Below are 278,860 nucleotides of genomic sequence, written 5' to 3'. Positions count from 1 at the left end.
CCACACCATTATGGGAGCACCACCATCTTGCACAGCGCCTTGTTGACAACGTGGGTCCATAGATTCGTGGGGTCTGCGCCACACTCATACCCTACCATCAGTTCTTACTGAAATCGCATCTAATTTAACAGGGCTACGGTTTTCCAGTCGTGTAGTGCCATCGATGTGGTCACGAGCCCTGGAGAGGTACTGCAGGCGATGTCGCGCTGTCAGCAAAGGCACTCGCATTGGTCGTGTGCTGCCATAGCCCGTTCACGCCGTGTCCTAACGGATACGTTCTTCGTGCGTTCCACATTGATTTTTGCGGTTATCTCACACAGTATTGCTTGTCTGTTAGCAGTGACAATTCTACTCAAACGCAATTGCTCTTGGTGGTTAAGTGAAGGCCGTCGGCTAGTGAGTTGTCCGTGGTGAGAGGCAATGCCTGAAATTTGGTATCCATGGCACACTCTTAACACTGTCGATCTCGGAATATTGAATTTCCTAACGTTTCCGAAACAGTATGTCTCATGTGTCTAGCTCCAACTATCATACAGCTTTCAAAGAATGTTAATTCCCGTAGTGTGGTAATAATCACATCAGAAACTTTTTCACTTGTAGCACCTGAGTACAAATGACAGCTCCGCCAATGCTCTGCCCTTTTATTCTTTTCGTAGGGATATTACCGCCGTGTGTGTATGTACATATCGTTATCCCATGACTTTTGTCACCTCAGTGTATTCCAGGCTCTGTCTTTCTCAACAGTTCGTACTCTCTGCAGCTCCCTCTGGTACCATGAAGTTTATTCTCTGGTGTCTTAACACATGTCCTATCATCATTTGCCTTTTTCTAGTCAATGTTTTTCATATGTTCCCTTCTTCGCCAATTATGCAGAGAACTTGCTTGTTCCTTACATTATCTGTCCACGTAATTTTCAGCATTCTTTCGTAGCACCACATCTCAAATGGTACAATTCTTTTCTATTCCAGTTTACCCACAGTTCATGATTCACCACCATACAATTCTGTGTTCCAAACGTACATTCCCAGAAATTTCTTCCTCGTATTAAGGCCTACTTCGCGATCACCAATTCTGATGTTAAGCTTCTCGCTATTCTCATTACTGCTACTTCTCATTCCTTTCGTCTTTCTTCTGTGTACACTCATTTCGTATTCTGTACTCATTAGACTGTTCCATTCAGTAGATGCTATAAATCTTCTTGACCTTTATGAGAATAGTAATGTGATCAGAAAATCATATCATTCATATCCTTTCGCGCTGAATTTTTATCTCACTCTTGAATCTTCTGGCGTTGCTTCTTCTATGTATAGATTGAACAGCTGGGTCGAAAGACTGCAACCCTATCTTATACCATTTTTAGTAATAGAGCCTCGTACTTGGTCTTCCAATCTTAATGACATGAACCAGTGGCCTAGGGTTAGCGTATTTGACCAATAATGAAAACATCTTTGGTCAAGGGTTCGAATGCAGTCACCCTATATCTGCCAAAGCTCTTGTCAAAGAGGGTAAAGGAGCAGACTGAGGCTCAGTGGACTCATTTACTCTTGGGGTGAAAAGCTGCCTCTAAAAGCCGAAAGGATCAGCAATGATGAACAGCCTGAGTATGCAGAAGGGGCTCACCCGGTTAGCTGTGCGGTCTAATGCACGGCTTTCCGGATTGGAGTGGAGCACCTGGTTCCCGCACGAACCTGCTTGGCGGACTTGTGTGGAGGTCCGGTGAGCGGGTCGGTCTGTGGTTGGTTTTTAGGCTGTTTTCCATCTGCCTCAGCGAATGCGGGCTGGTTCCCCTTATTCTGCCTCAGCTACACTACGTCGGCAATTGCTGCTCAAACAGGTTTTCCACGTACGCATGCAGCACCAACACTCTACCACGCAAACATAGGGGTTACACTCGCCTGGTGTGAGACATTCCCTTCTCTGGGGGGGGGGGGGGGGGGGGAGCGTTTACTGGGGGCCAAACTGCAAAATAACCCTGGAAGTGTCGTTCGGTGTGGGGCGGCGGGCGGCGGAGGGGTGAAGTGGACTGTGGTAGTCATCGTGGGGTTGTGGACCATTGTGGCTGCAGTGGAGACGGAGCCTCTCCCTCGTTTCTAGGCCCCCAGTTAACATACCGTAAAAAACAATACATGCAGAAGGGAATGGAAACCACTACATTAAAGACACATAATGTGTATCCACAGCACATGTGTTCAGTAATTGAATAACATGGTGCTCTCTCCATTGGCAAAAGATTGCAGATTAGCCCCTCATTCGGATCTCTCGGAGTGGACTTCAACAGGGCGATGACCATCTAAAAAAAAGGTGAAATAGCCAACGAAAGGGGAAGACTGTACCAGAAAGAATGTGGACTGTAAAAAATTTGTACATGGTAGGAAAGCTAGAAAGTTTGAAAACGGAACTCCAACGGCTCAATCTAGCTATAGTGGATGTCAGGAGGGTGAAATGGAAAGAGGGCTGCTATTTCTGGTCAGATGAATAGAGGATATCAGCAACAGCAGAGAATTGTGTAACATGAGTAGGATTCATCATTAATATTAAGGTAAGACAGAGAGTTAATTACCATTAACATTTCAGTGATAGAGTTGCCATCAAATCCGACAGCAAAGCAACGCTGATAATAAAAGTTCAAGCATATATACCGACATCGCGAGCATGAGATAAAGAGATGGAGAAAGTATGTGGGGATACTGAACAGGTAATTCACCAGGAAAAACAGAGATGATAATCTAAAAGTCAGTCGGAAATGGAATGCGGCTGTAGGGAAAGAAGTAAAAGAAAGAGAGACGGTGGAGTAAGGGATTTGTAGCAGGAATGGGAGGGGAGAAATACTAATTGAGTTCTGCAATAAATTTCAGCTAGTAATAGCTGTTCAAGAATCACAAGAAGAGGAGCTATAATAGGAAAAAACATGGAGACACTGGAATATTCCAAATGGATTACATCAGAGACTCGAAAATCAAATAATGGGCTGTAAGGCGTAGGCAGGAGCAGATATAGGGTCGGACCAAAATGATGAAGAGTAAATTGAAGTTTAGGAGAATCGTAAGGAACAGCTACTAGGAAAGGAAATTTGGAAATTTGTGGTAAGTTCCTATGGGACCAAACTGATGAGGTCATCGGTCCCTAGACTTAACACTACCTAATTTAACTTAAACTAACTTACGCTAAGGACAAGACACACACCTAAGCCCGAGGGATAACACGAACCTCCGACGGGGGGAGACACACTAACCAAGGCAAGGCGCCTGAGACCGCACGGCTACAAAGGAAGGAAGTGGGATACCGAAGTAATGAGTAATGACGAAATGCGTTTTGAGTTCGTTAAAGATGTACATACGATTATCAGGATAACCGCAATAGGCAGTTTTGTTGAATAGGTTATACATCGCTAAAAAGGGCAATAACAGATGTTGTCGAGGCAAAAACATACTGAGGGGATAAAAGTCATGCGGTAGTCATTTGCACATCTACAGATGGCGGTAGGATCGTGTACACAAACTATAAAAGGGCAATACATTGGCGGAGATGTCATTTGTACTCAGGTGATTTATGTGAAAAGGTTTCCAACATCATTGTGGCTGCTCGACAGGAGTTAACAGATTTTGAATGCGGAATGGTAGTTCATGCTAGACGGATGGGAAATTCCAGGTCGCAAATCGCAAGGGAATTTAGTATTCCGAGATCCACAGTGTTAAGAGTGTGCCGAGAATACCAAATTTCAAGCATTGCCTCTCGCCACAGGCAACGCACTGGCCGACGACCTTCACTTAACGACCGAGAGCAAGGGCATTTGCGTAGAGCTGTCGGTGCTAACAGACAAGAAAAACAGTGTGAAGTAACCACAGAAATCAATGTGGGACGTACGATGAACGTATATGTTAGGACGATGTAGCGAAATTCAGCGTTAACAGGCTGTGGCAGCAGACGACCTATGCGAGTGCCTTTGACAGCAGCACGACGTCGCCTGCAGCGCCTCTCCTGGGCTGATGATCATATTGGTTGGATCATTGACGACTGGAGAACCGTGGCATGGTCAGATGAGTCCCATTTCAGTTGGCAAGAGCTGATGGTGGGGTTCGAATGTGGCGCAGACCCACGAAGCTTTGGATCCATGTTGTCAACAAAGCACTGTACAAGGTGCTGGTGGTTCCATAGTGGAATGGGCTGTCTTTACATGGAACTGACTGGGACCTCTGGTCCAATTGATTGACTGAAAATGGGTATATTCGGTACTTGGAGACCATTTCAGCCATTCATAGACTTCATTATCCGAAAAAATGACGTCATGTACACACTTGTTTGTGAATAGTTTAAAGAACTTTCTGGACCATTCAAGCAAATGATTTGGTTAGCCAAATCACTCGCCATGAATCCCAGCGAATATTTATGGGACATAATCGAGGAGGGCAACAATTTCGCAGATATGAACGGCTATAGGGGCTGCATGGCTAAATATTGCCATGGGGGGACTTCCAATTTGTAAATGGCTACCAAAATGGCAGATAATATTCCCGATTTTTAAGACACACTCTTGCTCTTGGAATTCGTACATCTGAATCAGAGGATGTTCATGTGGTATCAGCATGATGGATGCACTACACAACGCCTTACGAGTAAGACGATTTCGTGACCGTAAGTACCCTGATAGGTAGATTGGGCGTGGTGGGCCAATTAGTTGGTCTGGTTGGTCTCCGAACCTTACACCACTGTATTCTTTTCTGAGGGGAGCACTCAAGGATGTTGTCTACCAGAATTTTCCAACAACACCAGAGGACATGCAGCAACGCATTATTGATATTTGTACAGCCGTCAGAGAGGAAGCAATAGCACGATGTATGGCGCCTTGCATCAACAGAGTGACCCTTTGTGTAAATGCCGGTGGTCACTATTTTGAGCACGTGATGCAAACGTTTCGTTTTTCATATAGTGGTAGTATCACAAAAGTTTCTACAACGGGCCATGGTATTTCTGCATTGTCATAAATACTGTAATACGGTAGTGTACAATAACAAGATCAGTTTACTATTCAGTACAGTACTGTTGCATTCAATGTTTATAGGTAATTTATAAAATGTTCAAACACCACCTAAAAAGGTTAAATGATGGAGTTAATGAAATACACTGAAACGATATTTAAATTAGACAAGTATTATATTACTTATCAATTTTATAGCTAAAACTTTCGAACATAAAATGGCACAGTGTGATACATTTTTGAATAGTTCTTAGAGAGACTGGGTGTATTCTTGAATAAAATGTACATGGTTCCATTTAAAAACTTAATGTCCACCCCGTAGCTCATACGCCCGTAGGGATACACAAAATGTATACCCTCAACAAGAGCTACCAAATGATGTTGGGTAGCTCTTGAAACTATTTTTCATTTAACTCATCAGAAAATAGTTATTTTGGGTGAGAAAGATAAGTGGGACATCCTGTATAATGATGGAAAAAATCACAAGGCCAAGAAGGAGTCGTGTGATAAACGAAAGTTGGTAGGCGCCTTTCTATATCTAAAACATGATGTCTTTCCAAATTTCGCGCCAGTTGCATAAGACTGGAGCTTGTAGCGAACCTATAAGGATGCAAATCAGGTTTGCTTTAAATATACGCTGAAATGGTCGTGAGCGTTGGTTATCTTTGAGATCTGAGGTGGTGAGTTGCTGTTAGTGAAGAATGCCCTGAACGCGACAAAGACGCCATCTTGCTGAGTTTGAACGAGGCAGTGTAATAAGGCGGTCACAAGAATATACTGTCGCAAGAAGGCAGGTTTCTGTCAGGACACGTGGCATTATCAGGAGGGAAGACCGTCGTGTTTGGCGTATGGCTCTGGCACGTAATACTGCATCTGCAGTAGCAATCTGAGCAGCTGTTGGCACCACAGTGACACAACAAACTGTTACAAAATGGCTCTGAGCACTATGGGACTCAACATCTGAGGTCATAAGTCCCCTAGAACTTAGAACTACTTAAACCTAACGAACCTAAGGACATCACACACATCCATGCCCGACGCAGGATTCGAACCTGCGACCGTAGCGGTCGCGTCGTTCCAGACTGTAGCGCCTAGAACCGCTCGGCCACAAACTGTTACAAATGAGATATTTCAAGAAGAGTTCCGAGCCAGACGCCCTGACATGCATTCCACTGATCCCGAACCAACACCATTTGCGAGTCAATGGTGTCAAGTGAAAGCTCATTGGAGGGTCTCTTGTATTTTCTGCTGAAAGATGGTTCAGCGTTGGTGCCAATAATGGCCGTATGTTAGAAGAAAGCCAATTGAGGACCTCCACCCAACCTGCGTGTGTTCTAGATACATTTTAACGACACCTGGAGGTACAGGCTTGTGTGACAGCAAGAGCACTCTGACTACAAATTTGTAGTCTAGCGGGGGATTCGACTTGTTATGTTGCCATTCCTGAGCAGCATTCGCATACCGCTGTTGTAACCCAACATGTCGATATGTCGCCTTGGTCTGCTCTATCACCAGATTTGTCTCCAGTGAAGCACATATGCCACTTCATCAGGCGGCAACTCCACCGTCATCGACAACCATCATTAACCGACCATGTATTGATCGACCAAGTGGAACACGCATGCAACTATCGCACAAACTGACGTCTGGCACGTGTACAACACAATGCATGCAGGTTTGCATGATTGTATTCAACGTTCTGGCGGATAGACCGGCTATTAATGTAGCAGCAATTCACATTTGCGGTGGTTTATCTTGTGCTTATATTAATCTACTATTTTGCAAAATTAATCGCTTAAATATGTTACCCAGACGAATGTATTCCAGAAATTTCATTACTCTACATTAATTATTTTTTGGTGCTGCGATTTCTTTTTCAATCAGTGGCATAAGGAATTCATTCAAATAAGCGAATACAGCAATTCACAATACACATGATGAATCATATGTTCAATAACGAGATTCGCCCTGAATCAACATTAAAATCACAGACAACTGTTGTAACGAGACTTTAAGCTACATTTATTTTTACACAATCACGTGCACTGCACGTATTGATATTAACCATCTTGCTTTATGAAACAATATTTATCTTAGCATGCTCCACATGTCACACATAATATGTACTTAGCACAGTCCTACATGCAATAGTCACGATAAGCTGTAACTCAAAGCTCACAACTTCTGGATCAAGTGAGCTGATATTGACTTCACGTAATGCACCTTTACATGACTACTTGAGCACAGGAGAAGCAGGATACGAAAATCAGCTCAAAAGCACTCTGTGCTTCTTGCTGTCTACTGAACCCGTTCCTCGCGTTGCTGGAATACAGCGTGTGCGACAGGTGGAAACAGCAGCACCCACTCCAACAAGTGGTCCATGCTGGCGCCTCCCGTGCTAACTGTATCCATTCGCTGTCGCCGACTCGGTGAGGCGTGCATCTGTAACACTTCACTGCACATAAAACTCTTGTTGGAATGCGGCATTTTCTTTTTTTATTGACTTAGCTAAATGAAATCACCTATGCTTACAGGCCAAATTAACACAGTATAGCAATACTTGTGATATAAGTAGGAGTATTTTTATTCATCCATGGATCACTTTTAGGAGGATATTGGACATGCAATAGTATTACAGTTGAAAGACAAAAGACGCCATATGTACAGACATTTACATACTCAGAGGTGAATTTTGATAGGAAATGGGATGTTGGTAACCATACTTACGTTTGTTTGTACTAATTTAGGGAAACCACAGAAAACTTAAATCAACAGGCTGGTTGGTGACTTGAGCCTCCTCAATACAAGGCCGCCAGTTTCAAAGTTTCAGATAGTGCTACTTTATTTGACTCATCAATAGTATGCAATTCTTTTTTTGATAAGAAGGGTAATTCCACCCTTTTCATTTATTCCTCAATATTGATCACTAATCAAATTCCACACACTACTCACATCTTGTGCACTTGCATTTCCATCATTGGATGTATGTCTCTCTCTCTATGTCTAACTCTTTCTTCCCCTCTCTGTTATTAAATTCCTTGCAGTAGGCTGTTACTGTCTGCAGAGGTGCTTGTCATATTTTCAAACTGCTCCACTTTATGACACAACATTGTGCAAGGGGTAAGTAATTAGTAAGATAAAGTCATCACACTTGTACCGACCATCTTGTCTTGATAGGTATCAGTGAGTGTCTCCATTACTTTGTACTCCATACCATCATACAACTACTGATTATAGCAATCTTCTGGACATCTCATGATGTTGCACTAGCACACTATCGGCTCACATCAGAACCATGACAAGGATGTTTGGTGCCCACTTATTGTACCACAACTTCCCATTTGCTTGCCTGAAACACTAATTCAGTATTCCTCCTTAACAAGCGAGATTTGTAGCTCCAAAAGAGGACCAAATGTTATTCACCTAAGAGATTTGGAGTTTTTCAGCAGAGCAAGAAAAAAAACATTAAAATGCGAAAATGTGATGCAAAATCACTCAGATGTTCGGTTATTATATTGTTATTATCATTATTATTGTCCCCTATCTTTTACCAAATCCTTACTATGTGTTTTTAACTGATTCTCCACAACATAAAATATACTGTTTAACAGGTACTGGTACTTCTTTAATTCCTTGTTAAATGAGTTTGTTTTAGTAATCTTTTAATGTTCTTGGGCAGTTTACTGTACAATTTTATTCCTTGATACAAAATGCTGGTTTTAGTTTTATATTTTTTCTTTCTTGGTAAATGTAAGTCCAGTTTATAAATTTGTTCCTTTGTCATGGACAGGGCTGTTCGTTTAGTAATTATTAAGGTTATTTTATGTGTGCATGAGCTAGTGATAAATGTACTCACACTGGGCAATTAAAATCCCTTAGGCTTCGAACATAGTTTTAGAATAATTCATTTGATAGCTACATATTCTTGTGGTCTGTGTTCATTGTTTGGAAGTAACTATGTATTGTAGCTAACAACTGTACTCTGAATAGTGAGTATCTAGAAAACAGGACACTAACAGGATGACATACTGATAACATTTTGTTCAATACCATAGTATCTTCGTGTGGTCACACCACTTAAACTGAAAATCACTACTCATTTCTAGAAATTTTGTCTTTGTTACACTACCTATAGCCATATCACCTACATTTAATTTAATTTTGTCATTTTTTTCTCTTCCGAGTGAGTCTCATGGTATTTGATTTCTATATGTTCAATATGAATGTAGTCATATTAAACGATTGTAAAGTCTCTTGAGGGTGTCTGCAAGTAACCCTCTTGTTTTCTCAGAGACTACAACAAGGCTGACATCAGCAAATAGAATTTATATGCCACAACTAAAACTGTGAAACTTAGTCATGTGTGTCAGTAACGCTACCGGTCCTAAAATGATACTCTGATGCACACCGATTTTAATGCATTTTGGTTCTAATATGTTTCTCATTCAAAGTTCAGGTTTACTGAGGTTTGTGTTATCCTTCCCTTTGTATCCTATCTTCTATGCACGATTATAACAAGTCACAGCTACACGAGTTACGTCTATGGATTCTAGGTCATTTGGTGGAATATTATGGTCAACAGTACCAAAAGCCTTAGTCTGGTCAAAGAATATACTTGTAATGCAGTCATACTTGGCAAGAGTTTCGAGTGCCACTTCTGTGAATTCTGTTGTTGCAGATTTTGTGCTTTTACCACTTTGTAAACCAAACTGTGATATGCTTAGAAGATGGTATTTATTCAGGCAATTCATTAATCCATTTGTCACAATGGATTCTATTATATTTGATAATGATGACAGCAGCGAAATGGACCTATAGTTTTCTATGCCTTATACGTTATCTTTCTATTTTAAATACACTGGAAAGTTCCATGATGTGAATAGCTCACAAATGGTCTTCGTTAATGGAGTTTATATATTCTGTATGCATCATATCAGCACATAGATTGGTGCTTCATCTAAGGCTGGTGACTTTATTTTTTAAGTTTTGTACGGTTTTATTGACTTCATGCTCTGTAGTTGGTAATCGATTTTAGTGCTTGATTATTTACAAGTTTTAGTTTTGTGGTTGGGTATTTTCGATTTAATTTCGCTGCATAATGTGAAAAATGTCCATTGCCCAAACGTTGCTAGCTGTTGTGGACCATTTTTTAATTTAATTCCGTCTACATCCCTACTCCACAAGCCACCTGACGGTGTGTGGCGGAGGATACCCTGAGTACCTCTATCGGTTCTCCCTTATGTTCCAGTCTCCTATTGTTCGTGGAAAGAAGGATTGTCGGTATGCTTCTGTGTGGGCTCTAATCTCTCTGATTTTATCCTCATGGTCTCTTCGCGAGATATACGTAGGAGGGAGCAATATACTGCTTCACTCTTCGGTGAAGGTATGTTCTCGAAACTTTAACAAAAGCCCGTAGCGAGCTACTGAGCGTCTCTCCTGCAGAGTCTTCCACTGGAGTTTATCATCTCCGTAACGCTTTCGCGATTACGAAATGATCCTGTGACGAAGCGCGCTGCTCTCCGTTGGATCTTCTCTATCTCTTCTATCAACCCTATCTGGTACGGATCCAACGCTGTTGAGCAGTATTCAAGCAGTGGGCGAACAAGCGTAGTGTAACTTACTTCCTTTGTTTTCGGATTGAATTTCCTTAGGATTCTTCCAATGAATCTCAGTCTGGCATCTGCTTTACCGACGATCAACTTTATATCATCATTCCATTTTAAATCACTCCTAATGCGTACTCCCAGATAATTTGTGGAATTAACTGCTTTCAGTTGCTGACCTGCTATTTTGTAGCTAAATAAGGGATCTATCTTTCTATGTATTCACAGCACATTACACTTGTCTACATTGAGATTCAATTGCCATTCCCTGTACCATACGTCAATTCGCTGCAGATCCTCGTGCATTTCAGCAGAATTTTTCATTGTTGCAACCTCTCGATACACCACAGCATCATCTGCAAAAAGTCTCAGTGAACTTCCGATGTCATCCACAAGGTCATTTATGTATATTGTGAATAGCAACGGTCCTATGACACTCCCCTGCGGCACACCTGAAATCACTCCTACTTCGGAAGACTTCTCTCCATTGAGAATGACATGCTGCGTTCTGTTATCTAGGAACTCCTCAATCCAATCATACAATTGGTCTGATAGTCCGTATGCTTTTTGTTCTTTAAACGACTGTGGGGAACTGTGTCAATCGCCTTGCGGAAGTCAAGAAACACGGCATCTACCTGTGAACCCGTGTCTATGGCCCTCTGAGTCTCGTGGACGAATAGCGCGAGCTGTGTTTCACACGACCGTCTTTTTCGAAACCCATACTGATTCCTACAGAGTAGATTTCTAGTCTCCAGAAAAGTCATTATACTTGAACATAATACGTGTTCCAAAATTCTACAACTGATCGACGTTAGAGATATAGGTCTATAGTTCTGCACATCTGTTCGACGTCCCTTCTTGAAAACGGGGATGACCTGTGCCCTTTTTCCAATCCTTTGGAGCGCTTCGCTCTTCTAGAGACCTACGGTACACCGCTGCAAGAAGGGGTTGCAAGTTCCTTCGCGTACTCTGTGTAAAATCGAACTGGTATCCCATCAGGTCCAGCGGCCTTTCCTCTTTTGAGCGATTTTAATTGTTTCTCTATCCCTCTGTCGTCTATTTCGATATCTACCATTTTGTCAACTGTGCGACAATCTAGAGAAGGAACTACAGTGCAGTCTTCCTCTGTGAAACAACTTCGGAAAAAGACATTTAGTATTTCGGCCTTTAATCTGTCATCCTCTGTTTCAGTACCATTTTGGTCACAGAGTGTCTGGACATTTTGTTTTGATCCACCTACCGCTTTGACATAAAACCAAAATCTCTTAGGATTTTCTGCCAAGTCAGTACATAGAACTTTACTTTCGAATTCACTGAACGCCTCTCGCATAGGCCTCCTCACACTACATTTCGCTTCGCGTAATTTGTTTGTCTGCAAGGCTTTGGCTTTGTTTATGTTTGCTGTGAAGTTCCCTTTGCTTCCGCAGCAGTTTCCTAACTCGGTTATTGTACCAGGGTGGCTCTTTTTCATCTCTTACGATCTTGCTTGGCACATACTCATCTAACGCATATTGTACGATGGTTTTGAACTTTATCCACTGATCCTCAACACTATCTGTACTTGAGACAAAACTTTTGTGTTGAGCCATCAAGTACTCTGAAATCTGCTTTTTGTCACTTTTGCTAAAGAGAAAAATCTTCCTACCTTTTTCAATATTTCTATTTACGGCTGAAATCATCGATGCAGTAACCGCTTTATGATCTCTGATTCCCTGTTCTGCATTAACTGATTCAAATAGTTCAGGTCTGTTTGTCACCAGAAGGTCTAATACGTTATCGCCACAGGTCGGTTCTCTGTTTAACTGCTCAAGGTAGTTTTCAGATAAAGCATTAAAAAAATTTCACTGGATTGTTTGTCCCTGCCACCCGTTATGAACGTTTGAGTCTCCCAGTCTATATCCGGCAAATTAAAATCTCCACCCAGAACTATAACATGGTGGGGAAATCTACTCGAAATATTTTCCAAATTGTTCTTCAGGTGCTCAGTCACAACAGCTGCTGAGCCCGGGGGCCTATAGAGACATCAAATTACCATGTCTGAGCCTGCTTCAACCGTGACCACCCAAATCATTTCACATTTCGGAACTCCGTGAATTTCCTTCGTTACTAGTGCACTTCTTATCGCTATAAACGCGCCTCCCCCTTCACTGTCCAGCCTGTCTCTGCGGTATACATTACAATCTGAGTTTAGGATTTCATTACTGTTTACATCTGGTTTCAGCCAACTTACTGTCCCTAGTAATATATGGGCGTTGTGACCGTTTATTAATGAGAGCAGTTCAGGGACCTTTCTATAGACGCTCCTGCAGTTTACTATTAGCACATTAATATTGTTGTTCCCTGTTGCATTTTGCCTACTCCTACCTTGCCGCGTCTCAGGAGGCGTTTTATCGGGCATAGGGAGGGAATTCTCTAACCTAAAAAACCCCCATGTGCACTCCACACGTACTCTGCTACCCTTGTAGCCGCTTCCGGAGTGTAGTGCACGCCTGACCTATTCAGGGGGACCCTACATTTCTCCACCCGATAGCGGAGGTCGAGAAATTTGAACCCCAGATCTCCACAGAATCGCCTGATCCTCTGGTTTAAGCCTTCCACTCGGCTCCAAACCAGAGGACCGCGATCGGTTCTGGGAACGATACTACAAATAGTTAGCTCTGATTCCGCCCCGCGAGCGACGCTTCCCACCTTCACCAATTGCGCCATCCGCCTGTGCGAACTGAGGATGACCTCTGAACCCAGATGGCAGGAGTCATTGGTGCCGAAATGAGCAACAATTTGCAGTCGGGTGCACCCAGTGCCTTCTGTCGCCACCGGTATAGCATCCTCCACATCTCGGATGAGACCCTCCGGCAAGCAGACGGAGTGAACACTGGCCTTCTTCTCCGACCTTTCCGATATTTCCCTAAGGGGCTCCATCACCCGCCTAACGTTGGAGCTCCCAATAATTAGTAAACCCCTCCCCCTGTGTGCCTGCTCGGACCTTGCTGAAGGAACAGCCACATATCCACTCACAGGCAGAGCGGGCGATGCCACACGGCCAGCCTCCACATTTACCCTCCGCCTCGTGCGACGCGAATGCCGCTTAACCCGCCTCTCCCCTTGGGGAGAGGGTGGCCCAACCGCGCCTGGTACCCGCGAAGATGTCTCGACAGCAGGGACAGTGGGTGAAGCATGTAACAGCTAAGGTGTACCTTGCGACGCACTAGACTCCCCACTGCCGCTACACTCCGAGGCAGCAGCCTGAAGACGGCTGAACGCGGCCATCAACACGCTCAGCTGTTCGCGAAGTGTGGCCAGCTCCTCCTGCGTCCGTACACAGCAGTCACACATCCTATCCATCCTAAGGAATCAATTTAAAGAAGAGACTTAATCAACTTTTAACTAGAGTGCTAATTCTCTAAAGGCGGCTGATTATTGACTAAACTGTGGTTGCTAACCACTTCTTGTAGAAAACAATGAAAATAGCACTACCTATCTCTGTATTCAAAACAAACACGAAATCTATGGAACACTATTACTAGCACTCGACAATTAAAGCTTCCTAAAACCAAAAACACACAGGGAAGGAGAAGTGACAAGTAAGAAAAATACAGTTAATACTTAAATTAAGGTAGCGCGCTGCACAGCAGACTAAGCAGGCGGTGGTTAGGACGACACTGACACTACTGGAACTATGGCTGACTAAAGGGACTCTCTCTGACTGTATTCGAAACAAACACGAAATCTATGAAACACTATTAATAGCACTCTACAATTAAAGCTTCCTAAAAGCAAAAACACACAGCGAAGAAGAAGTGACAAGTAAGGAAAATACAGTTAATACTTAAATTAAGGTAGCTCGCTGCACAGCAGACGTGAAGCAGACAGCGGTTAGGGCGTCGTTTACCTGTATATTATTACGCCTTTGTTTGTCTAGTGAAATGGGTTATTTTTATGCTGTGCATTGTATATTACACATATCACACAAATTTAAGAACTCTGGCACATTCTGACCTTTTCATGGAACCAAGGTAGCCTACTTCCACTTTTGCGAGGACTTTCTAATACCTGCTGTTATCCATCCGTTTTTGTTAGAAATTACTACTGTTGTGGATACTTTTGGGAGTGTTCTAGAATTTCAGTTAAAACAATGAACGTCAGTGTTCATTAAAATACGTTTCTCTGAAATGAGTTGTATATTATTAATCTTCAGCACCTAAAGGAAGATTTGAATGTGTGTGTGAAATGCTCCATCGTTACTTGCACTCTACGTTTCCCGTGCCGGACAGTGTCAGGCAGCATCCGCAAAGGAGGCATTTTTTTTGTAAAAGCATTTATTATGTGCACAGATATCTTACCCTTCTTCATAATGGCACAAAATGATGTCTATCGATATTGTGGAATACTCTTTCAAGATCAATAAAATCTAAAATAATCTTCCTGTTCAACCGTCTTTCTGTTTACTTCCTTTACCTTAAAAAATGTGTTCATTATTGATCTGCCTTTTCTACTTCCAGTTTGGTATTGAATTAATAAGTTCCCTGATACCATATTCCATTTACTGCACTGCGGTGTTTAGTCTTGTAAATAATGTCCGAATGTTTGAGTAGTGGCCGTTCAGGTATATACTTCTTGTGCAGAAAAAACGCTGCCCATTGAGTTCTGACAGTAAAGGCTCTATGTGGCAGCCATTATGGCCAGTGTTATCAGCATGGGTTCAGCAGCCAGGTCACGGACGACTCAAACGCACAGAACTCAAAGCCGCCTCGGATCAGACTATTGTCAACGGAGGCATGAAACTGACCGGTCCCTCACGTTTTTCTGCGCTTGTTAAACAAAACATGGAAGAGTCACGTCTGAAAGCAGTTTGCTTTCTTTGATAGAACGCAAATGTTCCTAGAAGCTGACAAGGCAGCCTTGTAACTACACAGAGGAAGACAAGAAGCGTTTTACTTCCATTTGAGCTCATAGCATTACCTCTCGGTAAGAGGTTAGAACGGCGTTATATAACGGAAGATCCCACCACAGAAGAGCAGTCAACATCATGAGGGCGTACTTATTTCTTATAACTGGTGAGTTCCAGGGCAGTAAAACTCATTACTCTCTCAGTGTGGAAAATCGTTACAGGAAGACTGTGTGCTAGTGTCCGCATCGACAAACGTAAGGCGCTTGCAGCTCCACTAGGACCTCCATTTCTAATCTGGGTGTAAAATCTAAGTAATATATAAAAGATATAATGAGAGAGCGAATTATTTTCGTTATTGGTATTTTTATTGACAGTAAGTATGTTATAGCACCTTAGTATCTGTACTGGGCAGCGTGTTCTGCGCTTTGCCATCAGACCTTAGTAGAGTGTTACGCAAGAAGCGAATAGATAAATAGGGTTATTTGTTGAACTAGTATGCCATAAACGTTAAAAGTTACAAATTATTCTGTCTTTTCGAAACTGATGAGGTACACTCTGTTGGGCGTTAACGTCTAACGTTTCTATACTGAATAATTCCCCTTTTTAGTAACTACACATTTGCAGATAACAGAGTAGTGTGGAAAGTGATGAACACAATACATCAGTGGAGTAGAACTCGAATTGAAGACAAAATGACGCTCAGTTTCACCATAAGGAAGGTGAACGTAAATACTTTAGAGATAAACCTCGCGAGAGTAGATGTGTGGGATTGTCTTCCTTTGGACGCGGAAGAATTCTGGGAAGGATATTTCCTCTAAAGGAAATCTCATGCAAGACGCTAGTGCGACCAGTTCTAGCAAATTGTTCCAGCGTTTGAAGCCGTATGAAGTAAGCATGACAGCAGGCTCTGAAATAGTTCAGGAACGAGTTGCTGAACTGTAACAGGTCGGTATAACATTTATGAAAGTGTAGCAGATACTCGAAGAACTGAAATGAATCGTTAAAAGAAAGGCGATGTTGTTTGCTTGAAAACATATTGAGTAAATTTATAGGATCGATATTCGAGGAAAACCGTTTGATATTTCTGTTCCCTTCAACTCCGCGAGAAATGCGCGCTTGAACATAAATGCATATTTTTGGCAAACCAGCAGATTGTACTGTTGCAATTGACGACTGTCGCCTATGCAACGTTCTCGGTACGTTGCTGGTATCAGTGGTGGTCAGAAGTGTTGTATAAAGCTTGAGTGTGGTATGTTGGAACTAAGTGAAATTGTCTTTTTGATGTTTCCATATTGTGGTTCATCCGTTGTACTAAAACTTTCTGGACGGTCTGACGAACAAGCAAGATCGAAATTTCTTCTGTCCATTCGGAAATGGCGACGTGAGAATGCTTCAGCTGTCACTGCCGATGAAAATTATTTTCCAATAATAGGTGTACCTTTTGTAGTCAAAGACCAGTTCATTGGTGCTTACAATGAGCACTTGGCTTCGCACCTTACAAATCTCTGAAAGTCTGGAGAATTGTACTGTCTTCTGTGGCTGCACGTCTGGAGGATCTGTGAGCTATGAAGCTCAATGACACTATAAGAAACGTGAACATAGATACTATACAGATAGAGCAAGCGAGAGTAAATGTGTTGGATTGTCTTCCTTTGGACAATGGAAATATATTGAGATCGCTAAGTGCTATTCGTGGTTTAGGTCATTCAATTGTGGACAAAAGCTTTCCAGCAGTTTGAATCACTTTGTTTCCGATGTAAAGCAATCCCTCAAGCGCTCAACTGAGTTGTATTTCTAAGTTCGTAGTTTATAACTTCTCAGATGTAGCATGCAAGTCTGCAACGATTGCAAATAAATGTAAACGTGACAGAGTAGTCCTTATCATCAACAAAAGTTTCGTCTAGCTACAAATAGACGAACAACAACTACTTTCAGAGGTATGTGATATAAGATAATTGGTTGCACAAGAAACACACTCGGAAGCGTTGCAGAAGATGTGCAGTCAGTTAACTGTCAGGCACAAACATTGAATTCTTCCACGGGCTTTCTAAAGCATTTCTGACAAACGTAGATATGATTACATGGTGACCACAGTTGCAAACGTTCTTGGTAGCGAGATCTGCTGTTACGACTTACACTGCACTCCATATGATGACTTAGGATTGTTGGCAGGTAGAGCTCGTTGGTGAAGCAGTGTAACAGCAGATTCTTCCAGCTTCCCAGAGGTATCTGCCATCACATGTTTATACAATTCCATGGTTGAGAGTTGACGTTCAACAACGTCCCAGATGCTCTGTAGCTGTCAGTGCACCTGAAACTATTAGAGTGGTGTTAATAAGCCTTAACATAGGACCTAAAAAATTCGAACGAAAGCAAATGAGACAATACAAAAGACAATACCCACAAATCTACTAGAGGAGTGTAGAGGTAATATAGCTAGAGTTACAAGAGCATACATAGTTCATGGGGAAACTTAATGTGCTGAATATAATACAGGAAGAATAATTAAATTTATTTAAAGAATATTACGATTGGTCTATGCGTTGAAGGTGATCACCAGGCTTAACATACTTCTACAAAACAGTGTCAACGAAAACACTGGGACGGGAACTGCAGAAAGCATACAGCTATGTATGGAGAATTTAGCTAAATTTTTTATTGTAATATGAGTGAATTTGTAACAATTTTGTTGCAATACAACGCAATTTGTTGGAATTTCACTGCATTAAGGGATATTTTTATATAATTTTGCTGTAATGACGTTTTTTTCAATTTTGATGTGACAGGGGCATTTTGTAACAATTTTACTGTAACGTAGGACATTTTATTACAATTTCAGCGGTAACACGAGCGCTCTGTTACAATTTTGCTGTAATGCATGCATTTTGATACAATTCTGCTGTAACTTGGCGTGATTTGTTACAGTTTTGTCGTAACATGGTGATGTATAATGTAATTTGTGAAGTTAAAGATGTCTGGGAATGTGACGAACTTATAGAGCAAACATGTAAATGTAACCTGGTTGGATTGTGGCAGGATCTATTTCTAGAACCCGTTCGGCTCAAATCAGCAGCATGACTCATATATAGTTAGATATGCAACGTTCTGTTAATGTAGATATGTAAGTGTAAACTGGTTGGAAGGCTGTCATACATCTTCATTCCACATTTTGAGTATTCACAGTTACAGCGTACCTGTCGAAACTCACGCTCTGTTTAGAAGCTGAATATCTCTTAGTCACACATGTACGTGTCTGTTCCAACTGTCAGGGACATTACAACATGGAAATGCACTACTTCGGGAATGTGATGGTGTCTCTGTAACTGTTGTGTCTCTGTAACAGCTACTTAACATACCGAAGATAAAGTTAATAACCTTGTATAGAGACAATACAATGTCACTGACTTTGAAGAGCAGTTGAGTGCTGATACTTGAAAGCATGGCAACGATCGTTTCCCAACTATACAAATGTGTACCATTAGTGATCGGTACACTATTTCGTCTAAGTGTTACACAGTGTCCACTGCATGACAGCAAAAGTCAGTCACCGATAATTACTTTTGCAAGTTGCACCACTGGTGGTACCATGTGTGACTTGTAATGTTACAGACCAAATCTTCAAGTATATTGATAACACGTCGTATATTTGTAAACAAGAAATGAAATCCAGAATGAGATTTTCACTCTGCAGCGGAGTGTGCGCAGATGCGAAACTTCCTGGCAGACTAAAACTTTGTGCCCGACCGAGACTCGAACTCGGGACCTTTGCCTTTCGCGGGCAAGTGCTCTACGATTTTTTTTTTTTTTTTTTTGCATTTTGCATTTTGTTCGTTATTGATCGTTGTGTTTGGTCGTTGCGGACGTCGCAAGACATCCTGTTCAAGTTCGATGGTTGATCCTTCCACTCACTTTTTTATTACAGAGGCCAACCGGCTCTCTGACCGGACACGCCGAGCTACCGTGCCAGCTAGACCATCTGAGCTACCGAAGCACGAGTCACGCTCGGTCCTCACAGCTTTACTTCTGCCAGTATCTCATCTCCTATCTTCCAGATTCTCCACAGGAGAGCTTCTGTAAAGTTTGGAAGGTAGGAGACGAGATACTGGTAGAAGAGCTGTGAGGAGTGGGGGTGAGTCGTGCTTCGGTAGCTCAGATGGTAGAGCACTTGCCCGCCAAAGACAGAAGTCCCGAGTTCGAGTCTCGGTCGGGCACACAGTTTTAATTTGCTGGGAAGAAATGAAATGTCTATGAGATAGATTTTTTGTACTACAGGAATGCGATAGGAAGATGTTTGATAACTGTCAACTCTTGGATGAAACTACGGAAAGCTGTACTAGAAAATCTAAGTCTTCGACCCTTTTTTTTTCATGCCAGTACATATTTCAGGACAGTTTTGGGAGTTATTTATCAAGATTCTTAAAGATTTGTCCGGAAACATTAAACACACATGGCGCCATCAATGCTCTAAGTCACAGACTATATTATTCTTAGAATGAGATTTCCACTCTGCAGCGGAGTGTGCGCTGATATGAAACTTCCTGCCAGTTTAAAACTGTGTTCCGCACCGAGACTCAAACTCGGGATCTTTGCCTTTCGCAGGCAAGTGCTCTATCTCTGAGCTACCCAAGCACGAGTCACGCCACATTCTCTCAGCTTTACTTCTGCCAGTTATATTATTCTTGTTGATAACTGATTTTTGTGGTGTCATCTGAAGAGCGTGGTGTCAAGGCGAGGGTGGTACCTCGTGACAAAACCACAAGTAAACATAGTCACTGTCAGATGCAGAGCTGATGTTGACATGTCCAGAAGTGTTTCCATACGCCACCACATCAGCTTGCTTTGTTATGTGTGAGTGCAGTACTGTTTAGCTCAGTCAGCAGCCACTGCCGAAGATGACAGCATCGTCTTTCTACTCAATCAGCAGTGGGACAGTTCTATCAGACAGAACTCTGCATAAAATTTACAGTCAGTTGTACTCTTTGAGAAGAGACTAGGATCTTGTTTGTATCAAATTCTACATTAATGTTCAGTGGCAGTAATAAACATTGAATTCTAACAAAGTTAAGTGTTTTGTCTTGTTATGTTATAATAAAGTGATCTAATATTTTATGTGTTGTACTATCAACTTAGGGGTAAAACTTAAAACCTACCAATGCTCATGTTCCGATGAGTGTTTATTTCATCCATCTCAAGATGTGTCGAAGACTCTCGTCGTTTATATAGACTGTTATCGCCTGATCACGAAGTTGGTGGTGTGTTTACAGTGTATGGATGCATAGACCGTCCTGTTTATTTTGACATTTTCCGTGTCTGATACAAAGTATTTAACCATATCTGAGCCACCAACGGAAATGTCTTTAAATGAAGCTGGTCAGTTTCAGACGCAGCTGACTGTACGGCTGCTGCTCGGTCTCCAGCAGATGAGTCAGGTACTATCGCAGAAAACAACACCGCCCGTTTCTGCACCCGAGTTTCGCTCGTTTAATAGTAACGAAGAGGATCTGGTCAGAACATTGAGCGGAAATGTACGCCCACTTCGCAGCATACAATGTTACAGGTATGCTTTTTTTGCTTCCAACGGTCGGAACCGAAGTGTTCCAATTTCCGTCCAGTAACTGCCATTTATGATTAACTTTGTCTGCTGCTTGATGAACGTTTCGAAACTCAGGTTCACGTTGCTGCAGCAAAGATTTAAATATTTTTAGCTCAGGAACTAGCCTACACAAACCTTAAAACACTGGACTGCCGAACTTAGATTGCTAACAAGACATTGATGATTTATTGTTCTTGTGGACTCCGCTAAAGTAACGTCATGCTACGTAATGTCATTACTCAAAATGTGTCAGTTGCACGCATTCATACCGCTATTCTAAAATTGGCATATAATGATGTGAAAACAGTTCTGTCTATTGTGGAATCTCGAACTACTGTAGACTCAGCTGAAGCAGAATTTGAAGTTCCATGTATTTCTATTGTTAAAAGTGCAGACGACACAGTATAAAGTTCATGCTAATGTTAAAGTGGTTAAAAACATGGCTCAGACGAAAGTTAAATGTACAACTAAAAACTTTCAGTCTCCTGGTTCACAAGGTTTAGGTACTAGAGAACACAGTGAGAAAGTCTTGTTCTCAGTGCTTTTCAGATCACGACAGGAAAGCTTGTCTCTGTCATGATGCAAAATGTGGTAGGCAAGGTCATCTGCAAACAGCGTGTTTACAAGGCAGTAACGGCTTGGACCACAGCCAGCATTGAGAGGGCTCACGGCTTTGGTGAAGCTATCAACAAGTATACGTTGTGTCAGCAATGCTTTTAGAGGCGGCGTAAGTCAAAGCTCACATTTATGTATCTCAGAAATATTCTGCTATAATACACACGTAGCAGAAAAAACATTTTGTCTAATTAAGAGGGCCTCCAAAGAAAAATTTCAGTTCGACACAGGCGTCTCTGTTTCTCTTAACAATAAAGACACATACCAAAGACTAGCCGCAGAGGGCTACTTCCGTTTTGTCTTCTTATAACGGACGGGAAAATCTAATACTTGGCGTGTGAAGTTTCTCTCAAGCTTTTCATGCAATCACAAAATGTGTTTCGTTCCATGTACTCATATTTGGTTTAGATTTGTTTGATTTTTTCAGCTTGTGCATATAAGATAGTCTGTTACAAATCAGTGTCTCAGTGCCTCATATCAATGTTTAGGACTTGTATAATAAGTATAGTGAACTGCTGAAGCATATTTAAGAAGGAATAAAGTTTTGGAAATGCTCGTTACTGTTAAAGAGAATGTGCATCTGCTATTCTATGCAACGCTTGCAATCTATTCACTGTGTGAGCAAGTTGCTCAAGAAGTGCAATAATGGAGAGACAATGGCGCGATACAACCATTTCTGGAAGTCAGTGGATATCACCTTTAGTCATTCTCAAAAACACACTAGAAGATTAATGTCTGTGTGCTGATTTTAAAGCCACAGTAAATCCACAAACTGCTGTGGATTCGTTTCCTCTCCCACGACCAGAGGAATTAATGGAGAGATTGAGAGGGGCTAGTTCTTTTCCAACATCGATTTACATCATGCATACTTACAGTTGTTGCTGGACGGTCAGTACAAGCAATATTTTGTTACCAACACTCACCTGGTCTGATCCCGTTTCAAAGACTGCATTTAGGAAGTGATTCAGCTCCTGCCATTTTTGAACGATTCCTGGAACAATTAAAAGCAAAATTCTTTTCTTTTACAAACTATCTGGATAACATTGCCGACACGGATCGAATGTCTGCTGAACGTTTCGTATATCTGAACTGCTTGTTTCAAGTTCTTTATGTGGCTGTCATAAATTTCCACAAGCGAAAGTGTTGCTTTTTCCATGAAGAATGCACAGGGTACTCATCCTACTAACTTGCATTTGTCTGTGATAAAAGATCTTCCAGCGCACAGTAACATTAAGGAGTAGACATTTCATATTAAACACGTTGCAAATGCTGCAAAAATTGCTGCTCCACTGAAATGGCTTAACCAGAAATGTATTCGCCTTGTGTAGTCCAGGCAAGCATTTCAGCAGTTGAAGGGTGCATTGTTAAGTTATCATTTTTCGAATCGTTTTGATCCAGATAAGCCAGTTGTGTTGGCTGTGGATACATCTTCTTATGGGATTGGAGATGTGCTCTGCCACAGAATTGGTTCTGCTGATAAGCCTGTTGTTTTTGGCATGAAAAGTCTTAACAAATTGAAGTGTACTTCCAGTCAGCTTGAAACAGAAGCGTTCGCCGTTGTCTACGGTATTACCAAGTTCCAGCAATATTCGTATGGTCAGAAGTTCTGTTTAATTACAGATATTGCTACGTTAGGTTCTGACATTGTCTAATTGTCAATACAAATTGTTGTCAGGTCCACTGCCCAACACTCAAATGCTGACTTGTTATCTCAGTTACCGGTCAACACAGCATTTGAGTCACCTGAGGAATTATTTTATCAAATTTGAAAGTGTACATAACTTTTCTCGCAATTTCCAGTGTATTATCGTAGCAATTGACTCTGACCCAGTTATGCAGGTTTTTTGCATTGTGTGGTTTGAAAGAAATTCCCACAAGTTGGCTTGTAGTTATTTTTCGCACCATCACGTGCTATATGCATGGGTTGGTGTTCTGCCGTTGCATACAGAGAAGACGATGTATATCTTATGATTCCTCACACCCTCCACCAGGAAGTTTTGTCCTTGTTGCATCAAAGTCACTGGAGCGTAGTTTGCACAAAGCGTCTCACCCAGTGTCTTTGTACTTGGTGGGGCATCGATCCTCAGATTGAGAAAATGACCTCTCGTGGCCATTTTGTGTGGTACTTCAATCAGCTCTGCTGCAACTTTTTTTTAGTGGCTACATCTGTCTGAGCCATGACAACACATCCATATTGATTTCACAGTTCCATTCTGAAATCTGCGATGGATTTGGCGGTAGATGCATACGGTAAATTTCCTTTTGACGTCCTCAGGACATCCGCCACTATTGCAAGTATTGTGCTGACTTTGTCTTCTATATTTTGTCTCGAAGGTCTTCCTAAGGTCCTAGTCTCAGATGATGAACCGATTTTCACAGATTTTGTACCATCAATGTCATTCATCAGTCACCACATCACCTATTCACGCTCAGTCTAATGGTCACCTTTTCACCCTCCGTCTAATGGTGAAGCTGAACAGTTCATTTAAAAACTCGAAGTCACGTAGAGGAACTCAATTTCTACCACACGTGGAGCAAGCTTTAAGGATTTTTCTTTCATCCTACTTATTCTTGCCACATGAGGGGAAGTTGCTGACAGAATTATTACACGATCATCTCCACCGTACCCTGTTTAATCTTCTGCAGCCACAATGGAATCAATTCCTTCTGACAGGTCAGATAAAGTTTCAGCTTCAGGATGAATCTTTCTTAAACGGTTTTTGGAAGTGACGGCCTTGGGGGCATGGTACCAGAACAAAAGCTAAGAGATGTTCGTCTTAAATTGCACAAGGCTCTGGCATCACAAGAAACAGTTGCATTTCTCTAATGAGTATGTCAGTGATGCTTCTGAAGAATTTTTCCCGCAGGCCCAGCTTGCTGTTGGGGTCCACAACAATGGTCATTTCCGGCTCTCTGCCAGCCATGGCGAGTGTTGTTTCATCTGATGCAACAACTTTTCCTTCATGCAGTAGAAACTACATAACACTTGAATGAAATAGTGTGCTGAACACTAGTAACACACATTTATATAGGAAAGAAATGAGGGTTGCCATGCTTTCAACTATCCTAATTTGAGTACTTTTCAGAGTCACTCAGACCGGCAGTGTCTCCATGCTAGGGTATTAACTTTATCTTGTAGTACGAAATATCTGTCATCTTCTGGAGGTACTTTTAACTTAATTAATAACGCGGTGGCAACTATATGGCAGCTGGCCCCCTACACCACCACGTTACAGCAAAAATAATAACATAGTACCCCACGTCAAAGCGAAATTTTAACCAATTACCTCATTCCAAAAACAAATTTTAGAATATACCAATATGTTGCAGAAAAATTGTAACAAACTGCGCCATACTACAGCAAGATTGTAACAAATTGCCCACCTGTAACAGCAAAATTGTAAAAAAATTGACTGAAATAGAAGGAAAAACCATTAGAATGGGTGACCATCTTGGATTTAAACTTAGTTCAAGTGGCCATCTTGGATTCTAAAATCGACACAAATGATCTAGTTCCACTATGGTGTCAAAGGAAACTTAATAGGAGATGGAAAATCAAATAACCATGCAATGTGCAGCAATCGTGGAATGTTTATGAGCTATCTCCTTCAACCATTAAAGAGAAGTCATCACGGTTCCGAAAGGGTGCATTTCCCTGTTTTTGTGTTCTTGATGATTGAAATACTTGTAATTGGACGTGACAAGGAATTAGTCAACCATCAAACATGGCACCCATTTCCATCGGTTGGCTATGGTTGTGAATACTGAAACTGTATAATAAAGATATATTTTTATGGCGATAAGGAATGGAGTAAGGCTCACAGGGTAATAAATTATAGAAACAAGGAAAAGGGTAGCATGAATTTGGTAATAAAGTTTGGTGAAAAGGGAAATAAATTGGGTAATATATTGCAGCGATAAGGAAAAGTGTAAGACTAATAGGGTTATAAATTGTTACAATAAGGATAATAAATCTGACCCTAAATAAACACTGGATAACAGCTCAAGTGGCCTTGAGGGAAAGAGGGGAGGGGGGTGGGCGATTGGGATGATGTTGAAACTGACAGGTAGGGGAGAGATGCTGTAAATAAAGAGAGGGGAATAGCAGGGGAAGACAACAATGACAAGTCATAGATCACTGGATCACAACTGGACCCCTTTGCTTACATGACACTCTCTTCCCCCTCTTTCATGATAATACAGAACCAGCTGCCCTTTTTTGAACTCTTTCAATTTCCTCTGTTAATCCCCTCCCATAAGATTCCCGTAGCGCACGCCTATATGCCGGAACAGGACGCGCAAGTGTAGTGTAGATAGTTCCTTTGGCAGATTTATTTGCATTTTATTGCATTTCTACCAACAAAAATAGTCTTTGGTGCGTCTTCTTCATAACGTTTTCTATGTGATGTTTTCAGTTTAAGTTTCGTGCGAATGTAATCCCAGATATTTAATTGAATCGACAATCTTTAAATTTATGTGGTGTATCTTCTTAACTGAAATTCAACAGATTCTACATCTACATCTACATCAACATCCATACTCTGCAAGCCACCTGACCGTATGTGGTGGAGAATACCTTGAGTAACTCTATCGGTTCTCCCTTCTATTCCAGTCTCGTATTGTTTGTGGAGAGAAAGATTGTCGATATACCTCTGTGTGGGCTCTAATCTCTCATGGTCTCTTCGCGAGATATACGTAGGAGAGAGCAATATACTGCTGCACTCCTCGGTGAAGGTATGTTCTCGAAACTTCAACAAAAGCCCGTACCGAGCTACTGAGCGTCTCTTCTGCAGTCTTACACTGGAGTTTATCTATAATCTCCGTAACGCTTTCGCGATTACTATAAATGACCCTGTAACGAAGGGCGCTGCTCGCCGTTGGATCATCTCTATCTCTTCTATCCACCCTATCTGGTACGGATCCCACACTGTTGAGCAGTATTCAAGCAGTGGGAGAACAAGTGTACTGTAACTTACTTTCTTTGTTTTCGGATTGAATTTCCTTAGGATTCTTCCAAGGAATCTCAGTCTGGCATCTGCTTTGGCGAAGATCAACTTTATATGATCATTCCATTTTTAATCACTCCTATTGCCTACTCCCAGATAATTTATGGAATTAACTGCTTCCAGTTGCTGACATGCTATATTGTAGCTAAATGATAAACGGTCTTTCTTTGTATGTATTCGCAGCACATTACACTTGTCTACATTGAGATTCAATTGCCATTCCCTGCACCATGTTTCAATTCGTTGCAGATCCTCCTGCATTTCAGTACAATTTTCCATTGTTACAACCTCTCGATATACTACAGCATCATCCGCAAAAAGCGTCAGTGAACTTCCGATGTTATCCACAAGCTCATTTACGTATATTGTGAATAGCAACGGTCCTACGACACTCCCCTGCGGCACACCTGAAATCACTCTTATTTGGGAAGACTTCTCTCCATTGAGAATGAAATACTGCGTTCTGTTATCTAGGAACTCTTCAATCCAATCACACAATTGGTCTGATCCTCCATATGCTCTTAGTTTGTTCATTAAACGACTGTAGGAAACTGTATCGAACGCCTTGCGGAAGTCCAGAAACACGGCATCTACCTGGGAACCCGTGTCTATGGCCCGAGCTGGGTTTCACACGATCGTCTTTTTCGAAACCCATGCTGATTCCTACAGAGTAGATTTCTAGTCTCCAGAAAAATACTAGTGTTTAGGACCTCACACTGTTTATTGTTCTGATCAGCTGCCACTTTTGATACCACGCAGATATCTTGTCCAATTTATTACGGAATATAATTTAAATGATCGCAGACTATGAAATGCAGTACCATTGTAATTAATGGACCGGAATATTGTAACAAAACAGCACACATAGCTATATAAATCCTAAAAAGTTCTTGGTTGGTAAAGATACGTGTTTTTAACAGATTATATGGTGTCTTTCACATGGTATGGTAGCATATACGAAGTGTTCTGCAATCATATGTGAGACTCACTTTGTAGAAATTCGTAGATTGTGGCAGGACCCTCTGGAGAGCATGACCAGGAGCTGTTTTTACGTGCCTTAGCGCAACACGTCCTGAACACCAGAATTAAAATTAGATAATCGGTTGCTAAGTTTTGCATGGAAGACTGCAAGAAAAGGCTACCGTTTGAACATATGGTGTATTACACATGGTGCACACGTTGTGTGCTTCAAAGGACAGTGTAAAAATTTCCTCTTCCCTCGCTGAGACATCGCTAGGGTTTATGGTCAACTGGTGATGAAAGTCTTGTAGGACCATCCAATAATCAGTCATCACTCTAATGCAGTTATGTGGAAGTGCACCTTGTGTGGGAATATTTTGACTAAATGTCACAAATAGTACAGAGGGTGTATGGTTTCTTCAGCCACATACCGTAATTACAAACCTGAAGCCGATGATTATAAGACGTAACTGTCTTCTCCGAGTAAACTGAAATGTCTGTTATCGATCTGTATTGCTGATTTCCAACTTGCATCCCTCATACAATGGGTAAAGCTAGACAACTTGTGCACTGTAAAACTTTTTGTTTCTTGTAGCAGCGACTGCGACGTTGGCGCTGGCAGACAGTGGTGAACATCACAATGCACATCTGGAACATCATCGACACCACCACCACCGCCACCACCACTTACACAGTGATGACACGGTGCCTGTGGACCATAGGCAGCGAGTTGATAAGGTTCCTCGGATCATCCACATAATACCTGCTGAACACTCGTCGTACGAAGACACTTTACCACCTTACCACAAGTCCCCCAGTTATGCCGTTCCAAACGTGAAGGACGAAACACCTTCCGATACATCCAACGACTGTGCTCAAGAGCTCAAGCAACCGTGCCCTGAAGCATGTAGTCTGCTGTTTGAACCAGTGCTCGCTGAGTGCGACGATGGGGAGGAGGTCAAATTCCCCAACTGCTGTGCGCTGCACATGGCAAACTGCAAGAAACACAAAAGTAAGTTGGCCCTATTGCCCATGTTGACTGTTAAGTAATAATAAGCTGCGATCTCAAAGAAATAATATTTCATTTTATATTGCAGATTGCACTTTATCAGACAAAAAAGAAATCCTGCCGGCTCTCAATCAATACTGAGACCAGTCAGTTCAAGACAACGAAACTGAAGAAGCTGCAGCTCAACCACCCAACACACTTCGACAAATGTGTAATATTAGTTTGTTTAGTAATGAGAATGGAAATATAAGGGTATTCGTTCTTTTGACGGGATGTGTATTTCGTACTCGCTATATAACATAATGGAGAGTCAATGACTTTTGCACCTATTGACGACACTATGGAAATTCATGATGTAGGTCGCTTTAATATTTGGTACCACCAAGCAGCAAAAAATGATAGGCCTACAGCCATTGCAGTAACAGCTCTGGTATAGACTGTCGACGCATTTGATCGCTGTCTGTTGGTGGCCGGGTAATGGCATACGAAATCATTCTCAGTTTCACCGCTGGACAAGCAAAACTGACAAGCAGCAGTAACATCCATAATTATTCCATCAGGGCTACAGTATGCAGGGTGTTACAAAAAGGTATGGCTAAACTTTCAGGAAACATTCCTCACACACAAATAAAGAAAAGATGTTATGTGGACATGTGTCCGGAAACGCTTAATTTCGATGTTAGAGCTCATTTTAGTTTCGTCAGTATGTACTGTACTTCCTCGATTCACCGCCAGTTGGTCCAATTGAAGGAAGGTAATGTTGACTTCGGTGCTTGTGTTGACATGCGACTCATTGCTCTACGGTACTAGCATCAAGCACATCAGTACGTAGCATCAACAGGTTAGTGTTCATCACGAACAGATTCTGTGACCGATGGATTGGTAGAGGCGGATCAATTCCATGGCCTCCACGCTCTCCTGACCTCAACCCTCTTGACTTTAATTTATGGGGGTATTTGAAAGCTCTTGTCTACGCAACCCCGGCACCAAATGTAAAGACTCTTCGTGCTCGCATTGTGGACAGCTGTAATACAATACGCCATTCTCCAGGGCTGCATCAGCGCATCAGGGATTCCATGCGACGGAGGGTGGATGCATGTATCCTCGCTAACGGAGGACATTTTGAACATTTCCTGTAACAAAGTGTTTGAAGTCACGCTGGTACGTTCTGTTGCTGTGTGTTTCCATTCCATGATTAATGTGATTTGAAGAGAAGTAATAAAATGAGCTCTAACATGGAAAGTAAGCATTTCCGGACACATGTCCACATAAAATATTTTCTTTCTTTGTGTGTGAGGAATGTTTCCTGAAAGTTTGGCTGTACCGTTTTGTAACATCCTGTGTAGCACCTGATGTAAACTTCTGGCTACGGCACTTTGGACGACACTGAGATAAGCAGAGGTGCACGAACACTGGCTTCTTTTTCTGCTTTTCGTTTTGACCTTCTAAGGTCCACCTGAATTCGGATAAGCTTCTTTTATTCTAGTTTTTATCATTGCCCAATATTATTTCTTTTTCATCTTCCGTCTAGTACCCAGATCCGCGGAAACTGAATGCCCTCCGGAGCCGGCTGCGGTGGTCTCGCGGATCTAGGCGCGCAGTCCGGAACCGCGCTGCTGCTACGGCGGCAGGTTCGAATCCTGACTCGGGCATGGATGTGTGTGATGTCCTTAGGTTAGTTAGGTTTAAGTAGTTCTAAGTGCTAGGGGACTGATGACCACAGCAGTTGAGTCCCATAGTGCTCAGAGCCATTTGAACCATTTTTTTGCCCTCCGGAGGTAATGGACCTAGATGGTCGATAGAGGGCGTGCTCTCGCCACAACACTGCACTCGCAGCGCAGGCGCACCATTCGTCTCACCACGTGAATACACTGGCTCCCAGTGGTTCTTTTCCTTATTGATTTTCAATTCCCACTGAAGGGGGATGGGCTGGTAGCAGCTTAGTACGCTGCTCTACAGCCTACAGACTTTTTTTTAAGAAAAAGGGAAGAAGAAAGAAACAAGAAAAACAGGCTATAAAACGGTGACTTAAAGTGTAAAATGGCGGAAAAATGCGGAAAGTTAAAACAGAAAGCAAAAGGAGTTGATAAAATATTGATAAAATACACAGGAATCAGACAAGTAACATAGTAGACACACAATTAAAAAACATCGCGACAGTCTGGTTTCTGTTCGCAAGAGGTAAAAAATCACACCCAGCGACAGTATGACGACTGTTCGCTACACTTCCCAAAAGACACAACACGGAACACTCATTATAAAAACATTCACTGTAAAACACTGCGCGAAAATGGCGGCACAAATATGACACTCCCGAGCCAAAGGCAGATGGGGTGGGTGCTGGAGGAGGGGGAAAAACAAGGAGGGAGGAGAGGAAAAAACGAAAAGGGGGGGGAACCAAGGAGGGAGAGGACTCATAAAGGGGTGGGGGAGGGACAGGGCAGACGCGAGAGGGAATGAGAAGAAGCAGAGGAGGGAAATGCAAAGGACTCAGGGGAGAGAAGGGGGCAGAGAGAGGGAGGTGGGGAAAAAAGAGAATGGAAGGGGGAAGAGGGAGCCTGAGAAAAGGACAGAGGAAAGGAGGGGGAGTGAGGATCAGAGTTGATAGGAGGGATAAATGGAGGGAGAGAGGGCATCATCTGGGAGGGGGAGTTGATGGAAGCCACCTTGGGAAAGGAGATGTAGGATGTAGAGATGGATGGTAGGGGGGACACAACAGTGAAGACGTGGCAGGGGGTGGGGATAGGAGAGGAGAGGAGGAACCACGGGGTGAGGGGGTTCAAGGCGGCGGGAGGTGTAGAGGATGCGGATATGTTCGAGGAATAGGAGCAGATGAGGGAAAGGGATGAGATCATAGAGGATCTGCGTGGGGGATGGGAGGCGTGCGGAGTGCATGATGCTCAAGGATCTGGAGGGACTTATAGAATTTGGGGGGGGGGGGGCAGATATCCAGGCAGGACTGGCATAACAGAGGATGTCACGGATTAAGGATTTGTAGGTGTGGAGGATGGTAGAGGGGTGCAACCCCCACGTCTGGCCAGAGAGGAGTTTGAGGGGTCGGAGGCGGTTGTGGGCTTTGGATTGGATGTAGCGGAGATGAGATCCAGATAAGGTGACGGTCAATGGTGAGGCCAAGGTAGGCTCATAGTGTTCCTTGTGGCCGGTATAAATAGGCCCGCCAAGCGACCGGTCAGTTAATCACCATCAGTTTCCCGTGTGTGTGCCGTCGTGTTTGTGTTAGTGTTCACCATCACACTACTACGTTCGCCTGTGCCGTCGAATCATCAGTGTTTGTACGCCGTACCAACTTGTTTCAGTGTAATTTTCATCGAGTGTAAACGGCTCCGCGTTTTGTATTTTTGTGTGTCTACTGCTTTTTACCCGTCACTCTGTCTGTTATGTATCCTCTTAATGTTTTTTTCTCATTGGCAACTCGAAGGCTGAATAGCAGCATACGATGCTGCTGCCAGCTTACCTATGTACCTGTATAGGTATGAAAATTGCAATAAAGGAAAAAAAAGACCTGTCAGTCAGTTATATAGCCACCTTTGGTATGTGGGTTACTACCATCGCTTTGATCTCGGCTATTAGATAACAGCCGGTCTTGGCACTTAGTCTTTCACTCTGGCCACGATTCGGATTGTGTCTCTTGGCCTGTTGACATCGTTGTGGTGAAGGTTTCTCATATGCAGTTCGTTGTTTACATCGTTTGCTTTGGTCTTGTCCTTCTTGTCTGTGACCTGTCCGCCATCAGTCAGACGTGTTTAGCTCGGCTACCGCTTGGTGTTATGTTCTCTTCTGCATGTGGACCTTACGGTTTGTGGCGTCATGTGGTTTTCTCCTAGGTTCCGACGCGTGCAATATCTGGCTGCTCGTGAAAGCAACACTGGCGACGAGGAAAAATGAAGTTGTTCATTAGCAGGGACACTACATTGGATTGCCTGCTGGAGCAACAGCAGCAGCTAATACAAGAGCAGCAGCTTCAGATAGGCTTGTTACAAAAGTCGCTTCAGCTTCAGAGGGACAATTTCTGAGTACCCGAGGTCACTTTGCTGCAGGCGTCAGTGCCCCCTATAGTCGACGCTGCGATTCGTTCTCCATTGTTTCCACCTTTCAGTGAGACTATGGAGGACTGGGACGCAAATTTGCATCGACTGAAGCAACATTTTACGACGTTTACAGACATGGATGATTCCTCGTAGCGATCGTTCTTTCTGTTTTGCGCGTCTTCAAAGAAGTTCTTTGTGCGCTGCAAATTGGTGCCTTTGTCTGACCCATTGCACTCACCTTTCGTAGAATGTGCGCTCTATTGACTAATTATTATTCACAGAGATATCACGTGGTTGCCTCCAGGCTCGAGTTTCACCAGTACTATAAAGATCATGAATAATCATACTGCTTCCAGGTCACTGACTTGCAAGGTCTAAGCCACAAATGAGATTTTCTTTGCTCCAGATAAGGCTGCAAGACTTCGTGTGCAGCCTCCTCGATCTATGATGTCGTGGTTCAGCTGACACCTGAACCTGAGGTCCACCCAGCGGCACTGAAACTGGATAACATACTGCTGGAGGACATCCTGCGCATTGCTCACTCGTTTGAGATTGTGCATGTTGCTAATGAACGACATATGGCGAGGCCACAAGTTGCGGCGGTTAAAGCGCCACCATGCATTGCAGCCCTGTGTAGGGCAACCCCCAAGTTGCAGCACCATTATGATTCGTCATTGTCCGACGTTTCTATAGCGCCCAAGCCTCCAGTCGCCCTTTTCGATGGTCACTCACTTCATGCCCGCAGTGTTTTTGTGTTCACGTCTGAGCAGACTGTCCAGATGGGTTAGTGTCCTGCACATGCTGTGTTACAGAGGGTGTAGAAGTCACGCAGTCCACTCCCATCCCACTCCATGAGTGCACCAGGACACCGTACAAGCAGTGCAGCCCATAATTGCCCCGGCTCCTTCACACAGTAATTGTTTCTCAAGCTTCGCATTTCTCATCAGGTCGTCTGATTCCAGGTGGTCACAGGCGCCATCGTTTCTTTGATAAACCAGATAACATACCCACAACTGGGCTCACCCAAGTTGCCCCATCCTTTCCGTGTTTGGTCATTGCGGCCGACAAAAGCGGTAAACGCCTCACCACGATTTGTGGCGGACCATCCATCTGCTACCAACATTTTCGGCCTCGACGCCTGTACATCGTTTGTGTTTTCTATTTCTGATGAAGTCACGGTCGCATCGACTGTAGTTCCTCTTCAGGCACCGGACGATCACTGCGCTGCGTTTGCATCTGTATTTCAGGCATATTTGGGGTATGCCTGAAACTTTCGTGTACTCATCACTCTTCGGCAGGACGCTACGCCTCGTTTTTACCATGCCTGACCTTACAGGCTGGTGTGAAGGCCAAGCTTGATCGTCTCCAGGCTGCTGTTGCTATGGAACTGAAGAAATGTAACACATGGGCCACTCCGCTAGTCATCAGAAAGCCCAACGGTTCTCCCAGATTGTGTGGAGATTGCATGGTTACAGTCAATCACAGGTGGAAACTTATCCTATATCCCACTTGGAAGACTTCCTCACCAAACTTGCTGGAGGAGAATACTACTCTAAGAGAGACCTCAACAGTTCTTAGCTCCAGTTACCCTTAGATGAGGAATCATAGAACATCATTGTCATTTACATGTTTTTCTATTTTTCAAGTACAAGCAGCTCCCATTCGGTATTGCCTCTGCCATAAAAATTTACCAAAGGTTTTTGGAACAGCTGATACAGCATATTCTGGGTTGCATGAACTACTTGGATGATATTGTTACAGAAATCTTCAGCCAGGAGCATTCACAAAATTTCTGTACACTCTTTACAACCCTATGGGATGCTGGCCTATGTTTCCATTTACAGAAGTGCAGATTTTTTCAGCTAGAATTGATGCACTGGCTCACCAAAGAGAGAATCAGGCCAACTGATCAGAACGTCACCATAGACACGTAACCACACTTGAAAAATTTACCTGAATTGCAAGCCAAAATCAACTATTATTCCAAGTTCTTATCCCATGTGGCCCACATTAAGGAATCTCTCAATCAGTTAAATTGAAAGGGTGTGCCTCACAACTGGGCTTTTACCCATCTGAAAAACATGCTGAACCTGCCCATCGCCGCATGACATTTTCTTCTGGTGGCCTGTTGGTTGTGGCAGCTAATGCATCTGCCTATAGCATTGTTGCAGTCTTGGTGCACAGGAATGAGGATAGCTTTGAACGTACTATAGCACATGTAAGAAAGTTATTGAATCCTGCACAGTAAAACTGTTCGCAGATCGAAAAGGAGACGTTGGCCACAGTTTTTGCTGTTAAAAAATTTCATGTCTACCTTTTTATGAATTACAAACCGCCCATTTTTTATTTGAGCTGCACTTCAGCCTTCCAGAATGAACACTCCAATACTTCCAGCACTGGGCCTTGCTCCTGAGTGCGAAGAATTACACCATCCAGTAAAGCCCATGGCACAGCATTCCAGTGCCGATGCACTGTCATATACATCCGCTGGCCCAACCCTGATTTCAGCCAAGCCAACACATCCACATCGATACCGAGCAGCAACATACATTGGATAGTTTCCCAATTATGGCTGCTCTTGTCACTTTTCTCATGCGCTGGGACCCAATTTTGCTACTGGTCGTCTGCTATGTGACCTTTCGCTGGCTAACTCACATCACCTTGCTGGTTGGCGAACGAATTCAACTCCTCAAAAATTTTCTCTCAGGCTCTCAGTTGTCAGTGATGTCATTCGTTTGGACACTGAGATAGACACACATTGATTGGCCGTTAGAGGGCTGGGTTTCGCGGCAGCACTGCAGTCGTAGTACGAAGGTGCCACTCATCTTACCACATGAATATGGCTGCCCATAGCGCTCTTCGCATCCTATATAAGTGTGGACGCCCAGCGAACAGTCAGTCAGTTTTGTACTCGTATCTAATACTGTTGGTTACTATCATTTCTGTACTACAGATTATTGGATAACGATCTCGCTTGGCACCTGGTCTTTCTCGTGATTCAGATTGTGTCTCTTTTCCTTTCAGAGGATACTTTAATCCCTCAGTGATCCATGGTTTTTTATGTGGCTGTTTAATGTCCCTTCTGAGTAGCACATACTGATATGAATTTATCATAGAATAGATTAAGTTTTATATTGGGATTTGGTTCTTTATAAATTTCATCCCTGGTTGTTTCTTGTAAACTACTCTTGAAAACATTTACCCTGTAGTCATTAATGAGTCTGCCTTCCACTGAGGTGTACACACACTGTGAGGCACTATGTCATTTATCCTGACTAACTGAGCATCACGATGAGAGAGAGTATTTCTTACAGGGCAAGCAGTTATTTTCTCGCTTTGTGCCTCATCAAAGAAAACATTATAAATTAGGGACCTACTGTCTTTATCCACCCATGTTGAAAAATGAACTACTGAGAGCAAATTGTGGAATTCAAATAAAGTTTCCAAATCATTTTTCCTATCAGAATCCTTTAAAAATTATACACTGAAGTCATCACAGACTACTATCTGCTTGCTGATGTCTGACAGACTGCACAGTAAGCAATTCAAGTTCCTCGTAAATAATTCAAAATTCCCTGGTGGGGATCTATATACTGTTACAATTAAAAATGAACACTTTTTCAGCATTAATTCACAAGCACACACTTCTATGTGCTGACTGCTACAAAATCTACTTGTGTAAATGGTTTTGAAATTGTGTTCTGTTTTAATATGTGCAACAACTCCCCCTTTTCCCATATTAGTTCTGCATGACTAAGCTGCAAGACTGTAATCTTTTATATGTAAGTTATCTAACTCTGTGGTTACATGGTGCTCAGGCAAGCACATGATGTATTTCTTTTCTGTTAAATTTTGCAAGCAGGCAAGAGGCTCTTCTACCTTATTACTTGGTCCTCTAATATTTTGGTGAAATACTCTAACCATACTTTCCTGTGCATTCTTGTGAGGCTCTTCTGTTACAGTGACCTCTTTCAAATAAGGTTGCCTGAAACTTGATTCTAACCTAAGAAAGGTGCCCCTCTGAAACCAGTTAATGCTTTGAAGTTACAATTCAATAGCCTTACACATGACTAGCAGTCTACCTTTGTTGGATGAAATGACAGTGATGCTGGAGAGAGTGACTGTGATGCGCAGGCCGCGGTGGTCTCGCTGTTGTAGGCACGCAGTCCGGAACCATTCAACTGCTAAGCTTGCAGGTTCGAATCCTGCCTCGGGCATGGATGTGTGTGATGTCCTTAGGTTAGTTAGGTTTAAGTAGTTCTAAGTTCTAGGGGACTAATGAGCACAGTAGTTGAGTCCCATAGTGCTCAGAGGCATTTGAACCATTTTTTGACTGTGACGCCATGGATTGCAGTTTCAGTGCTGCTGTGGTGCATTGTACACAAAAGGATCAAAATTCTGAAAACAAAGCAAAGGAAATTCGAAACATAACTGAAACACATGACCTTGGTAAGGCAAATAATATTCAACTCCCCAATGAAAATAGCTGCAATGTAGATGATGTCATATTCCAGTTAATGGGCATTAAATTCAGTGAAATACGCAGAGAAAAAATGAATGTGAATAGTAGATCCATTAGATTTTCTTGGAAAGACCATGCATACTGCACCAGCAGACATCTGTTTTGCCATCTCAACAGTTACACACTTGACAAAAATCACTTGGTCACTGAGAAACAAATAAGTCTTCCGGCTGTGATGGTATTTCAATGAACATATCAAAATCTTGTGTTACTTTGAGAGCACTTACCTGAAATTACTACATAGTGTACTTCAATGAGTCAGGGTGTAGTTCCTGAATGATTGTAACATGGATCGTGATATGTCATTGTGGATGCACTGTAGGAATAATGCCCATTTATAATTGTGGAGATAAGGAAGTTGTTGTAAACTCATCTCCATACCTCCTGTTTTGTCAAAAAAATTGTGAAAATAGTGGTTCTGTAGCCTGTTATAATTGTTCATTACAGGTTACAGAACCACTATTTTCACAATTACCTTTCAACAAGTGCTAGTTTAGCTTCCATAAGGGATTATCTGCATTGCATGGCACTGAGATACGGACTGTGGCAAAACTGTAACCAAAGATAATCGAAGCATTAGAGGTGTGATGCTACAGAAGAATGTTCAAAATTAGTTGGACTGAAGAGGTAAGGAACGTGGAGGATCTCTACAGAATCAGTGAAGAAAGGAATATATGGAAAACACTGACAAGAAGAAGGGACAGGATAATTGGACATCTGTAAAGACATCAGGGGGTAACTTCCATGGTACTAGAGGGAGTTGTAGAGGGTAAAAAGTGTAGAGGAAAACAGAGATTGCGGTATATCCAACAAATAAGTGACGATGTATACCAAAAGGAAAGTAAATTTTGACGTAAACCCATTCCTGAGCTAGAGTACAAATACAGACACACACACACGTACAGATACAAAAGCATATATGATATACTCAGTTGTGGTGAGGGTTTTGTTGGGTGGGGCAGGTAGAGGGGGAGAGGAACAGGAGGCAGGAAGAGGGGTTTAGGCAGGAAGCTAGCAGCCTGGAGGGAGGCAGCTGGTTTGTTGGCTTCAAATGTAGGAGGTATGAGTGGCAGGTGCATTAGTTAGGCATGTGGGCACATGTGTCAGATCTGGGGAAGCAGCATATGATTGATGTGAAGTGGAGACATGTATTGGAAGGGGGTAATAAGACAAAGGAAGGAGGAACTGTTGGTTGGAGGGTGTGGAGTCAGTGGTTTAGTGGAGAACGAACCCTGAAGGGTTATGGGAGTGAAAGATCTGGTGCAAGGGTAACTCCCATTTGTTTGCTTCAGAAAAACTAGTGGTGGATAGTAGGATTCAGATGGCCTTGTTTGTGAGGCAACCACTGAAGTTGAGGCTGTTGTGCTCAGATGCATGTTGTTCCAACATGTGGTCAACTTTGTTCTTGGCTACAATTTGGTGGTGGCCATTCCTTCTGGTGAACAGTTGGTTGGTAGTCATACCAAAGTAAAAACCAGTTCAGTGATTACAGTAGAGGTGGTTTATGACATGGCAGTTTTAACAGGTGGCCCTCACTTTGATGGGTAGTATGAGCTTTTAACAGGTGGCCCTCACTTTGATGGGTAGTATGAGCCCTGTCACATAAAAAGCCATGGAACACTTACGGGATTAAAGTATCCTGTGAAAGGAAAAGGGAAATGTATCCTTTGGCAAGAACAAGCTGAGACTCTGCTGTAGATGCACACAAAACCTCAACTCAAAATTACTAAGAAATGTTATTAAAAATCAGGAAACATGAACATATTGTCAGAAATGAGGACATCTGACAATAGAGTCAAGGCAATATGAAACGTAGTGAAGCAAGAGACAGGACAACCAACCACAGAAAAGGATGACATTATTTTTGAATTGAATGGAAGGGTTATAAACAACAAGTCACAGATGGCAAATGTATTTAATAATCATTTCTTAAATGTAGTAGAAAGCATACAGACCAGCAGTTCAAGAAAAAGGTCACATCAATATTTTGAACTCTCATAAAATTACTTCATACAAATATACCGCCAACTTCTACTTCTGAAATTAAGAGGGTCATACATTCTCTCAAAAGCTCTTCTGGCTTTGATAGTGTTTCCAATAGAGTACTAAAGATTTGTTCCCATATAGTAATTCCCATATTGTCCAAAATATGTAACGCATCACTGATTCAAGTCATTTTTCCAGAGAGACTAAAACATGCTGTTGTTAAACACCTCTTTAAAAAAGGTGATAAGAGAGATGTCAGTAACTACCAACCTATTTCATTGCTGACATCATTTTCAAAAAAGTTTGAGAATATGATGTTTTCTATAATAGTATCTCACCACAGCAACAATAATATCCTCAGCAAATCACAGATTGGGTTTCAGAAGGGTTGCTCTGCTGAGAATGCCATTTACATCTTTACACACCAGGTATTAGAAGAATTAAATACTGAAACAGCACTGGCAGGTATTTTCTGTGACCTTTCCAAGGCGGTTGATTGTGTGAATCATAGTGCACTCCTTGATAAATTGAAGTTTTATGGGATTGATGGTATAGCCAACAAATGGACCATGTCATATCTAACTAACAGAATGCAGAAAGTTGTACTTAGTAGTAATTCAACCAACAGAATCCAGGGACGTAATTCTGACTGGGGAGAAATCAGATATGGGGTTCTCCAAGGCTCAATCTTAGGTCCACTATTATTTCTCATATCTGTAAATGATCTGCTGTCTGATCTACAACAAGCGGAATTAGTTCTTTTTGCAGATGACACCAGTACCGTAATCACTCCCATTAAACATATAGAAGTGGCAGAAATGGTGAACAAAGTTCTCAATAGTATCATTGACTGGTTTTTCTGCCAATGATCTCACCCTGACTTTCACAAAGACATATCGTATTCAGTTGTGCACCTCTAGGAGTACTGCACCAGCGATAAGCGTAACACATGGTTATGAAATAATACACAGAGTGGAAACTTCAAAATTCTTAGGTGTCCATATTGATGAGAATTTAAACTGTAAAAGAACACATTTTGGGACTCCCAAAATATCTTAGTTCAGCCATGTTTGCACTTAGAATAATAGCAAGTTGGCATATTTTGCTTATTTTCATTCAGTAATGTCATATGGAATAATGTTCTGGTGTAACTCATCTTTAAGAAGGAAGGTCTTCATTGCTCAAAAATGTGCTGTAAGAATAATATGTGGTGCTCACCTGCAATTGTCTTCTAGACATCCTTTTAAAGAGTTAGGCAATCTGTTTGCTGCTTCACAGTATAGTTATTCCCTAGTGAAGTTTGTTGTAAATAATCCACTACAGTTCAAAAGGAACAATGAGGTATGTAACTACAATACTAGAAGAAAAAAATGACATTCATTACTCAACATAAAGGTTGTCTTTACCACAGATGGGGGTGCACAACGCTGTAACAAAAGTTTTTGACCACTTACCAAGTGATATAAAATGTCTAACAGACAGCAAAGTAAAATTTGAAAACAAATTGAAAAATTTTCTCCTTGACAACTGCTTCTAATCTGTAGAAGAATTTCTATGTTTGTAATGTGTCAAAGATGTTGGGTGGGAATTGGTAACTAAATCTCTATATCTTGTTTTTATTTCAGGGAAATAATAATAATAATAATAATATGGTGATGATTAGAGTACAAATAGAAGTACAAATTAATTTCAAATATGAATGTGAAGTGACTTGTTCCACATCATGACAATTTATCATGCAAAATGATCCATGGAACATGAAAGTAACTAACTAGCTTTGAGGTAATAGGCTCTTTGACCATTATGCATTTATTCTCTCAAACTGTGGTTGTCAAGGGCATCAATTGTCTACAAATCTTGTTTCATTGACATATCCTACATCTTTAACTTTTCAACAGGGAATATGATATGTTAGACACCTATAAAAAAGATGGTAGCAATTCTCCTGAAATATCATCAATTCCAAAAGCTGCCACAGCAGCCATATAATGTGTTGATGGCTGATTTTCAATTCCTAAGTTGCAAATGTTGCCTCACATATCAGAAGTGAGACTGGAAATATTGCTGTATTGAGTATCACAGTAGGTAGTTTAGTTTAAGAGGAATGAAAATCCTTAAAGTGGCTAATCACAGAAGTTAGACAGACAAACATTGGTAGAAGGAAGATAACTGTGAGGAAACTTTGGGTCACGGAAAAATACTTTTATTGACTGACAAAATACAAAAATTTTCAGAGAAAGAAAAGAATAGAGCAATATAAATCACTTAGGCATGACATCAAGTGAAACTGAACTGGCTGGATCAAAAATGTGAATAAACTGGAAAAGGAAATGGTCATGAGAATGATACATTCAACATACACAAAGTGAAAATAGCGTTTGAGAAAATTAAAAGCAAGGGTGTCTACACTGAGAGAGGGAAAGAAACACCATTGTTAAATGCAGAGAAGAGAGTAAATATGTCAAACAAATATGCTGAGGGTCCCTATGGAACTGTCCGCTGACACAGTAGAATAACAAATGGATGTCAGTTTGAAAGACATTATGGATTCAGTATTAGAGTCAGAGTTTGAGACAGTTTTGTAAGACGTGTGATCAAACAAGGCAGAAGGGATACCTAAGCATCTTTCATAATTCATAAAATATTCACGGTAGCACTTAGAATCTCTGAGACTGGAGACGTACCATCAAAATTTCGGAAATATCTCACTAGCATAATCTCAAGAGCAGATAAATATGAATCATCATACAACCACCCCAACAGATTATGCTTCCTAGTTCATGACAAGAGTAATATACAGATAAACAGAACAGAAAATTGAGGATCTGTTGAGTGACAATTACTTTGATTTTAGGAAAGGTAAAGACATGAGAATGGTGATTCTGATATTGCACTTGATCATGGAAATGGTACTTAAAGAAAACTAAATACAATGTCATAGGATATGAAAATCAAATAAAGAGTTTTCAACATTGTAAAATTTTGCAAGAAATTTGAAACTCTCGTGACAATACGTATATAAGCTGGGCTGAAACACAAGCACAAAATGCATGAGAACTGTGAGGAAGCAATGAGAATGGAAGGTAAAGACAAACGTTTTCAGATTAAAACAGGTGTAAGGGAGGTACACAGTGTTTCTCCTCTGCTGTATAAACTGAATAGTAAACGTGAAACAAAAGAAAGGCCTAGAAGCCAGATTAGAAATCAGATGAAAGAATATCAACAATACGATTTTTATAGTTAGTGAAAGTAATGCTTATTACAAATGAACAGTCTAATGAGCACAGAACTTGGACTGAGACTAAAGAAAGATGAGGCTAATCAGAAGTAACAGAAATGAGCTCAGTAATAAAATTAACATGAAAATTGAGGACCACGTGGTAGATGAAGTTGAATCAATAATCATACAAGGGCCTCAGCAACAATGATATAAAAATTAGGCAAGCAAAGGCAAAAAGGTCATTCCTTAGTAAAAGAAGACTGCCGGTATTAAATATACTCTTTAATTTGGGGAAGAAATTTCTAAGAAGTGCAGTATTCCAAAAAAATGAATAATGGACTGTTCAAAAAGCAGAAAAGAAAAGGATGGAAACATTTGTGATAAAGTGTTGCAGGAACAAGCTGAAAATTAAGTGAAGTGATAAGGTAAGAAATAAGGAGGTTCTCCACAAAATCAGAAATGAAAAGAATATGTGGAAGACTCTGACTAGAAGAAGGGGTGGGATGATAGGACATATGTTTGTACATTAGGGAATAGCTTCATGATACTAGAGGCAGCCAACGAGGGAAACATTGTAGGAGAAGAGAGATACTGGTGAACCTCCAACTCATAATTGTGAACTTTTCTTATAAGTAATACTATGGGATAAAGAGTAGCATATCAGCATATCGAGAAAAGAACTACACCACCGTAGTTTACTCAAGTGTATGGCAGTAATACCAAACTGACTGTACCACCTTCAATTCTATACTGTGCTCAAATGTCGATCAGTTGGATTTCCTCTTCCAGATATAGTTTTAACTTTCATACATTATATGAACTGTAAGGTTTCCGTCATTCACAGAAAATGGTGAAATATGGCGCGTCTGTTAAGGCAACATCATGGAATAGCACAGGGGTGCAGCACATGATGCTACAGTTGGGAGATGGGTATAAGTTGGTATGGCCTGCGCTTGAATAACTAAGGGAAACATGGATTGGCTGAGTTTCTTGCAGAAAATGTACATGGTGGCCACCATCACACAGAGCAAGATGTGTGTGGTTACTGTTGCCAGAGTGGCACCTTTTCAGTTCTGAATCAGCATTCAGTTACTCTATAGTTAAATAAAAATTCACAGAAAATAAGCTCACCAGTAGCTTATTTCATCAGAATATTAGAGGACTGAGTACTAACGTAGAAAATTTTTGTGTCTCTTTAGAAAATTTAGTGAGTTCTAAAAAGACAGACAACGTGTGTCTGTCTGGGCACTATACAACCACAGGATTACAGAAGTTAAATGTAAAAGATCAGACGCTAAAATATTACTCATGTAGAACTAATATGGGAGAAAGGATGAGTTACTGTATATATTAAGGCAGAATACAAATTAAAAAATAATGACTGATTTAAGGGTTGCTACTTTGGGATGGTAGTTTCACAACTGTATAGTATTGACAAAACTTTAATAAATTTTTGTATTGTCCCTCTCACTTGCATGAATATACAGCTTATTGCTGTATTGCTATTGATTTCAGACTGAATTGTCAATTCTCAAACCAAATATCTTGTTCTTAAACATAACGAACTATACAACATATTGCCAAGACACATGAATAGGTTTGTACAAGGAAGTAAAAAGCAACAAACATTCTCATTGATAAGGCAGCCTATACATCTTCTGTTGTACCTGAATGATACAACCAGAATGTTACCTGACCTGATTTCCCACCAGAATCTGAGGTTGTAGAGATTATTTGAATGTTGAAGGGTATGAGTTGAAAATTTATGCTGTTTCAAGGAAAAATCAAATAAGCAAACCTTCTTCCCAATTGAGGAAATGTTTGAAGGTAAGTGAATAATTATTTTACAGAAAACTTTTATAATGTTTATCAAACCATTTGAGTACGAAAATAATGATCAACATAACCTCTCTTTTCATAACAATAAGATTTGTTAAGAATTACAGACACTGACTAATAAGTGGACATAGATTTAAATCAATGGGGAAACTTGAAAATTTGTGCCAGACTGTGATTCAAACTCAGGTATCCTACTTTCTGAAAGTATTAGTATGGAGTGTAGCCATGTATGGAAGTGAAACATGGACGATAAATGGTTTGGACAGGAAGAGAATAGAACTCTATTCAATACCTCCTCATTAGTTATGTGATTTACCCATCTAATCTTCAGCATTCTTCTGTAGCACCACATTTCGAAAGCTTCTATTCTCTTCTTGTCCAAACTATTTATCGTCCTTGCTTCACTTCCATACATGGCTGCACTCCATACAAATACTTTCAGAAATTACTTCCTGACACTTAAATCTATGCTCGATGTTAACAAATTTCTCTTCTGCAGAAATGCTTTCCTTGCCATTGCCAGTCTACATTTTATATCCTCTCTACGTCGACCATCAACAGTTATTCTGCTCCCCAAATAGCAAAACTCCTTTACTACGTTAACTGTCTCATTTCCTAATCTAATTCCCTCGACATCATTCGACTTAATTCGACTACATTCCTTTATCCTCGTTTTGCTTTTGTTGATGTACATCTTATATCCTCCTTTCAAGATATTGTCCATTCTGTTCAACTGCTCTTCCAATTCCTTTGCTGTCTCTGACAGAATTACAATGTCATCGGCGAACATCAAAGTTATGATTTCTTCTCCATGGATTTTAATACCTACTTGGAATTTTGCTTTTGTTTCCTTTACCGCGTGCTCAGTATACAGATTGAATAACAATGGGGAGAGGCTACAAACCTGTCTCACTCCCTTCCCAACCACTGCTTTCCTTTCATGTTCCTCGACTGTTATAACTGCCATCTGGTTTCCTTATATATTATAAATAGCCTTTCACTCCCTGTATTTTACTCCTGCCACCTTCAGAATTTGAAAGAGAGTATTCCAGTCGACATTGTCAAAAGCTTTAAGTGTACAAATCCTAGAAACGTAGGTTTGGCTTTCCTTAATCTATTTTCTAAGATAAGTCTTAGGGTCAGTATTACCTCACGAGTTCCAAAATTTCTACAGAATCAAATCTGATCTTCTCCGAGGTGGGCTTCTACCAGTTTTTTCCATTCTTCTGCAAAGAATTTTCACATCTGTCAACACCTGCTTTCTTTGGGATTTGGAATTATTATATTCTTCTTGAAATCAGAGGGCATTCAGCCTCCCTCATACATATTGTTCACCAGATGATAGAGTTTTATCAGGAATGACTCTTCCAAGGCTTTCAGTAGTACTAATGGAATGTTGTCTACTCCAGGGGCCTTGTTTCGAATCAGTGCTCTCAAACTCTTTACGTAGTATCATATCTCGTATTTCATCTTCATCTACATTCTCTTCCATTTCTATAATATTGTCCTCAAGACCCGTCGCCCCTGTATGGACCCTTTATATACTCCTTCCATCTTCCTGCTTTCCCTTCTTTGCTTAGAACTGGGTTTCCATCTGAGCTCTTGATATCCATAAAAGTGATTCTCTTTTCTCCAAAGGTCTCTTTAATATTCCTGTAGGCAGTATGTATCTTACCCCTAGTGAGATAAGCATCTACATCCTTACAGTTGTCCTCTAGCCATCCCTGCTTAACCATTTTGCACTTCCTATCGATATCATTTTTGAAACGTTTGTATTCCTTTTTGCCTACGTCATTTACTGCATTTTTATATTTTCTCCTTTCATCAATTGAAGTCAATATTTCTTCTGTTACCCAAGGATTTCTACTAGCCCTCGTCTTTTTACCTACTTGATCCTCTGCTGCCTTCACTACTGCATCACTCAGAGCTACCCATTCTTCTGTACTTCTTTCCCCCATTCCTGTAAATTATTTCCTTATGTTCTCCCTGAAACTCTGTACAACCTCTGGTTTAGTCAGTTTTTTCCAGGTCTCATCACCTTAATTACCTTTTTTTGCAGTTTCTATAGTTTTAATCTACTGTTCATAACCAATAGATTGTGGACAGAGTCCACATCTGCCCCTGGAAATGTCTTACAATTTAAAACCTGGTTCCTAAATCTCTGTCTTACCATTATATAATTATCTGATACCTTCTAGTATCACCAGGCTTCTTTAATGTATACAACCTTCTTTTATGATTTTTGAACCAAGTGTTAGCTGTGATTAAGTTATGCTCTATGTAAAATTCTACCAGGCTGCTTCCTCTTTGATTTCTTACCCCCAATCCATATTCACCTACTATGTTTCCTTCTCTCCCTTTTCCTACAGTCGCATTCCAGTCCCCCATGACTATTAAATTTTCGTCTCCCTTCACTACTTGAATAATTTCTTTTATCTCACCATACATTTCATCAATTTCTTCGTCTTTGCAAAAACAGACATAATGTCTTATGGGGCAACAGCAATCAGTGAATTTTATAATGTTACTTAAAAACCGTCTTGATTGCAAATATTTTTATTCATATGATCGGTTTCGGTTCATTCAGAACCATCTTCAGATCTGATATTTCAGTTACAGGAGTAACCCGTCCAAATCCAGCAGTTTTCACATGCTATGTCACATGTGAAAACTGCTGGATTTGGACGGGTTCCTCCTGTAACAGAAATTTCTTCGTCATCGGCAGAACTTGTTGGCATATAAAATTGTACTACTGTAGTATGCGTTGGCTTCGTGTCTATCTTGGCCTCAATAATGCGTTCACTATGCTGTTTGTAGTAGCTTACCCGCACTTCAATTTTTTTATTCATTATTAAACCTAATCCTACATTATCCCTATTTCATTTTGTATTTATAAACCTGTATTCACCTGACCAAAAGTCCTGTTCCCCCTGCCACCGAACGTCACGAATTCTCACTATATATAACTTAACCTACACATTTCCCTTTTTAAATTTTGTTACCTACCTGCCCGATTAAGGGATCTGACATTCCACGCTCCAATCCGTAGAACGCCAGTGTTCTTTCTCCTGATAACGACGTCCTCTTGAGTAGTCCTCGCCCGGAGATCTGAATGGGGGACGATTTTACCTCCGGAATATTTTACCCAAGAGGACGCCATCATCATTTAACCATACAGTAAAGCTGATGCCCTCGGGAAAAATTACGGCTGTAGTTTCCCCTTGCTTTCAGCCGTTCGGAGTACCACAACAGCAAGGCCGTTTTGGTTAATGTTACAAGGCCACATCAGTCAATTATCCAGACTGTTGTCCCTGCAGCTACTGAAAAGGCTACTGCCCCTCTTCAGGAACCACACATTTGTCTGGCTTCTCAACAGATACCCCTCTGTTGTGGTTGCACCTGCATTATGGCTATCTTTATCGCTGAGGCACGCAAGCCTCCCCACCAATGGCAAGGTCCATGGTTCATGGGGGGAGGGGGTACGTTATATATCAGTGATTAATAAGTCCATTTTTGATACTTAGTGTGTGTTATCTTCAACCCATCATACATGATAACCACAAATGGATCATCAATTTCATCCTCTGAAATTAAGAAAATTATATCTCGCTTAAGAAATACAAGCTAATTTGGATTTGATGGTGTTTCTAACACACTACTAAAGATTTGTTCTCATTAAATAATCCATGGTTTGTCTGAATGTGTAATGCATCGTTATCTAAGGTATCTTTGCAGAGACACCATCATCGACTCATTGCAAGTTATTTTTGTGCTCATTTTCGTCATTTACAAACTTCGTGTGCCAGCCCACATTGTTTCCGCCACAATGGGTCCACCAATGTCTTTTGGTGCAAGTGTAATGGATCACATTAACTATGCTTGCGATCATGAGTGGACATTTGGTTAAAAGTGTGCAATTATTTTCGCTCGGCCATGCCGGCAGCAACCTAACCTTATCAGGCTCAACATGGCCACCACCTAGTGTTGCGGCATAACAGCAGACACAATACGGACAGTGCATGCCGCCTAATGACAATGTCGATGACCTTCCAGTTAAAGACATTGTGGTTCATCCTTTATCTATGTCATTACCTTCAGTATGGTTTGATGTGCCGATGAAGTTCCAGAACTGTGAATCGAACATTTCTGTGCATGGGGTAGCACACTGTAATGTGCGTTGTGTTGCAGCATCCCCCTCTCTCCCCCTCCCTCCGTTCATTCCATCTCGTTAATGCTGGTCGCCTCGACCACACTGGCTTCCATGACCGTTGCACTGTGGTTGCACCATGACTGCCTTCCACTCGGTTTCATAATAGTGCCATCTGTTCCACCCATGCTCGTTAATGGATCGGCCCCCAGTGGCTTCACCACGACAGCCTCCTGCCTGCTGTTGCAATGGCACCAGCTGTTACACCCACTCCGTGTTCTTCATCAGGCTTGCAGATTGGACACACCATGCCAACTTATACGCCTGCTCCCTCCGCACAATGCGCTGCATGCGACCACCGCCCCAAGCACACTTCGAGCGATGGACCATTTACTGCTACTACACTTCCAGTGTCGGTGGCGTCCTGCTCTGCTCACACCAATCTTCATCTGCCTTTCTGCCTCAACGTGTGTTATGTGACATGTTTCCTAAGCTACCTGCTTTGAAAAATGATAACCCAAAGACTTGGTTCGCCTTAGTGGATCATCTACTGGACATACACTACATTTCGGATGACGATGTCCATTTTGTCTTCCTGGTGAGCCACCTCCACGCTCATACAGACATCAGCGACTTGCTTCTTTCACTGCCTGCCTCGCCCATATATTCGATGGTGAAAGCACTGCTTATCAAGAGCCTTTCTTGTCCTCAGGCAGAGGCTATCCATCACATTATTCATGATGAGCACCTAGAGAACCACATCACTTTGCAGCTTTAGTGGTGCCTACATACGTTAATTGATGATCAAGCATTGCCTGACACCGCACTTTGAACATTTTGGATGCTGAAGATGCCTTCGGATCTGCAACATCATCTACTGCCTCATATTGCTGACCAACTAGAGGTTTGTTTAAGCATTGTGGATCAGGCTTATGCTATCATTCATCACTGTCACTACCTGTCACGAATGACATCTCCATTATGCCTGCACCTTCCGTGCCCTGCCGACAGACATTGCACTCACCTCAGCACCTCAGCTGCTAGTCAGGAGCTGCCACCTAGCAGCCTACAGCAGGTACTGCCAGCGGTCTCCTGACAGCCGCCAACCTCGCCCAAGTAGAAACCCAATCGGCTACCGGCAGTCAGCTGCGACCCTCTTCCACACTGCACTGCCACGCCAACCAGCCTACCTGCTGTGCTGGTTCTACGCTACTTATGGGGACGCCGTCCGCAATTGCCATGTGCCTTGCGCCTACCCAAACAATAATGGCAGGCTCGTTTAGGCACCTCATTCCAGCATATTCCTTCACGGCGCCTATCGTCCGACGCTACACCACTCGCATCAGTGCTGCGATGTCTCTATGCCACAGACATGTCCAGAGGCTTCCGCTTTCTTGTCGACACTGGCGCCAACATTGGTGTAATCCCTGCCAAGCACGCTGCTGATGCACTATCACCTTCTACCTAGCCTTGATCGACATCAATCATTCTTCTATTGCGGTCCATGGCTCCATCAAGATGTTGCTTCACCTATCACCAGTTCACCCTACCCTTGAACCTTCCATGTTGCCGATGTGGATGAACCTGTGATCGGGTTTAATCGCTACACCATTACAAACTTTATCAGACCTGCAGGCCGCCACGCTCCACAATGCATCTGGCTCTACTGTTCCGTGATCACACGAGTTCGACATGGCTTTGCTCTCTGCCTCCTCAGCTGTGCTTTCCTCATGTGTGTCCCTCGTCGAGCACATTACTAACTGGCATTCTGACCTGTTGAATGTGTGCACACAAATTGACGATCTCCAGAACACCACCTTATGCACCCACATAACCTGTGCTGAATTATCACATGCATGGCGTACCATACATTGCCTATCTGCAGACCTGCAATGAGGCAGCCCATCACATGCCTCTGTTGCATCTTTTCACCAGTCTGCTCCTGTGTCAAGCATTCCACCACCTGCTGTTGTTTCCTCACCGCCGCTGCCGTATCAACAAGATTCATCTGCATGTTCCACTCCTGCACTGCATCTTCCATTGCCGACTTCAGCGGACACCCCGCCTACATCGCCCCAATTCACCAATGTCAGTGAACAGACTTTACCTGTGGGTAGCTTCGTGACCCCTATTGCCAATCCTCCTCCGCGTGTATGAGCCATCAGTAAAGGCACTTTTCACAGGATTCGCACCACCGATGGCCCACCTGTTCGTTGTAAGACCAGGTGCCTTAACGCTTCCAAACTTCTGCGTGCAAAGGAGATCGTTCAGGATTGTTGGCTTCGGGAATTCTCTGCCCCTCTGATAGCAGCTAGTCTTCACCTGATCACCTTGGTCCTAAAAACGTCGGCGCCTTACACAAGTGTGGGTATTACAGGTCCCTTAATGCTTTCACCATTATTGATAACTACCCCATTCCTCATATTGAGGATTTCACACAATTACTACATGGTTCTAATTGTTTCTCTGTTGTAGATTGTTCCGAAGCATATCATCAGATCCCACTGATCCAACTGATATTTCGAAGATTACCATCATCACACCCTTCGGCCTATTTGAATACTGTTACATGACTTATGGGTCGAAAAAGGCTGCCCAGACATGGCAGTGGTTCATTGATTCCCATTGCCATTTGCTTATACTTACTTAGATGATATGCTGATCTTTTCTTCCTCTGCTGAGGAGCATCACCTTGATGCAGTCGGTATGGCCCTCGCTGCCAATGGCGGGTTGATCAATCATGATATATCTTAACTGTGTTCCACATCAGTTACGTTCCTAGGCCATACTGTCTCGGCCGACGGTCTCTGACCAACGAGTTCTCGTGTCGAAATCATACTTGATCTTCCTCCTGTTGACGATTATGCTCAGCTATTTCGTTTTCTGGGTATGACAAACTTTTACCACCACCATAGTTCTCACACTGCCTCTGTCCAAATGGCCCTCACTGACACTCTCTCCAGCAAAAACATCACTGGAAAACAGAAGTTGGAGTGGACCAAACCAATGCTCTACTCTTCTGGTAATCTTAGAACTGCCCTCACCAAAGCTGTCACACTCTCCCACCCTAACACTAAGGGTCGTGCCTCGATCACAATGGATGCCAGTCCCTCAGCTGTGGGCGCTGTTTTAAAACAGCACACTGCCGACTCCGGCCAACCTCTCGGCTTCTTTTCTAAGAAACTGACTAAGAGCCAGTCCAAGTGGTCCACTTTAGACTGTGGGTTCCTCGATGTGTATGAGGCGATTCATCATTTCCGTAGTGACCTCGAGGGGCGACCTTTCACGATCTATATACACTCCTGGAAATTGAAATAAGAACACCGTGAATTCATTGTCCCAGGAAGGGGAAACTTTATTGACACATTCATGGGGTCAGATACATCACATGATCACACTGACAGAACCACAGGCACATAGACACAGGCAACAGAGCATGCACAATGTCGGCACTAGTACAGTGTATATCCACCTTTCGCAGCAATGCAGGCTGCTATTCTCCCATGGAGACGATCGTAGAGATGCTGGATGTAGTCCTGTGGAACGGCTTGCCATGCCATTTCCACCTGGCTCCTCAGTTGGACCAGCGTTCGTGCTGGACGTGCAGACCGCGTGAGACGACGCTTCATCCAGTCCCAAACATGCTCAATGGGGGACAGATCCGGAGATCTTGCTGGCCAGGGTAGTTGACTTACACCTTCTAGAGCACGTTGGGTGGCACGGGATACATGCGGACATGCATTGTCCTGTTGGAACAGCAAGTTCCCTTGCCGGTCTAGGAATGGTAGAACGATGGGTTCGATGACAGTTTGGATGTACCGTGCACTATTCAGTGTCCCCTCGACGATCACCAGAGGTGTACGACCAGTGTAGGAGATGGCTCCCCACACCATGATGCCGGGTGTTGGCCCTGTGTGCCTCGGTCGTATGCAGTCCTGATTGTGGCGCTCACCTGCACGGCGCCAAACACGCATACGACCATCATTGGCACCAAGGCAGAAGCGACTCTCATCGCTGAAGACGACACGTCTCCATTCGTCCCTCCATTCACGTCTGTCGCGACACCACTGGAGGCGGGCTGCACGATGTTGGGGCGTGAGCGGAAGACGGCCTAACGGTGTGAGGGACCGTAGCCCAGCTTCATGGAGACGGTTGCGAATGGTCCTCGCCGATACCCCAGGAGCAACAGTGTCCCTAATTTGCTGGGAAGTGGCGGTGCGGTCCCCTACGGCACTGCGTAGTATCCTACGGTCTTGGCGTGCATCCGTGCGTCGCTGCGGTCCAGTCCCAGGTCGACGGGCACGTGCACCTTCCGCCGACCACTGGCGACAACATCGATGTACTGTGGAGACCTCACGCCTCACGTGTTGAGCAATTCTGCTGTACGTCCACCCGGCCTCCCGCATGCCCACTATACGCCCTCGCTCAAAGTCCGTCAACTGCGCATACGGTTCACGTCCACGCTGTCGCGGCATGCTACCAGTGTTAAAGACTGCGATGGAGCTCCGTATGCCACGGCAAACTGGCTGACACTGACGGCGGCGGTGCACAAATGCTGCGCAGCTAGCGCCATTCGACGGCCAACACCGCGGTTCCTGGTGTGTCCGCTGTGGCGTGCGTGTGATCATTGCTTGTACAGCCCTCTCGCAGTGTCCGGAGCAAGTATGGTGGGTCTGACACACCGGTGTCAATGTGTTCTTTTTTCCATTTCCAGGAGTGTAGATCACAAGCCACTTGTGCACGCTATTCGTAATCTGGCTAAGGACCTTCCGCCGAAGCGTTTCCGCCATGTGGACTACATCTGTCAACATCTTTCTGATGCACTGCACTGCACTGCTGAATTTGGAGGAGCTCACTCGACTACAAGCCGACGAGGACGATATACAGCAAATAATATCAGACAAGGAATCATCGCTCTCTCTCCAGCCCCATATAGTACATCAGTCGACGATGTCTGTCCTTTGTGGCACCTCTCTGGACGCACTCTACCCCCTGGTCCCTACTCCCCTTCGTCAAAGGGTCTTTACCGCCTTGCACAGCTTAGCCCACATTAGGACGTGAGCCACATTGTGGCTGGTTACGGAGCACTTTGTCTGGCCTGGCATGAAGTATGACCACGCCGTCTGGCATATTCAACCCCCACTGGGCAAGTTTGACATTCCAAAGGGGCGTTTATGGCAAGTCCATATCGATGTCACTGGTCCCCTGCCCCCTTCCAAGGGTTACAGATACATCTTATTGATTATCGACCATGTGACCCGCTGGGTCAAGGTGGTCCCACTTATTGACATCACAGCTGAGACCATCGCCCATTATTTCATCTTGTTGTGGGTTGCTCGCTTCAGCTGTCCCCTGTCTCTCACAACTGACCAGGGATGCTAGTTTGAGCATGCCCTCTTTGCACGACTCTGCGAACTCTGCAGCGTATTCAAATTTCACACCACTGCTTATGCCCCTCAGGTGAATGGACTGGTCGAGTGGTGGCACTGCACACTCAAGACCATGCTAATGTTCCATAGCGGCCTTTGGGTGGAGGTTCTCCCACGGGTCCTGCTGGGTATTCGCTCGGATTATAAAGAAGATTTGAATGCATTGCTCACTGAGATTCCATACGGCAAACCCCTCCTTCTTCCCGCCGAGTTCGTTGAGGATTCACCGTCAGCCACAACCGAGGATTTTCCTACACTGGTCGAGCGGGTTTGTACGCACATCTCACACCTCCGCACCCCCTCCCAAACTTTCTCTGCCCCCACTCCACCCCGTCTGTGTTCATCCACGAAGACCTTGCTTTGTGCGACTTTGTGATAGTGCAGGACGATACTGTGTGAGCAGCCCTGGAATCTCCTTATTCGGGCTTTCATGGTCATGGTACGAACACGTTCGTCATCCACCTTCATGGACAGCCACAGACTGCATCTGTTAATCAACCAGTGCGGTGACTCACCGAGCTCCCTTCAAACGCTGCTGACCTGCCTTTAGCAGATGCGTCTTCCCCTGTGCAGCCATCAGAACCACAGGACTCCTGCACCGCTGACACTGACGCTCCCACTTCCCGCGTCTGCTGCCGCCTACAACTGCCGCGCTGGCGCCAACTTTACGAATTCGTGTAATGAAGCTTCCCTCCGCCGCGCTCCACACTACTGTGGGGGGAGGGTTCTGTGGCATCTCTGGTGCAGAGTGCCCTATATTTGTGACTTTCGCTTCTTTGGACTGTTTTGCTCTATTTCTCACTTTTGGCTCATAATTGTACTGCTATGTCTGTTTATTTATATTAGTGATTAATAAATGCATATTCGATATTTAGTGTGTGTTATCTCCAACCCATCATACATGATAACCACAAATGTATCATCAACTTCATTCACTGAAATTAAGAAAATTATATCTTGCCTAAGAAAGACAAGCTAATTTGGATTTGATGATGTTTCTAACATACTACTAAAAATGCAATAAGCCATATTTTGTGTGAATATGAACTGCATCGTTTATTCAAGGCATATTTGCAGAGAAATTGAAATATCCCACTGTTAATCCTCTCTGTAATAAAGATAGTAGGAGAGATATCAGTAACTATCAATCTGTTTCACTACTGACATGATTAAATAAATTTTTTGAGAATGTGATGCATCCAGAATAGTGTCCCACCTGAGAAACAAAAATACCCACTTCAAACACAATCTGGACTTTGGAACAGTTGTGATACTGAAATGTCATTTACATCTTCACTTACCAAATTTTACAAGCATTAAACAATAAGATAGCACTCACAGATATCTCCTGTGATCTATCTAAGCCATTTGATTCTGTGAACCACAATAAAGAAAATTGTACTTGGTAACTCGAACAATGTCTTCTGGAGATATTATTTGGACTGGGGAGAGATTATGTGTATGGTTCCCCAAGGCTCAGCCTTAGGTCTACTGTTGGTCCTCGTATATGCAAATAATCTTCATCTATTTTGAGTATTAGTTCTTTTTGCAGTTGACACTAGTATTGTAATCAATCCAAGCATACTTACAGCGACAGAAGAAATAGAAAACAATGTTCTTAACAGTATGACTGACTTGTTTTCTGTGAATGGTCCCACTTTCAATTTTAAAAAGACAAGCATATTCAGCCTTGAAGATCTGGAGGTACTACATCAATGATAAGTTTAACACGCACTGAGGATATAAATGGATGGAAACTTCAAAAATTTTAGGTGTCCATATTGATGAGAATTTAAACTGGAAGAAGCTGTTTATGGAACTCCTTGTGGTTCACTTCTCCTGTTGGTAAAGCAAGAACTCTGAAGATGAAATTGTGTACTAACCCTTTATTATGACAGAATACGATTAAGCACATCCACATTACATGGGGTCCTAGACTAAACGCCGGCCGCGGTGGTCTAGTGGTTCTAGGCGCTCAGTCCGGAACCGCGCGACTGCTACGGTCGCAGTTTCGAATCCTGCCTCAGGCATACATCTACATCTACATGACTACTCTGCAATTCACATTTAAGTGCTTGGCAGAGGGTTCATCGAACCACAATCATACTATCTCTCTACTATTCCACTCCCGAACAGCGAGCGGGAAAAACGAACACCTAAACCTTTCTGTTCGAGCTCTGATTTCTCTTATTTTATTTTGATGATCATTCCTACCTATGTAGGTCGGGCTCAACAAAATATTTTCGCATTCGGAAGAGAAAGTTGGTGACTGAAATTTCGTAAGAAGGTCTCGCTGCGACGAAAAACGTCTATGCTGTAATGACTTCCATCCCAACTCGCTTACAATATCTGCCACACTCTCTCCCCATATCTGCCACACTCTCTCCCCTATAACGCGATAATACAAAACGAGCTGCCCTTTTTTGCACCCTTTCGATGTCCTCCGTCAATCCCACCTGGTAAGGATCCCACACCGCGCAGCAATATTCTAACAGAGGACGAACGAGTGTAGTGTAAGCTGTCTCTTTAGTGGACTTGTTGCATCTGCTAAGTGTCCTGCCAATGAAACGCAACCTTTGGCTCGCCTTCCCGACAATATTATCTATGTGGTCCTTCCAACTGATGTGTGTGATGTCCTTAGGTTAGTTAGGTTTCAGTAGTTCTAAGTTCTAGGGGACTGATGACCACAACAGTTGAATCCCATAGTGCTCTGAGCCATTTGAACCATTTGAACCTAGACCAAACTGTCTTTGCCGTGTGGAGACTCTCTGGTCAGCAGTGTTGCTAATGCTGATCTCGCTACAAGCCCATCACTCCTCGCTCATTGTGTGGAGCACTTTGGATAGTGATGGTTGGTAAGTGCCATTGGTGGCAGAGAGCATGCACAGAAGCATTTGGCCCATTTTGTCATCGTCAGCTGCAATGGAGATCATAACTGGACCATTTCTCGAGAGCTGCTGCTAGGTGGCAGTGGTGTAAAGATGATATGGTCCCAGTTGAGCAGGTGTCCGCCGATGGTGGTGGAAGTGTGATATACTGGATGCAGACAGTGACTGTGAGGACACCAGCAGGAGTTTTATCTTGGGCAATGTTGGAGGTAGAGCCAGTGTTGCAGTGTATGGTAACAGCTGGCAATGAGTATGTGCTGGTGTAGTTATGGTGGTCATGCCATCTGCCAACAGATATGACAATAAGGCCAGTAGCCAACATGTGGAAGTAATCAGTAATCAAGGGTGACGAGGCGAGCGACTAGAGCGGTGGTTGTGTCGGGAGTGTTGTGGGAGGTGTCCATTATGAGATTGCTGTCAACTAGTTTGATGCTGATGTCTTCAGGGTTCAGGTCCTGAACGATGAGTACGAGGCATGCCTGCCTGCTGGACTTTCTAGTGGCCAATTTCTTGTCAGTAGTGAAATTATTTTTTTGTTCTACATGTGGGTTGGTTGAAGTTGCAGGACATGTTGTAGTGGGTTCATGGTGGACCCAAGCTGGATTGAATCTGTATAGAGACATCATTGTTGTTTTCTCATTGAGTGAGAGATTGAAGCTATGCAGGCTGTGCTCGGCAACTGAAACAGGCTAGAATATGGTGGCTGTAGAGCTGCCTGGATCCTACTATTACATAACGATGTAGTCACAGTGTGTGGCGTGAGATGTAGGCATTGGTATCTATGAATTAGGAAGTGGTTCATCGCCCATTGCACTAATGCTGGGCTGTCTGTCTGGTCTGGTGTTGATGTTGGTAGGACAAACTCTGTTGGGGGTGTAAGGGCTTCTTCACACAATGCTTCCACCAGGGAAACCTGTAGGGCCCCCTTAAATGCTGTATGAATACTGACCAACATCCATGGAAGGGCTGTATCCACCATCTGCTATGACAGATGAGTGCAGTATTCAGGGTGAGGTGCCAGTGCTCCCTGAGGTTATTATCCTGTGGGTGACACACAGCCATATGATTCTGAGTAATGCCAAAGAAGTGGCAGTGTGTTAGCCAGAGAGGATTGTAATTGTATCCCTTTGTTTGTATCAGTAGTTTCAGGACAGCTAAAACAAGGTAGCCACACATCAATGGAAGCTTGAGCAGTAGATTCCACTGTGATGTCTTTGATTGGCACTGATTTATCCTGTTTGAGACTTGATCAGTTATTGACTATAGATGTTTGTGGTCTTCTGATTATGGGAGAGGATTGACTAGGTCAATGTGGACATGTCGAAATCGAGCATGCTGTGACTGACCTTGGTACATTGGCGCACTAAACAGGCCTGCAACCAGGTGCGGCAATCTTGTTTGACATTCTGCCAAAGGAATCGTTTGGTTTCAAGCCAGGCCATTGCTCAGACACGTGGGTCCGCCAGGTTGCGGGCCTGATAACAGATCTGTTGACGCATTTATCAGGGGATGAGAGGTTGTATCCTCTTCTGTCAACCGTTACACAGGATGTGGGCATTGGTACCAAGAATCATTCATCACTCAATGTGCAAATTAGAGCTGTCCAGAGCGTGGTCTTGTCTGTCCACTAGCTTATAAGTTGATGTGGAGTGAAATAGTATTAATGCACAAGAGACATTCGATGAGTATGTTGTTGGCACCGTATAAGTGACAGACATCTATTGTGTATTGTGTGATTAGGTCAATATAGCGAAAGTGGCAGGAATTCACATCCTTTGACGGATGCCATATTGCATCAGCGTGTTATTTGTGATCTGTATAGATCTCGACGTGTCCGCCATTGATATTCTTCCTGAAACATTGAACTGTTTCGTGCACAACCAGTAGCCTGTGATCAAACACAGATCATTTTGATCGTGAGGAAGTAAGTTTCTTAGAGAAGAAACGGAGTGGCCGTGTTGCGCTTGTGAGAACTAGTTGTAGAATCATTCTTATGGCTGAATTGCTAATGTCCAATGTGACCGTGAGTTGTGCGTCTAGTATGGGGTATACTTGGGCGTCGGCTTTCACGTGGCCAACTTCGGCGCATTCAGAAGCAACGTCCATGGCAGAAGTCCACTTGCGTCCTCTTCCCTTGTGCATTCGACTTGGCGAGGTCGTTGGTGAATAGCTCCTGAATTGCCACTGTATGGAGAAGGCCCCGTAAGTAAGAGTTAAGGATTCCTAGAAAGTGTCATAGGTTGTAATAAGTTTGTGTGGGTGGTAATTATGGATTTAGTTCCATCAGTTTGGACATATATTTGACGCCTTCGGTACTGACGATGTGTCCGAGGAAGGTCACTTAGGTTTTGTAGAACTGCGCTTTCTCTTCGTTAATGACCACCTCCGTGTCATGGAGACCACTGACAACTAGTGAGAGATGTAGTTCATGATTCTGGGGTTTGACAGAAAAGATTAACATATCATTAAGGTACACATACTGACAGCATAATTTGAAGAAAACTCCATTGACAAACCATTGCTATGTTTTTCAATAGAAGAACTTCGAAGAGGCTGAAAGGTATTATGATAGCCATCTTAGCGATATTGCCTAGATCCATTCGTATTTTGAGAATGTCTTTTCTCGGTCAGTAACATTAAAAACAGTTGCAACTGCAAGGATTGAATGTTTGGGATGTAGTAACTGTCATACTGCAGCAATTATGAAGACTTTTTATGTGAGTTTGAAGGTGATCTTATAGTCAGCACATGAGCGATGGAACACCACATTTCCGAGGTGGTGATGAAGTGAGAATTTTCCCGTGCGACCATTTCACGAGTGTACCGAGACTATCACGAGTCAAGTAATACATCAAGTGTCTGACCATTGTGGCTGGAAAAAGATCCTGCAAGAACAGAACCAACGGCGACTGAAGAGAATCGTTCAGTGTGACGGAAATGCAACCCTTCCTCAAACTGCTGCATATTTCAGTGCTGGGCCATCAACAAATGTTAGTGTGCGAACCACTCAACGAAACATTATTGATACGGGCATTTGGAGCCAAAGACCCCCCCCCCCCCCCCCCCCCACGTACCCTTGATGACAGCCCGACACAATGCTTTATGCCTAGCCTAGGACTGTCAATACCGACATTGGACTGTTGATGACTAGAAACATGTTGCCTGGTCGGACGACTCTCGTTTCAAATTGTATGGAGCGGATGGACATGTATGGGTATGGAGACATCCTTGTGAATCCATGGACCCTGCATATCAGCAGGAGACTGTTCAAGCTGGTGGAGGCTCTGTGTTGGTGTGGGGTGTGGGCTGCGGGAGTGATATGGGAGCCCTGATACGTTTAGATCCAGCTCTGAGAGGTGACACGTACATAAGCATCCTGTATGGTCACGTGCATCCATTCATGTCCATTGTGCATGCCGATGGACTTTGGCAATTCCAGCAGAACACATCCAGAATTGCTACAGCGTGGTTCCAGAAAATCTCTTCTGAGTTTAAACACTTGCGCTGGCCTCCGAACTCCCCAGGCATAAACATTATTGTGCATACTGGGATACCTTGCAATGAGCTATCCAGAAGAGATCTCCATTCCCTCGTACGCTTCCGGATTTGAGGACAACCCTACGGCATTCATGGTATCAATTCCTTCCGGTAGTACTTCAAACATTAGTCGAGTCCATGCCACGTTGTGCTGCGGCATTTCTGTGTGCTCGTGGGGGCTCTACACAACATTAGGCAGGCGTACCAGTTTCTTTCTCTTCAGTGTATTTAAAAGAGGAAAACATATTTTCGTAGAAGCCATTCAACCTTGTATCTCTCTATCCAAGGTAAACAAGCATATCTGTAACATACACAACTTCTCTGAAACAACAGTGTAAATGTAACGTGCTATGGAGATTACATACATCGGGCAACAGTATTCAGACTTTTTACAACTTTACCTTCCGTGTAAGTACACTTCACTGTCAGATATTGATGTTTTATAACCTCTAAATTGCCTTTTCAAAATAAAAAAAATGTTATCATTAGCAAAAGATGCAAGATAACTACACTACCCTTGATCTGCGACTGTGAAAAGACGTCTGTACTCTTCACCAACACCAGCCATGAAAATGAACAATTCTCCACCTTAAAATAATGGTGTGAACCATCGAAACGTTTAACAGGTAAAATAATCAACTAACTGTCACAGAACTATTTTATTTGTATCTGCTGCAATATAGATAGAGTATACCGATATTTGTGTATCAGTGCTCATACCTCATAAGTAATGCGACAATGACGATGACAATGAGCAAATGAAACATCACTTTATTTTCAGTATTTATGATTACATTGTTGCGTTTTCCCTGGAGGTATACTCATTGTTCGTTCTTGCCAACATTAAAAGCATGAGCTGTTCTCTCATAAATGAACAATAAACACAAAAATGTATAAAATGAGGTTGAATCTTAAAAATAGTATAATGCTTCAAGATGCACAGTGGTTTGTGCTCCGACATGACCCACGTATTTTTTTCTGGGGGGGGGGGAGGGGTGGTATATGGGTTCAAAGGTTCAGAGCATAATACTGTACTGCACTTAATGTTGGCTTATCGTAGTTCATTTATGATTTTAGGAAGCTCCCTTTCCGAAATGGGTAGACACACATTTACGAGATATACTGGATCTCGGCAGCGATGGCAGAATTATCGTTGTGTACTTAAGAGATTCTATCCCCAAATGTCCCTCAAATTACTGAGAAAGTTAAAGTTCTTGTGTGTTGTATCTCATGCTGGTTGATGCCAAAATGATGGTTCGAGAAACTGTTCATAATTAGTATTTTACCATAACTAGCAGATGTTGATGGTCAAGGCGAAGGTGACTGTGGCAGTGTCAATTTGCAGGTCAAGGACATCATGACGACTACGGTCCAGTCCTGAATGTTGTTTGCACAACACCTTTTCTGGACAATTATAACATTCCTATGTAGAAAAAAACGAAATGTGTGTGTGTGTGTGTGTGTGTGTGTGTGTGTGTCTGACGATTTTGAACATGATAGATACTAACGATATGCATGTGTCAATAATTTTTTTTGTAGTTACGTAAGATTTCATTGGCGTCAGTATCACTCCTTGCAGATTTCATCCCCTTATCAAGAGGCTCTAATATTGAGTGCATCTCGATAAGATCGACTTTTAGTTGGACAATGTCATTTGCTGTGGAGTCAACCCATTCAGACATAATTATATCATTATCCAGCATCCCAGAAACAAAACATTTGAAACACATTGTATTCAAGCATAAATTGTTATATGAAAGGACCTTTGCGAATTATTTCTTATATTCTTCGACAACCAGAGCCTAGCCCTTAGAGATAATGGTAGAAAATGGCATCATAGATTTATTTTCAAGGTCTCATCTGTTTGGTGAGTCATCAGCCTTATCATCGATGACCTGGCTGGCCCTCATAAATATATAGAATTATATACAAATAATACTGTGATCATTTACATGTTTTATAAATTTTTAGTAAAAAACTCAACGCACCATGTACAATAATACATTAGATTGTCAGCATGCACAAGTGCACACAAGCACACAGAAACACTTATATACATATATATGATACTCCCTTATATCGTGTTGGACTTCCTTTTGCCTGGCGTAGTTCCAAATTGGCATAGCATGGTCTCCACAAGTTGTTGGAAGTCCCCTGTTGAAACATTGAGCCATATTGCTTCTATAGCCGTTCATAATTGCGAAAGTGTTGTCAGAGCAGAATTTTGTGTACGAACCGACCTCTCAATTACATCTCACATCAGGCGATCTGTGTGGCCAAATCATTTCCTCGATTTGTCAAGAATGATCTACAAACAAATCGCAAAACGTGTTGTCTGGTGATGTGGCACATCTTCATCCATAAAAATTCTATAGTTGTTTGTGGACATGGAGTTCATGAATGGTTGCAAATGGTCTCTAAGCACCCAAACATAACAATTTTCAGTCCACTGGACCAAAGGACACCGTCGATTCCACATAAACATAGCCTGCAGAATTAAGGAGCCACCAACAGCTTGCTCATTGCCTTGTTGAAAATTTCAATAAATGGCTTCGTGGGCTCTGAGCCATACTCGAATCCTACCATCAGCTCTTACCGACTAAAATCGGAACTTGTATGACCAGGCCATGGTTTCCTAGCGTCTAGTATTCAATACCCGTGGTCTAGGGGTAGCGTCTTTGATTCATAATCAAAACGTCTTCGGTGGCGGGTTCGATCCCCACCACCGACTAAAATTTGATAAATAATCAGCATTGGCGGCAGAAGACTTCCGGCATAAGAAGTCAGCCTCATTCTGCCAACGGCCTTGTCAAAGAGAGCGGAGGAGCGGATAGAGGTTCAGGGCACTCTCTTGTCCTAGGGGTGGGAAATTGCCCCTAAAGGCGGAAGAATCAGCAATGATCAACGACATGAGGATTCAGAAGGCAATGGAAACCACTGCATTAAAGACACGTAACGTGTATCCGCAGGACATGTGGCCTGTAGTTGAAGAAGTGTCATGATGATCTCTCCATTGGCAAAAGATTCCGGAATAGACCCACATTCGGATCTCCGGGAGGGGACTGCCAAGGGGGAGGTCACCATGAGGAAAAGATTGAATAATCAATGAAAGGATAATGTTCTACGAGTCGGGGCGTGGAATGTCAGAAGCTTGAACGTGGTAGGGAAATTAGAAAATCTGAAAAGGAAAATGCAAAGGCTCAATTTAGATATAGTAGGGGTCAGTGAAGTGGAAGGAAGACAAGGATTTCTGGTCAGATGAGTATCGGGTAATATCAACAGCAGCAGAAAATGGTATAACAGGTGTAGGATTCGTTATGAATAGGAAGGTAGGGCAGAGGGTGTGTTACTGTAAACAGTTCAGTGACCGGGTTATTCTAATCAGAATCGACCGCAGACCAACGCCGACAATGATAGTTCAGGTATACATGCCGACGTCGCAAGCTGAGGAGAAAGACTAATTTAGTTCTGTTACAAGTTCCAGCTAGTAATAGCGAATACCCTGTTCAAGAATCACAAGAGGAGGAGGTATACTTGGAAAAGGCCGGGAGATACGGGAAAATTTCAATTAGATTACATCATGGTCAAACAGAGATTCCGAAATCAGATACTGGATTGTAAGGCGTACCCAGGAGCAGATATAGACTCAGATCACAATATAATAGTGATGAAGAGTAGGCTGAAGTTCAAGACATTAGTCAGGAAGAATCAATACGCAAAGAAGTGGAATACGGAAGTTCTAAGGAATGACGAGGTACGTTTGAAGTTCTCTAACGCTGTAGATACAGCAATAAGGAATAGCGCAGTAGGCAACACAGTTGAAGAGGAATGGACGTCTCTAAAAAGGGCCATCACAGAAGTTGGGAAGGAAAACATAGGTACAAAGAAGGTAGCTGCGAAGAAACCATGGGTAACAGAAGAAATACTTCAGTTGATTGATGAAAGGAGGAAGTACAAACATGTTCCGGGAAAATCAAGAATACAGAAATACAAGTCGCTGAGGAATGAAATAAATAGGAAGTGCAGGGAAGCTAAGACGAAATGGCTGCAGGAAAAATGTGAAGACATCGAAAAAGATATGATTGTCGGAAGTACAGACTCAGCATACAGGAAAGTCAAAACAACCTTTGGTGACATTAAAAGCAACGGTGGTAACATTAAGACTGCAACGGGAATTCCACTGTTAAATGCAGAGGAGAGAGCAGATAGGTGGAAAGAATACATTGAAAGCCTCTACGAGGGTGAAGATTTGTATGATGTGATAGAAGAAAAAACAGGAGTCGATTTAGAAGAGATAGGGGATCCAGTATTAGAATCGGAATTTAAAAGAACTTTGGAGGACTTACGGTCAAATAAGGCAGAAGGGACAGATAACATTCCATCAGAATTTCTAAAATCATTAGGGGAAGTGGCAACAAAACGACTTTTCACGTTGGTATGTAGAATATATGAGTCTGGCGATATACCATCTGACTTTCGGAAAAGCATCATCCACGCAATTCCGAAGACGGAAGAGCTGACAAGTGCGAGAACTATCGCACAATCAGCTTAACAGCTCATGCATCGAAGCTGCTTACAAGAATAATATACAGAAGAATGGAAAAGAAAATTGAGAATGCGCTAGGTGACGATCAGTTTGGCTTTAGGAAAAGAAAAGGCACGAGAGAGGCAATTCTGACGTTGCGGCTAATAATGGAAGCAAGACTAAAGAAAAATCAAGACACGTTCATAGGATTTGTCGACCTGGAAAAAGCTTTCGACAATATAAAATGGTGCAAGCTGATCAAGATTCTGAAAAAAGTAGGGGTAACCTATAGGGAGAGACGGGTCATATACAATATGTACAACAACCAAGAGGCCATAATAAGAGTGGACAATCAAGAACGAAGTGCTCGTATTAAGAAGGGCGTAAGACAAGGCTGTAGCCTTTCGCCCCTACTCTTCAATCTGTACATCGAGGAAGCAATGATGGAAATAAAAGGAAGGTTCAGGAGTGGAATTAAAATACAAGGTGAAAGGATATCAATGATACGATTCGCTGATAACATTGCTATCCTGAGTGAAAGTGAAGAAGAATTAAATGATCTGCTGAACGGAATGAACAGTCTAATGAGTACACAGTATGGTTTGAGAGTAAATCGGAGAAAGACGAAGGTAAAGAGAAGTAGTAGAAATGAGAACAGCGAGAAACTTAACATCAGGATTGATGGTCACGAAGTCAATGAAGTTAAGGAATTCTGCTACCTAGGCGAAATAGTGGAAGTCTTTCTACACTCTTAATGTTGACGCCTGTAGTTTTAATTTCATATTTCTAAATTTTGGATTTTTTTGTGCAGAGTCAGTCCTTTCGACGACCATTTTCTTTCCTATTTTTTCTTAATTTTGTTGAAGCTATTTTGCCTTCGTTTCCCTGCAGTTTCTATCAGTACCATTCTTGAGTGACATATTGTGCTGCATACTATTTATTTCGTGAAACTTTTGTATTTCCTTCTTGCATCGACCAAATGAAGCATTCTTATGCTACTCAAGATTACTTCGCATTTACTTTCCTTGTGCCATGCGGCCGTTAGACGTTCAAACACTGTCTCTTCACGATGTCCGTCAATCGACAAACTGTCCCACCAAGACTAATTGGGTCGGTATCACCGTCGCCTCTTCCGAAGAAAACTGAGCGAGGTGGCGCAGTGGCTAGCACGCCGGACTTGCATTCGGGAGGACGATGGTTCAATCTTGTGTCCGGCCATCCTGATTTACGTTTTCCGTGATATCCCTAAATCGTTCCAGGTAAATGCTGGGATGGTTCCTTCGAAAGGGCACGGCCGACTTCCTTCTCCGTCCTTTCCTAATCCGATGAGACCGATGACCTCGCTGTCTGGTCTCCTCCCTCAAAAAGACCCAACTCTTACGAAGAAATACTTTATCCTAGCAGGTTCTTGCTTTATACACAAGCGAGCATTAATTGCTTATCTGTGATTAAAAAATATGCTCATAATCTCATGCAATTACATATTTTTCACACATTAACATATAGCTGTTGTCATCCGTTGCTAAGACAACAGGTGATATTAGCACATGCAACTCATCAGTCACCAGCGCAAGTATTTAACTCATATCACTGAGCTGACGTTAAAAATTATGGCGCTTTCGTTTTTGAAAACTCTAGATCACTTAAACAGCTTGTATCAGCCTATCAAAATTGATTTTAGATGTTAATATTGCCTCCAACACCCGAAGTCACTGCACCGAAATTCATCCATCTCCACTTCCCTCTTTCTCAACCTCTCATTTATCAACACAGCTTCTGTTCAATAACCACAAACACTCTTGCAACAATAACTTCTCAACACAGATTTTAAATTTATATTGATATCATCTGTTCAGTTTTTATTCGTTCTTCATAATGCATTTGTATCGTCAACGTAATAAAAGAAACTTCGGTTGCTCACACCTACGAATGCTTCTTATAGCTGTGGAAACAAGCAGACAATTGGAACATCAATTAAGATCATATAAAGCTTTTATCTTTTTTCTTTCTACAATACAATACACTGAGGTGACAAAAGTCGTAGGACAACTCCTAATATCGTCTCGGACTTCCTTTTGGCCAGCGCTGTGCGGCAATTCCACATGGCATAAACTCAACAATTCGTTGGAAGTCCCCTGCAGACATGTTGAGCCACGTTGCCTTTATAGCCGTTCATAAATGCGGAGGTGTTGTCGGTGCAGGACTCTCTGCACGAACTGGTCTCTCGATTATGTTCTATAAATTGTTCGATAAATTATTCGATGGGATTCATTTCGGACTATTTGTATGGCCAAATCGTTCGCTCGGATTATCCAGAAAGTTCTTCAAACCAATAGCGAACAGTTGTGTCCCAGAGAAATGATGCACTTTCATTCATAAAAACTTCAACGTTGTTTGGGAACTCCATAAATGGCTGCAAATGGTCTCCAAGTAGCATAGCACTTTCCAGTCAAGGATCGGTTCCATTGGACCAAAGGACCCAAACAGTTTCATGTAAACACAACCCACGCCATTATGGATCCACCAACAGATTGCACAGTGTCTTGTTGACAGCTTGGTTGGTTGATTCGGTCGTGGGGATCAAAAAGCTATGTCATCCGTCCTATCGGATTAGGGAAGGATGGGAAAGGAAATCAGCCTTGCCCTTTCAAAGGAATCATCCTGGCATTTGCTTTAATTGACAGCCAGGATCCATGGCTTCGTGGGGTCTGCACCAATCAGCAGCTCTTACCAACTGATATCGGGAGCAGGCCACGGTTTTTCGGTGGTCTAGGGACCAACCAATACGGTCACGAGTACAGGAGAGATGCTGCAAGCGATTTCGCGCTGTTAGTAAAGGCTTTCGCCACAGTAGTCTGCCAGCATAGCCCATTAACGCCAAATTTCGTTACTCTGTCCTAACGAATACGTTAGTCGTATCCCAAATTGATTTCAAGCTGTGCCACTTGTCTTCTAGCATTGATAGCTGTATGCAAAGGGGGGTCAGGGATTTTCACCTGCCTCGAGATGACTGGGTGTTAGTGCTGTCCTCGTCATTTCATCATCATTCATGAAAGTGGCGAGACTGGACTGAGCAAAGGTTGGGAATTTGTACGAGCGCTCATAACCGCGCATTTGAGAGCCCCAGAAACCAAACATCACCATCATCATCGTCATCTATGCAAAAGCCACTCCTTCTGCCGTTAAACCTTTCGTGGGCTCGTTTTCCTGAACTTGTTGCACGTGACAGTTGATGGTTCAATGATTGCTATGAAAAAATGGCTATGAGCACTATGGGACTTAACATCTGAGGTCATCAGTCCCCTAGAACGTAGAATTACTTAAACCTAACTAAACTAAGGACATCACACACATCCATGCCGGAGGCAGGATTCGAACCTGCGACCGTAGCGGTCACGCGGTTCCAGACTGAAGCGCCTAGAACCGCTCGGCCACTCCGGCCGGCGATTGCTATGAAACACATGTGCGATACCAAGAAAAAACAAAACAAAAGTCTCCAATTTTTTGAAAATTTGCGTGGAAAGATGGCCTCCCATGGACCGTGAGATGATACTATGCAATATTATTTTATTATTATTTTTATTATGAAATTTTTTATTATGAAAATGGACACTGCAAAACAAAATAAAGAATAAAAAAAGAAAGATGGATGGATTATCTTTTATTCAGAAAGTATTAATGAAAATTTAATTACTAGATGTTATGGAACAGTCTGACAGATGGATGTAAACAGAAAGTGACTTTGCAATTTGAGCTTATTATACTTGTTCTTTTTTCCTCTTTTCTTGTACTGCACATACCACAACCCGTATACTTAAGTTTTCCTTGGTAGATGATCACCCATATTTGAAAGCCTGAGCCCATCAGCAACACCAGTTCCGTCTGCTTTGTTTTGAATCGAATAGAGGCGGACGCCCACGTCGTTTCCTTGATAACGATCCTGACAGTAATTCCCTTGCTAGTTGTAAACGGAATATTAGTTGCTCTCCTGTCTCTGCTGTGTGCATGGTGAACGCATTCACAATGGCAGCATCAACTAAAAAGTAAATTCCGTGCCACCGGTTTAGAGATCGCCATTAAACGTCATACCGTTGTTCCCGCTGATCAAAGAGATCCACACGGCCCATTACAGTGTTGTACAGACTTCTGGCACTTGGAAAAGCTATGCTACACACGAAGTCATCTTTTCCTTTCCTGGAAACGAATGAAACATCCTTGGGATATCTTGATGTCTTACCACATTATTCCAGCGACTGACCCTTTGATCTGTGCCTTGAACTTGCTTCGTGAAAGTTCATTTTGAGGTAACCTTTTATGTTGATTCTGACAGTTCTCACAGAATATATTTCACTATCGACAAGTGTTTTCACTATGGCCTAGGAAGTTAAATGATCGTAAAATGAAACAATACATTTACTGTTTTTCAAAGGTTTACACAAATAAAATACAACCCGAAACTTCCTGGCAGATTAAAACTTTGTGCCCGACCGAGACTCGAACTCGAGACATTTGCATTTCGCGGGCAAGTGCTCTACCATCTTTTTTTAAATCTCAATTTGTTCGCTTTCTTTCTTTGCTTGTTCGCTTCATCTGCTCGGGGAGGACGTCGTAAAACATCCGTTTAAGTTCGTTATTGATCGATTAACTCAGTTTTTTTTTTATTACAGAGGGCACCTAACCCTCTGACCGAACACGCTGAGCTACCGTGCCGGCTAGCCATCTGAGCTACCGAAGCACGACTCACGCCCGGTACTCACAGCTTTACTTCTGCCAGTATGTCGTCTCCTACCTTCCAAACTTCACAGAAGCTTTCCTGCGAACCTTGCAGAAGCAGGAGAGCTTCTGTAAAGTTTGGAAGGTAGGAGACGAGATACTGGCAGAAGTAAAGCTGTGAGTACCGGACGTGAGTCGTGTTTCGGTGGCTCAGATGGTAGAGCACTTGCCCGCGAAAGTCAAAAGTCCCGAGTTCGAGTATCGGTCGGGCACACAGTTTTAATCTGCCAGGAAGCTTCATAAGAGCGTGCACTCCGCTGCAGAGTGAAAATCTCATTCTGCAAATACAACCCTTTCACCAACAGGAATACTGGCATTATTGTCTTACCCTTTTCCACAACAGATCTGGAGCTTCAGTTAATAACTCGCCTTAGATTCAGCCAGGCACTAGAACTTGTACCCGTTTTTTATATGCTTCATGGGCATATCCCCCCCATGAACCATGGACCTTGCCGTTGGTGGGGAGGCTTGCGTGCCTCAGCGATACAGATGGCCGTACCGTAGGTGCAACCACAACGGAGGGGTATCTGTTGAGAGGCCAGACAAACGTGTGGTTCCTGAAGAGGGGCAGCAGCCTTTTCAGTAGTTGCAGGGGCAACAGTCTGGATGATTGACTGATCTGGCCTTGCAACATTAACCAAAACGGCCTTGCTGTGCTGGTACTGCGAACGGCTGAAAGCAAGGGAAAACTACAGCCGTAATTTTTCCCGAGGACATGCAGCTTTACTGTATGATTAAATGATGATGGAATCCTCTTGGGTAAAATATTCCGGAGGTAAGAAAATAGTCCCCCATTCGGATCTCCGGGCGGGGACTACTCAGGAGGATGTCGTTATCAGGAGAAAGAAAACTGGCGTTCTACGGATCGGAGCGTGGAATGTCAGATCCCTTAATCGGGCAGGTAGGTTAGAAAATTTAAAAAGGGAAATGGATACGTTAAAGTTAGATATAGTGGGAATTAGTGAAGTTCGGTGGCAGGAGGAACAAGACTTCTGGTCAGGTGACTACAGGGTTATAAACACAAAATCAAATAGGGGTAATGCAGGAGTAGCTTTAATAATGAATAGGAAAATAGGAATGCGGGTAAGCTACTACAAACAGCATAGTGAACGCATTATTGTGGCCAAGATAGATACGAAGCCCACACCTACTACAGTAGTACAAGTTTATATGCCAACTAGCTCTCCAGATGATGAAGAAATTGAAGAAAAGTACGATGAAATAAAAGAAATTGTTCAGATAGTGAAGGGAGACGAAAATTTAATAGTAATGGATGACTGGAATTCGAGTGTAGGAAAAGGGAGAGAAGGAAACATAGTAGGTGAATATGGATTGGGGCTAAGAAATGAAAGAGGAAGCCGCCTAGTAGAATTTTGCACGGAGCACAACTTAATCATAGCTAACACTTGGTTTAAGAATCATGAAAGACGGTTGTATACGTGGAAGAACCCTGGAGATACTAAAAGGTATCAAATAGATTATATAATGGTAAGACAGAGATTTAGGAACCAGGTTTTAAGTTGTAAGACATTTCCAGGGGCAGATGTGGACTCGGACCACAATCTATTGGTTATGACCTGTAGATTAAATTTGAAGAAACTGCAAAAAGGTGGGAAATTAAGGAGATGGGACCTGGATAAACTGAAAGAACCAGAGGTTGTACAGAGTTTCAGGGAGAGCATAAGGGGACAATTGACAGGAATGGGGGAAAGAAATACAGTAGAAGAAGAATGGGTAGCTCTGAGGGATGAAGTAGTGAAGGCAGCAGAGGATAAAGTAGGTAAAAAGACGAGGGCTGCTAGAAATCCTTGGGTAACAGAAGAAATATTGAAATTAATTGATGAAAGGAGAAAATATAAAAATGCAGTAAATGAAGCAGGCAAAAAGGAATACAGACGTCTCAAAAATGAGATCGACAGGAAGTGCAAAATGGCTAAACAGGGATGGCTAGAGGACAAATGTAAGGATGTAGAAGCTTATCTCACTAGGGGTAAGATAGATACTGCCTACAGGAATATTAAAGAGACCTTTGGAGATAAGAGAACCACGTGTATGAATATCAAGAGCTCAGATGGCAACCCAGTTCTAAGCAAAGAAGGGAAGGAGTATATAGAAGGTTTATACGAGTTTGACAGAGCACTGAAAGACCTGAGTCGAAACAAGGCCCCCGGAGTATACAACATTCCATTAGAACTACTGACGGCCTTGGGAGAGCCAGTCATGACAAAATTCTACCAGCTGGTGAGCAAGATGTATGAGACAGGCGAGATACCCTCAGACTTCAAGAAGAATATAATAATTCCAATCCCAAAGAAAGCAGGTGCTGACAGATGCGAAAATTTCCGAACTATCAGTTTAATAAGTCACAGCTGCAAAATACTAACGCGAATTCTTTACAGACGAATGGAAAAACTGGTAGATGCGGACCTCGGGGAGGATCAGTTTGGATTCCGTCGAAATGTTGGAACACGTGAGGCAATACTGACCTTACGACTTATCTTAGAAGAAAGATTAAGAAAAGGCAAACCTACGTTTCTAGCATTTGTAGGCTTAGAGAAAGCTTTTGACAATGCTGACTGGAATACTCTTTTTCAAATTCTAAAGGTGGCAGGGGTAAAATACAGGGAGCGAAAGGCTATTTACAATTTGTACAGAAACCAGATGGCAGTCATAAAAGTCGAGGGGCATGAAAGGGAAGCAGTGGTGGGGAAAGGAGTGAGACAGGGTTGTAGCCTCTCCCCGATGTTATTCAATCTGTATATTGAGCAAGCAGTAAAGGAAACAAAAGAAAAATTTGTAGTAGGTAGTAAAATTCATGGAGACGAAGTAAAAACTTTGAGGTTCGCCGATGACATTGTAATTCTGTCAGAGACGGCAAAGGACTTGGAAGAGCAGTTGAACGGAATGGACAGTGTCTTGAAAGGAGGATATAAGATGAACATCAACAAAAGCTAACGAGGATAATGGAATCTAGTCAAATTAAATCGGGTGATGCTGAGGGAATTAGATTAGGAAATGAGACACTTCAAGTAGTAAAGGAGTTTTGCTATTTAGGAAGTAAAATAACTGATGATGGTCGAAGTAGAGAGGATATAAAATGTAGACTGGCAATGGCAAGGAAAGCGTTTCTGAGGAAGAGAAATTTGCTAACATCGAGTATAGATTTAAGTGTCAGGCAGTCATTTCTGAAGGTATTTGTATGGAGTGTAGCCATGTATGGAAGTGAAGCATGGATGATAAGTAGTTTGGACAAGAAGAGAATAGAAGTTTTCGAAATGTGGTGCTACAGAAGAATGCTGAAGATTAGATGGGTAGATCACATAACTAATGAGGAAGTATTGAACAGGATTGAGGAGAAGTTTGTGGCACAACTTGACCAGAAGAAGGGATCGGTTGGTAGGACATGATCTGAGGCATCAAGGGATCACCAGTTTAGTATTGGAGGGCAGCGTGGAGGGTAAAAATCGTAGAGGGAGACCGAGAGATGAGTACACTAAGCAGATTCAAAAGGATGTGGGTTGCAGTAGGTACTGGGAGATGAAGCAGCTTGCACAGGATAGAGTAGCATGGAGAGCTGCATCAAACCAGTCTCATGACTGAAGACAACAACAACAACAACAACATGGGCATATATTTTTTTATGTTTGATATTCCCTTGAAAGGTGTAATAACTTCATCGACAGGTAATCCGCCTGAATGATTAGCCTCTAAGAAATTAGTATTTAAAGCTTCAGGCAGTGGTGTCACTTTATATAATTTATCATATCCAGCAGCACCCATTCCCACTAACTTTGAATTGTCGTTGAGATAAGGGTTTTCTGAAAAGTTTTTGAAACTTTATAAAGTGATCACTTTCGACACTCATTCAACGTTTAACACACTATTTGTACTTCAGTAATTTCATAAATGTTGCAATTTGTAGATTACCACAATGAGGAAAAGCTCAATGAACATCTTTGATTTTAGAGTCTGTCGTATCCATCCAGTTACTTGTTGTTACAGGTGTTTTGGAGCTCAATTGAAAATTTTGTCGCTCTTGGTGTGCATACAAGTTTGTTTGTTCAACAGTATCCCGAATGATACTTTCACTGAAGATAACAAGAAAGTAGGCATGTGGACTGTTCGTGTTGGAGAATACTTTCTTTAACAATGCTAAGCTTACTGTAATGGAATCTATGTCTAAAAAGTAAGGCAGCTTGGGGCACTCATCACTTTCATTTAGAGCTGGAATTTTTGTCGACTCTATGGGAGATCATTCAGAACCGAACACACTACACGGACTGAAACATTGTCTACTAATGACAGCAGTTGTTGAAGAGTAGCAGGAGACTGTGGATGGATGTTCAGTGTATTATTTTTCTCATCTGCTGAAGTATAGTCTGATTCATTGTCAGAAACTGACTCATCCTCAGGAAGTGAGAAGAGATACTCTAGCATGTCTTCCTCCCCGGTAAAGTAATTCTATAATGAGAAGTACCTAAGCCAAGTGAATATGCCTAATAATACCTCAATAAACAGGTATATTGTCTACGCTAAGAGTGTGGAACAGTGCTAGACGTATGGCCAGTTTGGACCTGGCGAGCAAGTATTCACACATGTTTACAACATATTTTTGGTATGTTAGAATGGACTATAAACTTACTTTATTGTATTAGCATCAAGAGAATTGCATAAAATAAGTAATAAGTTCGATGTAGTTACATGGTCGGGGTTGGAAGGTGATTAATTGATCAACTTAATTAATTTGCATATCAATTTGATATCAAAATTGCACTCGTATCTCCTCTCCCTACTACTTATATGTTCACCTACTATGATCATTCTATATAGCTATGTTCATCTTCTTTGTCTAAACCGCCTCCTGTGCTAACGAAGTATCTCCAAGCTCAGTGAACTTCAAACGCAGGTAATCATTTCTGAGTATTTCAGTATTCCATACCTTTACACATTCGTTCTTCCTCTTTATTCAACCTACTTTTCCTGATTACTATATTTTGATATTAATCAGTATGTGCTCCTGCGTATGCCTTGCCATCCAATATATATCTGAATCTCTGCCTCACCATGACTTAATATAGGTGGCATCTTCACTTGTGATTCTTGAACAGTGCATTTTCTATTATTAACTAAAATTGATTGTAGAATTCAAAGATTCTTTAGCTCCTCTGATTCCTGCTACGTACTATTGTCCCTTAATTCTATCTTACGTTCCCAAGGCACCATGATTATCTTTTCAGCTTCATTTACATATCAAGTTACCCTTTCAATTCCTTCGTATACTCTCTCTGTCTCTTCATCTTACTGATTTTGTGTGAGTCTCATGAGAACAATCCTGTAAACTATTCAGGCCTACCTTTCCATTTATAGAGAATCGTTCTCCCGTTATACCGTTTTCTGCTGCTGTTGTAGTTATATCATTTTCTGCCGCTGTTGATATTAACCTACAGAAGTGTGATCAAAAATCTTTAACTTACTTCCATTTAATTTCATTCAATTCTGCTACATCTAAATTGAACCATTATACTTCAATTTTGAGACTCGTAGGATATTACCCTGTAGTTGATTTTTCAGTGTTTTCTAATGGTCGTATGTCCCCTTGATTGTCCCCTCTAGCGCTTGTGAATAGGGTTTGTTGTTGTGGTCTTCAGTCCTGAGACTAGTTTGATGCAACTCTCGATGCTACTCTATCTTGCGCAAGCTTCTTTATCTCCCAGTACCTGCTGCAACCTACATCCTTCTGAATCTGCTTAGTGTAGTCATCTCTTGGTCTCCCTCTACGATTTTTACCCTCCACGCTGCCCTCCAATACTAAACTGGTGATCCCTTGATGCCTCAGATCATGTCCTTGCCATTGCCAGTCTACATTTTATATCCTTTCTACTTCGACCATCATCAGTTATTTTGCTCCCCAAATAGCAAAACTCCTTTACTACTTTAAGTGTCTCATTTCCTAATCTAATTCCCTCAGCATCACCCGACATAATTCGACTGCATTCCATTATCCTCGTTTTGCTTTTGTTGATGTTCATCTTATATCCTCCTTCCAAGACACTATCCATTCCGTTGTGAATAGGGTAATAATCTGGAATCTTATGCCGATAAGGAGATGCCAGTTGCACGGAATCTTGGAATCTGTGTCGTGAGTACTGATTTTGTGTATTTACTATTTACTGTAGTGGTTCCCATTGCCTTCTGCTTCTTCAAGCATTATTGATTATCCCAAAAGCGAGATGCTTGCACTGACCTCTGTGCACCTCTTCCATGTTTTGTACAAAGGTTTTGGTAAAATGAGGGTGATTTTTTATACCACACGTGGCGCAGTGGACGATATGGAACATGAGACGCATAACATTATGGTTAATAATGAAAGACTACCTCTAGATCAAAGGAGAAAAATGAACTTAAAGAAAGATAAATGACCCAATTAAAATACTGAAATTTGTGCTACTTACGTAACATAATTTTTATCAACGACTTTCGTGGTGTGCTGGTGTAACTGTAGGATGTGAAAATCCAGAAATGTTCTTCAATTAGGTATTGTGAGAGAAAAAAATTTCCTGAATTAAAAATAAATGTATTTTTTCTGAAAATAAAGTGAGTGTAACATAAGTCGCTATTATTCAAAGTGGAGCATGTCTGTTTGTGTCACTTGAATAGCTGGCTCGATTAATTGTGTAGTTTATCTATTGTTTAATTATTGCTATATTATATGTGTTTGTGGTAATAAATTTAATTATAGTAATAGGACAAAGACTGTTATCCTTTAAAATCATTAGTACACTAAGTGTAATTTAGTCAACCCAGGTACTCTGTGTTAAGCAGTATTTTGCCGTAGATCAATGTTTTCTACAAGCATTGCATCTCGCTGCTGATAGTAGGTAAACAGTATCGGTTTTATTTATTAGTACTAATGGCGCAAAATGTCCTGTGTTCAATACAGCTGACAAAACACTGTACAAACTGAATTGTGTGTATGAATATTTTCCTTGCAACTTTTTTGTTTCTTGCTGACCTGCTTGGTTTCAATGCAATACCAGAAACAGTTTCTGTAGGTGATATTTAATGTAATACCGTTGTGCCAGATAGGTTAGTGTTCAGTGTTCAGTACCCCATAGTACCACATTAGTTAACTGAAAAGGCGTTATGTTTGTAATGCTCTGTAGACTGAAAGGCTACGTAAGAGAGTTGAAATGTAGAGTTTTCAGCTGTATTCATGTCTTGTCTGCTAACGAAAAGAATCGTCAGCTTCCTTCCCTTTTCTGCAGAGTTCTCATTGCCACTAGACTGGTTCACGACTTCATTGATTTGAGTTTCAGTTTAATGAACACACTTACATAAGGTAAGATGGTCTTTAAAACACTCCTCACACCGAAACACAAACGATGCATATGTGTATAGCGCTTTCCATGAGGTTGCAATCCCTTCAATGCTCCGGGTGACAAAATATACACTGAAAGAGCCAAAGAATTGGCACACCTACCTAATATCATGTAGGGCCCCCGCGAGCACGCCGAAGTGGCGCTTCATAACGTGGAATTGATTCGACTAATGTCTTTAATAGTACTGGAGAATATTGACGCCATGAACCCTGCAGGGGTGTCCATAAATCCGTAAGAGAACGAGGAGATGGAGACCTCTTCTGAGCAGCACGTTGCAAGACATCCCAGATATGCTCAATAATGTTCATGTCTGGGGAGTTTGGTGGCCATCGGAAGAGTTTAAACTGTGAAGAGTGTTCCTGAAGCCATTCTGTAGCAATTGTAGACGTGTGTAATGTCGCACTGTCCTGTTGTATTTGCCCAAGTCCATCGGAATGCACAATGGACTTGAATGGATGCAGGTGATCACACAAGATGTTTATGTATGTGCCACCTGTCAGAGTCATATCTCGACGTATCAGAGGTCCCATATCACTCCAACTACACATGCCCCACACCATTACAGAGCCTGCAACAGCTTGAACAGTCTCTGCTGGCATGCAGGGTCCATGGATTCATGAGGTTGTCTCCATACCCGTATACGTTCAACCGCTCGATACAATTTCAAACGAGACTCGTCTGACTAGGGAACATGTTTCCAGTCATTAACAGTGCAATTTCGTTGTTGACGGATCCAGACGAAGCGTAAAGCTTTGTGTCGTGCAGTCATCAAGAGTACAGGTGTGGGCCTTCGCCTCCGAAAGCCCATATCGATGATGTTTCATTGAATGGTTCGCACGCTGACTCTTGTTGATGTCCCAGCATTTAAATCTGCAGCAATTTGCGGGATAGTTACACTTCTGTCACCTTGAACGATTCTCTTCAGTCGTCGTTGGCACCGTTCTTGCAGGATCTCTTTCCGCCCGCAGCGATGTCGGAGATTTGATGTTTTACCGGATTTCTGATATTTTCAGTAACATCATCGCTAGCTTGGAGAGGCTGTGTCCAATCGATCGTGCGTCGACTATAACACTACGTTCAAACTCACTTAAATCCTGATAGCCTGTCAGTGTAGCTGCAGTTACTGATCTAACAACTGCGTCAGACATGTGTTGTTTTATATAGGTGTTGTCGACCCTTGCGCCGTATTTTGCCTTTCTACATATCTCTGTATGTGTGAATGGAGTAGGGGTTTGAAAAGAAATTAAGATAGTTTTTGTTTCTCAATTTATTGCTCTTAATTTAAAATTAATTTGACCAACGCTCTAGACTTGCTATGTGGGTTCTAGCTGATCCACTGGGCGACCAGCTGCGCTATCCTCTCTCGGGCTGCCGTCAGCTGTGGGATGTCCTGAAGTGACGGGGAGTATAGGTCCGAGCAGTGCGACTCGTCTGTAAACAGGAAACAACACATCAGTTCGAGGACTGTAGTAGTAACACACAACATTTATCATATGTTGTAATTCGCAGTGGAACATTGGACCTCCAAGAGAATCACCAATGCACCTTGTTGTTTGTTACGACTTCTCGTTTTCCCATATCTTGTTCAGAGATGACACTTCCCGGTCTGTAAATCTCCCACATATAACCAAAGATCTGTCCCATTTCTCGTGGGGAGGCCTAATGGAAGGAGGTTCTTTGCTGAGAATACTTCCTCATCTCTGTGAGTGTCGAATGTATTAAATGTTAAACTCGGTTTGTTATCTATGTATCGAGAGCTACATGGTTTTTCAAGCCATATTATACTTGAAACGTTGGTTGTTAACCAGTTGTGAGAAATAAGCTTATCCAAACCTGTTGATATTGTTATTGTTTTCGTTGTGAATGTTGTTTGGCTGCAGCTCAGTCTATCGAGTACAAGTTTCTTCCTTCCTACAAAACTCCTTCAACCTACATCCCTCTGAATCTGTTTATTGTAATCAAGCCTTGGTCTGTCACTGCAATTTTTACTCGTCAGACTTCGCTCCATTGTCCAAATGACTTCCTTGATGACTCAGAGTCTGCCATGTCAGACGGTCTCTTGTTTTAGTCAAGTTGTGCCTCGCGTTCTTTTTCCCCATTCGATACACTACCGCCTCGTTAGTTATTGTATATACCCATTTGATCTTCAGAATTCTTTTGTAGCACTGCATTTCAAAAGCTTCTTCCTTTCTCGTCTGAATTATTTATCGTCCATGTCTCACTCCCGTACGAGGGTACAATCCTAATACTATCAGAAAAGGCTTGTTAACAATCAAATTTGTATTAGATGGTAACAAATTTTCTTTGTCGCCACCGAATTAGCTCATCATCCTTCTTGGTTCTGTAAGGGGTGAAATATAAGCCGCTACCAAGTTAAACGATTAGCTTCATGTGAGGAAAGATTATCTTCATGGCTCGGTCTGTGCCTGAGTAAACTAATTTTGTGCCATCTTAACAGTCTTTCTTTTGGATAAAATTCGTACATAGTTGTTAAATGTCTACGAGCATCACGCACCTTCCTTTTTAAAAGTTGATAAAAAGGTAGAGGAAATCAAACATAGCCAGACCTCTCTTCGAAATTATCCAAGTGAAGTATGCCCCAAAAGCTACAACCCTATATGATACGTAAAGGATGTGCACAGTATGGAATTGCACAATTGGCAGTCAAGGTATATGAAAAGAATTGGCGATACTGTGAGGTTATCTTGTTTTTATTTTCATCCCCCTCGTCGCCGCTTGCTTCCTGTTACTATCCTCCTGTTTCAGTATGGCGGGGTCTCTTGGCCGATGCATCTTATCTGCCTACACCATCAGTTTCGACCAGTCACGCCGTTGCCTTTGTCCTGCCAACATTGAAGTGGACCTTGTTCAGTGGCTCGTTGTAAGCGACCTCCTCTGCAGCGTATTTTTTAACTGGAATTAATTTTAATTGAATTACGAAAAAAGTTAGGTCAAACATGCGTTATTAAAAATATTAAATAACAGGATGAACTTAGCAGGAGAGTCTGAGCTGCCAGATTTGCAGTTCATAACCTGGAGCCTCCCGTCCGTGGCCTATGGTATCAATAAATGTCTTGTTCTCCTCCCAAATACCCAGTTCACGACGTCTGTGTGTAACTACACGATGGGAGCATGCGTCTTTGCTATCTTGGTGGACATCAGAGGAAAGTGCTATTTTTTCGTGGAAATTTAACTCTAGTAAGACTTTGTATAAGATGGACATCGCCTTCGTTGATTACTGACCAAACGCAACTGAGGAAACGAATTGTCTGCAATGCCAGGGATGTATTAAAACGAATCCGACTAACTTCGTATAACGTTTCTATGGAAGAGACTGGAAAAGAAACGTCAATCAAATCAGTGCATCGTAGTCGGTGACCGTGCACGAAAAGAAGGTAAATTAGGCTAGTGCTTTCTCGGATGTAAGAGGGATACGTGTAACTGATTGATGAAGTGTACGACAAGCGCGAATCTCAAAATTCAGAACTGTCTCATCATGATTATACACTGCGAACAAATGTGCTCTAGGAATGAGAAACACAGGTATTTATACCGTCTGACTTTGACGCATTTCCCTTCCCAATCAATCTGAATGTCAAATGAATGGATAATGGAAGCTACAAAAGATTATTTTGCATACCACCCAGGATCAAACCTCAGGGATGGTATGTAGTCACTGTAAAATACGTTGGGCGAGGTGTATTAATGTAACAGGGGAAGCGTAAGAAATCTTTTACTTAAGAACAATGGTTGTTAGTGGCAAACAGAAAACTCCTCTTGTCGTTGTAAGTAAACCACTATGCTCCATAGTAATTGTCACATGTACACGTGCGACAGGGATACACACTTGATATTATTTCAAAGGAATAAAAGAGTCTGTACTCTGGTTTTCTAAAATAAAAATATTTCTTTGACGTTTGGTTCCGCATCCATAATAATTGTTTAGAAAATCACAGTCCGCTTTTGACTGTAAAATTAACATTGCAATGCCCTATAGGTCGGTCAATTTCGATTACCGTGGCATTTTCCAGCGAGCATCTTTTAAAGTGTTAATCTTCTGTTCACTGGCACCTCAGTTATATATAGTCTTGCTTATAATATAAGCAGCATCAATCACCCCTATGCCCGATGTACGGAAACGACGATTTCCGGATGAATCCTGATGCGGAGGAGTAGGTATGAAAGTACAAATACTACACTTATCATCGAACCGTAAGTATATAGTTTGAAGGTGCTATGTCATCAATAACAGTTTACGACTGAACACTACAAGTTGTTTTGTCTTTTCACATTTACGCAAATTGCGTATGCGTGCAGTCAGGAGTGTTTATACATACACGCATCAAAAAAGTTTTGCATCACCTCCGTTCCGAGAGTCCCGGAAACTGCACAGAAAACTGAAATAGAAATCAACAGAAACATCATTTCCGCCTTTCTTATTGCTCACGAAAACCACACATTGCATGTGGTGCATGTTGTGCCACCATACAGCGAGCCCTTCAGAGGTTGTGGTCCAGGTTGCTGTACACACCTGTACCTCTAAAACCCAGTAGCACGTTCTCATGCAATGGTGCATGCCTGTATTCGTCTTGGCACACTATTCACAAGTTCATCAAGGTACTGTTGGTCCAGATTGTCCCACTCCTCAACGGCGATTCGACGTAGAGTAGATCCCTCAGAGTGTTTGGTGGGTCACATCGTCCGTAAACAGCCCTTTTTAGTCTATACCAAGCATGTTCGATAGGGATCATGTCTGGAGAACATGTTGACCACTCTAGTTGAACAATGTCGTTATTCTGAAGGAAGTCTTTCACAAGATGTGCACGGTGGGGGCGCGAATTGTCATCCATGAAGACGAATGCCTCGCCAATATGCTGCCGATATGGTTCACTATCGGGTGGACGATAGCATTCACGTGTCGTACAGCTTTGACGACGCCTTCCATGACCACCAGCGACGTTCATCACTCCCACATACTGCCACCGAAAAACAGCAGGGAACCTCCTCCTTACTGCACTCGCTGGACAGCGTGTCTAAGGCGTTCAGTCCGACCAAGTTGCCTCCTAACACGTCTCCGACGATTGTCTGGTTGAAGGCATATGCGACACTCATCGGTGTAGAGAACGTGACGTCAATCCGGAGCGGTCCATTCGACATGTTGTTGGGCCTATCTATACCGCGCTGTATGGTGTCGTGGCTGCAAAGGTGGACCTCGCCATGGACGTTGGGAGTGAAGTTGCGCATCATGCAGCCTACTGCTCACAGTTTGAGCTGTAACATGATGTCCTGTGGCTGTACGAAAAGCATTAATCAACTTTCTGCAGGCTTTCGTGGCCGTTGTCTCTGAATTTAAAATCTTCCTGGTTATTAGGCCGCGCTATATTTCTACTAAAATAATCGACGTTTCGACCACTCTGCTGGGATCTTCCTCAGGATCTTATAGTGTCCACTACTGCTAGAACACTAGTAGTATGAAGTGGCCTAATAACCCAGAAGATTTTAACTTCATTAATCAACATGGTGGCTTTGCTTTCAGAGTTCCTCCGAGTCATAATCCGAAGGTAGCAGTCATCCAGTGCAGTAGTAAGCCTTGGGCGACCTGAGCGAGGCATGTCATCGACAGTTCCTGTCTCTTTGTATCTCCTCTACGTCCGAACAACATCGTTTTGGTTCACTCCGAGACGCCTGGACACTTCCCTTGTTGAGAGGCCTTCCTGGCTCAACGTAACAATGCGGACGCGATCGACCCCCGGTATTGACCGTCTAGGCATGGCTGAACTACAGACAACACTAGCCGTTACCTCCTTTCTGGAGGAATGACTGGAACTGATCGGCTGTCGGGCCCCCTCCTTCTATTAGGCGCTGTTCTTGTGTGGCTTTTTACATCTTTGGGTGGGTTTAGTGAAATCTATGAACAGTCAAAGGGACTGTGTCTGTGATACAATATCCACAGTCAACATCTATCTTCAGGAGTTCCGAGAACCGGGGTGACGTAAAACATTTTTTTGATGTGCGTATATAGTGTATAAACACTGGACAGGTACAACGTACAGAACAAACTACAGAAAAACTTAGCACCAAAATTACTTAGACGATATGTGATGTTTCAAGCAGTAATTGATACAAGAAACTAATAATCAGGAACGGATTTTTCAGATGTAACCAAAGCTTCAAAGATCAATGTGATATACACACGTGTGTGTAAATTATTTAGTTTCTTGCATCGAATTTCTTACTGTACCACAAAAAACTACTTACTTTCTATTGAAATGTGTCTATGGTTGATTTTTCTTTTATGTAATTTCCTTGAGCCGGCCAGGGTGGCCGAGCGGTTCTAGGAGCTTCAGTCTGGAACCGCGCGACCGCTACGGTCGCACGTTCGAATCCTGCCTCGGGCATGGATGTGTGTGATGTCCTTAGGTTAGTTAGGTTTAAGTAGTTCTAGGGGACTGATGACCTCAGAAGTTAAGTCCCATAGTGCTCAGAGCCAATTGAACCATTTAATTTCCCTGAAATCGTTGGGTTTTTGAAACTAGAGTAGGAAATGGAAAGGGCTGGTAGCTACAATCCAGACTGGTTTGCGCATTGTACAGCGAAAACGCGGAGATGTCGAACAATGATGTAAATATCTACCTACTGTGATTCATTTTTTCTGCGACGTTACATCTAAAATAGTAGGAAGGGTTCTGGGAAGAAGAGGCACGAGGCCTACTTTCTGACCATCTAAGAGGATAGAGGAACTGTGTGCGGTTATGGACAATCTGGCTGTCAGGGTCCTGGATTTTGTAAAATTTCTTCTGTGTGCAGAATCTTTACTGAACGCCACACGCACATAAACTCGAGAACATGAGAAATGATCAGTTGTTGAGCCCAGTCTCACAAATAAACACAGAATAATGTCTGATGGAATTAAAATCCTGTCCCACGCTACTACATACTAGCATTCTGTTGTTACAGAACCACTAGAAGTTAGAAAATGCGAGAACAGTTTCATCTGGAATAGCGGCTGTAATCTTAGTGATGCTTGAAAGCGAGCTGTCTATGCTGAGCAGTAGCAGAGGAGTGCTCTGGTTTGCTTCCTTTCCTGCGAGAGTGGTGGCGTAGCGCGTAAGTACATGGGCAGTATATCGGGTAGCATGACGTAATGATGACGTACGCCGAACGCCCACAATCTATAGGCTATGAATAGTCACCACACCAACAACCACGACAGTCATTTGTTTCTGATGAGGATGACGGAGCATTTCGAATAAAGCTCGAGTTCTGACCTAAATTTGACACTGTATGTAAACTGAGAATGGTTTATGCAAGGATTTTGCCGCGAGAAACTTCAATCACAGACAACAGAGATATTTTAGAGAATTCGATAGGCGTTTTATCTGTGATTTATGAAGTATGCGTTGGGACTGTCGATAAACCTTGATCACAGACAACAGGGACGTAGATGTAGACATTTCAGAGAATTCAGCAAAAGTTTTTCTCTGGCTTGTAAGGTATGCTCTGCGACTGTTGACCTACTTTGAAAAGTTACTATGAGTTTCAACTGTAGAAAAATAAGTACACTCCGAATGTTAGTCCCTTGCTTCAGAGAGCTCAGTTTAGCATTCCGTCCCGTATGCCTAATTTTCATCAAAAAAATCTGAGATACCCGGTACATGTTTTATGGTGAATGTATAACACGATCATACGCGAAGCATTAAAGCCTTAAAAGATCCACACTTGGATGTGGGATATCGGTCGAAATTGCCTAATAGATTATGCAGCCAGAAAAGGATTTCATCTAAACATTCTAATACGCATTCCGAGTACCAATGTAAATTAATCACAGAACTCGGACTAAAGTTAAGCTATAGAAATGTATACAGTTAATTATATGAATACAGTGCTGCTGAGAGATACTAACACTCAATGACGATGGCTGGAGACGACTCGTTGATGTCCTCGAGGACTCCCAGTCTGTGCCACGGGTCGAGGCCGCCGTTGACAAAGGCGACGTTGGTGACGTCGGGGTTGCGACCCCCGTACAGCAAGTTGGCGTTCGTCACGCCTTCCTCCACTCGCTCCGCCGTGTACCTGAAACAGCAACATCATGGAAACGCTGTGACACAGTTACTCCAAGGGTACCTACACTGCACCTATTCCCTATCGAGACATGATAGTTGACTCCAACTTTAGTTTCTAGGCAGAAAGTCTATTGTAATGTTATGGAAAAGGAAAATATTTGCGGCAGCTTGAAAATTGCTTACATAGTGATTAAATATGTGTACAATTTGTTTAAAACCCTATAAAACAGACTTTTGGGAAATCTGAGCACAAATATAAAGTAGAGCTATGAAGTAATACCATAACGGGATTTTCAATATTGGGAAATTATTCGTTTAAAATGGAAAAGTTTGCATTAAGTTCAGTACATGCGTATTTATGAAGTCACTGAAAATACAGAACAAGTAACAAAGTTGAAAAATGAGTGCGTTCGATCAAACAGTCAAAGTAGGGAGCAACAGTTCAATGCTGAATGCACTATGCGAGTTACTGTAGAAGTCACGTAAGAACCCAGCCTTATAAAACATATTACAAAAAAATATGACAAACAGTTTAAGAATAATAATTTTCGATACTTCACGGAACTTCTTCCCGAAGAAAATGGATTAACCCTTTGACATGACTTGCAATTTTGAAGCTATTGAAGCTTACCTGGTAGTGAAATGTAAAAACGTAGACGAATAAAAATCAACTTTGTATCAGTCTTTTGAAAGTAAGACCCACTTTCAGCTATAAAAATGATTAAAAACTACATAAACAAATCTTTGGACAATTTACAACAAGAATATTTTCAAATGAATTGTTTGAATAAAGTAAAACTACTCCGCGGATTAGTTGAAGTTAGATGATATTTACACTTTGATGACACAATTAAGACTTTCACGAGTGGTTGTATTAGTTGCTAACGGGTCTTCTTGGTTGTAAGATTGAAGTCTACTAAACTTGTTGTCTGGTATCGTCCAAAGATTACGTTGCCATACCAAAGTCGGTACCGCACATCGTTACCACAGATGTTAGCGATGTTTCGCTGCAATTCGCAGTGATGAAGGGAGGTACTCCTGAGAACCACGCTTCTCTCAGCACAGTACTGCCCTCCTACAGAGGTCAGTATAGAGCCAAGCATGGAAACACTCTGCCCAATGTGTCACCGCAACTGAAGCAGTCAACATTATCGAATAAGACTACAGCGTCATTGAAGTCTCAGATGGAAACATACTTTCGTAAATGTTGAACATTATACATCAAGAGAACAGTTAGTAATAGCAAATGACAGTTGTAGATTATCAAGCACTTCCGTGGCAAAGGAATGAATCGAGTTAGGTATTTTTTTTATTCATTCATATAGTAAAGCGAACTAGTATTTCATATGTTGTAGTTCCAATGAGCCATCTCTCATAGCAATCAAAGAACCCACAGTTATGGCCAGACGATTTTGGTTTCGTCTGGTCATATCATTTTCATTCCTAGTTCCGTCCAGAGCTGTGTTGGACATCTTCAGATGAACCAGGAACACATCTCAAGATATACAATGCAACTGTGGACGAAATGTTAGAAACAACAAAGTTTCACAGACCATGACTGCACAACATGGAACATTCACAACTTTTACGGGTATATGTGGTCCAGAAGGATTGTACATATTGATATCTTTATGAAAGAGAGGACAAACACATCCAGATGCTTCTGAGAAAACATTTACACAAAATTAGACAGTAGCCACAATTTTTCACTTGCGATGTACTAACCCCGATTCTTAATCATTTCTATACTGATTATACACTGAAGAATGTAACTTATCAAGTAGCTTGTCTCATTTTTAAATACGGTTGACATCACTTTTCCAGAAGACTGTACCATGAATTTCATTTAAAGCTCAGTTGTGGCAGAGTTTTCACCTGCTTTCGCTGATGAACCTTTCGTGAGGATTGAATCTTAGACCAAAGCGAAGGCTTTGCTTGGAGTAGGAGGGACGAGGGAAGCAAGGTTGTAGTTTGTCTCCTCGGCATAGAGGTCCGTAAATTGGGACTATAAACTCGGGTTGGACAAAGATTACCCATAGTTAAATAAATAAATTTTTCCATTATTTGATAATTACCAATGAACGTTAAGCTTCTGTTTCACCATCAAATTTCGGATCATGAACGCGCAGCAGACCCAACATAGCAAAATGGGAATGACAGAATATTCTCAGTCCTTGCAGTATAATAAACCGGTTGATGTGAGGGTGTTCCATATTTTATTTCCTAGTTGGTGTTTTCAACTTACCAGAAAGAAATTCAGACTTGGCAGAAAGAGTCACTGTCCTGGGTATCATGTTTACTTGAGTATTTTCTAATGTCTTCTCTCCGTTTTCTTTATTTCAGTTACCCCCAAATTCTTGAAACAAGCGCTTTATTTCCCCCCTCCCTTCCACCACCACCACCACCCACCACCACCACCACCACCACCACAACCTACTCCCTATACGTACTCTCACGCCCAGACAACACAGTCATAACACTGAACTTCAGCAGCACATGAAAGGCTGTTCGAAGAACATAGAACGACTGCTCAGCAGTGTCTCAGAGTTGCAAGTACGATGTTTCATCTTCCTACTTGCTAGTCATCAGGTGAGCCGGTGAAGACGGACACAAGTTCTGTCTCATTTAGTTCTCATTTCATTGCTCCATCATGAGAGCAGGCTGTCAGTTGCCTGTACCCCTCTACAAGATTTTGAAAATCTTCGGTATTATCTGTAACATTCAAAACCAGGTTAAAATAATAGAGCAATGTTCACAATTTTATTGTCGTGGGAAGCAGATAAATGTGTTGCTAATCTTGGTTTGTGTACGTACGTGGACGAGTTTGGTGGCAAGGGTAACAGATGCCTGGTGTTGATTTAGTAGGAGAGCTGGAAAGGGAGTTATAAGTTAATTTAAATATGGAGAGGGAAACCGGAGAGCAGTTAACAGAGAGGGAGAGAAAACGGAGGACTATTTATTAGCGCAGTGTTCGAGTAAAACCACGGTCACAGCATTAAGGGTCTCCAGTCTACGTAGTGACACGTACGGTGGCGTCTATGGTGAAACTGCAAAACTGAACTCACCGTAGAGTTGCTTGTTCTCATGCCACTCGACATAATCTGTTATTTTTGGGTTGATTGAGTGACGGGTTTTCATTTGTTATCCAACCTGTAGCCGGTATCACGTTTCACAAGATTTTCCACAGTTTGTATTTCCGCGGACTCTTAAATAATGGAGTCTCAAAATCATGAGGCCGTTGAAAAATTGTTTCCGCATATTCCATTAAATGCCCTGTGGAGATACACTTATCGATAACAGCAGATTATGTGGTGTACAAAAGATAGGTCCAACATCGATATACAATGTAACGCTTTTCCACGAGTTTTCTTGGTGTACTATCCTTGGTATCCAAGGACAGGCCCTTGGTTTTAACCTGTCCTTTTAATCTGTCAGCCAATTGATGGACGAGCTCCTAACGCAAATTATCTGAAATTGAAACAGTGTGTGCTCCATGCACACATGTTAGAAGCACACCTGCGTTTTCTGAGGGATGATAATAACTTGAAGGCCGAAAATAAACATCAGTGTCAAGCGAATACCGAAAAGCCAACACTCTTTCATTTGGCCGTAAAATCCAGGGAAAGGAAACAACAACCATGCTCTGTCTCCATGATGATCTGCATATTGTTATAAATTAAGTTCAAATGATGTATTTTATCTTCTGCATAAGACCATTCATTGACTGTATCATAGACATACACTATGTGTTGAAAAGTATCCGGAAACCACCAAAAACATACGTTTTTCATAGTAGGTACATTGTGATGCCAACTACTGTCCGGTACTCCATATCAGCGACCTCAGTAGTCATCACATATCGTGAGAGAGCAGAATGGGGCGCTACTCGGAACTCACGGACTTCGAACGTGGTCAGGAGATTGGGTGTCACTTGTGTCATATGTCTGTACACGAGACTTCTACACTCCTAAACATCCCTAGGTCCACTGTTTTCGATGTGATAGTGAAGTGGAAACGTGAAGGGACACGTATAGCACAAAAGCGTACAGGCCGCCCTTGTCTGTTGACTGACAGAAACCATCGACAGTTGAAGAGGGTCGTAATGTGTAATAGGTAGATATCTATCCAGACCATCATACAAGAATTCCAGACTGCATTAGGAAACCACTGAAAGTACTATGACAGCTAAGCGGGAGGCGAGAAAACTTGGATTTCATGGTCAAGCGGCTGCTCATAAGCCACCCATCACGCCTACAAATGCCAAACGACGCCTCGCTCGGTGTAAGGAACGTAAACATTGGACGATTGAACAGTGAAAAACCGTTTTGAGCAGTAATTAATCACGGTACACAATGTGGCGATCCGATGACAGGGTGTGGGTATGAGGAATGACCGGTGTACGTCCTCTGCTAGCGTGTGTTGTGCCAACAGTAAATTCGGAAGTTGGGGTGTTATGGTGTGGTCGTGTTTCTCATGGAGTGGGATTTCATCCCTTGTTGTTTTGCGTGGCACTATCAAAGAACAGGCCTACATTGATGTCGAAGCTTCACGTTGCTGAGGAGCAATTCGGGGATGGCGATTGTATCTTTAAACACGATCGAGCACCTGTTTGTTGCCGAGCGGTTGTAGGCGCTGTAGTCTGGAACGGCGTGACAGCTACGGTCGCAGTTTCGAACCCTACCTTGTGGATGGATGTGTGTGATGTCCTTAGATTAGTTATGTTTAAGTAGTTATAAGTTCTAGGGGACTGATGACCTCAGATGTTAAGTCCCATAGTGATCAGAGCCATTTCGAGCACCTGTTCATAACGCACGGCCTGTGGCTGAGTGCTTACACGACAATAGCATCATTGTAATGGATTGGCCTGCACAGAGTTCTCACCTGAGTCCTAGAGAACACCTTTTGGATGTTTTGGTACGCCGACTTCGTGACAGGCCTCGCCGATCGCCATCGATACCTGTCCTCAGTGCAGCACTCGGTGAACAATGGGCTGCCATTACCCAAGAAACCTACCAGCACCTGATTGTACGTATGCCTGCGAGAGTGGAAACAGTCATCGAGGCTAAGGGTGGGCCAACACCATATTGAATTTCAGCATTACCGATGGAGGGCGCCACGAACTTGTAAGTCATTTGCAGCCAGGTGTCCAGATACCTTTGATCACATAGTGTACTTAGAAAACGATTGTTTTAAGGGCTACTGATTTCAGACCTTTCTGCTGGAACTCGTCGATCTCACCATTCTGCTCAGAAATATCTTGGTTAAACATGATATGATAGATGGAAGAGTATGCATGAACGAAGTTGTGATCTCTTCCTGGATATCAGAGAGTAAAACACTTTACAGAGATTCTGTAATATCCTACATACGTCAACAACCATGTCTGTCGCTAGAGAAATGTGCTGTCTCAAAAAATCAAAAAAGCCTCGACGTTTGCGTACTGTGATGTTACTGACATACTGTCTGCTGAGAAGAGAAACAAGCATCCTGTAGCTCTGGTGAAACGTACTTACTCTGAGCCGTAAAGTAAGGCACACATGTCAGTGAAGTAAGGCAGCGTCAACCTGTTGCCGAACGGCTGGTTAGCGGAGTCCGTGGTCTGGTAGTAGCCGAACTCTGTGCAGGTCTGCCACAGCCACTGGCGCACTGAAACATGGTGGAAGTCACATTCCCTCTCCTACTAGGCCACTGCAAAAGGTAAACCACCATGCACAAACAAAGAACCAGAGTATAATATTTGGGCGAAACACAGAAAGTAGCGCAGAACATAGGGTGAAGTTTTATTTCACTGAACATAACTAATAGAAAATGAGAGATGGAAAATTACAATCTCATGTGGATAACTCCAGAAGATCCTCAGCAATCATAACAACCACACAGTTTAATCACCTCAATGTGACCACTGCAGCCGGCCGTTGGTGACCGAGCGGATCTAGGTAGTTCAGTCTGGAACCGCGCGACCGGTACGGTCGCAGGTTCGAATGCTGCCTCAGGCATGGATGTGTGTGATGTCCTTAGGTTAGTTAGGTTTAAGTAGTTCCAAGTTCAAGGGGCCTGATGACCTCAGACGTTAAGTCCCATAGTGCTCAGAGCCATTTTTTTGACCACTGCGTACGTTTCACGGCAACGCGCAATAACCACTCACAGACAGAGGTGGCAATAGTATAGTGAGCGTCATTTACAACGGCGGCCGAGTTTAGATTCGTTCTGCGCATTTGACATCACAAAACACAGTCAGCCAATGAACAGAGAACAACGTTGCAGAGCTGGACTGCAGTGCAGAGCATGGACGACTGGCTTCAGTTTTAGAAACGTTCAGTCATAAATAAAGTAATTGAACAAAAGCAATGTCTTGATAGCAGACTTTCTTTTATGGAAAGTTTGGAAAAAACATTGCTTCATATTCTATTAATTAATTAAACCAAACAAGCAATAAGCCTCCTAATTCAGGAAGGGTGTTTGTATAATTCTCACGAACCGCTTTTTCGCAATAAAGAACAGCGGTAATTGTTTATTTCCTGTTGTACTTCGACGACACGTGAGTAATTTATAGTCATACCATCAGTGTTTGTCGGTAACTTGCGTGATAGTTTAGAGTCCTCCATTGATTCTGTTGAATGAGGAGCTGCCTTAGCGTAATGGTTAAAGGAAACAAGGGCAATATGCCTGCGTGCTCGTAGTACGAGGGTCGGTCAAAAAGTAATGCCTCCCATTTTTTTTCTACTTAAAAAAATTAAGTTAAGTGAAAAATTTGAATTTGGCGCCATTCCTCAAACCTTCTTCTGCAATCCACTGCAGTAGTAACTTTCTGTGTCAACAGGTGGCAGCACAGCAGAAGTTTGTAAGATGGCCGACATCGATGTTCGTTTGAGACAGCGTTGTGTGATTGAATTCTTGAATGCAGAAGGTGAAACGCCCATACGCATTCATGAAAGACTGAAGAAGGTGTATGGTGTTGTGACAGTGGATGTCAGCACTGTTAGACGATGGGTTCGTCGTTGTAAGGAAGCTGAAGGGCAAACACCGTTGACTGACGAAAAGCGGAGCGGCAGGCCGGTGAGTGCAGTGACTCCAGACAACATTCAGCAAGTTAATGACATCATTCGTGGTGACCGTCGGGTAACTGCAGATGAAGTGTGTCGCATTATTTCTCTTAGTAAAGGCAGTGTGATCACGATTATTAAACAATTGGGGTACTCAAAAGTTTGTGCACGGTGGGTTCCAAGAATGTTAACCGATCAGAATAAAGAGGCAAGGAAAACAATAGCCTCCCAACACTTGCAGCGCTTCCGTTTGGAGGGAGATGAGTTTCTGAAAAAAATTGTGACCGGGGACGAAACATGGGTGCATTTTTTTGAACCCGAATCAAAGAGGCAGTCAATGGAGTGGCGTCACACAAGCTCGCCGAGGAAGAAAAAATTCAAAACTGTGCGATCGGCAGGGAAAGCTATGGCAACAGTTTTCTGGGATACAGAGGGTGTGATTCTGGTTGATTTTTTGGAGCAGGGATGCACAATAAATTCTGTTCAATACGTCACAACCCTCAAAAAACTTAGAGCACGTCTTCAGCGAGTTCGCCCAACAAAATCAATGGCAGATGTTCTTCTTTTGCATGACAATGCAAGACCACACACCAGTCGTCACACCTCTGACGAGATTGTCAAAATTGGATGGGAAGTTTTGCCTCATCCCCCATACAGCCCTGACCTGGCACCATCAGACCTCCATCTGTTCGGGCCACTAAAAGAAGCTCATCGTGGGATTCATTTTGAAGATGAGGAGGCCGTCAAAACATCCGTGCGTCAATGGCTTAGGAAGCAGAGCTGTGATTTTTACCGTGCTGGGATACATGCCCTTGTTCAAAGATGGACCAAAACTGTAGAGATGGGCGGAGATTACATTGAAAAATGACAAAATGATCCTCAATGTTGTGGTTTTCAACCTATGTAATTGCATTTAAATTTTCTGACAATTAAACGTAGAAAAAAAAATAGGAGGCATTACTTTTTGACTGACCCTCGTAGACATGCCACTGTTATTGACTGGTGGGTTAAAATGGCAAAGCCAAAGTTGAGGAAGGTTCTTATTCAATACAGTGCCCAGAGCGCAAGGGAAATGCACTATAGAGTATTTTTGGACCAAATAGTTTTTGTGAAATCGAATGATAAGTCTGTCAAAGCAGTCGGAACACCATGTGTTAGCACAGGCGAGCAGTGTAGTGATGACAAAATCGCGCACAGCGCGGAATGCGGGGAGCACGTATATGTAGCAGCGAAAGGTTTTATGCGGAAGTGGTGGCTTTACTAATAAACAGCGCGATCCCCCCGAAACATAAGTTTGCGAACTATACTATACTATGGCGCTGCTTCTCTTGACGCGTGCGTCGTTTGCAACTGGCAACGCAGCAATCTCCCGCGTGTGGGCGGGTATGCGCTAGCCGCCAAGATAAAAGAATTGAACTATAGAAATGGACGGCATATAAAGAACGTAGGGGGGACGCGGAAAACAGCACAGTCGTCATCGTAATGTAGAAACGGAGCGGTTTATCTGACGTCAAAACGAACGTGATCATCGGATATCGCGCCAGGAGTGTAATCATTTCCGAAACGCTTGAGTTTGTAAACTGCTCGCGTGCCGCAGCGGTTTATGTATACCGTGCTTGCCAAAATAGCGCGATCCAACATCGGCACCGAAGAAACGGTATTACGCCACTGGCGATAGGGCTGAACGACTTCTGAAGGGGTGTGTACGGGTGAATGGACACGCAACTGTTGACAAACTGACTGGCCTGACGAATCGAGAGGCTATCGACGCTGTCTCGTAGGCACCCGTTCAGTGAACGTTGCTGTTGCGTAAGGGCCTCTGCAGCAGGCGTCTAGTTAAGGCACTGCTGAGGGCTGTTCACAGGCGACGAAGGCTGGAATTTTTACGCCTGTACTGCAACTCGATGTTCAGTGAGTGGTGACAGGTGGTCTTTCCACGTGGGTCACGTTTTTTGCTCCATCGGGTACGTGGTCTTTGGAGTGTACGACGTGAAACGTCTGAAAGTAAACACCCTGCTACCGGGAAGTTGCGTTTATGGTATGCGGGACGTTTACGTTGCATTCCCTGAGTGATCTCGTCATTATGGAAGTCAGAATGGATCAACGTAAGTATCCATCTATCTTTGGGGACCACGCCCACACTTACGTGCAGTTCGGTTTTCCTCGGCACGACGGCATGTATCAGCACTACAATGCAACTTGGAACATGGCTAGCAGTATACGTGCGTGGTTGGAAGAGCACCTGGATGAGTTAACGTACTCCCCGGGTTACCAGACTCACTGGATTTATACCTAGTCGAGATTCTGCGGGGCCGGGCAGTTCTAGGCACTTCAGTCCGGAGCCGCGCTGTTGCTACGGTCGCAGGTTCGAATCCTGCCTCGGGCATGGATGTGTGTGATGACCTTAGGTTATTTAGATTTAAGTAATTCTAAGTCTAGGTAACTGATGACCTCAGATGTTAAGTCCCTTAGTCCTTAGAGCCATTTTTTTTATTTTTTTTTCTGGATCAGTGGGATCACATCGAGTGGGATGTTTGCGCCCTGGATCCTCAGCCGAGAATGTAAGCGGTACTGAAGTCGGCATGGCTCGACATCTTTGTCGGTACGGTTCCTTCGAAAATCTAACTGACTCTCTTCCTGAACGTTTCTCACTGCAAAAGATGGTTATTCGAACTTCTGACTAGCGGTGACATTACTAAAAAAAATGGTTCAAATGGCTCTGAGCACTATGGGACTTAATATTTGTGGTCATCAGTCCCCTAGAACTTAGAACTACTTAAACCTAACTAAGCTAAGGACAACACACAGTCATCACGAGGCAGAGAAAATCCCTGACCCCGCCGGGAATCGAACCCGGTAACTCGAGCGCGGGAAGCGAGAACGCTACCGCACGACCACGAGATGCGGGCGGTCACATTACTGTTAATAGTGTCGAAGGCTAGAGCTGTAGTAATTAATTTTCCTGCTGAGCTACTGAACAATGAAGTAGAACAATTGACTTACCTGAGAGAAGTCTATGAATATTCGAGGTATAAAATTTGAGCATTGTTATCTTTTTCTGAAAAATTCAGTTAAATGTTATAAAGGAAAAAGTAACAATAAAGAGCAGAAAATTTCTTGGAGATCAAAGAAACGCAAAGGAATTAGGAAAGCGATATTGGCACTAAGCACAATTTTAGAAAGAATCAACTCTGACAGAAAAAGTTTCCAACGTCTATTTACTTTAAGAAGGCAAGCGACAAAGAAGACTGAAACGCTCTATCTTGAGAACCGAACAAAACTAGAAAACAGGACCAAATTGAACGAAAAAAAGAACGAGTGTTGAACCCTTGATCAATGGATGGCACTGAAATGCCATTCTACAACGCTGCCCATTCAGTTGCGCTTCCCGGATTAAAAAACTGCATAACTTTAGCAAATACAGTCCCTCGGAAAGGTTCAAAGCTGATTTTTCTTTTTAAAACTTGTGAAGAACATTAACAGCCTGATTCACGTCACTGTTTAACGCTGTGTACGGGGCAGGAACCAGCGTCGGTCATTGTCTCACTAAGTATTAACAGCGGAACAATCAGTGCCCAACAGTATACAGACTGCGACAATACACGATTTTTGAAATAAAATTACATAGGTGAAGCATGATAAAGAAAAAACGTTGATGACTGTTAATACATTAGAATACCTTGAAGTTTCATTTACAGTACCATAGAAATAAGATACCTAATAGGCAAGTAGGACCTACTTCCAGCAGCGCAACCACACCAACGTACGTGTGCTACGACTACTGACCAATCAATGCGTTTACGTTTGTTTACATCAGGTTTTTTCTTATGATAAACAATGTATGGTACAGATGTCTTCACGCTTATTTAAAATTCGTTCACGTTTTGCTAGGGTTTGGTTTCGTAGGAATCTACTCTGCAGCTTTCTGCACTCTCGTAGTCCACTACTGGCCATTAAATTTGCTGCACCATGACGATGACGTGCTACAGACGCGAAATTTGACCGACAGGAAGAAGAGGCTGTGATATGCAAATGATTAGCTTTTCAGAGCATTCACACAAGGTTGGCGCCGGTGGCGACACCTACAACGTGAGGGAAGTTTCCAACCGAATCCTCTTACACAAACAGCAGTTGACCGGCGTTGCCTGGTGAAACATTATTGTGATGCCTCGTGTAAAGAGATGAAATTCGTACCATCACGTTTCCGACTTTGATAAACGTCGGATTGTAGGCTATCGCGATTGCGGTCTATCGTATCGCGACATTAATGCTCTCGTTGGTCGAGATCCAATGACTGTTACAGAATATGGAATCAGTGGGCTCAGGAAGGTAATACGGAACGCCGTGCTGGATCCCAACGGCCACGTATCACTAGCAGTCGAGATGACAGGCCTCTTATCCCCGTGGCTGTAACGGATCGTGCAGATACGTCTCGATCCCTGAGTCAGCAGATGGGGTCGTTTGCAAGACAACAACCATCTGCACGAACAGTTCGACGACGTTTGCAGCAACATGGACTATCAGCTCGGAGACCATGGCTGCGGTTACCCTTGACGCTGCATCACACACAGGAGCGCCTGCGATGGTGTACTCAACGACGAACCTGGGTGCACGAATGGCACAACGTCATTTTTTTCGGATGGATCAAGGTTCTGTTTACAGCATCATGTGTGTTTGGCGACATCGCGGTGAACGCACATTGGAAGCGTGCATTCGTCATGGCCATACTGGCGTATCACCCAGCGTGATGGTATGCGGTGTCATTAGTTACACGTCTCGGTCACATCTTGTTCGCATTGACGGCAGTTTGAACAGTGGACGTTACGTTTCAGATGTGTTACGACCCGTGGCTTTACCCTTCATTCGATCCCTGCGAAACCCTACATTTCAGCAGGATAATGCACGACCGCATGCTGCAGGTCCTGTACGGGCCTTTCTGGATACAGAAAATGTTCGACTGCTACCCTGGCCAGCACATTCTCCAGATCTCTCACCAACTGAAAACGTCTGTTCAATGGTAGCCGAGCAACTGGCTCGTCACGATATGCCAGTCACTACTATTGATGAACTGTGGTATCGTGTTGAAGTTGCATGGGTAGCTGTAACTGTACACGCCAACCGAGCTCTGTTTGACTTATTTCCAGGCGTATCAAGGCCGTTATTACGGTCAGAGGTGGTTGTTCCGGGTACTGATTTCCCAGGATCTATGCACCCAAATTGCGTGAAAATGTAATCACATGTCAGTTCTAGTATAATATATTTGTCAATGAATACCCGTTTATCATCTGCATTTCTCCTTGGTGTATTAATTTTAATGGCCAGTGGTGTACCTTTCGCGTTGGGAACGTCACAAGGTTTATTGGAAAAAAGATTCGTGGAGGACACTACAACTAAACATTCTTTTGAGAGTCTCTGAATACGAGTCGAATACTCACTGCCATCACCACTCCAGTCAGTGTTCTGATAGTTTTGGTAAGAAGCTTCGTAGTCGGGATCGACGCAGGATGTTTCGCCATCGAACCCCAAGTAGTTGGTGAGTCGCTCCAGCGCCGAGTCCCCGCTGGTGCTGCGCAGGGCCTCGCAGTACTGCTGCACCGTGCTCATTCCGGTTCTGTCGACCGCGTTGTACTGCACCAGCCCGGAGAAATTGTTGGCAGCGAAACTGATCAGCCCCGCCACATCGTACTCTTTGGACAAGTCCAGCGGTGAGCAGAGCCTGCGTAGAGTCAGTGGTCGACAGTTAACTCCTCCCTGTTGTACTCGAAACACTTACAGTAAGGCCCTCAATGTAACCAAGCGCTTACGTATAGTAGGCAGAATAACTTCTATATTGAACGTTATGATCCAGGAATAAGTTAAGATATCAATATCCATATATGAAGGTAGTATCTGTTCCCGAAAGAACAGATACTATTGATGACCGTGTAGCTTCTCTAGAATAAAATGATACTTAAATCGACACCCTAGCTCCAAACAGGCGTTGATATACATCAGTGGGTACATGTTGAAAATGTGTGCCCCAACTGGGACTCAAACCCTGGATCTCCTGCTTATATGGAAGACGCTCTATCCGTCTGTATCACCGATGGCACAGAGGATAGTGCGCCTGCAAGGACTTATCCCTTGCACGCTTCTCCTGAGACCCACATTCCCAACATGTGCACACCACTACATTCGTAGTGCACCTGACAGATGTCTGCCCATGTATGTATGTTGTTTGATGTATCTCAGCACCTGTTTGCAGCTAGGGTGCCGATTTAATTATCATTTTATTAATACATAGGTTTGTTTCTACCAGAAAAAGACGACGAAACTGCAGTGAGGGGGCAATATGTGCAGTCTATGACAACCGTGTCATCGCAATACTTGTGCTACGGGTCTTTAAGAGAGTTGTGTCCCTTCAAGATGGGTCCGACAACGATAACGTATGATCAGAGTTTCCGTGTACTCTCTGTAAGGGATGCCGCAGAGAATGTCGCTTTGAGTCAAAGTAATGTCTCCAGAATCTGGAGCAAGTTCTAGCAACAGGGTTAGCTGAGAATCGGCGCGACAGTTACCGAGGAAGAAAAACAACAGGTGCGTATATCTGCATATAACAGCAAGCAGAAGCCATAAATACAATGCAACAAGTCTACGGTGGCAGTTCTAAACATTAAACAGGAGTGCAGGTGTCAACACGAACGATACGAAATAGGCTCCATGAACAGGGATTACGTGTCCGAAAACCTTTGAAAGTTCTTCCTCTAAATCGGTTTCGGAGAGATGTTCGTGTCGCATGGGCACGAAACCACGATTTGTGGATTAGGTAATAGTGGGGCACAACGTCACAGTCTCCACTCTGACAAAATTAATATTCGTATACGGACTCGACGAGGACAACGGTTACACCCTAACTCCCTTATACCACCGCTCTTATCAAGGCTGTTCAGTCATTCAGTCATATTTTAGCGTGGAATCATGTATGGTCGCAGGACACTCCTTGTGCCACATGCGAGGATGACTGAAGTACTGGTACAACATATTTGCAAGGACTGTGGCTAGATTTGGTGAATATATTGGAGCACGAATCACGGTGATGGACGACAATGCACGCCCTCGTCGTCATAATCTTGTGAACGCCTTCCTATTGGAGCATAGAATCTTGCGGATACAACGGCGTCTGTATTCTACAGACCTCACCTGTATCGAGAATGCATGCATCATGGTAAAACGAACGGTTTACAGTCGTCCTGTCCCACCAGAGACCTTACAGGGCCTCAAAGAGACTGCTGTGGAGGAATGGACAATACTCCATAGTGTTATCCCCACAAGGAATATCACTAACTCCAATTACGAGGAGGGCCGACTGGTTCATAAACAATGTCTCATCCAAGAAGACAGTGAGATTAAACTGTAGCATTTGCAGCGTAATCTTCTGTAAGTTTTTTATGTTTCTTGTTGTTGTTGTTGCTGTTGTTGTGGTTCTCAGTCCAAAGACTGCTTTGATCCACATCTCCATGTAACTCTATCCTGTGCAAGCTTCTTCGTCTCCGAATAACTACTGCAAGTTACATTCTTCTAAATGTGCTTAGCGTATTCATCTCTTGGCCTTCCTCTACAATTTTTGACCTCCACGCTTCCCTCCAGTACTAAATTGGTGATCCCTCGATGTCTTAGAAAGTGCCAGACCAACCGATCTCTCCTTCTTGTCAAGTTGTGCCACAAATTCCTCTTCTCCCCAATTCCATTCAGTACCTCCTACTTAGCTAAGTGATCTACCCATATCATCTCGACCATTCTTCTGTAGCACCACATTTCGAAAGCTTCTATTCTCTGCTTGTCTAAACTGTTCATCTTCCATGTTCCACTTCCATACATGGCTACACTCCATACAAATACTTTCAGAAATGACTTCCTGACATTTGAATCTATACTCGATGTTAACAAATTTCTCTTCGTGAGTAACGCTTTTCACCGCGCGAGATTAGACGGCCGGTTTAAGGCGCTGCAGTCATAAACTGTGCGGCTGGTCCTGGCGGAGGTTGGAGTCCTCCCTCGGTCATGGGTGTGTGTGTTTGTCCTTAGGATAATTTAGGTTAAGTAGTGTGTAAGCTTAGGGACTGATGACCTTAGCAGTTAAGTCTCATAAGATTTCACACACATTTTAACATTTTTGAAACGCTTTTCTTGACATAGCCAGTCTACAATTTTTATCCTCTCTGCTCCGATCATCATCAGTTGTTTTGCTCCCCAAATAACAAAACTCATTTACTACATTGAGTGTCTCATTTCGGAATCTATTCTCTCAGCGTTACCTGATTTAATTCGGATACATTCCATTATCCTCGGTTTGCTTTTGTTGATCTTCATCTTATATCCTCCTTTTCAAGACACAGTCCATTCCGTTCAGCTCCTCTCCCAGGTCCTTTGCTGTATCTGACAGAATTACAATGTCGTCGGCAAATCTCAAAGTTTTTATTTCTTCTCCATGGATTTTAAATCCTACTCCAAATTTTTCTTTTGTTTGTACTGCTTGCTCAATATACAGATTGGATAACATCGGGGTAGGCTACAACTCTGTCTCACTCCCTTCTCGACCACTGCTTGCCTCGACTCTTATGATTGCCATCTGGTTTCCATACAAATTGTAACTAACCTTTTGCTTCCTGTATTTTACCCCTGCCAGCTTCAGAATCTGAAAGAGAGTGTTCCAATCAATGTTCTCAAAAGATTTCTCTGAGTCTACAAATTCTAGGAAAGTACGTTTGCCTTTCATTAACCTATCTTCTAATATATGTCGTAGAGTCACCATTGCCTCGCGTGTTCCAACATTTCTACGGAATCCAAACTGATCTTGCCCGAGGTTGGCTTCTACCAGCTTTTCCATTAATCTGTAAATAATTAGATCTGTTATATATCTATATAAATCTGTTAGTATTTTGCAACCGTGACTTATCAAACTGATAGTTCGGTAATTTTCACACCTGTCAACACCTGCTTTCTTTGGGATTGGAATTATTATATTTTTCTATAAGCCTGACTCATACATATTGCTCATCAGGTGGAAGAGTTTTGTTATGACTGGCTCTCCCAAGGCTATCAGTATTCTAATAGACTGTTGTCTACTCCTGGGGCATTTTTTTGACTTATGTCTTTCAGTGCTCTTCGCGCAGTATCATATCTCCCATTTAATTTTCATCTACATCCTCTTCCATTTCATAATATTGCCCTCAAGCACGTCGCCCTTGTCTAGACCCTCTATATACTCCTTCCATCTTCCTGCTTTCCCTCCTTTGCTTCGGACTGGTTTTCCATCGAGATCTTAATATTCATACAGGTGGCTCTCTTTTCTCCAAAGGTGTCTTTAATTTTTTGTCCACTAGCCATCACTGGTTCGCAATTTTGTACTTCCTGTCGGTCTCATTTTTGAGACGTTTTTATTCCTTTTCGCCTGCTTCATTTACTGCATTTTTATACTTTCTCCTTTCATCAATTAAATTCAATATCTCTTCTTTCACCGAACGATTTCTTTTTACCTACTTGATCCTCTGCTGCCTTCACTGTTTCATCAAAACTACCCATTCTTCTTCTGCTGTATTTGTTTCCCCAATATTTGTCAATTGTTACCTAATACTCTCTCTGAAAGTCTCTATGACCCATGATTCTTTCAGTTTATCCAGATCCTATCTCCTTAAATTCCTACCTTTCTGCAGTTTATTCAGTTTCTATCTACATTTAAAAACCATTAAATTGTGGCCAGAGCCCACTTATGCTCCTGGAAATGTCTTACAACTTAAAACCTGGTTCCTAAATCTCTGTTCTACCTTTAAATAATCTATCTGAAACCCGCCAGTGTCTCCAGGCCTCTTCCATGTATACAGCCTTCCTTCATGATTCTTAAATCAAGTGTCAGCTATGATTAAGTTACTCTCTGCGCTAAATTCTACCAGGCGGCTTCCCCTTTCGTTCCTTACGCTTTAGTCCATATTCACCTACTACTACTCCTTCTCCTCCTTTTCCTACAATCGCATTACAGTCCCCCATGACCACAAAATTTTCGTCTCTCCCTCAAGCTCCTCCCTTCCCCCCCCCCCCCCCCCCCCCCACCAACGGCAACGTGCATGATTCATGGGGGGTTCTATGTTTGTCGGATGTAATTGTGTTTATCTTATCTGTTTTTGTTTTCATATTACTATACCTGACAGTACAAAATCGTTTTTTTTCCCCTATTATGTCCGGCAGTGACAATAAAACAGTATGGAACATTTACATTTATTTTGACCCCTATAAGTTGTGATTTAACACAGCACTCCACACTATCTTACGTAAGACTTTTAATTTTTGAATAACTGCAGCACCCTGCATCCATTACAGACATGCAACATTCTAGGAGTTATCTGTAGTAAATGTGTGGAATGTAGTTAGTGGTTTGGACCAGTGGATTTTTCGAAAAGAGGCTAAGTAACTGCACAATTACCTGCTGGCGGAAGTTCGAGTTCTCCCTTTGGCAGGGGTGTGTGTGTTTGTCCTTACGATAATTCAGGTTAAGTAGTGTGTAAACTTAGGGACTGATGACCTTAGCAGTTAAGTCCCATAAGATTTCACACACATTTGAACATTTAGCTGCTGGCAGCTTCTAGGAATGGTGTGATGCCAATGGCTGAGAGAGGTGTGTTTGCCGAATGATCGGCGAGTTGTTGACTCTTAGTCAAATATTTTTAACATGACCCTGTGTTAGACGAAGGTGTATTACGACTTGACCATAACAGCTGCACGAAGTCTGAGAATTTTCTCCGAAGTCTCGACCACCAGCAGAGTAAATCAGATTTTGGAGTCGCAAATGAATGTCTGTTTCAGCGTATGAACTTCCAAACGTCCGTCATTTAGAAGCTGTGCACACCTGTGACTGTTCTACCTAAATTTTATTGTAGACGCTGGAAGATAGGGGATTCTTTATTAACGTTATGCATCCTATTTTTGCGAAGTGCTTTGCCAATAGTATGTTTAAGTCCGTATAATTATAAAGAGATTCCTTTTAGTCATGTTTGCCATAATTGTCTTTTCGTCATAGTTCTGTACCTCTACATTAGTTATTCGAACTACTCATTTCTTTTGATAGCAAGATCCCTTTTGTTGTCATCCGTGGCACTCTTACGGCACAGCGGTGCATCGACGATGTTCTATGCCCCGTTTTGTTGTCCTTCATGGCAAGCCATTCTGGGCTTACATTTCAACAAGATAATCCCTGCCCACACACGGTTAGACTTTCTGTTGCCTGTCTTCGTACTTGCCAAGCTCTACCAGCAAAATTGCCGGATTTCTCCTGAACTGAGAACGTTTGGAGCATTAGGGACGGCACCTTCCAACCTACTCGAGATTTTGACGATCCAAAGCGCCAACTGGGCAGAATTTGGTACGGTGTCCCTATGCAGAACACCAATAACTCTCACTCAGTGTCAAGCCGAATAAGGTGGATGTTGGGAGGTTATGGGTGCTCAACTGCTCAAGCCGATTAACTGATTACATAAAGTCAGAAGTGGACCAACCGGTTATTGACTTGCTCAATCTGTAAAACTCTTTCTCTTGAATATCATCCAAATTTTCCGAAATTTTAATCTTTTGTTTGCCTGTTCATGTACATTACATCTACCGATGTCTTCGCATTCGGATAGTTCCTTCGTGGTGCGTCTTTCGAACTTCATAATTCTTATTCTACCAGAAGTAACGTATATGCACGATTTCCATCTATACCCCAATATGAAAATCTATAAACAAACTCTTGAAACTTGAATAACGACAGTTTGCCTACAGAGCCATCGTATTGTACTAAAATTGTCTCTGGTGTTAGTCACGAGCAACAAGTAATCAAGTACTACCACTCGCTGAAGAGGTCAGTGGAATGAGCAGCGCCAGCCCCCACGGTGTCCAACTCACCCGAACATCTCGTTGATGGTGGAGACTCCGGCGTCACTCTGCAGCAGCTCCTCAAACTCCTGTGTGGCTTCGGCCATAGCAGAGACACACTCTGGGTCAAACGTCTGCATGCTCTCGGCCACCACTTCCAGGTACTCTGCAACGGAAGACACGCCACGTCGGTCATATGAATTCATTTGTTCTATAGCGTTGGGTTCACAGCTGCCTTCACTCCATCACATAACAGGTTCCCCTTACTTTGCGAATGGCTTTACAACTAATGATGCATTTATTTTTGTCATCGCTGTGTAGCAACGGACGATCAAAATTCTACATAAGTAAGTAAACACGAATTTGTGCTTTCTTTTAGAAAAGAGATAATATTGTGTTGTCAAAGTGAAACAATGTCGCTAATTCGATTTTTTTTTTTTGGATGAGGTCTCTTCGGTATATTCTGGACCTAACACTAGATTTAATTCTTATAACATACTTACGTTGCTCTAAATAATATCATTGCAAGTTTCTGTATCAAACAGCGATTTAGTAAATGGAAACATGTACAATGAACTAGTTCTTTTTTCAATTTCAAATCATCATGTATACAGCAAATGTAGCTAACTAAAGCTCTTCATTACTTCTGAGATGTAGGTTTTCCACTTGTTAGTGATCTATGTGTTCACCTACCCCCAAGAACTTGAGGCTCAGGGTAGTTTCGCGGTCTGGGCGCCTTGCCACGGTTCATGCGGCTTCCTGCTTCGGAGCTTCGAGTCCTCCCTCTGGCATGGGTGTGTGTGTTGCCCTGAGCGTAAGGTGGATTAACTACTGTGCAGGCCTAGGGACCGATGACCCCAGCAGTTTTGTTCAATAGAAACTTACCACCACCACCACCACCACCACCACCACCACCACCACCACAGCAACCACGACCACCAACCCAAGAACTTAGTCCTATCTACTTAATGTACTTCATTGTTTGAAGAAACTATTTTAAAGCTAGGAGAGTTCAAATATTTTCAAATATTTTCTTAGAAAAATTTTCAGTAAGGGAACTGGATCCGATTTTTATTTTGTTTTGTATAATATGCAAAAGGATAAAACTGACGAACTCTAATAATCATAGCAAAAGTTCAGTTATGTTTATAAAAAACGATAGGAGCCACAACACAATCCTGTGGTACACTGTATCTCGTTATTTAAATTCTGAGTGCCTATTGGTATGTGATCGACATGGAACTGATATTCTCTGATTTCTGCGATGCAGAGAAGGTGAACACCGTTAACCTACTGACCTTTTATTTCAAAACATTTTAATTTTTCCATGTGGTATCATGGTAGGTCACAAATTATTCTCAGTAATACTAATTACTTATTTACTACAGTATGATAAATATAATCTGTTTAGTTGCCAACGATTTTTGATATCACAACTGTTTGCTTACTAATCGTGTTTCTCTGTATTCTGTATTTACAAAGTCCATTGTATATTTTCTTCTAATTGTTTTGAAAATATTGGCGGTCATTAGATGAGATGGTTATTCATTACTAACATTATACATAGTATTTTTGTGAAGAGGTCTGGCAACCTTATGTTTAAGTTTGTGTCATTATGAAGAGATTATTTATGGAACTAACTTAATATAGAACGAAGCTTACATGAATAACATTTTTCAAGTTATTCGGCACAATCAGGTGTCACTTGCACTTTAAGAGAACATAAGAGTCTACCCGCCCCATGAACCTTAGACCTTGACGTTGGTGGGGAGGCTTGCAAGCCTCAGCGATACAGATTAACTAGTAGGTGCAACCACATCGGAGGGGTATCTGTTGAGAGGCCAGACAAACGTGTCGATCCAGAAGAGGGGCAGCAGCCTTTTCAGTAGTTACAGGGGCAACAGTCTGGATGATTGACTGATCTGGCCTTGTAACACTAACCAAAACGGCCTTGCTGTGTTGGTACTGCGAACGGCTGAAAGCAAGGGGAAACTACAGCCGTAATTTTTCCCGAGGGCATGCAGCTTTACTGTATGGGTAAATGACGATGGCGTCCTCTTGGGTAAAATATTCCGGAGGTAAAATAGTCCCCCATTAGGATCTCCGGGCGGGGACTACTCACGAAGACGTCGTTATTAGGAGAAAGAAAACTAGTGTTCTACGGATCTGAGCTTGGAATGTAAGATCCCTTAATCGGGCAGGTAGGTTAGAAAATTTTAAACGGGAAATGGATAGGTTGAAGTTAGATATAGTGGGAATTAGCGAAGTTCGATGGCAGGAAGAACAATACTTTTGGTTAGGAGAATACAGGGTTATAAATACAAAATCAAATAAGGGTAATGTAGGAGTAGGTTCAATAATGAATTAAAAAATAGTAGTGCGGTTAAACTACTAAAAACAGCATACTGAACGCATTATTGTGGCCAAGATAGACACAAAGCCCACGCCTACCACAGTAGTACAAGTTTATATGCCAACTAACTCTGCAGATGACGAAGAAATTGAAGAAATGTATGATGAGGTAAAAGAAATTATTGAGATAGTGAAGGGAGATGAAAATTTAATAGTCATGGGTAACTGGAATTCTATAGTAGGAAAAGGAAGCGAAGGAAACGTAGTAGGTGAATATGGACTTGGGGGAAGAAATGAAAGAGGAAGCCGCCTGGTAGAATTTTGAACAGAGTGTGGTGTCACCGCCAGACACCACACTTGCTAGGTGGTAGCCTTTAAATCGGCCGCGGTCCGGTAATATACGTCGGACCCGCGTGTCGCCACTATCAGTGATTGCAGACCGAGCGCCGCCACACGGCAGGTCTAGAGAGACTTCCTAGCAGTCGCCCCAGTTGTACAGCCGACTTCGATAGCGATGGTTGACTTCTACGCTCTCATTTGCCGAGACGATAGTTAGCATAGCCTTCAGCTGCGTTATTTGCTACGACCTAGCAAGGCGCCATTATCTGTTGCTATTGGTACTGTGAATCATGTAATGTCAAGAGCAACGTTCGTCATTAATGGATTAAAGTTAAGTATTCCACCATCTACGTCCGTTTTTCTCAATTCTAATTCCCTTGTCATGTTCCAGACCTCACGCCAGCCTGCGTGAGCTGAAACGCATGCATTTCGGCTTCCTTTGGTGACCCTGTGTTGGCTCTCCTGCCAACCACAACACAGAGCATAACTTAATCATAGCTAACACTTGGTTCAAAAAGGTTGTATACATGGAAGGAGCCTGGAGATACTGACAGGTTTCAGATAGATTATATAAGATACGACAGAGATTTAGGAACCAGGTTTTAAATTGTAAGACATTTCCAGGGGCAGATGTGCACTCTGACCACAATCTATTGCTTATGAACTGTAGGTTAAAACTGAAGAAACTGCAAAAAGGTGGGAATATAAGGAGATGGGACCTGGATAAACTGACTATACCAGAGGCTGTACAGAGTTTCAGGGAGAGCATAAGGGAACAATTGACAAGAATGGGGGAAAGATATACAGTAGAAGAAGAATGGGTAGCTTTGAGGGATGAAGTAGTGAAGGCTTCAGAGGATCAAGTAGGCAAAAAGACGAGGGCTAGTAGAAATATTGAATTTGATTGATGAAAGGAGAAAATATAAAAATGCACTAAATGAAGCAGGCGAAAAGGAATACAAACGTCTCAAAAATGAGATCGACAGGAAGTGAAAAATGGCTAAGCAGGATTGGCTAGAGGACAAATGTAAGGATGTAGAGGGTTATCTCACTAGGGGTAAGATAGATACTGCAAACAGGAAAATTAAAGTCACCTTTGGAGAAAAGAGAACAACTTGCATGAATATCAAGAGCTCAGATGGAAACACAATTCTAAGCAAAGAAGGGAAAGCAGAAAGGTGGAAGGAGTACATAGAGTGTCTGTACAAGGGTGATGTACTTCAGGGCAATATTATGGAAATGGAAGAGGATGTAGATGAAGATGAAATGGGAGATGTGATACTGCGTGAAGAGTTTGACAGAGCATTGAAGGACCTAAGTCGGAACAAGGACCCGGGAGTAGACAACATTCCATTAAAACTACTGACAGCCTTGGGAGAGCCAGTCCTGACAAAACTCTACCATATGGTGAGCAAAATGTATGAGACAGGCGAAATACCCTCAGACTTCAAGAAGAATATAATAAAACCAATCCCAAAGAAAGCAGTTGTTGACAGATGTGAAAATTACCGAACTATCAGTTTAATAAGTCACGGCTGCAAAATACTAACGCAAATTCTTTACAGACGAATGGAAAAACTGGTAGAAGCCGACCTCGGGGAAGATTAGTTTGGATTCCACAGATATATTGGAACACGTGAGGCAATACTGACCCTACGACTTATCTTAGAAGCTAGATTAAGAAAGGGGAAACCTACGTTTCTAGCATTTGTAGACGTAGAGAAAGCTTTTGACAATGTTGACTTGAAAACTCCCTTTCAAATTCTGAAGGTGGCAGGGGTGAAATACAGGGAGCGAAAGGCTATTTACAACTTGTACGGAAACCAGATGGCAGTTATAAGAGTCGAGGAACATGAAAGAGAAGCAGTGGTTGGGAAGGGAGTGAGACAGGGTTGCAGCCTCTCGCCGATGGTATTCAATTTGTATATTGAGCAAGCAGTAAAGGAAACAATAGAAAAATTCGGAGTATGTATTAAAATCCATGGAGAAGAAATAAAAGGTTTGAGGTTCGCCGATGACATTGTAATTCTGTCAGAGACAGCAAAGGACTTGGAAGAGCAGTTGAATGTAATGTACTGTCTCATGAATGGAGGGTATACGATGAACATCAACAAAAGCAAAACGAGGATAATGGAATGTAGTCGAATTAAATCGGTTGATGCTGAGGAAATTAAATTAGGAAATGAGACACTTAAAGTAGTGAAGGATTTTTGCTAATTGGGGAGCAAAATAACTGATGATGGTCGAAGTAGAGAGGATATAAAATGTAGACTGGCAATGGCAAGGAAGAAGAGAAATTTGTTAACATCGAGTATAGATTTAAGTGTCAGGAAGTCGTTTCTGAAAGTATTTGTATGGAGTGAAGCGAGGTATGGAAGTGAAACATAGACGGTAAGTAGTGTGGACAAGAAGAGAATAGAAGCTTTCGAAATGTGGTGCTACAGAAGAATGCTGAAGATTAGATGGGTAGATCACATAACTAATGAGGAGGTATTGAATAGAATTGGGAAGAAGAGAAGTTTGTGGCACAACTTGACTAGAAGAAAGGATCGGTTGGTAGGACATGTTCTGAGGCATCAAGGGATCACTAATTTAGTATTGGAGGGCAGCGTGAAGGGTAAAAATCGTAGAGGGAAACCTAGAGATGAATACACTAAGCAGATTCAGAAGGATGTAGGCTCCAGGACGTACTGGGAGATGAAGGAGCTTGCACAAGATAGAGTAGCATCGAGAGCTGCATAAACCAGTCTCAGGACTGAAGACCACAGAAACAAGAGTCTATCCTTCTTTAGGATATGTAGGATGTTTTTTTTTATCCCTCTTGTTTTTTATGCTTCAGGCTATCTACTAAGGAAATATTTCGTGCATTATCCAATACTGATAGACAAGTTTGGGATTTACTTTGATCAGTTTGCTGATCTCTTTTTCCTTTTTTAATATGTTCGAAACAGATCTTATACAGTTTCTGGAGAAGCTTATTATTCTGATATTTTGATGACATTGTTTATAATGTTACAGTGTAATTTATGCTGTGATTCAACTCTGATATCGTCTATGTTGATTGATACTAAGTAGCACTCTCTTAATGTTGCACAACATTCTGCTTCCATTTGTAATCCACTTTTCAGGAATATTTGATCTGCTTCAACGTTCTTAGGACAGCAAGTTTCAAAATCCATTATTATGTTACCTAATGCATAACATTTAAATTGTGTATATAGTTATTATCTTTCCAGAGTGTATTTCGCAAACGGTTTTGGATTTCTTCAGCCCTTTTTTGTTTTGTTTATTAGTGTTGCAGTTTTCCAGTTCACTTTTTAATGTTATGCACCCTTTAATAAAATTTAAGCTTTTGACCATTATTATCTGAGATATCATTAAGTATATGAGTTACACTACTGCTTAACACTCTCAATGCACCAGTAAAAATATTGTAACTAACCTTACAGCTGGTTCCCGTAACTGATGCAAGTTGTGTGAGGGGAATTAGAATATATGAAATGTTAGTAGAGCCAGTTAGTCTACTAGAATAGGTATCATCTAAATAAAAATCTCCAGTTAGTTGCATCTCATTTTGTTTGGAGGTTAAGATGCTGGATTAGTTTATTCTACGGGGGGAGTAACTATTACCATCATGCTACTTCTGAACCGCAAACTTAAAATTGATGACCACTGGAGTGTCTGTGGATATCGACCTACGTGGCAACTCTTTATTTCTCCATAACTTACCTACAGTAACTGGATGCAAAGTTAGGTCCATCAATATTCATCATATCTGTTTCAGGGCCAAATGATATTCGGAAGCAAATATTGCATTTGTACTATTTTTGTGTGACACTTAATTTATTGTTTAATGCTCTAACATTTTGGTGCAGCAAATATACTTTAACTTTTCTGTTTTCATATGATTTAGGATCAATATTTTAGCGTATATTTACTTCTTTTAATACTACAGCTTGAAATCTACGTGTACTTTAATAAATTTAGAGCCCTGACGTTAGTGACTGCGAGGCTATGCCAGTCGGTGGCAGAGTGCCCCTTCAAAGATTATACTGTTAACACAGCCAATTTACCCTGCTATTTCCCACTGAGATGTAGACCATGATTCATAAAACGTCACTTGCCAATACCATTAACAGGAACAAACCAATCTTCGGTTTACCAACTGACACTAGCAGTCGGTTTAATTCCATGCCATCCGTCACACGAAACTGCTCCACCATAACAATCCAAAACAGGACCATCAGGGCCTTCTTAGGTCTGATTTTTCCTTCGCACCATTTGCTAGTGGAACAGGAAAACGGATGATTAGTAACTGTACAAAGTATCTTATGCCATGAACTATACAGTGGCTTGTGGGGTATTTATGTACGAGTAGATGTAGATGTAGACTGTGCGATAAGCATAACCGATGAAGGATTTCGCGGCTTGCCAGAGTGATCTCCATCAGTAGCTATAAAGTGCTAGCCGTCCACCCTAAAGATCGAGTCCGTAGTTATTGGCGGAACAAGCTGTTATGTGAGGAAGAGCCACCATGGCCAGCTCGCTCTCGTCAGAACACGAACTCGATGGGGAGCGCATACGGGATCTCACCTACCAGCTTGACGAGTTCATTAGTACTGAATAGCCGCAGCTGTTACACCACGGGCTTTCTAACAACATTCGTCTACTGTTACCTCATATCGCGAATTAAAATAGCGTGCCTTCTTCGTGACGAGTAGTTTAAATGGTAAAGAAGCAAGTAATCTTTACTGCTGCTTGTGGGGCGTATAGGAATGCTGAAGTACTGCTCTTGCAGCAAATGTTTGGCGTATTTGGTTGATGACTTTCTTGTGTTCTTGTGAATCATTAAAACGCAAGAAATTTAGAAGACATTTCATCAAGCCGAGAGTATCATATGACAGAGGATCACAATAAAAGAGTCTCTGTCCAAAAGAAGAAAAAAGTTTATGAATGAATGAGTGACATAGGCGGGCAGTCAGGTGTTCAGGGGCTCTATTGTGCTTTTTGTCAACATAAAATTACGTATGAAAACATATTTCAGTACGAGGTTTCGAATTGGCTGTTACTGGACCAGTTGTAACCACCTTAATGTCTGTTAGTAATTTCAGCTGCGAAGAAATAATACTTCTGCTTCCACTGCTATAAATCTTTTCAGTGTCTCCTCGTTGTCTGTTATGTATGGTACTCACTACACAGGGTTTCTGTCAACCGAAACTGAAGATCTTGATGCAATAATTTACCAACAGCCGTATGTATTGTAGAATTTTTTTATTTTATGAACTTCTATGTGTTACCATTTTCGGCATTACATTGTTGCCATCTTCAGGCCCCATTCGTCATAGTCGTAAAATCGCTATACACGGAAGGAATCAAATCGTCCTGCAACAGCTCTTGATGGCCAGGCGATACAGCCTGTATCGCCTGGCCACCAAATGCGAAATGTTGTAACCAACAGTCCAAAGCGTTCTATGAAACAAATTGCGACTATAGTGTGAATGTCCATAAGATATAGGTTGTGCAATAGTTAAATGAAAATGATTATGAAAAGCGAATGACTCTGTACGTTAAACACTTGATTAAAATTAGGGACAAAGAGGGCTTCTTAAATTTAATATAGTTGAGTGACAAGGCACATTTTCATCTCAGTGGTTATGTCAACAAACCAACGTACCGTTAATGGTGCGAGAATAATTCTCACGAACTCCGTCAACGCCCCTTACACAGTCACAAAGGCACTGTATAGCGTGCTGTCTCATGAATTGGTATCATCGGTCCTTTCATTTCTGAGGATTAACATGGAGAGTAGACACAGCCACACCATAGCGGTATGCTGTCACGAATTCAGCAGGATTGTGCTACGGCTCGTTGTCCTCTAATTTCAGTGACAGCCGTGCGGAGAGTGTTTGGTAAGCACGTCATTTCTGGGAATGGGGCCTCCCAGATCTCCGAACTTATCGGTCTGTGATTACTTCCTTCGGAGGTTCCTCAAACGCAAGGTATACGCTAGAAGTCTACAGACAATCGTGGAACTGAAAGACACCATTTATGCAGAAATCAGAAACAATCCTATACAGAGGCTTGAACGTGCCGTGCATCGCAGATTGTCTGAATGTCAACGGAACAGTGATGGCCACCTACAGTGCAACATTTTCAGAACACGAACTGTGCGTGAAATGGCAGTGAGCAGAAGTTTTCCTCCTGTGATTCAAAATGTTTTACAATAGAATCATCGCTATATTGAAATTGGACCTTTCTTCTGGAACACGCTGCAGCTTTCTACTGAAACTAATCACCTATACAACTGTCATAGGTTGACAAGTTGCTCATCATTTCGATAAGACAGCAGTTCAGAAAATGCATGGAACGTGTAGCTAATTAATGTACAACAGTGGATCTAAATTATTTTTAACGGAGCTAGAGTCCTGAGGGTTGCTTTCTTGAAATGTGTTTCACGAAACATGTTACTATACAAGATGACGTCAAGGAGACCATACCCGCTCATACAGTAAACGGGGACTGCAATCCTGAAACTGCTTAGAAATCTTTAATTCTGAACTTGAAGCAAGTTTATAGAGCGTGTTAGGAAACACCATGCAACGAGCAGTACAAGAAAAGGTCGTTTTGATGATAAGTGCTAATCCTCATTGTTACTGAAGAAAATATATTCTAGGTGGAAAACAAACTGGAGTTAAGCATGTTGCGTGGTCTGATATCCTGGGTAATGTTCCTATTGTAAAGCAATAAGGTAATAAAATCGAGAAATCATTTTGGGTAAATACTCCATTGTATTGGTTTTTTTCTCTTCTAACAAATGGGGCCTGGGTTGCCTATTTGTCAACACCGAAGAGATATGAGGTGCATTCAAGTTCTAAGGCCTCCAATTTTTTTATAATAACTACTCACTCGATATCGATGAAAATGGCGTTACATCTCGACGTAATCGCCCTGCAGACTTACACATTTTTCACAAAGCTGACGCCATGATTCCATGGCAGTGGCGAAGGCTTCTTTAGGAGTCTGTTTTGACCACTGGAAAATCGCTGAGGCAATAGCAGCACGGCTGGTGAATGTGCGGCCACGGAGAGTGTCTTTCACTGTTGGAAAAAGCCAAAAGTCACTAGGAGCCAGGTCAGGTGTGTAGGGAGCATGAGGAATCACTTAAAAGTTGTTATCACGAAGAAACTGTTGCGTAACGTTAGCTCGATGTGCGGGTGTGTTGTCTTGGTGAAACAGCACACGCGCAGCCCTTCCCGGACGTTTTTGTTGTACTGCAGGAAGGAATTTGTTCTTGAAAACATTTTCGTAGGATGCACCTGTTACCGTAGTGCCCTTTGGAACGCAATGGGTAAAGATTACGCCCTCGCTGTTCCAGGACATGGACACCATCATTTTTTCAGCACTGGCGATTACCCGAAATGTTTTTGGTGGCGGTGAATCTGTGTGCTTCCATTGAGCTGACTGGCGCTTTGTTTCTGGATTGAAAAATGGCATCCACGTATCATCCATTGTCACAACCGACGAAAAGAAAGTCCCATTCATGCTGTCGTTGCGCGTCAACATTGCTTGACAACATGCCACACAGGCAGCATGGTCGTCCGTCAGCATTCGTGGCACCCACCTGGATGACACTTTTCGCATTTTCAGGTCGTCATGCAGGATTATGTGCAAAGAACCCACAGAAATGCCAACTCTGGAGGCGATCTGTTCAACAGTCATTCGGTGATCCCCCAAAACAATTCTTTCCACTATCTCGATCATGTCAGACCGGCTTGTGCGGGCCCGAGGTTGTTTCGGTTTGTTGTCACACGATGTTCTGCCTTCATTAAACTGTCGCACCCACGAACGCACTTTCGACACATCCATAACTCCATGACCACATGCCTTCTTCAACTGTCGATGAATTTCAATTGGTTTCACACCACGCAAATTCAGAAAACGAATGATTGCACGCTGTTCAAGTAAGGAAAACGTCGCCATTTTAGGTATTTAAAACAGTTCTCATTCTCGCCACCGGCGGTAAAATTCCATCTGCCGTACGGTGCTGCCATCTCTGGGACGTATTGATAATGAACGTGGCCTCATTTTAGAACAATGCGCATGTTTCTATCTCTTTCCAGTCCGGAGAAAAAAAATCGGAGGCCTTAGAACTTGAATGCACCTCGTATGTAACGCCTCCGATGCCTGCCATTGACAGGTGATTCCCACTTCAGAAACCCACTGTACCATACGAACTAGTCGTGTTTCAAGCAAACTAAATGAAACAATTGCACTGGAAACCTGATTCTTTCCTGTCCGCACCTTTTATAATGAGATTAATCACCGAAATGTTAATCAAGGCATGAATGACGTTATCGATTGGTTACGATTCTAGCACAGTGAGTGACAAGGACTGCTCAGATGTATTCATACGTGATGCATGGCAGCGGCATGGACCGTCGCACTGACAATAGAAAGGCCTAGTTGCTTCCAACAAAAATATGGATTCTGCATTATTGATGAGGATTTTTGGTTCCTACGAATATTAATTTTTTATTATTGTAATCACAAAGCTTTCTAACAGGTCCTGTAAACGTTCTTCAAGTGTAGGATTAAAATGGTCCGAGAATTCATGAGAAGTGCAATCTTCATGAAGCCATATTAAGTAGTTATATCTCTTGCAAATACTTATCTGGCAGAAAATTGTCGTTACTGTATTACAATTACACACGATTTTCCATTTGTTTTCATTGAATAAGAAGTTTCAATTCATCATTTGGATCATCCAACGTCTTCAAAAACTAGTTTCGATCTTGTATAGCGAAATAATTCATTGCAAAGTGTTCAGAATAAGAGAATTCCTCTTATTCCACACGTAGATGTAGTGAGACTTCCCCCGAAAGTCCGACAGGTACAGTTTAACTGAAATGTTTGTTTCGCTCTGAAAGGGCTGTCCAGTTTAACGACTGACACCAGAGAGCTACTGCCGAGCGCCAAACGCCTGCAAAGCTCACGGGCACTCCCTCTGCAAACAAGCGGATCTGTTCCCGGGTTCCAGCTTTCTTGACAACCCAGGACTTCAGATAAACACTTGTAGGAGTTCTCACCAGTTTACGCAAAAAATGTGATACGGAAGCGGCTAACACAGCTGCAGACCACAATGTTAAATGCCGCAACGCGAAGCAGTGCGGGAGTTTCCTTGCTACACTTCAGCTGCCGCCAAGGTACTTTCCGAATTGGAAGACCGAAAATTCTAGGTTTCTACAGGAAAACTAATAGGTAATGGTACCCAGTGCCAACTGATCATTTGTTGAGATTGCAACCTGAGTCCTGCAGTGATGAAGATGATGCATTGGAAAATTCAGAATGGAGCAATATCAGCTAAACGGTGGAGCAGGTAGCCTAGGGAACGGTCAGCGAGACGAGGACCCAGAGATGCCCGAGAAGAAGTTATTTTAATACTGATTTGCACAAAGAGTCCAAACTTTTCATTCGGGTGGCTTATCAGCCTATTGTGGTTTACCGTCAATGTTTCGAAATCGTAAATTCCTAGAAGAGTAAAAAAGTGTTGGTTTGTTCTAAGTATATTTTGCGAAAACACCGTGAGATTAGAGTCCGCATGTAGGCTTACTGGCAATGGTTCTTCCCACAAACCATTCGCGACTGGAGCAGGAAAGCGGGGAAGTGTCAGTGGTGCACAAAGTGCCCCCCACCACACACCACAAGATGACTCCATGGATATAGATGTAGATTGTCATCTCAGTTTTTAGAGTAGCATCCCTACATTCACTCTGATGTGTGTCGTTACTTTGTGGTATCCTTGTTTTCCATTTCATGACATGATATTTCTCATGATACCATTCTTGAAATTTTAAACATCGGCAGCGCCGGATAGCCGCACTATCTGAGCCTTCTTGCCACGGTTTTCACGGCTCCCGTCGCTAGAGGTTCGAGTCCTCCCTCGGGCATGGGTGTATGTGTTGTCCTTAGCGTAAGCTAGTTAGACTAAGTAGTGTGTGAGCCTAGGGACCAATGACGTCAGCAGTTCGGTCCCACAAGAACGTACCGCAAACATCTGACTGTGTATCCCATTTCACTGTCTGTCACTGTCGTATAATTTACGTCGTAACACTTCCTCAGTAGGCAGTCTGAAGCTTCTAAAAGACGCATTCAAAAACAAGTTTTATCAAATGAAACTACACCCCATATCTTCAAAAGAAGGGTTGAATGTTAAGAGATCGTAAAAAAATGCTCATTTTCTTGTAATAAATAAGTGGTAAAATAATAAAATGTTATTCAGGTAACATTTGAAATATACTAAGTTAGTTCTGTAAAGAATTTCTTCAAAATGCTGCTTTCTCAGACAGACTTAAATATGTTGTTGTCAAACCACTTCACAAAAATAAGATTACTGAAGATAGCATTAACAAAGAATAACCGTCCCTTCTTATATTTGCCAATATTAAAAAAAATAGAGTGTCATGCACTGTAGACTTTGTAAGCACTGGGTGCAGAAAAACACAATAAGCAAACAGTTTTAATTTCAAAAAGGTCTTTCAACTAAACAGGTTATATTTATCTTGAAAGATGACCTGCTGTAGTCAATAAATTAGTAATTAATGTCGTTGAAAATATTTTGTGACATACCATGATATCTTCATGCAAAAATTGAAATATTGTGGAATAGAAGTTGTAGTAAGTTCATCGATTTTACTCTTCTCTGCATGACAGAAATGATTGTATCCCATTGAAAACATAGTACCTGAAAAAATGTGAAACACACTAAAGACATGATTGGACGTCACTGCAACACTGTATACGCACACGTCAGCGGGTATGCAAATGATTAGAGCTGCAATTCTCTGCGACAGGTAGGACATCTACCAGACTGAATTCTGTTATTCGTGTGTAGTATTATAATGAGGCCCGATAGGATATGTACGAGACTGGAAGACGTTATACAGGGTGTTACAAAAAGGTACCTCCAAACTTTCAGGAAACATTCCTCACACACAAATAAAGAAAATATGTTATGTGGACATGTGTCAGGAAACGCTTAATTTCCATGTTAGAGCTCATTTTAGTTTCGTCAGTATGTTCTTCCACCTACGCTCAATGGAGCACGTTATCATGATTTCATACGGTATACTCTACCTTTGCTTCTACAATATGTGGCTTTACAAGTACGACACAACATGTGGTTCATGCACGATGGAGCTCCTGCACATTTCAGTCGAAGTGTTCGTACGCTTCTCAACAACTGATTCGGTGACCGATGGATCGGTAGAGGCGGACCAATTCCATGGCGTCCACGCTCTCCTGACCTCAACCCTCTTGACTTTCATTTATGGGGGCATTTGAAAGCTCTTGTCTACGCAACCCCGGTACCAAATGTAGAGACTCTTCGTGCTCGTATTGTGGATGGCTGTGATACAATACGCCGTTTTCCAGGGCTGCATCAGCGCATCAGGGATTCCATGCGACGGAGGGTGGATGCACGTATCCTTGCTAACGGAGGACATTTTGAACATTTCCTGTAACAAAGTGTTTGAAGTCACGCTGGTACGTTCTGTTGCTGTATGTTTCCACTCCATGATTAATGTGATTTGAAGAGAAGTAATAAAATGAACTCTAACATGGAAAGTAAGCGTTACACATGTCCATATAACATATTTTCTTTCTTTGTGTGTGAGGAATGTTTCCTGAAAGTTTGGCCGTACCTTTTTGTAACACCCTGTATATTGAGTGGTCACTGGTAAGAATAGGGAAATTCGTCATATTGACATGAGACACAGTTATCAGCACCTGACAGACTATGGAAGTGGCTCATTGACGGTCTCCATTTATTTGGCTAGTCGACAGCCCAACATTCATATTTGGCATTCATATTTGACACTGCCCAGATTGTGGACTGCATGGAAAAGTGAGGTCAGGCATATTTGTCGTTAAGCTCCCCGTCGACCATTACTGACTCCCACAAAGTAGGGTCCCGTATTATACGCCAAGTACATGGTAATGGGCTGTGTGCTACACTGCGTGTCATCCCACAGCATTGGTTGGAAAGGTGAGACAGACAGCTCATCTTAGGTGGTTTCGTGACTGGGAAATACGTACTGTCGATGGATGTATCACATTGTGTTCAATGATGAACCGTAGTTCCGTCCTATTCCGGACGAGTATCGCCGGCGAGCTTGACGATGAAGTGAGGAGAGATCCCGTTCCTTCGTTGTTTAAGAGAGGCATAGTGACGCTACTGGTGGCATCACAGCGTGGGGAGTCATCAACTATTACCTCACGTCACGGCTGGTAGTGACTGAGACAACTCCGATGGCGTAACATTACATCATGGATATTCTGCGTCCTCGCGTGTATCATCTCATGCGACAGCATGGTGATGCCATTTTTCAAAAAGGCAATGTTCGTCCATTCGCTCTACCTATCTCTAAGAACCCTCAGCACGACGTTGAGGAACTCCTGTGACCATCAATATCCCCAGTTCTGTCCCCGATAGAACATGTATGAGAACAGCTCGGACGTTAGCTCTGTCCCAGGATATGAAGGGCCAGTTACAGCAATTGTGGACCGGCTTGTCTAAGGACAGTACACAACTGTTTTATAACACCGTTCCCAAGAGAATCTGCGGATGCATCGAGGTCAGAAGGGGTTAAGCATCGTACTGATAAGTGGGATCATACTGCAAAATTGTGTAAAGATATTCCTCGGTTTTCTAATCACTGAAATAACATCACATAACCTCTCAAGACGTGAAGTTTCTGTTTCCTTCCTACCCTTTTGGGGCTTAATTTTGTTTTGGTCAGGCGGCTCTTTACGTTGACGGTGCCCCGTCAAGCTAATCATCGAAGACAATAGACACCGTGTATGCGGGCACAAACAACGCGTTGGCCGCCGGACAGCGTCTCCATGGAGGGATTAAGCCGACTGCTAGCTAGCGGAAGAAGGAAGGCGTTACACAACAGAGAGCACCACCTATCGCATCTGCTCCCTATGCTTGCACTTAACACAGACTCCATGCTGAGATAAAGTGGTTCCTTCGTCCAGTCCCCCATCCCAGCTTTCCCAGTTACTGAGTCGTGATGAGGGGTGCCTTTTTCTACACAGTTTGTACACATTTTGCCATTTTAAAATCTTCTAGAATTTGTTCTACGTAGTTTCGCTCTATTAATGCAAAGTTTTTAGCAATCTCACTGCGACAAACTCACGTCTTTCAGCAGTTGGTTTGCTCTCGACCGATAGCACTCGTTCATGGCGATTGTGAGACATGTGGTACTTATCGTTTTTAAGTAGTTTGTCATTATTCTGGGATGATTCTTTTTCTTACTTGATATGGTCAAGTCAAAGAGACGCTTTGTGCTGCGTTCCGACGTTGAGAAGGAATCTGTCTTAGTTTATTTACTTTGATGAAGGTTAGACGTGGCGGGGTTAGCTTGGAAGTGTTTATTACTCGGCGTTTAGGTACCCAACTGCGTGTTTCCAGCAGAGTAATAGGTGCCCCTCTTACGAACTGTTTGGAAGTCCGTTATTGTGTCACATAATTCTCTACTTCACTCATTGCCATTATGAATTCAAAGATGTTAACCACTTCTGAACTGTAAGATTAATTTTTCAAGAAATCAAACAGTGCATTGCTTTCTAAATTTGAATTTTAGAATTGTGGGTTGGCATAGTTCAATCTTGCGTTTAAAGTTAATATCTTGCTTGCTAAACTCACTTCCTTTGAACTGATTTAGCCCAGAACCATATCCCTCTTTGTATTTCACCTACATGAAAGTGATACACTGGCTGATCGATTTCTTGTTGTCTTACATAAGTTAACTACGTTAGTCACAACCACTTTGATGAAAAGCTTCTGGACTGCAGAGCTGGCCCCGAAAATTATAAAAAAATAATAAGCAGTTAGATTCCCCGGTTCTGATAAAAGATTGTTCAACATGTGCTTGACTACTGACTGCTGCTGCGAGACTTCGTGTTGTACCACCTAACATTTCTAGTACTACGACGGACATTAGGATTTTAAATGACCACTCTTAAATGAGCTACTTCATGCTTTCTGAATACATACACTGGTCAGCCAGAACACAATGACCATCTATATAATAGCCGGTAAGTCCAGCTTTGACACGGATAACAGGGACGGCGCGTCGTGGCATGGAATCAATGAAGTCTTGGTTGGTCGCTGGAGGGAGTTCGCACCACATCTGTACACACAAGTCACGTAATTCCCTTAAATTTCGGGCAATGACCGATGAGCGCTGACGCCATGTTCAATCACATCCCAGTTGTGATAGGTAGGGTTCAGATCTGGTGAGCTGGGGGGGGGGGGGGGGCAGCAGATCATTTGGAACTCGCCACTGTGTTTCTCGAACAACTCCGTCACACTCCTGGCCTTGTGACGTGGCTCATTATCTTGCATCTTGCTGAAAAATGCCGCTGACGTCATGAAACATAATCGTCATGAGAGAATGTACATGGTCTGCAACCAGTGTACGGTACTGCTTGACCGTCATGGTGCCTTGCGAGGGTCCAGCTTGATCGATGGATACCCACGTGAATGTTTCGCAGACCACAACGAAGCCGCCGTCAGCTTGTCTCCGTCTCATAGTACAGGATTCAAGGAGCTGCTCCCCTGGAAGACGACTGATTCGCGCACTTCCATTGGCATGAGAAAGTTGCCGGGATTCATCACACTATGCAGAGCTCTGCCGACCTCCAGTGACGAAGGTCACGTGCTCATTTCAGCCGTAGTTGCCGATATCGTGGTCTTAACATTGACACATGCATGGATTGCCGGCTTCGGAGCTCCGTCGTTAGGAGTGTGAGTTTAGACACACTTGTACTCTGCCCAGCATTAAAGTCTGATATCAGTGCTGCACATTTCTACGCCTGTCCTGCTTTACCAGTCTGCCCAGCCTACGACGTCCGACATCTGTAATCAGGGGTAGTCGCCCAACACCACGACTTCTGGACGTGGTTTCACCCTAGTTTCGCTTCGTGTTGAAGTCACTCACCACTGCACTCCTCGAACACTCGACACGTCGAGTTGTTTCCGAAATGTGAGCCTCCTGGCCATCACAATCTTCCCTCGTTCAAACTCAGATAGATCGTGCGCCTTCCCCATTGTACACACGGAAGGCAAGCTCACTGACACTACAGGCTCCGTGCATGTGTCCGACTAGCAGTCATGTCTCGCCAGGTGACGATGCTCTCGCCTGGACTGGTTTATATCGGTAGTATGTCGGTGGTCCTAATGTTCTGGTTGACCAGTGTATGTACGGAACTAGGATAGAACCTATTGCACAGGTGGAGACAAGAGGCGGAATGTTAACACTTGTTCAGAGGGTGATTAGATAGGCGGGCTCCACATTTTTCGTTGCGCTGAATTTTAGGAAAGTGGTCTTGTATCAGTGTTTTCTATTTATTTCGAGAGTATGGTCACATTAGTGCTACGTTTGTTCTCTAGGGTATGAGAAATACGCATTGTGCATATCTTCAAAGTATCAGGGTTTATTTGCCACTGACTACGAGATTAGTCTAAGCTATTTCTTTCACACTCAACCTTCAGTGCCTATGCCCAATGAAATGGTTCCTGATACTATATTTTTATTTTTGATAATAATAATAATAATAATAATAATAATGGAGAGCTGGGGCAGTCGCTGGCGCCATTGATTCTCTTATATAGTAGGGGCAGTAATCCCGTTCCTTCTGTAATGCTCGTTTTCTCTTTGGTTTTCCTCTTCTGGCCTCTATTTAAGCGCGACGCTTCCAGCTACGGTCTCTTGGTTTTCCGCTTCGGGGCCCCAATGGCCGTGCTTGCCCATTGCTTGGTCACATGTTGTGTTGGCGAGTCTTGGAGTGGCCATTACGGAGTACAATTGGTTGCTCGCGGGGCTGTGTTATGATTTGAGAAATGTGTTGGCTGCTACTAACGGTGGGTTTCTGCTATTTCTTTGAAGTTTTGCTTTGTGATCAAGCTGATCGTAATTTGTGTTCACAGCCGGAAACAGTATATCGTATGTGATTATCCCTGCCATGGCGGGAATACGGAATTCAGCCTTGGTCCCGGTATATGTTGAGTAGCGATGTCAAGAGTGTCAAACATTGCTCAGTGACGGGAGTACTAACCGTTAGTAGTGTGAAGGCTGCATAAGTCATTCTAGGATAGTGTGCAGGCCATGTTTAGTGTTGAGACAGTGTGCTTGTAATGTTACTTGAGTATCTTATGATTTATTCTGTGGTCTTTGTTTGAAGGGGCCGTGACTTTGGTGTCTTGTATTATTGGTTTTGACGCTCTTGGTTCGGCAGGCCGTTAACTTCTTCAGACCTTATGCTTGTTACTGGGGTTTGCCTATAAGATTAAGAACTGTAAGAAGTGAAAAATTTTCCGTGCTATTTGACTGAGGTCTGGCATGTGTTAAGGGTATTAAATTTAAAGGAGGGCCGTAACTCTGGAATAAGAGAGTTTGTGGTTTGTGTCGTCGTTTGGGTTGGTTGTCTGTCTCTTTTTTTTTAAATGTTCCAGTGTACCACGAGCGGTGGGCATGATCAGTTCCGGACTGTCCAATATAGGAGGCGGCGCGTTGATTGAAATATGTTCGGACTTTGCTAGCTCGGCCAGCTACGTCTTGCTGACGCTCGGCGCTACTTGGCTGTATCCTATCAGAGTCACTGCTCGCCCCAGTAGTCGACAGGAGTTGAGTATTTTTCTTGTAATTATTTGGAGATTCCTCTCGTTAATGTGTTCAGGCTGCGCCAAGGTGCGTTCCCAGTTCCTAGTAGTTTGCTCATTCTTGTATCTGGGTGGGTCATCCGTTGGGGTATACATGCTGCTGCGTGGAGCTTAAATTGACTATTAAGATAAGTCTTTCTGCCTAAATATTGTTACCATACTTCAAATGGATTTCACGAGTGGCCGGCCGCGGTGGTCTAGCGGTTCTAGGCGCTCATTCCGGAACCGCGCGACTGCTACGGTCGCAGGTACGAATCCTGCCTCTGGCATGGATGTGTGTGGTGCCCTTAGGTTAGTTAGGTTTAAGTAGTTCTAAGTTCTAGGGGACTTATGACCACAGCAGTTGAGTCCCATAGTGGTCAGAGCCATTTGAACCATTTCACGAGTGAGTTCAGTGGAATAAGTTACTATATAATTGGTGGAATCCCGTTGTTTTATGATTTGTCTATTGGTCTAAGTTCCTGTAGGGGAATTTGCTCTTTTGCTTAAAATTTATTATTTAATATTCTGTCCTGTGGCTTGTTTTACCAGCGGGGATGCTTGTCATCTATATTTATCTTGGGCTATTTGTTATTTAGTTAAAAGTAAGGGTATTTAATTAACTTATTTCATTCCATATAGTCTTGTAAAGACTGTATAACGTTTTTAATTATATTTGTTTCATTCCACATACTCTTGTAAAAACTGTATAAGGTTTTTAATTATATTTGTTATTGGTGGCTATTGGAATGCCGGTTTTGTAAAAGATTTTGTAAAACTGTTTTTGGGGATAGGTGTAATAAATCTTTGTGAACTACAAGCCTGTGTTTGCGTTTTCTTGTGATTGCCTTTGTGACTCGCTTCAGGACTGTAAATTCAGGTCGCAATAATAAACATAAATGTTTTCACATATTTATCATTCCTCTGTTAAATGTACTGCATTTTGGTGCCCAATATGGGGCCGTTTCCATGTCAGTTCCTCAATCACTGTGCCGAGCCTGTGGTGGCCTCATTAGCTACTCAATTTCTCCATTAAGTTCAGTTCAATATATGTGTACTTTTACACTTGTCTTTCTACTTGCTAAAAATACCCAAAACTTGAAAGAAATATCAAACTTCCTGGTAGATTAAAACTTTGTGCCGGACCGAGACTCGAACTCGGGACCTTTACCTTTCGGGGGCAAGTACTCTACCAACTGAGCTACCCATCACGACTCACGACCCCTCCTCGCAGCTTTAATTCCGCCTAGGCGAGGTACTGGAGTAATTAAAGCTGTGAGGACGGGTCGTGAGTAATGATTGGGTAGCTCAGTTGGTAGAAAACTTGTCCGCGAAAGACAAAAATCCAGAGTTCGGGTCTCGGTCTGGCACACAGTTTTAATCTCCCAGGAAGTTTCATATCAGCGCACACTCCGCTGCAGATTGAAAATTTCATTCTGGAAGAAATATACTTTTCTCAATCCCTAAATTACTCCTAAAATTTGAAATAGGGAACGAAAAATCATAACAACGCAGGCAGCTGTTGCTAGATCCAGAAGGTTACCTGGGAAGTTGGCCTGTGCGAGGACGGGTCCGCTGGAGGCGACGGCTCCGTCGATGATGTCCGGGTAGCGGAGTCGCGCCCAGGCGGCCAGGTTGCCGGCGTACGAGCCGCCGAACACCACCCACTTGGCGGCGCCCAGCTGAGGGTTGTCCTGGCGCTGCTGCCGGATGAAGGACGCCAGGTCCTCCAGCGCCTGCGTCGAGTTCAGGTAGCGCAGGTTCGCCGAGCTCGTGTCGCTGCAGAAGCAAGTATGAGCCAATGGATCGACTTTCTCTTGTCAGTGACAAAATTTAATTATTCTGCTCGTATCCGATAAGGACACATAGCTAATGCTTTGGAAATAAATGTATCTAGCGTTTCTGTGAAATACAGGGCTATTTATAAATACCCCTGGGATTTTAGAAAACAGAGAAAAATGATGCGTATCAGTGAACAGAACATTTTCTCAAGTTTCGATCCCTAATAGGCGCTGTGGCGCAGTTGCTCCAGTAGGAACAGGCGTGCCAGAACATGGAGACATCTCATCCACTCATCCACTCCGCATTGCCGCAGAAAGGCAACTGAGTGAAAAGATTTCCAAAGCGGGCTGCTGTTAACGCGCCAGAATGACCTGTACACGCTTTTTGATTTTCCCCGCGTCACAGATCGCCCTTCCATTCAACACCTGTAATACATCTACATCTACATCTACATTCATAATCCGCAAGCCACCTGACGGTGTGTACCTTGAGTACCTCTATCGATTCTCCATTCTATTACAGTCTCACATTGTTCGTGAAAAGAAAGATTGTCGGTATGGCTCTGTGTGGACTCTAATCTCTCTGATTTTATTCTCACGGTCTCTTCGCGAGATATACGTAGGAGGGAGCAATATACTTATTGATTCCTCGGTGAAGGTATGTTCTCGAAACTTCAACAGAAGCCCGTACCGAGCTACTGAGCGTCTCTTTTGCAGAGTCTTCCACTGGAGTTTATCATCTCCGCAACACTTTCTCGATTACTAAATGACCCTGTAACGTAGCGCGCTGCTCTTCGTTGGATCTTCTCTATCTCTTCTATCAACCCTATCTGGTACAGATCCCACATTGTTGTGCAGTATTCAAGCAGTAGGCGAACACATGTACTGTAACCTACTTCCTTTGTTTTCGGACTGCATTTCCTTATGATTCTTCCAATGAACCTCAGTCTGGCATCTGCTTTACCGACGATTAATTTTATATGGTCATTCCATTTTAAATCACTCCTAATGCCTCCTCCCACGTAATTTATGGAATTAACTGCTTCCACTTGCTGACCTGCTGTATTGTAGCTAAATGATAACGCATCTTTCTTTCTTTGTATTCGCAGCACATTACACTTGTCTACATTGAGATTCAATTGCCATTCCCTGCACCATGCGTCAATTCGTTGCAGATCCTCCTGCATTTCAGCACAATTTTCCATTATTACAACCGCTCGATATACTAGACCATCATCCGCAAAAAGCGTCAGTGAGCTTTCGATGTTATCCACAGTGATGAGCCGAAACATTAGACCACTTGGTTAACAATTTGTTTCTCCTTCTTTGGAACGAAAGACATCACTGATTCTGCGTATCGCCGATCCAACAGTTTGTTGGTAGGTTTGTTAATGTATGTAGAATTTGATGTCTAAGGGCAGGTAATGTACTTCGCGTAAATAACGGGCTGTTGATTTACGTAAGTCGTGATAGCGTCCGATGGTGGCCCAGATGGATACCACAGGATTTACTTCAGGTGAATTTGCTCACCGAGACATCAATGTAAGTTAATTTTAATGATCCTCAACCCCCTGTAGGACGGTTCTGGCTCCGAGACATGGACAATTATACTGCATAAAGATGAAATCCCCATCAGAGAAGACATGGAGCATGAAGGAATGCAGGTGGTTCGCAGTTGTCAAGGTGACTTCGATTGCTACCACAGGTCCCATGCAAGCGCAGGAGAATGTCTCCAACGGCATAATACTCCTCCCACCAGCCCGCGACCGTGGCTCGCTGCACATTTCGAGCCACTGTTCACCTCGATGACGGCGTTTGTGGAGACGGCCACACGACGGGCGACCTAGTGCAGCAAAAATGTGATTCATTCGAAGAGCCGACCCGTTTCCCCCACTGATCGACTGTCGATTCCCGAAGGTCTCGTGCCAACTGCAGTCGTAATTAACGATGGTCGTTGCATCAACATTTGAACACGTAGAGCTGATCTGCTGCAGAGGTCCATGTTCGCCAATGTACAGTGAACGATGTGCTCTGAAGCACAACTGCGTGCACCAGCATTGCGCTCGCTTGACAGAGATGCCACAGATCACCGTATATCCCACTTTACAGACAGGCCTCCGAACCCCAAGTTCTGTGAAAAATAGTGAATGTCCAACCATTTAGCGCCTAGTGGTAGTTTCACTGTCCTCCTACCTCTTTCCGCAGATGCTCACGACAGTAGCACGTGAACATTCGACCAGCTTCGCCGTTTTCGACATACTTGTTCACAAGCTCTGGGTAATAATAAATCTGCCGTTTGTCAGCGTCGCTTATTTCAATGAATTTTCCAGTTTGCAGTCCATATCTTCGCTAGGGCGATGCCCCGTCCGTGTCTGATCCGCTTACAAATGTTTGTTATCGCGTCACGTGCACGCAGCTCGACCAGGAGGCATTCAGCGTCGCGGTGTGCAGTGGCCACAATGTTTTAGCTTATCAGTGAATGAGTTAAAACTTGTAGATGTGCTCTGTCCACGGATATGTGTTATTTTTCTGTATGTGTTATAGTTTTCACCCAGTCATCTTCCAGAATCCTAGAGGCACTTACAAATAACTCTCTACAGAGTCAGCCGAAAAAATGTAAGCATATTTTAAGGTACGAAAGTATTACTTACATGTTTATTTTACATTTAATAATTGATCAGACATGTTGTACTATCTTCAGTTTAGCACATGGTTACTTGAAGTCTTCAAAATGTTCACCACTGGCGGCAATACACATAACAGAACGACGAGCGGTCGCCGCATCTACGTCAGCCAATGTTACAGTGGAGATGGCTGTACATGTCGCTGTAATCTCCTGGCGAAGTTCCTGCAGCGTGTGTGGCTTACGTCGATAGACCTTATCTTTCACAGTTCGCCACAAGTCCGTAGGTGTTAGATCTGGCGACCACGGAGGGAACTCAGGGAGCCCACTTCGTCCAATCCAATGCCCCGGGAAATTGTCATCCAGGAAAGCTCGTATGGCTTGGTAGTAGTGTGGTGGCACCTCTCCCTGTTAGTAGAACACCTCTTAATCAGCTCCATAAAGTCCACGTACACCTGGCAAAATTGATGTGCATAACATTTCCAGGTACACTTCTCCAGTGACTGTAGCATCAAAGAAAAAGGCCCTACTGAGACCCTAGATGACAGTCCACACCACACATGATGGACCGCTTTATTCACATACACATACGGATTTCCCGCTTTCCGGTACACACTGTTACTCTGATTCACGGTTCCATCAAGTTTAAATTGTGTCTCATCTCTCCACATTATCTTCGTCACAAATGGTTCGTCATTAGTTTCCTTTTGCTGATACCATTCGCAATTACATTCGGTGATCAGGATCATCATATTAATCGCGAGCAGTAATCGTGGAATGTAAACTTTTCACTTTGCAGCTTTCAGAATTCTTCGTACGCTTGTACTTCTAACCCCCACTGCACGTGCACATTGCGTAGCAGACTTCAGTGGAGAAGTAACAAACGTTTCCAACAAGAGAGCCGTCGAAGCAGGAATTGTAGCTGAATCTTCCTTTGTGAACATCACAAATCGTTCCATGCAACTGAAACTTGTCAATGATGCGTCTGATTGCTACGCGGGTTGGTGGTTCTGTTTCAGACTCCCGACTCCACTGATGTTACACTTCAACGGAATTATCAAATTTGAAAAACCACTTCACAATACATTTTCGTTGCTCGAATGTCAAGCGTGCTCCAGCCATCTTGTTTTCTCGGTACCGAGATGAAAGTGTGAGATACTAACATCTATCGAGCCAAAGACCACACTACAATAGACTCGTAACTCAAATCGAACGAAAATAACGATATCTCGATAGAGCCTAACAAGGAGTGTATACATTTTTCTGGCGAACTCTGTATTTTGACACGTGTGGCTGCATCACACCCCGGTGCAGCTAGCCTTCAACACAGTGATGTTCTATACTGTAAAGTCCTATACTGTAAATTTAGGGCGAGCGCAGCTCTCTACGAAAGGTTTCTTAGCTTAGATTTATTTTTCTGCAATAATACATTTATTAAAACCTGTGTAAGAAAAAAGGAGACTTTTTTCCTTGCGGCTGGTCCGTTACATCCTTCTGCATATAGCCTGAGCACGAAGTGAAGCCGATTCAAGAAGGTTTTGGGTCAGGGAATTAAAAAGAAGTCACAGGAAATCAGATTACTCGAATAGCTGAGGAACCATTGAAACGTCTTTTCTTGCCAAAAATTGGTTGATGAAGACTGCTGAGTGACAGGGTATATCGTCATGTTGTAGTACTCAGGTGCGTGCAATATCTGACCTTACACCTGCTTACTTCAGCTTGAAGCTTCCAAGGTCATTCGATAAAAAAATTGTACACAGCTATCCTGAAGGTACAAACACTTGCTGGACAATCTTCTGTCGGAAACCAAACATTCATTTGATTTTGGATTTGCTCATTATTGCTTACTGAGGGCGGGGAGACTTGCTGTGTGCCAATCTCGACTTTGGCTTTTGATCTCGGGCATGCAGTCGAAAATGCGTGCCTCGTAGTCTGTGAAATACGACTGAAAAAAAAAAAAACTGCTCGTACAGAGAAACGCATAGTGAGCTATCTTGCGAGACAGGGAGGTGAGCCAAACATGCATCGCATCCGCGTGGTTTATTAAGAGCCGTGGGAGGTACACAGAGCTGCCTGACTGCGGTTTTTAGGCGGTTTCTCGCATTCTTTTAGGGCAAGTGCTGGACTTTTTCCACACGTACGTCTCAGAGAACACAATACACAAGCAGTTACACTCGATTCGCTGACAGCTACTGCACACGCCTTGTCTCCCCTAAGGTGATTCTGCACGATGCCTTTTTGGTGTTCAACTTGGCGCGTTTGCATAAATTTGCAATAGAACAACTATGCTTGCTCGTTTGTGCATGCATACGTTCCTGGAAATGGAGGCCGTGAGTAAAGTAAATTGCGGCCTGCATTCAGTAGGAATCCTTACGCTTTGTAGTAGATGACAGGCAGCTAGAGCCCATGAGTGTTTGACGGTATAATGCGCTGAGGTCATCATGTGATGCCCGCATCTTGTGGTCGTGCGGTAGCGTTTTCGCTTCCCGCGCCCTGGTTCTCGGGTTCGATTCCCGACGGGGACAGGTATTTTCTTTGCCTCGTGATGGCTGGGTGTTGTGTGTTGTCCTTAGGTTAGTTAGGTTTACGTAGTTCTAAGTTCTAGGCGACTGATGACAATAGATGTTGAGTCCCATAGTGCTCAGAGCCATTTGAACCATTTTTTTTTCATCATGTGAAGCGATTTAATTGCGGTAATGTCTGGTGACTTCAAAGGAAGCACGCTTAGGTTTATACATGATTACAGGGAAAGAAAATTCGCATGGAATACCGCTTATGATGATTACTTGATTAAAAATTTGACATGTAATGCCCTGAGCGTCAAGCCTCAGATAAAGCCTCCGATCATATTACTGTAAAATTACAGTAAGTATCGGAGCAGAAAAAAGAGAATAAGCCAGAAATTTATGAAAGGTTTGTATGAAAACTGTGGCCGAATATTCTTGCTTTGGCGCCTTAGAAGCATAGCAACAGTGGAGCCTGACAGCTAGAAAAAAATAAATGTTGGGGTATATGTAGCTCCTCAACAAACTACTACAAACAAAGATGAAGTACACTGATGATTCAAAAAATACTAAATTGAAAAACATAACTTCCGTTCTAGTGGAAGCTGGCGTCTATGAAATTCCCAAATTTATCGAGTCCGAAGATGTTAATCTACATATCAGCTTTCATGACTAAATCCAAAGACACTTTAAAAGTTAATTAACATTCTCGATTAGGAACTCCCATTAAGTATTTATCAGTTTCAAAAATAATTGCTGTAATGTTTTGTTTTCAAAAGCGGAATAAGCACTTCAAACTGGTATATAAGTCCCTTGTTACGAGTTAACGAAATTTTATTGCCAGCCTCATCGGTGCAGTTTTTCAAGCAGAAAATCTGAAATGTCGCTGTCACCTCCTTCTGAAATTTATTAACAAAACGTTGCCATCCTTTGGTATTTCTCGTGCCTCTGTTATTTAGGACCTTCTTTACCTACAGTAGCTTTTGTGTTTTCTTTTTCTCTCACCTTTACTTCACACTAAACTCAACTCAAGCAAAGAAGTGGATTCATAACAGCCTGCTGACGCACTGTGGCAACGCGTGAACAAGAGAACGTCTATACGCACATGCGTTCATTCCACGAATTTGTGTGTGCCGTTTTATTCCCGTGCGTCTGTACTTGCGCACGTCGAAGAAGGTATCGGTGTGGACATACGTTTAGGTTATCTTCATAATTGTGACGCAAGGAAGGGCATACGGCCACGGAGTTAAATAATGAAATAAAATTTGCCGGTTTCTGTACTTGACAGAATAGGTGCAAGGGAAAAAATGGGAAAAGATAAAAAAAAATTTTAGCTTCCTCTGAAGGCAATCCTGAAAATCAGTATGTACGACACTTGTCGGATCTCTACATCCTGTGCTAAAACTTCACGAGGCATAAACAAAGTCAAATATAACTCTGTACTGCTCCTTCTCAGCGTCAGTTGACTATCTAATTATCATAGGACAATTCACTCTTTCCACATTGCCATCCATTCTTGAGGCTGAAATCTCGCCTCAGGAGATTTGTCTTCCATTCCCGCTCGGCCAATATAAAATCTTCTGCCATCTGAATACTTAGTTAGGAGCCTGTCTGGGTAATGGGGCAGAAACTGCTGAGGGCCCTGTATACAAAATATTCGGGGTAAATTTCGCATTGCTGCCAGCCTTGGGCCTCACTTTTAGCACAATTCTGGAAATCGCGCCACAAAACTTGGCATAAAATATTGACACGTGGCGTAGCCTCCATTGAAGAGCTAACAAAGTCGTTAACAATATTTTATTTTATAAAACCATCATCAGCTTCAGCAAGTCGGTATATCGAAAAGTTTCCACGGTTAATTATCTGGGAAAATGTTTGCTGCTAACATATACACAGTCTGGCTTCAGAGCTGAGGCGACATCGTGAGTGACTGCCATGTAAAGGACTCGGGAATGCAAAATCAGGCCCATCAGCCCACTGATACAGATTTTGTCTCGTTACACTTATTCATATTATTATTTTTACTACTTCTTCAAGCTACAAATGCTGCACAATAGGAATGTAGTGTACTCACGACGTGGGCCTGCTGGAACCATAGTATCGGTGCTCCAGCTCAAACATGAAGGCGCCATGTTGCACGGCCAGCTCGTACATGTAGCCTCCAGCGAGCCACGAGTCGCTAGCTTCAGACTCCCCGCTGATGAAGACGAAGACGGGGCCTCCAGGGCTGTAGTACTCTCCGTTGCTGTAGTAGAGCTGCCCAAAGCCCCACAAGTGATCACACATCAGAAAGGCATTCTAATACGAAAATATACTTCATACCTTGTGTCATAGGTGAATAACAAATGCCTCTGAGCACTATACGACTTAACTTCTGAGGTCATCAGTCGCCTAGAATTTAGAACTAATTAAACCTAACTAGCCTAAGGACATCACACACATCCATGCCCGAGGCAGGATTCGAACCTGTTACCGTAGCGGTCGCTCGGTTCCAGACTGTAGCGCCTAGAACCGCACGGTCACTCCGTCCGGCAGTTGAATAAAAACAAGACGTAGTTTTGATTGGAAGGCAGCTGGAGGAGACAATATTGTAATGAGACGAACGTAAGTGTGCACAGTTACAATACACGGCAAAAAAACTAGCTTCGTTACTCCTTGTAAATGTAGGCTTCCACGGCTGGAGTCACAGTCAATAAAATTCTTCTGGGTTTGAGGCCGCATTGTCAGCTATAAAATTCCGACGTTTCGGTGACTTTTGCAAGGTGCCTTCCTCAGGGTGTATTGCTAACTGGTGAATGAGCATTTCATTTCCTTTATCGTAATTTCCATTCTCCATAAGGGGCGGGTTGACAGCAGCATAAGCGCTGCTCTTCAGTCGAGACACATAAATAGACAGGAAGACATGTAAAACAATATAAAGAATAAAACATGGTGGAATATAGAAACAAAAAAGGCGGAACAGAAGGGAAAAAAATCATACAAAGTGGTGACTGTAAATCAGAATTAAAAACCTAAAAAAATTGTTAGACAAAAAACATACACTAGATTAAAAGACACCAGGCAAAGTACGACCAGAGCATAAAAGTTGTAGAACGTTGAAAACAGCAACGTGATGGATGGTGTAGCATGGAACAGTCATGGACGAAAAACAGGTCGATCACACAATTAAAACCAGATCACTAGATGACACTGTATAACGACACCGAAACACAACACTAACACATCACACTGATAACGAATAAAAACCTGGGAGGATCTGCTATGAAGGGGGGGGGGGGGGGGGGAGGGACAAGGGAAAAGGGAAAAAGGAGGCTAGGTGGAGGGAAGAGAAAGGTGGATGAGGTGGGGAGCGCACTGAAGGAGGGCTGAGGAGGGAGGGGATGGGTGAGGAAAGCAGCTGAGAAGGGGGTGCAGGGACTCAGGGAGGAAAGGAGGAAAATCCACTCTAGGAGAAGGAGGGGAGAGAAAAAAGGGGGCCCCTGGGTAGATGTCACTGTGAAGTTCAACATCCGGGAGGGGGAGGTGCTGGAAATTGCCCTTGTGAAGGAGATGTGGGGGTGGAGAGAGGGAGGAATACAGCTGTAGAGGCGCGGCAACAGGCGGGAGGTGGAGAGGAAGGAGGAAACCATGGGGTTGGGGGGTGGGATCAAGCCCACAGACAGTGTAAAGGATGCAGAGGCATTGGTGGAAAAGGAGGAGGTGGGGGAAGGGGATGAGGTCAAACAGGAGCCGTGTGGGAGAAGGAATGCGGATACTGAAGGCTAGGAGGAGTGCATGGTATTCAAGGATTTGGATGGTCTTGTAAAAGTGGGTGGAGGCAGAGATCCAGGCAATGCTGGCACAACAGATGATAGGACAGATGAGGGATTTATAGGTGCGGAGGACGGTGGATGGATGCAATCCCCGTGTCTGGCCAGACAGGAGTCTCAGGAGGCGGAGATGGGAATGGGCTTTCTGCTGGATGGTCAGGGGGTGAGGGGTTCAGGTGAGGTGACTGGCAAGGGTGAGGCTAAGGTACTTCAGGCTGAGTGAATGAGCACTAGTTTGGTTACTTATGTACTATGGAGGAGTGCTGTCATTGGATATGAGGGTGAGGTGGAAGGGTATTAGGAGTTCATTTTATTGGTCTTTGCATTGCATGTTGTCATTGGCAGAAATAGGCGTTTTCAATTGGAGTTTCCTTTATTGCTTGCCATTGGTGGAAATCGGCGAATAGGAAACTGAGCGGCGGCTGGGGCGTAGCGTTGTTTACTATCTGGCTAGTATCGACATAGGACGCATCAGCACTCTGTGCACCCTCCGCCGCTGTGGCCTACTGTGCTCCTGTTTCTTTGCGAATGCTGTCCTTCCGCAAAGATTCTCTATTCATATTATCCGGTCGCTTGCTTTCTATAGCCTCTCTAATCTTCCTCCTAAAACGAAAAGGCGTTTCGCCAGTACACGGGCCTCTCGAAATTCGATTTTCATCCTGCACTGTTCCTGATGTTCTGCCACTGCTGACGGTTGTATAGTTTGAGGCGGATGTATATCTCGTGTTCAGTTAACCTTGTGCTTATTGGACACCCAGTCTCACCTACATACACCAGTCCATATTCACACCCGATTTTTCCGACGGCATGAAACTTGTTAATTATATCCTTCGTCGAGCCCACAACGTCTTCTATTTTGTTGTTGCTACGAAAAGTCGGCTTAATACCTGCCCGATAGAGAATATTTCCCAGACGTTCAGTAACCCCTTGTACGTATGGGAGCAGGACAGTGTTCTGTGCTTCGTTCTGCTTCTCCCTGTTTCCTTCCTCCTTCGGCGTCATGGTTTCATGTATCATCCTCCTGTCGTAGCCATTAGTTCCAAAAATTGACCTGAGGTTCTGTAGTTCAACTTTCAGATTGCGTTCATCGCTGATCCTGTAGACTCTCTTATTTAAAGTTTGCACTGCCGATTTCTTTTGCGTAAGATGGTTGTGGGAATATGCATGCAGGTACCTGTACGTGTTGGTGGGCTTCCTATAAACTCTGTCCAAACTTCCCGTCAGGCATACTATAAACTTCCACGTCGAGAAAAGGCAATATTCCGTTCTTTCCTATCTCCATGGTAAAGTGACTTTTGTTGTGCTGCTGGTTGAGATGTTGGTGGAAATTCTGAAGCTCTTCTTCTCTGTGTGGGCAGATAACAAAGGTGTGACCGACGTGTCGTAGCCAGCATTCTGGGTGTAATGGTGCGGAATGGAGTGCTGTTTCTTCGAACGCTTGCATAAAAATGTCTGCTGTGGCAAGCGAAACAGGGGAACCCATAGCTACACCGTCCGTCTGCTCCCCTTTCCACCTGAAATAGGTGGTCGTTAAACAGTGGCGCACTAGCTCGCAGATATCAGGTTCCATGCGTTCCCGTAAGATGTTCATGGTATCCGTCACGGGCACATTCGTGAACGAAACTGATGGTCAAAACTGCCCTTCAGATCGGTATCCGAGTCACGCTTTTCTTCCAGAATTGCTATAAAATGGGTGGAGTTCTTAAGTATGAATCTGTGTGGCTCAATAAACGTCTAAGCTTCGGAGCCAATTCTTTCGCTAATTTGTAGGTCGGTGAGTTAATAGTACTCACTATCGGCCGTAAAGGAAGGGATTCTTTGTAGATCTTTGGTACATCATATATTCTTGATGCCTGTGGCACTTGTGGAATGAGTACACAGCTGAGCGTGTTGATGGCCGCGGTCAGCAGTCTTCTGCCTCGGAGTGTAGCGGCAGTGGGGAGTCTGGTGCGTCGCAAGGTACACCCCAGGTGTTACATGCTTCACAAACTGTCCCTGCTGTCGAGACATCTTTTCGGGTACCGGGCGCGGTTGGGCCACCCTCTCCCCAAGGGGAGTGGCGGGTTCAGCGGCGTTCGCGATGCACGAGGCGGAGGGTAAATGTGGAGGCTGGCCATGTGGCATCGCCCGCTCTGCCTGTGAGTGGACATGTGGCTGCTCCTTCAGCAAGGTCCGCGCAGGCACACGGGGGGAGGCGTTTATTAGTTATTGGGAGCTCCAACGTTAGGCGGGTGATGGAGCCCCTTAGGGAAATAGCGGAAAGGTCGGGGAAGAAGGCCAGTGTTCACTCTGTCTGCTTGCCGGAGGGTCTCATCCGAGATGTGGAGGAGGCCCTATCGGCGGCGATAGAGAGCACTGGGTTCACCTGACTGCAAATTGTTGCCCATGTCGGCACCAATGACTCCTGCCGTCTGGGTTCAGAGGTCATCCTCAGTTCGTACAGGCGGTTGGCGCAATTGGTGAAGGCGGAAAGCCTCGCTTGCGGGGTGCAATCAGAGCTAACTATTTGTAGTATCGTTCCCAGAACCGATCGCGGTCCTCTGGTTTGGAGCAGAGTGGAAGGCTTAAACCAGAGGCTCAGACGATTCTGCGGAGAGCTGGGGTGCAAATTTCTCGACCTCCGCTATCGGGTGGAGAAATGTAGGGTCCCCCTGAATAGGTCAGGCGTGCACTACACGCCGGAAGCGGCTACAAGGGTAGCGGAGTACGTGTGGAGTGCACATGGGTTTTTTTTAGGTTAGAGAATTCCCTGTGTAGGCCCAACAAGACGCCTCCTGAGACGCGACAAGGTAGGAGTAGGCAAAATGCAACAGGGAATAACAATATTAATGTGCTAATAGTAAACTGCTGGAGCGTCTATAGAAAGGTCCCAGAACTGCTCTCATTAATAAACGGTCACAACGCCCATATAGTACTAGGGACAGAAAGTTGGCTGAAACCAGATGTAAACAGTAATGAAATCCTAAACTCAGATTGGAATGTATCCCGCAGAGGCAGAGACAGGCTGGACAGTGAAGGGGGAGGCGTGTTTATAGCGATAAGAAGTGCAATAGTATCGAAGTAAATTCACGGAGATCCGAATTGTGAAATGATTTGGGTGAAGATCACGGTTAAAGCAGGCTCAGACATGGTAATTGGATGTCTCTGTAGGCCCCCGGGCTCAGCAGCTGTTGTGGCTGAGCACCTGAAGAATAATTTGGAAAATATTTCGAGTAGATTTCCCCACCATGTTATAGTTCTGGTTGGAGATTTTAATTTGCCGGATATAGACTGGGAGACTCAAACGTTCATAACGGGTGGCAGGGACAAACAATCCAGTGAAATTTTTTTAAGTGCTTTATCTGAAAAGTACTTTGAGCAGTAAAACAGAGAACCGACTCGTGGCGATAACATATTAGATATTCTGGTGACAAACAGCCCCAAACTATTTGAAACAGATAACGCAGAACAGGGAATCAGCGATCATAAAGCGGTGACTGCATCGATGATTTCAGCCGTAAATAGAAATATTAAAAAAGGTAGGAAGATTTTTCTGTTTAGCAAAAGTGACAAAAGCAGATTTCAGAGTGCTTGATGGCTCAACACAAAAGTTTTGTCTCAAGTACAGACAGTGTTGAGGATCACTGGACAAAGTTCAAAACCATCGTACAATATGCGTTAGATGAGTATGTGCCAAGCAAGATCGTAAGTGATGGAAAAGAGCCACCGTGGAACAACAACCGAGTTAGAAAACTGCTGCGGAAGCAAAGGGAACTTCACAGCAAACATAAACATAGCCAAAGCCTTGCAGACAAACAAAATTACGCGAAGCGAAATATAGTGTGAGGAGGGCTATGCGAGAGGCTTTCAATGAATTCGAAAGTAAAGTTCTATGTACTGACTTGGCAGAAAATCCTAAGAAATTTTGGTCCTATGTCAAAGCGGTAGGTGGATCAGAATAAAATGTCCAGACACTCTGTGACCAAAATGGTACTGAAACAGAGGATGACAGACTAAAGGCCGAAATGCTAAATGTCTTCTTCCAAAGCTGTTTCACAGAGGAAGACTGCACTGTAGATCCTTCTTTAGAGTGTCGCACAGATGACAAAATGGTAGATATCGAAATAGACGACAGAGGGATAGAGAAACAATTAAAATCGCTCAAAAGAGGAAAGGCCGCTGGACCTGATGGGATACCAGTTCGATTTTACACAGACTACGCGAAGGAACTTGCCCCCCTTCTTGCAGCGGTGTACCGTAGGTCTCTAGAAGAGCGAAGCGTTCCAAAGGATTGGAAAAGGGCACAGGTCATCCCCGTTTTCAAGAAGGGACGTCGAACAGATGTGCAGAACTATAGACCTATATCTCTAACGTCGATCAGTTGTAGAATTTTGGAACACGTATTATGTTCGAGTATAATGACTTTTCTGGAGACTAGAAATCTACTCTGTAGGAATCAGCATGGGTTTCGAAAAAGACGGTCGTGTGAAACCCAGCTCGCGCTATTCGTCCACGAGACTCAGAGGGCCATAGACACGGGTTCACAGGTAGATGCCGTGTTTCTTGACTTCCGCAAGGCGTTTGACACAGTTCCCCACAGTCGTTTAATGAACAAAGTAAGAGCATACGGACTATCAGACCAATTGTGTGATTGGACTGAGGAGTTCCTAGATAACAGAATTCAGCATGTTATTCTCAATGGAGAGAAGTCTTCCGAAGTAAGAGTGATTTCAGGTGTGCCGCAGGGGAGTGTCATAGGACCGTTGCTATTCACAATATACATAAATTACATTGTGGATGACATCGGATGTTCACTGAGGCTTTTTGCAGATGATGCTGTGGTGTATCGAGAGGTTGCAACAATGGAAAAATTGTACTGAAATGCAGGAGGATCTGCAGCGAATTGACGCATGGTGCACGGAATGGCAATTGAATCTCAATGTAGACAAGTGTAATGTGCTGTCAATACATATAAAGAAAGATCCTTTATCATTTAGCTACAATATAGCATGTCAGCAACTGGAAGCAGTTAATTCCATACATTATCTGGGAGTACGCATTAGGAGTGATTTAAAATGGAATGATCATATAAAGTTGATCGTCGGTAAAGCAGATGCCAGACTGAGATTCATTGGAAGAATCCTAAGGAAATGCAATCCGAAAACGAAGGAAATCGGTTACAGTACGCTTGTTCTCCCACTACTTGAATACTGCACAACAGTGTGGGATCTGTGCCAGATAGGGTTGACAGAAGAGATAGAGAAGATCCAACGGACAGCAGCGCGCTTCGTTACAGGATCATTTCGTAATCGCGAAAGCGTTACGGAGATGACACATAAAGTCCAGTGGAAGACTCTGCAGGAGAGACTCTCAGTAGCTCGGTACGGGCTTTTGTTAAAGTTTCGAGAACATGCCTTCACCGAAGAGTGAAGCAGTATGTTGCTCCCTCCTACGTATATCTCGCGAAGAGACCATGAGGATAAAATCAGAGAGATTAAAGCCCACACACAAGCATACCGACAATCCTCCTTTCCACGTACAATACGAGACTGGAAGGGAGAACCGATAGAGGTACTCAGGGTACCCTCCGCCACACACCGTCAGGTGGCTTGCGGAGCATGGATGTAGATGTAAATGTGCGGGTAGTGTCAAGATTCATCCTAGTTTGCTTCAGCAGCGCTTGCATCGATTTCATTACATTGGTCGTCGGATCTCCCTTACGTTTATGGTAAATGGGTTCATTCAAAAGATCCTCCATCCGCTTGTCGTAATCTGGTGTGTACAACACTACAGTGGTATTGCCCTTGTCCGCCTGTATTACCACTATCTGAGAGATGTTCTTCAGCTCTTTGCGGCAGGACGTTCCTCTTTACTCATGTTTTGCTTCGGAGGCTTTGCGTGAGCCAAGACACCTACTGTTTCTTGTCGCATCCTCTGCCTCTGTTTGTGGTAGATGACGAACCGAGGCCTCCACTGATTCGATAATGTCTTCTTTCGGTACCAGTTTTGATGCGATTGCATAGTTCATCCCTTTAGCCAGAATTTATATGGCTGCATCGCTCAAGTTGTGGTTGGAGAGGTTCACCACTGTTCGTCGCGTGTCCAGAATCAGTCCTTCATCTGTTGCTTACCGTTGCAATTTGTCGAAATTCGGCATCTGGCTTCTGGTGGTATTTTCACTTGACCCTGTGGTCCGTTGGAAGGTTAACCTGTCGACCATCTCCGAGTGATCCTCATCCAGTTTTATGTTGTTCACGTCGAGACTACCACCAATTTGGCGGATCATTTCTCCCAACAAAGCTTTGCTAGCTTGTACATAGATATTCCTGGCCTTGTACGATTTTATGTGGGGCGACAGCTGTAAAAATTTTGGCACAGCAATGGCGTCCCAGCAGTCTACCTCCTTTCAGACTCAGTGATTCGAGCTGCCTGATGTTTCCGTAGATCTCCTGCCCATATATGTTCGTTAAATTTAAAAGTAGGCTCTGTGTCTGATTAGCAGTCATTCCTCGCCAGGTGATGCTGCTATCGCCTGGACGGGTTTATAACGATAGTAGGTCTGTGGTCACAGTGTTCTGGCTGATCAGTCTACGACGGATGACGGTATGTAAAGACATTGCCAGTGATAATTATTTTCCTCTTTCTTTTTTTTCCCTTTGTTTCACTGTATATGTATATGTTTGATGGTTTCGAATGTTTTTTGTTTTGCTCTTTAGTATGAAATATCTATGTTTTACTTAATCATTTATTGCTACAGGAATTTATTAATAACTGAGTATACAAAATTTCAACTCATTTTCACATTCTTATAATGCTTTTGTTAAATTAACCATGTAAAAAATGAGACAATCAGAATTGATTTTGAACTGTGGTGCGAGACAGATATCGGTAGCTGCAGTTGAACGGATCGATTCTATGGGGTGGAGTTACGAATGTGGACAGGTGTGCTGTGTGTAATAGGACAGTATCGTGTCGGATAAAAACACACAAAAATATACACTGAGACTGAATAATACAAGTTTCACAGAATCATCAGAATAGCAGTGACAATGCACTCACGAGTGATTGTCAGTATTATAACCGACTCGTATAGAGTAATCTACTTTAAAATTCTAATTTCATTTGAAATTTAATGAAATTACGCACGAGTTAAAACATTAACTGTTACTGCGAAAACATTTAAACTACACACATCAAAAAAAGTTTTGCGTCACCCCGGTTCCCAGAACTCCTGAAGACAGACGTTGTCTGTGGATATTGTATCACTGACGCAGTCCCTTTGACTGTTCAGAGATGTCACTAAAGCCGTCCAAAGATGTAAGCAACCATGCATGAGCGGCGTCTATTAGATGGAACGGTCCGACAGCCGGTCAGTTCCAGTCATTTCACCAGGAATTAAGTACACGGTTCGTGTTGTCTGTAGTTCAACCATGTATTGTTACTTTGTACCAGGAAGGGCTCTCAACAAGGGAAGTGTACAGCCGTCTCGGAGTGAACCAAAGCGATGTTGTTAGAACATGGAGGAGATACAGAGAGACAGGACGTGTCGGTGATATGCCTCGCTCAGGACGCCCAAGGGCGACTACTGCAGTGGGTGACCGCTACCTACGGACTATGTTTCGGAGAAACACTGATAGCAACGCCATCATGCTGAATAATGCTTTTCGTACAGACTCAGGACGTCGCGTTACGACTCAGACTGTGCGAAATAGGATACATGATTGCACAACTTCACTCCCGACGTCCATGGCGAGGTCCATCTTTGCAACCGCGACACCGTCTGCAGCGCGTACAGACGGGCCCAACAACATGCCGAATGGACCGCTCAGTATTGGCATCACGTTCTCTTCACCGATGAATATCGCATATGCCTTCAACCAGACAACCGTCGGAGACGTGTTTGGGGGCAACCCGCCTTAGACACACTGTCCAGTGAGTGCAGCAGGGTGGAGGTTCCATCATGTTTTGGGGTGGCATTATGTGGGACCGATGTACGCCGCTGGTGGTCATAGAATGCACCGTAACGGCTGTGCGATACTTGAATGCCATCCTCCGACCTGTAGTGTAACCATATCGGAAGCATATTAGCGAGGCATTCGTCTTCATGGATGACAATTCGCGCCCCCTCGTACACATCTTGAGCATGACTTCCTTCAGGATAACGACATCGCTCGACTAGACTGGTCAGCATGTTCTCCAGACATGAACCGTATCGAACATGTCTGGGATACATTGAAAAGGACCGTTAATGGGCGACGTGGCCCACCAACTACTCTGAGGGATCTTCGCCGAATCGCCGTAGAGGAGTGGGACAACCAGGACCAACAATGCCTTGATGAGCTTGTGGATGGTATGCCACGACGAATACAGGCATGCATCAATCCAAGAGGACATGCTACTGGGTATTAGAGGTACCGGTGTGTACAGCAATCTGGACAACCACCTCTGAATGTCTCATTCTGTGGTGGTAAAACATGCAATGAGTGGTTTTCATGAGCAAAAAAAGAGCTGAAATGGTATTTATGTTGATCTCTATTCCAGTTTTATATGCAGGTTCTCGTACTTTCGGAACCGGGGTGGTGCAAAACTTGTTTTGGTGTGTGTATTTAACATACGTGGAGTTGGTTCGCCAAATTGTGAATTCGTGAAAGTCACGCTCATCCTAAAAAAAAAAAAAAAAAAAAAAAGCCTGACTGTTGCTTCGCAACTTAAAGTAAATTTTACACTGTTTCAAAACTGTGTGCTATACATGTGTACAAGAAATGTTATAGTGATGCATATATGAACTTCTATTTATATGGGAACATTCACAGCCAACCAATCTGTGACTAAAGGAATATGAATGAGGGTAGAGTTAACGCTAGGCGAATCACCTTCGAAGAGAGAGGACGTATTCATTGGAGTTCGCGACTGGCAGTTACTTAAGTTGCTTAACCAACCTACGAGCTGCCGCTGACATCACGCCTCACTGCCTACGCACAGATACGCTGCAACGCAAAGCTCTCTGTCTGTAAAGACTCAAAACCACTTTAGACAGTTTCAGCTGTAACTTTCTTTTCTTTATAATGAACTGGTCACCATCGCACTTTCAAAAATTAATTTTATTTTTAGTGAAGAGTGTTCGAAATTAGCGTTGACGTTGTTGATCCCACTATTACCATTCGTGATTGCTTTCACAGCCTACATCTTTCCCTTTTATTTTATTGTACTTGTTTTTGCATGTATTGGAGGGGTATGCTTTTATATATGTCTGCACTATTTCCACTAGGCAAATTTACAAATATGACTGTGGAATGTGGAATATCATGTAATACGTGGCTTCTGCTGTTAGCTTCCAGGCTCCTACCAACAGCAGCCAGGCTGAAACTGAGTCGTGCTTCGGTAGCTCAGTTGGTAGAGCACTTGCCCGCGAAAGGCAACGGTCTCGAGTTCGAGTCTCGGTCGGCACACAGTTTTATTCTACCAGGAAGTTTCATATCAGCGCACACTCCGCTGCAGATTGAAAATCTCATTCTAGAAGCCAGGCTACTCTCTTTTCATTGGTGCAAGGCATAAATCGGCGGGAACATTAAATTTGACAGCTGTCTAACTAGGAATACGATGTTTATATTCAGTAGATCGTCATATTACACCATGCCTAGGACCAAGTGTGAGCTTATTTTTTTCGTAATTGCAACTGAGCAATACTACACAGCCATTTACACTATTATTTATAGCGTCATACATATACTTTGGAGTTTGGTAACCAAATTCTGATACAGTTTATTTCAATAACTTTGGCTGCTAATTTCGGGTTTAAAAATAATTAATATTTATTTCGTTGCCTTCACAAATTAAATGTTCAGGTAAATTCACGGTCAAAATTTCGCAAAGGAGGCCTTCGAACCGGTTTCTTCCCATATTGTTCAGTTGTGTGACAGGCCTGAGTAACATGGTATTTTATGGCCGTTATGGCGCACTGCTTTGGCGGAACACTTTTTCTTTTTTAAATTTCTGCCTGGACGAAATCTGTCAGTCTTCAAATAATAATCTAGAAATTTCGTAGAATATGTAATTCATTTTGGATTGTTTTATTGTTCTTGACGATTAGGGAAGAACGTATAGTTAGCAATCAGAAGTAGTGAAATGGAAAGAATAAACACCTGTTGCAGACGGTATAGGGGATGTATCAGCTATTAAAATAGTACAAGACATCAAAAGAGAAATAGATGAGAAAGGAAGAGTGGAAATTACGTTTGCACTGCTGTTGACGAAAATAGAAGGGCGGAAGAAAATGGGTGGCAGAGTAGAAGGAAAACAGTGAATAGACAGTAAGTGTTAGCAAACAGAGAGAAATTGTTAGCAAAGAAGCAAAAGCTCTTGACAAAAAGGTCTGTAAATAACAAAAGGAAGTGGAAGAAGAGATAAAAAAGCTAGATAAAAAACCCCGAGCAAAACCTGTAGCAATTTAAAGAGGATTTGGAAGCTAGGTTAAAACAATGTTTATGAGGTCAAGTTAGAGGTCAATAAATTCTCTGAGAAATTCAGAAATGAAGTTAAAGAGAAGTTTAAGCAAACAGAATTAAAATTAATGAAAAAAGGAAACTGGAAAATGGAATGCATATCGTAGAACATTTGGATAAGACACTAAAGTCCAAACTCTTGAGTGCAAACAAGGAAAGACTATTCTGAACGAATTTTCCAGGAATATAGCAAAAAGACTAAGGCAGAAGTGGAAGGAATTAAAGTGACCCCTTCTGGGACTGAGAACAGGGTAGTAAATTGTTTAGAAACGACAATTGTAAATAAAAATTTTAACAGTATCACCGGTGGTTGTGGAGATATGAGATGGTAGTAGTTTTAACAATATACTTTCTGATCCTAATGGGAATGTGCATTATCTGTCTTTTACAAACAGTTCGAGAAATCGATTTACTGCAGATTGTGCAAAGAAAGATAAATTGTGGAGGACAAGTGCTTGCTTGAACGAAGAAAGTTTTGATTCGCGAGCAGATGCACCAGATAAGTATGAATCTTTGCGGACTTTGTGTCAGAATTTCTGAGAGAGAAAAACATACTGGTGTTATAAAAGCTTTTTAATTCTCCATCGTATGATAGGAGGAATTGGGAGAGTGGGAAAGATTAGTGTGAAAGGTGGATCAGTAAACTGAAACGGTTGGATAGCCCATAGATTGAAAGAGATACTCTAACACTCTAATGTGGAAGTTGCCTCCTAATAAAATATGTGTATTGGTAGGACATAATAACAATACTAAAAATTTTCTGAATAGCGTTTATTTCATAAAGGCAGAAATTCTAAGAGTTATCACGAGAACAGATGTCAGACAAACTGAGTGAACCAAATGAATGTAAGATGCGTAGGAGGAAGAGTTTGGAAGAATTCTAGGGGTAATAATAGAAGTCATTAAAGAGTGGGAGAGTCCCAAATGGTAAACGAGCCCCTGCAACAGTCAGCACCCGTGCTAGGATCGGTCAAACTTTCGGGCATACCAATATTACAAGTCGTCATTGTGTAGCAGGAAGCTTAATGGTTTGTAACAATAGCAATACTAATTAAGGTGATGGAATATGTGGTACTGAGATCCTGGTGATTGAAGAGACAATACTTGAGATTAGCTATAGAATCAGTGTGGGGTCAATGGAGTCTTGAATGGAAATGATTTCCCAGATTTATGGAGAAGTTAAAGAATATATGAAGCAGCAAGGAGATGGAAGAAATAGGAAAATTAAAGTGATAAAAGTGATGAGGAAGATGTTACTGATTGTAGTGGAGGAAGAGGAAAGAACACAAGGAGATGTATTTGTTTTATATAAAGGTTTGCAAGAAGGAGATAAGAAAGAATATTTTCTGGACATATTTAAAAGTTCCACACTTCCTGCAGCCCAGGAAAATTAAGCAAATTGATTGGTTCTTTTGCGTTACGAGGAGGTGGAAGAGAATAGTGTTTAAAGTCCCGTCGATAACGGGGTCGTTGAAGATGGAGTATAAGCACGGATGAGGGAAGTATGGAGAAAGGCAGTGCCCTTCTAAAGCAACCATTCCGGCATTTACTTTAAGCGATTAGGGAAATCACGGAAAGCCTAAATGAGAATGGCTGGACGCGAGTTTGACCGTCGTCTTCGCGAATGTGAGTCTAATGTGTAAACCATTTTTTGCATTAAATGTGGTGTAGGGTTGACCTTAGGAGAATTATAAAAGCACCATTTCTTCGTGGGCGGTTCCTGAGAAAACCCCAAAAAACCATGATTTTTGGGTATGAAAAGTACCAACTGCGGGGATATTCACCTCTATAATTTTTATTCATGGCAGATAGTTGAAATTTTAACCATACATTCTTAAGATCGCACTTCGTAACTTTTTTCAATGTTATTACCTGTTACCGAACTCGACAGGTCCAAAGTTACTACAATTACGCAGAAAATCTAAAACGATTTTTATCCTTTTTTCGCATCGCGGGATTCAATTATCTAAACACCTCACCATAGCAAATGGCTCAGATTTTAACAGTACATTCCTTAGACATTCATCTGCAAACACCTCTTTCGGGTTTTCGAAAATCTGTATACATTATCAAGACACATTCTAAAAACCATTATTTTTGGGTACCATAAGTACCAGTACACTGAAACGTTTTTCGATACCATTATCCATTACCGAGACCGAGAGCTTCAAAGTTACCGTACTTGGGCACGTAAAATATGTACGTAATGTACGGTCTCAGACACAAAAATAGTTTTAACTGACGTAGTGAACACATGGAAAGGGTCCAAGGATCATAGCAAGGGTTCTGAGGGTCACCAAACTATGAGTTTAATAAGCATATTTTCACCAACAAGAGTTTACGATGCGGTGTATCTATATAGTGCGCACTTCACTTCTATACAAATATGATCAAAGTAGTACAACAGTGAAGAAAAACGGGATAAAAAGAGACTAAAAAGAGACTTACGGGTCTTAATATCCATGAAAAAAATTAAAATGTCTGTCAAACAGTATGTAAAACTGGAAAGACTGCAAATTTAATAAGAAGTTACTAATAATATTTTTGCTCTTTTAAGATACATATCGATGAACTGCAATCGATGAGGAAAGTATCCACAAAAAACGATTTGCTATAACCTTGTATGCATAGTTACTTGTTGTTTATTTGTGTCAAAGTATAGAACTGTGTCGAAGTATATAAATAAACTCAAAGCCTTACAGATCTACAGAACTTGTTTTAGCACACCCCTGTGTGGCGGGCAAACAACGGTTTAAATCCCCATTCCGCCTTCCTCATCAAAAACTTTGATATGCAAACATATTCGCGCTCTTTAACACAGAACGTCCTAAAACCTTTTACGCAGTCCAGTGTTTCCTTGTTGTTAAGCCTTCGTACTGATCATATCCCTCTCACTGTCAGTATATACATATATAGTGAGAGATTGGGTAAAAGGTTTTATAATTTCTGTTTAAAAGAGTGCGAATATGTTCGCATGCAAAAATTTTGGTTGAGGAAGGGGGGAATGAGGATTGAAATAGCTGCTTCCCCACTTTTCTGTCAGATGTAGTATGTTTTTTGACGGCATTTGCAGGTTCATGAGAGGATCAGCACAACGCTCATTAATGTCGGTGTTCAAATTTTCTCAAAAATATCTGATAAATGTACTAAATTTGAAAAGTGCAAGGCAGGTGGTTTCGTCTAGTGTGGGTTGGACACCTGCAGTGGGTCTTTCATTCTAGGCTCCATCGCTGTATCACGCCTTATGACTCTTTACTAGTTTCCACAAGTGATGATTATTTAAACACACACATATTTGAAACAGTTTTCCTAAGACCTATTTTGATGCAACAGAAGTTAGCACATAGTGGTATAAAAGAGGCCCAAGAGGAAATACGGTTTTATGTTTGTGGCATATAACGCCGGAGCCTGGCATGAGAGACCCACTTGGAGGTGTTTACAACACAATAGCAGGTTCCAGCCGGCTTAACTTTCAGTTTCCGCATATTTCTCGGTTACTTTCGGGAAATTTAACAGGTTTTGTAGCACTGTAATCGTCTTCTCAAGAGCTTTCGAATGTCGTTAAGACGCCAAACAGGAATACATTGCGCTGCGTTTCCGTGATGTCCTTCTTATGTTATTTACGTACCTGATTCCAGGTTGCAGTGTTGGTAGAATCGAAGTGGTCCAAGACTTGCTCGAACCACAGCTGTTCGATGCCAGCTCTGGAGGTGACTTGTGGAGGACGGAGCTTCCTGCGCATCCAATCAAACGTGGGGCGGCGTCGTGGGCGGCTGTCCGTGGGGGCGGCGGTGCACAACGCCAGCAACGTCGCCAGGGCGATCACAAGTAGCAGCACTCTACCCATCGTCTGCAGGCGAGCAAGTAATCTCACTACAACTAATGATGGTGGCTCCTGGGAATGATAGGTGGGGGGATTCGGTAGGGTCTTTGGGCTGGATGACGTTGTACGGAAGGTATTGGATTATATATGGTAAAAAAGTGATGGATGATATTTGAGTATCTAGGGGTCAGTGGAGGTGTCTGGTGGGGCGGGGGGGATGTAATAACTTGAACTACACAGGGAAAGAACAGGTGAGAGGCTTCATTGAGGTGGGACATGTATGTTATGACTGACATGAAGTGCATATCACTGAGATGATTACATGATGTAGCAACACTAGCGGAATTGTCGCTGGGGAAGGCTAGGAAGTGTTTGGAAGTGAGGGGAAGGTGATATGAAGTGATAGTGTTGCCGCAGTTACTTAGTGTTCTTCAGCATGGGAAATGCAACAGGGTATTGAGAATCGAGTTTGTGGGAAATGTGACGTAGGCGAAGGCATTCTAGGTATTTGAGAAGGAGTGGGAATATTATGAATTGGTGGAGGTTATGGGCTGGAGAAGGCAGTGGAATATAAAAAGTGAAATACTGAGGTGGAATGCGTGAGGTTTAAGGGCTTATAGATAGTGATCAGACTGAAGGACCAGACGTCTGTGCCCCGTTTACGCAGACGAGGACGGGTCAGAAGAGAATCGTGTAGTTTGATGCTCATGGGGCTTAGTCCCCACGTTCGGTCCCTTAGTAATAATAGCCTGGTGTGAGCTTTTCTTTGCCATGATTAACAGGCTCAAATTACGGGTTAATTTTTAATCGAGACTTAGTGCGAAGTAATTTAGTAGTTGGAATAAACGCCTTTCGGCTGTATGGCAGAAGTCCCAAGAGAGAAATCTCCGACTTTTTCTGTCGGTACGTATGCGACAGCAAGCACTACCTAATATTTTCCAAAACGCAGTGGATAAAAACGGGATTCTTGTGGGGCTCATCCCTCTAGTTCTCTTGGTTAGAGAAAGGTATGGTCATGTGTTTTGTACAGCCCTTCGGAAAGGAACCATCTATCACTACACTACAGTGTAGTTAGCATTGTGGACTGGAAAAGTTTCCAGTTTCATTTTTAGCTCTTTCAACAACTCTTGACGGTTTAAAATATGTTTCATTTATATTCTGAAATAAGCTAACTACAGCATCTGACCACATCTAAAGCGCCATGTGCAGTAATTTAAAATTTTGACTTAAAACGTGGCAGATGAATTCTCCCGTATTATGGTCAATAAGATGTAAAAAGTTTATCTATCACAGGGCTACTACATGGCATTTGAAGTTCTCTCCTCATAAAGTGAGCAAAGTCTTATGTATATTTCTGCTTCATTTTAACTTCCTACTTTTACACTGATTCAATGAGTGTAAGTGTAATGTTAGTTATAAAACAAATCTTTGATCATACAAGACGATTGAGTACAATCCATGAATTGTTAATGTAACTGATCGTTGAGTTTCGTCACTGTCCACAACGAAAACACCGTCACAGTGCGAACAGCAAACTGGATGTACTACATGTTGTATTTTTTATTTTTGTGGGTCGCCTAATCATGGAAAAGTCGCAGAACAGTAAGGTATGTTGAAATCTAAGTCAAGACAGGTTAACAGTTATTTATTTGTTTTAATGATTGTCATAAATCACAGTAAAATGAATAGAGAGCAAAGGTGTTTAAAGTTCAAATCAAATTACAAAATCTCTCTAACATTGAAGCGAGGCGTCAAAAAGTGTTGAAGACTGTATGGAGGAACACAAGCTCTGATGATGTGGACAGTTCACGAAATCAGAGTTAATGATACAACACGACGCCACACATTATAACCATGTTAAGCAACATATATTTGGTGCAAAGTAAGCAAGTAACGAGCTGCCCAGTTTGTAGATCACACTACCACAGCTTGCGATACTTCAATTTTTCAAAATTAGGTAGCGTGCAGCAATCAATACCACAAAACCACTCTGTAGGACGGGAATGACTGAAAGCTTTTGACAATGTGTCGGATGAGAATATCGCTTATTTCATGAAAAGACGGGGGCACACAGCAGGAACTTCCAAGGGTTCTTAATTCGATTATTGTTGTTGTTGTTGTTGTCTTCAGTCCTGAGACTGGTTTGATGCAGCTCTCCATGCTACTCTATCCTGTGCAAGCTGCTTCATCTCCCAGTACCTACTGCAACCTACATCCTTCTGAATCTGCTTAGTGTACTCATCTCTCGGTCTCCCTCTACGATTTTTACCCTCCACGCTGCCCTCCAATGCTAAATTTGTGATCCCTTGATGCCTCAAAACATGTCCTACCAACCGATCCCTTCTTCTAGTCAAGTTGTGCCACAAACTTCTCTTCTCCCCAATCCTATTCAATACCTCCTCATTAGTTACGTGATCTATCCACCTTATCTTCAGTATTCTTCTGTAGCACCACATTTCGAAAGCTTCTATTCTCTTCTTGTCCAAACTAGTTATCGTCCATGTTTCACTTCCATACATGGCTACACTCCAAACAAATACTTTCAGAAACGACTTCCTGATGCATAAATCTATATTCGATGTTAACAAATTTCTCTTCTTCAGAAACGCTTTCCTGGCCATTGCCAGTCTACATTTTATATCCTCTCTACTTCGACCATCATCAGTTATTTTACTTCCTAAATAGCAAAACTCCTTTACTACTTTAAGTGTCTCATTTCCTAATCTAATTCCCTCAGCATCACCTGATTTAATTTGACTACATTCCATTATCCTCGTTTTACTTTTGTTAATGTTCATCTTATATCCTCCTTTCAAGACACTGTCCATTCCGTTCAACTGCTCTTCCAAGTCCTTTGCCGTCTCTGACAGAATTACAATGTCATCGGCGAACCTCAAAGTTTTTACTTCGTCTCCATGAATTTTAATACCTACTCCAAATTTTTCATTTGTTTCCTTTACTGCTTGCTCAATATACAGATTGAATAACATCGGGGAGAGGCTACAACCCTGTCTCACTCCTTTCCCAACCACTGCTTCCCTTTCATGCCCCTCGACTCTTATGACTGCCATCTGGTTTCTGTACAGATTATAAATAGCCTTTCGCTCCCTGTATTTTACCCCTGCCACCTTTAGAATTTGAAAAAGAGTATTCCAGTCAACATTGTCAAAAGCTTTCTCTAAGTCTACAAATGCTAGAAACGTAGGTTTGCCTTTTCTTAATCTTTCTTCTAAGATAAGTCGTAAGGTCAGTATTGCCTCACGTGTTCCAACATTTCTACGGAATCCAAACTGATCCTCCCCGAGGTCTGCATCTACCAGTTTTTCCATTCGTCTGTAAAGAATTCGCGTTAGTATTTTGCAGCCGTGGCTTATTAAACTGATAGTTCGGTAATTTTCACATCTGTCAGCACCTGCTTTCTTTGGGATTGGAATTATTATATTCTTCTTGAAGTCTGAGGGTATTTCGCCTGTCTCATACATCTTGCTCACCAGCTGGTAGAGTTTTGTCAGGACTGGTTGTCCCAAGGCCGTCAGTAGTTCTAATGGAATGTTGTCTACTCCGGGGGCCTTGTTTTGACTCAGGTCTTTCAGTGCTCTGTCAAACTCTTCACGCAGTATCGTATCTCCCATTTCGTCTTCATCTACATCCTCTTCCATTTCCATAATATTGTCCTCAAGTACATCGCCCTTGTATAAACCTTCTATATACTCCTTCCACCTTTCTGCCTTCCCTTCTTTGCTTAGAACTGGGCTGCCATCTGAGCTCTTGATATTCATACACGTGGTTCTCTTCTCTCCAAAGGTCTCTTTAATTTTCCTGTAGGCAGTATCTATCTTTCCCCTAGTGAGATAAGCTTCTACATCCTTACATTTGTCCTCTAGCCATCCCTGTTTAGCCATTTTGCACTTCCTGTCGATCTCATTTTTGAGACGTTTGTATTCCTTTTTGCCTGCTTCATTTACTGCATTTTTATACTTTCTCCTTTCATCAATTAAATTCAATATTTCTTCTGTTACCCAAGGATTTCTAGCAGCCCTCTTCTTTGTACCTACTTTATCCTCTGCTGCCTTCACTACTACATCCCTCAGAGCTACCCATTCTTCTTCTACTGTATTTCTTTCCCCTATTCCTGTCAATTGTTCCCTTATGCTCTCCCTGAAACTCTGTACAACCTCTGGTTCTTTCAGTTTACCCAGGTCCCATCTCCTTAATTTCCCACATTTTTGCAGTTTCTTCAGTTTTAATCTACAGGTCATAACCAATAGATTGTGGTCAGAGTCCACATCTGCCCCTGGAAATGTCTTACAACTTAAAACCTGGTTCCTAAATCTCTGTCTTACCATTATATAATCTATCTGATACCTTTTAGTATCTCCAGGGTTCTTCCACGTATACAACCTTCTTTCATGATTCTTAAACCAAGTGTTAGCTATGATTAAGTTGTGCTCTGTGCAAAATTCTACTAGGCGGCTTCCTCTTTCCTTTCTTAGCCCCAATCCATATTCACCTACTATGTTTCCTTCTCTCCCTTTTCCTACACTCGAATTCCAGTCACCCATTACTATTAAATTTTCGTCTCCCTTCACTATCTGAATAATTTCTTTTATTTCATCGTACATTTCTTCAATTTGTTCATCATCTGCAGAGCTAGTTGGCATATAAACTTGTACTACTGTAGTAGGTGTGGGCTTCGTATCTATCTTGGCCACAATAATGCGTTCACTATGCTGTTTGTAGTAGCTTACCCGCATTCCTATTTTCCTATTCATTATTAAACCTACTCCTGCATTACCCCTATTTGATTTTGTGTTTATAACCCTGTAGCCACCTGACCAGAAGTCTTGTTCCTCCTGCCACCGAACTTCACTAATTCCCACTATATCTAACTTTAACCTATCCATTTCCCTTTTTAAATTTTCTAACCTACCTGCCCGATTAAGGGATCTGACATTCCACGCTCCGATCCGTAGAACGCCAGTTTTCTTTCTCCTGATAACGACATCCTCCTGAGTAGTCCCCGCCCGGAGATCCGAATGGGGGACTATTTTACCTCCGGAATATTTTACCCAAGAGGATGCCATCATCATTTAATCATACAGTAAAGCTGCATGTCCTCGGGAAAAATTACGGCTGTAGTTTCCCCTTGCTTTCAGCCGTTCGCAGTACCAGCACAGCAAGGCCGTTTTGGTTAATGTTGCAAGGCCAAATCAGTCAATCATCCAGACTGTTGCCCCTGCAACTACTGAAAAGGCTGCTGCCCCTCTTCAGGAACCACACGTTTGTCTGGCCTCTCAACAGATACCCCTCCGTTGTGGTTGCACCTACGGTACGGCCATCTGTATCGCTGAGGCACGCAAGCCTCCCCACCAACGGCAAGGTCCATGGTTCGTGGGGGGGAATTCGATTATATAAACTACATTTTAGAGCTAAAGGAACGGTCATTCTCACGTCGGCTGAGAGGTACTGCGGCAGCACGGTCGCTGACTTCCGTGCAGAAAAGGCAAAAATATCGAAGTCAGTTATTCTCTAGGGATGGCTCTGGCTACACGGCACCCCTTCCCCGTGGCTAAGCTAGGGCAGTAGCTCTGCCCACAATAACATGAAGCAGGCAGCTGCCTCACTTCCTGGAAAACTACCTGTCTGTCTAGGGACGCGCCTCTCCTAATGAGATTCTCTGACTGCTGTCTGATGATAGCGGAATCCTGAGACCACACTAGTATTAAAAGTGCATGAGTGATGAATGCAGTACTTCACCATCTGGGTAGAAAAACACTATCAACTGACAGTCAGATAACTGTGTCACCAGGTAAATCTCCAGTATTTCGAGTAATTATTCTGTCAACTACGAATTTTATGGTACAAAAAGAGTTCAATAGTGCCGTGAAAACTACTGAAAATATTTTGCACCACAGTCAGAACTTGAATAGTTTTGTTTTTTTTCTGAATTCTCTTCCTAAATACTCTTTACACCATAGGGAATTACTTGCACAGCCACCCGTTTGATGGAGGTCAAGCCGGCCGGAGTGGCCGTGCGGTTCTAGGCGCTACAGTCTGGAACCGAGCGACCGCTACGGTCGCAGGTTGGAATCCTGCCTCGGGCATGGATGTTTGTGATGTCCTTAGGTTAGTTAGGTTTAATTAGTTCTAAGTTCTAGGCGACTGATGACCTCAGAAGTTAAGTCGCATAGCGCTCAGAATCATTTTGATGGAGGTCAAAGCAAACACCATTGTCAGTGCGCTTCTGTACTGCACGCTATGTCTCCAGGAATGGACAATGTGTACACAGCTCACTGCATCAGCATGCCCTGAGAAGTTGTTACTAGCTTAACCGTAGGTGCCGTGGGACTTTACAGCAAGAACGATTGAAAGGCATGGGATGTTTACTGTCGGTTCGATGCACTTCATAGTGCCATCATTCAAACATACAACAAGCGTGGTGAGGAACAAAACAATGAAGATCTGTTATTTTCAAATTATGTACGGTAGGAACACCAATTATTGTACCTGTGGTCGAGAGGTACCGTTCTTGACTAGTAGTCAAAACCCCCTTGTTTCCCAGTTCTAACCTTGTCACTGATTAAACTTTGACTGAAAGTCATCTGCAATGACGACCAAAGACTTCGAACGTAAGAAGTGACTATTATTCCGCCAAAAGCCTTGTCAAAGATTGTGGAGGAGCACAGAGACGTTTAAGGCACTCTTTTGCTCTAGGGGTGGGAAACTGCCTGTAAAAGGAGGAAGAATCAACAATGACCAACGGCATGAGGATGCAGAAGACCATAGAAACCTTGCATTAAAGACATATAATATGTAACCACAGGTCATGTGACCGTAAATTAAAAAAATGTCTTGATGATCTCACCGATGACATTGTAATTCTGTCAGAGACAGCAAAGGACTTGGAAGAGCAGTTAAACGGAATGGACAGTGTCTTGAAAGGAGGGTATAAGATGAACACCAACAAAAGCAAAACGAGGATATTGGAATGTAGTCGAATTAAGTCGGGTGATGCTGAGGGAATTAGATTAGGAAATGACACACTTAAAGTAGTAAAGGAGTTTTGTTATTTAGGGAGCAAAATAACTGATTATGGTCGAAGTAGAGAATATATGCAATGTAGACTGGCAATGGCAAGGAAAGAAGAGAAATTGTTAACATCGAGTATAGATTTAAGTGTCAGGAAGTCGTTACTGAAAGTATTTGTTTGGAGTGTAGCCATGTATGGAAGTGAAACATGGGCGATAAATAGCTTGGACAAGAAAAGAATAGAAGCTTTCGAAATGTGGTGCTACAGAAGAATGATGAAAATTAGATGAGTAGATCACACAACTAATGAGGAGGTATTGAATAGAATTGGGGGGGAGTTTGTAGCACAACTTGACAAGAAGAAGGGACCGGTTGGTAGGACATGTTCTGATGCATCGGGTGACCACAAATTTAGCATTGGAGGGCAGCGTGGAGGGTAATAATCGTAGAGGGAGATCAAGAGATGAATACACTAAGCATATTCAGAAGGATGTAGGTTGCAGTAAGTACTGGGAGATGAAGAAGCTTGCACAGGATAGAGTAACATGTAGAGCTGCATCAAACCAGTCTCAGGACAGAAGACCACAACAACAACAACATACTCACGCCACTTCGCACAACGGATTCGTAGCTCCTACGAGTTCATGCAAACAGATTTGCTGTGGAACTCCTCCATTTTTATGGGTTGAATACTTTCAGAAACTTGCTTACTGGCAGAACAGGGTATAACGTTATTAATGAGGCACATCAGCAGAATCGGAAGTGGCATGTAACGCTCCTCAAGATGTATGTCCGAACCAGTAATGTCCCCAGTGTACGGCGCTAACATAACAGGCAGCCTTTTTACATGTGTGACCCAGTTTCCAGGTGGCACAGTCGTATACAGGGTGGTCAAGTCACTAGAAATGAAATTAGAGGTAACAAACAGAAAGGCTGATAGACGGTGAAAACTTGACGCGCATAGTGGCACCTGGCCGTCAATGTACATAAATGTAATTACAAATTTTAAACCGAATGGCAGTCAAAATGGCAACAGTAGCCACATATTTGGCATAAGGATATAGAATTCCTGTGTAACACTCACTTGCAGTCACGTAACTGATAGACCAGACGATCCCGATCTCACAATTCTCTAACTAAATATTTAGAACCAATATCTAAAAAGTCTCAACGATAATTCTGTTATCAGTCACAAAGCTCGCATGTTTAGCAGTCCGTACTACAATTACCAAGATAATTTTAGCCGTCTTTCCCGTTACGTTAATATCGTAAAATTTCTGTGCTTTTGAAATGAATATTACTTGCTACATTATCATTGTGTAATATTCTGTTGTGTAACGTTTTTCCAAATCCGTCATTGTAAGTTGCCAATGAATGTTGGTGTACTTTATTCCACTGATGAGAGAAAAAAGATAAGGACCAGACAAGTGATGGGGTTTATCAGTAAGCTTTTAGCGCCTTGTGAGCATTTAGCGCCTCATGACACACTAGGTTCGTGTTCGAAGAAATGTCTTCCATGCAAGTGAAGTAATGAAACATTTTTTCTCATTTGTCAGGAAGTGAGCATTAAGCGGAGGCGTTGCAAACTACCGCTCTTCTCACAAATACGTTAACTAAAATAGTTTATTGTAACTGAAAAATTAAAACAGACTATGTTAGTAAAATTCTACTTACCATTAGGTTTGTAACTAGTCTCACCTTACGATTCTCGTCTCCAGAACATATATATATAGTCAAAAAGCTTATCAGAAAATCTTGAACTATAAGATATCATTCATATCGACCCATTCAGCTGAAGGACAGTCGTTATCTCCAAAGTGGCGCTATTTATTCGTTCATTAACCAAGATTATGAAAGTTCAGAGGTAAAGGTATACATCGCCTCCATCCTCCCATCACAAGCTAGTGAAGGTAAATATGGCATAGTGCTTCAGATATTCTTTGCTTAGTCCCAGTTAGATGTAATGGGAATTTGTGAACTGCGGTGACGGGAAGAACAGGACTTCTGGTCGGGTCAGTAGAAGATTATCAGCACAACGTCAAACAGCAGTATTGCAGGAGAGGGCCTAATAATAAATAAGGAAATAGTGGTGCAGGTCAGCTAATATGATCAGCATACCGAACGCATTATCGTCGCCAAGATAAACACACAGCCAACATCCAACGAAAAAGAAAAGCGGCTGGTAAAATTTTGCTCAGAGCATAATTTAATCATCGCCAACACTGTTTAAGGATCGTGAAAGGAGGTTGTGTACGTAAAAGATACATGGCGACACAGGAAGGTTTCAGATTGAATATATAATGATAGGACGGAGATTTCAAAACCAAATTTTAAATTGTGAGACACTTCCAGAGGCAGGTGTGTAGTCTTGCCACAACTGATTTGCTATAAACTTCAGATGAAAACTGAAGAAATTGCAAAAGTGTAGGAAATTAACGAGATCAGGCCTGGACAAATTAAAGTAACCAGAGGAATCTGAGATTTTCGGAAGTAGCATTGGGCATTAAATGATTAAACCATGGAAAAGGATTACAATAGAAGACGATTTGGTATCCTTAAGAGATTGGATAAGCAAGGCGGATAAGAATCACACTGGTAAAAAGACAACGCCCAGTGAAAATCTCTTGATAATGCGGAAGATACCGAATTTAGCTGACGAAGCGAGAAAATCAAGCATTCAGAAGTATATAGTAGCCTAAAAAGCAAAACTAACAGAAAGTTTAATGTGGCTAAGCGGGAATGGCTACAGAACAGATGCAAAGCTGTAGAAGGATGCATAAGTAAAGGAAAGATAGACACCGCATATAGGAATTTGAGAGAACTCTTTTGAGAAAAAAGAAACAGCTAAATGAATGTCAAAAGCTCAGACGACAAGCCAGTACTAAGTAAAGAAGAGAAAACTGAAAGGTAGAAGATTTTTACCGAGAGTCTATGAAAGGGAACCAGACTTAAGGACAATATCATAGAGAGGGGAGAGGAAGTAGATGAAGATGAGATGACGATATGATACAATACTGTAAGAGTAATTTGAGATTACCCCGAAATCGTGTGATGTTAATCACTCAAATGTGTTATCTAGATAAATGTGTTCCCGAAATTTCATTACTCTAATTATTGTTTGGTGTTGCGACTTTTCTTCCGTCACTGTACATTATGATCTGTGTATTAATTCTGAATTGTGGTGAATAAACAGAGTATAACTTAATCACTGCAGATATTTATTACGTAAGGGCTTTGTAACCTTCGTATTTATGTTTGATATAGTATAATGTTCTAGTTTTATTCACTTATTCTTTCTTATCGACTGTTACTGGCAATTAATAGCAGGTCAAATAATACACTACTGGCGATTAAAATTGCTACACCAAGAAGAAATACAGATGATAAACGGGTATTCATTGGACAAATATATTGTACTAGAACTGACATGTGATTTCATTTTCACGCAACTTGGGTACATAGATCCTGAGAAATCAGAACCCAGAACAGCCACCTCTAGTCGTAGTAAAGGCCTTGATACGCCTGGGTATTGAGTGAAACAGCTCTTTGATAGCGTGTACAGGTACAGCTGTCCATGCAGCTGCGTGTACAGGTACAGCTGCCCATGCAGCTTCAACACGATACCACAGTTCATCACCATTGAACAGACGTTTTCAGCTGGTGAGAGATGTGGAGAATGTGCTGTCCAGGGCAGCAGTCGAACATTTTCTGTATCCAGAAAGGCCCGTACAGGACCTGCAACATGCTGTGGTGCATTATCCTGCTGAAATGTAGGGTTTCGCAGGGATCGAATGAAGGGTAGAGCCACGGGTCGTAACCCATCTGAAATGTAACGTCCACAATTCAAAATGCCGTCAGTGCGTACAAGAGGTGACCGAGACGTGTAACCAATGGCACCCCATAATATCACCCCGGGTGATACGCCAGTATGGCGATGACGAATACAAGCTTCCAATGTGCTTTCACCCTGATGTCGCCAAACACGGATGCGACCATCATTATGCTGTAAACACAACCTGGATTCATCCGAAAAAATGACGTTTTGCCATTCGTGCACCCAGGTTCGTCGTTGAGTGCACCATCGCAGGCGCTCCTGTCTGTGATGCAGCTTCATGCTCTTCGAGTTGATAGTCCATGCTGCTGCAAACGTCGTTGAACTGTTCGTGCAGATGGTCATTGTTTTGCTAACGTCCCCATCTGTTGACTCAGGGATCGAGACATGGCTGCACGATCCGTTACAGCCATGCGGATAAGATGCCTGTCATCTCGACTGCTAGTGATACGAGGTCGTTGGAATCTAGCACGGCGTTCCGTATTACCCTTCTGAAACCTCCGATTCCATATTCTGCTAACATTCATTGGATCTCGACCAACGCGAGCAGTAATGTCGCGATACGATAAACCGCAATCGTGATAGGCTACAATCCGACCTTTATCAAAGTCGGAAATGTGATGGTACGCATTTCTCCTCCTTACACGAGGCATCATAACAACGTTTCACCAGGCAACGCCGGTCAACTGCTGTTTGTGTACGAGAAATCGGTTGGAAACTTTCCTCATGTCAGCACGTTGTAGGTGTCGCCACCGGCGCCAACCTTGAGTGAATACTCTGAAAAGCTAATCATTCGCATATCACAGCATCTTCATCCAGTCGGTTAAATTTCGCGTCTGTAGCACGTCATCTTCGTGGTGTAGCAATTTTAATGGCCAGTAGTGTATACGGTTGTAGAAAGAATAAGGGAAGTATATCACCAATTACCAACAGTGGGGTATAGAGAAGCAATTTTAGAGATGCCTGTGTTCGTAGTACTACAGTATGAGCTATGGTCCCTTTAACAATGGAAAAAGTAGTGCTAGAATGACTCAATTAATATCTGAATACAGAGAGAATCAAACTGCAAAATGAAGTTGCACATCCATGCCAGGAATTTCGTTGTGAATCGCTTTTGTGATGCCTTCTGGCATATCATGATTTATGGGGTGCTGGAAGATTACCGAACAAGTGAAATTTGTTTTGCATCCTAAAAGTCAGTGTTCTTATCTTAGAACCCTCTACACCTACATCCATAACCTGAATTCCTGGATTCATCACTTGAAGTTACTTCTAGACACTTTGTAAGTACAGGGTTACGTAAGTAAAGTTCCAGTTTCGAAACATAGTAGAAAGAGAAGCACAGCTAAGAATGACGTCTAATTTGAACAGCATGTTATTGACGCATGTGGAAAAATCATGGAAAAAAAACAAAAAAAATCCAACAGATGGCGCTATATGTGTCAGAATATGCACACCAGGCAGCCCTCGGCTGTTCATCAGTTTGCGTCTGAGACACCCTACGTGCCTGTCTCCGTGAATGATCGCGCTTTGCTGGTAAAGGTCTTTCACAGGATGATGATTCTGCGACAGTAGTTCTGTAGAAGTTCCGCCCACTCAAGTGTATGAAAAAAAAGGCATTGGTCCTATGTCTGCTAAGGGACCGTAGAAAATGATTACAAAATTCGAAAAGACAGATTCTCTTGCAGTGCAATGTGGCAGAGGGAGGAAAGCAGTTGCGCCGACGTCTGTCGAAGACCTGACCGCAGCACTGCAGAAGGAGTCGAGAGGTGGTGTCTAAACACGCACTGCATGGGGAATTGCCCGTGTGTTGTACATGGCTGCGAGCACGGTGCATAAAATTATATGAAACATCTTGCGTTGCTATCCATACAAAATCACCAATGTTCAGGAGTTGCTTCCTGTTGACCTGCCAGCAATAGAAACGTTCGTTCTGGAATTGCTTGCTTCCATGAAAGTGGACATCGAATAGCCATGGAACATTCTGTGAACAGACGAATCCATTTGTTTCTCCGCGGTCAGGTCGATACAAAGAATTTCAACGGAAAATCTGCAACCACATCAGGCGCTACTGCTTCATTCTTCAAAGATGACTGTGTGGTGTGGGTTGATGGCATCCTTTATCGTATGGCCGTATTTTCTCGAGGACATTTATCCTGCGGGCTTTGTTACGTGTACCGTCACTGGTAAACGCTATGGGAATATTTTGCGCACCAATGTCATTCCAATTCTTCTTCAACGTGGATGCATCGGTGGGATCATTTTTATGCAAGATGGCGTTCCTCCGTACATTCCACAGTGGTGAAGTGGCTGCTGCAGAGGCATTTCGGACGTTCTAAAATTATCAGTTGTCATTTCCCCACAGCCTGGCCATCCAGATCTGTCTGTGGAGTCATCTGAAAGATGGATGTGTTCAGTGCTGCAGCAACGAACATAGCTGAAATGAAAACACGCGTTGCGCAACGCATTCTGGACGTGTCGCCCGAGACACTACAATCTCTTGTGGAACATGTTGTTCTCGACTTCAGCTTGTGGCAGAAAACGGCATACGGCTTATTAAACATGTCTTACGCCAGTCGACATAAAAGTTTTCTGGGAATGGCGCGCGTCATATTGTATAAAACTACTGCTCGAGAAAACCAACGTTTCGGACACAGTTGCAGCGGCCTTTCTTCTGGGTCTTCTGGTGCGTCCTATATATTATATTTTGTTATTACTGTTCACTGCGCATGCCATCATCCTGGTTTTCTTCCAGCAGTAGTTTTATACAATATGACGCGGAACCATACCTAGGAAATTTTTATGTCGACCGACTCTGGCCGCCAGTCGGAGTGGCCGAGCGGTTCTAGGCGCTACAGTCTGGAAACACACGACCGCTACGGTCGCAGTTTCGAATTCTGCCTCGGGCATGGATGTGTGTGATGTCCTTAGGTCAGTTAGGTTTAAGTAGTTCTAAGTTCTAGGGGACTGATGACCTCAGAAGTTAAGTCCCATAGTGCTGAGAGCCATTTAAACCATTTCACTCTGGCCGCGGAAGCCTTCGCAATAATGTCTTGTGCCAGGCTCACGACAATTATGATCAGTTGTCATTTTCGCTTTTAGGCTGCCCAGTACAATTAAATCCCATGGCACATTGCTTTGTATGCGATTTTTGACCTCAGGATAGAAAAAACCGGTTTTTCCCATCCGATGTGGTACGATGGGCTTACCCAACTAAAACAGTGCCACAACTACTAATTACCGAACTGGCGCAGCAGTCATGCACATTGAATAGTATGGATAGCGTAATGCGTGACTCGAACCATAGCTGCCGTATTGAGATTCATGTCATTTGTAGGAGACCCCATATACGTTAAGGCCCTTACTGAACCATCTATTATTTTTTTCCTCCAAGACGTTTTCTCCTGCGTCAATAAAATTCTCTTAAAATTTGACGTCACTGAGTGGTGGTTCTTTTCCTACAGCGTTTTGAAACTGGAATTTTAATTAGTGATACCCTGTACGTTTTCGCGCCATATTTTGTATCTGTATTCAGTTGTCTGCCAGTTCAGTTTTTTCATCATCTTTGTGACACTGTCTCAAGCGTCACACAAACATATGACCATTCGAGCTGCCTTTTTTTTTTGAACATCTTCTGTTCTAATTGGTATGGGTCCTACACATTTTAGCAATATTCTACGACGGGTCGCATGAATGTTTTTCATGTAGTCTCCTTAGTTGATTACACTTCCAAAGTATTCCACCAATGAACCACAGACTGCCCACTGCTTTACGTACGGCAGAGACTATGAGATGATTGTATTTCATACCCACACAAATTGTTACACATCGTTATTTGTACAAATTGACCGATTCCATTAATATTATAGTGATAGGTTACATCGTTTCTTATTTTATGAAGTGCATAATTTTACGTTTCTGAACGTTTAAGGCAAGTTGCAATCTTTGAACTATTTTGAAATATTATCAAGTCTGCCTGAATATTAATGTATTTCCTTACAGACACTACTTCACTGTTGATAACTGCATCATCTCCAAAAATCTGAGGCTACTATTAATTTTGTATGCAATCTCATTAGTATGCGGTGTGAAAAGCAAACGTCCTGACCCTTGGGTACACCGGAAGTTATTTCTACATCTCCTGATGACTCTACAGCCTAGACAACTTGTTGCATCCTCCCCACTAAAAAATCCTCAATCGAATCACAAATTCTGCTTGATACTCCATGCAGTCGCCTGCGGCCTTGCCACAGTGGTAACACGGGTTCCCGTCAGATCACTGAGGTTAAGCGCTGTCGGGCTGGGCGAGCACTTGGATGGGAGACCGTCCGATCTGCCGAGCGCTGTTGACAAGCGGGGTGCACACAGCCCTTGTGAGGTAAGCTGAGGAGCTACTTGACTGAGAAGTAGCGGTTCAGGTCTCGTAAACTGACATACGGCCGGGAGAGCGGTGTGCTAACCACATGTCCCTCCATATCCGCATCCAGTACTCCATACAAACGCACTTTTCGTAGTAAGGGTAGATGTGGTACTGAGCCAAATGTCTTTCAGTAATGAGGAAATACTGCTTCAACCTAACTGCGTTGATCCATTGCTTTCAGGACGTCATGTGAGAATAGTGCGAGTTGGATCTCACATGTTTGACGTTTTCGGAATCCATGTTGGCTGGCATGGAGGAGATGATTCTGTTCGAGAAGTCTCATTATGTTTGAGCTGAGAATGTGTTCTAAGATTCTACAACAAATAGATGTCAAGGTTACTGGATATCAGTTTTGTCAGTTACCTCGGCTACCCTTCGTAGAAGTGTGTGACCTGTGCTTTCGTCCGAATTACTAAGCACGGTTTTTGTTCGAGGCATACGTGATAGATTATATTTCAGACAGCCGCTACCTCACCTGCGTGTGCAACATAGGATCTGATACGGATTTTTTTGGGCTCTGGAACTTCGTTCAATTTTCATGATTTCAGCTGTCGCTCAACACCACTTACACTAATATCTATTTCACTCTTCTTTACATTGGTATGAGGATTAAATGGGGACGTTGTGGGATTTAATAAAAAGAATGACTGATGCATTATTAATTGACCTTTTATAGATTCATTCACTTCTACTAAATCTAAATTCAGCCAGTATATTTTCGTTTTCAAACTCGTAGATTGCTACCCTTAAGGTGGATTTCGATTTTCGGTGTTTTGTTGTTTTCTTATGGACACACTCCTCCTTAACAATTCTATTTTGGAGATGTAAATAGGTAAACGATCTGGAATCTTTTTTCAACAGCAATATGTTTTTTTATGCACATAATGTGTATTTAAAGCAGGCGTTTCAATTGTCTTCTGCTTCATCATGCTGCATTGGTTATTATTGAGTCTTTCACCTTCAGGGTAGTTTCCCATTCCAAAGGCAAGTTCGTTACACCAAACTCTATGCGCTCCTTCAACTTTTAGACGAGGTCGTCGGCAGATTGAGGGTGACTCATTACTCGTATATTGGGAGTGGATCGAACACAAGATTCATAACATTATAGTTAGAAGTCAAAGATCCAATCGTTGCACCAAAAGAGGAAGAGGAAGGTAAAGGTAGATAACTTATACAGTGACAGTACTGCAATTTATACTATGTATATATCAATGTCCATTAACTTTTTTCATGATGCGCTGATGTAGTTGAAAAATAGCTTAACATATTGTACTATTATTCAGAGCTGAGTACTTCTGTTTGAGTTGTGGGAATTTTTAAGCTCGAATAAAATGTGTACTCTATCTGTTGAATAACTATTGTTGTGTTATATTTGTTTGCGACAGTAAATTTAGTTAAAATATAAATGGGGCAAACACTGTCTGCCTTTAAAATTATTAGTAACTACGATTCAGTCAACACAGATGTTTGCACCACAATATTGCTTCTCTCTATTGATAATATATTTATAATTGCTTTCATTAATTGCTACGAATGTTCTAAAGTTTCTTGGGTTCAATGCGTGTGATGAAACACTGTACAGGTAGGATGTGTGTATGAATATTTTCCTTGCATCGTTTATGTTTTTTGTTGGCCTGCTTGGTTCTAAGACAGTACCAGATTTGAATAAAATAGTGTTGTTTCGATTTTTAGGTAATATTTAATATAATGTCGCTGTATAAGTCGTGTTTAGTATTCAGTGTTTAGTGTTCTATACGTACCATTTAAATTAACTTGAAAATAATCTTCATATGCAAACCACAGACGATGCGTATTCCAGTGTGTTCCAGTCCCGTCACTGCTCTGTGTGATAAAGTCCAGTACATAAGGGGGATTGGAAAGGATTTATGATAGTTTTTATTTCTTGCTTTATTAGTAGTAATTGATTACACATTTGTTCAGTACTCTTGACCTGCTGTGTGCACCCTAGCTGATCCACTGAGCGACCAGCTCTGCGATCCTCTCTCGTGCTGCCGTCAGCTGTGGGATGTCCAGAAGTGACGGGGAGTACAGGTCCGAGCAGTGAGACTGGTCTGTAAACAGGAAAAACAGCAGGTCACTTCCAGGAATGAAGTAGTGGTATGAAAGCTCGTGTATCATCAGATATTATAATTGCTAGTGCAACATTGGGCCTCCACCGAGAATTACCAATGAATTAGTTGTTGGCTAGGACTTTTCATCTATCCAGTCCTTGTTCATACACACCATTTCCAGTCTGCAAACTTCCCCGATATAACTATAGATCTACCCTGTGTCTTGTATAGTCCAATGTGCGGCCTTCTCTGTTGATGATGCTTCACCGTCTCTGCGAGTTCCAATGTATTACATGTTAAATGTGGTTTGTTCCTTTATAAAACTACATGGTTTTTCAAATCAAGAATAAACTGGAAACGTTAGTCTATCCTGTGTGAGCCTCGTCATTTCTGCAAAACTCCTGCAACCTTCAGCCATTTGAACATGCTTACCGTAATCAACCTTTGGTTTCCTTCTATAGTTCTTATCCACCACACTTCCTTCCATTACGATGTTGATTTCCTAGTTGTCTCACAGTGTGCAATGTCAGTCGATACCTCCACGTAGTTCACTTCTGCCATAAATTTCTTTTTTTTACCCGATTTCACTGCAGTACCTCATCATTATTTGTTGTTGCCTACTAACCTCATCTTCTGAATTCTTCTGTAGCACTACAATGCAAAAAGATATTCTCTATTCTTGTCTTGTGTCAACTGTTTACCGTTCTCGTCTCCCTTTCCTACAAGACTACACTTTCCATACAAATAATCATCTGTAACTACATACGAAGGCAATGTGTAAATTCTCGACGTGGCTTACAGATGGCGTTTATATAAGTGAAATTTTGTTATTGTAATGTTGATACATGCTGCGCAGTAACGTAAGTCAAGTGTCAGTTTCATCTGGGGAATAACTTCGTTTACTGCCCGTGCTGTGTGTGTAAACTAATACTGTGCCATCCTAACACTCTGTCTTTTAGATGTTTTATTACCTACTAAAGTTCGTACAAAGTTTTTAAATGACTATCAAGATCCAGCATCTCCATGTTTAAAATTTAATGAACAGGTAGAGGAATTCAAACATAGCCATACTCCTCCTAGACTAACATCTTCAGTTGCTACTATTCTTCACACAAATTTCAGAATTGTCGACTACTACACCTAGAACTTGCTCCTTCATTTCAGGTAAGCATACTGAAAGAGGCCTTTCAAGGTCTACTTTATTGGGTTTTAGGTAACCTGTTTCCCCAAGACGCTGGAACAATTGGCTGAACAGCTTCTGTGTGCCAGTAATCGTTCAGTGTACTAATTACGGGCTTTCAGCTTAACTTCATTTGCTAAATAGTAGCAGTAAATCATGTCTAACATTTCCCTTGTGGAATAAAACGCCTGCATTGCTAGATTCTGATAGAGTATGTGCAAGGGAGAAAACATGTTGTACCTCACCACAATATTTGCTTTAAACGTGACCTGCAGGTAGGCCAAACATCATGGTGCACACTTGGAGTTAGGAGAAATGAACGCGAACATAAACAGATGTAGCAAGACTACATATAATAACACAGAGCAAACGGAACAAATCACTGCAGGCCACTGGCCCAACTAATGTTGACACCGATACTGCATGGCAGTATCCCAGCACGCTGTTGACCATGGTATGACGCGGAGTGTGAATGCAACGATGGCGCTCATATTCGCAACCACATGCTCCTGATGCCTTCCTACCTGACAGTACGCCATTCCAGGGGTCGTAATTAGAGTTAACTATCGTTAGTCGTCTGTAGTAGGACAAGTAATGCATTGCCATGGACGACGTCGCTAGAACATCTCCTAGGAACAAGTGTTCACATGTCATATGTCAGAAAGTATGCTTTATAGGAACCACAGTCATAAGACATTTTTGTATTCTTTATGCATGTTAGCAGCTCCTCAAATATTGGATAGCTTTTTTTTTCTTTTTCTGGACACCCTGTATAACAGACACTGTACAGTTACAAGTAAAAAGACTGTCACACGCACCTTTTGGCCACAATTATTCAGACGGTAGAGGATCTTTCACTGAGTATATTGAGATAGGAAATTAACTTTCGGAAGTGGTTATTACAGAAGTAACAATGTGCTCAAAGACCAGTTGGTGTAGGCACATGTGTGAATTATTTGCGTTCCCGCATGGATAAGTATACATAATCAACTATGATGTGTCTATGGCGACTTTTTCTTCCTTGTGATTACAGGAAATGCCATCAGCTTTGCCGCAATGGTAACACTGGTTCCCGTCATATCACCAAAGTTAAACACTGATGGGATTGGCTAGCACTTGGATGAGCACAGTCCGGGTTTGCCGAGTGCTGTTGGTAAGTGGCATGCACTCAGCTCTTGTGAGGCCAATTGGAGAGCTGCTTGATTGAGAAATAGCGACACCGGTCACGAAAATTGACGATGGATGGGAGAGCAGTGTGTTGACGCCAAGCTCCTCCATATCTGTACCCAGTGACCCCTTCGGTCCGAGGATGACATGGCGGACGGTCGGTGCCGTTGGGCCTTCAAGGCCTGTTCGGACTGTGTTTTTAGTTTTTGATTACATGAAATCGTTGGATTATGAAACTCGGTTTGGAAAGGTCTGAACTGCTTGTCGCATTGTACAATGAAAACGCGATATGTTGAACAATAATGTGAAAGTCTACGTGCTGCGCTTCGAAGCGTGCTCTCGATGCTGAGAAGACGCAAAGGAATGCGTTGAACTGTTTACGTTCAGACGAGAGCAGTGACGTCACCAGTACTTAAATGCATGGGCACAGCCTCTAGCAGCGTGACGTAAGGATGACGTACCCCGACCGGTCACAATCTATGGGCTATAACCACCGCAACAGCAGCAACGAGAGTCAGTTGTTCCTGTGGAAGATGATGGAGAATTTCGTTGTAAGCTCGTGATCTTAACATATTTAGCGTGGCAATTAAACTGCGAACAATTTATGGAAGGATATCGCTGGGAGAAACTTCGACCCTAGAGAATAGGGAGAATTCGGAAAAAAATTTTCAGTGATTATAGGCATTTATTGAACTGTTAATCCACTTTGAAAATTACTATGAGTTGAAGCCGTTGCTGTAAGGTGTAAGTTAATCATATCTATCATCATCATTTATTTAATTAGCGGGCCTTCTAGTCTTCTGTAAGGTGTAAGTTAATCATATCTATCATCATCATTTATTTAATTAGCGGGCCTTCTAGTCTTACAGCAGAAAAAAGAAATAACCGTACTACAAAGGAAAAAAATAGCGCACTATAAAAGATTATGAAAGAACACGTTACAAAAAGCGCAGAAAATGCAGTCAGTCAGTTACGATTGAGGATATATGTACTGCAGATGGCAGTCCATCATTGCTGGGCCCGCATCTCGTGGTCGTGCGGTAGCGTTCTCGCTTCCCACGCCCGGTTTCCCGGATTCGATTCCCGGCGGGGTTAGGGATTTTCTCTGCCTCGTGATGGCTGGGTGTTGTGTGATGTCCTTAGGTTAGTTAGGTTTAAGTAGTTCTAAGTTCTAGGGGACTGATGACCATAGATTTTAAGTCCCATAGTGCTCAGAGCCATTTGAATCATTGCCGATCTCTAGCTTCACCTTCCTCCACTGTCTGCTCCGCTTGTTGAGGGATGTTTATATTCAGCACTTCAGTCGCGTTCTTGGACCAAACCTTGGGTGTTTTCCAGCTGGTTGAGAACGGTGGATGCGGTATGAGACGGATACATTAGCTTGAAGGATGTGGCTAGACCACATTTTTATAACTTCCGTTCTAAAATCTGACACACCCTGTACATTTTCCTTGATCATACACGAGGTTTAAAGCCTTTAAAGAACCTAGCTTGAAAATGAGATATCAGTCGAAGCTGATCGATGATACATTGCAATAAAGATTTTATAGCTGGAAGTGGACTTCTTTTAAACATTCTTGCAACCTTTCCGAGGACCAATGAAAACGAATGACATCCTCAGATTCAAGTTAACGTGTAAGAATGTATACAGAGGGGTCCAAGAAAATGTATCCACTGTTTAAAAGCCCGTAACTTGCAAAATAATTGATGGAGTTGTCTCATTTTTGGCTAAAGTGTAGCTTAAAGTCCAATTAAAGATATCACTGTAGGTGTTCGAAATAGTCACTATTAACATCCACACACAAACGATACCGCCGAACTGCAGCACGAGCTACTGACTTCAACGTGTTCAGCTGGATATTTGCACATGAATGTACGATGGATTCTCGAAGTTCATCCAATGTGCGTAGCGTTTGTCGGTAAACGACGTCCTTTAGTATTCCCCACAGCTAAAAGTCCAGAGGAGTTAGGCCTGGGCAACGTGGTGGATACTCCACAGCACCTCTACTGCCTATCCATCTTCCTGGTAGACCTTCCTCGAGATACGCCCTAACACGATTTTGGTAATGGGCTGGGGCATAATCTTGTTGAAAGTAAACTCTTCCGTCTCCATACAAGTCTCGGATGGCAGATAAAATGGATGTCTGAAGCTTCTGAAGGTACACCTCACCGGTAACTGTGCCGTCAAAGAAGAATGGCCCCATCGAGGCCCGGTAAGACAACCAACACCACACATTTACTCCTGGCAAATTCACGGCTTTGTCTACATGGACATTCGAATTTTCGGCGGCCCAATAGATGCAATTGTGGGGATTTACTGTACCATTGAGTTTGAACTATGCCTCATCAGACCACACAAATCATCTCTGCAAACTCTTCATCATTGTTCACCATGTTAGTAAACCACTCGCAGTACTCCATTCTACGACCTGGGTCGTCCTCGTTCATTGCGTGTAGCAATCGTGGGGTGTAGCACTACCACTCTGCTGTCTTCAAAGTTCACCGAACATTTGAGCGACTCACTCCAGTTTCACGGGTACACTGTCTCATAGACTTCTACGGAGAGCGACTGAAGTATAACACACGACGGGAGTTAGCTGGACTTGTTAATGTTACAGGTCATCCGTATCGTTGTTTGTGTACATCTTTAACACAGCCTTCGGCTTCAAATTTGTCTCGAATGCGACGAATCGTTAAACGTGTCGGTGGCTCTGTTTGATTCTCATTGCGCCATTGCCGTTGAAACTCATTAATGTTTTCGTACTTAAAATACCACTTCAAAACTGACTTCCTTTCATCGAATGTAAGCTTTGCGCCAGCCATGTTTACTCGAGCAACTAGGTGCAACTAAGAACAAAACACTGACTATATGGCGACTGTCATCTGACAAAACAAAGGCCGAGCGGTTCTAGGCGCTACAGTCTGGAGACGCGCGACCGCTACAGTCGCAGATCCAAATTCTGCCTAGGGCATGAATGTGTGCGATGTCCTTAGGTTAGTTAGATTTAAGTAGTTCTGAGTTCAAGGGAACTGATGACCTCAGATGTTAAGTCCCATAGTGCTCAGAGCCATTTGAACCATTTTACAAAACAAAACTACTCAATACGACGCTTGTGTTGCGATTGCCGGAACTACAAACTATTACACTACCAAAGATGAGACAAGTTCGTCAATTAGTTGGCCAGTTATGGGCTTTTAAACAGTAGGTACATTTTTGTGCGCCCCTCTGTAGGTGATTACATGAATACAGTGCTGGTGTGAGATACTAACACTCAATGATGATGGCTGGAGACGATTCGTTGATGTCCTCGAGCACTCCGAGTGCGTGCCACGGGTCGAGGCCGCCGTTCACGAAGGCGACGTTGGTGACGTCGGGGTTGCGACCCCCGTACAGCAAGTTAGCGTTCGTCACGCCTTCCTCCACTCGCTCCGCCGTGTACCTGAAACAGAAACATCGTGGAAACGCTGTGACACAGTTGCTCGAAGGGTACCTACACTGCACCTATTCCCTATCTAGACATAGTAGTTGACTCAATCTTCAGTTCCTAGGAGGTACAGTCTATCCCAAATCCTTGAACGGATGTCTTGTGACGTCCGCCGAGGCCAAACGCAACGAACAATACCGAAAAAGAAAGACACCATGGTCAGCACATCTACCTAGTTACAGTTCCGCACTGTCGCCTGGGAAACAATGTAAGAGCCTACGGAATATCAGACCAGCTGTGTGGCTGGATTGAAGAGTTTTTAGCAAACAGAACACAGCATGTTGTTCTCAATGCAGAGACGTCTACAGACGTTAAAGTAACCTCTGGCGTGCCACAGGGGAGTATAATGGGACCATTGATTTTCACAATATATATATAAATGACCTAGTGGATAGTGTCGGAAGTTCCATGCGGATGATGCTGTAGTATACAGAGAAGTTGCAGCATTAGAAAATTGTAGCGAAATGCAGGAATATTTTCAGCGGATAGGCACTTGGTGCAGGGAGTGGCAACTGACCATAAACATAGACAAATGTATTGGGAATACATAGAAAGAAGGATCCTTTATTGTATGATTATATCATAGCGGAACAAACACTGGTAGCAGTTACTTCTGTAAAATATCTGGGAGTATGCGTACGGAACGATATGAAGTGGAATGATTATATAAATTTAATTGTTGGTAAGGCGGGTACCAGGTTGAGATTCATTGGCAGAGTCCTTAGAAAATGCGCATGGAGGCTTTCCGGAAGTCGTTCTTCACGCGAACCATACGCGACTGGAACAGGAAAGGTAGGTAAGGACAGAGGCACGTAAAGTGCCCTCCACCACACACCGTTGGGTGGCTTGACGAGTATAAATGTAGATGTAGATATAGATGTAAGCGAGGGATCTGGGTTCGAATCCCAATCCCATAAAAATTTTCGAATTCCACCATTGATTTAAATTTGTATCTATACTACAATATTATGATGAAGGAAAAGGATAGCAGCAGATTGAGAACTGTGGGCATACTCGTCAAACATGTGGATAATCTGGCTGAATCACATGAAAACTGAGTTTCGTGTATGTCATGCATGAATCTAATGTAGGGCTGCGAAGAGAAATCATAATGGAACCTTCACTGGGAAACTTTTGATTGAAAATGAAAAGCTTTGTACAAAATTCGTTTCGTGTGGATTTATACAGTCACTAAATACAGACTGGACTAAAAGTTTAAAAATGAAACAAAATATTTCCGCTCTCCCATTCAAAGCAGGAATAAACAGTTCGATGCTGATTACACGATACTAGTTACTGTATCAATCTTATAATTACCTTGCCTTAAAAACAACATTACAGAAATATCCAAGAAATAATTTAAGAACAAATAGTTGGCGATACTTCACTGCACCCTTTTCTAAAATAAACGTATTTTATCTGTTAAATAATTCTAAACTTTAGAAGCACTATAGCTCTCCTAAAAGTGAAATCTATAAACGGAAACCAGTCAGCCTTGTAAAAATGCTCTTTCGAAACTAAGAAGCCCTCTCAGCTGTTAAAACGATTAAAAGCTAAAAAAACAAATTTTGGAAAATTTTTACAAGAGTTTCGTATGAAACGCTAGTATAATGTCTAACTACCACACAGCTTAGCTGAAGCTAAGGGGCAGTCCACAGAGCTAGTCATGCAGTGAAGGCTTTTATGGCCGGTTGTCTTAGCTGTAGGTGAATCTTTCGGGCTGTTCGTTCGTGGTCCATAAAACTTTCTCTTCTTGACGTTTCATCCAGAGCTGCTTTGGACATCTCTGAAGATGCCAAAAGCAGCTTTGGACGTAACGTCAAGAACGAAAAAGTTTCACAGGCCGTGACCGAACAACCAAGAAGATTCATCAGCAGCTGTCTACCGGTCTCCTTATTTTCGTGTAATGTATACAATGAGCTTTGCTTGGTGTAGGTAATCCTTGTATCCCCCTTTGCAAGCAAATGAATCTTATGGTAGAGAATCACTGTAATTGTGACATACCCTTAAGGGTATTCGGGGTTAAGAGTCGTCAGGCGCATTTCCCCTGGCGTTTCGGCAGATGTTCACAATTTCGTTTTCGTAGTTTTTAGCTACAGCCAGCTCAAATAAATACTGCTACTCACATCTTTCTGGCGGCGCCCAGAGTTGACGGAAGACGTCCATTGGTTTTCCATTACAAACAGAAGATTTTTAAAGCGGAATTTTATGTGCCTGTTCGGGTAGGGTGGTCGCAATTTAGTCTAGTGCGATATTCGTTTCATCGATATGTTTTAACAAGGACATTAAAACAGGAAGAATAACCAGTACTGCAGAAGCGGTAGCACCATCTTTGCCGGAACTGACTGCTACCGCCGTGGAGCAGTGCTATTGAGTCGCTGCTGGACTACTTGTTATGCTTCGTGTTTTACTGTCCCTGTTAATACACATCGATAAAACAGATATCGCACTAGACTAATTTTGGCCCGCTCTATGGGTACTAAAATTTCGCTTTAAGAAGAGTTTTCTTAGTAGCACAAAATGAACGGTCGCTTTCTGTCGACAGTGGTCGTCGCATGAAAGGTGTGACGAACGGTATTTCTTTGGTCTGGCACCAGCTATGCAATGCAAAAACCAGATAGAAAATATATGTCCACATATTAGAGAAGTTCCACCTGAAGACTCTTAGGAGGGACACCCTGTATCGTCCAGAAGCTTTGCAGCTATTGGTGAGTAACATGTTTAATGTAACATTATCTTCGTGAGCTTTACGCTAGAAATACGAAGAAAACTGCCAGAAAATTATGAACGCAAAATTAGACAATAGCCAGAGTCTTCCACTGACAGTATACGTACTCTGATTCTTCTCATTTCTATAAGGTTCTCATTATTTTATAGACTCTGGCACTGTAAGTCATCATATAGCTTGCCTCATATTGTAGATACCGCTGCGATGACTTTTCCAGAACACTGTACTATGAATTCCATTAAAATATCAGCTGTCGCATGGTTTCCCCTGCTTTGGCTGCTGCATCTTCGGTGAGCCAACAATGAGAAACATGTCGAATCTTAGACGAAAGCGGAGGGAATAAAAGGGGCGAAGGAAGCAAGGCTGAAGTTCGTCTCGCCGCCATATAGGTTACCAGCGTATGACTATAACCTCTGATTGCAGAAGGATTAACAAAAAGAGTACCATGGCTAGATGAACATGTTGTTCAGTATCAGCAGTGGCCTTAGTGCTTTTGTTTCACCATAAAATTTCGGAGCCTGAATGCGCAACAGACCTCACACAGAAGCATGAGGTTTCTACACTCCTGGAAATGGAAAAAAGAACACATTGACACCGGTGTGTCAGACCCACCATACTTGCTCCGGACACTGCGAGAGGGCTGTACAAGCAATGATCACACGCACGGCACAGCGGACACACCACGAACCGCGGTGTTGGCCGTCGAATGGCGCTAGCTGCGCAGCATTTGTGCACCGCCGCCGTCAGTGTCAGCCAGTTTGCCGTGGCATACGGAGCTCCATCGCAGTCTTTAACACTGGTAGCATGCCGCGACAGCGTGGACGTCAACCGTATGTGCAGTTGACGGACTTTGAGCGAGGGCGTATAGTGGGCATGCGGGAGGCCGGGTGGACGTACCGCCGAATTGCTCAACACGTGGGGCGTGAGGTCTCCACAGTACATCGATGTTGTCGCCAGTGGTCGGCGGAAGGTGCACGTGCCCGTCGACCTGGGACCGGACCGCAGCGACGCACGGATGCACGCCAAGACCGTAGGATCCTACGCAGTGCCGTAGGGGACCGCACCGCCAATTCCCAGCGAATTAGGGACACTGTTGCCTCTGGGGTATCGGCGAGGACCATTCGCAACCGTCTCCATGAAGCTGGGCTACGGTCCCGCACACCGTTAGGCCGTCTTCCGCTCACGCCCCAACATCGTGCTGCCCGCCTCCAGTGGTGTCGCGACAGGCGTGAATGGAGGGACGAATGGAGACGTGTCGTCTTCAGTGATGAGAGACGCTGCTGCCTTGGTGCCAATGATGGTTGTATGCGTGTTTGGCGCCGTGCAGGTGAGCGTCGCAATCAGGACTGCATACGACCGAGGCACACAGGGCCAACACCCGGCATCATGGTGTGGGGAGCGATCTCCTACACTGGCCGTACACCTCTGGTGATCGTCGAGGGGACACTGAATAGTGCACGGTACATCCAAACCGTCATCGAACCCATCGTTCTACTATTCCTAGACCGGCAAGGGAACTTGCTGTTCCAACAGGACAATGCACGTCCGCATGTATCCCGTGCCACCCAACGTGCTCTAGAAGGTGTAAGTCAACTACCCTGGCCAGCAAGATCTCCGGAGCTGTCCCCCATTGAGCATGTTTGGGACTGGATGAAGCGTCGTCTCACGCGGTCTGCACGTCCAGCACGAACGCTGGTCCAACTGAGGCGCCAGATGGAAATAGCATAGCAAGCCGTTCCACAGGACTACATCCAGCATCTCTACGATCGTCTCCATGGGAGAATAGCAGCCTGCATTGCTGCGAAAGGTGGATATACACTGTACTAGTGCCGACATTGTGCATGCTCTGTTGCCTGTGTCTATGTGCCTGTGGTTCTGTCAGTGTGATCATGTGATATATCTGACCCCAGGAATGTGTCAATAAAGTTTCCCCTTCCTGGGACAATGAATTCACGGTGTTCTTATTTCAATTTCCAGGAGTGTAGTATATTCTCAGTCACTAAGATGTAATAAGTTGGTTGATGTGTGGGTGTTCCATAGTTCATTCGCTGATTGGTGTTTTCCATTGACGAGAAAGAGGTACATATGTGGCGCAAGGAATCATTGCCCAGCGTATTGAAGTCTATTTGAGTATTTTACTAGTATCTTCTGACTGTGTTGCTTTAGTCCAGCTATTCACGACCCTTAGAAAAAAGTTCCCCTCCCCACTCATCCCTACCCCATCGGCATTTTCTTACTCGCAGACAGCACAATCATAACACCGAACTTCACTAGCAGATGGAAAGCTGGTGGAAAAACGCAGAACGACTGCTCAATCATGTCTTCGGATTGCAGCCGCTCACTTTCAAGCACGATCTTTCATCTCCACGCCTGCTAGTTATCAACTGAGCCGGTGAAGGCAGATGTAGGTTCTGTTTCATTTGCTTCTCATTTCTTTCCACCATCATAAGGCACGCTGCCGGTTGCCTCTATGGTGCTACATTATTTTGAAAACTTTCAAAATATTTATAATATCCAAAGCAGGTTAAGATAATTTAGTGATGTACACGATTTTATTGTGGACAGCGGGTGAATGAATTACTAATAGGCGACTGGTGTTGGGTTGGTGAGAGAGCAGGAAAGGGAGCTATATGTGGGTTTAAGTGTGGAGCCGGAAACCAAAGACTTGGGATGGGAGTTTGAGCGCAGGTAACAGTGCCTTTATTTACTGGAAGACTAACGACAGCATTATGGCTAGTAGGAAGAAGACATAGACTAAAGTCGCACTGTTTATTAACGCACTGTATGCAGTTCGAGCAAAATCCTGGTCGCAACAACAAGGCTATCCACTCTGCCTGGTGACACGCACAGTGGCATCTATGTTGGAACTGTGAAACTCTTCTCGTCTTAGAGTTGCCGGTCGTCGTGGTCTTGGACATTTTCTGTCGTTTTCCTTGAGAACAGGAAGTGGAAATGACGGATTTCCATGTGTTATCCAAACCTGTAGCAGGTATCATGGTTAATAAGGTTTCTCGCAATGTTTATTTCCATGGACTCCTCAATGATGATGTGACCGTTTAAAAATTGTTTTCTCGTATCCCATTGAATGCCCCGTGGAGACACAGTTCTTGGCAACAGCTGATTACGTGGTCTGCGCTCCTGTATGAGTTCTGCTGGTGTACTGTTCTCGGTATGCAATGACTGGTCCTTGGCTTTAGACTGCCCTTTTAATCTGCCAACCGTTACTGTTGAACACTATATATATAGACAATATGAATTTGAAACAGTGTGTGCTCTACAGAAGCGTGTTTGAAGCAAACTCACGTTTTCTGAGGAGCAATGATGACGTGAAGACCGAAAATAAAAATCAGTGTGACCGGTCTTACGATCAACTGAATACTCCATAGCCATCTATCTGACCACAACACAGGAACGGCAAACGACTATCTATCTCTGTCAGCATGGAGATCTGGGTATTGTTACGAAGTGAGCTGAAATATGCAGTTTATCCTATACATGAGGCTATACTTTCAAGTAATCGCCAACATACTTTTAATATCTACATCTACATCTGCATCTACATCCATACTCCGGAAGCCACCTGACGGTGTGTGGCGGAGGGAACCTTGAGTACCTCTATCGATTCTCCCTTCTATTCCAGTCTCGTATTGTTCGTGGAAAGAAGGATGATCGGTATGCTTCTGTGTGGGATCTAATCTCTCTGACTGTATCCTCACGGTCTCTTCGCGAGATATACGTAGGAGGGAGCAATATACTGCTTGACTCTTCGGTGAAGATATGTTCTCGAAACTTCTGTAAAAGCCCGTACCGAGCTGCTGAGCGTCTCTCCTGCAGAGTCTTCCACTGGAGTTTATGTATCATCTCCGTAATGCTTTCGCGATTACTAAATGATACTATAACGAAGCGCGCTGCTCTCCGTTGGATCTTCTCTATCTCTTCTATCAACCCTATCTGGTATGGATCCCACACTGCCCAGCAGTATTCAAGCAGTGGGCGAACAAGCGTACTGTAACCTACTTCCTTTGTTTTCGGATTGCGTTTCCTTAGGATTCTTCCAATGAATCTCAGTCTGGCATATGCTTTACCAACGATCAACTTTATACGATCATTCCATTTTAAATCACTCCTAATGCGTACTCCCATGCGTACATAAACGATTGAGTTACACGCTACTGATTTCACGGCTCTATCCTGAAAATCTTTTATAAAAAAGCAGGTCACCAAAGTGGAAAAGGGGCTTAGTATGTGGATCCGACTGTTTGTTCAAGAATGGTACAGACAGAGGAAGAGTATACCAGAATAAGGCTGTGAGCTCTGCCTGAAATTCAGAGAATACAATGACCTTACAGAGACGCCCTAACACGCCACATGCGTCAACCATCATATCTGTCCCTCGAGTAATGTGCTGTTTCAGAAGGAATGGAAATGCCTCGACGTTTAGGTACTGTGATGTTACTGCGATACTGTCTACTGAGAAGAGAAACAAGCAGCCTGTAGCTCTGGTGGCTAGTACTTACTCTGAGCCGTAAAGTAAGGCACACATGTCAGTGAAGTAAGACAGCGTCATCCTGTTGCCGAACGGCTGGTTGGCAGAGTCCGTGGTCTGGTAGTAGCCGAACTCTGTGCACGTCTGCCACAGCCACTGGCGCGCTGAAACACAGTGGAAGTCACATTCTCTCTCTCCTCACACAACACTACTGAATTGTGTGGAACACCATGCATAAACAAAGGAGTCAACGAAAACTAGACTACAAAATGTGAACAACTCAAAAAGTAGTTAGGCGCACATGGTGTGGTTTTCATTGAGTGGACATTAAGAATACAAAATATAAAAAAAAATAAAACGGCAAATCATATAATATTTTGATTTGTCATAATTCCACGACGATGTTAACAACTAGAATGATTAAGGATCTACGGTATAAAATTATATGAGGTTGTCACGAGAGTAGAACAATTAGTTTACAAAACAGATAAAGAGAAAATGACTACCCAAACTGCAGATTTTGAGCATTATCTTGTGGTCAAAAACTCTGGTAAATTCTATAAAAGGACCGGCCGGGATGGCCGAGCGGTTCTAGGCGCTGCAGTCTGGAACTGTGCGACCGCTGCGGTCTCAGGTTCGAACCCTGCCTCGGGCATGGATGTGTGTGATGTCCTTAGGTTAGTTAGGTTTAAGTAGTTCTAAGTTCTAGGGGACTGATGACCTCAGATGTTAAGTGCCATAGTACTCAGAGCCATTTGAACCACAGAGACCCGCGACACCGACCCTAAATCACCTCAAGCTTCCGCACACTTGTTCCATCTCCCGCCAGAGGGCGGTATCGATCCAAACAGCGCGCCAAAGCGAATGCGCCACCGCTAACACTAGACGCGAAGAGAAAGCGCTCAATATCGATGTCCTTTCATTGCTGCTGCTTCAGCTGCCTCCTTTCCTTTTAAGGATCCTTGTCATCGGAAGTAGATGGCGAGGTAGATAATTACGATAGTATTAGGAAATAGAAAATATTTTGTAACTGTACTTTACCTCACATTCAATCAGTTTGCCACTAGCTGTTCTAAAAGCCCCGTTCTCAGTTATTCAAATAACCCCCAAAACATACTTAAACACTTTCGTGACGAAGTTTCCCAGTACGCTAGCACAAGGCTGTACTAGTCAGTCTCAACTTACTTCACACCTTCCATTTCTCACAAACTGCAGGAAATCCCTAGCGAATACCAAGTCAATTTATAAACCGTACAATGATCCTATGTGAATTACTTAGCTTTTGCACTTTACAGCCACCTTGGCTAAATTTCTGTGGTCAAAAAACTAAATAGTCTTGTCCACTCGACAGACAAAATTTCCGAAAAAAAATTTCACACAATGGCGTTTCATCGTTGTTGATGCCACGCCTGTTTGTTTGTTCCACTAGTGCGAAGGGAAATCACGGTCTTCACAATATAGCATTGTAAGCTGAAGAGTAAAGGGAGACCACAAAGTAAAAGATGTTGAACTTCAGTGGCTGAGGTAATCGGAGGGAAAAAAATGTAATTTGAAAAGAGAAATGACGCATTGATATTTACAGCGAAATAAGGCATGATATAGCAAAGAAAAAACTGCAAAATACATCTGTGAAATTTTTTTTGTCAAAACTGTATTTATACAAATGGTATCAGTGCCAACACAGGCAATAAAAATGGAACGAATGGTACTCAAATAAATGATAGTCCATCATCTAACCAATGGAAACTGCCCTGGTCGTTGAAAAAATTTGTCAGAAGAATTACATGATAGCAGCTTCATATTACTCCCCAGCCAGCAGTTCAATTTTTTCAGGTCATTAGAAGTATATATAATGAAAGTGAAGCTTTTTTAGCGCTTTAAAACACATTTCGTCATGACCAGTTCTATTATCGTTAATTAAATATGACCGAACAATACAGCACCATCTATGTGGAACAACTTCTTTCATTTCCATATTTCTTTCACTTGTATACCAGTTCATAATTCTAGTACTAGTACTCGTAAATGAAGGAAATTATAAAATTAGAGGCTGAAAAATACTGGGCACTGGAAAACCGTGAATCAAAATCTTTGTTAAATACGATGTGATTATTTCATAGGGGTTATTGAATTTTAATAGTTAAATTGCAATATCCATATAAAGCGATTTCTGTGTTTGGCAGGTAACATTGCATCAGAGCACTAGTCTACTTGGTAACATTTTTCTGTGGACATATCAAAATTAATTACTTATTAGATTACTGTCAGAAAGTTACTGTAAACAAAGTAGAATCTTTGAAAGGAAATATTGATGGAAGCAATAGATAGAAGTAAAGAAGTACTCATTTAGAATAAATACCTATCTACTCTGGTGTCCAAAATTAAAGCAACAAACCGCTCTTTCCCGTCCCGCGCCTAATTGACTATATGATCATACAAACTGTCAACGGATGTCCATATGATTGCGTTCAGCACGAAAGATGGCATACCTATCAACGGACAACGACGCCAGCAATGACGTCAGGACACCTATCAAACGCGTTAGTGTTTGCCATGTAGTCCCACATCCACAATCGCTGTGTACAGCATCACAGACGGTGGAGTATGGTAAAGAGAAGACACCTACCAGACTCTTTGCGGCGTAGGACGTTAGGAAGAAAGGATGAAGGTCAATCGCAAAGGGTTATGGCCCGATGGCTTAATGTGAATTGTTCTGTTGTTTCTCGGGTATGGTATAAACTTGTAGAAACTGAAACAGTGTGCCGAAGACTAACATCAAAGAGAGAGGACCTTTATTTGGCTGTAAAGGCACGACGGCGCCACCTTAGTACTACACGGAAATTGGCATCAGACTTAGCACCATCCACTGGACGTGTTGTATCGGGCAAATGCTGTACAAAAGGCTCCAGCAGAGTGGCCTTATTGTCTGAGATATGCTTTAACTGTTTTCAGAGAACGGAAGGTCTAGAGTGGAGCCGTCAATATGCCACCTGGACGGTCGAACAGTGGGCCAATGTTCTTTACATAAATTCGATCTACATAGTGATTCACGACGAATTCGCATCTAGAGCGAACGCAGAACACGATTTCTGGACACACAAATTGGGTAAAGAGACCGATATCGAGGAGGATCCATAATCGTTTGTGCAGGGATTATGTTGACCACGTGAGCACCTCTTTTTGAAATTTTACGGGTGAATCAGAAAGGATAAACTGCTGTCGGGTATCTTGGAGAGATCTTTGGCCTTCATGTGCGACTGTAGCGAGGTGCTGTGTACCGAGACATCGTATTGATGAACGATAACGCTCGACGTCATATGGTACGAGTGGTTGATGTTTTCCTGTAAACGGAAGATAATGTACGCTTGGTGTGGCGTACTCACTCTTCCGGATCCAGTTCCATAGAGTATATGTGGGATGCAGTAGCGAGACGGGTTGCATCACTTCAATTTCCACCCAATTTCCACCAATCACTCTCCAAGTCTTGTGAACAACTCTGCAGAAAGAATGAGTATTATTGCCTCAACTTCAGACTGATGACATCATTCACAGCAAGCCCCGACGTTTTCAGCCCTGTATTGCTGCCAGAGGTGGTCACACCCTACACTGAGGACATTGACTAATTGTTGGAATGTGTCGGAAAATCTATTAAGTTGGAAAAAAACGAAGTTCTTTTTTGTCTACCGTTACCGTATTACAATTGCTTACGTTCTGTATTCTTTACATTGTTTGTAATACACTGTTTACACTGTTTTGTGGCAAAAGATGACTGAGTATTGTGTGATGTCCTTAGTTTAGTTAGGTTTAAGTAGTTCTAAGTTCTAGGGGACTGATGACCATAGATGTTAAGTCCCATAGTGTTCAGAGCCATTTTTTGTGGCAAAAGAAAAGCAACCTCGCAAAATTTATCTTTGTTGCTTTAATTTTGGACCCAAGTGTAATTATGTTCCAGTTCTGAGATTAGTATCACACTTGCTTGTTCTTTCCGTGTTATGGGAAGACGTATATTCAGAGAGTTACGGTATTACACATTAGGGAAGTTAGTGTGGAATTTTCGAAATCTGGGTCTACATTATATTAAATTGCTAAAGCTTTCAGCTTGTTTAGATTGAAGATTTTGAAAATATTTTTTGGGTGAAACCTCCAGAAGGACCTTGTATTTCAATTTCTTGCTTAGGCCTTGTATCTTGGATTTTGAGTGTGGCCTACAGCCGATCTAAAGTTAATCAAAGGAGGTCGATTAAAGTTTTGAGTGTTTTGAATCCTTGTAATATTGTGTGTTGTAAAATAAAGTTTCTGTGTTGAATGCAACTGACAGCAACTTATTTTAGCCCCTTCCCACAACCTAATCCTCTGTGCCCTGCTAGCCCAGGTATTTCAATTGTAAACTGTTATATTGTATTTGACAGTGTCCTTTACATAGTGTATTGAAACTCATACTATTGTTTGGTCGAAGTTCGAGTGGAATTCGTCTAATTGCTGAACCTTGTTTGGTAAGTTTCTGCAATGTTTTACTTCTAACGTTCTTTGCAATTAATTTCAGTGTAGTACTATATGTATAATATTGCGTTACCTGTTCTTCTTACTTTCCATGCGTAGTTTGTCATTACACCGGTCACTCTCGATACACCGTAGCTGCACTACAACATGAAAGTAAAGCGTGTCCCCCGACAACCGCGTTATATCGGGCTTCTACTGTACTTATATGAAATAAGTTGCAAATGTACTTGTTCTGTTTGTTGCGGTATTGAAGATTACACCACAAAAGTGTGACCCTATTTGCTGAGAGTAATCTGTACGGCCATTACGACAGAAAATAACTTAAATCATTACTTCCTTCTCATAGGTGGAGCTCACTTAATGCGCGGCAATTCGTTGCTCTTCCAGTTCTGCTATTGCACGTTGCATCGTCTAAGAGCCGCAATTCGTGTTACATTGACGATGACAAAAAATGCTTGATCATGTATCATCCGTAGTAAGTGTACCCTCGATGGCGATGATTTTATTGACGTGAGCAGAGTCGGTTGCTTAATGCGTTAGACTAGGGAAAAATATATTTCCGGCGTATCCCGATGAAATAAATTTCGTCATGGTCTCTGTAGACAAAGAGTTTTCAACTTCGGACCTCCTGAGTCTTAACTAACTCACTGATAACAAACACTGATGATGACAACGCCGTATCAGAACGAAGTGTTTAAGATAAGTTTCTCAGTATGCGAGGCTACGAAGTTGACACACAGATGAACATATAAGCAAATAGAGTGTTTGCTAATTTTTATTTCATTGAGGTTAATTTTTTGTTTACAAGAATATATTTTACTTTAATAATTATCTTTGTAAGTCCCTTCCTTGGTTCAGTGATTGCGTGGCATTCTCCTACAGTGAGATATGATCAGCTCTCCAGATAGGCCGGTACTTCAGACGACAAGTTCCCTGTGAGATAACGCGAGACACTTCATCTAGCAACTTCATGTCTAAAGGAACTGAGTGACAAACCCATGTCTCGAAGAAAACTTTTAAGACTTGAGATTTCAATTGTCTGATTTTGAATTTCGTCAGTTTCAGTAAAATTCGCAGCGCGATTAGTTTCTTCCCTCGGTGTTGTGCTGTCACAACACATAACAGAATTCCTAATAATAGTCAACATCATTGATGATATGTTACGAAAACCGGCGCATTTACGTAACATGGATTATGTAAGTTCTAATGTTGTCCTTCGGTGCTATGCACTTTGCTTATTCTCAAATATCTGTGTACTGATAAAGGACCCGGTTGAATGCGAGCATTTGTCGTGGTCATGTATGGACATAACCGACAGGAGAGAGGTGCATGCTCCTGTAAACGCGGCACCATAAAGAGCAGCCCAAGTGTGCTTGCCTGGTTTGCACTCGGCCCGAAGGTAAGGACATATAATCATGATGGTGCAAGAAACGTTCATCACTGCCAAGAACACACGTAACGTTGGCGCGCGGTTCTGAGGCAACAATAGGCTGCAAAACGCTCGTTTAAATCACATACCTCTCAGTAGTTTCTGGCGACCTACCGAAATGTACGAGTATCACGCCGTGGGATTAGTCTTGCAGCACTCCTAGTCAGTGTTTGTGTAGTCAAGAGAATACATAGTTCCATTGTCTCCACTATACTTCATTTCTACAACCATTCACATTCGTTTTTAGAATCCGAGTATGGAGACGTTCGTCAGACTTCCGGGACATTTCAGGAACATGCTCCAAAAAATATCAATGACAGATAAGTGTGAGAACTACCACACAATGAGCTTAACAACTGTGCATCCAAATTACTGTTCAATCTGTACATCGAACAAGCAATGACGAAATAAAATAAAGGTTAAAGAATGGGACTAAACTTCAAGGTGAAACCTTATCAATGTTAAGATTCGCTGATGACATTCTTCTACTTAGTGAAAGCGAGAAAGAATTGCAAAGCCTGTGTAAGTTCGTTCCCCACTCAATTCCCCAAGATATGATGTAGCAAAATAAAGTATCTGACGTAACCCCACAGTGAGCTTGTCATCTGAAACGCTGGCCTGTCTCAATAAGTAATCATATCCAGATGTAGCAGCATACTACGCAGCCACGGAAGTAACGCAGGTACTTCAAAAATAATTCGGGAACTAAAACGTCCAATGCGTACAAAATTTAGATTGAGACCGCAGAAAGATGAAAGTAACGACGATTAGGAGGAGATCAGTATTTAACGTCCCGTCGACAATGTGGTTATTAGAGATGGAGCAGAAGATCGGATTAGGGAAGGAAATCGGCCGTGTCCTTTCAAAGGAACCATCCCAGCATTTGCCTGAAGCGATTTAGGGAAATTACGGAAAACCTAAATCAGGATGGCCGGACGAGGATTTGAACTGTCATCCTGCCGAATGCGAATCCAGTGTGTTAACCACTGCGCTGCATCGCACCGCAAACTAGGAGGAGCAAAACTAAAATTAGCAATAAACTTAATACCAAAATAGAAGACCACAAAGTAGACGAAGTGGAGGAATTGTGCTACTTTGAAAATTACGCACGATCGACGAAGGACAGAGGGCGTAAAAAGCAGTGTAGGACGGACAAAGAAGGCAATTACCCGCAAAAAGACGTCCACTAGAACCAAACACTGGCCTTAATTTGAGGAAGAAATTTCCGAGGATCTACCGTTAGAGCACAGTAATGAATGGCAGTGATTCATGGAGTATGGGAAAACCGGAAAAGAATTTCAAAATGATTCAAATGGCTCTGAGCACTATGGGACTCAACTGCTGCGGTCATTAGTCCCCTAGAACGTAGAACTACTTAAACCTAACCAACCTAAGGACATCACACACATCCATGCCCGAGGCAGGATTCTAACCTGCGACCTTAGCAGTCGCACGGTTTCGGACTGCGTGCCTAGAACCGCGAGACCACCGCGGCCGGCGGAAAAGAATTTAACCGAAGTGTTTGAGATATGCTTGTACAGAAAGAAGTTGAAAATTAGGTGCATGATGAGGCACGAGGAGGTTCTCCATGGAATCGGAAAAGAAATGAACATATGGAAAACACTGACAAGAAGAAGGGAAGGGATCATGGCACATGTTTCAAGACATCAAAGAAGAACCTACGTCGTACTTGAGAGAACCGCAGAGGAAAAGCTTTAGAGGAAGTGATCGATGCTGGTGCGCGAATCGATAGTTATTACGCTCTCGTATAGCTGCTCTGCGATTCCTGTGACTTCCCTGGACGGCTAAGAGGGGGTATGGCCGGGGGAGGCAATTTAAGCGGCGCCGCCGGCGAGGAAAAGTAAGTTGCGGACTGCAGTGACTATGGGCAGTTTTCCTCGTGGCTGCTGGCTGGTCACAAAACCGGGAGCCGGCTAGCCCAGTGATTGTACATATGTGAGGCCGCGCGCCGGATTTGGCTCTACATTATTATTTATATTCAGGCGGCACCAGTTGTATGGATTTGTCTCACAGAAAGGCAGGCAGCCTGGGCTTTTGAAAGTTGGCCGACTTCTGTAACTAACGAGCGAACTTGATACCCACTGTGTGTGTGTTGTGTGTGTGTGTGTGTGTGTGTGTGTGTGTGTGTGTGCTAACGAGGCTGATTTGTAATGTTCGGTATGCCAGACGTTTGTAGTTGCCGTCATTGCAATAACAGTTGATTCACCTACAGTATCATGAGGGTAAATTGATAAAAAAAAAAACAATTATACTACAGGTTGGCTAGCCTGATATTACTATTTTTTCTGGCTCAAGTTAATAAGACTTATGTGTACTAACTGGGTATATATTCAACCCCGGATTTGTCATTTTAATTCTATGGAATTCAGCAGTCTATAGCTTAAGCCTATCTCTAATTGTGTGTTTCAATTGTTTTAGACTGGTCACTGTTGCCTGGCCTGTAGTTACGGTTTGAAGGTTTTGTAGTTGGCGCATTTCAACCACATTTAAACTGATGTTACTGGAGTGAATATGGCAGTGAAAGGCTGTTGGCTGGGAGTGAGGTAGTTCATTGTAAACTGGAGTTGTCGGCAATATAACTGAATGTAAGGCATTTAAACTTTGAATTTCGCAAGACTTGATACTTAGGTTTTTTTCTTATGAATATATACACATCAAAAAAAGTTATGCGTCACCCCCCTCCCAGAACTCGTGAAGATAGACGTTGACTGTGGATATTGAATCACAGACACAGTCCCTTTGACGGTTCAGAGATATTACTAAATCCGCCTAAAGACGTAAACAACCATGCATGAGCAACGCCTATTTGATGGAGAAGTTCTGACAGCCGATCAGTTCCAGTCATTCCATCAGGAAGGAGGTACACGGCTCGTGTTGTCTCTAGTTCAACCATGCCTAGACGGTCAATACCGAGATTTTATCACGTCCTCATTGTTACTTTGTGCCAGAAAGGGCTCTCAACAAGGGAAGTGTCCAGGCGTCTCGGACTGAACCAAAGCGATGTTGTTCGGACATGGAGGAGATACACGGGAACTGTCGATCACATGACTCGGTCAGGCCGCCCGAGGGCTACTACTGCAGTGGATGAGCGCTACCTACGGTTCAAATAGTTCAAACGGCTCTAAGCACTATGGGGCTTAACGTCTGAGGTCATCAGTCCTCTAGATTTAGAACTACTTATACCTGACTAACCTAAGGACATCACACCCATCCATGCCCGAGGAAGGATTCGAACCTGACACCGTAGCAGTAACGCGGTACCGAACAGAAGCGTCTAGAACCGCTCGGCCACATCCGCCGGCGCTACCTACGGATTATGGCTCGGAGGAACAGAGACAGCAACGCCACGATGCTTAATAATGCTTTTTGCGGTAGCGTTCACGCTTCCTGCGCCCGGATTCCCGGGTTCGATTCCCGGCGGGGTCAGGGATTTTCTCTGCCTCGTGATGACTGGGTGTTGTGTGATGTCCTTAGGTTAGTTAGGTTTAAGTAGTTTTAAGTTCTAGGGGGCTGATGATCATAGATGTTAAGTCCCATAGTGCTCAGAGCCATTTGAACTATTTTTTTTAATAATGCTTTTCGTACAGCCACAGGTCGTCGTGTTACGACTCAAACTGTGCCCAATAAGCTGCATGATGCGCAACTTCTCTCCCGACGTCAATGACGAGGTCCATCTTTGCAACCACGACACCATGCAGCGCGGTACAGACGGGCCCAACAACATACCGAATTGACTGCTCAGAATTGGCATCACGTTCTCTTCACCGATGAATGTCGCATATACCTTCAAAGAAGACGTGTTTGAAGCATACCCAGTCAGGCTGAATGCCTTAGATACACTGTCCAGCAAGTGCAGCAAGGTAGAGGTTACCTGATTGTATTGGGTGGTATTATGCGGGGCAGACGTACGTCGCTGGTGGTCATGGAAGGCGCCGTAACGGCTGTACGATACGTCAATGCCATCCTCCAACCTATTGTGCAACCATACCGACTGCATATTGGTGAGGCATTCGTCTTCATGGACGACAATTCGCGCTCTCATTGTGCATATCTTGTGAATGGCTTTTTTTAATTAGGGTAACGACATCGCTCGACTAGAGTGGCCAGCATGTTCTCCAGACATGAACCCAATCGTACCTGGGATAAGTTGAAAAGGCTATTTATGGACGATCTGACCCACAATCCACTCTGAGGGGTTTACGCCGAAACGCCATTGCGAAGTGGAACAATCTGGACCAACAGTGCCTTGATGAACTTGTGGATAGTATGCCACGACGAATACAGACATGTATTAATGCAAGAGGATGTGCTGCTGGGTTTTAGAGGTACCGGTGTGTACAGCAATCTGCACGACCACTGCTGAAGGTCTCTCTGTATGGTGGTACAGCATGCAATGTAGGGTTTTCATGAGCAATAAAAAGAGCGGAAATGATGATTATGTTGAACTCTATTCCAATTTTCTGCACAGGTTCCGTTACTCTCGGAATCAAGGTGAGACAAAACTTCTTTTGATGTGTGTATCTTTGTGGTACTTTGAAATAACGAGTGAGGTATAGATCGTGCGTGGTTGTCTTTATACCCACGAAACAGTGTTTCCTTCTGCGGTGTTACTACAAATGTAGACATCCACCCTGATCTCACCTGTCATACCAATCTACATTTACCTCTACTCCTACCTGACTACTCTGCAATTCACACTTAAGTGCCTGCCAGAGGGTTCATCGAACCACCTCCACATAATTTTTCTACCGATCCACTCGCACAGCGCGTGGAAAAAGCGAGCACTTAAATCTTTCAGTGCGATTATGTCTGTTATTTTATGACGATGATCATTTCTACCTGTGTAGGTGGGCATCAACAATATATTTTCGCATTCGGAGGATAAAGTTTTTGATAGAAATTTCTTTCCTCCGTTGCTCCAGGTACAGATTATAAAGCTTCGGCATCACATATTCCTGTTACGGGCATTTGCATAACTGGTGAGCGATTTTGAAATTCCTGTTCACACTGCAATTCTCTGCTCCCGTATCTCCCTTGTGTTGTTTTGGTACTGATAGGGGTCGTGAGAGCGACATTCAGTTCTGCAGTGACCTTTGCAGCTGTCGTCTTAATTTTCGTCAAAATTCTCTTAAATAACCGTCTAACACGACACTCAACACCCACTTCCGTTCGCGTTGTTATTTAGCGGATGACGTTTTTCCGCTTTCTCTGTATGCTACTTTAATCTTTGATATGTTGCTAATCGGTGAAATGAAATGATGATGAAGACAGCACAACACGAAGTCCCTGAGCGGAGAAAATCCCCGACCTATCCCGTAGGACGCCAATCCGTCACGCTGACCACTCAGCTATTGCGGCGGACATCGGTTTAATAAGTTATGGTTGTAAAAAACTGACATGAATTATTTACAGAATGGAAGAACTGTTATAAGCCTACATCGGAAAGGTTATTTACGCTACGAATTATCTTAGAAGACATGTTAAAGAAGTCAAATCAATGTTTATGGCATTTCTGGATTCAGAGGGTGTTTTTAACGATGTTGACTGGAATACGCTTTTCGAAATTCTGATGGTAGCAGGGTTGAAATACAGGAAGCGAAAGGCTACTGACAACTTGAGCAAAAACCAGAATGCAGTTATAAGTGAAAGGGAAGCAATACCTGAGAAGAGAGTGGAACAGCTATTCAGTCTATGTACTGAGCAAATTAGGAAGTAATTAAAGTTTGTGGTTTACCGATGACGCTGTAATCCAATCAGAAACGGAGAAAGGACTAGGAGGAGCAATTTACCGGAATGGGCAACGTCTTGCAAAGACGTTACAAGAGGAGCATCTAAAAAATGAATGGGGGGTATTAGAATGTGGTCGAATTAACTCAGGCGGTGCTGAGGGAATCAGACTACGAAACACGACATTATAAACAGTAGATGTATTTTATCATTTTGGGAGCAAAATAATTGATTTAGAGAGGATGTAAAATGCTGCCTGGGATTGTCAACAAACGGAAGTTTGGAAAAGAGAAATTTGTTTGCACCAAACATAAATTTAAATACTCTGAAGTATTTTCTGAAGGTGTTTGTTTGTAAGTAATAATGCGCGGAGTTTAAACATGAATGATAAACATTTGAGGTAAAAAGTGAATAGAGCATTTGAAATGTAGTGCTACAATAGGATGCTGAAGATTAGATGGATAGATCGGATTACTAACGAGGAAGTATTAAATCGTATTCGGAAAGAAATGAGTTTATGGCACAACCAAATGGAAAGAAAAGGTCGATTGGTAGGATACCTCCTGAGGCAGCAGGGAATCGTCAGTTTGGTGAGTTAGGGAAGTGTGGGCGTAAAAACTGTAGAGGGAGTTTCGAATAGAGTAGGGGGTTCAAACGGATGTAGCTTGCAAGAGATGTGTGAAGATGAAGAGCCCTGCACGGAACAGACTTGCAGTGGAGAGCTGCATGAAACTGAAGACTACAGCAACAGCATGTATTAAGTATGAATGTTTTTCGTATCCCCGCCGGCGGACATCGCTGTGAATGAACTGAACTGGCTATCGTGGCGAAATACTGCGGACAACTGCCGTGATACGGGCAGATCCGCTAACGAAAACGTTTAATTGTGGGCAGTAATAAATCGAGCGGGCAAGCTTTAACGCCGAGTTGAGCCACCGTGGACCTCGCCATGCGTCTCGTCCCGTGTGCCGATGCTATGTTCTCAGTCGTCAGCCACCACGCCTACCGTGTGTTGTGTTTACTTTCGCGCACCTTGTATGACACCTTCACTAAAAACTACCGTTTTCGTGTAAAATTTTGTGTATGGTTGTGCAGAGGAACATACGAGTATAATAGATATTTTGAGTGAGGGCCAAAGAGTCCGTATGCTAATACACTCCTGGAAATGGAAAAAGGAACACATTGACACCGGTCTGTCAGACCCACCATACTTGCTCCGGACACTGCGAGAGGGCTGTACAAGCAATGATCACACGCACGGCACAGCGCACACACCAGGAACCGCGGTGTTGGCCGTCGAATGGCGCTAGCTGCGCAGCATTTGTACACCGCCGCCGTCAGTGTCAGCCGGTTTGCCGTGACATACGGAGCTCCATCGCAGTCTTTAACACTGGTAGCATGCCGCGACAGCGTGGACGTGAACCGTATGTGCAGTTGACGGACTTTGAGCGAGGGCGTATATTGGGCATGCGGGAGGCCGGGTGGACGTACCGCCGAATTGCTCAACACGTGGGGCGTGAGGTCTCCACAGTACATCGATGTTGTCGCCAGTGGTCGGCGGAAGGTGCACGTGCCCGTCGACCTGGGACCGGACCGCAGCGACGCACGGATGCACGCCAAGACCGTAGGATCCTACGCAGTGCCGTAGGGGACCGCACTGCCACTTCCCAGCAAATTAGGGACACTGTTGCTCCTGGGGTATCGGCGAGGACCATTCGCAACCGTCTCCATGAAGCTGGGCTACGGTCCCGCACACCGTTAGGCCGTCTTCCGCTCACGCCCCAACATCGTGCAGCCCGCCTCCAGTGGTGTCGCGACAGGCGTGAATGGAGGGACGAATGGAGTCGTGTCGTCTTCAGCGATGAGAGTCGCTTCTGCCTTGGTGCCAATGATGGTCGTATGCGTGTTTGGCACCGTGCAGGTGAGCGCCACAATCAGGACTGCATACGACCGAGGCACACAGGGCCAACACCCGGCATCATGGTGTGGGGAGCGATCTCCTACACTGGCCGTACACCTCTGGTGATCGTCGAGGGGACACTGAATAGTGCACGGTACATCCAAATCGTCATCGAACCAATCGTTCTACCATTCCTAGACCGGCAAGGGAACTTGCTGTTCCAACAGGACAATGCACGTCCGCATGCCACCCAACGTGCTCTAGAAGGTGTAAGTCAACTACCCTGGCCGGCAAGATCTCCGGATCTGTCCCCAATTGAGCATGTTTGGGACTGGATGAAGCGTCGTCTCACGCGGTCTGCACGTCCAGCACGAACGCTGGTCCAACTGAGGCGCAAGGTGGAAATGGCATGGCAAGCCGTTCCACAGGACTACATCTAGCATCTCTACGATCGTCTCCATGGGAGAATATCAGCCTGCATTGCTGCGCAAGGTGGATATACACTGTACTAGTGCCGACATTGTGCATGCTCTGTTGCCTGTGTCTATGTGCCTGTGGTTCTGTCAGTGTGATCACGTGATGTATCTGACCCCTGGAATGTGTCAATAAAGTTTCCCCTTCCTGGGACAATGAATTCACGGTGGTCTTATTTCAATTTCCAGGAGTGTATTTATGCTGACTGCATAAAATAAACGAGGGAGCGGCCTTAAATTTTTTCGAGGGCGGCTAGAAAATTCCTGGCTGTTTGCTTTTGTCTTTTACCATCCTGTTCTTGTAATATAAGCATCGTTCACTCTAACTCTGAATAATTTCTTATGTAGTGAACCATATTTCAGTCAAAATGTGTTTGGATACTTTGTCACAACACCAGTCCACGTATTTATATTAATATTCACTGTACTGCTAGTTCCGTTTGGCAACTTTTTGTGGGAGTGACGCAACCTTTCAAGTGTAACACTGATCCGCCATTGGCATAATTTTTATACTAACTTTGAATATCTTTTTTTCTCTTTACACTCTGAACCTGCATTCAGTCTAAGAAGAAAGCAGAGAATCTTAACTAATTACAATTTATGTGACAAGAGTTTGAGCACTTTTGCATTCACAATGGTATCCAGCATCAGGCTACCGCCCCGCCCCACCCGTCTTCTAACTTCAGGGTGGAACACATTGTGCGTACATTCGAGACAGAAATGAAGAACATGTCTGCCTCTTCCCGTGCTGATGCATTGTCGAGGATAGTGACGACATACTGGGCAATGTTAGTCAACAGCTTCAGTCGAGCAGAGCATTAGCATGGGCGACAGCCCCAGGACTTCTGGATTTTTTGCACCCTTATTCGCACGCCCTGGACCACCAATGCCTGCCGTGTTTTCCCTCTGAGGCTGCCGTTTTGGCCCAGTCTCTGGCTGGCAGCAAGGCCGGCTGCTCGATGTCGTGGTGGCCCGCAAGAGTCAGCAGTCGTTCGTGGTGGATGCAGACCTATCACGCAAACCAGTTGCACCTATACCCTGCTGGGTTATCACTGCCGTCGTCCTCCAGTCAACCGGTCCACAGGGCTGGTTGAAAATTTGTTCAAGGTGTAGACTACCACTTGCAACAGTGTGCTTCCCTATTGCCGCCCGTGTCGCACCGTGATCCGACCTCCATCCACCAGTAGCCTCAGGCCCCAGCTAAGCTTGCTTCCATGCCTCCCAATATGGGGCCCATGGACTCTGACTCGCCCTCCTTCTGCTCTGCCTTGTCCTCCTCCTCCACTTCCCGTCTCCCGTCTCTGGTTGATATGTTCTCGCCTCCAGCGTTTCTGGTGGACCAGACAATGCTTTAGGCTCAGTACCCTTCCTCCTCTCTGGCGGAGCCATTGGCATTGGCCATGTCTCCTTTTGCGGTAGGTCCCCTGCCCAGGACCCTTGGTTTCTCTCTAGTCCTGCACTGGAGGCTGTGGCCCAAACATGACGATTTTCATGACCTTTTCAGGGGGAAGAGATTTACGCTGTATGCTGTATTCTTGGTTTTCAGCTGCTTTAGTTTGACAGTGAGGAAGCTGTGCAGCGGATAGGCACTTGGTGCAGGGAGTGGCAACTGACCCTTAACATAGACGAATGTAATATACTGCGAATACATAGAAATAAGGATCCTTTATTGTATGATTATATGATTGCGGAACAAACACTGGTAGCAGTTACTTCTGCAAAATATCTGGGAATATGCGTACGGAACGATTTGAAGTGGAATGATCATATAAAATTAATTGTTGGTAAGGGAGGTGCTAGGTTGAGATTCATTGGGAGAGTCCTTAGAAAATGTAGTCCATCAGCAAAGGAGGTGGCTTACAAAACAAAACAAAAAATGGCTCTGAGCACTATGGGACTTAACTTCTGAGGTCATCAGTCCCCTAGAACTTAGAAGTAATTAAACCTAACTAACCTAAGGACATCACACACATCTATGTCTGGGGCAGGATTCGAACCAGCGACCGTAGCGGTCGCGTGGTTCCAGAATGTAGTGCCTAGAACCGCTCGGCCACTCCGGCCGGCGGCTTACAAAACACTCGTTCGACCTATACTTGAGTATTGCTCATCAGTGTGGGATCCGTACCAGGTCGGGTTGACGGAGGAGATAGAGAATATTCAAAGAAGAGCGGCGCGTTTCGTCGCAGTGTTATTTGGTACGCGTGATAGCGTTTCGGAAATGTTTAGAAAACTCAAATGGCAGACTCTGCAAGAGTGGCGCTCTGCATCGCGGTGTAGCTTGCTGTCCAGGTTTCGAGAGATTGCGTTTCTGGATGAGGTATCGAATATATTGCTTACCCATACTTATACCTCCCGAGAAGATCACGAATGTAAAATTAGAGAGATTAGAGTGGGCACGGAGGCTTTCCGGCAGTCGTTCTTCCCGCGAACCATACGCGAGTGGAACAGGAAAGGGAGGTCACGTAAAGTGCCCTCCGCCACAGAACGTTTGGTGGCTTGCGGAGTATAAATGTTGATGTAGAAGAAGAAAAAAATAACTTTCACTAACGTAATTTTCTAAAACTAATACGAGTTGGGAAGTTAACGGTTGTTTTAGTGATAATGTATCACTTGATAAAGTGGCAGTTTTGATTTATTCTATGTATTTTCAATTAAGTTAGCAATTAGTCTTCAAAAGCATCGTTTACATCTGTGAATCTAATTATATTCAGTTCATAAATATACAGTTTCTGGGTTTGTTGTAAATTTACAACTTCCATCAATTTTAAATAATGAACTATTTCACGATGGTGTTCGGCTGTTTAAGTGTACTCTTTGATGTAGTGCTACTTCCTACCTTGCAAGCCGCACCGGGTAGCCGCGCGGTCTAGGGCATCTTGTCACGGTCCCTGAGGCTCCCCCCCGTCGGAGGTTCGAGTCCTCCCTCGGGCATGGGTGTGCGAGTCATCCTTAGCGTAAGTTAGTTTAAGTTAGATTAAGCAGTGTGTAAGCTTAGGAACCGATGACCTCAGCAATTTTGTCCCATAAGACCTTACCACAAATTTCCAATTTTCATATATTGCAGCTGTGTCTGTACTGTTTTTACCATTGCAGTATCCATGAAATCAGTTGGAGATAGATAGCCTTTATGGCCACCACAGCATGCTCTGCCTTCAAATGCAGACTTGCTAGCGGAAAACCATATAATATAACTCTTCGGTCTATCTTCTGCGATCTTTGTTGAGGCTAAATACAACGAATGTAAGTGTCGTCTGATGTGCTGTGGCAGCTCTGACACAATACTTCGTCGGCAACTCAGCACACCTTTCTGCTGACTTACTCCACCGTCTAAGCTGAAGCGCTCGTGAACCGCTCTTGCCACCTCACAGGTGAAACAGGTTTGAAAGGCAGAATCTAGTGTTTTGGCCTTCATATCCCTCTACTATCTTTCGTTTCGGTGCCATCATAACCAGTGAGCCATTAGTCAGACGGAATACTTTGCTCTATTGACTGATTTTACGTAGCACAAACTCAGCACTCAACACGTAAGACGACGCTTTCACATTAATTTACCGCTTATATCACGGCTGTCTTCGCACTTCTTTCAACTTCGTTCATATTTCATTAGTTAATGAGGTTTTTTTTAACATGTTACGCAGCTCTCTCTATTTTCGCAGTTGCTCTTGTATCTCGCCCTAGAAACTGATTGAAAATAAAATTTATTGAACACAAAACTCGCTAAACAGAGCATTCCTTTTAGAATGTCACAATTAAACACAATACTTACTGATGTCAGCGCTCCATTCAGTGCTCTGGTAGTACTCGATAGAAGCTTCGTAGTCGGGATCGACGCACGATGACGCGTCATCGAATCCCAAGAAGTTGGTGAGGCGCTCCAGCGCCGAGTTCCCGCTGGCGCTCCTCAGCTCCTCGCAGTACTGCTCCACAGTGCTGCTTCCGATTCTGGAGACCGAGTTGTACTGCGCTGCCCCCGAGAACAGGTTAACGGCGAAGCTGGTCAGACCCGCCACGTCGTATTCTTGGGACACGTCCAATGGTGAGCAGAGCCTGCACAGTCAGTGGTCAACAGTTAATTTCTCTCCACTGTGCTGGAAACGCGTATGATGAGGACCTCAATGCCTCCAAGCAGTTAAATGTGTAGTTGTGATCTCCAGTCCAAAGACTGGTTTGACGCAACTCTCCACGCTAGTCGGTCTTGTGAAAGTATTTTCATATTTTCCTAACTACTGCAACCTACATCGATTTTATTAAATGACGTATTCTAAGGCTTGTCTCTGGTCCTTGATAGTTGGGACGAGTAGATTTTTCGGGGAGAGAGGAAGGGGAGACACAGTTGTCAGCTGGCAGGATGAGGGACTCGTGTAATGGGAACTGACTCAGGGAGGTGTGTGTACCTGATGGGGGGCGATTTGATGACACTTAATTGAAACATTTTTTACGTGGGCAACATGACTGTCAAGCGCTCCAGTGTTAGAATCAAAATTTAAAACAACACTGGAAGAACTAAAATCTAACACGATAGATGGATTACATAACATTCCACGAGAATTTCTAAAATCATTGAGGGAAGTGGCAACAAAAACGACTATTCACTTTCGACTGTATAATCTATGAATCTGGCAATATACCATTTGACTCTCAGTAATACGTAATCCACACAATTCCAAAGAGTGACAAGTCAACAGTGCGAGAATTACCACACAATTAGCTTAACAGCTCACGCATCCAACAAGAATAATACACAAAAGAATTTAAAAGAAAATGGAGGATGTATTAAATGACGATCAGTTTGGCTTTAGGAAAGCTAAAGGCACCAGAGAGTCAGTTCTCACGTTAAGATTGATAATGGAAGCGAGACTAAAGGAAAATCAAGACAAGTGCATAGCATATCTCGACATTGTCAAATGGTGCAAATGTTCAAAATTTTGATGAAAACTGGGGTAAGCTGTAAGAAGGGTCGGATAATATACAACATGTACAAGAGCCAAGAGTGAATGGTAAGACTAGAAAACCAAGACAGAAGTGCTCGGATTAAAAATGGTGTAAATGTCATCTTTCGCCCCTGTTGTTCAGTCTATACATTGAAGAACCAACGATGGAAATAAAAGAATGGTTCAAGAATGGGGTTAAAATTCAAAGTGAAAGGCTATTAGTGACAAGATTCGCTGATGACACTGCTCTCCTGAGTGAAAGTGAAGAAGAATTACATGATCTGCTGAATGGAATGAACAGTCTAATGAGTACATAATATAGATTGAGAGTAAAGAAAGACGAAAGTAATGAGAAATAGCAGAAATGAGAACAGCGTTAACCTTAAGATCAGGATTGGTGATCACGAAGTAAATGAAGTTAAGGAATTGACCTACTAGGTAGCAAAATACCACGTGACGGACGGATCAAGAAAGACATCAAAAGCAGACTAGCACTGGCAAAAGAGGCATTCCTGCCCAAGAGAAGTCTCCTAGTACTAAACTTACGCCTTAATGTGAGGATGAAATGTCTGAGAATGTGCGTTTGTAGCACATTATTGTATAATAGTGAAACGTGACCTTTGAGGAAACCGGAAAAAGAAGAGAATCGATGCGTTTGACATTGGGTGCTACAGAAGAATGTAGAAAATTAAATGGACTGATGAGGTAAGGAATGCGGAGATTCTCTATAAAATCTGCGAGGTAAGCAATATACGGGAAACACTGACAATAAGAAGGGACAGATGATAAGGAATCTGTTAAGACATCACGGAATTGCTTACATGGTACTAGAGAGAGCTGTAGACGGTAAAAAGTATACAGGAAGAGCGCAATGAAAAAAGACTGTTCTAAACGAGTACCAACCCCATGAATGTTAATGTTCTCTACAAGGTCTGATTGGGAAATTTCGACTGCTTTCCCTAGCTTTTTCGTAGAAAAAGGAGCATACTGGTTTATCGTATTGGCAACAGCATTCAACCTTCCCTCCAAGTGGAGCTCGAGAGTTATGGGAGTTCAGGAGTGAACTCAGAGAGATTTCACTTCTAGGCTATCATCTGGCGCTTACTGGTACCCTGTCATTGCACTTAAAGAATATAAGGTTCGCTCAGGCAGTAGTGTAATCTGTCTTCTGAGCAGTAGACACTTAACCCGCTTGCTTATGCATCTTGATAGCTCAGTTATCTATGTTAAATATTTGTCTTATTTATCGACCTGTAGCGAGTTTCTCAGATGCGGAAACTTCATTCATCCTCCCTGCAGTCTTTTGATTAAATGTGAGTCCCACAGTGTCTGGAGTCATTTTATTTTAGTAGCCTACAGTTTTCCTAACGCTGCTCTGAATTATTTAGTGTCAGTTGTTCACTTGATTGGATTATTTAAGTTTTGTATTCTCTATCCGAATAACATTTTGAGACCTCTAATGTACTACAGCTTCCCTATTGTTAGGCGAGACTCAAATAATAAATCTAACCACCTGAATTTGCAGGATAATTACTTCATTGACGAGTTTCCGTTGTCTGCAGTAGCCAAGTACTATTTTTAAAATTATAGGAAATGCAGAGGTCGTAACGAGTGTCAAATGCTCACATGTTTTACTGCAGTAGTAGTTGGTGCACAAGTTAATGAGCCTTATTTCGACCTCTTATATGTCTCTTAAATGTGTCATTATTCAGATGCATGAATAGAGCGACAAAGTGTCCCTCTGAAACTTCCGCGCTCGGCAACACCCGCAGTGCCACTCACGCACGGTTGTTAAGCCCTTTAGAAATTTTTCCTGTCAGATTCAGCTTCGCAGCCACTCTTGAGCCTGAAGGTAGGGAAGCAGCATCAAAGGTGTGTCGAAAGGGTTGGCTGAGCCCCAGAACTAGAGCACCTGCAAGGTTGAATGTGTGTGAAAGCTTCTGGCAGGTACAGTCATACTCAAAAGTATCCGAAAGACCTGAATTGCATTTCGCCTGTTTCACATGCAACCGGCATAACGCAGCTGTCTAGCAGGTCGTCTAATCGCTCCTTGGTACAGCCGTTTGACAATTGAAAATGGTTGCAACAAGTCACCACTAGAAAACACTACTCTGTATCGCAGTAACTCATGATGTAAAGTAATACAACGATACTACAAATATCAGGGAACACCTAAAGATTTCATTGTGTATTATCAAGCTCTAGCATGAGCATGAGAACACCAGCAGGGTGGATAATAATTTTGATTTTTTCATTCGTTGTCAACACTAACGATTTCTGACGTTTTTTACTCCCAGTGGGACACAGAACTATTTGCGAGATCACTGTAAGTTCAAGATGTTATTCCGAGTTGCTGGTGGAGAAAAACTCGGTAGCTGACGTCTCTTTGTGTGTAGTCAACAACGATATGTGTGGGGCTCTATTCCCAGTGAGGACTGAACTCTTCGTCATATTATTTCTAGTTCAAACATGCTCACATGTCGCTGCTAGTGCAACAAACCCATATTTAACGTTCTTTTTCTCTAAAATATAACAGCGATAGTTGCCGGCTTGGAGTCCTGGGAAGGAAAAAATTAATGTTTCTTCTCGTCATTTCAGTTAAAACATATAGCTACTGGCAAGGAAATCCGATATGTCACAGCTGGTTGTGTTTCGATATCAATCCGATTAGGTTCTGGGTTCGAATCCCTGTCCAACACAAAGCTTTACCTCACTGCATTTCATGTAAGTTACTTGTGAAGAAGCAATATTTAACATCTCTCGTAGTTCGTTAAGAGGGACAATAAATGCTGCGTAGGAATTCGCGTCTGTTAAAATTGTTTGTGTTATGTAATTACTAACTGATACTGTCTGAAATCGAGGTATGTCACTCTCTGTATGCCTAATCAGGAAACTGTTAGTTTCCGTCAGTCACGAAATCCTTGCTTTGTCTGCATGACGTGGGTTTGTATCCATATGCAGAACGAGACGGTTCGTCGTGTCACTTCAATTTCCTACATGTTCTCAACTAGCTGCTTGTGAATAACTTAAATTTTTAATGTCATTTTGTGTTAAATAATATGTTCGGTATGTTACTTTAAAGAGGAAATCATGAATATAACGAACTTACTACGTGCATTACCTATCTGTCGTAATAATGAGATTGGTAACATTTCAGGTATGTCATTTATCGTAATAAATGTGAGCTTACAAACCTTAAGGACAGTCTTATCTGTGATAAGGTGTTCCCTGATATTTGTAGCTTCGAGGTATTACTTTACATCTTGAGTTACTGCGATACAGAGCAGTGTTTTCTAGTGGTGACTTGTTGGACCAATTTTCAATAGTCAAACGACTGTACCAAGGAGCGATTAGAGGTTCTGCTATTCAGCTGCGTTATGCCGGTTCCATGCGAATCAGGCGAAATGCAATTCAGGTCGTTCGGATACTTTTGAGTATGACTGTGCATTTGTAACATGCTCTACAATTGTTTGTGGGTGGCAACGAGGGTGTTGCCCAACTGGGGTGGGGGGGGGGGGGGGTTCTTAAAGGGACCCTTCGACGTTCCATTCATGCTCATTTATTTTAATGTTGCACATCCCAGCGATTACTCCTCAGGAGGGCGCGAAACAGGAAGATTGGAAAACCAGAAACGCCCTTCGCTACTTTGGATCACGTGCATATTTCGACGAATGGTTTTGAACATTCCTTAGTGGTTCCACTATGTATACCTGAGAAAGAATTGCGGTCACGTTACATTCCAAAGGCGTGAGATCACTTTCAACGGGGTAACAGCCCCACAGTGTTCTTAGAGTAGGTTTGACACGCCCAAGAGGGCGGCAGCAGCGTCGGGTACCCTGAATAACGTCGTCCTGTCGCTCACTGCACTGTGAACTTTCGTTTTCGACCACGAAATTTGTATTAATCAAAGCCGCAATGCAAGGAGTGGTTTCATTCATGCCTTTTTTGCCACCCGTTGAGGCCTTTTCGTATTGATTCTGAGCGGAGGTGTGTCTGAAATGTGACGTCACAGGGCGTCACGATTTTGCACTATTACAGAGGTAGGTTTTAAGCACAGTTGAGCCGAATTTCAAAGTTATGCATCGGAATGGAAGACAGTTATGGGGTTTCGAAAAAGTGATCCTTTTATTTTGTTGTGCAGTGTAGTACAATTCGGGACATGAACAAAGACATTGTTTGCTTCATTAAAATGGAGAGTGCGACCTAGAATTCGCTGTGCGAAAAGCAAATGACACTAGTGTTCACTCCCTCAACAAGCAGCGTCTGACATGTGCTTTGTTTATGACCGTGGCATAACATAAGCTCTCCTGCAATTATACTTGTTTAAAGGGAAATGGTAAATTGTTAGGAATAAGCAGGATTCAGATCTTAAATCTCGCTCTCCCATGCCGCTTTGCGCCAGAATTTCCGCTTTTATGATGTTACGTCGGAAGACAAAACTTAAAGCCATTATGAATGAAGGGTTCTAAGGAGCGAGATAATTAATGTCTCCGTCACGCATTTACTTGAGGAACGATTTTACAAATAGCGAGATAAAGCCCGAGGTTCTCAAGCAGCAGCAAGTATCGCCTCACAGCCTTCATTGTATTCTTTAGACAGCATAGCCTCTCTGATGTATCCAGAAAGACTCAGTTTTTTTGTCAAACGAAACTAAATTAAAATATAAGGAATAGGCACCCAAATCATAAAGCAAACTTAATACACACTTTTTTCTAACAAGCAATAAAAATAAATAAAGCCTATCGAAAGAAGAAAAGTGCAATCGTTAAGTTCCTAATATACAAGGCGAAATCAGTATTAGCCAAGTAAATTCGCTGTTCGATTGTATTCGTAAAAATAAGAGTGCTTCGCTTAATTATGTCCATGACGCAAAGTTCCGAAAATACACCTGTCACTGAGTTGACAAAAACTACCATCTATGGTTTCTTTCGTGTACTACTAAACAAACGGAGCCATCCATTCATTCTTTGGTGTACTGCGTTGTGATGATTAAACATCAGAACTACAAAGCCGAGCATGCGATTTTAGATAAATCTTTCAAATACAATATTTTTTCCGTGTTCCGGTTCCAATGAAATAAAGCTTATATGCTGCCACAAACTACGCTCATGTTATTTGGAACAACTCAAAGAAAATTCGTCAGGTAGTTTTCGAGAACAGCATGTTCAAACAGACATAAGGGGTGTAGATAAAACCTAAAAATCTATTTTCATTATCCGTGGTTCAGTTCTGATAAATAAAGCCTGTGCGTTGCCCTAAGCTACTCTTGTTACCTGTAAATCCCCATGAAAATTCTCCCAGTAGTTCAAGAGATTAAAGTGTTCAAACACACAAACAGACAGATACAAGGTTTTACAGTTTCACTAATAGCATGGGTTCCGTAGACGTATTTAACAGGTCAATGATTTCACCTCCACCGTGTGAATATGAGTGTATTCCCTTAGTTATAATGTACTTTAATGGAATCATAAACAAACACTTTGAGAATTAAGGTAGGAATACGTATGGAGTAATAAACCGTTGAAAGTATTCAATAACACTGTTAACGCAGTAGTACTGTTTGTGAAAACTGCAACACACTGAAACTTGTGCATTCTACGGAACAGACATGATATTGTAAGAAGTGTATGGCAAGTATAAAATGAGAAACATTGAGCGATAGCACATACATTTATACATAAAATAGCTGTCAAGTGAAAAAATTAAAGTTCCTTGATGTAGATAACCACGAGCATCAAGTGACTTCACAGATATCATTTGAGGATGAATGGGTGTCTGTGTGAAATGCAGTATCGAGCCTAGCACCTCCTTCTGCTAGTTACACTTTCCTTAAAATGACTTTGGCTGAATGGACGTAGCTCCAACTGGAAGTCTTCAGACGCTATACCTCTTCAGTTTTATTCGAAAACTTGGAAGTGAAATAAATGAACTATGTTCAACTGTTAAACACGATATTCCATAGCCGACAAGCCACGTAGCACGAACGGCGAACGATGGTATGTAAAATGGGTGAAGTATTGCGGAAAACATTTTGAGTATGACTGCAATGGCGATTTGTGATCAGAAATGAGCTTCAACACGGTCATTGACCTTGAACACATGATTTCATCATGCCCCCCCCCCCCCCCCTCCAATCTCTTTTTCCTCTTCTCCCAACGCCATCGCCCTCACCTTTCCAACCTTCCTTTCCCCTCTAAATCAATTAAAGCTAGAATTAATCCTTCAGACACAAACTAGTATTCTAGTGGCCATTAAAATCAGTCTATTACAATGTAAACAGAAAGCAGCCGTCTTCATTGTGCTCAAAAGAATCCAAACAATCTGAATTTTATGCGCCATGTTAAAAAGTATTTATCCAGAAACTTACAGAAAGGATTAACTACAGTTACTTCATACCTGTAATACATCAGTAAAATACACACACAATACAGAGCTTGCCGTTATTCCGTGAAGACTTCACAATTGTAACCTCTTGATGCCTCGACACATAAACCATCTAAAGTATATATGAGAGAGGATGATGGATGAATTACAACATCAATTCATGCCTAAGGGAGCTTTAAAACGACCTCCTATCAAACAAGTGTATCACTGGACGAAACAGTCGTGGTCTAGAGTGAGAGGAGAGATTTTTGTTAAATCGTTCTGGAAGTGCGGCATAAGTAACACGCTCGATGGCAGTGAAGATCGTCTGATGCATTAAGAGGACAACGATGTCGATGAAGAACAAGAAGACAAAGTACTACAACAACAACAACAAGCAGGGGAAAAAATTCAGATGACGATTTTCAGAGATTTTAGAGATCAGATCTGCTTTATGAACTAGGAATTTTATTAAAATGGTTTTGCGGTCTATGAATAAAATGGTTAAAAATGTCATTTAAAACTGCTTAAGAATTAAGGGCGCCTTATAGCCCATAGCTTATTATAATCCATGAAATACGTTGCTACTGTTCAGTACATTGTTTCATCGAAATGTCATGTAGTCTCCACTGTTTGAAAGGTATGTTAGCATTATCAGCGAACGGTGACAAACATTTTTCACTGTAATATAAAGTTCTATCCTAACCTGGAATCGCTATAATGATTGGGAGACTTTGAAAATGGGTAGCTGACAGCTTAAAAACTTCGCTTTGACTTATATGAACATGTATACTCATGTTTAGCATGTTATTTCATCGAAGTGGCATGTGTTTTGTACTGCAAGATAAGGAAGGTGGGTAATTAAAAGCATACCAACCCTCATTTCTTAAGTATAGGAACTTATATTACTACAGTTCCGTATGCAGTTAGAGAAACATGTTCCAACAGCTGTATTTTCCCAGCGATTTTATTGTTGGTATGGAAAATCGCCCTTTGACGTATCAACAAAAACCATTTGCCCGTGGCATTCTGGTCATACTGCCGTGCTAAATACATTCCGAGAATGGGAAGATGTACGAACGAATGGTAAACTGGCTGGAAATCCTTTTTATTCTTATCATACTGCTATGCTTAATGTATTCCAAGCATGGGAAGATGTACGGACGAGAGAACTAGCTAAAAGTGCCTTATCGAGCACAAGATGTTTTCAGTGCCAACGTTGTGGAATAACATTGTTTACTTTAATAATTCTCGTCAAGTTCACTTTCAGCTGTAAATTAGATCAGCAGTAGCGGCCATGTCTGTTTTTCATTGTTGTTGTTGTGGTCTTCAGTCAAAATACTGGTTTTCTGCAGCTCTCCCTGCTTCTCTATATTGTGCAAGCCTCTTCATCTCCGAATGACTACTGCAACCTACATCTTTCTGAATCTTCTGAGTGTATTCATCTCTTGGTCCCCCTCTACGATTTTTACCCTCCACGCTTCCCTCCAGTATTAAATTGGTGATCCCTTGATGCCTCAGAACGTGTCCTACCGACCGATCCCTACTTCTTGTGAAGCACCGCAAGGAAATCAATTTCTCAAAATTCCGTAAACTCGGGCCAAGACATTGTGTTTCTTTGGTTCCCCAGGTGTTCACTCAGCGAGTGCTTGCACAGTTCACCAAAATACCAAATTGATGCTTGCTAGTTGCACCATTGGCAAGGACTATACATTTTTGTTTGGCTTGACGGTGAACACCACTTAAATGGAGAAACTTGCATGATTCATCAGTGTCAGAACTGCTCTGGAGGACGTGCACTTGACCCACACCTTGCCGATCTATGCAAAGACGAAAATCTTGTCAGATGAAATGGAAAGATCAACCGAATGCAATTTGTTACAGAGTTTCAAGCAACAGTCTTGATTTACCTAGGTGAGCCATGCTTGCTGATTTTCCTAGCTGATTTGCTGGAGTTGTACTAATCGCATAGATTTTTAACATATTTGTTTCAAATTTGATTATGCTTCTTTAAAAATCTTTTCTTATTTGATCTTTCCAAAGACTAAAAAACAGTCAGGTGAATGGCTTTTTGATGGGGGAGAATTGTAAATTTTACTGAATCTCAGGCCCTGACTCGACGAAATTTAGTTTCGGTAACTGTTTTTCCATAGCGAATCCGTAGTATTATCAGAGGAAAAGAATGAAAAGTCACTATCCATCAGGTTCTCCTCCTGTGCACATCTGCTCCTTTACCCTAATCCCATCTCCCCGTCTTTCCTTTCTCTGTCCATTACCTCCTCCCTCTTTCTCTGTTCATTACCTCCTCCCTATTTCTCTGTTCATCTCTTCCTCCCCTATGTCTCTGCCTGACTCTTCCTCCCCCTTTCTGTGTCCATGTCCTCCTCTTTCCTTTCTCTGTCTATCCGCTCTCTCCTCTGTCCATTTCACCCTCCTCCATCTCTGTCCATTTCGTCGTTTTCCTTTATCTCTCCAAGGCATCACACCCACGTGTGTTAGTCACAAACAGCAAGCAATCAAATGCTACTACTAGCTGGAATGGGCAGTAAAGCGGCCAACTCACCCGAACAGCTCGCTGATGGCGGACACGCCGCCGTCGCTCTGCAGCAGCTGCTCGAACTCCTGCGTGGCTTCAGCCACTGCAGAGACGCACTCCGAGTCGAACGTCTGCATGCTCTCGGTCACGACCTCCAGGTACTCTGCAACACAAGTCGCGCCGCGTCAGTCGTTTGAAGGTTTTCGTTCCACTGCTTTCCTTTCCGCACTGGCTTTCCAAGCTAACAAGCAATAAATTCCAATTACTTTGTGGAAGAAACAAACGCTTCATTTATTTTCACCATCGTTGCATAGCACTCAGTTCTTGAAATATTACTCAGCAACATGAAACACGATTGTTTTGTTTGTGTGTGGTTTTTTTTTCAGAAAAGAGCAAAATTGGTGTTGACAAAGAGAAGCAGTTATGCTTGACATCGAGTTTTTTTTTTAAGTGATGAGTCCTTGTTATTCTGGAATTAACACCAGATTTAATTCTTATAACACCCTTACGCTACCGTTTTTCTTAGACAATGATTCAGGAAGTAGTTGGTAAACTGAAATATAAAGAACGAACAAATTTTCCATTTTTAAATCACAACCAAGTTGTAAGTAGGCTGTTTAGGTTTTTATATTGGAAACGCCAAGTAGCGCTCTGTATGAAAATCACTGGCTGTGCTGTGTGCAGTCTGTGTCTGGTTTGCATTGTTGAAAAATTCTCTATTGTAGTGGGCAGTTAGATGTGAACAGCGCGTAGCTTTTTCGCAGTTGGAGTTGAGCCGCCAGCAGTGGTGGATGTGGGGAGAGAGATGGCGGAGTTTTGAGAGCAGATGATCTGGACGTGTGTCCATCAGAGACAGTAAATTTGTAAGACTGTATGTCATGAACTGATGAGTATTGAACACTGTTAAGGTAAATACATTGTTTGTTCTTTATCAGAATCTTTCATTTGCTAACTATGCCTATCAGTAGTTAGTGACTTCAGTAGTTAGAATGTTTTATTTAGCTGGCAGTATTGGCGCTCGCTGTATTGCAGTAGTTCGAGTAATGAAGATTTTTGTGAGGTAAGTGATTCATGAAAGGTATAGCTTATTGTTAGTCAGGGCCATTCTTTTGTAGGGATTATTAAAAGTCAGATTGCGTTCCGCTAAAAACATTGTGTGTCAGTTCCAGCACAGTAATTCATTAATTTTTCTAAGGGGGACGTTTCAAAGAATGCAGCACATGTGGCCTAACTAAGGTGTTTCATTAATTAATTCTAAGATGCAGATTTCCCAGTTCTATATTACTCTCAAAAACTTTCTGCCTCCTATGTATCATTGTGTGAATAGATTATTTTATAGCTTGTAAAGTCCTGTGAGGAATACTCAGCTGTAGGTACTGAATCTTATCAAAATTTTAGAGATGGTTCATTTGTCTTGAAGAAACTGTTAATTTTTCAAATATTTTGCTAGTATTATTTTCAGTATTTTTATCATATGCAGAAGGGTGAAAACTATAATCTGCTGACAATGCAGGCAGGAATTCATTTGTCTTCATCAGAAACAACAGAGTACCAAAAATAGAATCCTGTGGTACACCTTGTCCAATAATTTGAAGTTCTGAGTGCCTATTGCTATGTGAGCAACATGGAACTGATGCCCACAGAAGATAAAAACCACGAACCTGCTGTGTCTCTTATTCCACGTTATTTTAATGAATGCATGAGGACATCATGATAGGTCGCAATACATTCCCATTGTTAATAATTACTGATTTATTCACTATAGTATGTCAAGTGTCATGATAAATATAATCTGTTCTGTTCACACTCCTTTTTGAAAGCAAAATTGATTGCTGCTAATACGTTTTTGTTTATTCAATGGCTATAAACTCTGTTATATATTATCTTCTCAATTTGTCTTTTGAATATACTGTCAATTATAAGACAGTATGGCAAATCCTTAATAATGTTATGTTTCTTTTTTTAATAAAGTGGTTTGACAACGGTATCTTTAAACCTGGCAACAGAGTGACAGAGTGATGAATAAGATTATTGAGCTTCTGCGCCAGTCCTTCCCTAAGGAAATCGCCAATAAGCTTCGGCCACGAGCAGCAGAATCAAGGCTCTATAGCTTACCAAAGGTTCACAAGGGGGATGTTCCTCTACGTCCTGTTGTAAGCAACATAGGCACACCAACGTACCGGCTGGCCAAACCGGCTGGCCAAACGTCTAATGGAAGTATTAAGCCCCTACATGGGTAAATGTCAGCACCATACAAGGTACTTTGTGTATGTCATTCAACAGGTGTCAGAACTACGCCTCCGTGAACAGGACCTTGTGGTGAGCTTTGGTGTGGTATCCCTCTTCACTAGAGTGCTGCTCGGTGATTCCCTCAAGTTTGCGAGAGAGAAGTTCAAGTTGTTAATGACTAATCTCTTCGAATTTGTGTTCACAACAACATTCTTTCTCGTCAGGGGTGACTATTATGAACAAACGGATGGTGTGGGGTGTCCACTGTCAATAGTTTAAACAAACTTGTTTATGGAGGACTCCAAGAGAAAACTCTAGAAACAGCTGCACTGAAGCCTACGTTCTTTTTAAGATATGTTGACACTTTTGTGGTGTGGCCACTTGGGAGTGAAAGACATCAGGAGTTCTCCAGCATCTGAACTTTTGGCAGCCCAGTATCAGAACATGGAGGTGGAAGAGAAATGGAGAACTCCCCTTTTTTGGACCTTTCAGTCAAGCGCAGAACGAACGGCACATTAGGACACTGTGTGTACAGGAAGCCCATCTCAGGAAACGCGTTCCCTATCAGGTATGGTGAAAGATGACTTGGGGCTCCGTAAACCAGGCGTTTACCATATTACATCTAAATGTGATAAGAGTTATATCGGGGAGACAATTGAAGAAAGATGCAAGGAACACAGAAGACACACAAAAATTAAGCAACCAACAAAATCTGCAGTTGCAGAACACTGCATGGCTACAGGGGACTCCATAAAGTATGATGAAACGGAAGTGCTAAGGTAGACCTCATCGTTTTGGGATTGTTTTCTGAAGGAAGCTATTGAAATACGAGTGGCTGATGGGCTGATCAATGGAGACACTGGGTGCACTCTTGGCATAGCTGGAACGCAGCACTCAGTCACTTAAAATCTCAGCGTCGGCCGAGAGCGACTTCCGCACCGGACGCAGGCCACAGGAGTACCGACGCACCAGGGTTCACGCCCAGCTTCCTGCAGCAACGTCTCCCTCTCCCCACCCCCTCTCCTCCCACCACTCCTCCCGTCACAGCTTGCGGCCAGTAGTGGAGGAAGGGACGAGGGGCAATAAGAGTATAAAAGAGGGCGACTGTAGCAAAGCCGCTCATTCTACAGGTATCACCTGACGATGACGGCAAGGTAAGCTGTCGAAATATCGCGTTACGACAGCGACTGCACCCGACTGGACAACCGAGAACAATACAAACAGTTTTGATCGTGTATTATACTTCACTGCCTGGAGCTCAGAACAAGAGGGTTCCACTGACGCCTCACCTAGATGTTGTGAGACTTCTCCTGAAATCCAGACAAGTACTATGTAACTGGAGCGTTTGCTTCGCTCCGTAAGGATGATCCTGTTCAGTGTCAGAGAGCAAGGAGCCAATACCGAGCACTGAACGCCCGAGGCACTTGAGCCAAGGCTTTCTGGCATTCCTATTGCAAACAAGTGGGATTGTTGTTGGGTTGCAGCCTTCTCGACAACTCAGGATGCAGATAACAACTTGAAAGGATTCTGACAAGCTTCCAAACCAACATCCGACATGAAAGCCGCAAGGGAACCCGCAATCCAGGGTAAGAAGTGCCGTAACACCAAACAGTGTAAGAACAATGCGAGAGTTCTCATGCTGCTCTTCTGCTGCTGCCCAGGGACTTTTCGACTCGCAAGTCCGACAATTTTAGGACCCAGCAGAAAAACTGGTAGAAGTTGACAGCTGGTGTGAGTCGTTCGGTGGGTGAGACCCCGAACTGAGTCCGCGAACGAGAAAGATGATACAATAGGAAATTCGGAACTATGGAGGACAGAGTGCGGAAAAATCAACTAATCTGCCGAACAGCGCATTCTAGTAATCGATCAGTAAAACGAGGGACTAGAAATGCCCGAGAAGAAGTTATTTGCAAATGTTCTAAATTTGATTTCTGGGGGCATATCAGTTCACTGTCAACTCCGTTTTTAGAGTCGTATGCTTGCATTCATCCTGATGTCCAACCTCACTTTATGGCATCTTTGCTTTCCACTCCATGTCGCAAGGACTTTCTTGTGCTCCAGTGCTTTAATCTTGAAGCATCTGACTGTGTATCCAAAGAAGAGCGGCGCGTTTCGTCACAGGGTTATTTGGTAACCGTGATAGCGTTACGGAGATGTTTAACAAACTCAAGTGGCAAACTCTGCAAGAGAGGCGCTCTGCATCGCGGTTTAGCTTGCTCGACAGGTATCGAGAGGGTGTGTTTCTGGATGAGGTATCGAATATATTGCTTCCCCCTACTTATACCTCCTGAGGAGATCACGAATGTAAAATCAGAGAGATTAGAGCGCGCACGGAGGCTTTCAGACAGTCGTTCTTCCCGCGAACCATACGACCATACGAGACTGGAACAGGAAAGAGAGGTAATGACAGTGGCACATAAAGTGCCCTCCGCCACACACCGTTGGGTGGCTTGCGGAGTATAAATGTAGATGTAGATATTTCATATCTGACCTCACGTTCGCAATACTATGTTGACACAGCCCCTGCACGTTAATCAGTACAGACAATAGACATCCTGCATCCCGAATGGCCTCTACCTGAAGGTATTAGGCCGGCTGCAAAAAAATATAAGAAGGAATTACACTGCAGAGTGCGTCTTCTCAGAGGGATATAACACGCCTAGAAGCCACACAGCACCAGAGAATATCGACATGTTGCGCCAACATAGAGCCTGCCGCCCTTGCTCGCACATAACACTGACTCCTTCCTGTGGCGGGATAGCGTGATTTTTCTGTCCCCCCTCCCGCCCCCCCCCCCCCCCACCTTACTTGCCCAATTATTCACTCGTGTCTTTGCCCAATCAAACTGACCTTGAGCTGACATTTATATTGTTGATCCGTTAATAATAATGTTAATAATAATGTTGTGTACATAGTTCCGCGTAGTCAGCGCGTACACAACTTTCCCACTAGAGCGCGCCCTGCTAAGCACAACAGCGCAGGCGCAGCACTCGTCCATCTCCAAACTACGAGATGGCGCTGCCTTAGAATGGGCCAAATTCTGCTTCCACCGATCCGCGTATTAATATGTAATGCAGCTAATGAGATTGCTGCTAACGTAGAACCTTTTCTCCTCAAGGATCACACTCGTGCAGTGATACCTGAACGATCGACGTATTATAACGAGTGTTCAGACCTCTGATTAGTCAGTCTGCAGTAGTCTGTACGAGTCTGCATTTATCTGCACCTGTCTGTACCAGTCTACATTAGTCTGTACTAGTCTATAGTTAAGTTTCAGTCTGCGCCTAATAAGATTATGATATTCCTGTACATAGCCATGAAGATAAATGTATAGACACTTTGTCAAATATCAGAGATATGTGAGAATAAGATTAACGTACCAAGACCAAAGGAACTTCGGATTGTCAATTGTAAACAGCATCCAGAATCAAGTTACGTAATGTCTATGCATTTATTATTTTAATAAATGTGTGTGAAAATTAATCAAGTTCTGTTTAAAGTTGGTCACCGTCAATCTGCTACTCTAAGTGTGCAAGTGGCATTTCTATCGTCTGACCTAACGGCAGAAGATAAACACGCCACGATAAGACATATTGCTGAAGCTCGCCTACTTCATTAGAGCGACAAGTGAAATAATCTGATGGTGTGTGTACCGAAGGTCTTACAGTAAGCACACCACAAATAATAATAATAATAATAATAATAATAATAGCAGATAATAAATGTAAATATTCCCATGTTTTTATCATTTCGCCACGTTTTTATTTGGTAGCTTTCTGACAGTCTTTTCGGTATAAGTTTTGCGTTCATTATTAGCTAACTTTCCGATGAGCTAGAAACTAGAAATTGTAAATAAAGCTCAGAACTGGATGAAAATGCATTATTAACTCTGTCTTGTCGGGTGGATGGTGGTGGGTATTCTGCTTACTGCAGTCATTTCCGAATGAACGAGGCACTTGAAACGTTCAGCGTAGCTCAGAACCGTAGGACAATGCCATGTTAAGTCACTGTCTTGTCTGTTGTGTGGCGAATTGTACTTTATCTGTCACTATCATTTCCTCCTTTTCAAGATCCAGTCGTGAATATTTTGCGGGAAGAATGATTGCTGATCCCTTGGCGAGAGTTCAACCTTCACGGTCTTTTCGCGACACATACATAGGAGGAAGCAATAAGTTGTTTGAGCCATATAAAAAGAAACTGAATTAAACCTGAAATTTAAATGTCTCTGTAAAATATGAAATCGATGAAAAATTTCACACACACGAGACTAAAAAGCAGAAAATAATTATTTAAAGAAAAGTGATTTTTAAATGTACCTGGTTTTTAAATCAGTCTAAAGAGTGTACAGTAATTTCTCCTAACCACCAGCAGACTCCTAAACACATACCGATAGTCCTGGAAAGTTAAGACAAAGGTCACAAGTTCGAGTCCTTGTCTACCACAAAGTTTTAATTTGCCAAGAACTTTCGTATCAGCACACACTCAGCTGTGTAGCGCAAATTCATTCTGGAATATATGTGTTTTGTTGTATTTGTCTTTCTTCTTGAGAAAAACGGTAGAAAAATTTTAAAACGGTTTATCACTGGACTTTTAGTGATTACTCCGGAAAACCTGGTTGTGGTCTGAAATACTAAATGAAGAATCGTAACGTCGCAGGCAGCTATTGCCAGCGTCCGGAAGGTTACCTAGGAAGTTGGCCTGTGCGAGGACGGGTCCGCTGGAGGCGACGGCTCCGTCGATGATGTCCGGGTAGCGGAGTCGCGCCCAGGCGGCCAGGTTGCCGGCGTACGAACCGCCGAAGACCACCCATTTGGCGGCGCCTAGCTGAGGGTTGTCCTGGCGCTGCTGCCGGATGAAGGACGCCAGGTCCTCCAGCGCCTGAGTCGAGTTCAGGTAGCGCAGGTTCGCCGAGCTCGTGTCACTGCGGAAGCAGGGATAAACCAGTGGAATGATTTAGTCTCGTTCCCGTATCTGGGAACGACACACAGACAATGCTTTGACAATACATGTTTCTAATGTTTCGATAAAATCCATAAGTACCTCTGGCGTTTCAGAAGACACACAGAAGAATGACACGTATAAGCAGAAAGAGCATTCATAATAGCCGTTGTGGCGTAGTCGCCTAGCGTACCAGTTGGGGCTAGTCGGGTCAGAATACACTATGTGATCAAAAATATACCTCCAAAAAAATACGTTTTTCATATTAGGTGCATTGTGCTCCCAGGTATGGCATATGAGCGACCTCAGTAGTCATTACAAATCGTGAGAGAGCAGAACGGGCGCTCCGCAGAACTCACAGACTTCGAACGTGGCCAGGTGATTGGGTGTCACTTGTGTCGTACGTCTGTACACGAGATTCCCACACTCCTAAACGTCCCTAGGTCCACTGATTCCGATGTGACAGTGAAGTGGAAACGTGAAGGGACACGTACAGCACAAAAGCATACAGGCCGACCTCGTCTGTTGACTGACAGAGACTGCCCACAGTTGAAGAGAGTCGTAATGTGTAACAGGCAAACGCCACAACATCACACAGGAATTCCAAACTGTACCAGGATCCACTGTAAGTACTATGACAGTTAGGCGGGAGGTGAGGAAACTCGGATTTCATGGTCGAGTGGCTGCTCGTAAGCCACACATCACGCCGGTAAACGCCCAACGACGCCTCTCTTGCTGTAAGGAGCGTAAACATTGGACGATTGAACAGTGGAAAAACGTTGTATTGAGTGACGAGTCACGGTACACAATGTGGCGGTCTTGACGGTAGGGTGTGCCTATGGCGGCGAATGCCTGGTGAACGTCATCTGCCAGCGTCTGTAGTGCCAACAGTAAAATTAGGGTGCGGTGGTGTCGTGGTTTACATGTAGGGAACTTGCACACTTTGTTGTTTCGTTTGGCACTATCACAGCACGGGCCTACATTGCTGTTTTAATCACCTTCTTGCTTCCCACTGTTGAAGAGCTCTTGGGGGATGGCGATTGCTTCTTTCAACACGATCGAGCACCTGTTCATAATGCACGGCCTGTGGCGGGATGGTTACATGACAATAACGTCCCTGTGATTGACGGCTTGCACAGAGTCCTGACCTGAAGCCTACAGAACGCCTTTCGGATGTTTTGGAACGCCGACTTCGTGCCAGACCTCACCGACCGACATTGATACCTCTCCTCAGTGCAGCACTCCGTGAAGAATGGACTGACATTTCCCAAGAAAACTACCAGCACATTATTGAACGTATGCCTGTGAGATGGAAGCTGTCATCAAGGCTAAGGGTGAGCCAACACCATATTGAATTCCAGCATTACCGATGGAGGTCGCCACGAACTTGTAAGACCCGGATACTTTTGATTACATAGTGTAAATTATTTGGCAGAAATGATAGGCAGCAATCTGCGGTCATTTACTGATGATGCTGTGGTGTACAGTAAGGTGTCGAAGTTGAGCGACTGTAGGAAGATACAAAAGATACAAAATTTCTTTTTGGTGTGATGAATGACAGCTAGCTCCAAATGTGGAAAAATGTAAGTTAATGTGAATGAGTAAGAAGAACAAACCTGTAATGTTCGGCTACAGTATTACTATTGGCCTGCTTGAGACAGTACAGTCTTTTAAACAACTGGGCACAACGTTGCAAATCGATCTTAAATGGAACGAGCGTGTGAGAACTTCGGTAGAATGTTGTCTGCGTCCTCCCCCCCCCCCCCCCCCCCCCCGCCCCCCGACAAGTTTTGTGTACCCAGGTTATTTACTGTTAGCGATGCATTTCGGAAGGTTATACTTATTTACTTCTGACGCAATGTGATAGGTTTGTCTTGTACTGTACCTTAGAGTTAACGAGTGGAGACCGTGAGACCGGCAAATAAAGTAATATACCTTACGTCAGTGTAAACATATAACTGTCTAACCCAATGCAAGAAAATAATGAATGCTTGCCAGATGCAAGACTGAAACCCTAAGCCCCACGCGCGTGTAGGACTGGAGCCACACCGACGTGAACACTTGACTTTCGTTATGATGGTCAGGTGCGACAGACCGACAAATTCCACCGCTGCACTTACGGCGAGATACGTCGTCTGGTGACGTCAGACGTTCAACATCTTTTATCCGCTTTCGGGTTATTTCCCGACATTTGCGGTACCATGTGTCTTATATTAAATTACTTATCTCGGCGTCATGTACGTCGCTTTGGCGATTTTGAAACTTTTTGAAGAATCACCCTGTAATCCGGATCTCTCCACATGCGATTTTTACGTCTTCGGTCCCTTAAAAAAGGCTTCTAGGGGTTGACGATTCCTTTCGGACTACAATGGGCTACAGGAAGCTACGTACTTCTTCACCCAAGCGGATACAATGTTTTACCACATGGTAACTTCAACCGGGTTGTGTCGGTGGGATTTTGTCTGGTGGGAAGACCGATTCTGAACAGTACAGTCCTTATATTCTGTGCTGCACTTCTAGTTCTGGCGACTGAGCTACATGTTGTTCTTACTTAAAGCTACGAACTACGGCACAATGGGAATGTAGTGTACTCACGGCGTGGGCCTGCTGGAGCCGTAGAAGCGGTGTTCCAGTTCGTACATGTAGGCGCCGTGCTGCACAGCCAGGTCGAACATGTAGCCTCCAGCCAGCCACGTATCACTGGCTGCAGACTCCCCGCTGATGAAGAGGAAGACGGGGCCTCCAGGCCTGTAGTACTCGCCGCTGCGGTAGTAGAGCTGCCGAAAGCCCCACAAGTGATCACACAGCAGAAAGGCTTTTCAGTGTAGGAACACGCTTCGTTCTTTATTTTGTAGCCTAAAAGTCTTTAGTCAATTCACAGTACCACAAACCATACCACTGGTAGCAAAGAAAATTCTGAATCTAATCTATGACTATATATTCCGGACAAATCCTTATATTCTACTGACAAATATTTATTTAAACGCAAGCAGCTCGTGTAGATTTATACTTTGTCGTTAAACTTGTTTTTCACTACTAGCATGAGATGTAAAAAAGACAAATTTCAACTAATTTTTTAATTAATGCTAATTAGTATAATGAAAACGGCCATCTTGCAAACCAACCCCCTCCCGCCCCCCCCCTCACTCACACTCACACACACCCACACATACAAAATCATTTATCTACTGGGTGATCAAAAAGTCAGTATAAATCTGAAAACTTAATAAACCACGGAATAATGTAGATAGAGAGGTAAAAATTGACACACATGCTTGGAATGACATGGGGTTTTATTAGAACTAAACAAAAACAAAGTTCACAAAATGTCCGACATGTGGCGCTGGACAGCAAAACTGCTACTGTGACGGGTGAGAAGTACGCCGATATGTTACAGAATTGCATCATCCACAGCCTGGCTGATAAACATCTGCTGGAACCTACGATGTTTATGCAGGATGGCGCTCCACCCCATATTGCTAGACGCGTGAAAGATCACCTGCGCGCTTCGCTTGGTGATGATCGTGTGCTCAGCCGCCACTTCCGTTATGCTTGGCCTCCCTGGTCCACAGACCTCAGCCCGTGCAATTATTGGCTTTGGGGTTATCTGAAGTCGCAAGTGTATCGTGGTCGACCGACGTCTCTAGGAATGCTGAAAGACAACATCCGACGCCAAAGCCTCACCATAACTCCGGACATGCTTTACAGTGCTGTTCACAACATTATTCCTCGACTACAGCTATTGCTGACGAATGATGGTGGACTTATTGATCATTTCCTGTAAAGGACATGATCTTTGCTTTGTCTTACTTTGTTATGCTAATTATTGCTATTCTGACGAAGCGCCATCTGTCGGACATTTTTTGAACGTTTGTATTTTTTTGGTTCTAATAAAGCCCCATGTCATTCCAAGCATGTGTGTCAATTTATACCTCTCTATCTACATTATTCCGTGATTTATTCAGTTTTCAAATTTATACTGACTTTTTGATCATCCAGTATAATGTGTAAAACAAGTCCTTTCACATCAGTTCGATTGATATTGAAATTTTGAAGATATGCTTCCCACGAGAGGTAGGAACGCCAAGCAATCATCCGATATAATATGTAAAACAAGTCCTTTCACATCAGTTCGATTGATATTGAAATGTTGAAGATATGCTTCTCTCGAGAGGTACGAACTCCAAGCAAACCGCTGGCGTTCCTACCTTTCGGAGAAGCACATCTTCAAAAATAGGAAGAATTTTGAAGAGATTTGATATTAAAAGTGTATTCTCTCCGCCAGCTAAGACTAGAGCGCTTTTTGGCTCACTGAAGGATGATTTGCGTTTGAGGAAGCCCGGTCTCCACAAAATTCCCTGTCATTGCGGGGAAGCCCATATTGGATAAACGAATCGTACGGTGCATGATCGATGCTTGGATCACTATCTCCACATGCGTTTATTTCGTCCGGAAAAATCTGCAGATTTAAAATGTTATACCACGAGAGACAACTGGTTTCCCAGAGTCGCATTATTGGGGCTGTGTAGTGAAAGAAACTACTGAAATCCAGCCGTCTGGCAATATCATAAACAGAGATCGTGGGTATCCTTTAAATAAGAGTTGGAGCCTTGTTTCGTTTCACATTAAAAAACAACGTCTTTGTTTCGGTCATCAAAATGTGTCAACACTGTTTGATACCCATTTCTCGTTTAGCGAGTTTTCAGCACCGGTGCACTGTCATGCTTTGAGCTAGAGGTCAGTTATGCTCGGGCACTCACGATGGAGCTACAGGTGGCGTATAAAGGAGCCGCCGCTGCGGTCTGATTTCAGTTCTGGCGAATTAGTGCGAAGAGTAACTCACCTGATGATGACAGCCAAGTGGGCAGCCGAACTATTGTGTCAAGGTGACGTTATGTTCCGGCTGGAGACCCGACATGAATATCACACTATCCTGTCCTTTGGTGCCGCCTCTGGGTGCTCATTATGATGAACATTGTCGAGCACTGAGGACCGTGGCATTGACCTGTGCCGTACGCTACACTGGGCATGGACCATAGAGGGTCCGTCAGTGCGTTGATTATGTAAGCTGTTGCAACTCGCCGCCACGCGTCGCGCTCAAGCTTTGGCCAGGTTTCAGGGTCACGCTGATAACGAGCCGTGCGGCCCCTTCCTCCTTATATCTCGAGAAAAGAACTAGAGAGAATCGAGCTCACAGAGAGGCTCACCAACAATCGTTCTCGCCACGAGCCTTCACCACCGGAAAAGGAAAGGGGTGAAGTGAGAGTGGCACACAAAGTATCCTCCACCACACACCGTGAAGTAGCTTGCGGAGGGTATATGTAGATGTAGTAGATGTAAGAAGGTACATTGACACTAGGACGCCAGCCAAGCAGTTTAAGACAGTCAAAAACAGTTACTAAATTTATAAAAAGCTGATAAAAAATATGCGTTTCGACGTTACAGCATAAGTATGCAGCAATTTAGTAAAGTATGATAGTATAACAGTCGAGTGATATCGTACCATTTAAGTGGAGAACTAGGGTCGAGATACTTGCTCATACGTTTTATAGTGTGAGCTCGTAACACGAAGAAGAAAATTGTACTTCAAGTCGGGTCATCTTCTTTAGATTTTTATACATCTGCATCTACATGGATACTCTGCAAATCAGATTTAAGTGTCTGGAAGAGGGTTTATCGAACCATCTCAATAATTATTTATTATTTCAATCTCGTTTAGCGCGCGGAAAGAATGAACACCTATACCTTTCCGTGCGAGCTCTGATTTCCCTTATTTTATCGTGGTGATCGTTTCTCCCTATGTATGACGGTGTCAAAAAAATATTTTCGCATTTGCAGGAGAAAGTTGGTGATTGGAATTTCGTGGGAAGATTCCGTCGCGACGGAAAACGCCTTTCTTTTAACGATTTCCAGCCCAAATCCTGTATCATTTCTGTGACACTCTCTTCCATATTTCGCGATAAAAGAAAACGTGCTGCCTTTCTTTGAACTTTTTCGATGTACTCCGTCAGTCCTATCTGGTAAGGATCCTACACCGCGCAGCAGTATTCTAAAAGAGGACGTACAAGCGTAGTGTAGGCAGCCTCCATAGTAGGTCTGTTACATTTTCTAAGTATCCTGCAAATTAAACGCAGTCTTTGGTTAGCCTTCCCCCCAACATCTTATATGTGTTCCTTCCAATTTGCCGGCCGTTGTGGACGAGCCGTTCTAGGCGCTTCATTCTGGAACCGCGCGACCGCTACGGTCGCAGGTTCAAATCCTGCCTCGGACGTAGTTGTGTGTGACGTCCTTAGGTTAGTTAGTTGTAAGTAGTTCTACGGGACTGATGACATAAGATGTTAAGTTCCATAGTGCTCAGAGCCACTTGAACCATTTGAACCTTCCACTTTAAGTTGTTCGTAATTGTAATAGCTAGGTATTTAGTTGAATTTACGGCTTTTAGATTAGACTGATTTTCTTCATAGTCCTTAAGCATCAGTCCTTTCGAAACAGAGAGAGTTCGCGTTCTCATTTCAACCAACTTGTGAAACAACTCTTGACATCACTATCGATGAACTGTTAGTTTTATCCTTGATCTAGATGATGCACCGGTTTTATTTAAAGGACCTCCCCATAGACATTGAAAGAACTATCGGAAACTATTGGTTTGGTGCATAATTTCGTGGCGTTTTTCCATAGGTTTAATAAACAGGACAGATACACGTAGCAAGGCTTTAGTTATCAATAAAACATTCCCCTTCACTATTTTAAACAGTTGGAAACGCTGGGGTAACTTTCTTGATTCTGCGACTGAGGAAATCACATGGTTTTCAGGTGAAGAACTCGTCCAGCCATGTTGGACCGCATTTTCATCCAGAAAGGAAGTTCCTTGAAGGCTGTTCGATAGAGAGTCGAAAAGGTGAAAATCTGAGGGCGCAAGATCAGGTGAATAGGGTGGGTGCTGAATGACTTCCCAACCCAACACTTGTCAAGCAGTATGAGGGCGGTCATTACCGTGGTGTAGCATCATTTCACGCAGTCTTCCTGGTCGTTGTTCTCGGACTGCGTCTGCAAGACTTTTCCGTTGTTGAAAATAAGAAAATAAATGCCAACTGTCATGATTAAATCCTGGGGAAGCAATAAGTAATACACACAACACCGTGGCTATCCCTCCAGATGAGTAACATTACCTTTTGCGGATGGGTGCAGGTCTTTGTACAAGGAATTACTCCTTCGTTTTGGATCTTTTCCTTTTGCTTCCATAAAGGCACCATTTCTCGTCACCAGTAACGATACAGGATAGGAATGGTCGGTGTCATTCACTAGGCACTTGATAACGAGCAAACGGAGACGCACTTATGGCCGCCCACTGATTTTTGTGATTTTGGCTTAGAGCATCCGATGCCCGTACAGACGATTTTTGAACCTTCTCCATTGCATGCAGTGGTCAAATGACATCGTAACTGCCATGGTTCACCAAATTAGCCAGTTCTCGAGTGCACTGACGTGGATCATTGTGGATTAATGCTTTTTTAATCAAACAAAGAATATCCTCTTGAACTTGGAGAGTTGGTAATGTCAGAGCGACGATCCTTAAAACGAGAGAACCGTTTTTACGCCGTGCTCGGTCCAATGGCATTACTCCCACACATGGCGCAAATGATTCTCGTTGCCTCCGCTGCTGTCACCCCTTTACTGACCTCAAAAAAAAGAATCTGTTGGAAATGTCCCGATTTCTCGACTTGGCACTCCATCTTCTAGGGTCCACATGACAATATGTAAACTCAGAAATCAACAGTGAAGTGGAAAGAAAAAAAATGACAGTCGATAAATAAACCAGTGGCATCCGAAATACAAAAACGGTACGAACTTGTGCACGAACCGAATATTTAAAAATTGTAGAACTTGTAAAAGTCGTTAGTAGGAATCTTTTTTTTTTATTTTATGACTTGTTTCAGTCCATGTGATCATCTTCAAACATATGTGTCTCCCTAAACTAGTATAACATAACGAATTTATCGCCAAAATAAGCTTTCCTTGTTTAGCGTATCGAATGTAAACATCGGCCTGACGGGTGACGTTGAAACCTGGTTGTGAAATTTAATGTTGTGTTTGACTAATTGTGGGTAATTATGGGAGTGATAGGAATGGGGCTGGCCGTTTATATTCTCGAATAACTCCGCGGGTTTCTGTCTTTAATGTCCCCATGCGCTGGAGGTTCGCTTTCAGCAATGTCACTGACACTTATTCCAAAACACTCTGTGGAGACATGTTTTACAAATACACTTATCTTTCCTAGAATTTGCTTAAAACCTTTGACTTTAGATCGTCTCCCCAACTGTTGTTACGTCCCATTCTACACAGTCTGAATGACATCAACGATACTTATACTGTGTGATAGGTGACTGAAATTTACCACTAATCTCGCAGTCGGATATTGTGAGGTTTGTTATGAGCATTATCTTGCATTTATTAGCATTCAAAGGCAGCTGTCACTCAGTGATGTAACTGAGTGTATACTGCCTTACAATAGTCCACCGACGTCACTTTGCATAGACAATAGCATCTTTGCGAATCTGAGTTCCTTCCATATCTATTGAACATATTAAGTCCCGTGACTGCGTTCAGTCAAAAATTAGTTGAGACTTTCTGGTGTCTTTGCCTTTCCTAAAGCCTAATCGATCGACATCTAACAGATCCCTTATTTTGTTCTCCATTATACTATTTATTACACTTGTCAGAAAACTGGATGTATTAATTGTTACGCTGACTCTGTAATAATTTCACATTTATTTTCCGTGCCTAGCTTTGGGTTTATGTGCATCTTACTTTAACAAAATCTAGATGGTGTATCTCTAGTCTCACAGACCATACAAACAAGTATGAATAGTCCATTAGTTGACAATTACACTGATTAACTATTCTGAAACTGCCTCTGTTGGCTCTATAGGGTCATTCAGTACCTGCTGGCCTCCGTGTTAGCCTCTGCGAAAGGCGCCTTTCAGAATCGGTATGGCTGAGCGTGGGGTCAACACACAGCTGTCATGGTTTGCGGCCAGCTTTCCAGATCTTGGAGTCACTACTTATCACTTATTTAGCTCTTCAGTTGGCACCACGAGGGTGGGCGCTCCCCATTCTAGACCCCTCACCAAGGAAACACCCCTGGCAGCTCTGCGAATCGAACGTGGTACCTCCGCATGTCAGTCAGACACTCTGATGAGTTGTCTATGGAGACGAAAACTCCCGACTCTCCCTCCTCCCTCTCCCCAATGATTTTCGAATTTCCAAGAAACGTTATGCTTTAGACCTTATTTAATAGTCAGTCATCCAAAGCTCTGTCAAAATTTGGCGCTGCTACTGGACACGTTATGAGTTCCAAGTCAGCTCTCATTTCTTCTTGTACCACGTCATCAGTCCCTCGTCCGTCCGCCTGTCCGCTTTCTCCTGTAATTTAACAACGGAATTCCTCATCTGTTTTTGCCATTGCATTTATTTTCACAGAAAGTTCTTCTAACGTTTCTAGATGTCAACTTTGTCACTCCGACGACCATTTCTTTTTCGAGTTCTTCTCATATCGCAAGTACATACTTAGCTGCAGTTTCTTTGCCCTTCCTGCTTATTTAATCCTTGACTTCTTGTCGTTTCTGAGCCTTGAAGTAATTCTCCTGTTACCCAAAATTTCTTCACATTTATCTTACAACTATATTTGCCAAACTTCCGTGTTCATTATCACAATATGTACAGGTCTACATGAACTTACCAGCACTTTTCCAGTTCGCACTTTCTTGGGTTTTGGAGATGAAGAATGTTGCCTGTCCTCTGGAGCCTACTTCCATTCACATTCGTAAAAATACACCCAAATTTTATCTCCCGGTACAATACAGTTATGAAATGCTTCCCCTTCAGTCTTGTTCTATGGCAAAAGCTCCCTACACGCATCCATGCTCCTGTCTTTCATTTCTGATGGGAAATGTTTTGTAACCCATCTGGCACACACTTTTTGAACATCTGTATATCATGAAAAGTATGGCGGGCTGATCTGACACAAATGTTCATTGTTGCTGCAAAACTATTCACTGCAATACGCCTGTTTTCCCGTACCAACTCATCAACTTCTGCAATTTTATTCTCCTTGGTGGTACCGACAGAGCGTCGAGGAGTGGCAAATCGTGAACACTTGTTTGTTTAAAAATATCTGCCCACTCGTTCACTTATGTTCGACTCAGACAACTTTCACCATATTGCACAATCATCCGACGGTGAATTTTGATTGGTTTCAACCCTTCAACTGACAGAAATCTAATGACGCTCCTCTGCTCCACGTTGGTGCAAACCTGCAAGGATACTGCCGTTTTGTTACTCTGATTCCAGCATCCTCTTCACGTGGCAGGCGTGCCAACACCATCTGATAATAGTTCTAGGACACCACTAAAAACAACAAAGGAAGCACAAACTTGGTCGAAGATTTGTAGTTATTATACGGCTTTTCCAGTTATTGATTGAATGGATCTCGTATACTCATCGCTGATTATTGGTATATATGAAAGTTCTTAACAAAACAACACACACACACACACACACACACACACACACACACACACACACACACAAATATAAATGTCGTCCGATTACATTAAGGCAAAACTGGCATCTGCGTGCTAATGATTGTTTAACACACTCAGAACAACCAGGTTTTTTACGAATAATGGCTGCAGCTTCAACCAAAAAGGCAGTCTGATTTTCTGGAGTGTATGTTGTTGTCTCGTACATCAAACGCTTCGTCTCCCACAGCAAAAAGAAATCCATACGAGCTTAGCACGGTCCGTAAAGATATATTCATCACACGGCAGTTCGAACATCGTCTCTGAGCATCAACAGCGTGACAACCTTCCTCTGGCGGAAATGAAAGCTTGTTTCTTTTTATCACCTCCACTCTAAAATCCCGTATACGTAGTTTTTTTATACTTCCACTTCAAAAAGTAAATTTGCTAACAAACTTACTTGCTTCCATATCTCTGTTGATACGAGAGTTACGAGAATTGAAGATGCAATAAAACTACATACGCTGATGCAAGTATTTTTTTAATGTAACAGTATATTTTTAATTGCATTTAGAAGTTCTTGAACAGAGAAGTACAACGCTTGTTAATGTTGCGTTGAAATTTTCGCAAAAATACCTGATAAATGTACTAAAATCGAAGCGCAAGTGAGCTGAATTCAGCTCTTGCGGAGTGAACACCTGCACTGGAGTTCTCATGACAGGCTCTGCCTTTGTATCAAGTCCTTCAATTGTTTTCTTGTTTCCACAGAAGCTGCTCACTTAAACACATACACGCATATTTAAAATAGTTTCTCTATGCAGATTAAAACTGTGTGCCGGACCGAGACCCGAACTCGGGACCTTTGCCTTTCGCGGGCAAGTGCTCTACCAACTTTTTAATCGTATTTTGTTCGCTTTCGTTCGGTGCATCTGCTCGAGGCGGACGTCGAAAGACATCCATTTAAGTTCGTTGTTGATCGATTAACTCAGTTTTTGTATTACAGAGGGCAGATAACCCTCTGACCGAACACGCTGAGCTACCGTGCCGGCTGTCCAACTGAGCTACCCAAGCACGACTCACGCACCGTCCTCACAGCTTTACTTCCGCCAGTACCTCGCCTCCTACCTTCCAAACTTTACAGAAGCTCTCCTGCGAACTTTGCAGAACTAGCACTCCTGAAAGAAACGATATTGTGGAGACATGGCTTAGCCACAGCCTGGGGAATGTTTCCAGAATGAGATTTTCACTCTGCAGCGGAGTGTGCGCTGATATGAAGCTTCATGGCAGATTAAAACTGTGTGCCGGAACGAGACTCGAACTCGGGACCTATGCCTTTCGCGGGCAAGTGCTCTACTAACTGAGCTACCCAAGCACGACTCACGCCCCGTCCTCATAGCGCACATTCCGCTGCAGAGTGAAAATGTCGTTCTGGAGTTTCTCTGTGTCTCTTTTGATATGCTGTAATTTATCATACAGTTCTCTGTAGAAAAATTTTAGCTGATCGAGTATCTTGGTTGTATAAAGTAGGGCCTCGAGGAAATACTGTTTTATCTTACTGCCGTAGGCCTATCTTCTTCTGTATTCAACGATAAAGCCTGGTACGTGGTGATGTTTACACAGCAAGAGCAGACTGTGGCCGCCTTCCCTTTCAACTTAAGAAAATTTCTCAGATACTTCACTGAAAAGTTTGGCCATTGACATTAACTGGTAATGTACCACTGTACTCGTCCTTTAAAAAGCTTTCGAATTCCATTACGGCACCAAATAGCTGTACATTGAACTACGTTTCCGTGATGTCCGCCTTAGCCGATTTACGTACCTGTCTCCAGGTTGCAGTGTTGGTCGAATCGAAGTGGTCCAAGACTTGCTCGAACCACAGCTGTTCGATGCCAGCCCTGGAGGTGACTTTTGGGGGACGGAGCTTCCTCAGCATCCAGTCAAACGTGGGGCGGCGCCGTTGGCGGTTGTCCGTGGGGGCGGCGGCGCACAGCGCCAGCAACGTCGCCAAGGCGACCACAAGTAGCAGCACTCTACCCATCATCTGCAGCAAACGAGGAATCTCAGTAAAGCTAACGATAGGGGCTCCTGGTAATCTTATATGTTGGGACTATGTAACCTCCTTGGATTGGGAAATGTTATACGAAAAGTATTGGGTTGTACAAGGGAGCGAACTAATAGATGTATTGTGAGTAACTTGGTGTATTAGGGATAGGGGCTGCAATAATTGCAGCTGGGCAGCTAAAGAAGAGGTGGAAGGCTTCACTGTGGTGGGACATGGAGGTTATGGCTGATAGAAAGTTTGTATCTCGGAGAAAGTCACATGGTCTGGGACGGGAAAGGAAAGTTAAGATGTGTAAGGCTATGAAGTGTTTGGAAATGCGGAGTAGGTAGTTTGTAGTGATATTATTGCTACAGTTACTTAGGGTTTTTGAGGGAGGGAGATACATTAGGATACTAGGAATCGGGTTTACAGGAAAGATAACGTAAGCGAAAGAATTCGAGGTATCTGAGAAGAATTGGGAACTTTTTAAATCGGTAAAGGATGTGGGTGGGGAAGACAGTGGAATATAAAAAGTGAAGTTGAATACATGTGCTTTTATTACTTTGAGAAGGCGATAAAACTAGAGATGTCATCGTCTGTACTACATTCGCATAGTGCGGATACGTCAGAAGAAAAACATGTATGCACGATGGTTGTGAAGTTCAGTCACCACGTTCGGTCTGTTGTGTGCTTTTCTTTTCCATTGTTACCAGGAGAAAATTACATGTTAATTTCATTTTAGAAGTTGGGCTAAGTAGTTGTGGCTTGTAAGGTAGAGGCTTCGAGAACAGTAATTTTCCTATATTTATTGCCTGGTCTTTTGTACAATTCATGGACAGACAGCATGTTATACGTAGGAGAGCGTTAAATAGGCAGTAGGTTTGCTGGCAATAAAGGAGGTATTTAGATGGTTGTAATTAATTATTAACGCACAGAAGTAGAGTTTGAGCAGAAGACCAGGACTCCCATACACTGTTGTAGGTTTTAGCGATGTTTATGGAGTCGTCAAGTGAGGTATAACATTTGTTATGTTGTTGGGATATGTGGTGAACTAGGTGAAGGAGTTGATCAGCTGAAGAGAAGTTGGGACGAAGGACCTGATCACCTGCAGAGAAGTTGGGACGGATCTGGGAACAGGTAGGTGTGAAAATAAATCGAATAAACGCAAAAAAATGCAGCTTTCATATATGTAATTATATAATTTAATTATATATTTGTCTCGACCAGAAATATTTTATAAATTTCCTGACTCGTTTCGGCCCAACCCGTCGTCAGAAGACGTTGTACCGACGACAATGAGACATTTTGTATCGATATATTTCATGTGCTTTGAAGATAGCCAGTGGCTCCGCAGTAAATTATAACTTTGTTCAATGACTTTTTCCACGTGATTTCTACTTCGGTGTTAATGACACGCGATGCAGAGTGCGATCGAGTAAATTCAAGTGTCTACAATTTTGTGCAAGCAGCACTGTCGCAACACGTCTTGAAATAAAATTATATGGTAGAAGACGTCAAACGATTGTTTAACAGTAATTCAGAATTAAATTTAATTTTTAGGTTGTGTTATAAACAAGGACTGAGTAGAGTCAAATCTACTAGCAGAAAATTCGCGGTGCCCAATTCAGTGTTCTGAATACTGTTGATACGTTGCGCTGTCATAATTACGGCGTTATTCTCATTAAATCAGTCGAAAAGTCTGTTTCCGCGAATCGTTCCTTTGAAATCTTGTGTTCATTTTTACATGTGATAATTGGCAGCATATCCGTACAGGAACCTCATTCGTTCTTTTGGAAATTTCACTTGTGTTTTATAAGCACACGAGGTATGCATACAATACACAGTTCGTTAACATAGTATCTAATGTTTCCTGCGAACATTTTTATGAATACAACGGCGTATTTAAGACCCACACCCATGCTCGTACCACGAATGGGTAACCTCTGTTTTGAGAGACAACTACGTTACTGGTACCACCAGATTACGGAAGTCGGTCGGTAAAATTAGTACTCTTGCAACATACGGATGCACTTATCATTGTATATAGGCCAATATAGAAAGCTATCATCTCTCCCTAACTCTCGAATCGTATAATGACGCGTTAACTCCTTTTCTCTTTCGAATAATGATATGCCTTTTTTTCTAATGAGCAGCACAATGTAATCCGACTTCTGGCTTATACATGAACTTAGTATTTAAGTTCTTCAGCGATCGATCTTAGCGTCTCACCTCTTAACACGGCTCTGACATCTATGTACAAGGCTTCATCGCTTATGTAGAGACCTTTGATTTCTTTTGCCAGCCATCCGTTTCTACGAATGTACATCATTTTCTCCACATTAATCATGAAAATAACGTCCACGGGACACGAAATAGGGTAATTTCGAAATCCGTTCGGTTGAAGTCGCGCGGAACAAACTGTAGAATCAGCGCCACTATCAACACCACCATAGGAATCGCCAACATTACTCCAAAGCTTGCACGTACGCTGTATGAATGTCGATCTACAATCAGCTTAGTGCTGAATAAAGCACATCGCAGATAATATCTATAAAACTAGTAGCGAGCGTAGAGAATGGTTGTGAACAAAAGTGTTTATCGTTTAACAAGGAATAAGTCTTTGAAGCCCACAACTTTGGGTTGTCAATAGTGCAAATGGATTAGTGTTGCAGGAGAGCTATCACATCAGCTTTTTCCTAGCTCCAGTCAAGAAAGACGAAGCCACTGGGGCAGATATGATGAAAGAGCAAACTTAATAGACGCAATGTGCTCCGATATTGGATGATTGTTTTTCGCCAACAGACATGGAACTCAACTAGCCGATCACTCTTTACAAGCTGGAGTCAGCCTGTCAATGGGTCGCAAACTCGCACTTACGCGCTAGCCCATCAGACTCCTACTGTATAAGTAGCACATCACACTTATCCACTGTCGAAAACTGTACCCTACAACTGAAACACACCTTTGCTGTCCACCTTGAAACATTGCGGCTCTTTCTACTATGTGTTCATGGTTACATTTCCTCATGTTTGTTAGCAATGGGCCAGAAATGGCAACTGTTTATAGTCTACGTTATGTAAATGTAAATAATTTTATTAAAACAACTCTGTAAAATTTACATACAATTCTTATGTGGAAGTAACATTGTGGAGGGCCTGCTCCTTTCTAAAAGTAATTACTGACAGTACAAAGGCTTCATGTTTGTTAGGGATTCTGAACATATTTATATTTCAGTGCAATTTGCAGTGGTATAATAAAGTGACAGTTGGTGATGGTCAACGATGTCCGGCCGTTGTGAAGGACTTTTGTTTGGGTTGATTTTGGGGGAAGGAGATGAAAAAGCGAGGTCATCGATCTCATCGAATTAGGGAAGGATGGGGAAGGAAGTCGGCTTTGCCCTTTCAAGGGAGGAGGATTTTGGGACCTTATTCGAAAGTAAGACCGGGATTCAGCGTGGACCTGTTGCAACACTTACAAAGAAGCACCTCCATTAAAGTGTGTCCTCTACTGAAACTAGTCTTAAAACATCTGAGTAATATAGCAGCGTTTCAACTGCTTCATGTATTCTATCCTTTGATGCTACTTGTAACGTGTATCGCACATGGTACCCAGTCGTATAGCAGAGTAAGTAAGGCTACAATTCCCTAAGGTAAATGAACTAATCTCCATTGTAAACAAAGAATTTGTTGAGGCACCATCAAGAATACAGGCGTTCAAATTACAACGTTCAAGTGCCATCTGAACCTGCTGTTACCCGCTGGGGCACGTGGTTAGCGGCAGCGTAAGACTACAGTAAGCATCTTTCAGCAGTATAGAAGATAAATGGAAATCTATCACCTTTGTAAACTCAGCAAAAGAGTTACTCCAAGATCGCTCAGTCCAACAGGATTTAGCTTATATTAGAACCAACAACACATGTATGGTAAGAATTATTTTCGAATTAGAAAGCTCAGGGAGATCTATCTGTGAACATTTCTTTACTGGAGCAAGTTAAAATGAATATTAATGAAGCACCAAGTGAAGTGGGAGAGAAAGTACTGGAAAAAAATGCAAAAGGTTTTACAGAGAACACCAGGCTGTAGGACCTGTGCGCAGCAGCATATGTAATTAGCAGAAAATCCAGTTCCTCTGATTCTAGCATTCCTGTCCAGCACGTGTCGAAAGTGAAGTACACCTCCGTCACATCTGCTGATGCAGTACGTTCTTTTTCAGAATGAAAATTAATACTGACTGACAAGCGCCCTAGCTGTTCTCTAGAAAACCTAGAAGAGGTTTTATTTACGAGTACTTACTGTGAAACCAACTAGGGTCTGAATCTATAAAACCACTGATTTAGCGGCATTTATTAAATTACATATTATATGTGTTTCGACATATGGCTATACATGTTTTATATCATATTTTTATCTTGTAACAACCAAAAAGTCTAGGACGAGTCTGAACATTAAAGTAATAGAATGTTTGCTGTGTTGTGCAACTATGTATAGTTTCATTTTCCTTGAACAATATGTCTATAAGTCAACCAGTACGTATTTTACATTATGTTTAGTTTTTATTCATAATACTCTTTAGGGCTTATTTTATTTTTATATAGCCTAAATGAGATACTGAAGTGTCTAGTTCAGGCAGCTAAAATGCACTTTTTACGATGTTAAAAATCCGTTGTCTAGTAGTATACGATTTCTTCGGAAAATACCATTCCCTTTCGGACACTTAGTCGTGGTAGAATTTCGTCGATAAATTCCACGTCATTAGGTTGACAATTAGGTTTAAATTCCTGCATTAATTACAGACGATACTGCTATAACTGAATTCGTTATCAAAATAGCTACGTCCCACCGCACGGGAGTTTCGTTGCTCCTGCGAGGTGCTACAAACAGATTTCGTTCGGGAGTAGTTAATCAGTAGTTAAATGTTCAGTACTATTAGATACTTCCTAACCAGCAGAACTGGGTATACCATTATTAATAAGGACGGAAACGGGTCAGAATCGATAGTAGTCTGAAGCGTGCCGGAAGAAAGTGTGAAAGAGCAGTTAATGTACATGGTACCCTGAGCTGATGCAGCAGGCTACGTTTTCATATCAGTGAACCAGTTCGCAGGTTTCGCAGTCGCATACACTGTAGTAAAGTCATTAAAGGTAAAACTTCCAAGATACATAAATGTAACTAAAAATTGTAGTAGTAAATAGCAGTCAAAAAGCCACAGTAGCCGACGTATAAGAAGCAAGATTTCTGTGTAGAGCCCTCTCGCAGCCACATAATTGATAAGCCATACAACCCTGGTGGTACGAGTGTCCAAATAATTAGAACCAATGCCTAAAATAAGTATTTGACGACTTTTCTCTTTCCTGTTACAAAAGTTTGCAAATTTATTAGTCTATACCAAAACTACCCAGAGGCGTTTAGCCGTCCCTTTCATTTCTTTGATACAGTAAAACTTTTGTGTTTTGAAGTAATTATTACTGGCCACATTGCCACTCTGTAATATCGCCTTGTTGCGTGACATTTTTTACGATCCCGTCACTCTGAGAAGATGATGGTATACATCAGACAACTGCTATGAGAAAAAAAGCTAAATAGAAGATACGTAATGAAGATCGTCAGTTAACTTTTCGCACCGTAACACACTTGGTTAGCAGTCGGAGAAATATGTTGTATACAAAGGTACTAATAAGATCTTTTTTCTTATTTTTCAGCTAGGAAGTATCAAACAGAGGCGCCAGAAATTACTGCTGCTCTCATAAATACGATAACAACAATCATTAACTGTAACTAAATGAGATATTGAAAAGTAAAATTGTAAATGTTAGTAAAATTCTGCTTACCATTCGGTTTTCAACTACACGCACCTTACGTTCTGTTCGTCAGAAGGTATATATAACCAGAAAGCTTATCAGAATGTCTTGGAATACAATCAGATACCATTCATATCGAGTCATTCAGCTGAAGGACAGTCACTATCTCGACAGTGGCGCGATTATCCGGTCATCAAGCAAGCTTAACAAAGGTAAGAGATCGAGAGATACATCGTTTCTATTCTCCCACCAGAACCTAGTGCCGGCAAATTTGGTATAGTGCTTCAGACATTCATTACTTAGTCCAAATAGGTCATTGTAATTCCCACATAAAAGTGTATAATTTCCACTTCTTAATAAGGCGTTACCAAAAGCGTAGTTTGCTTTATGATTTTGGCATGAAAGAGGAGAACAGAAATTGACATTCATAATATAGAGCTCCCCCCACATGGCTGAAAAACAACTCTCAGCTTCCCCGAACAATAATGTCATGATTTTATTTTGAAACCACATGACAAATTAAAACTGTATACCGGACCGGGACCAGCCGGCCGCGGTGGTCTCGCGGTTCTAGGCGCGCAGTCCGGAACCGTGCGACTGCTACGGTCGCAGGTTCGAATCCTGCCTCGGGCATGGATGTGTGTGATGTCCTTAGGTTAGTTAGGTTTAAGTAGTTCTAAGTTCTAGGGGACTAATGACCACAGCAGTTGAGTCCCATAGTGCTCAGAGCCATTTGAACCATTTGAACCGGACCGGGACTCGAATCTTGGACCTTCCTCTTTCGCGGACAAGCGCCCTATCGACTGAGCTATCCAAACACCAAACTTCTCACTGTATTACAGCCATCATCCCTATTCACCAATGTCACTCTGGCATTTCGCCCGCCGATTGATTCCTTATGCCATCGCTTCGGCTTTTCCTAGCCTCTAGAAACCCAGAAACGTCTTTGTAGGTCCAACTACCGACCATTTACCTGGCAAGAGAACAAACGCATCCTCATTCTATTTTCATTATAGTTCAAATATCGTCTCGTCGTTTTCTTTCTCCCCTATTAATTCCCAATCTTCGTCTCGCAGTCACTCACCGTGCCGTTGTTTTCGAACGTATTTTGCATCTAAAGTCCATATCTCACTGCCATAAGTCTTAACATGTAATACGGACTGATTGTATACTTGCCTTTCAGACACATTAGTGGTTTTCTTAAAAACTATGTTTAACTCTCCAAAAGCATTTCAGACTATTTTTATGATTTCATCTACTTATTTTCTTTGCATATAGTCGTTGTCTTCGACAGCCCTTGGCACAAAATCTCAGCAAATTTTTTGAGCTACAATGCGTCTGCTGTATTCTTTGCAGTATTTTGATTAAACTTTATTTTAGTCAAATGTAACCCGATTTTCACTCGTGCTTTTTAACTTACTCTTCTAAGTTCTTTTAATCGTTCGTGACGTTCATCTGCAATGAAGGCAGTAAGTATAATACCACGAAGCCCCGATTATTTAAAGAATCAAATTCTCATATTTAAAGAAAGCTTCAAATTTCTAATTAGTTTCAAATGAGTTAATATGTCAAATATTTGACGTTATGCATGCACGTGACAGAAAATTTAGAAAAGGTTTCAAATTATTTTTAGAGTTTGCTGGAAGCCACTAAGTGCTCTCATTATGAAATAGCGCATGAGTAATAGTCTGGGTAACTGGCGGTCCGTTGTACCAAAAGCCAGTTTTCACACATCTCAGTGTTTATGAGTAATATCTCTTGAATTATGTTTCGTACAATGATACACATTGAAGCGAAAAACGTCGTGAGGTACCTCCTAATATCGTGTCGGATCCCCTTTCGTTCGACGTAGCATGGACTCAATGACGTGGCATGGACTCAATCATTCGTTGGAAGTCCCTGTAAATATTCTGAGACATCCTGCCTCCATAGCCGTCCATGATTGCGAAGGTGTTGCCAGTGCAGGATTATGTGCACGAATTGACCTCTCGATTATGTCCCGTAAATGTTCGATACAACTTCTGTCCGCCGATCTGTGAGTCCAAACTATTTGCTCTAATTGTCCATAACGTTCTTCAGACCAGACGCGAACAAATGTGGCCCTGTGACATGGCGCATTGACATCCGCAAACATTCCATAGTTGTTTGCGAACATGAAGTCTGTGAATGACTGCAAACGGTCCCCAACTAGACAAGCACAACAATTTGCAGTCAGTGATCCGTTCAGCTGGACCAGCGGACTCAGTCCATTCCGTGTAAAGAAAGTCCACATCAGCTTGCAGGGCCTTGTTGATGACTTGGATCCATGGCTTCATGTGTCTGTGCCACACTTCAGCCCTACATAAAAAATCTGAACTCTCCTGACTAAGTCGTCCAGGGACCAACTGATATGGTTACGAACCTAGGAGAGGCGATGCAACTGACGTCGTACTGTTAGCTAAGGCACTCGCGTCTGTCGGCTTCTGCCATAGCCCACTAACGTCAAATTTCGCCGCGCTATCCTAACGGATAGGTTTTTCGTTTGTGCCTTGTTGACCTCTGCGCTTATTTCGCGTAGTGTTGCTTGTCTGTTAGCTCTCACAACTCCACGTAAACTCCACCGCTGTCGGTCATTAAATGAAGGTCATCGGCCACCGCGTTGTCTATGCTGAAAGGTAATACCTAAAATTTGGTATTCTCGGCACACTATGGACACTGTGGATCACGGAACATTGAGTTTCCCAAAGATTTCCGAAATGGAATGTCCCATGCGTCTAGTTATGACTCCGAGTTCAGAGTCTGTTAGTTTCCGTCGCGCAGGCATAATCACGCCGGAAACTGTTTCATATAAATCATATAAGAACAAATGACAGCTGCGCTAATGCACTGACCTTTTATATCTTGTATACGTGATAGTATACTTACTCACTTTACGTGATCAGGCCCAATGGACCGCGCGCCGCTTTGAGAGATTGCCTCCAATTCAGCCTGTCTTCGGCTCCTTTCTGCAAATCCTTCCAGCAGGCCGACACTCTGAAGATTTTTGGGTATGCAGTCACTCCATCGAGTCCCAGGTCTTCCTACGGGACTTCTGCCGGTTGGCTTGGTATTGAGTACAGTTTTCGGCCATCGGTTGTCCTGCATTCGAGCAACATGCGCTGCCCACTGGAGTCGTTGTGTCTTCACGATGTCCGGCTCTTGGTAAATATCTTACAACTCTGTATTGTGACGAATCCTCCATTTTCACTCTTACTATCGTAAACTGGTCCAAAAATCTTCCGAAATACTTTCCTTTCAAAATTCATCAGTCTGTTCAGAACTTCCTTGGTTGTACTCCAGGTGTCACATCCTTATAGTACTACTGGCTGTAGGAGAGTTTATAGATGTTTATTTTGAAATGTCTTGACAGACATCTGATTTTGAGGAGAGCATTAAAGCTATGGTAATAACGATTAACTGCCTGTAGTCTTGACTGTATTTCCATTTTACTGGATGGTTCATCTCTGAATACTGCACCCAGGTGTTTGAACTCCCCGACTTAACGATAAGAACCTTCATTTGCCTATAAGGGTGGAAGTGGTCCCTGGGTTTCATTATATCTACGGTGTAGAACCATGTATTCCGTCTTGTCACGACTGATTTGAAGTCCAATTTTCCTCGCTATTGTTTCCAGAAAGTCAGCCATTACCCCTAATTCTTCTTGCGACTATATCTACATCTACATCAACATGGATACTGTGCAAATCACATTTAAGTGCCTGGCATATCCGAACTAATTCATGTTCACAATACCCGTGTAGACTCCTGTGAGTTCATTAGATGACATCTCTCGCATTACCTTCTCTAATGCGAGATTGAAAAGAACAGGTGATAGTCCATCACCCTGCCAAGCTTTTATTTTGAATGTTTCAGTCACCTTATTTTCAATTTTTACCTTTGCTGTAGTATCCATCAGGCAGGCCTTCTTGAGGCTTACTAGTTTCTTGGCAAAACCTAACTCTTCCAGACACCTCACCATACTTCCTCGATGAATGCAGTCATACGCTTTTCTGAAGTCGACAAGCAGCATGTGTAATTCTTGGCCAAACTCCCACCTTTTTTTCTACGATCTGGCGTAGGACAAAGATTTGGTCGATACTAGATCTCTTGTGACGAAATCCTCCTTGATATCCTCCAATAATGGTGTCTGCCAACAGTTGAATTCGACCTAGAAGACTGTTTGAGAAGATCTTATAACAAATATTGCGCAGAGTGACACCACTGTAGTTTTCACGTGCCATTAGGTCATTCTTCTTGCGGGTGGGACAGATTAGTGCATCCCTCCAGTCTTCTGGAATGTTTCCACTGTTCCAAATGGTCTCTATTAATTTGTGAAGTCTTACGACAAGGTATTCACCCCATTCCTGAATTATTTCAGCATGGATGCCATTTTCTCCTGGGCTTCTGCCCTATTTAAGCCGTTTTATCTGCTTCCTTATCACTTCTACAGCTGGCGGTTGGTATTAAGGATCTGCTGTCTGTGGTAGAGGGAAGTTAAAGAGTGTCGTTGGGTCTTCACAATTTAACAAGCCATTGAAATGTTCTTCCTACCTCTTTTCAATTTGATATTAATTTGTCAGCATCTCTCCTTTGGCGTTTTTTATGAATTTATCCTTAGGTTTATAGATTTTTTCTGAGACAGTTGACCTTTCTGTACATGTTCTTCATCTTCCTTCCCTGGAAGTCTTCTTCTGCTTCTGTAATAACTCCACTCTCGAACTTCCTCTTTTCTCTCCGCAATACCGCTCATGTTTCTTTTCGGACTGTGTCAAATTCTGCCTTACTGCTCTGATCAGAAGCTGACTGTAACCACTTGTTACGGGTTTTTTTCTCCTGCTGACCGCCTCTTCACAGATCTCATTGAACCATTTCTTCTTCCTCGCCAATCTTTTCCCAAGGACTGCTCCTGCAGCCTTTGTAACCACATTTATAATTTCTTCCCACTGCTGATTTGCATCTGAGTCCTCTATTTCCGGAAGTACTGTAAAACAATTCCTGATCTCAATTTTAAGTTCATTTTTGGTGTCTTCCTGTGCTACATTTTATATTTCTAAACGTGCCACTTTCTTTAGTTTACTTCTTTGGTTAGGTTTCAGAGTGACTCTGAGTTGACTTTTAACCAAGATATTATGCCATCTACATATATGCATATCGCTATCCGATAAGTTTTGTCACCTCATTGTAGTTTTGCCGGCACATTCAGTGGTATACATGGATACTGTCTTCAAAACTTGTTGCGAATAGTGTTAGTAGTAAATAAGTAATAAATGAAAATACCATGCCTCCATGCGGAGTTTTCTTTTTTTTTTTTTTTTGCATGTACAGCAAATGTGTAGTAAGCAGTAAACTGTATCCTTTAATCATTTTGTGGGGACTAAAAGCGCGAATAAGTTTTATAAAGGTTTGAAATTATGAATAAAAATTGTTCCAAATCACTGAATGCTCTCATTCCCAAATAATGAATGAATATAGTTCGCGTATTAGCCTGATGTGACTTATGCTGACTCAAGGCATTTACAGTTCTAATACTTGTCTTACTGTATTAAACCTTTAATGTAAGATTATAACTCTTCAGTAATAGATGATGAGTGCATTTAAAATTTTGCAATTCGTTCAATAACTACGTAAATATCGTAAATTAAATTTTTGTGGCCTCAGGAAGCTTGCGGCTGCAAGTGTCCAACATCACCCATGAACCATGAACCCATTTACCCGTTTATGCTCCGGTTAAAATGACTTTGCAATTAAAATTTTACAGAGTCGAGTGGTAAGGACCAGCCACCATCCAATAGCAATTCTTTATCGACCGCTATGTGCTTGATGTGTTTCCTGTCTTGTAGGTGTATGCAGCGCTTTGTATTGCCATGATTACTGGTGGCGGCCAGCACCCTTTCCATCTCCCCCCTCCCCCTCCCTCGCCACTGCAGTCTGTAAATTGCAAAATAACTTTAATTGGAGTACAGTAATAGAGATTAAATCTTCAAAATGAAAGTGATCATGGTATGATACTTGAGGTGAATTCCTTCCTCTTTTTTCCAGTTGGGATCTCAAAAATTCCTCCAGGGCTCCTGTTAATAGTTTTAATCTTACGGAACTTCCTTTTATGATGTCTTTCAATTCTACATTTCCTATGTTTATCTTGCCACTGCTTGAAGCTTTGATGAATTGCAAGCCACTTTAGTTTTAATGAAGAGTAGATATCCAACAGGCTATATGAGTTTCGAATGGAAATAATAAAAACTCTGCCGATGAATCAATAGGTGAACCTTAGTTGCAACAGCAGGTCGTCACTCAACTGATGGTACGGAACACAAGGGTCAATGGAAACAAGTTACAGATCCAAAACACTTTCGATCATTTTCACACGAACTAATTGTATTCATTCCTTGTAACGCCTTGATTAGATACTCTTAAGAGAGGATTTTGCTGAGGTACAGGTGTTGAACAAAAATATAGAAACACTGTGAGAGATACGAACTTGAGAATAAATGCAGATGCTGGCCTAGCCTGAGGACTGCGCTGTTGTGTTTGATCAGGAACGACATGTGTGCAATGTTCTCAGTACGTTGTCAGCGTCAGACGTCTTCAGAAAGTTGTTCTGTGTATTTGTGAGTACATTATTTCGGAGCTAAGTGAATTTGAATGGGGTCAAACAGTTGATGCTCCTATGGCGGTTGGTTGGTGGAGGCACAGCGTCGAAGATTCACACCGCATACAGAAAAAGCGGAAAAGTCATCCACTACATCACACAGTGGACTGAAGCGTGTTGTAAGTGATCTAGGATGGTCACTGAGAAAACTATGACAGACAATAAAGGAAACGGCAGTTACTTTTTCATCTTCGTTACTTTGAAACATAACTCTTTTAATGAACAAATGCTTATAACTTTTAAGGTATGAATTTTAGAGCACATGTTTACTGGCCATTTTTTCTTGTTTTGGTCCATACTGCCACTTCCCAAAATATGAAAGCAAAGAGTTTCAGTAGAAGATATTTGTTTCACAGTATCGAAGATGAAAAATTGCTCGTAGCTCTTAAGGTACGCATTTTCGACCCTATGTTTACTGAGACTTTTTTGCTTCTAGTATCGTGTACTTTCAACTGTATACGTTTACGCCATTAATTATGGTACACTCTGTATAATGACTATGTAATTTGTATATTCCAGATATACTGCATCTTCAGATACATTTATCGGTTACGGTCTTTGTACAGAGTGTTTCAAAAATGACCGGTATTTTTGAAACGGCAATACAAACTAAACGTGCAGCGATAGAAATACACCGTTTGTTGCAATATGCTTGGGACAACAGTACATTTTCAGGCAGACAAACTTTCGAAATTACAATAGTTACAATTGTCAACAACAGATGGCGCTGCGGTCTGGGAAACTCTATAGTACGATATTTTCCACATATCCACCATGCGTAGCAATAATATGGCGTAGTCTCTGAATGAAATTACCCGAAACCTTTGACAACGTGTCTGGCGGAATGGCTTCACATGCAGATGGGATGTACTGCTTCAGCTGTTCAATTGTTTCTGGACTCTGGCGGTACACCTGGTCTTTCAAGTGTCCCCACAGAAAGAAGTCACAGGGGTTCATGTCTGGCGATTAGGGAGGCCAATCCACGCCGCCTCCTGTATGTTTCGGATAGCCCAAAGCAATCACACGATCATCGAAATATTCAATCAGGAAATTAAAGACGTCGGCCGTGCGGTGTGGCCGGGCACCATCTTGCATAAACCACGAGGTGTTCGCAGTGTCGTCTAAGGCAGTTTGTACCGCCACAAATTCACGAAGAATGTCCAGATAGCGTGATGCAGTAATCGTTTCGGATCTGAAAAATGGGCCAATGATTCCTTTGGAAGAAATGGCGGCCCAGACCAGTACTTTTTGAGGATGTAGGGACGATGGGACTGCAACATGGGGCTCTTCGGTTCCCCATATGCGCCAGTTCTGTTTATTGACGAAGCCGTCCAGGTAAAAATAAGTTTCGTCAGTAAACCAAATGCTGCCCACATGCATATCGCCGTCATCAATCCTGTGCACTATAGCGTTAGCGAATGTCTCTCGTGCAGCAATGGTTGCGGCGCTGAGGGGTTGCCGCGTTTGAATTTTGTATGGATAGAGGTGTAAACTCTGGCGCATGAGACGATACGTGGACGTTGGCGTCATTTGGACCGCAGCTGCAACACGGCGAACGGAAACCCGAGGCCCCTGTTGGATCACCTGCTGCGCTAGCTGCGCGTTGCCCTCTGTGGTTGCCGTACGCTGTCGCCCTACCTTTCCAGCACGTTCATCCGTCACGTTCCCAGTTCGTTGAAATTTTTCAAACAGATCCTTTATTGTATCCCTTTTCGGGCTTTTGTTTACATTAAACCTCCGTTGAAAACTTCGTCTTGTTGCAACAACACTGTGTTCTAGGCGGTGGAATTCCAACACCAGAAAAATCCTCTGTTCTAAGGAATAAACCATGTTGTCCACAGCACACTTGCACGTTGTGAACAGCACACGCTTACAGCAGAAAGACGACGTACAGAATGGCGCACCCTCAGACTGCATTGTCTTCTATATCTTTCACATCACTTGCAGCGCCATCTGTTGTTGAAAATTGTAACTACTCTAATTTCAAAAGTTTGTCCGCCTGAAAATGTACTGTTGTCCCAAGCATATTGCAAAAAACGGTGTATTTCTATCGCTGCTCGCTAAGTTTTTATTGCCGTTTCAATTATACCGGTAATTTTTGAAACACTATATATTCCAGTAGTGGCCACTACTGCTCTTCGACGACGCATATTCATGCCGCCTGCGTTGGTTGTAAGCAACAGCCTCAGCTCCGCTTCTGCCATGTAAAGGCTAGCTATCCAAAGTTGTTAAAAAAAATGGTTCAAATGGCTCTGAGCACTATGGGTCTCAACTTCTGAGGTTATCAGTCCCCTAGAACTTAGAACTACTTAAACCTAGCCAACCTAAAGACATCACACACATCCATGCCCGAGGCAGTATTCGAACCTGTAGCGCCTAGGCCGGCCGGGGTGGCCGAGCGGTTCTAGGCGCTACAGTCTGGAACTGCGCGACCGCTACGGTCGCAGGTTCGAATCCTGCCTCGGGCATGGATGTGTGTGATGTCCTTAGGTTGGTTAGGTTTAAGTGGTTCTAAGGTCTAGGGGACTGATGACCTCAGAAGTTAAGTCCCATAGTGCTCAGAGCAATTTGAACCATTTTTTGTTGTAGCGCCTAGAACCGCACGGCCACCCCGGCCGACATTTGTTAAAAGTGTCTGCTCTGATATGTTGGTACTTGTATCTCTTGTGGTAATGGTATGTAATTACTATGTTCCCACTTATGCACTGCGTTATACATATATCTTGTACCTGTTCCGATTCTACTTCTTTTTGTATTTTAGCATCAATGTGGACTACGTTATAGTCGAAATCTAGACGTGCAATAAATTACAGATTTCTTGCTACTGACTGCTGTCCTTCTTTAAATCTGATTATTCACCAGTGCCACCTAGTAGGACATTGAATAAACGGATGTTGTTGTTGTTGTGGTCTTCAGTCCTGAGACTGGTTTGATGCAGCTCTCCATGCTACTCTATCCTGTGCAAGCTTCTTCATCTCCCAGTACTTACTGCAACCTACATCCTTCTGAATCTGTTTAGTGTATTCATCCCTTGGTCTTCCTCTACGATTTTTACCCTCCACGCTGCCCTCCAATACTAAATTGGTGATCCCTTGATGCCTCAGAACATGTCCTACCAACCGATCCCTTCTTCTGTTCAAGTTGTGCCACAAACTTCCCTTCTCCCCAATCCTATTCAATACTTCCTCATTAGTTATGTGATCTATCCATCTAATCTTCAGCATTCTTCTGTAGCACCACATTTCTAAAGCTTCTATCCTCTTCTTGTCCAAACTATTTATCGTCCATGTTTCACTTCCATACATGGCTACACTCCATCCAAATACTTTCAGAAACGACTTCCTGACGGTCAAATCTATACTCGATGTTAACAAATTTCTCTTCTTCAGAAACGCTTTCCTTCCCATTGCCAGTCTACATTTTATATCTTCTCTACTTCGACCATCATCAGTTATTTTGCTCCCCAAATAGCAAAACTCCTTTACTACTTTAAGTGTCTCATTTCCTAATCTAATTCCCTAATCACTCGACTTAATTCGACTATATTCCATTATCCTCGTTTTGCTTTTGTTGATGTTCATCTTATATCCTCCTTTCAAGACACTAACCATTCCGTTGAACTGCTCTTCCAAGTCCTTTGCTGTACCTGACAGAATTAAGATGTCATCGGCGAACCTCAAAGTTTTTATTTCTTCTCCATGGATTTTAATACCTACTCCGAATTTTTCTTTTGTTTCCTTCACTGCTTGCTGAATAAAAGGATATACTTCGTAAATGGTTGTACGTCAGTGCCACATATTTAAAATTGTTCACACACTGGAACTGCAATGCCACGACATCAAGCTCACTACGACACCTGCGGCAATACAGGAATCTGTCATTACCTACGACAGATATACCAACAGATCGACACGACCACGAGCTCTGTGCGACTTATGTAAAATCGCTATTAATGAGTGTGACTATTTGGACCACGGATGGCCTGATCTTAACGACGGATTCAAGCCTGCATCCGAGCTAGGTGATGTTCCACGACGTACTGACGTTTCTCAAGAGTCGTGTGAGAAACCCCCTACGGGAAACAGACGACTTTGTCGTTACTGTAATGTTTGTTTTTTTATTTGATGGTCTGAATACATTTCAAATGAACTTAAGCGCATGTCTCAGATCGAATTTTTTTGTTTTCTGTGCCATGAGTTTCGGAATGAGGAAGTGACGCAAAACTTTTGTTGATGTGTGTAGCTAAAAGCGAAAACTGACACAGGTGAAAGCATACGATAATCGAAGCAAACGAACCGTTCCCGAGATTATTGTGTATAAATGGTTGTGATCTGCCAGTGACTACATTCATTGTAAACATTAATAAATTTTAGTGGTTCCGCGTAAGAGGCAGTCCGGAATGTTAAGTTGTGTACAGAACTGATCATGCCTGACAAGTGTAACTATGATCAGTCCATACGTACAGGATGTACAGAATGGATATCGTGCGTAATGGTAGCAGTCACATCATTAGTTCGATCAGCGTAAGATGGTGTACGCCTTACAGCAACGAAGATTATACAGACATGCATTTAGTTTAGGTACCCTGATCGACGACACCATGAAATTCGTATTTACAAGGATCCGTCAGCCTCTCTGACAACAGGGTAGCTTCGCAACCGACGGGGCAGCTGGAAGACCTTAGTTGAGAATATGGTTTTGGGAAAAGTAAAAGGCTCTCCAGGAACTTCGACAAGGAGGACAACTGCGCAATTGTCTGTAGTCAGCTAAAAGTTTGTATGCAGAATTTTTTGTCAATGGATGTCACGATAGGCTACAGTCAAACTTTGGCTTATAAGGTAAATTTATTCACCAACGAAGCAAAGCTCAGACCAAATTATATTTCTAACTGTCATAATACACCGGTTTGGAGTGACGGGAACACACATACCGGTACTGAGCCACGACATCGGCAACGTTTCTCTTTAAATGTTTGGTTAGGGGTGCGAAATAATCGTCTCATTAGGTCACACATTTTCAATGGAAACTTGGTGGACGGGAATAGCTTCGGTTTCTGTGACAGGAACTTCCAGGACTGCTGTAGGATGCTCCCTCTGCACAACCTTAGAAAGTGTGAAAGATGGGACATGATGAAGCACCCCTCTTTTTGCAGGTGATGTGTGAAGACAAGTAAGGCGCCAATGAGGTCCGAAAGGGATAGGTCAAGAATGACCTGTGCCTGTGCCTCCAAGATCACCTGACCTCAGCCTCTGGACTACTGATTATATCAAAAGTAAATTGTACAGCATTATACGCCTGAAGAACTGGAGCAGCGGCTTGTAGAGACTTCTTAATCTTTACGAGATGATCCGAAGTTGCTTACGGTAATCGTAACCTACTGTAGATGTGAGTGCATAATTGCATCCAGTTACGAAGACATCACGTGCAACATTTCCTTTATTGGATACGAGTGTATGGTAAGCTGCACCAGGTAACGTACCGACCTAGCATTATATTTCTTATTCACGTAGATCATGGGCAAAGTTTGAGTCCAGTTAGATAGAGAAATTAATCGGTAAATTATTTCAAATGTATTTGTTCAAACCATGAACGCATTTCATACTGACGTTAGTGGCGGTTCGTAAACGCACATTCGCCACTATCTCACTGAGCTGTCTCAAACGTATCACAAGGTGGTACACTCATTTCAGTAGTGGAAGGTACCTAACGCACATACCTTGAAATAAAACTTTATCAGAATCTTTACACACTTTTATTTTGTCAAATAACTCTGATAAATACGCCCAGCTTAACAATTTGAGAAACAACAACAAAGGCCACCAACGGGAATAACAATATTTCTTTAAAAGATGTACGTTTTAAACAATCCCTCGAATACATCAGCTTCAAAAATAACAGCCAGGTTCGGCCTTCCAACATGTTCCATTCTCAAACACATTGATTACGACACACAGAGGATCACAGACTCCTCACTGACCTAAAACACACACAAGAACTGTTATAGCACATATCTTAAAATGAAAGAAGCATCTAAATCGTTTTCACTCTAAGAAGGGGGGAATACTTTGTTGGTTCTGTGATTTGGAAACCAAGTAACAAAAATGTTATCACTACTTGAACAAACATCAGGCAGTAAAGATTAAAACAACTTTCCTAAAATATGGTTTCAAAGGAACCTTCCACGAAATGAATCTGTCTCTGAGGAAAAACTTAACGGCACTCAGCCAAAACAAAGTAATGAAAGACGGTGGAACTGTCCGACCACACAGAGTACCATTCACAATATAGACTGGAACAAAATACTTTCAAAAACTGACAGACTATTAAACAAGGGCTTGTGTTCTAGCTATAAGACTAACCAGTTATTTAGCGTTCTCACTTCTTTAGATAGGGAGTTGTGGTGGTGAGGACAGAGGACTGGTAAGAGGTGGTGAGGAGACAGGGGTGGCTGTGTGGGACAAGGAGAGAGGGGCAACTGATATTGACAGCTATATATTGGAGAGGGAAAGGGGCTTGGGGCGACTGACTTATAGAACTTAGGCGGGACGGAGATCCATGCAAATCTGTATAGCAAAGGAAGGGATGGATCAGGGATTTGTACGTGTGAAGGTAAGTGGAGAGGTGTAGTCCCCATGTCGGGCTGGTTAGTGGTTTTAGTAATTTTACTATGTCGTTCTCAAGACAGGCGGTGTCAGTATCTTTTAATATCGACAGTGGACCAGATCATTCGCAGACATTTCGTTTGCAGACACATCTTTACTGGAACACTCTGTCTTCTACACTATCTGACAGAAAGTGCGAAGTACCCAGAGGACATGGTCAGATGTCAATGTACCTTCGTACACATACACAACCCTGGCGGGTATGTACGCCACCAGAATTGCAATTTCTCTGTGACAGCCGGATCGACCACCAGAGTGGAGTTAATTGGTACTGTTCGTGGTTAGTGTTCTTATCACGTCTGGTAGGGTATAACTATAAGGAACGTGAAAAGCGCCAGATGTTGAGGACACGGAGAAACCGTGTTCTCACGTCAGACAGCTTTATGAACACATGAAAGACTTTAAAAGGAGCACCATTGTGTCTTCATTTGGCCGGCTGGTCGAATCGTGCAATATCCGTATTGTGGAGTTTTGACTGATGGGCATCTTCAGAATTTTTTCTAAGAAAAATCAAGATTCAAGACTTATGACTGATTCAGGGAGTCTGAAAATGTTCTCTACGTCGAGAACTAAATGTGACAAAAAAAACTTACTGTATTGTAAAAAGACTAATAGTTACCTACACAGTATTTTTAAGATAGATTACATTGATAACCAGACGGGAAGCTTATTTCGTTAGTACATATTCCACGAAAATGACAGAAGATATATAATGATTTCAAACATGGTTTTTGTTAAATAATGTTCAGAGCCAGGATTTGTATGTCCAAGGTTTCACGCAGTAAGCGTTTTGTGCAATTTTTTGTAAGAGTGATTCGTGCTACAAAAATGTTGGAAACTGTAGGTTTTTGTGTATGACTTGTTAAAAATTTAACAATATATATACTGAGATCAACATTGTGTTTAAATCTAACAGCGTGAATCATAATCCTCATCTTTTGCTTGTATTGAATATGAAAGTGAGTAGTAAAGTAAAGTTATCCACCACTGAAAATGAGGCCTCTACGCAATATATACGTGCAGTTCATAGTTTGAAATCGATTTTAGTATAACAAAAGTTATCAGAGCAAAGTTATTACAAATAACAAATTTTATGCCATTGCACTATTGGCATTATTCAAGGCAAGAAATAATTTCATTAAGTGAACATCAGGGCCAAAAGTTAATTTTTCAGTACCATCGTAATGCCATTTGCACAAACGGCATTATCCTCTTAAACTTTATTGCTGAGTCAAATACATGTTTTATTACTGGCAAAATGGAGGAGTGCAAGAAACAAGTTCACAGACGCAGTCAGATGCAGGTTTGTTGAATAATTAATTTGGAACAATCTTATGATTGAGACTTTCACCAACTAAAAAGGAAACAACTTTGGTTAGATACTTTCACTTGTCGACATTCTCTGTGGTGACGTTCTTGGATATATTTTCCGTAACTGTGGACATCGTTTCAGAGCATTCCTTTCGCCACCACTGTTTCAGCTGTGCGCTACATTGCTAGTTGCGCAATATTGTGTTTGCTGTTATACCACTGTTTCGGCTGTGCGCTCCCTGCGTTGCTAGTTGCGCAATATTGTGTTTGCTGCTACGCTCGTGAATATTTATTTTTAGCTCTGCTTCTGCTTATACTGATTTTATGTATGTAAATATTTTACCTTTTGTGTACAAAATATAATCTTATGAATTACGACCATTTTGAAATTTTGTCCGCCATATTGTCTCCTTCAAGATGTCCAAAACAAATCGACAGAGTGATAAAGTATAATTGCGCAGTTCCTCAAAATCGAGTAAACAACAACAAACGTGCAATGACCCAGTTTTGTCAGCTAACCCTCCTACTTCACAAAGTGATCAGGAATTTGACAACAATGCAGCGGCAGGTAATGACGCCACAGAGTCAAAAATTCCGCATCGGTTCCTCTTCTGCCTTCGGATTCTCAGATCGTAGTAAGCCAATTAGAAACAGTTTCCCATGACTCGTTCACGTTAATTCAATCTTCACAAAGCCATGTGGTTGATTCCGACAACCAATTTCTCTTGCAATATTCCTCCACAGGCAGAGAAGTTGCTTCATCTGAGAATTCTCAAACAGTTTTTAGCAGCCCTCCCCAGCAATATGAGTTGCAACACCCAAATCCCGAAGTGACATCCCCATCTCTAGTTGAAGATAAATTAGATTGTTTCCTTAGACTACTGAGCGAACGTGACGCAAAACGTGATGAACAATTTGCTCAATCCCGTGCAGACAATCCAGACCGAGACAAAAGATTAGCAGGGCGATTAGGCGCTTTGTGTGCTGACAACGTAAAACGTGATGAACACCTCACCGGTAACATTCAGAAATTAACCCAAACTATCGACACATTTAACGAAGTACCTGACAATAAATTACAGGATATCATTGAAACACATAAGCGCGATGTTACTGCCCTTAGGGACAGAAATTATGCAGTACTTCCTCCTGAGTCTATTGAAAAGTTGCAACAAACGTCTGCTGCTCATTCTGAGCACATACTGGTCTTAGAATCATGTACCCATTCCCTGACATAGGACGTCACTCAACCTAAAACAAAGGTCAGTGAACAGGGTGAGCAATTCCACTCACAATCAGTAAACATAACGGAAAGAGTAGCCGCTTTGGAAACTCAAGCAGAAAATGAATTAGATCAGACAACCTCAGTTCCCTTTTCAGAAACAATTGAATACCAAGCTCTGGTTAAATTTAAGAGTAAACAAATCACTATTAATGAACAACAAAAATGAGAACTCAACTCAATTGTAGTAAACTTTCCGATATTCAGCAACAATTACAGGATGACAGGGCGCCTCGTAATTTTGTCCCAGAACAGGAGGAAAATCCGTTTGCATACCAGCAATAATAGCCCCCATTCTTATATTCGCAGGCTCCATTTGCACAAGATTACCCTGTACCAAGTAGTTTCTTCTCAGGCAGTTTTCCTTTGCTCCATGACGCTCCTTCTTTTCCACGCCAAGACAATGTTAACACTGCCTGTCAGTCAAGAAATTTAAAACGTTCCGGAATAATCCGAATGATTTACACCCTCTTCATTGGATTCAGCAATTTACATTCGCTTTTCCTCCAAATTGGGCAGTGGCTTATCAATTAGAACTTGCCTGCAATTTTTTGGAGAGTGAACCTGCAACGCGAATGAGATACAATTCACGGCAATATTTGTCTTTTCAGTCATTCCAACAACAATTTCCTGATGCTTACTGGACTCTCACTTCACAGCGTGCTGTGAAAGATCAGTTGCTAAATATGCCACCTTTTTGTAACTCACAATTTGGTGTTTTGACACAATATTTTGACCACACGATTCAACAGAATCAACATTTAACTGAACCTTACGGCCCTTCCAGTCTCATTCAGCTTTGTATTTCAAAATTACCTAGACCATTGAGAGTTTCGTTGATGACAGGGAATCTCACATAAAACTTGAACACTTTTCGTGATATTTTACAGCTTCTTGAACTGAATGAAGTACACAATCCACGATCTAGTCAACACTCTTTCCCGCAAATGCAAAAAATAGACAACCGTTTCCGCTATAACGGCAGGCTGTTTCCGAATAATATTCCTGAATATGGAAATGAAAGACGCTTTTTTCTCTAGCCATAGTATAAGCAGAATGTTGGTAATGCTTACCCCTCCAGGAATCAAAATTACCATCCCCTTCCATCATTGTCGTTCCGCAATGGTCAATATGGCAATACTCTACAAAATCATCGGCGGTACAGTTACAACCAGATACACTGGGAGAATCAGCGGAATAATTTCAACACTTCTTTTGAACAAAGAAACCAAATGTCTCACCAGAACCGCCATCAACCATACGGAACCAATGTTTATTAGCAACGGCGACAAACCTTTGATCGCCCACCCACTCATCAGTACAGCCAACAGAATTTTTCAAATCGTAATGATAATTATCCATGTCATAGCTAGAGACAAACCAGCCTACAGAATTACGGCAATGACAGACGAGTACCATTTCATCAACCTGATTCCCGGTTCCACCCCAGACATGATTTCAGTGATTCATCATGTAGAACAGTGCATTTAGTAGAAGTTCGTCCACCAAATCCACTAAACAATGGAGATCATCAGCGTGAGACAGAACACCAAAAATAGCAACTAACTGCTCTGCCAACCACGTACTCACTGCAGCGCGAGCGGTCCCATGATTCTTCTGAAAATTTTACATCACACGTTATCCGTTGCGACGATATACGAGAGATCCTTCTGCTGGAAAAAATCGAACTACAACCAATTGTTCATCATCCCCTCTTTAATATTTAGATAGGCACACGCCAATTCTCTGTATTCCTTGATTCGAGTTCTCCCATTTCTTTTATTAGTGAAGCCGATTTTCAAAAATACGCCACTCTTTCTGGCATTCCAACACTTGCGCTTTCGCATACTAAGGTGAGTGGTGCTGTTCCGTTCCTGGCAAAGGTGTAGATATTAAACAACAATGTTATATCCAATTTCAAGTCGATACACTTATTTTATATGCTACATTCTTAACAGTTCCGCTTCTCACTACAGACGTCATTCTTGGGATCGATTTTTTGACCAAGTATAAGGCAATTTTAGATTTTGAAGATCATTGGATTCGTCTCTGTGATGATGGAGTTTGCTTATATTTGGATTTTCACGAACATTTGTCGCCAGAAGAACAAGACCTTAACAAAATTAATTTCATTCAGTCTCAGGTCCCGTCGGACGTAAAACTATCATTTTTTGTTCCTTCCTCAAACACTGACAATGACGATGCGACACCAGACATTGGTAACATTATTTAGGATAAAACCAAGGTAGTTTATTCCGCTTCAGTTCAAGAAAAGGAAGATTTACATGCCATTTTAACTGAGTTTTCCTTGTTTTTGACACGGCTCCAGGAAAAATTGAAGATTTTTATACGAATTTCAAGTAAAACCCCATACCCCTTTTGTTGTTCCCCCTTATCCGATACCGCTAGTTCACCGTGACAAAGTCCAACAGGAAATCCAATCACTGGTAGCTCACAATATTATTGAAACTGCTACCAGTCCATACAATTCCCCAATACATGTTGTTACTAGACGGGATGGATCAATTCGTTTTGTTTTGGATTCAAGACAGATCATACGATTATCATACCAGAGACGGACAGGACACTAACTTCGGATGAAATCTTACAACAGTTTCGCAGCGTATCTATTTTTTCCTCCTTAGATCGTCGGGCAAGTTTTATACAAATAGAATTACACCCCAACTACCGCAAATGGACAGTTTTTCTCTGTTTTGGTCAGTGCTACCAGTTTTGCAGACTCCCCTTTGGTTTAACAATCTCATCTGCAGCATATATCCGTGGACTAAATAGTGTGTTGCCACCACATTTGAAAGACAGGATTACTGCTTACGAGGACGATATTCTCATTGCCGATTCTTCCTGGAAACAGCATAATGAAATATTGTTCAACTTCTTCACTCGTTCTCTAGCTTCGCTGTTACAGTAAATCGAGACAAATCTCATTTTGGACAAGCTCAAATCAAATTTGACGCCATCTTATTTCATCATCCGGAATTCAACCGGACCCTGATAAGCTAAAACCAATCCATGACATCCAGATTCCTCGCACTAAAAAGCAACCTCGCAGTTTTCTTCGAATGATAAACTTTTATCGCAGGTTTACTAACAGCAAAGCTTTAGTTACGCCAGCTTTATGTAAATTAACATCTCGATCTTACTATTTATTTTTGCATCTCAACAGACTTCTTAAACACAGCCCTTGGAGTTTATCTCTTTCAAGAGTTCATTGAAGGTGAAACCAATGTACAAAAAGCCCACCCAGTTCTCAGTGCAGTCTAACGCACGGCTTTTTGGGCGGAAAGGAGCGCCTGGTCCCCGGCACGATTCTGCCTGGCGGATTTGTGTCAAGGTCCGGTGAACCGGCCAGTTCGTGGATGGGTTTTTAGGCGGTTTTCCATCTGCCTCAGCGAATGCGGGCTGGTTCCCCTTATTCCGCCTCAGTTACACTACATCGGCGATTGCTGCGCAAACAAGTTCTCCACGTACGCGTACACCACCATTTCTCTGCCACGAAAACATAGGGGTTACACTTGTGCGATGTGAGACGGTCGCTGGGGGGTCCAGGGGGTCTGAACCGCACAATAACCATGGGTTCGGTGTGGGGCGGTGGAGGGGTAAAGTGACTGGGGCAGTCGTTGTGGGGTTGTGGACCACTGCAGCTTCAGTGGGGACGAAGCCTCTCTGTCGTTTCTAGGTCCCTATTTAACATACAATACAATACGATACAAAACAAGGTACAAAAAACATTGGATTTACTAGTCGAGTATTGTCTTCTTCAGAAAGAAACTATTCCATCACTGAATTAGAAGCTCTGGCTGTTGTTTGGGCATCTTCCAAATTTAGACCTTTTCTGTTTGGTAGACAACTCCAGATAATAGAGCATTAGATTTTTTTGATGTCAGCTAAACTACGTCATGGTCGTTTAGCGAGAAGGGCTCTCTTGTTACAAGAATTATCATTTTCCATTGTGTACGTATCAGGACCTCAAAATGTCGTTGCTGACGCTCTGTCACCCACTTTAGACACCGACAATACTAATCCAGCCAACACCTTTTGCCATAACAATTTCAGTTTGCTATACATGCGCCAGGTCGCATTTGAAAACTTTGTTTGCGATGCGATGGACAACATTGCTTCAGGACTTACTTCATGCCATACTACAAGCATTCTTTAATCATGTTTTCTCTTATACTTACAGCACCGCAAGTATCATAATTCGTACAATATCTCTGAGCTACCTTCCATGTTGCCTTTTTCTCTTTTCACGTGTTGTTCAAGCAAATATATAATCATCTGATACTGTTTCATCGTTTATCACTTGTGCTATGCTCTGCTTCATGTGTCTCTACACTTTTATTTTCTGGTTGTGTTACTTATTTCAGGACAAAGATAATGTTATATTCCATGCTTTCAGTTAATTTTTTTTGAGATGGTATGCTATTTTTGCTTTATTATATGAAGTTAACATGTTATATTTTGTTACAGTTATTTTCAGACTTTCTCTGAATGCTTATTATTATTTTTAATGATAGACTGATTATGGATCTTTTAAACAATGTTTTTGTCTTTGTGCTTTATGATTCTAGTTATGTTGCCACTTAATATAAATATATTGTTCTATTTATGTTTACTTTTGATTTATCACACTGTTATTTTCCGAGACATGACAGTACCTCTCCTTGGCTGAGCTCAGCGTTTCGTCCATTCCTAATGCCTGTTCCTTAAGTGTGATAGTATTTTCATTCTACATTGATATAACATTATTATGTTTTTGTTTCCATGACAATTATGTTTTTGGTGTATCATAACTACCATTATTTTCAGCTACAGTAATTAGTATACTTTTCATTGTTCCATCATTGCCATTATTTCAACAATTTATAACAGATTATCCTTGTGGTCTACACAAAAAAACTAATGGGGTAGAGGGTTGCTTATTCTTTAACTGACACAGCATATGGCGGTGGTGCCCCATATCCTGTAGCTCTGTAGAACTCATTCTTCCTTTCTGAGTTATCAGTCTACTCTTCTTTCTGTTCTAAATATTTTGCTTATTTTTCTAAGATATCTGTGTAACTGTACTCACAGGTACACATTTTTTTAAAATAATTGTACTGGAAAGAAATAAGATTTAGACTGTGAAATTATAATACTTATTCAGATTTTATAAAAACTCTAATTTAAGAAGTTTATATAAAATTTGTTAAGCCATTACCTCTCAATACTTTATATAAAGTTAACACTAAAATGACTGGTGCGATTGTGCAGGTTACTGTAATCATTAATATTATATACGACTATGAATCACTTGTAAATAGAGTCTTAATGACGATTTCAATACAGCATTGTTGCTGACTATGTGAGGTTCTATTCACCTTAAAGACATACAAACATTTATTTTGTAACAAAAGTCCGCTGCATAGTGTTACTATTATGGCATACTACCTACAGTAGGAATTTTTTTTTGTACATAGATTCCATAAAACTAATTACTGTCATTGCTATGGAGCATGTGACATTATTGTTACCTTCAAGATGCATAAAAAATTTTGCAGCAAATATCCACTGCATTCAGTTATTGTATATTACTTTTCATATTAATTTCTTGCAAAATAATAATGTACGTTTCTGTCACTATGACAAACGTCCTTTTGTAAATGTTTTTAATTTAGCATCAGACTAGGCTGTCACCTGCCAGGACAAACGTTCTGCATCTGCAAGAATCTCATGATTATGTTTAAGAGTCAGAGTGGACTACCACATGACATAACGAGTAGCCTGAGTCTACGTAAATGTAAATGAAACTCAGACTGAACTGTCACCTGACATAATAACTGGTCTGAGTCTACGAGAATATTACGAAAGTCAGTGTGAACTACCTTATGACGTGAAATGTGTCCTATAACAAATTGAATATCACAACTTTAAGTGTGCGTCAGTGTGAGCTACCACCTGACATAACATGTGTTCTGTGACTGATCGAATATATAATCGTAACTGAATGTCAGTGTGTGTTGTCACCTGACTGGACATATATTTTACAATCGGTACAACCACGGCTTAGTGAGTCCCATCACCTGACGCCCTTTCTTCTTCAGTCTTATTGTACTACTGATCACTATTAAAGTCAGTGTGTCCTATCACCTGATGTGAAAGGTATTGTACATTTGACATTATTTGTGGCTTAGACTGTTTCTTCACCTGAGACCGCTTTTTGTGACATAATATAGATTTTCATTATGGAAACCAAAACAGGGTGAGTCTCCCCTGACTTAACAGGTATTACACGGTTACAATAAGGTAGCTCAGTGTGTCTCATCACCTGACGCACCATATTTTACTATGGTTTACAATTAGAATCCATGTAAACTGTCACCTGATGTGGCATGGATATACAAACGACACTAGTTGTGGCTCAGTGTGTTCTTCACCTGAGGCCCCACATATTACTGCAGTTTACAATTAGACTCATTGTAAACCATGACCTAACGTTACACGTCTTCTTAATTTACTATCGTCAAAGAAACTCGGCACGTACTCTATGTCTACTACAAGATAATGATTGCAACTGGAAGTCAATATATGCTGTCACCTGATGATACATATTTTATATTTAATCCTACTATTACTTAAAGTATCTTATTGCATTATTTCACTGGCATTAAGAGGTCTTTGAGACGTTTATCCACATTTTCTGTTAACTTCTAGCGGATATTTAACTATTTTACGTGTTTCACCCCACACTCTGCATTTCTGTTTGATAAAGTTTGATGTTATTTGAGGTATTTTACATCACATTTCTATGCTTCTATTTTGTAACTTTTAATACTATTTGATACACTTCTCTTTAGATATATAAGTAAATTCTGCGTTTTACCCCACATTCTACATTTCTTTATTATAACTTTTGGTGTTATTTGAGACAATTCACCTTCAAAATACAAATATCTTATGGATTTTACCTCACATTATTTCTTCTGTTTTGTAAATTTTGATGGTATTTCATACATTTCTCTTTATAATCTAAATGTCTGATGTCTTTGCCCTACATTTATGTGTTTCTGTTTTGTACATTTTGATGTTCTTTGATTCACTGCGATTTGACAGTCTAACGATATTATGCATTTTACTTCACCTCTTATGTTTCTATTGGTAAATTTTATTGCTGTGTAATACTCTTCTAATTGGAATACTATGCATGTTTAGTATTGTATCTTACATTGTATTTTTTCTACGAATTTCGTGGGGAAATCTGTGTTAACTGCGCAGATCCCCCCACAACATTTTTGTCCAACGGACCAGGGCGTTATGAAAGGTATGCGCAAAGGTCTGATCAGGGTAGACACAGAAAATCAAGTTTGTAGTTGACAAACGCAAGGTGGAATGAGTATAAGATCTTGATGGTTAAGAGAGCTGGGCTCGTGCAGTTAAAAATTCCAGAGTCGTAGCAAGGTGCCCAGAGAAAGCAGTCGTGTGGTGGCAGATTTAAGGTATGATGCCTGCTCGCTGCATAGTTACACTGAGCAAACTTTAGCAAGAAAATGAGAGAAGATATATAATAATTTCAAAAATAGTTTATGTTAGATAATGTTCAGAGTTAGGATTTGTACGTCCAAGGTTTGAAGCAGTAAACGTTTTGTAAAATGTTTGTAAGAGTGATTCGTACTACAAAAATGTTGAAAATGGCAGGTTTTGTGTATATTTTAACAATATATATATATATATTAACATTGTGTTTAAATCTAACAGCCTGAATCACAATGCACATCCTTTGCTTGTATTGAATATGAAAATGAGTAGTAAAGTAAAGTTACCCACCAATGAAAGAACGTTAGGAAACTGAGGCGTCTATGCAATGTAAGCGTGCAGTTCATGGTTTGAAATCGATTTTGGTATAACTAAAGTTATCAGAGAAAAGTTATTTCAAATAACAAATTTTATGCAATTGCACAGCTCGCATTATTTAAGGCATGATATAATTTTATTAAGTAAACATCAGGGCCAAAAGTTAATTTTTCAGTACCATCATAATTCCATTGTAAAAACGGTATTATTCTCTTAACTTGATTGCTGAGTCAAACACATGTTTCACTACTGGCAAAATGGAGGAGTGCAAGAAACATGTTCGCAGATGCAGTCAGATGCAGGTTTGTTGAATAATTAATTAGGAACAATCTAATGATTGATACTTTACTAATTAAAAAGGAAACAATTTTGGTTAGATACTTTCACTTGGCGATATCCTCTGTGGTGACGTTCTTGGTTAGATTTTCTGTAACTGTGGATTTTGTTTTCGAGCATTCCTTTCGCCTCCACTGTTTCATCTGTGCGCTACATTGCTAGTTGTGCAATATTGCGTTTGCTGCTACGCTTGCGAATATTTGTTTCCAGCTATGCTTCTGCTTATACTGATTTATGTGTCTATTCTAACTATTTACCTTTTGTGTACAAAATATCGTCTTGTGAATTACGACCATTTTGAACTTTTGTGAACCATATTGTCCCCCTCAAGATGTCCAAAACAAGTCTACAGGGTGATAAAGTACAATTACGCAGTTCCTCGAGATTGCGTAAGCAACAACAACTGGACAATGGCCTAGTTTTGTCAGTTAACCCTCCTACTTCACAAAGTGATCACGAATTTGACAACAATGCTGTGGCGTGTAATGACGCCACAGAGTAAGAAATTCCTCTTCTGCCTTCGGATTCTCAGAACGTAGTAAGCCAATCAGAAACAGTTTCCCATGACTCGTTCACGTTAATTCAATCTTCACAAAGCCATGTGGTTGATTCCGACAACCAATTTCTCTTGCAATATTCCTCCACAGGCAGAGAAGTTGCTTCATCTGAGAATTCTCAAACATTTTTTAGCAGCCCTCCCCAGCAATATGAGTTGCAACACCCAAATCCCGAAGTGACATCCCCATCTCTAGTTGAAGATAAATTAGATTGTTTCCTTAGACTACTGAGCGAACGTGACGCAAAACGTGATGAACAATTTGCTCAATCCCGTGCAGACAATCCAGACCGTGACAAAAGATTAGCAGGACGATTAGGCGCTTTGTGTGCTGACAACGTAAAACGTGATGAACACCTCACCGATAACATTCAGAAATTAACCCAAACTATCGACACATTTAACGAAGTAACTGGCAATAAATTACAGGATATCATTGAAACACATAAGCGCAATGTTACTGCCCTTAGGGATAGAAATTATGCAGTACTTTCTCCTGAGTCTATTGAAAAGTTGCAACAAACGTCTGCTGCTCATTCTGAGCACATACTGGTCTTAGAATCATGTACCCAATCCCTGACATATGACGTCATTCAACCTAAAACAAAGGTCAGTGAACAGGGTGAGCAATTCCACTCACAATCAGTTAACATAACGGAAAGAGTAGCCGCTTTGGAAACTCAAGCAGAAAATGAATTAGATCAGACAACCTCAGTTCCCTTTTCAGAAACAATTGAATACCAAGCTCTGGTTAAATTTAAGAGTAAACAAATCACTATTAATGAACAACAAAAATGAGAACTCAACTCAATTATAGTAAACTTTCCGATATTCAGCAACAATTACAGGATGACAGGGCGCCTCGTAATTTTGTCCCAGAACAGGAGGAAAATCCGTTTGCATACCAGCAATAATAGCCCCCATTCTTATATTCGCAGGCTCCATTTGCACAAGATTACCCTGTACCAAGTAGTTTCTTCTCAGGCAGTTTTCCTTTGCTCCATGATGCTCCTTTTCCACGCCAAGACAATGTTAACACTGCCTGTCAGTCAAGAAATTTAAAACGTTCCGGAATAATCCGAATGATTTACACCCTCTTCATTGGATTCAGCAATTTACATTCGCTTTTCCTTCAAATTGGGCAGTGGCTTATCAATTAGAACTTGTCTGCAATTTTTTGGAGAGTGAACCTGCAACGCGAATGAGATACAATTCACGGCAATGTTTGTCTTTCCAGTCATTCCAACAACAATTTCTTGATGCTTACTGAACTCTCACTTCACAGCGTGCTGTGAAAGATCAGTTGCTAAATATGCCACCTTTTTATAACTCACAATTTAGCACTTTGACAGAATATTTTGAAAATATGATTCAACAGAATCAACATTTACTTGAACCTTACGGCCCTTCCAGTCTCATTCAGCTTCGTACTTCAAAATTACCTGGATCATTGAGAGTTTCGTAGGTGACAGGGAATCTCACATAAAACTTTAACACTTTTCGTGATGTTTTACAGCTTCTTGAACGGGATGAAATACACAATCCACGGTCTAGTCAACACTCTTTCCCGCAAATACAAAAGAATAGAGACAACCGTTTCCGCAATAACGGCAAACAGTTTCAGAATAATAGACCTCAATACGGAAACGCAAGACGCTTTCTTCCAGAACTCCAGTATCAGCTTAATGTTGTGAATGCCTACCCCTCCAGGAATCAAAATTACCATCCCCTTCCATCATTGTCGTTCCGCAATGGTCAATATGGCAATACTCCACAAAATCATCGGCAGTACACTTACAACCAGATAAACTGGGAGAATCAGCGGAATAATTCCAACACTTCTTTTGAACAAAGAAACCAAATGTCTCACCAGAACCGCCATCAACCATACGGAACCAATGTTTACTAGCAACGGCGACAAACCTTTGATCGCCCACCCACTCATCAGTACAGTCAACAGAATTTTTCAAATCGTAATGATAATTATCCATGTCATAGCTAGAGACAAACCAGCCTACAGAATTACGGCAATGACAGACGAGTACCATTTCATCAACCTGATTCCCGGTTCCACCCCAGACATGATTTCAGTGATTCATCATGTAGAACAGTGCATTTAGTAGAAGTTCGTCCACCAAATCCACTAAACAATGGAGATCATCAGCGTGAGACAGAACACCAAAAATAGCAACTAACTGCTCTGCCAACCGTGAACTCGCTGCAGCGCGAGCGGTCCCATGATTCTTCTGAAAATTTTACATCACACGTTATCCGTTGTGACGATGTACGAGAGAACCTTCTGCTGGAAAAAATCGAACTACAACCAATTGTTCGTTTCCCCTCATTAATATTTCGACAGGTACAGACAAATTCTCTGCATTCCTTGATTCGAGTTCTCCCATTTCTGTTATTAGTTAAGCCAATTTTCAAAGATGCACCACTGTTTCTAGCATTCCAACACTTGCGCTTTCGCATACTAAGGTGAGTGGTGCTGTTCCTGGCAAAGGTGTAGATATTATACAACAATGTTATATGCAGTTTCAAGTCGATACATATTTTTTATATGCTACATTCTAGGGATCGATTTATTGACCAAATATGAAGCAATTTTAAATTTTGAAGATCATTGGATTCGTCTGTGTGATGATGGAGTTGCTTCTTTTTGGACTTTCAAAAAAATTTGTCGCAAGCAGAACAAGACCTTAACAAAATTAATTCCATTCCGACTGTGGTCCCGTCGGACGTGACACTGACGTCATTTTTTGTTCGTTCTCCAAACATTGACAATGACGATACGACTCCAGACATTGGTAACATTATTCACCATAATATCAAGGTAGTTTATTCCGCTTCAGTTCGAGAAAAGGAAGATTTACATGCCATTTTAACTGAGTTTTCCCATGTTCTTGACACGGCTCCAGGCACAATTAAAGTTTTTTTATGTGAATTTCAAGTAAAATCACATAACCTTTTGTTGTTCCACCTCAATCCGATACCGCTAGTTCACCGTGACAAATTCAAACAGGAAATCCAATCAATTGTAGCTCACAATATTACTGGAACTGATACCAGTCCATACAATTCACCAATACATGTTGTGCCTAAACGGGATGGATCAATTCGTCTTGTTTTGGATTCAAGACAGATCAATAAGATTATCATACCAGATACGGATAGGCCACTAACTCCGGATGAAATCTTACAACAGTTTCACGGCGTATCTATTTTTTCCTCCTTAGATCTTCGCTCTAGTTTTCCAAACAGAATTACACCCCAACTAGCACAATTACACAGTTTTTCTCTGTTCTGGTCAGTGCTACCAGTTTTGCAGACTCCCCTTTGGTTTAACAATCTCATCTGCAGCCTTTATCCGTGGACTAAATAGTGTGTTGCCATCACATTTGAAAGACATGGTTACCACTTACGAGGACGATATTCTCATTGTCCTTTCTTCCTGGAAACATCATAATGAAATACTGTCTCTTCACTCGTTCTCTAGCTTTGGTGTTACAGTAAATCTAGAAAAATCTCATTTTGGACAAGCTCAAATCAAATTTGAGGCCATCTTATTTCAGCATCCGGAGTTCAACCGGGCCCTGATAGGCTAAAAGCCATCCATGACATCCAGGTTCCTCGCACTAAAGAGCAATTTCGCAGTTTTCTTCGAATGATAAACGTTTTTCGCAGGTTTATTAACAGCAAAGCTTCTGATACGCCAACTTTAAGTAAAATAACAGGAAAGAATTCTGTCTGGATTTGGGATAATACTGCTCAAAACGGATTTGAGACATTAAAACAGTCTCTTACTGATGCTCACCTGCTATGTCACCCCGAACTTACTATTGATTTTTGCATCTCAACAGTCTCCTCAAACACAGCCCTTGGAGTTCATCTCTTTCAAAAGTTCATTGAAGGTGAAGCTAAGGTAAAAAAAAAAAACTGTCTGGTTGGCTGTGCGGTCCAACGCACGGCTTTCCGGGCGGGAAGGAGCGCCTGGTCCCAGGCACGAATCCGCCCGGCGGATGTGTCGAGCAGTCAATTCGGTATGTTGTTGGGCCCGTCTGTACCGCGCTGCATGGTGTCGTGGTTGCAAAGATGGACCTCGTCATGGACGTCGGGAGAGAAGTTGCGCATCATGCAGCTTATTGGGCGCAGTTTGAGTCGTAACACGACGACCTGTGGCTGTACGAAAAGCATTATTAAAAAAAATAGTTCAAATGGCTCTGAGCACTATGGGACTTAACATCTATGGTCATCAGCCCCCTATAACTTAAAACTACTTAAACCTAACTAACCTAAGGACATCACACAACACCCAGTCATCACGAGGCAGAGAAAATCCCTGACCCCGCCGAGAATCGAACCCGGGAATCCGGGCGCAGGAAGCGTGGACGCTACCGCAAAAAGCATTATTAAGCATGGTGGCGTTGCTGTCTCTGTTCCTCCGAGCCATAATCCGTAGGTAGCGCCGGCGGATGTGGCCGAGCGGTTCTAGACGCCTCTGTTCGGTACCGCGTTACTGCTACGGTCTCAGGTTCGAATCCTTCCTCGGGCATAGATGGGCGTGATGTCCTTAGGTTAGTCAGGTATAAATAGTTCTAAATCTAGGGGACTGATGACCTCAGACGTTAAGCCCCATAGTGCTTAGAGCCGTTTGAACTATTTGAACCGTAGGTAGCGCTCATCCACTGCAGTAGTAGCCCTCGGGCGGCCTGACCGAGTCATGTGATCGACAGTTCCCGTCTCTCTGTATCTCCTCCATGTCCGAACAACATCGCTTTGGTTCAGTCCGAGACGCCTGGACACTTCCCTTGTTGAGAGCACTTTCTGGCACAAAGTAACAATGAGGACGTGATAGAATCTCGGTATTGACCGTCTAGGCATGGTTGAACTAGAGACAACACGAGCCGTGTACCTCCTTCCTGATGGAATGACTGGAACTGATCGGCTGTCTGAACTTCTCCATCAAATAGGCGCTGCTCATGCATGGTTGTTTACGTCTTTGGGCGGATTTAGTAATATCTCTGAACCGTCAAAGGGATTGTGTCTGTGATTCAATATCCACAGTCAACGTCTATCTTCACGAGTTCTGGGAGCGGGGGTGACGCATAACTTTTTTTGATGTGTATATATTCATAAGAAAAAAACCTAAGTATCAAGTCTTGCGAAATTCAAAGTTTAAATGCCTTACATTCAGTTATATTGCCGACAACTCCAGTTTACAATGAACTACCTCACTCCCAGCCAACAGCCTTTCACTGTCATATTCACTCCAGTAACATCAGTTTAAATGTGGTTGAAATGCGCCAACTACAAAACCTTCAAACCGTAACTACAGGCCAGGCAACAGTGACCAGTCTAAAACAATTGAAGGGCCTGTGTGACACAAATTCCTGTCACAACTGGCGCTAGGTCACAATGGAAACAACACGCACCACTGGCGGGATAGACCGTTTTCACGTCGTTAGGCCTGGGTCGCGCTCATTTCTTTTCCACCTTGCAAACATTCAGAATATTTCCCCGTGTAAAAGCTCCATAGAACACCACCTGTGTTCTGTTCTGGCATTAGATAAAGACATGAGTTCGGAGACATCTTTTTCTGGAGACAGTGTTACCTGCTTTCTTTCTGTAGCGTTATAGGTTTCTTACTTATTGTAATAACCTGGGATTATTTCAACACATTGCTGATGAACTACATTATTGAAACTCTCTGGCATATTAAAACTGTGTGCCCGATCGAGATTCGAACTCATGTTACATTTTGTTACAGTTATTTCCGGACTTTGTCTGCACGATTATTATTTTTTGTTTATGCTAGACTGATTAATGATCTTTTAAACAATGTTTTTGCCTTTGTGCTTTGTGATGCTAATTATGTTGCCAGTTACTATTCATATTTTGTTCTATTTATGCACACTGTTGATTTGTCACACTATTATTTTCCGAGACATGACAGTATCTCTCCTTGGCTGAGCTCAACATTTTGTCCATTTCTAATGCCTTGTGCTTAAGTATGATAGTATTTTCATTCTACATTGATATAACATTATTATGTTTTTGTCTCCAAGACAGTTATGTTTTTGATGTACGATAACTACCATTATTTTCAGCTACAGTAATTAGTATCCTCTTTAGTTTCTCTGTCTATAGTTTATTCAAGTCACTTTGTTTCCTCTTTTTCTCACAAATAATTTCCATTATTGACATTATTTCAACACTTGATAACAGATTATCCTTGTGGTCTACACAAAAAAAACTAATGGGATAGAGGATTGGTTATTCTTTAACTGACACACCTTGTGGCGTTGGTGCCCCATGTCCTTGAGCTCTGTAGAACTCATTCTTCCTTTCTGAGTTATCAGTCTACTGTTCTTTCTATTCTAAATATTTTGCTTATTTTCCTAAGATATCTGTGTAACTGTCCTCATAGATACACAAATTTTTAATAATTGTACTGACAAGAAATAAGATTTATGCTGTGACATTAAAGTATAAACTTTATCAAAACTCTTGTTTAAGAAGGTTGTATAAAACTTTTTAAGTCATTACCTGTCAATACTTAACGTAAAGTTAACACTAAAATGACTAATTAGATTGTGCAGGTTATTGTAATCACTAATATTATATATGACTATGAATCACCTGTAAATAGAGTCTTAATGACGATTTCAATACAGCATTGTTGCTGACAATGCGAGGTTCTATACACCTTAAAGACATACAAACATTTATTTTGTAACAAATGTCCACTACATAGTGTTATTAGTATGGTGTACCACCTTTAGAAGGAATTTTTTTGTACATAGGTCCCATAAAACTAATTACTGTTATTGCTACAGAGTATGTGATGTAATTGTTACCTTTAAGATATATAAATATGTCTACTGCATACAGTTATTGTATATTACTTTTAATATTAATTTCTTGCAAAATAATAATGTAGGTTTTTGTCAATATGACAAATGCACTTTTGTAAATGTTTTTAACTAAGAGTCAGACTAAGCTGCCACCTTACAGGACATACATTCTGCTTGTGTGAGAATACAGATTTTGATTTTTGTAACCAAAACGGTGAGTTATTCCCTGACTTAACAGGTATTCTACAGTTACAATAAGTTAGTTCAGTGTGTACAATCACCTGATGCCCTTTCTTCTTCAACCTTATTGTACTACTGATCACTATTAAAGTCAGTTTGTCCTATCACCTGATGTTACATCTATTGTTCAATCGACAATATTTGTGGCTCAGTGTGTTTTATCACCAGAGGCCCCATATTTTACTACAGTTTACAATTAGAATTCGTGTAAACTGTCACCTGACGTCATATGGATTGTACAATCGACACTAATTGTGGCTCAGTGTGTCTCTTCACCTGATATCCCACATTTTACTGTAGTTTACAATTAGACTCAAAGTGAACTGTCACCTAACATGACATGTCTTCTTAATTTTCTATTATCAATGAAACTCGGAGTGTACTCTAGGTCTGCTACAAGATAATGATTGTAACTGAACGTCACTATATGCTGCCACCTCATGACACATATTTTATATTAAATCCTACTATTACTTAAAGTATCTTACTGCATTATTTAACTGGTGTTAAGAATTCTTTAAGAGACATTTATGCATATTTGATGTTAACTTCTAGTGGGCATTTAACTATTTTTTGCATTTTACCTCACATTCTACATATCTGTTTTATAAAGTTTGATGTTATTTGAGGTATTTTACCTCACATATCTATGCTACTATTTTGTAACTTTTAATACTATTTGATACACTTATCTTTAGAAATGTAAGTATATTCCGCATTTTACCCCACATTCTACATTTCTGTATTATAACTTTTGATGTTATCTGAGACAATTCAACTTCAAAATCTAAATACCTTATGGATTTTACCTCGCATTGTTTTCTTCTGTTTTGTAAATTTTGACGGTATTGGATACACTTCTCTAAATAATCCAAATGACTGATGTCTTTACCCTACATTTATGTGTTTCTGTTTTGTACATTTTGATGTTCTTTGATTCACTGCGATTTGACAATCTAACGATATTATGCATTTTACTTCACCTCTTATGTTTCTATTGGTAAATTTTATTGCTGTGTAATACTCTTCTAATTGGAATACTATGCATGTTTAGTATTGTATCTTACATTGTATTTTTTCTACGAATTTCGTGGGGAAATCTGTGCTAACTGCACAGTTCCCCCCACAAAATTCTGGTCCAAAGGACAAGGGTGCTCTTGAAAGGTATGTGCTGAGGTCTGATCAGGGTAGATCTAGAAAATAAAGTCGGTAGTTGCCAACCGCAAAATGGAATGAGTATAATATCTTTGAGTAGGAGGATCTTTGATGGTTAAGAGCGCCAGTTGTGCACAGTAAAAAACTCGAGAGTCACAGCTAGGTGCCCGGAGGAAGCCGACATGTGGTGACAGCTTCAATATAGGACATGTGCTTGCTGCGCAGTTGCACTGAGCAAGCTTTAGAATGAAAATGAGAGAAGGTATATAGTGATTTCAAAAATGGTTTATGTTAGATAATGTTCAGAGTTAGGATTTGTATGTCCAAGGTTTGACACAGTAAGCGTTTTGTAAAATTTTTAGTAAGAGTGATTCGTGCTACAAAAATGTGGGAAATGGTTGGTTTTGTGTATTACTTGTTAAAATTTTAAAAATATATATTTGAGATCAACATTGCATTTAAATCTAACAGCCTGAATCATAATCCACATCCTGTGCTTGTATTGAATATGAAAATGAGTAGTAAAGTAAAGTTACCCACCAATGAAAGAACGTAAAGAAAATGAGGTCTTTATGCAGTGCATATGTGCAGTTCATGGTTTGAAATCAATTTTGGTATCACTAAAGTCATCTGAGTAAAGTTATTTCAAATAACAAATTTTATGCCACTGCACAACTGGCATTATTCAAGGCAAGATATAATTTCATTAAGTAAAGATCAGAGCCAAAAGCTAACTTTTCAGTGCCATCGTAATGCCATTGCACAAACAGCATTATTCTCTTAAACTTGATTGCTGAGTAAAATATATGTTTCATTACTACCACGTCAAGTACAATTTTTGTGTCACCCTCTTGTTCGGCTTTAGGAAAACAAACGAAGAATAAGTGTAGCGACAAGGTCTCTGGTGGACCACATGAGTTTCCACGTGCAACTATCTGATTGGCCAACTTCAATGCCAATTAACATGGAAATGTGGCAATGTGTCGAACTGTTGTCTTATTATTTCACAACACAATCTACCCTGCAACATCCTCACAAGCTTTCCAGATTGTTTCAGACCGCGCTGTATAATTGGGGATATGCATAATGTCAGCGAGAACATGTAAATTCAGATTACATAAGAAAAATGATTTATTACTTCCAAAAATATTTAGGGCGAAAATGCTGCCGTTAATGCATGATTACATGATTCCAATAGGAAAAAGGCGTGATGTCACTGATTAATTGTGTTGCAGAAACGTGATTTTTCTTGCAATCACGTCATTGCAGAGAGAAATTTTTCTTCAAATCATAAGACAACAATAACGTTCAGTGTTCCAGAACGATAAAATAACTGGCACTGAAGGGCGTCAGTCAATCAGCTTCTCGTATAATTTTGGTGTTTTTGCTTCATCAAGTTTGGCAGAATATATTTTCTCTGCCTAATTTTGGTCGTACTTTACAGGCAAATATTTTCCGTACCAGGAAGGATAATCACATTTGGAACACGAATTTGTGTGTCTATATTATCTCATTAATGACAACTGACAGTCACCACTACATACACCTATAGTTGCCTGCCTCAACTAAAGATGCTCGTTCAGTTTGAATGAATATGGGTATAATAAAAACAAACACACCAAGTTAGGCAAATTCAGGTGGACTCTCTTTGTTTAGCTTTGTTGTAGCAACCTGGGAACGGAGTTGAACGTTATTTCCGAAACCAGTTCCAGTTGCTACATTCTGGGACAACACTGTTTCACTAGACATGGACGGCATGAAGAGGAGGAGTTTGACGAATTAGCGACATAGCTATATCGGCCCTGGGGAGACGCTGCGCATAGTGAAGTGTGTGTGAAGGCAGCCCCATCTGATCTGAATCAGGACGAGTGGTGACGTCACCTTGTGTCAGTACAAAAGTACTCTGTTTCTCTCCTTTCTTCAGCCCAACCACTGAGTTCCACCCAGGTAAATGGCTTGCACATTACTTTAGTGCCTTGTCACTGTCTAGGAACAATCTACTAAAGACGCATTTTATGTTCGGGCACTTGCTTGACAAGTCGGCTACGAGGATCCATGTCCTAATGAACGAATGTCAGACGTATCAGTACTTTAAACTCAAGTACACAAAAGTCACTGAAAACGGTATTAAATGATGGAGTAATTTAACATGTCCAGTTTCCCTAAGCTGATCCTCTGTTTTAAGGAGATGGTTAAGAGGAATCGGTCCTTCTTAATTTGCCGTGTGATCTAGATGAAGTTATTCGAATATGTTAAACTGAGCTACCTCAGCAACTACAACATGTGATATTGGTTAGTGACCATCGTATGGATGAAGTGCTTACTTTCTAGTCGTTACTACAGAAACAGGATGTGAGTGCAGATATGTGGCAATGGCACCCATCACGCTACAGAGCAACGTGGAATACTCGTATCATTTCGATGAAAGAGAAGGATGGGAACCTTGTCACCAACCACAAAGAATGGAAACAGAAGGCAACGCAATAAACAGAGAGAACGTTGATCCCCTCATAACAGTGATAACGGGCGACGGGAACTGCCTTGTTCAACGATAATTAGAGAAAAGCGGAATCCGACGATAGAGATCGCAATAGTGCCTACTACGGACCCAAGTATTAATGGTCTGAGTACGAACGAAACTAGAAACTAGCTAGGAGACATTTGATCGGGTAGTAATGTATGAAGTGAGAAGCTACCCGGAAACTTGTACATAAACTGTGAAGAGATATGGCAAACGTTCTTGAGAGAGGAAGATTTCCCAGAAATACTAGGCTATCTTATACTTAGTATGAATGGCAATAGAGAAATTTATTGCGTTCTCAACACCGGCAGTGTGGTGATATTCATGAATGAAGGTGAATCTTCCTGCGCGTGAAAGGCAAAGGTCTCGAGTTCGAGTCTCGGTTCGGCACGCAGTTTCAATCGGCCAGGAAGTTTCATATCAGCGAACACTCCGCTGCAGCGGAAAATTTTCAGTCTATGAGTGAAGAGGTTTGTGAAGAATGCATGTGTGTGTGTGTGTGTGTGTGTGTGTGTGTGTGTGTGTGTGTGTGTGTGTGTGTGTGTGTGTGTGTGTGAAAGAGAGAGAGAGAGAGAGAGAGAGAGAGAGAGAGAGAGAGAGAGAGAGAGAGTGGCCAGAATTTCCCATGTAGAAAACTAAAGTTGAGCGGTTAACGGAAAGACCGTAAAAGTAAAACGCCAATTTTGAAGAGATTTCTTGTATGAGTTTCATGAAATGTGGGCAAATTTTCTTGTTGTGCCGTTCTTCGAAGTGGATGTCAGTCTCGAGCTCAATCTTATTAATCACAATAAGATGTTTGTGTACTTTGAGCTGAGAGTGATTCTGGCTAAAACAAAAACTGTGTTGAAAATGGCCTGTCAGTTTGCTCCATAGAGTTTATATAGTGATGACTAAGTGAAAACCTCAGCTGCCGACAGGTGTTGTAGATATACCTCGATGTGGACAGCTGAAAATGTGTACCTCGACCGGGACTCGAACCCGGGATCTCCTGCTTATATGGCAGACGCTCTATCCATCTGAGCCACCGAGGACACAGATGAATAGCGCGACCGCAGGGACTTATCCCTTGCACGCTTCCCGTGAGACTCACATTCCCAACTGTCCACAATTCTACATATGTATTGTACCTTATAGACATTTGCCCACTCACTCATTACTCGCGCACGCTTTGGCGATTCCCGAGGTAAATCAACAACACCTGTCGGCAGCTGAGGTTTTCACTTACTCATCATTTATTCCAGGTAAAAGCTGCACGGTCATCAACAGTAACCGTTCTTTCGATAACAAGTGCTGTCTTCGTATATAGAGTTAAAGGCTACCCAGCCATTGACCTTCGTCTGTGCGAATGAGCACAGGTTGCCCAAACTCTTACGGGAATCGCCAAAGCGTGCGCGAGTAATGAGTGAGTGGGCAAATGTCTATAAGGTGCAATACATATGTAGAATTGTGGACAGTTGGGAATGTGAGCCTCACGGGAAGCGTGCAAGGGATAAGTCCCTGTAGTCGCGCTATCCATCTGTGTCCTCGGTGGTTCAGATGGACAGAGCGTCTGCCATGTAAGCAGGAGGTCCCGGGTTCGATTCCAGGTCGGGGCCACATTTTCAGCTGTCCACATCGAGGTATATCAACAACACTTGTCGGCAGCTGAGGTTTTCACTTAGCCATCATTTATTCCAGGGAAAAGCTGCACTGTCATCAACACTAACTGTTCTTTCGAGAACAAGTTACTGTCTTCGTATATAGAGTTTAAATAGGGTGGAGCAAATAAAGGAGGTCTGGAAAACAGAATCCCAGGGTACAAATAAACACAGCAGAGGAAGAGAAATACAGTACTAACTTGACTATAGCAGATGCTAAAGTGACCACCATTCATCTCTTGGCCTTTTGGTCACTGATAAAGAAGTTAATGAAAGCGCATTGAAGCTGGACTGCTGGAATTGCTGCAGTCTCACCTGAAATATTCTGCTGCGGTTCTTGAAAATTATGAGGGTAATTATGATACACATTAGGTTGAGGGTTCCCCACACTGACAGATAAGGTGAACTGAGTGGTCAGTTAGGGCTGCGAACAGACAAGCCTCTGCTAACAACTCTGTCAGGCGTGAAGATTGTGTAAATGTACCCAAAGGTTCTGCCGGCTGTATGGGCAGTTGCTCCATCCTGTTGGTAGTAACTGTAGTTTTTTCCTCCTCCATTACTGTTAACAATGTTACATGCCCAATTCAGCGTCTGATGAGAGACGAAAGGACCAATAATGCGTGCAGGCACTACACACCAAACCCCAACCTTCATAACATGCAGCGGTGGTTCTTGGTAGTTATACGGATCTTTCACTGTCCAGAATCTATGATGATGTAACCACTCACATGAAACCAGGCTTCATCAGACATAAGTAACAGTTCAATATCCATTGTTATCTCAGCGAATATCCGCTCACAAAACTAGAGACGCTGAGGAGCATTTGCTGCTTTAAATGCATGAACAACAGACACTCGGGATGAATGTGCAGATCCAGGGGGAGTATCGTCCACGTGATTGACGTAACAGCTGACAGATTGATTTGGTAGGACTCCGATGAATTTTGTGGTAAACTGCAGCCACATTTTATGACGTGCAGGAACGCTTCGGAATGTTTCTTGACTTGTTCAGAACCGATCCTGCCACACGCCATATTCGGACTAAGCGTTGCACGAGACTCATCGCTGCCACTTTGACGCCACTGAACTTCTCAGCAAACAGCTGATCACACTGTTTCCACGCATTTGTTGTCACGTAGCATTTCACAACAAATACTCGCTGCTCCACTGTGAGTACCATCATCCCCTTTGCACTGGTCCACTCACACTGACACAGCCCCTCACAACGCTCTGAACTCTTGTGGATCACATGGTGGAAGTAAACGTGTTGTGCAAGTCACGGAGTGTGGTTATATACATGCATTAATGTTCAGTCGTATCCACTCGTCTGGGTCACTTTTATTTGTTCCACCTTGAATATGTGTTCCACGTTGAGCACGTGAAACAACAAGTAGAGTATCTGGCAGTACACACAGAAGTTGACAAATCAGGAGCTAGGACACCTGGAGCAAACCAGGGAGACAAACTCCATGAATTTTAACCTCACATCTGTTATGTTCCTGGGACTATTAAAAGTTTTTGAACACCACTTCTAGAGCAAACGCAGCAAGAAGTTTGTTTTGTGATTGTACAATAAGCAAGTGGAGAAGGAATTACGATCTATTGTTGTGGAAGGAATTACTCAAACCGCGAACACCTCATATAACAACCATTTACCATATGTCACTAAAAAGAATTATTCCACTCAGTTTGTGCTCAACTCGTGGGCAGTTATCATCGAGTTGAGAACGACTGTCCTGAAAAACGTAGCGTTACTGCAGTATTTCCATGAGGTAGAAGTGGCCAAGTCTAAGGACAAGCTAGTGACAAGTAGCACTAAATACTGCCTTCCTTTCTTTCGGCCCCTCCCCCCATTGAAAAAGCTGCCTTTCAGGCTTAACGTCTTATGGGCTGCATTTATTAGAAGCCTGAATGACATCATTCTGGAGGACCTGCACAAGAGAGTAACGCTATATATTGATGTAATACTAATTTGCAGGAAACACGGAACAACCAAAACAGAACACTTGAAAAATTGCTACAAGTATTGGCAGTGTAATAGTAAACCTTTGAGATCCAGCCACAAACAAGTTAACTTCCCGTGTCATGTAATTTCTCAGCAGAGAATTCGACAAGACACTGATAACGCGCAGACGATCAGAGATTATGCAGTACACCGAACCAAGCGCCAACTTCAAGCTTATCTTCGATCTTTACAAGCACTTTGTTGACATGACCGTGAGAACACACCGGCTCTGGCAGTTCTAAGGCAAGAACACTATCTGGTTGTGTGACGAGGGTGCACAGTAAGATTTCACGGCCATAAAGCATATACTACTCAATGCACTTGCTTGTGGGCGTGCATGGGTATCCACTTGTTTCAGGAAGAACGAAATGACAAGGTGAGGGTGCAGACGATAGCGTTTGCGACTCACAATTTAACGAAGTTCAAGTGTAATTATTTAGTTATGGAGTTTGACGCCTTCGCAATTGTGTGGTATTTACGAAGTTCCGTTATTTCCTGTTGGGAAGACATACAAAAGCACATTGTGATCAAAAAGCGTTACAGTTTCTCATGACTGCAGGTCTCACGCATGGTCGGTAGGTATGTTGGTGCGAGCTAACATACCAAAGATGTTCGGGCTCACATGCGGTTCTTCTTCGTCGCAATGTCTTGGCTCAAAGTTATCTAGGGGTTGAACCGCACGTGCCGCATTACACACCCTAAATTAGACACTTGTGACCCTTTGGTTAAATTGTCTGACTGATGGCAAGTTCGCGAAACACAAATGAACCGTGATTTATTTTCAAAGAATATTCTTAAGAATTTATTTCATTTACTAGCGATTCATCAAGAACATTAGCACATTTAAGTAGTTGCCAAAGAGTAACTGATGAAATCATAACCAAATTCCTTTTAACAAATGGGAATTTTATTCACTTTAATAGTGCCTAAAAGCATTTTTTTAAAGAAACAGATTTAAAATTGAAATCAGAAAGCACCCTCAAAATATCAAAGTTACAATTTATTCAAGGGCAGAAAGAAACAAGTTTTGACAGTATGAGCTTTCGGGCAGAGAACATTGCCACTCCCTTTTGACACGGCCGTAGTTACGACGTAGCTCACAACAGCCTCTGAAAGACTTCACTCGTGCAAATCTGCAACACACCAGATAGCTTTAGACTAAGAGTTTTAACAATTTACACAAGCACAAAAACTACGCAACCCCCCCCCCCCCCCCGTAGGAGGGATGGAAATGGTACAAAACACTAACAATTAAAATATTAACTTTGCCACCGAAGATTCAACTTGATTTTAACTTCTAAGAAAAGTCTTACGGTGAAAGGGTGGAAACTTTATATACTAATATGATCATTTAAATAAAAGCCCATGAAATGCAATATTATATAAAATTCTACAAGGTTGTCCAAACAATAGTTAAGATGCTATACAGTACACAGATACCACCTCTCAAGATCATAGGCAATAATATAAAAGTTTACAAAGATCAAAACATATTTCAGGTATTAGGCCATTACACTCCAAGCAATAAATTCGTTAACACACCAAATCCGACAAACATGACAGAGGCAGTTACTAACGTACGGTAGATTGATAGGGAGATTACCGAACAAGCGGAACAGCAGGTTGCTCTAACCCACCCCTACTGTACAAGGGAAAAACGGACCACCCAATTTATTAACAACCACCTTCCCGCGTGTGGGCAAACGGAGAAGAATGGTGAAACGACTCCAAAGCAAAACGACTGGTGAACTAACCGAGAAAACAAGTAGAATTTAACAAGAGTAAATCAAACAAGATATCACCAATCACTTAGCTTCTAATAAACTGCGATTTCTCGAGAAATCTCAGCCAGTCTTTATGGTAGACACCCGCGCGCAATGGCTCAGGACCTAAAGTGTTAATTCCTCCCCCCAAAATTTCTTCATTGTTCACATTCTCTCACTCTTTAAAACATATTCTGGCTAGAACAACCGGAGACAGCAGTAATGTATGTGTGATTTTTGTGCGTATGACTGCATGAACATGTGTGTGTGCGCCCGCATTGCTTCCTTTCTCGAGAATTGGCAGAATATTTATGCGAATACTCTTTTCTTCATGACTGCCTGCTGATCGGCGTGTAAATAGTAATCTGTCTGCTTCATGGTATAGTTATTCTCTGATGAAGTTTATTGTAAATAATCCACTGCACTTAAACAGCAACGTGATGTACTTAATTACAATTCCAGAAGAAGAAAAGAAGACACTCATAACGCCACATTGAGGTTGTCTATAGCACAAACAGGGGTTCACAGTGCCGCAACCAAAAGTTTTGATCGCTTACCCACTGATATAAAACGCCTGAGAGACAGAAAAGTAAAATTTGCAGTTAACCTGTAAACCGTTCTCATTGACAACTTTTCTATTCCGCAGAAGACTATCTATTGTTGTGATGTGTAAATGGAGTGGGTAAAAATTACTGTCTTTCATTAAAAAACTAAAAAACTAATGATCAGCATGGCTGCAAATTTACAAAAAATTGATGTTTATATAAAATTATTTGTTGCACATCATCACGGTTTATCTTGTAAATGGTATATGGAACATGAAACTAACTAACTATTGGTGTATCAGAAGGCAAAGTATAGACTTACACACTTTGAAAACCTCAAAATGAAATTCAAAAGTAAAATATTGTGATATGTTTGGTTCCTCCTGAAAAACTGACAGACAAGCTGGCGAGAAATAATACGAGAAGAGGAGCAAATAAGCTACACAGGTTAGGCTATCATTACTAAAAAAAATTACTTACACAGGTTTCCAGGAATTCCCCATTTAGTTGTAAGAGCGAAAGGCTGCATCTGTATCTTATACCGTTTCCAGTTCGAGCACTTCGTTGTTAGTCTTCCGTTTAAATTTTTTTCGTCAGGTTCTGGTACATGTTGTATATTATCCACATTTCCGTATATCTGACGTGTATTTTCCTTAGAACTTCGTATGTATCGAACAATTTTTCATTGTCGAGTGTTTCTTATTCTTCGATAAATTATCTGAGCGTGACGCGATTTTTTTACGTCTTACTTCGAATATCAGGGGCATCCTCAGACTACCTCTCTGGTGCTTTTACCTTTACTAAAGTTAAACTAATATATGGAGCTTGTTTCCAAAAGATACCAAATGCAATTGGGGAGATTGCTGAGTAGAGTAGAAAAATTCACTTTAGCCACAATATTTCTCGTATGCAATCCAGATATACAGTTTTTCTGGGACTCACTGATAAGTCTTTTAGAAAAGATTAATATATCCGTCATTATTATTGCACAGTTATTAGAAACTTAATTTTGGATTTGGTGCTTTGTGTCACAAAAGTAATTTTAAAAGTGTACAAAATGTACAGGGTACACATAAAGTCCGGGTACACTTTCAATTATTTATTGCACAAGAACCAAACATTGTACAGATATCATACATACGTCATTTTGAAGAGAAACCGTGATAGTATTTTTTCATGTATACCGCCACAGCGTATTTTGGTAATTTGCCGATAGTCAGCGCTAGTCGCAAACATGGCGAGTTCAGGTGCAGTGCGAGTTGTCTGTGTGCTGGAGTTCGATAAAAACAAGTGTGCTACAGCTGTTCAACGGATGTTTAGAACCAAGTACGGTAAGAAGCCACCAGAAAGAAAGGCCATTTAGCACTGGCACAACAAATTCATTACGACTGGTTTCTTGTGCCCGTCAAAGAGAAGCGGACGTCCCAGTATGAGTGAAGTGAATGTGGAGCGTGTACGAGAGACATTCATAAGGAGTCCGAAGAAATCGGTGCGCCTTGCATCTCCAATGACGGTGTGGAAGGTCTTGCGACAGAAGCTGTCTACGAAACCATTCAAATTGGAGTTAGTGCAGAAGCTCAATGACGATAACAAGGACAAACGTTGTGGGTTTTGTTCGCAGTTGCAGCAGTTTCTAACAACCCTACCACAACAAAGGTCAGCATTTAATAACGATTGTGGTGTTGCTCAAGCTGCTAAATACTGCATTTTCGGGCAGCAACAGTCATATTATCTGTCAGGTGTCATTAGAGCACAGATAATAAAGTCATTTCATGTAATAATCAAAAAACTGGGCACTCGTCTTTTTGTGTTTCCCACGCTGGTCTCGTCGTAAAATCATGGCTCAATCGTTGAAAATCTAGGTGGTTATGACTCCAAGCTCGGATGCAAAGAGGCCTAGGTTTCATTCTGCTATATTCTAAAGTTTTGTAGACGCGCTTCTCAAACCATTCTTGGAGATTAAACCTTTCAAAGTTAGCACAATGGTAATCTAAAACAATAATCAGCACTCCGAATTTAAGTTACACTTCCTTTTAATTCCTTTTATTGCAATATCACGTAACACACAAAACATCACTTCACAATACAAAACATACTTGAAAACATCTTCCTCACATTTTATAAGCCAACTACAATATGCATCTTTCCAACATGACGTCCAAGACTTGACTTTCTCAAGGTCCTACTCTCTAACAAGTTAACATCTAACTAGCTATCGCTTACGCGCACAAAAATCAGAGTTACAAGTAAGTCAAAGATCATAGTGACAAAAGAAAGAATACACATAAGAATAATATCATTGCAATATAAACATATCGATGTATCAAAAATGAAATCAAATCTGAATGTTGTCTCAGAAATATGTTAAGTAGTTAACAGAAATACAGTAGAATATTACGGTATCGAGAGGTTCAGGTGAGGTACCATACCATAATGGTTACGTAATTCAAGAACCATTACAAATTGAATGAGGATGGGGATGGCATTGTTGATCTCTTAATTTTTAGCGACGAAGCCACTTTCCACAGTAATGGGAAAGTGAACAGGCGCAATTGTCGAATCTGGGGTACAAAACATCGACACGAATACATTGAATTTGAGCGTGATTCGCTAAAAGTAAATGTTTTTATGCCTTGTCACGTCGAAAACTGTACGGGCCATTCTTCTTCACCGAGAGCACTGTCACTAGATATTCCTACCTGAACATGTTGCAGCAATGGCTGATGCCTAAAATGCAATCGGACACTCTGTTCATCTTTCATCGTGGAGTTTGTGGGTACCTGAACAAGGAGCTGCCGCATCGATGGATTGGCCATTTGGCCATGCCAGAACAGGGGACAGCTGTTTCATGAAATGGTCTCCCCGATCGCCAGGTCTCACTCCGTGTGACTTTTTTCTATGGGGACACCTTAAAGATTTGGGGTATGTACCGCCTCTATCACGGGATGTAGCGGAGCTCCAGGAGAGAATACAGGAGCGACTGCCACAGTTGACGATTCCATGCTGGGACAGGTATGGCAAGAATTCGATTACCGTATTGACAACTGCCAGGTCGCTTATGGTTCGCATATCGAATGTTTGTAAAAATAACTTTCAGAGTTTCTCTTAAAAATGCAGTATGTATGGCATCTGGACAATGCTTAATTCTTATGCAATAAATAATTGAAAGCGTTCCCGGACTATATGTACACCCTGTACTTCATGAAAAACTAATACTCTCCTCACAAATAACTTCCACGTCTCACTCGCCTCCAAAATTAACTATACGTGTTTTCTTAATGGTGTCTTTTATTCCCTCCCTTTGTTGTCCTCTGTGATGTGAGCTATAATTTAAACCTACTGTTGCTTCATATCAACACCAAGCCTTGCACCAGCTCTTGTTGCGGAAACTGCAGCGCTAGTATTCATTTTCTCATCAGTTGCATGCTCAACCTTCCTATCTCTCAAGATGAAAAATACTTAGCAATGTAGATATACAAATAGGGTGTTCCCCTGAAGAGCGGTTTGTATTCCATAGATTATAGCTTTCCTTTTGATTGGACATTTTTTTCCTTGATCAGGCCGCCTTCTTTTAGGATACTAAGCTGCAGTATACCCCATTAAAAATGACTCACAGCATCTGTAGTGTTTCAATATCTGTTATTTTCACGTATCATATCATCTTCTGATATGCATAATGCTTTACAAAAGTTATCATTATATTTGCACGTGATTTCAGGTTTTTCACTTGCATTATGATTTTAGTAACACTCCGCTTCAGCGTATATAAAGGTCTTCCAATTTTCCTCGTCTTTTCTATAATAGGTCACATCGACATATTCATCACACATATCGCAGTTCATTTTAAATGATAGCCATAAAGAAACACGATAGAAAACACAAGAATATGACGTGAAATACGAGGGTGGTTTCACAAGTTCTCGGAATCACCATGCGAGGCCAGCGCTAGCGCAACTAATTGTTCACGTAATATTCATCGGACTGTTGCCTGTAAACACGTGCCACGTCAGTGCTCTTCGTAGAGAGCTGTGGGGGTGACGTGGCTTTGTTGTTGTTCCCGTGTAGTGATTTGCGAAGATGGAAAAATCGAGATTCTAGCAGTGTTTAAGTACTTCGTAAAGAAATACATGAAAGCAAAGGAAATTCATACCTATTTCCAGAATACACTTCCCCCAGAACCTGCTCCTTCATATTAAATTGTTGCCAATCCAACAAATGAATTTAAATTTCGCCGGAAAAGCTTAGATTATGATCCGTGCAGTGGTCGGCCAAGATGTGTCACTACTTCAGAAATCATTGCAGAAGTGCACAAAATGGTCATGGAGGATCACTGGTTGAAAGTGCGTGAAATTGCTCATGCTTGCCAGATACCATATGTAAGTGTATATCACATTTTAACTCAAGAATTGGAAATGAAATAATTATCTGCAAGATGGATGCCGCAACTCTTGACGCTGGATCAAAAATGCATGAGAACGCCATGGCAAAATTACACGAACTAAGGTATGAACTGTTGCCACACACATCTTATTCATTATTCCGTCAGGCTTCCATCTCTTCCAAAAACTGAAAATTTTTCTTGATGGACGAAGATTCACTTCAAAGTAAGAACTAATAGCCGAAGTTGACAACTATTTTGCAAGCCTGGAGGAAACTCATTTTCGAGATGGCATCAAGACACTGTAACATCGTTGGACCAAGTGCATTAATCTACAAGGAGACTACATTGAAAAATAAAAAAAGTTTCAGTGAAGTAAGTACTTTTTTTCTATTCCGTTCCGAGAACTTTTCAAACCACCCTCGTAAAACATAAGAAACTTACGTTCGCTGACTGCGTTTGTGGCGTCACAGCACTCAGCCAGATCACTGCAACAGGATTTCGTACTTCTTGCTACGGAACTTCAAATAGTCTGGCTTGTTTTGGTGTAAAATACTAGATTTACCTACTTCTATGTAAGAGGTTTGATATTTTCTGCGAGTAAATATTGACTTGCTAGATCCAGCAAGCTATTAGGTAGAGACGACCGTCTCTATGTAATTTTTTTGAACTTTTTGGATTTAGCATCTTTTGGAAACAAACTCCACGTATCTAACAGATCCTCAGTTTTATTTCCCATTCTTCTATATGCTATTCTTGTCAGAAAAGTGGATGCTGTAAACATATAGACTGCAATATGTAAACGGAGCACTCTTTGAGAAACTAGCAATACGCTACATTTTTTCTGTTAGTCAACCAGTAGCATGGCTTTTTTTAGATGAAGTGAAAATACCGAATGTTATTGTTGTCACCTGAGCAGAGATGAAAAGTACAAGAAGGAACTTG

The 278,860-nt window shown here is 42.4% G+C and overlaps 3 protein-coding genes and 1 non-coding gene across 5 annotated transcripts; 1 reads left to right on the top strand and 3 right to left on the bottom strand.

Annotated features, from left to right (window-relative positions):
• The first annotated feature begins 15,492 nt into the window (after positions 1-15,492).
• On the top strand, positions 15,493-28,896 carry LOC126267987 (dual specificity tyrosine-phosphorylation-regulated kinase 1A-like). Of its 2 annotated transcripts, none has more exons than XM_049973334.1 (3): positions 15,493-15,632; positions 28,236-28,652; positions 28,738-28,896. In XM_049973334.1, the coding sequence occupies exons 1-3, from the start codon at positions 15,605-15,607 to the stop codon at positions 28,788-28,790; spliced, it is 498 nt and encodes a 165-aa protein (XP_049829291.1). In that variant the 5' UTR covers positions 15,493-15,604; the 3' UTR covers positions 28,791-28,896. The 2 variants fall into 2 exon arrangements, with proteins under 2 accessions (XP_049829291.1, XP_049829290.1); XM_049973333.1 differs by lacking the exon at positions 15,493-15,632 and adding an exon at positions 20,973-21,023.
• A 49,299-nt stretch (positions 28,897-78,195) lies between these two features.
• Positions 78,196-157,078, bottom strand: LOC126267022 (putative serine protease K12H4.7). Its single transcript, XM_049971795.1, has 9 exons — positions 157,053-157,078; positions 148,155-148,376; positions 132,311-132,492; positions 124,872-125,107; positions 103,963-104,098; positions 97,485-97,765; positions 90,520-90,652; positions 84,847-85,016; positions 78,196-78,374 (listed from the first exon to the last, which is right to left on the bottom strand). Exons 1-9 carry the CDS (start codon positions 157,053-157,055, stop codon positions 78,268-78,270), a joined length of 1,470 nt encoding a protein of 489 aa, XP_049827752.1. The 5' UTR covers positions 157,056-157,078; the 3' UTR covers positions 78,196-78,267.
• Positions 157,079-165,520: 8,442 nt separating this feature from the next.
• On the bottom strand, positions 165,521-232,220 carry LOC126267021 (putative serine protease K12H4.7). Its single transcript, XM_049971794.1, has 9 exons — positions 232,184-232,220; positions 226,135-226,356; positions 216,391-216,572; positions 213,543-213,778; positions 206,656-206,791; positions 196,565-196,845; positions 178,780-178,912; positions 171,320-171,489; positions 165,521-165,702 (listed from the first exon to the last, which is right to left on the bottom strand). The coding sequence occupies exons 1-9, from the start codon at positions 232,184-232,186 to the stop codon at positions 165,596-165,598; spliced, it is 1,470 nt and encodes a 489-aa protein (XP_049827751.1). The 5' UTR covers positions 232,187-232,220; the 3' UTR covers positions 165,521-165,595.
• Positions 232,221-268,545: 36,325 nt separating this feature from the next.
• On the bottom strand, positions 268,546-268,619 carry Trnai-uau (transfer RNA isoleucine (anticodon UAU)). The gene has a single exon. It is a non-coding gene; the product is annotated as a tRNA-Ile (tRNA).
• Between the last annotated feature and the right edge of the window lie 10,241 nt (positions 268,620-278,860).

Source organism: Schistocerca gregaria, chromosome 4 (genome assembly GCF_023897955.1).
Source record: "Schistocerca gregaria isolate iqSchGreg1 chromosome 4, iqSchGreg1.2, whole genome shotgun sequence".
NCBI lineage: Eukaryota > Metazoa > Arthropoda > Insecta > Orthoptera > Acrididae > Schistocerca > Schistocerca gregaria.
The sequence above is the reverse complement of the archived record's forward strand: the minus strand, read 5'-3'. Positions and strand labels throughout refer to the sequence as shown.

Coding starts and splice junctions, on each gene's coding strand:
- LOC126267987 (XM_049973333.1), top strand. CDS start 20,990: ATGTACGCCCACTTCGCAGCATACAATGTTACAG. Junction 21,024..28,235: donor CGCAGCATACAATGTTACAG/GTATGCTTTTTT, acceptor TGTTTCTTGTAG/CAGCGACTGCGACGTTGGCG. Junction 28,653..28,737: donor AAACTGCAAGAAACACAAAA/GTAAGTTGGCCC, acceptor TTTATATTGCAG/ATTGCACTTTATCAGACAAA.
- LOC126267022 (XM_049971795.1), bottom strand. Junction 132,493..148,154: donor ACACTGCAACCTGGAATCAG/GTACGTAAATAA, acceptor GGCTTTGGGCAG/CTCTACTACAGCAACGGAGA. Junction 97,766..103,962: donor ACCATCAACGAGATGTTCGG/GTGAGTTGGACA, acceptor GACTCTACGCAG/GCTCTGCTCACCGCTGGACT.
- LOC126267021 (XM_049971794.1), bottom strand. Junction 213,779..216,390: donor GGCTCCAGCAGGCCCACGCC/GTGAGTACACTA, acceptor CTGCTTCCGCAG/TGACACGAGCTCGGCGAACC. Junction 196,846..206,655: donor GCCATCAGCGAGCTGTTCGG/GTGAGTTGGCCG, acceptor CTGACTGTGCAG/GCTCTGCTCACCATTGGACG.